We start from the raw sequence: 288,358 nt of genomic DNA on the forward strand, positions 1-288,358 counted from the left end.
TTCATAGTTACGCAGCTTTTGTGTTTATGAGCTTTTTTATTTTATTCAGTTGATATATCTGACACCTATACCTCACTTGTAATATTGTGATTTAATGCTTAATATCAATATCTGGAATAAACATATCTATCTTTACCCATTTCCCTTTTTCTTATCTTAACCTTTAACTTCACCATATCGGTCAATGCATTAGTATTTTCTACAGTCTTGAATAATCTCTTGACTTCCATTATTACACATTCTCTTGGTTTTACCTCTGTCCATCCAACTATTCCTTTTTAGTCACCTGCAAATGTATTTCTCCCATATCTAACATTTAAATGCATTTTCTATAGAAGCATACTTATTTCCATGAAATAAGTAGAATTTATTGGGTTTTTGTGTGTGTGTGTGATTACAGGAGAAATAAAAAGTTACCCAAATTTTAACACCTTAGAAAGACCTAATTCAGAATTCTACTTTTGGCTATTAAGATTCTACTTGTGTCAAATCAATATTCTCACAGTGAATGAAAAAGCTTTATAGATAAAAATTTAAAACTGTTCATAAGCATTAGAGAATGACCAAGATGTTCAGAAACTGAGAGACCAGGATCCCTAAGGGGAAAAAATTATGCATTGAGCTTAGTCTAACATTTGGTGTCACTATTTCCCTTGAAGTGTTTGTTGTTTGTAAATGATAGCTAAGAGTAAGAAGTCAAGCAGAAAGCAGCAAATAAAACGCTGAGAAGCCTAGCAGAATGTCAACATTCATGGTGTGAGGAGGACAAAATTCACTTCAGGTTCTGCCAAGGATGAAACCTCTGGAAGTTATAGTTGGGATTCCTGAAATGTTACATCCTAGGAATAATAATAAAAGGAAATTGATCATGTCTCACAAAAGATTGAAATTCAGTTTTTCAACAGCTCAGTCCATACTAGATTAAGGTGATCCATAGCAGGCTGACAGCCAGAAACAAATGTAAATCTGAAAAAAGAAGATGTCATGTAACTTCAAAGAAACTCATGTAAGCTTCAATGTGTGTGTACACACTGGCATTAAAAACAAAACAAAATTCCTATATGGTAGGACACAGTATTAAATAACTGAAAGCAAGAGAAAATAGGCAGTATAAACAGAACCACAGGTAATAAATACTTAGAAGTTATTAGACTAGCACTGAAAATAACTTTAATATATTTAAAAAAATGATAAAGTAGATACTTATAGTAGAACTGAAATCCATAAAAAGAACAAAATGGATAATCTAAAATGCACAAATAAAATAATTAAAATAAGAAATCAATAGATTGATTTAATAGTATATTAAAGACATGTGAGAAGGAAATGGCAACCCACTCCAGTATTCTTGCCTGGAGAATCCCATGGACGGAGGAGCTTGGTGGGCTACAGTCCACGAGTCACGAAGAGTCGGACATGACTGAGTGACTTCACTTTCACTTTAAAGACATGTGAAGATAACATTAGTAAACTGGGGGAAAGGTTAATAGAAAATATCTGGGCTGAAACATGGAGAGGACAAACAAGATTGTAAATTCAGAAAAGAGTCTAAAAGACAGGTGGAAATGATATTTTTTAAAACCTAAAATATTTGTATTTAAAGTCTCCAAATAGAGGAAAGAAAGAGATAATGGCTAAGAATTTTAGAAATTGAAAATCGGAGTCATCAGTGATAGATTCAAGAATTGTGACAAACCCCAAAATGGTGTGATCACTCACCTAGAGCCAGATATTTTGGAGTGTGAAGTCAAGTGGGCCTTAGGAAGCATCACTAAGAATAAAGCTAGTGGAGGTGATGGAATTCCAAATGAGCTATCTCAAATCCTAAAAGACGATGCTGAGAAAGTGCTGCACTCAATATGCCAGCAAATTTGAAAAAATCAGCAGTGGCCATGGACTGGAAAAGGTCTGTTTTCATTCCAATCCCAATGAAGGGCAATGCCAAAGAATATTCAAACTACCACACAATTACACTCATTTCATATGCTAGTAAAGTAATGCTCAAATTCCTGAGCAAGCTAGGCTTAAACAGCACATGAACCTAGAACTTCCAGATGTTCAAGCTGAATTTAGAAAAGACAGAGGAACCAGATATCAAATAGCCAACATCCATTGGATCACAGAAAAGGCAAGATAATTCCAGAAAAACATCTATTTCTGTTTCACTGACTATGCTCAAGCCTTTGACTGTGTGGATCCAGCAAACTGTGGTAATTCTTAAAGAGATGGGAATACCAGATCCCCTTATCTGCCTCCTGTGAAACCTGCATGCAAGTAAAGAAGCAACAGTTAGAACCGGACATAGAACAACGAACTGGTTTAAATTGGGAAAGGAGTATGTCAAGGCTGGATATTGTCACTCTGGTTATTTAACTTATATTCAAAGTGTTGTTCAGTCATTTGGTTGTGTCCAACTCTTTGAGATCCCATGGACTGCAGCATGCCAGGCTTCCCTGTCCTTTACCATCTCCTAGATCAGAAGAGTACATCATGTGAAATGCTGGGCTGGATGAAGCACCAGCTGGAATCAAGATTGCCAGGGGAAGTATCAATAACCTCAGATACACAGATCATACCACCCTTATGGCAGAAAGTGAAGAGGAACTAAAGAGTCTCTTGATGAAAGTGAAAGAAGAGAGTGGAAAAGTTGGCATAAAACTCAACATTCAAAAAGCTAAAATCATGGCACCCAGTTGCATCTCTTCATGGCAAATAGATGGGGAAGCAGTGGAAACAGTGAGAGACTTTATTTTCTTGGGCTCCAAAATCACTGCAGATGGTGACTGCAGCCATGAAATTAAAAGACGCTTACTCCTTGGAAGGAAAGTTATGACCAACCTAGATAGCATATTCAAAAGCAGAGACATTACTTTGCCAACAAAGGTCCGTCTAGTCAAGGCTATGGTTTTTCCTGTGGTCATGTATAGATGTGAGAGTTGGACTGTGAAGAAGGCTGAATGCTGAAGAATTGATGCTTTTGAACTGTGATGTTGGAGAAGACTCTTGAGAGTCCCTTGGACTGCAAGGAGATCCAACCAGTCCATTCTGAAGGAGATCAGCCCTGGGATTTCTTTGGAAGGAATGATGCTAAAGCTGAAACTCCAGTAGTTTGTCCACCTCATGCAAAGAGTTGACTCACTGGAGAAGATCTGATGCTGGGAGGGATTGGGGGCAGGAGGAGAAGGGGATGACAGAGGATGAGATGGCTGGATGGCATCACTGGATGGACGTGAGTTTGAGTGAACTCCTGGAGTTGGTGATGGACGGGGATGCCTGGCATTCTGCGATTCATGGGGTCGCAAAGAGTCGGACATGACTGAGCGACTGAACTGAACTGAACTGACTGATAATCAAGATAAAGGACCTTTTAAAAACATTTAAACACTTAATATTTTTCATTTTCTGAGATCTGTCCTCTACCTTTTTTTTACATTGCTGATTTTTTTTTATTGATTTGAAATGCCTCTACAAACATGAAAGAAATTAACCATTTGTCAAATATGGTTTTTTTTCAAAATTGTTCTTTTGACTTTATGTTTTTGTGTGCATATTTTAATTTTCACACAGTCAAATTTATTAATCTTTCTCTCCTGGTTTTTGAGCTTTATGTATTTAAAATTTTAGTAGCTCAGTCATGTCCAACTTTTTGCGACCCCATGGACTGTAGTCCTCCAGGCTCCTCTGTGCATGGAATTGTCCAGGCAAGAATACTGGAGTGAGGTGCCATTTCCTTCTCCAGGGGATCTTCCTGACTCAGGGATCGAACCCACTTTTCCTGCATTGCAGGCAGATTCTTTACTGTCTGAGCCACCAAGGCTCTTTTATGTATTTAAAGCATTTAATTCTAAGATCACTGGGGGAAAATATTCCCATATTTAATTTAGAATTTTGAGAGGTTTAATATTTATTAAATCAACGTTATTTCAAAATATTGATATTTCAAAATTAACTGTCTAGTCTCACTAAATTATTTTTTCCATATAAACTTTAGAATTAGCTTGCATAGTTTTCAAATTTTAAAAACTGCCATATTTACATTGTTAACTTATCTTACCCAGGAATATAATAAATCTTGGCATTTATACAAATCTTTTTGATATCCTTTAGTAACATTAAATTCCTTTTTGTTATATAAATGTACTACTTTTCTCATTAAGGTGTTCCTTAGTTTCTCATATAAAAGGTATTTTTTAAATTTGAATTTTATTTCCATTGTATTTCAGAACAGACTGCTGCTTACATATAGATATAATATACATATATAAATCCAGCATATTTACTGACTCTTCTCTCTGTATCTAGTAACTGAATAAATTATTCTCAAAATTTTTATGGCAAAATAATAGTTATCTGCTTTAATGAAAATATTGCATTCTCCTTTTCAATGTTTATGCCTTATGTTTCTTTCTCTTGCTAGTTATCTTGGCTAGATCTGCCAGACTAATTAATGATAGTAGCAATAATAAGCATTTTGCTTCTTTCCGGTTTTAATATGAATGCTTCTATTGCTGAAGCATTCAATCTGAGATTAGCTTTTGGATTAATGCATGTACACAATAATATACATTCATGTTAATGATTTACATTATGCATACAAATAGTTGTGTATATTTATTAACCATAATAAGGAGGGATTTCTCTGTTTCTATTTTAATAAGAATCTTTTTTTATATGATTTTATCTTTTCATTTATTTTTGGCTGAGTCGGATCTTCCGTGCTCTGCAGGCTTTTCTCTAGTTGTGGGGAGTAGGGACTTCTCTTCTTTGCAATGTGCAGGCTTCTCACTGTGGTGGCTTCTATTGTTGCAGAGCACAGGCTCTAGGCATGTGGGATTCAGCAGTTAGGGCATGTGGGCTTAGTCGTTGCAGTTCCCGGGCTCTAGAGCACAGGCTCAGTAGCTATGGCACATGGACTTTATTGCTCCATGGCATGTGGGATCTTCCCAGACCAGGGATTGAACCAATGTTTCCTGCTTTGGCAGGCAGATTCTTTACTACTGAACTATCAGGAAAGCCCTAATGGGCATCTTTTAAATGATTGTTTTGAATTTTATCTAATACCTTTTACTTTTATGAAGATAGTCATTTCTCTTCCCCTTGCATATATCAAACAGAAAATCATAATAATAGATTGCTTTATATTAAATCATCTATTCTTAGCAAGAACTTTTTATCATGGAAAATATATACTTTGAATTCTGTTTGCTACTACTTTATTTGGAATTTTTTGCATTGATATCCAACTGGACTGTTGATCCTTACATTTACTGTGCTAACCTGGGTTGAACAATAACAAAAAAGAGCGTTTCCCCTTCCTGTTTGATGGAGTTCTAACTCACAAAGAAGTCTGGTACAGCAGTTGGTTTTTGTGTGACTGAATTTGCTCTTCAGCTTTTGTTTCCTTTAAGAAGGTGTGGGTAAAGGGGATTTCCATAAGGATAACAGTTGATCTTTCAATAGAAACTCTTCAGGCCAGAAGGGAATGGCAGGACATACTTAAAGTGATGAAAGAAAATAACCTACAGCCAAGATTACTGTACCCAGCAAGGATCTCATTCAAATATGAAGGAGAAATCAAAAGCTTTACAGACAAGCAAAAGCTGAGAGAATTCAGCACCACCAAACCAGCTCTCCAACAAATGCTAAAGGATCTTCTCTAGACAGGAAACACAGAAAGGGTGTATAAACTCGAACCCAAAACAATAAAGTAAATGGCAACGGGATCATATTTATCAATAATTACCTTAAATGTAAATGGGTTGAATGCCCCAACCAAAAGACAAAGACTTGCTGAATGGATACAAAAACAAGACCCCTATATATGTTGTCTATAAGAGACCCATCTTGAAACAAGGGACACATACAGACTGAAAGTGAAAGGCTGGAAAAAGATATTCCATGCAAATAGAGACCAAAAGAAAGCAGGAGTAGCAATACTCATATCAGATAAAATAGACTTTGAAACAAAGGCTGTGAAAAGAGACAAAGAAGGTCACTACATAATGATCAAAGGATCAATCCAAGAAGAAGATATAACAATTATAAATATATATGCACCCAACATAGGAGCACTGCAATATGTAAGACAAATGCTAACAAGTATGAAAGGGGAAATTAACAATAACACAATAATAGTGAGAGACTCTAATACCCCACTCAAACCTATGGATAGATCAACTAAACAGAAAATTAACAATGAAACACAAACTTTAAGTGATACAATAGACCAGTTAGGCCTAATTTATATCTATAGCACATTTAACCCCAAAACAATGAATTTCACCTTTTTCTCAAGTGCATGCAGAACATTCTCCAGGATAAATCACATCCTAGGCCATAAATGTAGCCTTGGTAAATTCAAAAAAATTGAAATCATTCCAAACATCTTTTCTGACCACAATGCAGTAAGATTATATGTCAATTATAGGAGAAAAACTATTAAAAATGCCAATATATGGAGGCTGAACAACACACTGCTGAATTACTAACAAATCACAGAAGAAATCAAAAAAGAAATTAAAATATGCATAGAAATGAATGAAAATGAAAACACAACAACCCAAAACCTATGCTGCTGCTGCTGCTGCTAAGTCACCTCAGTCGTGTCCGACTCTGTGTGACACCATAGACGGCAGCCCACCAGGCTGCCCCATCCCTGGGATTCTCCAGGCAAGAACACTGGAGTGGGTTGCCATCTCCTTCTCCAGTGCATGAAAATGAAAAGTGAAAGTGAAGTCACTCAGTCGTGTCCGACTCTTAGCGGCCCCATGGACTGCAGCCTACCAGGGTCCTCCATCCATGCAATTTTCCAGGCAAGAGTACTGGAGTGGGGTGCTATTGCCTTCTCTGTAAAACCTATGGAACACTGTAAAAGCAGTGCTAAGGGGAAGGTTCATAGCAATACAGGCTTACCTCAAGAAACAAGAAAAAAGTCAAATAAATGACCTAACTCTACACCTATAGCAACTAGAAAAGGAAAATGAAGAACCCCAGGGTTAATAGAAGGAAATAAATCTTTAAAATTAGCTCAGAAATAAATGCAAAAGAAACAAAAGAGATCATAGCAAAAATCAACAAAGCCAAAAGCTAGTTCTCTGAGAAGTTAAATAAAATTGACAAATCATTAGCCAGTCTCATCAAGAAACAAAGGAAGAAGAATCAAATCAACAAAATTAGAAATGAAAATGGAGAGATCACAATAGACAACACAGAAATACAAAGGATCATAAGAGACTATTATCAGCAACTATATGCCAATAAAATGGACAACTTGGAAGAAATGGACAAATTCTTAGAAAAGTACAACTTTCCAAAACTGGACCAGGAAGAAATAGAAAATCTTAACAGACCCATCACAAGCACAGAAATTGAAACTGTAATCAGAAATCTTTCAACAAGCAAAAGCCCAGGTCCAGACGGCTTCACAGCTGAATTCTACCAAAAATTTAGAGAAGAGCTAACACCTATACTACGCAAACTCTTTCAGAAAATTGCAGAGGAAGGTAAACTTCTAAACTCAGTCTATGAGGCCACCATCACTCTAATACCAAAACCTGACAAAGATGTCACAAAAAAAGAAAACTACAGGCCAATATCACTGATGAACATAGATGCAAAAATCCTTAACAAAATTCTAGCAAACAGAATCCAACAACATATTTAAAAAATCATACATCATGACCAAGTGGGCTTTATCCCAGGGATGCAAGGATTCTTCAATATCCACAAATCAATCAATGTAATACACCACATTAACAAATTGAAAAATAAAAACCATATGATTATCTCAATAGACGCAGAGAAAGCCTTGACAAAATTCAACATCCATGTATGATAAAAACCCTCCAGAAAGAAGGAGTAGAAGGAACATACCTCAGCATAATAAAAGCTATATATGGCAAACCCACAGCAAACATTATCCTCAATGGTGAAAAATTGAAAGCATTTCCCTAAAGTCAGGAACAAGACAAGGGTGCCCAATCTCACCACTACTATTGAACATAGTTTTGGAAGTTTTGGCCACAGCAATCAGAGCAGAAAGGAAATAAAAGGAATCCAAGTTGGAAAAGAAGTAAAACTCTCACTGTGTGCAGATGACATGATCCTCTACATAGAAAACCCTAAAGACACCACCAGAAAATTACTAGAGCTAATCAATAAATATAGTAAAGTTGCAGGATATAAAATCACTTTCTAACACCATACACAAAAATAAACTCAAAATGGATTAAAAGTCTAAACGTAGGACCAGAAACTATAAAACTCCAGAGGAAAACAGGCAAAACACTCTCCAACATAAACCACAGCAGGATCCTCTATGACCCACCTCCCAGAATATTAGAAATAAAAGCAAAAATAAACAAATGGGACTAATTAAAATTAAAAGCCTCTGCACAACAAAGGAAACTATAAGCAAGATGAAAAGACAGCCTTCAAAATGGTAGAAAATAATAGCAAACAAAGCAACGGACAAAGAATTAATCTCAAAAAGATACAAGCAACTCCTGCAGCTCAATTCCAGAAGAATAAACGACCCAATCAAAAAATGGGCCAAAGAACTAAACAGACATTTCTCCAAAGAAGACATACAGATGGATAACAAACATGAAAAGTTGCTCAACACCACTCATTATCAGAGAAATGCAAATCAAAACCACTATGAGGTACCATTTCACACCAGTCAGAATGGCTGTGATCCAAAAGTCTACAAGCAATAAATGCTGAAGAGGGTGTGGAGAAAAGGGAACCCTTTTATCCTGTTGGTGGGAATGCAAACTAGTACAGCCACTATGGAGAACAGTGTGGAGATTCCTTAAAAACCTGGAAATAGAACTGCCATATGACCCAGCAATCCCACTGCTGGGCATACACACCGAGGAAACCAGAATTGGAAGAGACACGTGTACCCCAATGTTCATCACAGCACTGTTTATAATAGCCAGGACATGGAAGCAACCTAGATGTCCATCAGCAGATGAATGGATAAGAAAGCTGTGGTACATATATACAATGGAATATTACTCAGCCATTAAAAAGAATACATTTGAATCAGTTCTAATGAGGTGGATGAAACTGGAGCCTATTATACAGAGTGAAGTAAGCCAGAAAGAAAAACACCAATACAGTATACTAACACATATATATGGAATTTAGAAAGACGGTAACGATAACCCTGTATGTGAGACAGCAAAAGAGACACAGATGTATAGAACAGTCTTTTGGACTCTGTGGCAGAGGGCGAGGGTGGGATGATATGGGATAATGGCATTAAAACATGTAAATTATCACATGTGAAACGAATCACCAGTCCAGGTTTGATGCATGAGACAGGGTGCTCAGGGCTGGTGCACTGGGATGACCCAGAGGGATGGTATGGGGAGGGAGGTGGGAGGGGGCTTCAGGATGGGGAACATGTACACCCATGGTGGATTCATGTCAATGTATAGCAAAACCAGTACAATATTGTAAAGAAAAAATTAATTAAAAAAAAAAAGAAGGTACGGGTAGGTAGCAAGAGTCACTTTGCTACATATGATTTCACCTCCTCCCACCCATTCTGCTGGTGTCTTTCTGATGAACATGATGGTTCCTTGCATTTTCTCAATTACTTTGTCTTTCTCACCTCCCCCAATATCAGCTATTTATTTTTATGGTGTGTCTATGTTGTTACTTGGACTTCCCAGGTGGCTCAGTAGTAAAGAATCTGTCTGCCAATGCAGATGTGGTTTTGATCCCTAGGTCAGGAAGATTCCCTGGAGGAGGACATGGCAACCCACTCCAGTATTCTTTCCTGGTAAATCCCATGGGCAGAGGAGCCTGGCAGGCTATGAGTCCATGGGGTCACAAAGAGTCAGAAAAAACTGAGTGACTGAGCATGCATGCATGCACATGTTGTTACTTATTTAAGTGCATACCTAGTTCTGTAAACCCATTAGCATTTCCTTGAACGGTTTTCACATTCAGTCATATATATTTTTCATTTCTGCTATTATCTTTAACTGTCCCTTACTTCGGAGAAGGCAATGGCACCCCACTCCAGTACTCTTGCCTGGAAAATCCCATGGATGGAGGAGCCTTGTAGGCTGCAGTCCATGGGGTCGCTAAGAGTCGGACACGACTGAGTGACTTCACTTTCACTTTTCACTTTCATGCATTGGAGAAGGAAATGGCAACCCACTCCAGTGTTCTTGCCTGGAGAATCCCAGGGACGGGGGAGCCTGGTGGGCTGCCATCTAATGGGGTCGCACAGAGTTGGACACGACTGAAGTGACTTAGCAGAGAGTCCCTTACTTATGGTACCTTGTGAAGATGCCTATTCAAGCTTATAGAAGATATAAGACAAGTTTCAAAATTTTTCTTCTGTTTCTAGTCACTTGCAGACTTGGGATATTTTAAATGATTTTTCCTTTCTCTTGGCATCAAAATGCTTTTCAAAGACTCAATATTGTTATTGTTTTTTTTTTGTTTGTTTCCTCATTATTCATTTTCAAATGGAAGAGATCCATGCAGGTCCTTCAATTTGCTGTCAGACAAGTTAACACCTTATATTCTACTTGTTCACTGGCACACTTCACCTTAGATCTAGTCCCAGAAATTAGGCTGATATTCAGCCTTAGCTAAATTTCCAATTTCAAAATATGTAGGACAAGGACTATTTAAGTAGCAGACTGAGAGACCTATAACACTTTTCCTTGACTTTTCAGAGGAACGGGCTTCAGAAAACATACACACAGACACATGCATGCATACACACACAGGAATCCTGCATGTATGCTTGAAAAGAAAGTAAAAATAGACCTTCCTGGGAAATATTTTTTACTAGCAGCATTTTCATTGTGGATTTTGTTTTCATAAGAATAAGTTAGTAGTATGTATGCTCTATCTTCTGAAACAGAAAAGTATTAGGGGCCAAAAGAAGATATAACGACTTTGAATGACTTCTAGAGGCAGCATTTAACATTTGGTTGCAAAGGTCATTCTAATCAAAACATCAGATGATACTTCATACATAAGTGTTTCCTTCCCTAGCCTTTACCCCTTTACCACATCAACATCTGCACTAGTATCCACTACATTTGTCTGTATATTAGGAGAGTATGATTTCCAGGATACAATGCTGGAAGTACTAGAAGGGTTGTACATTATGTTCTGCATTGTGTTCTGGAACACTCAGTCTTATTAGAATAGTGGTGTTGATGGAGCTGTAAGAGGAAGAATCCTTGGGAATGGATAGTTGATGTAATACACACATATAGAAACACATGCACAGATATAAAAATTTAAAGGCATAATTTGGTCTTCACTTATTAACACTTCTTCCTAAAATGCATCTTTTTTTTTTTTTGAGACTACTATGCCAACATTATAAACACTCAGACTTTAGTAGGAAGAGCACATTATACTTTAGTAAATTATAATTCAGTGAAGGAAGTTCTTAGCTTACGAAATCTAAAAATAATAAACCTACCACAGCTTCTAACTTTGTGTGAGAAGTACTTCATTTAATCTCCAACCTCACATTTTCCTCATATTAAATGGAGATAAGTATTTCAATATTTGGCAAAACCAATACAATATTGTAAAGTTTAAAAATAAAATAAATTTAAAAAAAAGAAAATATTGAGCTAGATTATTAGCAAGTGATGAGCAAATTCAGAAATAATTGCATAGTTCCTTAAACATGTAACTTACATAAATGCTATGACAAGCTCAAAACAATAAATAATCCATCAAGAGTGTGGAGTTTATACTTTCATTATAAAGCTGTGTTCCCTCAAACCTTGAATATTCCATGAACAATTCCATTAATCTTTTATATAGAGCAGACACAATGAAAATCACTGATATATTGCATATAAAGTACTTCTTAAAATAAGATTTTTAAAAATTACCTAAATTATATTTCAGCTCATCTTTTCATATTAAAAAAGTGATGGTAAGTGCAAAAGATCAATTATTTTTCTTGTATTATAATCAAGTATTAGTTTAATGTAACTGAGTGACAGCTGAACCCACTCTGATTCATTATATATCAAACTTTTCTTTTATATTGTCATCCAGAAGTAAAATAGTAAGCATAAGCTTTTAGTAAATGGGTTTTATAAAGAACAATCGTCAAGTCAGCAATTTCAGTTACTCTCTTTTACTTCCTCTACTTCATTCCAAGTTCTTAATGATGTTCAATTATAACTTATGGATGCATTTACTCATTAGTTTTCCTTGCTGGGATTCTTTCAAGCACATGGAAAAAACCTCTGTGGTCTGGTTTATATGATGAATTTGAGGATGGAGATTATTGGGTGACTTTAGGGCAGTAAAGCTGAAAAAATTGTTTGCATTAGGTATCGATATGTTTCTGTTTCTATATTATAAATATTATCATCCATTTATTTACTTATGTAGATAAACATTAAGACAATGGTGCCCTAGAGAATCAGGAGTGGACACTTGCCAATATGTTTTTACTTAAATTGTAAATGATGGCGTTAAAATACAAAAAATGCAAGCATCAAAGGAAATACTATTCTAATTCCCCACAGATTTTTTTGATTGCCTTCTATAGAAAAAGAAGTACCATGTACTTGGGGAGTTTTAGCATTCCATGTTAAAAGAGAATTCTACATCATATCATCAGTTCAGTTAAGTTCAGTTCAGTCGCTCAGTCCTGTCCGACTCTTGGCGACCCCATGAATCGCAGCACGCCAGGCCTCCCTGTCCATCACCAACTCCCAGAGTTCACCCAGACTCATGTCCATCGAGTCAGTGATGCCATCCAGTCATCTCATCCTCTGTCATCCCCTTCTCCTCCTGCCCCCAATCCCTCCCAGCATCACAGTCTTTTCCAATGAGTCAACTCTTCACATGAGGTGGCCAAAGTACTGGAGTTTCAGCTTTAGCATCATTCCCTCCAAAGAAATCCCAGGGCTGATGTCCTTCAGAATGGACTGGTTGGATCTCCTTGCAGTCCAAGGGACTCTCAAGAGTCTTCTCCAACACCACAGTTCAAAAGCATCAATTCTTTGGTGGTCAGCCTTCTTCACAGTCCAACTCTCACATCCATACATGACCACAGGAAAAACCATAGCCTTGATTAGACGAACCTTTGTTGGCAAAGTAATGTCTCTGCTTTTTAATATTTTATCTAGGTTGGTTATAACTTTCCTTCAAGGAGTAAGCGTCTTTTAATTTCATGTCTGCAATCACCATCTGCAGTGATTTTGGAGCCCCAAAAAATAAAGTCTGACACTGTTTCCCCAGCTATTTCCCATGAAGTGATGGGACTGGATGCGATGATCTTCGTTTTCTGAATGTTGAGCTTAAGCCAACTTTTTCATTCTCCACTTTCACTTTCATCAAGAGGCTTTGGAGTTCCTCTTCACTTTCTGCCATAAGGGTGGTGTCATCTGCATATCTGAGGTTATTGATATTTCTCCCGGCAATCTTGATTCCAGCTTGTGTTTCTTCCAGTCCAGCGTTTCTCATGATGTACTCTGCATATGCGTTAAATAAGCAGGGTGACAATATACAGCCTTGATGTACTCCTTAAGCAAATTTTCCTTAGATAGCTGAAAAATTTTAAACTGAAATATAAAACTATTAAAATATTTTAGAATAAAATATAGAAGATATTTGAAATGTTTTGGGAAATGAAAGCAGTATTAAATATGTCACATAGAGAACAGTTATAAAGCTAGATTATATTTCAGTTCAGTTCAGTCGCTCAGTCGTATTTGACTCTTTGAGACCCCATGGACTGCAGCATGCCAGGCTTCCCTGTCCATAACCAACTCCCGGAGCTTGCTCAAACTCATGTTCATCAAGTCGGTGATGCCATCCAACCATCTGATCCTCTGTCATCCCCTTCTCCTCCCACCTTCAATCTTTCCCAGCATCAGGGTCTTTTCTAATGAGTCAGCTCTTCACATCAGGTGGCCAAAGTATTGGAGCTTCAGCTTCAGCATCAGTCCTTCCAATGAATATTCAGGACTGATTTCCTTTAGGATTGATTCGTTTGATCTTCTTGCAGTCCAAGGGACTCTCAAGAGTCTTCTCCAACACCACAGTTCAAAAACATCAATTCTTTGGCACTCAGCTTTCTTTATGGTCCAACTCTCACATCCACATATGACTACTGGAAAAACCATACCCTTAACTATACGGACCTTTGTCAGCAAAATAATATCTCTGCTTTTAATATGCTATCTAGGTTTGTCATAACTTTTCTTTCAAGGTGCAAACATCTTTTAATTTCATGGCTGCAGTCACCATCTGTAGTGATTTTGGAGCCCAAGAAAATAGTCTTTCACTGTTTCTCTTGTTTCCCATCTATTTGCTGTGAAGTGGTGGGACCAGATGCCATGATCTTCATTTTTTGAATGTTGCATTTCAAGCCAGCTTTTTCACTCTCTCTTTCACTTCATCAAGAGACTCTTTAGTTCCTCTTCACTTTCTGCCATAAGGGTGGTGTCATCTGCATATCTGAGGTTACTGATATTTCTCCCAACAGTCTTGATTCCAGCTTGGGCTTCATCCTGCCTGGCATTTCACATGATGTACTCTCCATGTAAGTTAAACAAGCAGGGTGACAATCTATTGCAATAAACTTGGGTAATAAAGTTTTATTTTTGTTTATTTTGGCCTCAGCTTCCTCATCTGTAAAATAGAGGCAACAATCTTACTTAGCTCAAAGGTTTGTTATGAGTATAAAATTCACTTAACTCATGTAAAGCAATTAGAATAATACTGCAGCATAGCAGGATTCTGGGTCAATCGGGACCCAGACTGAGGACAGCGGTTGTCACAGTGATGTTCTTAGTATGGTCAAGGAAGGAATTACTTCAGAGCACACATATTAATAGAAACACTGGGATGCCTCTTAAGCCCTAGATGTATCATATATTCTATTGGCCAAAACAAGTCATATGGCCAAGCACAACTTCAGTAGGTTATGGAAATACATATATTTCCATATACTTTCCATATGAAGACTGGGGAAAAGAGTAAGTATTTTGGAACTATTGTAAAACCACCACTTGCAAAATTGGTTCTTTGAGATTTGGTCATATATAACTGACATGGCATGGCTGTTTGAGTAAAAAAAAAAAAAAATCAAGATTTTTGCACATAGGCTTGTTTTGAAAGAGTTTTAAAGAAGCATGGAACCACTGGCATTTGAGGAAATGAAGCATAAAGGATTTTAAGGAATGTAACTTTGATCTATGTGTAGCCTTCAGAGTTTTCAAGAAAGGCGAAAAAGAAAAAGAATTATTTTGAAAGTGTTTTTTGCTTGCTGTTTCTTTGATTATGCCATCAGTCTGGGCTGAGAGTGTATGAATAATAGCATATATAAGCTTTTAAAAGGAATTTACCAAGGAACTATTTAAATATCTCACCCATTTTGCCATGCAGATTCATCTAGCATTCATAAAGTTGAGCATCTCTGTCTTCTCCCTGTAAGACTGGACTGGAATTCTGAGGATGATCTTTGTCACAATCTTTTGCCAGAGGCATCCTAGTTAAAAGTCTGTCATGCAGAAGTTGATTCTGTCAATGTTAGGCAAATGCACAAGCCTTAACCAAAGTTCAAACCTCCCACCTCTGCCTGCAGCAGCTGTGATTATCAGGGACATAGATTACCATGGTTCCTGGCCTTGGTGACAGGAGTGACTTCTTAGTTTTCTGAAGCATGGTGATGAACCTCAGAGCCAGAGTAGCATTTCCTGACTTTTTCCTGTGGCTCCTTCAGTGAGTATGTAAGCACTGAATTTCCTGTAATAAAGCTCTTCCTGGTAGAAATACTTAGTGATTTCTGTTTTCCTTCTCTGAGCATGAATAGATAGAGCATTTTTTATGTTAATGGCCCTTTATATTTTCTTGTTCATCAAATGCCTGTTCATAATCCTTGCCCATTTTTTATCTTATTGGTCTTTAAAATTAATTTTTAAAATAGCAATGTTTCATTCCTTTTGTGCTACTTCTTTTCCCTCTGGCTTTTTTTTAACTTTGCTAGTGATTTCTTGTCATAATAAAATGTTCATTTTTATGTATTAAATCAGGTATTGTTTTTCTCTGTGGCTCCTGATTTCCTCTAAACACTTAGAAATCTCTTCCTCATTCCATATTATAAATATACTTACCTATGGTATTCTTCATACTTTGTTACTTTATTTTTTAATATTTGCAAAATTTGGAATTTATTTTTACGTGTAGTATCAAATAGGGTTATGCATTTATCTTCAGCTTCCAGATTAACAACAGCATATGAGGGCCACAGTTGTTTGCGTGTTGGGGTTTATAACATGTAGAAGGAAATGTTGAACAACACAAAGGCTGGAAGGGAAAAATGAAAGGATATTATTGCAAGAAATACATGCTCAAGGTAAAGCGGAATATTCCTTAGAGGTAGGTAAGTAAAAGATGTACTCCATAAATGTTGACTCAAACAATAAAATAACAAAATATTAAGTAATAATTAATAAGCAACAAAGAAAAAGAGAGAAAAAGGACAGGCCCCCAATCTATGGTATTTGTTATGGCAAACTAAGCATACTATCTGTTTTGAAGACACCTGAGCAGACTAAGACACGTATCTTCAAAAAACTTACAGATAACATCATACTTAATGTTTAAAGACTAAGCTATTTTCCCCTTTTCATGTAATGAAGCAAGAATTTCTGCTCTCATTACTCCTAAATAAGCACTGTTCTGGAGGTTCTAGCCTATGAAGTAGGCAATAAAAGAAATAACAGGCATCCAGGTTGTAACAAAATAAGTAAATCAGTCTTAATCCACAGACAACATGATCATGTATGCACAAGATTCTATGGAATCTATAAAACATGAATAGAAGTAATGCATCAGTTTAGCAAGATATTGTCTACGTTTATTAACTAGAATTTCTCTGAAAAGAGAAGCTGTCTCTTCTCACTTAGTCAATAGCTTATTTATTTTAACATGAACTCATGAATACCTATTTTATAACTTGGGTTATAACCCGATATTGTTATTTTTTGTTGTTGTTGCTCAAATTGTTCAGCTTTGGACACCGAGGGGCTCTTTTTGGTTGGCATGTCTCTGTTCCTCTCTCCCTCCTCCATCCTTTCTTTTGCTTCCTCTTTCCTTTTCTCCCTTCCTCTTTCCCTCTGCTCCTTCCTTCCTCGCTCCCTTTTAATCTATTTTTTTTTCCACTTTGGAGTTCTTTCCTTTTTGACACTGCACAATGCTCCAACCTGCCTTCTTATTTTTTCCAGGTCAAGGCCAATATTCAGCCACTTCACAAGAAGTTGTACTACCTTTTATTTTTAAAAATGGTGCATAGAAATCAAAATCATAAAATTAAATTAATGTACTGCTATCTCCAAAGTAACATTATATTGGAGATATTATATTTGTGTATTTATATTGGAGAAATACTAAAAGGTTCCTTATAGCCTGACACCTTGCTTATTTGTTACTTTTTAATGGTGAGAAACCTGGCTGTCATTATCTACAATATATTTTAATGGTGAGAAACCTGGCTGTCATTATCTACAATATATTTTAATGGTGAGAAACCTGGCTGTCATTATCTACAATACATTATCTACAATATCTTACTTCTTCAGTCCTATTATACATGTAACATAGATTCAGATTTACTTAAGTCATGTTCTTTGAGAAACAATTTTACCAGCCAAAGTGTTTGTGTAGTTCTTTTTGTCTGTAACCTCACAATATCTGCTTAAAATACTGTTTGACAACATTACAAAGGTCAGCCCCTTTCTTTCACATCCTCTTTGGTGTAATTGTGTCTACAATTGTATTACAGTTAGATGCATGTATCACCAACTGCATTCTGTTTGGGGTCCTTTTCAACATCACTTCTGATTATTTTTTAACCCTATAACATAAACGTCCTCTTGGTGTACAGTTCTATGGGTTTTGACAAATGTATAATCATCTTATCTACCATACAGAATATTTCTATTACCCTCAGAATTTTATTGTGTGCCCCTTATAATCAACTCTTCCTTTTGTCCTGCATCTGTTTTCACAGTCTTTCAGAGAATGTCATATGTACATGTAGACTATTTAGCTGGTTTATCTCACTTAGCAAAATGCACTTAAGGTTTGTCCATTTTGTTATGTGAAGCAGAAGTTTATTAATTTTGTTTGCTGAGTAGAATTCCATTGTATAGATATAACTGTTTAACCACTCACCCATTGAAGGACAATTGCATGTTTTCAAGTTTTTGTGATTATGAATAAAGCTGCTATAAACATTCACATACAGATTTTGTGTGAACAAAAAATTTTAACTCCTTGGGTATATATCTAGCAACAGAATAGTTGGGTTTTTATGCTAAGTATATGTTTAGCTTTATAAGAAACTATTATACCATTTTTAATTTTGATTAAGTCCAAAATATTATTTTTGTGAATTGTGACTTTAGTGTAATATCTAAAAACTATTTGCAAAACCCAAGATCATATAGACTTTTCCTAGAAATTTTGTAGTTTTACTGTTCACAGTTACAACTATAATTCCATTTTAGATAATTTTGTGTTAGATGTAACAGGTCAATTTAACTTTTTTTTTTTAATGTGGTCATCCAATTGTTACAGCACCTTTTGGTGAAAAGACTATGCTTTATCTTTTGAATTGCCTTTGCACTATGTCAAAAATTATTTGACTATTTTGTGTGGGATCTATTTCTAGTCTTTCCATTCTGTTCCATTGATCATTGATCCATTGATCTGTTCTGTTCTTTCACCAGTACTATGTTCTTTTCTTCATCACTCTAGTTTACATGTAGTCTTGAAATCAGGTGGTATAAGTCATCTAATCTATTTTGATCTTTTTCAGAATTGTTTTGACTATTCTGTTGCTTTTTCTTTCTGTTTAAATTTAATATCCAACTTGTAAATATTTTAAAACTGTGGTTTTGATAAGCATTACATTGAACCTATATTTTAAATTGAGAAGGATTTACATCATAGCAATACTGAATCCTCAATCCATAAACAGAAGATGTTTCTCCATTTATTTTAGGTCTTCTTTGATTTCTTTCACAAATGGCTTTTTAGTTTTTGGCATATAGATTTAGTATGAACTTTTATAGCTTTATTCCCAGTGAGTTTGAATTTTAGAGTAATATTATAAATGATATTTAAAAGTTTTTTAATTCCAATTTTGCTGGTAATTAAGAATATGATTGACTTTCATATATTGACCTTGTATCCCAAGATCATTCTTTAAAAATGCTCGTTAGTTCCAGAATATGTTGTGTATACTTTTTCTATTTTCCTACATATATTATCATGTATTTTAACATTGCAACTGTTTGGGTAGTTAAAAAAGTAAGAAACGGTGGTGCTGTCTTCCAAATAATTTTGAGTTGGAAAAGAGATTACCCTATTAAAAAGTAGAATACAATCAAAATTCTAATCATGATAAAACTGTAACCTAACTGATGTCTTTAAACATATCTAAAGAAAACGTTAATAGATACAGCATTTAGAAAAGAAATAAACTGAGAGAGCAGAGTGGTGACATTTATAGATGAGTAGTTAACTGTCAGCAGATTTCAGGGAAGATGGACACTGAATCTTAAGGACAATGAGTAAAGTTTCTGATGTAGACAGGAATGGTTCATCATATGTGAATTTGGCCTGGATGAAACTACCTCCATTTGTCGGACTTCATTTGCTCCAAGCATCTTATTGATTATTATTTGGTTTCAGGTTCTAAAGTCAGAGGGCTTTGGTTCTATCCAGCCCCAGCATTCAATAGTTAGGTGCAGGTTTTTCAATATCTTTGAGCTCCATTTTCCTCATTTGTAAAATGAAGCAAAGAATAATACTTACTGCCTAGGATAGATTTGAAAATTAAATTAGATAATACAATGCAGTATGCTAACCTGGGCATATAAAATGGACATGACAGATAGCCGAGTTTCCACTGTTCTTACTGGCACACCAAACTAACACCGCTCTCAGGAAGATGGCTAGATGAGAGAGCCTGGCAGCCAGTGATAATGGAGTATACTAAAGGCTATGGGAGCAGAGGGGGCTGGAGATAAGAGTGCATCTTCCATGTGAGATAACTGAGCAGTGGAAATTAGCCTCTTCTCATGGGGCTTCCCAGGTACTCATAAAGATGCAAGTGGGTACCTACTTGTGCCTAGGACATCATCAACCAAAAATGGACTATAATAGCTATGAAGACTTACACCTTCTATAATATAAAGGTATCCTAGTAGGAAGACTTTTGCTATAAAGACTAAAGTGTCTTCTCCTTTCCCAACCCTGCAGATGCTGGAAGGAAGAGAGATATTGTGGGGCAAGAGGACAGAAAATGTCTTCTACCTGGCACTTTCTTTCCACCTGATACCTTGAAGGTACTGGCAGTGAGAAGGTGAAACTGAATTATTTATGAGATACAATTGATCAACTAGATTTTTAATATCTGAAAATGTATGCAGAGCTGTATATTCTGCCTAAGAAAAGGAAACAGAACAATTTTGGAAGAAAAAATAAAACATTTTCATATTTGTATTGTACAGAAAACAGACTGTGCAATTAACAGGTTTTTGTAGCTGGGAAAAATTTTTTCTTAATTGGGAACACTTTTTTTTTTTTAACTTACTTTTTCATGTCAAGAAAAATGTTTACTTTTCCTCTCTTCATTTTAATGAAGTGTTAAAAGAATATATGTAGGATAGGAAGCATAATAATAAAAAGAACACCACAAACCAAGCTGCAACTTAAGCTCTGTGTGCGAGTTATTCAGTCCTGTCCAACTCCTTGCAATCCTATGGGCTGTAGCCTGCCAGGCTCCTCTGTCCATGGAGGTCTCCAGGCAAGAATACTGGAGTGGGTGCCATTCCCTTCTCCAGGGAATCTTCCCAACCCAGGAATCGAACATGGGTCTCCTGTGTTACAAGCAGGGAGGTGACAAATATTTCCTACTAAGTGTTCTCACTCTAGAAGTAATCGTTCTCTTCAATTCGTTTTTGTGAATGCAGATGAAGTCTTACTGCCAGTGTCTGCAACTCTCTGCCTAGAGGGCTTTTCTGGAGTGGAGAAGGCAGGCTAGGTGTTGTATAGAACTTGATTTTCATTCTTTTAAAATATTTAACACACACACATACACACACACACCTCTAAGTCATATATTGTTTAGTTTTGTGTTATCATAAATGTGATATCACACATTATGTAGTTTTCTGGGACCTGCTTTTTACATTCAGCATCATGTTTCTGAAATTCATTTGTTCTGTATATACCTATAGTTCATTCATTTTATGACTATGTATACTGTTTTGTGACTACAACTTGAGTCAGCATAATTTTTAAAAATTCATTCTCCCACTGATGGACATTTGGGTTGCTTCCATATTCTTTCCACAATGAGTTGTGCAAGACTCTTAGGGAACTTGTGCAAAAATTAGTGTATCAGAATACATGAGAATGTTTATTCCAAATTATATTCCAAAGTTGTTGTAGCACCTTATGCTTCCTCTGGTATAAAAATTCCTATTGAATCAAATTCTCTGTCACATTTGGCCTTGATAGATTTCTTCATTGTTTCGTGGTACTAACTTCAATATGGGGGTGCCCCAGGTTGTGCTAGTGGTAAAGAACCCTCCTGCCAGTGCAGGAGATGTAAGAGACACAGGTTCGATCCCTGGGTCAGGAAGATCCCCTGGAGGAAGGCATGAAAATCCACTCCAGTATTCTTGCTTGGAGAATCCCATGGACATAGGAGCCCATTAAGCTACAGTCCATGGGGTCGCAAAGAGTCGGTCACAACTGAAGCGACTTAGCACACATGCATGCACCTTCAATATATGTGAAGTTATCAGTATGTATGGATCAGTCTGGACTCATTGAAATACTCATTGATTCATTTATCTGTTATCACACCAATAGCATGTTAAATTTAATGTATAGTATATTTTGTAGATTATCTTAACATATCTGGTAGCACAAGTTTCCCTCTTTTGTTTTTAAAGATTGACTTTACTATTTGCTGGTCTTTTTTTTTCAAAATTATTTCTCAAAAAACATAAGAATTTTTGTTTGTGGCTTTCTTGACCATTCATGTTAATTTAGAAAGTAGTGAGTGTTTACAGAATTGAGGCATATTATCCAGGAACAAGTGATGCCTCTCTCTTTATTCAGATCACCTTCTGTGTTGATCTGAGATATTGAAGTTTTGTCTATAGAGAGATCTTGTGTCATTCTAAGCCTTCCTTGGTAGCTCAGCTGGTAAAGAATCCACCTGGAATGCAAAAGACCCTGGTTCGATTCCTAGGTTGGGAAGCTCCCCTGGAGAAGGGATACACTGCCCACTCTAGTATTCTTGGGCTTCTCTGGTAGCTCAGGCAATAAAGAATCCATCTGCAATGTGGGAGACCTGGGTTCCATCCCTGGGTTGGGAAGATTCCTGGCAGGGAGGCATTGTAACCCACTCCAGTATTCTTGCCTGCAGAATCCCCATGGACAGAGGAGCCAGGCAAGCTACAGTCCATGGGGTCACAAAGAGTCAGACAGGACTGAGCGACTAACCACAGCACAGCAAAGGAATTCCTAAACATTTGATTGTCTTTGTTACTATTGTGAAAGTTGCCCTCTTAAGGTTCATTTCTATTTTGTTATTGTCATAGTAGAAAGTCAAATCTCTAACAAGTAGATGTTCACATTATCTGCAAATTATGACAGTGTCGTGTCTTACCTTACAATGCTTTTTATTAATTTCTTTTTGCTTCTTTGTAGTCTTTGTCAGAATTTCCAATATAAGACAAACACAGCAGGATTAGTAGATCTTCTTGTCTAGTTTCTATCTTAAAGAGAACATATTAAAAGTTTTTTCATTACTTACAAAGTTTACTGCAGGTTTTACCAAGTTATCTAGTCAGTGCCACATACAAGAAAACAAAAAAGAGGCATACAGATTGTAAAGGAAGGTGGAGAAATGTGTTTATTCACTAACAACATGAGAATGTACATAGAACTGACTGTTCTTTTCTAATGGAAAATTAAACTTATTGTTTTTATTTAAAAAGCAATTCCTATTTTAAAAGAAGAGAGTTAAACCTGTAAGCTCTGATCTTAAAGAAAAAAAGGAGGGGGTGGAGAGAGGAAATTCTAAATAAATAGAAAGCTTACTTTTTGATTTCTTAAAGAAAATATTTTTTTCTCTTTTAAAATTCATTTCTAGATTCCTACCAGGAAGGAATGAAGAATTTTTCTACTACATTCATGTTACGTTATTGAGAGATTAGCTGCACAGAACCAAGGATGGCCATCAGACAGAACCAGACGGCAAGCCGTGATATTTTCCTATCCCACTTGCATGAGACAAGTCATTTGAATATTTCTTGAAGTTTAGAAATGATTGTATTTTCTGTACATCTAAAGATCCACCGTCTTTGTCCATTATTTTCTAATGAAAAATTAAATTTATGATTTCTAGTTAATAATTTCTGCTTAACATACAGAAAGTTTTAGCTGTCCTGGGAAACTTTTTATTGCTACAAAAACTTGATGTATTTTTACAGCTTTTATTTTTTTTCAACATTGGTTGTTAAGAGTTGAAAATAGTATAAGCATTCTTTGTGTCTAAATAGACTTATGCCACACAAAGGTATAAAAAGTGAGCTTAAACAGCTAGAACATTACCAGTGGAATTATCTAATAAACTTAAAGAAACTTGAGATGTATTGTCAAAAACTGAGATTACATCAGCATGTAATACCAATTTGTCTGTGTTTAAAGCTCTTATTTATTTTTGCCATGTTTTATCAGTCTAAGCAAATGCTTTTAATGTACTTGAATGTAACTGAATTTTTCTCTACTATAGCACTTCAATTATTTAATAACTTTTATACCACTCTTGCGGAGAAGGCAATGGCACCCCACTCCAGTACTCTTGCCTGGAAAATCCCATGGACAGAGAAGCCTGGTAGGCTGCAGTCCATGGGGTCACTAAGAGTCGGGCACGAATGAGTGACTTCACGTTCACTTTTCACTTTCCTGCATTGGAGAAGGAAATGGCAACCCACTCCAATATTCTTGCTTGGAGAATCCCAGGGACAGAGGAGCCTAGAGGGCTGCCATCTATGGGGTCGCGCAGAGTTGGACATGACTTAGCAGCAGCAGCAGCAGCAGCAGCAGCATATCACTCTTGAAGTTTTCTATTTAATAATATTTTATTTATATTTCAACTAAGATGTGAGATGTTTTTTGAGGACTGACAGAGTCATATTTCTAAAGGGTTGCAATTACCATGTATACTGACTATTCATTTTCAACTGCAAGCATAATCAATAGTCTAGTTTTTAAGATATGTTATGTAATAGAGAAGCAATTAGACTCTTTGAAATTTTTCCAGCTTTTGACGAATGAAAGTGACAATAAGAACAGATAATTAAATTCAAGCATATCCCATGACCTAGCAAGTACTTTCCTGCATTTTGCCAAAAGGATTGCCCAGAAGGAGCTGGTCTAAATTTTTACATTTTATTTAGAACTTATCTAAAATGTTGTTTAAAATAATGTCAATAAAAATAAAGCACATTTTATTTCTGCTCACTCTTCATTTTTACTATGAAAAGTGAAAGTGAAGTTGCTCAGTCGACCGACTCTTTGTGACCCCGTGGACTGTAGCCCACCAGGCTCCTCTGTCCATGGGATTCTCCAGGCAAGAATATTGGAGTGGGTTGCCATTTACTTCTCCAGGGGATCTTCCTGACCCAGGGGTTGAACCCAGGTCTCCCGCATTGCAGGCAGACCCTTTAACCTAATTGAGAGGGTTCTGAGTCAGACTGCTTGGCTTTAACATTTCCAATTCTGGGACCTTAGTCATGTTATCCAAACAATTTGTACCTCTGGTTTCTTATATAGAAAAAGGAAATAATAATACAGTTTATTTCGAAAGGCTATACTTTATGACATAATGTATATTAGGGATTATAAAGTTGACACATAGATAGCACCTAGTTAGAATTAAGAACTTATTACTCTGAATTGACACAGAATATTTAGTTATACAGTTGCCATATTCGACAAAAAAAGAAAAAAAACCTTGAGGAAAATAATTCTTTGACTCTTTCAGTAAAGACATGTTGAGAGTTTACAATCAGGAAATGTGCTAAATGTTGAATGTGCTAAATGATAAGAACTGTTTCTGGCCTAATGGAGGTAACTGGACACAGGGAGACAAGTGAGTAGACAGCGAAAAAAACATCAGATAGGTATTTTCAGAAGATATTATGAAACCAATTCGTGCATTTCCTCATTCAATCGGAGAAGGCAATGGCACCCCACTCCAGTACTCTTGCCTGGAAAATCCCATGGACGGAGGAGCCTGGAAGGCTGCAGTCCTTGGGGGTGCTGAGAGTCGGACACGACTGAGCGACTTCACTTTCACTTTTCACTTTCATGCATTGGAGAAGGAAATGGCAACCCACTCCAGTGTTCTTGCCTGGAGAATCCCAGGGGCGGCGGAGCCTGGTGGGCTGCCGTCTATGGGGTCGCACAGATTCGGACACGACTGAAGCGACTTAGCAGCAGCAGCAGCAGAGAAGCACTAAATTCCTTCATGGTGATGAATGCTCCTCGTGACTAGCAGAAATCTTCTGCAAAAATATGTATGTGACTGCATACATGCCCTCTTCATCAATATCACATATATACTGACCTCCCCCCCTGCTTTTTTGGAGCAGTTTCTCAGGGCTTTTGGACATGCTGCCTCCAGGGCTATAGTCCTCATTTTGCCCCTAGATGAGTCAAACCTGACAGCTCTCATGCTGTGCATTCTTTTCAGCTGATAGTACTAAAGCATTTGTTCCACAGACTGTAGAAAAATAAGTTGGAGGCCAGATGTGTCTGTAGGCCATTTTTTTTTTTTTCTTGTCTGTAGTTTCTTGACTTCTGAGATAGAAAGATCACATTTCTGGGAGTCATGGTTTTAAGGGAAGTCTTTCTGGCGAAGAGTATGACAGATATTGAAAACAGATTTAAATATAGAGCACAGATAATTCAGGTGAAAATGAGTGAAAGAATAATGTGCAAAGCATAAAATAGCATGTGCAAATAATAGCCACCAAACTGAGTTCTTACTTTGTACTCTGCACTTCATGCAAATTATTTAATTTATTCATCTCAAGCCATGTGACATAGCATTATTATGTCTATTTTGCAAAGAAGAAAATTGAGACTTAAGAATTAAACATCTTGCTATGGACACATAGATTATAAATACCAAAGAGGTGTTTTGAAGCTGTATCTAAGTGATTCCTGACATGAGCTCTTAAGCATTATATTATAGTATCCAATCACGTTTAGCTATTTAAGAAACAATGAATACTGTGGCCAAGGCATTGAATGTATTCGAGTTGATGGAAGAAATGGGGCAGGATCAATGCTTTATTCATGACTTTGGAATTTATCCTGAGGGTGAAGAAAGAACTTACAGGATTTTAAGCAACAGACCTGTGTTTTAGAAAAATGATTCAAGCAACATGGTGGAGGAAAACTCACTGACAATCAAGGCCCTCAATCCATATTTGTTAACTTAAAAAAAAATAATAAGATAAATTGAAGGGGTTGAAACAGGATACATGAAATGCACTTGGAAGATACAGCAATGATAGAGAGAAGAGGTTCAGTTCAGTTCAGTTCAGTCGCTCAGTCGTGTCCGACTCTTTGCGACCCCATGAATCACAGCACGCCAGGCCTCCCTGTCCATCACTAACTCCTGGAGTTCACTCAGACTCACTTCCATCGAGTCAGTGATGCCATCTAGCTATCTCATCCTCTGTCGTCCCCTTCTCCTCCTGCCCCCAATCCCTCCCAGCATCAGAGTCTTTCCAATGAGTCAACTCTTCACATGAGGTGGCCAAAGTACTGGAGTTTCAGCTTTAGCATCATTCCTTCCAAAGAAATCCCAGGGCTGATCTCCTTCAGAATAGACTGGCTGGATCTCCTTGCAGTCCAAGGGACTCTCAAGACTCTTCTCCAACACGAGAGTTCAAAGGCATCAATTCTTCGGTGCTCAGTTTTCTTCACAGTCCAACTCTCACATCCATACATGACCACAGGAAAAACCATAGCCTTGACTAGACGGACCTTTGTTGCCAAAGTAATGTCTCTGCTCTTGAATATGCTATCTACGTTGGTCACAACTTTCCTTCCAAGGAGTAAGCGTCTTTTAATTTCATGGCTGCAGTCATCATCTGCAGTGATTTTGGAGCGCCCAAAAATAAAGTCTGACACTGTTTCCACTGTTTCCCCATCTATTTCCCATGACGTGATGGGACCGGATGCCATGATCTTCGTTTTCTGAATGTTGAACTTTAAGCCAACTTTTTCACTCTCCTCTTTCACCTTCATCAAGAGGCTTTTTAGTTCGTCTTCACTTTCTGCCATAAGGGTGGTGTCCTCTGCATATCTGAGGTTATTGATATTTCTCCCAGCAACCTTGATTCCAGCTTGTGCTTCTTCCAGCCCAGCATTTCTCATGATGTACTCTGCATAGAAGTTAAATAAGCAGGGTGACAATATACAGCCTTGACGTACTCCTTTTCCTATTTGGAACCAGTCTGTTGTTCCATGTCCAGTTCTAACTGTTGCTTCCTGACCTGCATACAAACTTCTCAAGAGGCAAGTCAGGTGGTCTGGTATTGCCATCTCTTTCAGAATTTTCCACAGTTTATTGTGAGCCACACAGTCAAAGGCTTTGGCATAGTCAAGAAAGCAGAAATAGATGTTTCTCTGGAACTCTCTTGCTTTTTCCATGATCCAGCGAATGTTGGCAATTTGGTCTCTGGTTCCTCTGCCTTTTCTAAAACCAGCTTGAACATGTGGAAGTTCATGGTTCACGTATTGCTGAAGCCTGGCTTGGAGAATTTTGAGCATTAGTTTACTAGCGTGTGAGATGAGTGCAATTGTGTGGTAGTTTGAGCATTCTTTGGCATTGCCTTTCTTTGGGATTGGAATGAAAACTGACCTTTTCCAGTCCTGTGGCTACTGCTGAGTTTTCCAAATAAGCTGGCATATCTCAATGCCAGCACTCATGCAGCACTTTCACAGCATCATCTTTCAGGATTTGAAATAGCTCAACTGGAATTCCATCACCTCCATTAGTTTTGTTCGTAGTGATGCTTCCTAAGGCCCACTTGACTTCACATTCCAGGATGTCTGGCTCTTAGGAGGGTCTAAATGCAGACGATTGAGGTAATGGGAAGAGACATAATAGACATAGAGTGGTTCTCAAACTTAAGTCCTTAGCAAAAATTAATGTGGTGTTTTTAAAAATTACACATGCTGTTATGTTGATGTTTGGCAGAAATCAGCACAATTCTGTAAAGCAATTATCCTTCGAGTAAAAAAAATTAAATAAATTTAAAATTTTTTAAAAAGGAATGGAGATGAAGCTAGAAAATAAAATTGAGAGTTTGGTATCATAATTCAGGAAAATGGGGAAATGTATGTAGTTATATACATGTTTAAATTATTTTCTTTTTGAACTGAACCATTACACTAATGAACTAGTCCTTCTCTATCCCTAATGAACAATTTTTACCTGAGGACTACCACTTTGCATTTTTACTGCAAAGATTTTTCAATGATAATGTCTTGCAAAAATAAAGTTGAAATAAAAGCTATTAATTATAAAATAAAATTATACATGCTGAGTATCATTCCCAGAGAGTCTGATTCAATAGGCCTGGGTGGGAAGTAAGCATGTACAGTTTGCAAACACTTCATGGATGATTTTGTCCGACAGTGCAAAGAAGCATTGGGAAATACAACAAGTACCATGTATTTTGATACATTTACCAAGATTGGGGGTTCCCAGGTGGCGCTAGAGGTAAAGAATCTGCCTGCCAATGCAGGAGGTGCAAGAGATGCAGGTTGGATTCCTGGATCGGGAAAATACCCCTGGAGTAGGAAGTGGCAACTCACTCCAGTATTCTAGCCTGGAAAATTTCATGGACAGAGTCTGGTTGGCTACAGTCCATGGGGCCAGAAAAAGTTGGACACGACTGAGCGACTGGGCACATTTACTAAGATTAGGGATGAATGAAGTGGAAGAAAATAAATTTCAAACCAAAGAACATGCAGCTAGGTCGTACTGGGTACATTCAAATAGAGACATCTAACAGGCACTGAATATTGATAGCTTCCAGTGCTCAGGAGCAGGGCTAGACAGCCAATAGAAACAGAGAAGTCAGTAATCATTCATAAAAAGAGGATTTAACAGATGTTGTACAAGTTATGTTACAGCTGAGTTCAAGATCAGAGGGCCTCAGAGGGTAATCAGGCATTGGAACCAGAGGCCTATTGGCTTCCCAACATCTTTAAAACACACCACTTTACAACTCTGGCTTTGTCCTTTATTAGGGTCAGAAGGTTCTACATGCCAGCGTGGTGCCATAAAATTTCCAGAAATGAGGTATTTTTTCTAGTACTCTCATCAAACACGGAGTATCAAGTTGTTTTTAATGGAGCTGAGTTGGCCAGGAGGAGGCCATCTCCAGCAGCACTAACACTCAGTGTTCACCAGCTAATCAGCAGCACCCCAGGGGGAGGCAGTTGCCACAATTAGCAGAACTTCTTGCAAAGCCCAAGCAGAAGCTGAGTATAAAAGAGCATGGGCTATACACTTAGTCAACACCTACAGCAATTCCTAAAATTGTTTCCTTTGATAGAAATAGTCTGTGCCATCAGTATGAAGGACAATACCTATCTTTTGTTTGAGAAAAAGCATAAGATAACTCTCAGGATAACTAAAACCATTTTGATTTTTTTTTAAAGGGAAGCTATAGCAGAGTCAGGTTTGAAACTGAAGTTTAGATGGAATCTTCTATGAAATTCTTGATATTGAGTCAGATTAATAAGAAGCTTTTGATAGCAACTCTGGAGAAGTGTTACAGAAGTACATTTTTATACATTCTGGCTTGAGAACAATTACCTAGTAAATAAATGGCTGAGTGGGTAAATGAATGCACAAAAAGACTTGTTTATTTATCATTTCCACTCAGATTCTCAAAAGCATCTGAGGTAGCTTACAATAAAAATGCTTATATGTTTATCTTTAAATTGGTGTTTTCATCATTGTAAAAAATTTCAAAGGCAGTATTAAAAGTGTTGTATGAAACACAGTGGCCCTTTCTCCGCTTTATCCCTCATTCCTTCTCTCCCAAAGCAATTGTTTTTCAACTTTTTCTTGATATTTGTATATAACGTACATATATCATTATTACCTGACAATCTTTTTAATAGGACTGCAAGGAGATCCAACCAGTCCATTCTGAAGGAGATCAGCCCTGGGATTTCTTTGAAAGGAATGATGCTAAAGCTGAAACTCCAGTACTTTGGCCACCTCATGTGAAGAGTTGACTCATTGGAAAAGACTCTGATGCTGGGAGGGATTGGGGGCAGGAGGAAAAGGGGACGACAGAGGATGAGATGGCTGGATGGCATCACTGACTCAATGGACGTGAGTCTGGGTGAACTCTGGGAGTTGGTGATGGACAGGGAGGCCTGGCATGATGTGATTCATGGGGTAGCAGGGAGTCGGACACGACTGAGTGACTGAACTGAACTGAACTGACTGAACTTCATGTTACATTAGTTCTCCTAACCCCTGATGATTCTCCGTCCTCCATCTTTCTAATAATAGTTATAGCATACCCTTTGCTTGAATCAATAGGCAGTGTCTACCTCATGCCACTGTGAACATTACTCATGGTGGGACCAAGTAGTATTTCATAATTGTTTCCCTTCTGGTACAATCTTGTCTATCCTCCACATCCCCATAATTAATAATTTGCTTGGTTTTTCTTTTACTGGACTTTATGTATGTATTGCTAATTCTTCCCGATAGCACCAACAAATTCGTATGGTTTTCCAAATACTTACACAACTCACCTATATTTTTTCTTTCTTTTTGGATGTGTACTCCAGACCCTTTCCTTTATCCTCTCTATTCTGACAGGTTTCTTCTACTGCATAGATGTCCCTTAGGGAACTTCTCTTTCTACTCTTCTGGTTGGCTTCCTGCTTCTTCAATCCCATGGTTTCTTCTTTCCTGGTTTAGTGCCTTGGTTTTTTTTGGATGACATTCTTCACCAGCTTTCAAAGAAATAGTGCATGAAAAAAATATTTTTTAAGTTTCACTTTTTTGAAGGTGTCTTTACCATTCCATGGAATTTAAAAGTTGTTGAGATCTCCTCCTTGAGGGGTTGCGTGTGTTAGCTGCTCAATTGAGTCCAAGTCTTTGCGACCTCGTGGACTGTAGCCCGCCAGGCTCCTCTGTCCATGGGATTCTCTAGGCAAGAATACTGGAATGGGTAGCCATTCCCTTCTCCAGGATTGAGGTTATCTTATTTTTATTTACTCATATTGTCCACAATTTTTTACAAAGTTTTTAAAAATATGTTTGTTATATCAACTTGCAGTCCCTGTTTCATAGTGCTGGCATGTGTCTTTCCTCTGAGTCTGGTTTTGTTGACTGCTTTGTCTCTTGCCAATGGGTTGCTTTATCTTTTTTTTTTAAGTGTCTCACAACTTTTCTAAAAAAATTAAATATGCCAGATATTGGAGGTAGAACAACAGAGACAGAAGTAAACAGCGTTTATGCTTATAAATGGGTACTCCTCTTCTTCTGTTAGGCTGTTAGTGTGGGGGAAATGAGTAAATGTACTCAAGAAATGATTTCAGTTTGATTTTGTTGCTGCTATGGTTATCTTTAATGCATCACAGAGTTCACATTACTCTTGTTCTTAGGGTGTATGCTGGAGTGCTGATTTTCCTTAGTTTTTTACTCTGCTCTCAATCTTCCTACATCTCTCTGCATCTGAATCATAGAGAGAGGGGAGCATCCACAGTCCTCTCTCTCCCCAGTGGTAGACTACTGCTTTTTTTTATTTAACTCCATGTTTGAGAGTCTACTTATGGACACTGGGAAGGTTCTCTGTTATCCTGGTTTAGCCTAAGTCTTGGCTTTTGTGCCTGGGCCTTAAAAAGCCTGTATTTTTTATGATATTAACCATTTCATTTTACTGCTCCCCTGTTTATTTGTACTTTACTTTTTAAAAATAATATCTTCTCTGTTCATCTTAATCAAACTATTTCTAAGAGTCATTTTGTTCCAAGATTATTTCTATTTAGGAAAATATAAAGGCTTTCTTTTGTTTCTCTTTTGTTGTTTTGAGATTTTGCATTCACTGTTTTATCATTTCTATTGTTTTTAGTTTCACCCTTCCTGCCCCCTCCCCACCCACCACCTAGTTTACTGTATGGAATGCTTAGCTCAGTTTTTAAAAAGCAGTTTTCTGTAATGTTTTCATTTCACACTATTTCTTCTAAGTGAAGCTTAGCCGCACCCCATGTTTTGATATATAATGCTTTCATCATTGTTCTGTTTTAAGTATTTTCTCATTTTCATTAAAATTTCTTTTCTTTCTTTCTTAAACTCCTTTCCACTGCTGAACCCAGGGAAAGGAAAAAGAGAAAAAAACTCATTTTCATTATGATTTCTTTTTAAAGCTGTAATCTTATAATTATAACTTTCCATTGGGTTTTTGGCATCCTTTTTCATGTTATTGAGAGCTATAGGGGAAAAAAGGGTCCTTATTAGCAACTGGCATAAGATTTACATAGCATGGTTTTGAAAATTATAGCCCGTTTTATATAAGGTTCACCCTCGAACAACTTGGATTTGAACTACATAGTTCCATACAATGGGAATTTTTTTCAATAAATACTACACTAATACACAATCTGTGGTTGGTTCAATCTTCAGATGCAGAACCACAGACATGAAAGGCCAATTTTGGGACTTGAGCATCAGCAAAATTTGAATATCCATGGCAGTTCCTAGAACCAGTTCCACATGGATACTGAGGGATGACAGTATTCCTTTTGTAGCAAAACTTGGATGTGTACTTCTGGTCTTCTATTACAGGTACACCAAATATTCATTTCCAAGTTATGGGAAGATATATAAAAACATATTTAGGTGCAGCCAGGAAATACAAAGATGGAATTAAATAAATAAGATTAAGAAAATACTTGGTCTGTTGTTCTTCCAGCTGTGGTCCTGAAGTTGAACTTCACAGCAGTCAAAATACAAAGAGTGATCACTATTCTAAATTTCCTACAAGGAAAATGTGAAATTATTCTTTACAAAAAATGTTCTTCCTAGTATTCAGGACACATTTATATCAGAAATGTTTTTCGTAAAAGGAACACTTCATTGTATAAATGAGCTATTTGACAACTTGTTGAAAACAAATGTAGTAATGATATCATACAGCAGTGTTTATGTCCATGCCTCATTGCAAACGAGGCATCATTTGCAAAGTCTTCTGTGCCAGTGCCTCTCATCGACATTACACAGGATTTACACTGCCCAGATACATGCAGGTTCCTGCCATACATAAACGAAGGCAATAACACTGAATGCAGCTTAGTGAAAAGCATTCTCCAAGAGATAAATTTACTGTGATTCCTTTGAATAATTTCTAGCTAAGCAACGGTCCCAAAACTAAGGGCTATGGAAAAACCCTGCCTATTGTGCACAAAAACCTAATATCTGCCTCTTCTAAATGGCTCCACAGTTTTAGAAGCTGTGTGGTCTTGGGCAAGTTAGTTGTTATTGTTGTTCACTCACTCAGTTGTGTCCAACTTTTTATGACCTCATGGACTTAGCACACCAGACTTCTTTGTCCTTCACCATCTCCCAGAGCTTGCTCAAATTCATGTCCATTGAGTCAGTGATGCCATCCGACCATCTGCATTCCCTTCTCCTCCTGCCTTCAGTCTTTCCCAGCATCAGGGTCTTTTCTAATAAGTCAACTCTTGACACCAGGTGGCCAAAACATTGAGCTTCAGCTTTTGCATCAGTCCTTCCAATGAATTTCAGGGTTGATTTCCTCTAGAGTTGACTGGTATGGTCTCCTTGCAGTCCAAGGGACTCTAAGAGTCTTCGCTAACACCACAGTTCAAAAGCATCAACTTCACTGCTCAGCCTTCCTTGTGGTCCAACTCTTATATCTGTACATGACTACTGGAAAAACCATAGCTTTGACTACATGAACCTTTGCTGGCAAAGTAATGTCTCTGCATTTTAATATGCTGTCCAGGTTTGTCATAGCTTTTCTTTCAAGGGGCAAGTGTCTTTTAATTTCATGGTTGCAGTCACCATCTGCAGTGATTTTGGAGCCCAAGAAAATAAAGTCTCTCACTGTCTTCGTTGTTTCCCCATCTATTTGCCATGAAGTGATGGGACTGGATGCCATGATCTTCGTTTTTTGAATGTTGAGTTTTAAGCCAACTTTTTCACTCTTTCACCTTCATCAAGAGGCTTTTTAGTTCCTCTGCACGTTCCGCCATAAGGGTGGTGTCATCTGCTCATCTGAGGTTATTGATATTTCTCCTGACAATCTTGATTCCAGCTCGTGCTTCATCTAGCCCGGCATTTCACATGATGTACTCTGCATATAAGTTGAATAAGAGAGTGACAATATACAGCCTTGAGGTACTCCTTTTCCAGTTTGGAACCAGTCCATTGGTCTATGCCTGGTTCTAGCAGTTGCCTCTTGACCTGCAGACAGGCTTCTCAGGAGGCAGATGAGGTGGTCTGGCATTCCCATGTCTTTAAGAATTTTCCACAGTTTGTTGTGATCCACACAGTCAAAGGCTTCAACGTAGTTAATGAAGCAGAAGTGGATATTTTTCTGGAATTCTCATGCTTTTTCTATGATCCAACGGATGTTGGCATTTTGATCTCTGGTTCTTCTGCCTTTTCTAAATCCAGCTTGTACATCTGGAGTTCTCAGTTCACGTACTGTTGAAACCTAGCTTGGAGGATTTAGGGCATTACCTTGCTAGCATGTGAAATATGTGCAACTGTGCCATAGTTTGAACATTCTTCAGCACTGCCCTTCTTCAGAATTGGAAACAAAACTGACCTTTTCCAGTCCTGTGGCTACTACTGAGTTTTCTGAATTTGCTGGCATATTGAGTACAGCACTTTAGCAGTATCATCTTTATGATTTGAAATGTACTATATAGTACTTAAACCTGCTTCCTTGTTGTTGTTCAGTTGCTCAGTCATGTCTGACTCTTTGTAAACCCATGGACTGTAGCATGCCAGGCTTCCCTGTCCTTCATTATCTCTCAGAGTTTGCTCAAACTTATATCCATTGAGTCAATGATGCCATCCAGCCATCTCCTCCTCTGTCATCCCCTTCTCCTCCTGCCCTCAATCTTATCCATCATCAGGGTCTTTTCCAACAAGTCAGCTCTTTGCATCAGGTGGCCAAAGTACTGGAGCTTCAGCTTCAGCATCAGTCCTTCCAATAAATATTCAGGGTTGATTTCCTTTAGGATTAACCGGTTTCACATGTGTAATATCATGTATGAAACGAGTTGCCAGTCCAGGTTCAATGCACGATACTGGATGCTTGGGGCTGGTGCAATGGGACGACCCAGAGGGATGGTGTGGGGAGGGAGGAGGGAGGAGGGTTCAGGATGGGGAGCACATGTATACCTGTGGTGGATTCATTTGATGTTTGGCAAAACTAATACAGTGTTTCAGGTTTAAAAAAAAAAAAAAGGGATTAACCGGTTTCATCTCCTTGCAGTCCCAGGGACTCTCAAATCTTCTCCAGCTCCACAATTTGAAAGAATTAATTCTCTGGTGCTTCTTTTTAGGGTAGTTTTAAGATATAAGTGGGAGCATTTATATAAAACACTGAGCAAAATCTAAAACTATCATTATTTTAAAATTGAAAATGTTCTTGGACTTCAATACAACAGGTTTTCTGTATCTTAATGGAAATACAAATATTTAATTTTTACACAATCTTCTTTGTTAATTTTACTTTTAATAAAGCATGAACTATTAAAAACAAATCGGTTACTAACTCTTACTGAAAAAAAGCATAAAATATTACTCACACGTGCTTATTCTGAGTTTAAAAAAGCCATCTTTGGTATTCTTCCCTTCAGATGAAGTCATAAGGCCCAGTTGCAAGTGATGTCATTGCTAATTAGTAAATGTGCATTCTTAGGGTCATAACTTACTATCTCTTGATCCATTTCTTCACCTGTAGGACTATGGGTTTGGAATGGATGATTTCTAAGGTTCCACCGTACATTCACCCTATATGATTCTGTGACTTTTGATGGTACAATTTTTGAATATTTCAAAACAACAGTATCAACCAGTTTGAAATCCATCATAGTTCCAGAAGTCTGAGATTAGTGGGAAATGTGGTAGTAAAGTTCCAGTGTAACAACAAATCAATAGCTAACTGCCATTTTGCTGTCTTCAGAATGCAGCCCTTTATATCAACAGAACGATACAGAGCTCTGTTTATTGGAAAGCAATCCAAGAAAGAGTGATTTAGAGAGAAAAACTCAAGCAAAGATAAGCAAAGTCAAGGAGAAATACAAAGGTGACTTATAAAATTGACCCACATCAAGAAGCAAATTGATGTTAGGATTCAAGCTAATATTTACTAGCTGTTAAGGAAAAAAAAATCCTGTGAATGAGGGAAAAATAATGTCTGAAAGGATATAAATTTGTGAGATGTCTATAAGCATTTAGAAAGGGATCTGGAAGAAGAAAAAGAAAACAAGAATTGAAAGCCCTGCATTTCCTGGGTTAGAGTAGAAATTAAATGCATAGGTTGAAGGGGGTTTTTGCCTGTAACTGCAACAAGCCACACCTACGCAGTGCTTTCTTTTGTTCCTCTTAGCCAGTCTAATTGTTTCATAAAATAAAAACATCAGGGTTACTTTCAGTTTTTTTTTTTTTAACTTACAAGCAAAAGATATCATTAGTGTAGCTAATAATCCCTTTCATATTTCATGAACAAATAAATTGTGCAGCTGTCCAATCAGAATAAAATAATCCCTCACCCTAAAGGAAATTCCATGTAATTCCCTTGCACTACCTTGCCTCTGTGACTTGACTTTCTGTGTAGAGTTCACATTTTTGTTCCGCTTGGTTTTTACACCTATAACTCATCAAACAGTGGGATGTGAGAAAGTGAAAGATTCTCGTCTGCTTTATTGTGAGGGATAGATCTGTTGATATACAGTAAACTGAAGAAAAAGAAATGAACACACTTAACTGATTCCCAATATGTTATTTTCATTGATGATTCTGTGGTTCTAAAACTGAGTATTTTGATTGAACCTTAGAAGAATCAAACTTTTCTCTCTTTAGTTTACTATGGAATTATCCCAGCTAGGGGTCCAAAATAAAATTTACTGTTTGTACTTGGCTCAGCCTTCTGTAGATTTAAAATAGAAACATTGAAGCCCTGTGGGGAATGGTGAACTGTCATTGATTTTGAACTAAATTATCAAATATGCCACTGGGATGATAGATAAGCCTCTAGCAGTTTACATTACCTTTAAAAGTGGTAAGACTTTAAAATTTCTCTATACCAGTGCAAACAACCCCAAAACATAAATATCAGTGCCAATCAGGATTGCAAGCTCACTCAACTTTTATTAGGGAAATTATGTTCATTTATTTTCTCACTTAGGCTTTGGTATATAAAGAAGAAATACATTAGTAAAAAATATGCATCCTCCTTTTTGACTTAGGCAACCCTACCACAAGTATGATTGTGTTGTGTGTTTCTATAGTTACCATTTTTATATTTTGATTCTGGAAATCCTTTGTTAGTCAATACTTAGACAGTTTTTTGCATCTGCTTAAGTTTGAAAGTCTGACAAATCTAAAGCTTAAAATGTTTGCCAGGTGAAATGCTCCCGAGTCCTTTCTTTTTTGGCAGGATCTCAAAACACTTGCTGTGACCCCCTAGAGCAAAAGTATTGATTTTTTAATGGGTACACTTTTCTCAAATGGAGTCCATTGCTTAAATCCAACATCCTCCCCTTTGTTGAAGGTGCAGTTTCTTGTTTCCAAGTAATTACTGTTCTTTTTATTGCCACTGATAATGCTATGTTTGAGGATCTATACATTCTCTCAAAGACATTTAAAGTTGGGCTTCCATGCCAGAAAACAAAGAGGAAATTGAGTATTAATAATTGATAAATTATTATAAAAATTATGTCACAGAATTTTAAAATATAAAATTTTAAAACAGATTTTTGTTTTCAGAGAAAGTGGAACGTTTAATAGTTTGTTGATCACCACTCCCAGAGCTTGCTCAGATTCATGTTCATCAAGTCAGTGATGCCATCCAACCATATCATCCAGTTTTGTCCCCTTCTCCTGCTGACTTCAATCTTTCCCAGCACCAGGGTCTTTTCCAGTGAGTCAGTTATTTGCATCAGGTGGCCAAAGTATTGGAGCTTCAGCTTCAGCATTCAGTCCTTCCAATGAATATTTAGGACTGGGAATGACTGGTGTGATCTCCTTGCAGTCCAAGGGACTCAAGAGTCTTCTCCAACACCACAGTTCAAAAGTATCAATTCTTTGGTGCTCAGGTTTCTTTATGGTCCAACTCTCACATCCATATATGACCACAGGAAAAAACCATAGCTTTGATTATATGGACTTTTGTTGGTAAAGCAATTATTAAAATAAGTTGATAATTACTATAAATAATAAAATAAGACAACTTATTAAAAGTAAGTCTCTGTTTTTAATATGCTGTCTAGGTTGGTCATAGCTTCTCTTCCAAGGAGCATACATCTTGATTTTAGCTATCATATCTTATTTATTTCCTTCATGTGTTTTTATCCTAATGATCTTAGCTGTTTATGTTTGCTTATTTACTGTCATCTTCTCTTCCCACTCCAAGAATATGAGCCTCTTGAAAGATCTTGTCTGCTTTCTTCACTGTTAAATCCCTGGTGCCTAGAAAAGTTCCTGGCTTATAATTACTGTTGAACAAATGGTTGTTAAATCAAATAAATTAAAAATATCTCACATTCAAAACACACTTTAAGAAAAATGTGAATGTTAAAATGTAACTTAAAGTGATAGAACTATTAGAGTTTCATCAACATTAGAAAGGGCTGCAGGGCATCTCACTTAGCACTTTATAAAAATGTATTGAGCCATAAATCTTGCTCGTAGTAAAATTTATTATTAGATGCTTTAAAAATCTTCAATTAAAATTTTTTCCATAGTAAACAATGAAGTTATTTGGAGTAAAATGTTTCAGACCAATTTATTATTAAAGGTTTTTATAGAATGAGTTTTAATGCAAACCTAATAGCATTCATAATAGAGAAAGAAAATTTTGTTTTATAGAAAAATTTTCCTATCCTTCTTACTTTAAAATAATTATAACAGAAAATTATTTGTTATTAATATGTTTGGCAAAACCAATACAGTGTTTCAGGTTTAAAAATAAAATAAAATAAAATTAAAAAAAAAAATCCTGAAAGATGGAAAAAAAAAAGAAAATGGCCAAGGGACTTGAACAGGTAGTTCACAAAAGCAATCTAAATGGCCAATAAATATGTGAAAAGATACTTTAATCTCATTGGTTATTATGGAAATGCAAAATAAAATCACAATGAAATACCAAAAAAAAAACCCAAAAACAAACAAACAAAAATAAATAAAATAAAATTTTTATATTACTGTAAATATAATTGTAATTTAACTATTTGCGATAGTGTCAAGATACAAATAAACAGCTTTCATGACCAGATATTTGCAATTCTTATATTTCTTAAATTTGAAAAAATGAAATTTTTTAGCATTTGTATTTTGTTTCTAAATAATCTGAAAAAGGGGAGTTTTTTTCAAGCAACCATGTGTAAATACTCCTCAAAAAATTAGATATTGGAGGATTTCAATCTAAATGAGGTGAATTGATTATTGCATTTTCCTCCTTACCTCTTCCCTTCCCAGTAAAAGGAAAATAAAAGAAGAAAAAAGTGTAAACATATCATGAAGACAAGGAGTAAGAGAGGATGTTTAGAGGACATTTCAACAAAGTTTACAGGTGAAAACAGGTGAATGATACCTGAGTGAGCTGAACAGAAGGATTTTCAAACTTATATTCCTACAGAGGAGCAAGATGACTTTCCAAAAGAACCCCTGAGAAGATGGAGACTTGGAGTTACCTGCTGCAACAGATGTGTGGCTAGGGTACATCACTGAAAATAGAGAGATATTTAAGAATCAGGTAAATGGAGTAATTCCTCTTGTGCCCTCTTCTCGTCCGTCAGCCAGTCAAATTCCAAATCTCACAGATGAAAGTTGCTTCGATCCTTACATACCAGAGGGATTGGATAGTATATAGGAACTGAGTTAAAAGTCTACATTCTTAAAGACATTCTTGATCTATTTCCAGAAAAACAGTGTCTGGGTGTTTAATCTCTTCTTTGGAGAAACTAAAAGGTCTAAGAGAAAGGATCTCCCAATTCTGACAAATTATGATAATGGAATTGGAGCTAAAATTTGCTGCTTTTAAAAGCTACACAATATGAAGAGACGTTTGAGGAAATCCTCCAAACCTCCCCATGAATGAAGGGGTCCATGAAATGAACAAAACATACAAGTACAAGAAATTTCAAGAAAATAGAGATGAGACAGAAAAAGCTAAAAATTTAAAACAAATATTACATTATACTTTGATACCAAATGTTTGCATGCTAAGTCACTTCAGTCAAGTCTGACTCTTTGCTACCCCTTGGACTGTGGTCCACCAGGGTCCTCTGTTCATGGGACTTTCCAGGCAAGAATACTGGAGTAGGTTGCCATGCCCTGCTCCAGGGGATCTTTCTGACCCAGGATTCTAACTCACCACTCTTGTCTCCTGCATTGGCAGGCAGGTTCTTTACCACTAGCGCCACCTGGGGAATAGATAAGAGAAATTATTGCTTCCATTGAACATGATGCCAGGATAAAATAATCAGAAAGCAAGAGACAGATAGAGAAACCAAAATTTTAAAAGGAAGGTAGAAAATAAAATAAAATAAGAAAGGAGGGGGAAAAAAAAGGAAGGTAGAAGATAAAGCTAGATACATTCCTCAAGAAGTAAAAGAAAATAACAAGTAAATGGAACAAGGAAAGAAAAACAAAGTCTCTTAACCCCTTGACCAAGAGGGGTTCCAGAAAGGTAGGCAAGAGAAAGTGGGGAGCGACAGGAGGAACTATCAAATGAATAATAAAGGAACATTATACAGAGTTGAAGATCAAATGGCATCAGATTGAAAGATATCACTGAATGTCACCCTCATCCTCCAAGAAAGGCACAGTATCATAAAATTTCAGATCACCAAGGTTGAAAAGATACCCATAGCTTCCAGAGAGAACATCCACAAGGAATAGAAATACAAAGGACATTGGATTTCATATCTGAAAGTGATGTTTTCAAAATTCAGAAACAGTTATTTCAGCTCAGGTTTCTGTAACAGGTAAAGCAATCAATTGAGTGAGAGCAGAAGAAAGGTATTTTCAGATCTACAAAGACTTAAAATTTTACCTCATATGGAGAGAAGAGACAACTCTCGAGCACAGAGGAATTTCAAATAACTTAATGGATACTACCCCCTCAAGAAGGGAGGGCTTAACTTTCCAATCCTTTAGTGGTATGTGGTGCTTAATGATTTGCTTCTAATAAGTACTATTAAAAAGAGGAAAGCATAACTACAATCACTTTTAGAAGATTATTTTAAGTATGAAGAATAATATAATTAGGGCCAGTATCTAAACTAAAAAAAAAAAAAATCAAGTGACTCTTATAAAGCCAAGTGGTAATTTGTTACAAATTTAATAAAAAGTTTTTAACTTTACAAATTAATTAGGTTTTCAACTTTCAGCTGGAGTACATTTTAAAAGTTCAAGTGTTTATTTATGATCTTTGGCTTTATAATCCTCACCAATATGCTCTTTTCTTCTAAGGTAGGTAACTTGTGCTTGATATTAACTTCCTTGTCAATATCAAAATTCATCCTAAATTTTTTAAACCTCATCAAAGGCACTATATCAACTGGATTTCTATCCATTTAAAAGCTGCTTTCATTCAATATTAAGATTCCTTAAATTATAAATGTCAGCTTGAATGATTAATTCTTGAAAAACTGAACTTACTTACCATTGCATAAAAAACAGTGGATCTTTGAATAATATATTGGATAAGGCATGATTGTCACTGCAATACATTTTTGATATATCCAATATACCTATGTGTTTAAAATCATACACCTATGGTATTTGCAGGTGGGAAATGGTTCTTTTTATTTCTGTTGTCCATCTCTCATATTTTACAAATGAAGAAGTAGCCTTAGAGAAGTTTGGTTTACCCAAGGTTACAGCATACTGGTGCCATTTTAAAGGGTTGCTACACTTGAAAGTTCATGAAAATCCTAACATTGATTTAAGGTTATCCTGTAATTTCTTTCTTCTTTCTCCAGTAGAAAAAGAGCAAAGGACATCAGATGACTTCTTTTTTCTAAATATTTTTTAGTGTTTTAAATATGATTGAATTTTCTCTTAATGAGACCATTTGATTCCAGAAATGTCAAAAATGGCAATCAATAATAACAATAATAAACATTTATTGAATACTTACTATTGAGTGCTTTGGTCCCAGGGACAGCAAATTTTATTTTGATCTTAACACTTTACTCAAGAAATAAGAACAAAGTCAGGTTGCTGAGTCCTAGGAGGGGAGAATTAGGGGTAGTAGTTTTGCTATAAACAAATCATCAAGCAACCAACCACTTTTCTGGAACATCTACCTATATGTATGCTGTTCATTTTCTTCCTCCATTTAAAGTTCCCAGTACTGTTTTTAGTTTTAAATTCAAGTAGTCAGGGGAAAGAAAGCACAATATATAAACACACTCTGATTCAGTCATCTCGCTGGACCAGTTATCTTTGGCCAGGACTAGAAACAGGATGACTACCAAGATATGAATAGTGGTTGGGATGTTGCTAGACATCTCAGTGCACCCAGAGACCAAAGTTCGAGACCAAAGACCAATCTAGAAGCAATTAAAATGGTAGTGAAGGACAGAACAAGAGTTTACCAGTGGCAAGTGGGCGGACATTGGGAACTAGAATCATTCATGGTTCAGGAATCAAGGCAGACAAGACAAAGACTGAAAGAACCAACACCAACCAGAGGTCAAAGCTGGCAGGCAGTGATGTCCATGAGAAGCATGAGAGACTTTGAGACAAATGTAGGAAAAATACAGGTGAGGTCATTTTCTGTACCAGATAGGAAGTTCATATAAACTGATGACTAGCAAAAACATTTAAATAACTGCCAGTCAGTAAATAAGTCAGTCCCAGACTTTGGACAGGCTAGAACCCACTGGTGAGAGTAAGTACAAGAGTTAAGCTGGTTGAAAAAAAGAAGATGAGAGACTCATATCTGAAGTTCATGGTCCTTGCTTCATGTTGTTGTTCAGTGGCTCAGTCGTGCCCGACTCTTTGAGACCCCATGGACTGCAGCACACCAGGCTTTTCTGCTCTTCACCATCTCCCGGAATTGCACAACTCATGTCCATCGAGCAGGTGACGCCATCCAACCATCTCATCCTTTGTTGTCCCCTTCTCCTCCTGCCTTTATTCTTTACCAGCATCAGGGTCTTTCGTAATGAGTAGGCTCTTTGTAACAGGTGGCCAAAATGTTGGAGTTTCAGCTTCAGCATCAGTCCTTCTAATTAATACTCAGGATTGAAGGTTGGGTGGGGTATTGATTCTGCTCATGCCTATAGTGTATTGCTCTATTATCATTATTTGTGCAGTTCAGTTCAGTTCAGTCCAATCACTCAGTCGTGTCCAACTCTTTGTGACACCATGAATCACAGCATGCCAGGCCTTCCTGTTCATCACCAAATCCCAGAGTTCACCCAAACTCATGTGCATTGAGTCAGTGATGCATCCAGCAATCTCATCCTCTGTCGTCAACTTGTCCTCCTGCACCCAATCTCTCCCAGCATCAGGGTCTTTTCCAATGAGTCAACTCTTCGCATGAGGTGGCCAAAGTATTGGAGTTTCAGCCTCAGCATCAGTCCTTCCAATGAACACCCAGGACTGGTCTCCTTTAGGATGGACTGGTTGGATCTCCTTGCAGTCAAAGGGACTCACAAGAGTTTTCTCCAACACCACAGTTCAAAAGCATCAATTCTTTGGTGCTCAGCTTTATTCACAGTCCAACTGTCACATCCATACATGACCACTGGAAAAACCATAGCCTTGACTAGACGGACCTTAGTTGGCAAAGTAACGTCTCTGCTTTTTAATATGCTATCTAGGTCGGTCATTGGAGAAGGCAATGGCACCCCGCTCCAGTGTTCTTGCCTGGAGAATCCCAGGGACGGGGGAGCCTGGTGGGCTGCCCTCTATGGGGTCACACAGAGTCGGACATGATTGAAGCGACTTAGCAGCAGTAGCAGCAGCAAGTCGGTCATAACTTGCCTTCCAAGGAGTAAGTGTCTTTTAATTTCATGTCTGCAATCACCATCTGCAGTGATTTTGGAGCCCAGAAAAATAAAAGTCTGACACTGTTTTCACTGTTTCCCCGTCTAATTGTCATGAAGTGATGGGACCAGATGCCATGATCTTTGTTTTCTGAATGTTGAGCTTTAAGCCAACTTTTTCACTCTCCTCTTTCACTTTCATCAAGAGGCTTTTTAGTTCCTCTTCACTTTCTGCCATAAGGGTGGTGTCATCTGCATATCTGAGGTTATTGCTGTTTCTCCTGGCAATCTTGAATCCAGCTTGTGCTTCTTCCAGCCCAGGTTTCTCATGATGTACTCTGCATATAAATTAAATAAGCAGGGTGACAATATACAGCCTTGATGTATTCCTTTTCCTATTTGGAACCAGTCTGTTGTTCCATATCCAGTTCTAACTGTTTCTTCCTGACCTGCATATAGGTTTCTCAAGAGGCAGGTCAGGTGGTCTGGTATTCCCATCTCTTTCAGAATTTTCCATAGTTTATTGTGATCCACACAGTCAAAGGCTTTGGCATAGTCAATAAAGCAGAAATAGATGTTTTTCTGGAACTCTCTTACTTTTTCCATGATCCAGCGGATGTTGGCAATTTGATCTCTGGTTCCACTGCCTTTTCTACAACCAACTTGAACATCTGGAAGTTCACGGTTCACGTATTGCTGAAGCCTAGCTTGGAGAATTAGTCTCTAAATTTTCTTATTAGAGGACAATTTTCTCAATGTGTATAGTCAAGTGTTAATATCTTGATGTTATTTCCATTAGTAAGCACACAGATAAAAAGTTCAAGTTGCATGCTTCAAGAGGTCTACATCTTAATAGATGACAGCAAAATATGTTAGGATTTGTCAGCATACCAAGATAACTTCCTGTTATTATAACGTAATAAACACTTGGTTTTATATTTGTCATTGTCTGCTTTAATTTTTGTACCTTTGAAAAGATTTTGTTAACACATAAAAAATCATCTCTACTAGTTCCCTACATACCTTACCATGGTGCTCAGTTAAAAAAAAAAAAAGAGGATAATTTATATTTCTTAAAAACTAAACCCATGAGTTTTATGCAATTTTAATGAAGTAATAAAGTAGCCATCATAGTCAACAAAAGAGTCTGAAATGCAGTACTTGGATGCAATCTCAAAAACAACAGAATTATCTCTGTTCATTTCCAAGGCAAACCATTCTATATTACAGTAATCCAAGTTTATGCCCCAACCAGTAACGCTGAAGAAGCTGAAGTTGAATGGTTCTATGAAGATCTACAAGACCTTTTAGAACTAACACCCCAAAAAGATGTCCTTTTCATTATAGGGGACTTGAATGCAAAAGTAAGAAGTAAAGACACACCTGGAGTAACAGGCAAATTTGGCCTTGGAATACAGAATGAAGCAGGGCAAAGGTTCACAGAGTTTTGTTAAGAGAATGCACTGGTCATAGCAAACACCCTCTTCCAACAACACAAGAAGACTCGACACATGGACATCACTGGATGGTCAATACCGAAAAGAGACTGATTATACTCTTTGCAACCAAAGATGGAGAAGCTCTATACAGTCAGCTAAAACAAGACTGGGAGCTGACTATGGCTCAGATCATGAACTCCTTATTGCCAAATTCAGACTTAAATTGAAGAAAGTAGGGAAAACCACTAGACCATTCAGGTATGACCTAAATCAAATCCCTAAAAATTATACAGTGGAAGTGAGAAATAGATTCAAGGGATTAGATCTGATAGAGTACCTGAGGAACTATGGACAGAGGTTTATGACATAGTACAGGAGGCAGGGATCAAGACCATCTCCATGGAAAAGAAATGCAAAAAGCAAAATGGCTGTCTGAAGAGGCCTTACAAATAGCTGAGAAAAGAGGAGAAGTAAAGGGCAAAGGAGAAAAGGAAAGATATAAGCATCTGAATGCAGAGTTCCAAAGAATAGCAAGGAGAGATAAAAAGCTTTCCTCAGTGATCAGTGCAAAAAAAAAATAGAAGAAAACAATAGAATGGGAAAGACTAGAGATTACATCAAGAAACTTAGAGATAACAAGGAAACATTTCATGCAGAGATGGGCTTGATAAAGGACAGAAATGGTATGGACCTAATAGAAGCAGAAGATATTACTAAGAGGTGGCAAGAATGCACAGAAGAACTATAGAAAAATCTTCATGACCCAGATTATCATGATGGTATGGTCTATCACTAGAGAGCCAGACATCCTGGAATGTGAAGTCAAGTGGGCCTTAGGAAGCATCACTATGAACAAAGCTAGTGGAGGTGATGGAATTCCAGTTGAGCTATTTCAAATCTTAAAAGATGATGCTGTGAAAGTCCTGCACTCAATATGCCAGCAGATTCGGAAAACTCAGCTGTGGCCACAGGACTGGAAAAGGTCAGTTTTCATCCCAATCCCCAAGAAAGGCAATGCCAAAGGATGTTCAAACTACCACACAATTGCACTCACATGTTAATAAAGTGATGCTCAAATTTCTCCAAGCTGGGCTTCAACAGTACATGAACCATGAACTACCAGTAGTTCAAGCTGGGTTTAGAAAAGGTAGAGAAATCAGAGATCAAACTGCCAACATCTGTTAGATCACTGAAAAAGCAAGAGAGTTCCAGAAAAACATTTATTTCTGCTTTATTGACTATGCCAAAGGCTTTGACTGTGTGGATCACAACAAACTGGAAAATTCTTAAAGAGACAGGAATATCAGACCATCTGACCTTTCTCAAGATTTCATGAGAAATCTGTATGCAGGTCAGGAAGCAAGTTAGAACCAGACATGAAACAACAGACTGGTTCCAAATAGGGAAAGGAGTACGTCAAGGCTGCACAGTGTCACTCTGCTTATTTAACTTATATGCAGAGTACATCATGAGAAACACTTGGCTGGAAGAAGCACAAGCTGGAATCAAGATTGCCCAGGAGAAACAGCAATAACCTCAGATATGCAGATGACACCACCCTTATGGCAGAAAGTGAAGAGGAACTAAAGAGCCTCTTGATGAAAGTGAAAGAGGAGAGTGAAAAAGTTGGCTTAAAACTTAACATTCAGAAAACTAATTCCATGGTATTTGGTCCCATCACTTCATGGCAAATAGATGGGGAAATAGTGGAAACAGTGACAGGCTTTATTTTCGGGGGCTCCAAAATCACTGCAGATGGTGATGGCATCCATGAAATTAAAAGATGCTTGCTTACCAACCTAGATAGCATATTAAAAAGCAGAGACATTACTATGCCAACAGAGGTCCATCTAGTCAAAGCTACGGTTTTTCCAACAGTCATGTATGGATGTGAGAGTTGGACTATAAAGAAAGCTGAGCACTGAAGAATTGATGCTTTTGAACTATGATGTTGGAGAAGACCCTTGCGAGTCCCTTGGACTGCAAGGAGTTCCAACCAGTCCATCCTAAAGGAAATCAGTCCTGAATATTCATTGGAAGGACTGATGCTGAAGCTTAAGCTCCAGTACTTTGGCCACCTGATGCGAAGAACTGACTCATTGGAAAAGACCCTGGTTCTGGGATAGATTGAAGGCAGGCGGAGAAGCAGATGGCAGAAGATGAGATTGTTGATGGCATCACCAACTCAATGGACATGAGTTTGAGTATAATCCGGGAATTGCTGATGGACAGGGAGGCCTGGCCTGCTGCAGTCCATGGGGTCACAAAGAGTCAGACACAACTGAGCGAATGAACTGAAATGAACTGAATAAAGTTAGATGTATAATTAATTTAGCCCCTTAGGAATAAATCCTTTTATCTTGTCATGCTAACATTTCTGTTTTGAGTGTATAGAAATGTACCCTACATTGTGTTCATAAAGTCAGATATGTACTTGCAGTCTAGGAACATTGACCAAGTCACTCAGTCCTATTTTAGAAGATTCATTTATCTCAATGCAATGTTTTAGAATCTGGTATATTATCTGGGTCTTTGAAATTTTTTAATTGGCAGTAAATGTGATATTATAATTTCTAGTTAATGCAGTATGGCATTCATAAATTAATAGATGAATTGGAAGCAGGTATTTTGTCAAAGAGTGGATTTTTATAATCAATGTAATGGGTTAGATTTTTTAACCTGCACTACTTGAATTATGAAAGGTAAGTTTTATTTTTTTCTGAAAAAATTAAATGAAGAACATTGCTTTTCTACTAGGAGGTTATTGTTTAATGCATACCATTTCATAGTGGAAAAAATGATTCAAATTTTCCTGATAGAGTGAAAGAATAAATTCTGGATAACTACGTAATGTTAGTATTTATCTCACAAGAGGAGTTTCCCTGAGGTAGCCTGCAATTTAACACAATGCAAGTGAGCCTGACCCTGTGGAGACTGCAGGAGTGGGAGGTGATCCAATATTGATGAAGTTAATCAATACCCAACCTTCACAAACAGTTAAATATACTCACAAGAATTTTAAAAAGTAGTCTGAAGTCAGAGAAAAAATCGTTTTTACCAAGGTCACTAAAGACAATAATTAAAAGCAAGCCTATATTTTAAACCCTCATGGCATTGTGCTAGGTGAAATTTTTACCTGTGCTTCCTACAGATGATTAATTCAGATCATCCATAAATGACTTGGACTTAGCATGAACAATGTGACTTTAGTAAGAAGAGACCAAGAAAGGGTAGAAGAGGGGAGGGAGGCAAGGTAACAGCACTTCTAATCATGCACTAGGCCCATGGTAGACACTCCACAAATAGTCGTGCATGAGTGAATAAACACATGAATGGAAGAATGAATAGTGGGGAGACCAAAAAAAAAAAAAAAAGGAAGGGTATGGACAGAGAAGAGCCATGTGGACTGATGGAAAATGTGTTTTGAAAAGTGATAAGAAGGGAACTTTGACCGCCGTACTGTCCACCATGACTCTAATGGTACTAAGTGGATAACTTTAAAGCAGGCTTGAAGGAGCCTTTACAGAACTGGGTGAAACCTTAAAAATTAAGAGGTTTTTAAAGCCTCACAGGGGAGTAACCACTTGTGAACAGGCTCTGCTTATCCTCAGGAGATTTTGGCAGCATCAAAGAGCCTTCAATTCCCCTGGAGAAAGAATGCACATAATTATGATATGCACAGTCTTCGAAGTCAGACAGATTTGGCTTCAAAAATAGCTGTATGATTTATCTCTGACTTACTCTTTCAGAACTCAAGGGGGAGACATGTATCAAATGTGATAGCCCATGATATTTACTAGAAACATAGTAGGCATTTAATAAATGTGTACTTAACATAAGCAATGTTTACACATAAATATTCATTGAAAATAGTATTTCTGTATATATTGGTAGAACTCTCTCTTGGCTTCCCAGGTGGCTCAGTGGTAACAAATCTGCCTTCCAATGCAGCAGATGCAGGAGACGTGGGTTCAATCCCTGGGCAGGCAAGATCCCCAGAAGTAGCAAACACAACCCACTTCAGTATTCTTGCCTGGAAAAATCCCATGGACAGAGAAGCATCATGGACTAAAGTCCATGGGGTTGCAAAGAGTCAGACATGACAGAATGACTGAGCATACTTAATTCATCAGCCTCAAAGTTATCAATATACCTTAAAGAAATAATGACTAGTGTGCTAAAGTAACTTAATTAAAATAATGCTAATTATTTCTTACTAAAAATACTGAAATATTAATTGTATAAAAATAAGAGATTGATTAAATAATTATGAAATGAGTAAAAAAAGTCCCAAGCAGCCATTAGAATGATATAATCCAAGACTATTTCTTGATGTAGAAATACTTCCCTATATCTGTTGTTGTTCAGTCGCTATGTTTTGTCTGACTCTGCATCCTCATGGACTAAAGCATGCCAGACTCCTCTGTACTCCCCTATCTCCCAGAATTTCTGCAAATTAATATCCACTGAGTTGGTGATGCTATCTAACCATCTCATCCTCTGTTGCCCCCTTCTTTTGCTTACAATCTTCCCCAGCATCAGAGTCTTTTTCAGTGAGTCAATACTTCGCATCTACTGGCCGAAGTATTGGAGCTTCAGCTTCAATGAATATTCAGGGTTATTTCCTTTAGGATTGACTGGTTTGATTTCCTTGCAGTCCAAGGGACTCTCAAGAGTCTTGTCCAACACCACAGTTCAAAAGCATCAATTCTTCGGTGCTCAGCTTCCTTTATGGTCCAACTCTCACATTTATACATGACTACTGGAAAAACCATAGCTTTGATTACATAGACCTTTGACAGCAAAGATGTCCAAGATGTTCACACTGTCTAGATTTGTCATAGCTTTCTTTCCAAGGAGCAAGCGTCTTTTAATATCATGGCTAGAGTCACCATCTGCAGTGATTTTGTAGCCTAAGAGAATAAAATTTGTCACTGAATCCACTTTTTCCCTATTTGCCATGAAGTGATGGGATCAGATGCCATGATCTTAGTTTTTTAATGTTGAGTTTCAAGCCAGCTTTTTCATTCTCCTCTTTCACCATCATCAAGAGGCTCTTTAGTTCCTCTTCATTTTCTGCCATTAGAGTGGTATCATCTGTAACATACTGTTACCCCCTCAAATATATATGCATGCAATCATATGTTTAATATGCAAATATAAAATACATATATTTTAATGATCATGTTCTCATAAACATTTTTATATAACTCTCTACCCATGCATATAGCACAGCAGAATGAATGTATGCGAACATTTAAGATGAGCTTTTCTTTAGTTTTTCATCTGTAGTTTGTACATTGTGGTTTCTGATTTCTACATTATGAACATAGATTAATTTTATGAAATTGAGGAAATGGTAAAATTGTGACACTATGTGATCTATTAGACAGCAACCACAAAGTTCAGGGAAAAGCATGAAACTAAATGTATTGAGGAACTTCCCAGGTGGTCCAGTGGTTAGGACTCTGCACTTTCACTGCAGAGGACCAGAGTTCTATCCCTGGTAAGGGAACTAAGATCTTGCAAGCCATCTGGGCAAAATAAATATATAAAATAAAAAAAAATGCATCTAGTAATATGTGATTGAATCTTGCAACAATAGAAAAAAAAATTAAAATTAAGGTCATAGCTTGCACAATGAGTAAAATGTGGTTATAAAGTCTATCCATATTTACTATCATTATTGCATGCACATTTTATTTCTTAGGTATAAAAATGGCAGTTATGTAGTAGAATGCCCTTGTTTTTAGGTGATATGTGCAAAAGAATTTAAGGGCAAAGTATCATGAAGTCTGTAACTTATTTTTAAATGATTCAGAATAAAAAGCGTATGTTGACGGGGAAAAAAGAGCAAATGTCGCAGAAGGTAAAAACAAGTGAACACAGGTGAAGGGCACATGGCTGATGACTCTACTATTATTGCTTGAAATAATAGGCTTGAAATATTTTCAAAGTAAACTGCTGGTGGGGAGAAGGAAATGAATAGCAATACTAAAGGCTGCAATAAGGAGTTGCAATTACAGAGGAAGAGCTACAGCAGATAATTAGCCGTTAAAGGCAGTCTGGGTGGAGACATCTTTTTAAAATTCATTGAGCACCCACTACATGCTCAGTAAATATATATCTGCCGTGGAAAAATAGTCATGAGAAAGTTTTAGTGACAAGAGGAAAGGTTTAGGCAGCACATAAAACAATTTACAGTATCATCACAGCTCAAAAAACAAAACCATATATATACAGAAAAAGACTATTAGGAAATATACAGAGTTGTTAAGAGGGATTTTCTTGGGAGTTAAATGCATGGCTGATTTTCATTTATTTCTCTTTATATTCCAAAGTTTTGACAATGACTAAGTATTACTTTTCCAATGAGAAAAACAGCTCTGAAATCAAATGCACCATACCATGTGGAATCTGTATACTTCTGATTTACACCTATTACATTTTATTGAAGCAGGATGCTGATAAACTATTTTGCACTCTAGCCTATGAGAGACTAACAGCCATAGCCAAGATGACACACTTCCAAGAACATACCCCAACTTGTGAAAGTTCATGTATGGTTAAAAAAAAAAAATTAAAAACCCAGCATGTTCTGTGAGCAGGGCTGTATAAAAAGATGTCCAGCACTTAGATATTAGAATAAAATCTGAAAATTAAATAAATTGCATAAATATCTATTGGAAATAAGCAACTTTCATCACTCACCCTTAGCTAACTGAAGCCATTAATGGATTCAAAGAAAGAATATCAGTATGTGACAGAGGCCACTTTGCAAAAGCAGTTGTGAAGGGTAGGTTAGCAGATTTTCCTTCACAGTTCAGTAAAAGCTCTCTGATCATCAAGTTTTCTATCATAACTGGAACCATGAGTCTGGAATCAATCGCAATGATTATTTTTATCTCAATATCCTTGTTGATAGAATAACTTTTCCTATGTTGTCAGGGATAAAGTATGGATTACAGCTCATAAATAAAAGATGTATAGTATTGAAATGTGAGCAAAGTTTTCAGGTATTTAATTGGAAGATTCTATTATTTTCTATTTTATGAACCAGAATTTCTATTCAAGATAAAATTTCTTGTTTAAATAAAAGCAAGTGAAATTCCATTATATCATCAGATTTTAAAGTTGTATTGATATGTGTCTTAGTCTGTTTGGGTTGCTGTACAAAATAACATACATCTGGTAGTTTATGAACAACAAAACTTTATTCCTCACAGTGCTGGATGTCAGAAGTTCAAAATCAAGGTGTCAACAGGGTCACAGTTTCTGGTGAGGGTCCTCTTCCAAGTTTTTAACTGGCAATTTCTGTGTCCTCACATGGTGGAAGAGCTAGGTATCTCTCTGGATCCTCTTTCATAAAGTACCTTCCAAAGTCCCGACTTACTAATACCATCATTTTTGGAGGTTAAATTTCAACATATTAATTTGAGGGGGACATAAACATTCAGACCATAGTAACATAATAAAGGAAATTGAACTACATTTCTTTTTGTAAATGTACTGCTGCTATTATCCACAAACAATCCCACCAATTAGCACATCTAAAATATAGCTCCATATTGGGTAGTAACATAGTTTTGAGTCACCTGATGATATCTCTCCAGATTGCAAGATAATTAAAACTTGTTGTCCATAACTTTGTATCAATATGGCAGGTTATTCCTAATCAATATGAATCTCGGTAAGTTTACATTTTAGTATGCCAAACAGTGCCAAAATTTATCAATATTATCCAAAGTTATAGTGCAGGAGGGCTTTCCGGGGGCGCTAGTGGTAAAGATCCCGCCTGCTAATGCAGGAGATGTTAACAGATGGGAGTTCAATCTCTGGGTCGGGAAAATCCCTGTAGGAGGGCTTGGCAACCTACTCCAGCATTCCTGCCTGGAGGATCCCATGGACAGAGAAGCCTGGTGACCCTCAGTCCAGGGTCACCAAGTCATACATGACTGAAGCGACTTAACAAGCATAGTGCAGGAATCAAACAACCAATGATACCAAGCTAAATGCAAGGAAAGCAAATGTTAAAATTAAAACAGTGAATTCACACTTTAGTATTTGGTTATTATCACTCAGACAAAACCCACATCTAGTGTCATTATTTCCCTCTGTATAATTCCCATGAAACTAGTAAAGGTTGATTAATCAATTTGGGCATTTTTGTTTCAGTTTGGCCAACTGACCTCATATTTACCTATCATAATGAGTTGATACTCTGAATAAACATGAAGTACATCCAAAGGGCCTTAAGATATACTTTAATATATTTATTGGTATAAAACGGATGAGAATCTATTACTAAAAAGTCACCATATTAACTACAGCACTCATTATTAATGAACTTCCTTCTCTAAACATCAAAGATTTAATTTTATCCAAAATTCCAACTCCTATAATTTATTCTGCAAGTAATCAGGAAAATTATGCAGGAGGGCTGAGAGGAGCTACTCCATGTTCAAGGTCAGGAGGGGCAGCTGTGAGGAGATACCCCACGTCCAAGGTAAGAGAAACCAAAGTAAGATGGTAGGTGTTGCTAGAGGGCATCAGAGAGCAGACACACTGAAACCATAATCACAGAAAACTAGCCAATCTGATCACACAGACCACAGCCGTGTCTAAGTCAATGAAACTAAACCATGCTGTGTGGGGCCACCCAAGATGGGCGGGTCATGGTGGAGACGTCTGACAGAATGTGGCCCACTGGAGAAGGGAATGGCAAACCACTTCAGTATCCTTGAGAACCCCATGAACAATATGAAAAGGCAAAATGACAGGATACTGAAAGAGGAACTCTCCAGGTCAGTAGGTGCCCAATATACTACTGGAGATCAGTGGAGAAATAACTCCAGAAAGAATGAAGGGATGGAGCCAAACCAAAAACAATACCCAGTTGTGGATGTGACTGGTGATAGAGGCAAGGTCTGATGCTGTAAAGAGCAATATTGCATAGGAACCTGGAATGTTAGGTCCATGAATCAAGGCAAATTGGAAGTGGTCAAACAGGAGATGGCAAGAGTGAACGTCGACATTCTAGGAATTAGTGAACTAAAATGGACTGGAATGGGTGAATTTAACTCAGGTGACCATCATATCTACTACTGTGGGCAGGAATCCCTTAGAAGAAATGGAGTAGCCATGATGGTCAACAAAAGAGTCCAAAATGCAGTACTTGGATGCAATCTCAAAAACAACAGAATGATCTCTGTTCGTTTCCAAGGCAAACCATTCAATATCACGGTAATCCAAGACTATGCCCCAACCAATAACACTGAAGAAGCTGAAGTTGAACGGTTCTATGAAGACCTACAAGACCTTTTAGAACTAACACCCGAAAAAGATGTCCTTTTCATTATAGGGGACTGGAATGCAGAAGGAGGAAGTCAAGAAACACCTGGAGTAACAGGCCAATTTGGCCTTGGAGTACGGAATGAAGCAGGGCAACGGCTAATAGAGTTTTGTCAGGAGAACACACTGGTCAAAGCAAACACCCTCTTCCAACAACACAAGAAAAGACTCTACACATGGACATCACCAGATGGCCAACACTGAAATCAGATTGATGACAATCTTTGCAGACAAAGATGGAGAAGCTCTATACAGTCAGCAAAAACAAGACCAGGGGCTGACTGTGGCTCAGATCATGAACTCCTATTGCCAAATTCAGACTTAAATTGAAGAAAGTAGGGAAAACCACTAGACCATTCAGGTATGACCTAAATCAAGTCCCTTATGATTATACAGTGGAAGTGAGAAATAGATTTAGGGACTAGATCTGATAGAGTGCCTGATGAACTATGGATGGAGGTTCGTGACATTTACCGGAGACAGGGATCAAGACCATCCCCGTGAAAAAGAAATGCAAAAAAGCAAAATGGCTGTCTGGGGAGGCCTTACAAATAGCTGTGAAAAGAAGAGAAGTGAAAAGAAAAGGAGAAAAGGAAAGATATAAGCATTTGAATGCAGAGTTCCAAAGAATAGCAAGGAGAGATAAGAAAGCCTTCCTCAACAATCAATGCAAAGAAATAGAGGAAAACAACAGAATGGGAAAGACTAGAGATCTCCTCAAGAAAATTAGAGATACCAAGGGAACATTTCATGCATAAATGGCCTTGATAAAGGACAGAAATGGTATGGACCTGACAGAAGCAGAAGATATTAAGAAGAGGTGGCAAGAATACACAGAAGAACTGTACAAAAAAGATCTTCATGACCAAGATAATCATGATGGTGTGATCACTCACCTAGAGCCAGACATCCTGGAATGTGAAGTTAAGTGGGCCTTAGGAAGCATCACTACAAACAAAGCTAGTGGAGGTGATGGAATTCCAGTTGAGCTAATTCAAATCCTGAAAGATGATGCTGTGAAAGTGCTGCACTCAATATGCCAGAAAATTTGGAAAACTCAGCAGTGGCCACAGGACTGGAAAAGGTCAGTTTTCATTCCAATCCTACAGAAAGGCAATGCCAAAGAATGCTCAAACTACCGCACAACTGAACTCATCTCACACACTAGTAAAGTAATGCTCAAAATTCTCCAAGCCAGGCTTCAGCAATACGTGAACTATGAACTTCCAGATCTTCAAGCTGGTTTTAGAAAAGGCAGAGGAACCAAAGGTCAAATTGCCAACATCCACTGGATCATCAAAAAAGCAAGAGAGTTCCAGAAAAACATCTACTTCTGCTTTATTGACTATGCCAAAGCCTTTGACTGTGTAGGTCACAAGAAACTGTGGAAAATTCTTCAAGAGATGGGAATACCAGACCACCTGACTTGCCTCTTGAGAAACCTATATGCAGGTCTGGAAGAAACAGTTAGAACTGGGCATGGAACAACAGACTGGTTCCAAATAGGAAAAGGAGTATGTCAAGAGTGTATATTGTCAACCTGCTTATTTAACTTCTATGCAGAGCACATCATGAGAAACACTGGGCTGGAAGAAGCACAAGCTGGAATCAAGATTGCCGGGAGAATATCAATAAGCTCAGATACGCAGATGACACCACCCTTATGGCAGAAAGTGAAGAGGAACTAAAAAGCCTCTTGATGAAAGTTAAAGAGGAGAGTGAAAAAGTTGGCTTAAAGCTCAACATTCAGAAAACGAAGATCATGGCATCTGGTCCCACTACTTCATGGCAAATAGATGGGGAAACAGTGGAAACAGTGTCAGACTTATTTTGGGGGGCTCCAAAATCACTGCAGATGGTGACTGCAGCCATGAAATTAAAAGATGCTACTCCTTGGAAGGAAAGTTATGACCAACCTAGATAGCATATTGAAAAGCAGAGACATTACTTTGCCAACAAAGGTCCGTCTAGTCAAGGCTATGGTTTTTCCAGTGGTCATGTATGGATGTGAGAGTTGGACTGTGAAGAAAGCTGAGCACAGAAGAATTGATGCTTTTGAACTGTAGTGTTGGAGAAGACTCTTGAGAGTCCCTTGGACTATAAGGAGATCCAACCAGTCCATTCTAAAGGAAATTAATCCTGGGTGTTCATTGGAAGGACTGATGCTGAAGCTGAAACTCCAATACTTTGGCCACCTCATGCGAAGATTTGACTCATTGGAAAGACTCTGATGCTGGGAGGGATTGGGGGCAGGAGGAGAAGGGGAAAACAGAGGATGAGATGGCTGGATGGCATCACTGACTCGATGGACGTGAGTCTGAGTGAACTCCGGGAGTTGGTGATGGACAGGGAGGTTTGGTATGCTGCGGTTCATGGGGTCGCAAAGAGTCGGACATGACCGAAGTGACTTAGCAGCAGCAGCAGCAGCACTGACAATAATAGAGGCCCATTAGAAGTTTTATGATACATGTAGAATATTATTATTGTATGATCCTATCTGCGATAGTTATGTGTGCATAATATATGATAGATTGAAAATAATATTGTAAGACAAACCTGAACTGTTAGCAGTAATCATAGAGATTGTAGGGAGATGGTACTTTATATTTTGTGTTCTCTTTCACAATATTTGCATTTTAAACAAAATTTAAATTATTTTATAAGTATAAAAAAGGAAAATTCCAGCAACACAACCTACCCCAGCCTATATTGACTGATATGTGACATATGTATGTTAGTGACCTAAGTAGTCCCCTACTTCATCTCCAATCCCATCTTCATTTAGCTTGTTCCTAGTCACCTTCTTTGGGCTCAGTCCAAACATTACTTCCCTAGGAAAACCATTCTTAACACTTCTAAGCAGATTAGGCTTTCTTGTTATAAACATGTTGCACTTATATTTTGTAATAAAATTTACAACTACAGTTTCTTGTTCCTATACATTTTCCTTGCTAGATTATACTATTTATTATGCATAGACTCCGGTAGTTGGTGATGGACAGGGAGGCCTGGTGTGCTGCGATTCATGGGGTCGCAGAGTCGGACACGACTGAGCGGCTGATCTGATCTGATGCATAGACTGTGTCTGAGTTGATTGTTGCTATATTCCTAACACCTAACCTACTGCCAGGCTCCTGGGAGGACTTAGGTGCTTATTTGTTATATGTATCAATGAATGAATTTTAAAATGTGATGCATTATCTAAGAAAGGATAACTTTATTGATTTCTAAGTTTGTTTACATAAAGTATTTTAAAAATTATACATTTTAGTTCATATTCAATAACTTAAACAATTGTCTGTATAAGAATTCTGTTATACAGAATGTCCCTAAAATACTAAGACTATAAACATAAACATAGCACTGGATTTTGTTTGACTTAATGAAATTATTAGACCACTGAATCAACAGTTATTATTAATTCTATTTTGGGGTTGGAAAGCTGAGGGGCTCTGTCTCTTGCCCTAGAAATCTTTTTAAGCTGTGGCTGTTTACAGAAAATACAGAGACTTGGATGATTTGGTTATTACATGGTATGGGAATTGGAGTTGAATTGATCTGTGTTTTGTGTTCCAGCTTTGTCAATTACCAGCTGTACATCTTAAGGAGGCAGCTAACCTCTTCTGGGTCAATTTCAGTTACAACCTAGTCACAATTCAATACTGACAATGTGTATCACTATGTAAGGATCAAATCTCTTTGCTTTATTTACAATTAAATCTTCTCGTTTCTATTTTATGCAGTTGCTTGGAAGCTAGTGGTGGAGATGAGAGGCACGGTGCTTCTGCCATCTATTTACACTTTGCTCACTTCTTCATTACCTGCTACTTTGACCAAAGCTGGGATAAGACGAAGAGGTAAAGAGGATATGTGAATTCTTATCTGGCTGGTTGGGTTCATGCTCTCTGGTCTTGATAGAGTTGGTATAGCTGAGTAGATGCCTAGAAGATTAAAGTTGGGAGTGTTTGGGAGCATTTTTATAGCCTAGTCAAAGAAATTTTGCCTGCATTCCATTCTAGAATACATTTTATCCAGTAAAATGCATATCCTTTCCTTGTAGTTGCTGGTTATCTTTTCCTAGCCACTGATAATGTTGAAGCTTCACTTAGCACCTCATTCTGCAGTGAGCACAAACCAAGATGATAGCCTGTGGTGCTCCACTATGTACCCCATATCTGGATCACAGAATTCCTTCCTTCCAAAAACTCCCTGAGGTTAGGATGGTTTCAATGTATCAGTAGCATTCTCCTGCTACCAAAGCGATTATTCATCATTTCTCTAATTCTTTCACAGACTTAACAGCAGATTTGAAACTATTAGTAAAAGATTAGTGAACTTGAAGACACAGTAATAGAAAATAGCCAAAATAAGACACAGAAAAAAGACTGAAAAAATTAACAGAACATGTATGAGATGTGGGACAACTTTAAGCAGGTTAATGTCCATGTAATGGGAACTATTAGAGGAGCAGAAAAAGGAAACAAGATAGAAAAATAAATTTTTTAAAATACGGCTGAAAAGTTCCAAATTGATGAAAACTATAAAATCAAGGTTTCAGGAACCTCAAAGATACCAACCACAAGAAACAAGAAGCAAACTACTGCAAAGCACCTTATGATAAAACTGCTAGCAAGCAGTTAAAAAGTGCAAAACAACTAGAGGACAAAACACATGATAAATATAAATCAGTGGTTCTAAACTGGGGACTATTTCACTCTCTCAAGGGGATGTTGGACAATGTCCAGAAACATTTTTGGTTGTCAAAACTGAAGGAATGAGTAAATAGAGGCCAGAGATGCTGAACGACAACAGACCTTGTGTCAGAAATAATACAAGCCAGAGAATAATGGAGCAATTTTAAAGAACGAATAGGAAAACACTGTAATATAAAATTCTACATTCTGCCAAAGACAGGTTTTCAAACCAAAGGTGAAATACAGACCTTATCAGACATAAAATGTTGAGCGAATTCATTACCATGAATAATCACTACAAGAAATGTTAAAGGAAGCCTTTTAGGCAGGAGAGAAATAAGCCTAAGGAGAAACAAGACTTACAAAAAGAAATAAAAACCACTGGAAATGGAAAGTATGCAGATAAATATAAAATCTATATTTTGTTACTTTTAAAGATATCTTTAAAATGTGGCTGCTTAAAGCAAAAATAACAGCAATGTATAAGAGTTGAAAATGTATATTTAATAAAACACATGAACACAATAGCATAAAGTCTAAGATGGGAAGAAAAATGGAAAGTGCTATTGTAATATTCTTATGTGTGAAATGATAGAATATTACTGGAAAGAAGACTGTAATAAGTGAAACATACATTCTGAAACTTCAACAACTACTGGAAAAAATAATGACTTAACAACCATCAAATGAGATAAGATGAAATCAGGAAAAGTACATAACCATCCAAAAGAGCCAGAAAAGGAGACAAGAAGGAATAAAGAACAGATTAATCAACTAGAAAACAAGTAGCCAGATAGTAGACTCAAATCCAGCCATATCCAAAAGCATGTTAATTAATAAGGTGCAGACATTCCAACTAGAATGCAGAGATTGATTTGATTTTTTAAAAACAAGATCTAATTATACGTAGCAAAACAGAAATCCACTTTAAATGCAAATACAGAAGTAGTTTAAAAGTAAAAGGATGGAGACAGCTAATATTAATCAAAAGAAATCTGGAGTGGCTATATTAATATCAGAAAAAATAGATTTTAGGGAAAAGAATATTACCTGATAAAGATGGTCATTTCATAATGGTAAATGGGTTAGTTTATCAATAGGAGATAACAATCTTAAATGCTTTATTTAGAAATCTGTGAAGGAAAATATTAATACACAAAGCAAGCCACATTAAAAATACAAGAAGAAATAGAAAATTTAACAATTACTTTTGGCAAATACTGACAAAATATAATACTGTATAAGTATATAAATATTGAAAGATTTCAATAATTGATAGAATAGTAATGAAATCAATTAGATATGGATATTTATTGTACACTCCATCCAATAACAGCAGAAAAAACATTCTCTTTTGGAGAAGGAAATGGCAACCCACTCCAGTATTCTGGCCTGGAGAATTCCAGGGACGGAGGAGCCTGGTGGGCTGCCGTCTATGGGGTCGCACAGAGTCAGACACGACTGAAGTGGCTTAGCAGCCAGCAGCAGCAGCAAACATTCTTTATAAGTCCACAAACAACAGTTATTAAGAGTAGAATACTTGAGGGTATAATTTGAATAGACACCACAAAAAAAACTGATTACATGAAAAAAATGTTTGACATTATTAGTCATTAGGGAGATGAAGTTTAAAGCACAAAGTGATATTATATATACCCATTAAAAAGCTAACATCTGAAAGATTGACCACATGGAGTGTTGGTTCAGTTCAGTTCAATTCAGTCACTCAGTCGTGTCCGACTCTTTGTGACCCCATGAATTGCAGCACGCCAGGCCTCCCTGTCCATCACCAACTCCTGGAGTTCACCCAAACTCATGTCCATCGAGTTGGTGATGCCATCCAGCCATCTCATCCTCTGTTGTCCCCTTCTCTTCCTGCCCTCAATCCCTCCCAGCATCAGAGTCTTTTCCAATGAGTCAACTCTTCACATGAGGTGGCCAAAGTATAGGAGTTTCTAGGAGATGCCAAAAATGTATGTTATAGAAAATCTTTTAGAATTTTTTGAGCAGGAGGGAAATATATGATTTATGTTTTAAATCATCAATATAGCATAGGTATTATATCATTGTGCTAAAACTGATACACATTATTCAGTGATCTCTTTGAGTTCAACAACTTATCTAAGTAATTAGGTTGATTATTTAGATATATTACTTAATATATTACATTAGAATGTGATATTTCAGATTGCTCACATGGATGAAAAATTAAAATCCTGGGGTAACAATTTCATGTTCTCAATCTGGGTGATGATTATGCTAAGAACTAATAATCTCTAAAAAGTGAAAAATTGATCTTATTACTCTGAAAAACACCCCCATTTTTGTTTCTGGATAGTCACAGAATAATTTTTATGTATCCCTTAGAGAAGTCTTTAGACTAATTCCAAGTCTTAGAAGCAGTAATAGTAGCTTGTGCTGTGTGCTCAGTCACTCTGTTATGTCTGATTCTTTGTGACCCCATGAACTGTAGCCTGCCAAGCATGGAATTTTCCAGGCAAGAATATTGGAGTGGGTTGCCATTTCCTACTCCAAGCAATCTTCCTAACCAAGGGATCGAATCCATGTCTTTCCATCTCCTGCATTGGCAGCTGGATTATTTATGACTATGCCACCTGCCTTGCAATTTGCATAATAATAATATCTGATTACTTGGAGAAATTATTTCAGTATATTTAATTTTTCTTTACATTTCATATACCAATTTACTAAGGAAAATTTGATAGTATTATTGTCTACCTTGTTAAAGAGCTTAAAAGAAGTCATAGAGGATTTAAAGTAAATGCAACACGAGTGTTAACAGAAAATTAAATATATTTTGATGCCTTATTTTTGCCTCATTTTTTTTGTCTCTTGGAGGATTATGGGTGAAGTCAGGCTCAATTTCCTGCTTATAGGTGGTAATATTTTGTTTTGCTAATGAAATAATGAGAAAAAAGAAAAAACCACTATGATTCAAATAGTGCAAAATTCTATCCATGCTGTTTTTATTCAAGGTATATTCATTAAGCACCTTCTAGGCAGCAAAGCTATTAGGGATTCAGTAGTTCATGCTAATAGGAAAATTCTCTGCTTTTGAGAAATGTACATTCTAGGGAAAGATACAGACAATAAGGAAGTAAACAAATGTATATTCTAGGGGAGAATATAGTTAATGAACACGTGCAAAGGAATGAAAGAGAGGAGTGCTTCATGGTAGGATGGAGGGAAGTGCGTGTGTGCTAAAGTTGCTTGAATACTGGAGTGAGTTGTCATGCCCTCCTCCAGGATATCTTCCCAACCCACAGGTCAAACCTGCATGTCTTTCTTCTCCTGCATTGGCAGGTGGATTCTCTACCACTAGTGTCAGCTGGGAAGCCCTATGGAGGGAAGTACTTGCTATTATATGAGTCATCAGAGAACGTCTCTCCCAAGTAGTGCATTTGAAGCTGAGATCTGAAGACAGTGAGGGAGGGAAGTAGGCAGATCATCTTAAAGAATAACTTATCAGGCTGCAGAACATACAAGTGTGAAGACCGTGGGAATTATGCTTAGGCAGCTTGAAGAACAGAAAGGAAATCCATATGACTAGTGTGTGACTGATGCAGAGAGAATGTGGAGGAGAGTAGTCAGAGAAATCATCAGGGTGGGAGTAGATCACAGAGCACCATGAACATTTGAGGGACTTAACTCTGAGTGCACTTGGATGCCACTGTGCAGCTCACTGGAAAGGGTGCATGATCTGCCTTACATCTTGAAAGGATTCCTCTGTCAGATGACCCGAGTTACTGTAGGGAGACAAAGATAAAAGCAGAAAGACTTCCTGGGGAACTTTTCAGTAACCTGAAAGAAAGAAGATGTAGGGAAAGAAGTGAGGTGGATTTCCTGACTGACTAGATGGGGATGTGAAAGAAAAAGAGTCAAGGAAGAGTCTAAGTTTTGAACTTCAAGCATCTATATGGAGGGAATGGAAATTAACTGTGAGAGAGAGAAAGAGAGAGAGAGAGAAAAAAAACAGGTTTGGAAGTAGACAATCAAAAGTTCATTTGAAGTACGTTAAATTTAAGATCTTAGAGAAATCTGCCTAGATTGACTTTTGCCTCCTTTGGATCAACACAGCAGCAACATATCTATTTTGGTGGGGTAGAACACCTAGCCATGACCTGAACTATTCCTGTAGTGTTGGCTATAGGTCACCAGTACCACTGATACCATGACAGACCACAGCATCCTAGCAACAGGCTACTCATGGCCTTTGGTCCTATGAGTATTATTTACTGCTCATGCCTCAAGTATTTTGCCTCCTTCCCTGGGACTTCTCTATAGACAACATGGGGTAGGACGTTGAATATCTCAGGTACTTCTCACATGTGATTTCTCTAAGTGGGAAGTAAGGAGTGATGGCTCTTGATGTGAGTCCTTGACCCATGAGAGGCAGGAACTGGCGAATATGTTCTGTCTTTCTGCATAAAATACAAGGATGTCCCAAAGGACCTGGCGTAGGAAATGGCAACCCACTCTAGTATTCTTGTCTGAGAAATCCCATGGGCAGAGGACCCAGGTAGACTACAGTCCATAGGATCATGAAGAATCAGACACAACTGAGTAACTGAGCAAGCACATGCAAGAGATGGATTAATTAGTTAGACTTGGAAGTATTCAGCTCCATGATGGATCCTTATTTTTGACTCTTCTTAATTTCTTGCTCATCTCTAAGATAATATTACATAATAAAATAATGGAACACAAACTCCCTGCCTCAAGTTAAGAAACATCCAGGTTGAACTGTCCAGTCAGCAACTGGATAGAAAAGTCCAGAGTTTAGAAAAAAGGTCTAGAAATAGAAAATTTGCAGTTGTTAGCATTTTAGTGGAATTTAAATCTCTGAGACTGGATTCCCTTGGGGAATGAGTGTAGATAAAGAATTTGCATAAGATTGAGAGTTGCGATACCTGTCATTATCCAAAGTTTAGAAGATGAGGAAATATAACAGAGGAGGTTAGAGGAACTAGTTGGTAAGATAAGAGAAAAAACTGGCGAAAGTGTGGTATCCTGACATCCAAGAGAAGAAAAATATAATATTTGAAAGAGAGCAGTCAGATGTTCCTAAGAAGTATAGTAAGATGAAGTATGAGTTTGTCAACATGGTGGTCACTGTGTTGTTGATAAGAGTTTATACACCGGGGCGCTGAGGCAAAATCCAAACTGGAGTGGATTCAAGAGAGAATAAGATTAGATAGTGTCAATAACTTCTATAAAGCATCAGTTCCAGTTCAGTTTAGTCACTCAGTCGTGTCCAACTCTTTGCGACCCCATGAACCACAGCACGCCAGGGCTCCCTGTCCATGACCAACTCCTGGAGTTCACCCAAACTCATGTCCATTGAGTCGGTGATGCCTCCAGCCATCTCATCCTCTGTCGTCCCCTTCTCCTTCAGCCCTCAATCATTTGCAGCATCAGGGTCTTCTCAAATAAGGCAGTTCTTCACATCAGGTGGCCAAAGTATCAGAGTTTCAGCTTCAACGTCAGTCCTTCCAATAAACACCTAGGACTGATCTCCTTGAGGATGGACTGGTTGGATCTCCTTGCAGTCCAAGGGACCCTCAAGAGTTTCTCCAACACCACAGTTCAAAAGCACAAAATCTTCAGTGCTCAGCTTTCTTTATAGTCCAACTCTCACATCCATACATGACCACAGGAAAAACCATAGCTTTGACCAGATGGACCTTTGTTGGCATAGTAATGTCTCTGCTTTTTAATATGCTGTCTAGGTTGGTCATAATTATCTTCCAAGGAACAAGCATCTTTTAATTTCATGGCTGCAGTCACCATCTGCAGTGACTTTGGAGCCCTCTAAAATAAACTCAGTCACTGTTTCCACTGTTTCCCCCATCTATTTGCCATGAAGTTGTGGGACCAGATGCCATGATCTTAGTTTCCTGAATGTTGAGCTTTAAGCCAACTTTTTCACTCTCCTCTTTCACTTTCATCAAGAGGCTCTTTAGTTCTTCACTTTCTGCCATAAGGGTGGTGTCAACTGCATATCTGAGGTTATGGTTATTTCCCTGGCAATCTTGATTCCAGCTTGTACCTCTTCCATCCCAGCATTTCTCATGATGTACTCTGCATAGAAGTTAAATAAACAGGGTGACAATATACAGCCTTGATGTATTCCTTTTCCTATTTGGAACCAGTTAGTTATTCCATGTCCAGTTCTAACTGTGGCTTCCTGACCGGCATACAGGTTTCTCAAGAGGCAGGTCAGATGATCTGGTATTCCCATCTCTTTTAGAATTTTCCACAGTTTATTGTGATCCACACAGCCAAAAGCTTTGGCATAGTCAATAAAGCAGAAATAGATGTTTTTCTGGAACTTTCTTGCTTTTTCAATGATCTAGCAGATGTTGGCAATTTGACCTCTGGTCCCTCTGCCTTTTCTAAAACCAGCTTGAACATCTGGAAGTTCATGGTTCACATACTACTGAAGCCTGGCTTGGAGAATTTTGAGCACGTACTGCTGAGGCCTGGCTTGGAGAATTTTGAGCACGTACTGCTGAAGCCTGGCTTGGAGAATTTTGAGCATTACTTTACTAGCATGAGATGAGTGCAATTGTGCAGTAGTTTGAGCATTCTTTGGCATTGCCTTTCTTTGGGATTGGAATGAAAACTGACCTTTTCCAGTCCTGTGGCCACTGCTGAGTTTTCCAAATTTGCTGGCATATTGAGTGCAGCACTTTCACAGCATCATCTTTTAGGACTTGAAATAGCTCAACTGGAATTCCATCACCTCCACTAGCTTTGTTTGCAGTGATGCTTCCTAAGGCCAACTTGACTTCACATTCTAGGATGTCTGGCTCTAGGTGACTGATCATACCATCATGATTATCTGGGTCGTGAAGATCTTTTTTGCACAGTTCTTCTGTGTTTTCTTTCCACCTCTTCTTAATATCTTCTGCTTCTGTTAGGTCCATAGCATTTCTGTCCTTTATTGAGCCCATCTTTGCATGAAATGTTCCCTTGATATCTCTAATTTTCTTGAAGAGATCTCTAGTCTTTCCCATTTTATTGTTTTCCTCTATTTCTTTACATTGATCGCTGAGGAAAGGTTTCATATTTCTCCTTGCTGTTCTTTGGAACTCTGCATTCAGATGCTTATATCTTTCCTTTTCTCCTTTGCTTTTCACTTCTCTTTTCACAGCTATTTGTAAGGCCTCCTCAGACAGCCATTTTGCTTTTTTGCATTTCTTTTTCTTGGGGATGGTCTTGATTCCTGTCTCCTGTACAAGGTCATGAACCTCTATCCGTAGTTCATCAGGCACTCTGTCTATCAGATCTAGTCCTTTAAATCTATTTTTCCCTGCCACTGTATAGTCATAAGGGATTTGATTTAGGTCATACCTGAATGATCTGGTAGTTTCCCCCCCTCTCTTCAATTTAAGTCTGAATTTGGCATTAAAGAGTTCATGATCTGAGCCACAGTCAGCTCCCAGTCTTGTTTTTGCTGACTGTACAGAGCTTTTCCATCTTTGGCTACAAAGAATATAAATAATCTCATTTTGGTGTTGGCCATCTGGTGATGTCCATGTGTAGAGTCTTCTCTTGTGTTTTTGGAAGAGAGTATTTGCTATGACCAGTGCATTCTTTTAACAAAACTCTATTAACCCTTGCCCTGCTTCATTCTGTACTCCAAGGCCAAATTTGCCTGTTACTCCAGGTATTTCTTGACTTCCTCCTTCTGCATTCCAGTCCCCTATAATGAAAAGGACATCTTATTGGGGTGTTAGTTCTAAAAGATCTTGTAGGTCTTTACTGAACCATTCAACTTCAGCTTCTTCAGCATTACTGGTAGGGGCATAGACTTTGGATTTCTGTGATATTTAATGGTTTGCCTCGGAAACAAACAGAGATCATTCTGTCGTTTTTGAGATTGCATCCAAGTATTGCATTTCAGACTCTTTTTTTTGACTATGATGGCTACTCCATTTCTTCTAAGGGATTCTCACCCACAGTAGTAGATATAATGGTCATCTGAGTTAAATTCTTCCATTCTGTCCATAAAACATATTTCTCTCTAATTTCTGCATTCATCGCTTGGTGACTGCAACAAGTCTAAATGCATTGAATTTCATCTACATATTGAAAATTCCCAAATGCATATATTCAACCCAGATCTCTCACTTTATGTATGAAACTATATGTCGAAATACATCCTGACATCTCAACTTGGATTTCTGACAGATGAATTAATTTTACCTACTGAAAGACTTCTCTACACCTTAAAACCATATTCTCAGTTAGTCTTTCATATCTTAATGGACATTTCATTCCCTCAGGTCACATGTCCAAAAATCTTAGAGCCACCCATGGCTGTCTATACATATAACATATAACTATAGAGTAAACTCTGTAGATTCTATTTTTTAAATAGATCTTAAACCCAACAGTTTTCACTTCTTCCATTGCCACTATGCTGGTCCAAACGATCATCATTTTTTACCTAGACTATCGCAAGAGCTTTTTTTCGGGCCTCCCTATTTCATTCCTTTTTTCTCCATCACTTTTCTCCATTTATATTTAATACACCAGGTGGCATAATATTTTGAAAGCAACATTCTCTAGTGTCTCCTCAGTTCAGTTCAGTTCAGTCACTCAGTCGTGTCCGACTCTTTGCGACCCCATGAATCGCAGCACGCCAGGCCTCCCTGTCCATCACCAACTCCCAGAGTTCACACAGACTCATGTCCATCGAGTCAGTGATGCCATCCAGCCATCTCATCCTCTGTCGTCCCCTTCTCCTCCTGCCCTCAATCCCTCCCAGCATCAGAGTCTTTCCCAATGAGTCAACTCTTTGCATGAGGTGGCCAAAGTACTGGAGTTTCAGCTTTAGCATCATTCCTTCCAAAGAAATCCCAGGGCTGATCTCCTTCAGAATGGATTGGTTGGATCTCCTTGCTGTCCAAGGGACTCTCAAGAGTCTTCTCCAACACCACAGTTCAAAAGCATCAATTCTTCAGTGCTCAGCCTTCTTCACAGTCCAACTCTCACATCCATACATGACCACAGGAAAAACCATAGCCTTGACCAGATGCACCTTCGTTGGCAAAGTAATGTCTCTGCCTTTGAATATGCTATCTAGGTTGGTCATAACTTTCCTTCCAAAGAGTAAGTGTTTTTTAATTTCATGGCTGCAATCACCATCTGTAGTGATTTGGGAGCCCCAAAAAATAAAGTCTGACACTGTTTCCACTGTTTCCCCATCTATTTCCCATGAAGTGATGGGACTGGATGCCATGATCTTCATTTTCTGAATGTTGAGCTTTAAGCCAACTTTTTCACTCTCCTCTTTCACTATCATCAAGAGGCTTTTTAGTTCCTCTTCACTTTATGTCATAAGGGTGGTGTCATCTGCATATCTGAGGTTATTGATATTTCTCCCGGCAATCTTGATTCCAGCTTGTGTTTCTTCCAGTCCAGCATTTCTCATGATGTACCCTGCATAGAAGTTAAATAAGCAGGGTGACAACATACAGCCTTGACGTACTCCTTTTCCGATTTGGAACCAGTCTGTTGTTCCATGTCCAGCTCTAACTGTTGCTTCCTGACCTGCATACAGATTTCTCAAGAGGCAGGTCAGGTGGTCTGGTATTCCCATCTCTTGAAGAATTTTCCACAGTTTATTGTGATCCACACAGTCAAAGGCTTTGGCATAGTCAAGAAAGCAGAAATAGATGTTTTTTTGGAACTCTCTTGCTTTTTCCATGATCCAGCGGACGTTGGCAATTTGATCTCTGGTTCTTCTACCTTTTCTAAAATCAGCTTGAACATCAGGAAGTTCACGGTTCACGTATTGCTGAAGCCTGGCTTGGAGAATTTTGAGCATTACTTTACTAGCGTGTGAGATGAATGCAATTGTGCGGTAGTTTGAGCATTCTTTGGCATTGTCTTTCTTTGGGATTGGAATGAAAACTGACCTTTTCCAGTCCTGTGGCCCCTGCTGAATTTTCCAAATTTGCTGGCATATTGAGTGCAGCACTTTCAGAGCATCATCTTTCAGGATTTGAAATAGCTCAACTGGAATTCCATCACCTCCATTAGCTTTGTTTGTAGTGATGCTTTCTAAGGCCCACTTGACTTCACATTCCAGGATATCTGCCTCTAGGTCAGTGATCACACCATCATGATTATCTGGGTTGTGAAGCTCTTTTTTGTACAGTTCTTCTGTGTATTCTTGCCACCTCTTCTTAATATCTTCTGCTTCTGTTAGGTCCCTACCATTTCTGTCCTTTATGGAGCCAGTCTGTGCATGAAATGTTCCCTTGGTGTCTTAATTTTCTTGAAGAGATCTCTAGTCTTTCCCATTCTGTTGTTTTCCTCTCTTTCTTTGCGTTGATCACTGAGGAAGGCTTTCTTATCTCTCCTTGCTATTCTTTGGAACTCTGCATTCAGATGCTTACATCTTTCCTTTTCTCCTTTGCTTTTCACTTCTCTTCTTTTCACAGCTATTTATAAGGCCTCCCCAGACAGCCATTTTGCTTTTTTGCATTTCTTTTCCATGGGGATGGTCTTGATCCCTGTCTCCTGTACAATGTCATGAACCTCATTCCATAGTTCATCAGGCACTCTATCTATCAGATCTAGTCCCTTAAATCTATTTCTCACTTCCACTGTATAATCATAAGGGATTTGATTTAGGTCATACCTGAATGGTCTAATGGTTTTCCCTACTTTCTTCATTTTAAGTCTGAATTTGGTAATAAGGAGCTCATGATCTGAGCCACAGTCAGCTCCTGGTCTTGTTTTTGTTGACTGTATAGAGCTTTTCCATCTTTGGCTGCAAAGAATATAATCAATCTGATTTTGGTGTTGACCATCTGGTGATGTCCATGTGTAGAGTCTTCTCTTGTGTTGTTGGAAGAGGGTGTTTGCTACGACCAGTGCATTTTCTTGGCAAAACGTGCTAATGACTTCCCCTATCAGAGAACAAAGTCGTCCTCTTGTCAATGGTCTACAAGGCCATATGCCTTCAGGCCCTTCTTACCTCTCTAATTTTGTCTGTTGTTGCTTTTCTCCTCAGTGTACATTAGTATCCTGGGTGTTTTTCCAACGTTCTGAGCACATACTATTCTGGGGGCTTTGCTTGTTGGTCCCTCATCTGAAGTGTTTTTCCACCAGCTAATCAAAATAATCATCTCCTTACTTCTAACTAGTCTTTGACCAAATGTGACCTTCTCATATTTGTAATACTTAATATTGCAACCCCAACATTGACTCTCTGCTGTCTTCTCATCTTGATTCATTTTCTTTCTATATTACGTAATGGACTTCCCAGTTGGCCCAATGATAAAGAATCTGCCTGTCAAACAGGAGACATGGGTTAGATCTCTGGGTTAGGAAGATCCCCTGGAGAAGGAAACAGCTACCCACTCCAGTATTCTTGCCTGGAGAATACCATGGACAGAGGAGCCTGGCGGGCTACAGTCCATGGGGTCGCGAAGAGTCAGACACGACTGAGCAACTGAAGAGCAACAAAATAGTACTTAACACTTTCTAACATATTTATAATTTAAATATTATGTTCATTGCCATCTTCAAGTAGAATGTAAATTCTTTTGACAGAGAGTTTTGTTTGATTTATTAATTCTTAATGCCTGAAATACTAACTAGTGTAATAGTAGGGATTCAAAACGTATTTATTGAATGACTAAAACTTATTACATCTGTACTTTTCTTTCACTTTCACATCTGCACATGTATATGCATTTTTCAGGAAGCAAATGTTGGTAAATTTTTAAAACAAATTTGATATCATCCACACTAGAATAAAATTCCTTTGATTCACTAGCTTTAAAACTAATGTAATCTTTGCATCGATGACATAACATTTTTGATGTAAATGTTCAAAGGTGCTCACAAGTTCTGTTTCTGTATGTTAGAATGCTGTTGTTGATGGAGAGCCAAAGATAAGGCAACACCTAGAAAAATATGAAAAGAAAGGTTTAAGATGGGGATATTTTGGAACATTTGTTGACAGAGCACAGAATATAGGTATGTGGATATGAATTTCTTTTCAGAGCCAGGTTGAGCAATGTGACCCCTTTCTAAAGCTTCTTATATTTTCCTTAGATTACTCAAGTAAAGCTTCTGTTTTATTGAAGCTTGGGGTGATAAGAATGTTGGGCCCAGATTAATCTAATATGTCCTTTTTTCTTGAAATCCAAAGAAAGCATTTTATCACTTATGAGGAATATCATACATTTGCATTCAGCTGAAAAATAGAAAGCCAAAAAATAAGCTTTTACTATAGGCATTCTGAACTAGGTTTCAACCCATCTTTGTCAAAGAATGCTTTCTTCCATTTTTTTTTTTTTTGAACAAAATATGTTATTTCCAAAGACATGCTTCATTTCTCTGTAGAGATGTCCTGAAATTTAGCAGAGAAAAACAAATTGTTGCTGCTGCTAAGTCACCTCAGTCGTGTCCAACTCTGTGTGACCCCATAGATGGCAGCCCACCAGGCTCCCCCGTCCCTGGAACTCTCCAGGCAAGAACACTGGAGTGGATTGCCATTTCCTTCTCCAATGCATGAAAGTGAAAGGTGAAAGTGAAGTCGCTCAGTCGTGTCCGACCCTTTGCGACCCCATGGACTGCAGCCCACCAGGCTCCTCTGTCCATGGGACCTTCCAGGCAAGAGTACTGGAGTGGGTTGCCACTGCCTTAGCACATGACATAAAAATAAAATAACAAAAGAGTCTCTAACACAATGTCAAAAGAAAACCTAAGAAAAATATGCTGTCCTGAATTTTTAGCTTCGATTATAGAGTGACAAATGACTACTGTAGAACCTAAGAAGTCTTTCTTTAAAAAAGAGATTTTGTTGTTTGCAGAAAATTGTAAAACGGTATATAAAAAACAATATAAAACTGTAGGTGGATGATTGGCAAAAACAACCTAGAATTTGAGATCAATGATCTTTATTGTTATTCTAGAATAAACATTAGAAGGGAAATAACCATTCATTAGTCTCAACAATAGGTAGAAACCACAGCTGGCATGAAAGTTGTATTTCCCTCATGCAAAATCTTTAAGTAGTGCTTTAGATTTGCTTAACAAGACAGACTGATTTACATTTCCTTATATTTCTTTTTCTTTCTTGGCTTTCACCAGAATGTACTATTGGGGCCATTTTCCTTAAATTTTAATTTATTTTCTGATCTATGAGTTTGTTTTTCTAGTTGAAGGAACAATGCCTACAACAAAATGAAAAATGAAGCTTTCAATCATGAATCCCAGTTATTGAGGAAAACAAATGGCAATATGTTTAATAGATGGTCATATCCAAATATGTTGAATGGCTAAATTTCTTAACATTTTGGTCACTGTAACTATTTTACTACTTTTTTCCTGTGATTCTTTTTTATTTAATTTCTTTTGTCAGTTCCAGATATTTTTGTTTGTCATCTGGGGAATATGAATTTGACATATAACAAACATAAGTACTTTAACTCTTATAAAATTGAAATCTATCAGAGAAGCATGACAAGTTGAATGTAAAATATGATTACTTCACTATATAAAGCTTTTATCACTTAAAATTACTACTTTATTATACAGTACTTTAATGAATGATTCTATATGAATATATTCAGAATAGTCTACATGTTCATTTAATATTAAAAATTATTTTAAACCTTGGCAAAAGCATATAAAAAGTTGTTTCTACATATGTAGATGTTTGCTCAAGTAATTTCTATAGTGAATCCAGTCTGGGAAGATGAAGTAAGCCCTGTCTCTCCAACTGAATGCAGATATAAACTCTGAACAGAAGGTGTAGATAGATATATAGCTATCTAAGCACTTAAATGGTAGCAGAAAGATTTGGGAGAGTCCAGAATTTGATCTATCACCAGTTCAGTCAGTCAGTTCAGTCGCTCAGTCTTGTCCAACTCTTTGTGACCCCATGAATCGCAGCACGCCAGGCCTCCCTGCCCATCACCAACTCCCAGAGTTCACTCAGACTCACGTCCATCGAGTCAGTGATGCCATCCAGCCATCTCATCCTCTGTCATCCCCTTCTCCTCCTGCCCCCAATCCCTCCCAGCATCAGAGTCTTTCCCAATGAGTCAACTCTTTGCATGAGGTGGCCAAAGTACTGGAGTTTCAGCTTTAGCATCATTCCTTCCAAAGAAATCCCAGGGCTGATCTCCTTCAGAATGGACTGGTTGGATCTCCTTGCAGTCCAAGGGACTCTCAAGAGTCTTCTCCAACACCACAGTTCAAAAGCATCAATTCTTCGGTGCTCAGCTTTCTTCACAGTCCAACTCTCACATCCATACATGACCACTGGAAAAACCATAGCCTTGACTAGACGGACCTTTGTTGGCAAAGTAATGTCTCTGCTTTTGAGTATGCTATCTAGGTTGGTCATAACTTTTCTTCCAAGCAGTAAGAGTCTTTTAATTTCATGGCTGCAATCACCATCTGTAGTGATTTGGGAGCCCCCAAAAATAAAGTCTGACACTGTTTCCACTGTTTCCCCATCTATTTCCCATGAAGTGATGGGACCGGATGCCATGATCTTCATTTTCTGAATGTTGAGCTTTAAGCCAACTTTTTCAACTCTCCTCTTTCACTTTCCTCAAGAGGCTTTTTAGTTCCTCTTCACTTTATGCCATAAGGGTGGTGTCCTCTGCATATCTGAGGTTATTGATATTTCTCCCTGCAATCTTGATTCCAGCTTGTGTTTCTTCCAGCCCAGTGTTTCTCATGATGTACTCTGCATAGAAGTTAAATAAGCAGGGTGACAGTATACAGCCTTGACGTACTTCCTTTCCTATTTGGAACCAGTCTGTTGTTCCATGTCCAGTTCTAACTGTTGCTTCCTGACCTGCATATAGGTTTCTGAAGAGGCAGGTCAGGTGGTCTGGTATTCCCATCTCTTGAAGAATTTTCCACAGTTTATTGTGATCCACACAGTCAAAGGCTTTGGCATAGTCAAGAAAGCAGAAATAGATGTTTTTTTGGAACTCTCTTGCTTTTTCCATGATCCAGCGGAGGTTGGCAATTTGACCTTTGGTTCCTCTGCCTTTTCTAAAACCAGCTTGAAGATCTGGAAGTTCATAGTTCACGTATTGCTGAAGCCTGGCTTGGAGAATTTTGAGCATTACTTTACTAGCGTGTGAGATGAGTGCAATTGTGTGGTAGTGTGAGATTCTTTGGCATTGCCTTTCTTTAGGATTGGAATGAAAACTGACCTTTTCCAGTCCTGTGGCCCCTGCTGAATTTTCCAAATTTGCTGGCATATTGAGTGCAGCACTTCCGCAGCATCATCTTTCAGGATTTGAAATAGCTTAACTGGAATTCCATCACCTCCACTAGTTTTGATCTAGCACCAAACCAGAGGTAATTATCTTTCCCATCTCTCTGTTATCATCTGCCATAGCTACAGAGGTAACCTGAAACCTAGAAGTGACCCTCAACAGGGACAGAGAAAGCCTCATTTTTCTGTACTGAGAAGTTGGAAAGAAGACTCGTAAGGTCCAGAAAGAAACAGAGTACATCCTCTATATTCTTTTCTTCTCTTTCCTCTCCTGTCCCAGCCTCCAGGCAAGACCTCAGTGGCACAGAAGCTGAGTAGTCACCTAAAATACTAAAGGAGGGGGCCTTTTATTACCAAAGGAACTGTGATTCAAAGAACTGGAGATAAAATTTCTTTGCTTTTTATTCCTCCTTTGTCCATTTACTGCTAAGCTACTAAGCCCCAGCTACAGTACCAATTGCGGAAAGTAGAAAAATAGGGAAACTGAAGGCCTGACTTTCTGATTAGAAGACCACTAAATGGGGACCTAGAGAACCAGAAAGTATTCAGGATATTACAGAGAGAAGGGAACTTGAGTGAGTTACTGCAGAAACTGATGTGTGAACTGCTGGGCTCACATCCCCATGCTACACATGTGTGAATCTGGTACACAACCAGCATCCCAAATGCTTTGAGAACTATGGTCAAAACCTCTTCTCAGATCCAAGACCACCTACTGAGTTAATTGTGCAAAAGATTTTCACTGCAGCCATAGGCCACAGGAGATGGGATGGAAACTGTAGCCTGAACCCAAGTAGGTTGATTGTCTAGCAAAGCAAAACTAAACAAAAAAAAGTTGACTATTATCATAGGATTTAAATAAGATCCAGCATCTCATAACCTAATATTCAAAATGTCCAGGATACAATCCAAATGAAGAACCAGGAAAATATCAGCTCACAAGAAAAACAATCAATAGATAATGCTGAGAGGACACATATCTTAGAATTAACAGACAAAGACTTTAAAGCAGCTATTATAACTCTTTCCCAAAAGGCAAAGCTGAGCACTTAAATGGAAAGATGGAAAGTCTCAGCGAGTAAAGATAAGATGTAAGAAAGACTAATAAGAAATTTTAGAGCTGAAAAATATGATAAATAAAATAAAAATGACACAGAAAATCTATGACCTTGAAGATAAATCATTAAAAATTATCTAATCTGAACAAAAGATAGTAAAAAGATAAAAAATAAATAAATAGGACTTCAGGGAGTGATGGACAATACCAAAACATCTAGCATTTGTCAATGGAGTCAAAGGAGAAGATAAAAAATGTGATGCAGAAAAAAAATATTTGAATGGCTGAAAATTCCCCAAATTTGTTAAAAGGTCTAAATTTACAAATTTGAAAGATTCAGCAAGTTCTAAAGAAGATAAACTCAAAGGAATCCACACACGGACACATGATAATGAAATTTCTGGAACTGAAGATCAAACAAACATACCTAAAAACAGTCAGAGAAAAATAATGCATAATATGTAGGTGTGTGATGATTCTAATAACTATGGATTTCTCATCAGCATCAGGTAGGCCAGAATGGAATGGAATATTTTTAAAGTGAAGTCAAAGAATGGTCATCTTAGAATTTTGTGTCCACTGAAAATATTTTTAAGAGTGAAGGTGAAATAAAGATGATCTCAGGAGGAAAACAAAAAGAATTTAGTTTCAGTAGACCTGCCAGAAGAAAAATGATGCCAGAGGGAAACTTGAAAACCTAAGAACAAAGGAAGAAATAGAAATGGTAAATATCTGTGTAAATATATTAAACAATTTTTTATTAAATTCTTTAACATATGTATAAGACTTGGAAGAAAACTTAACATGGTCAGATAAGGTTTTCTATACGTGTAATATAACACACATGAAATTGCAAACTAAAAAGGAAAGTAAAAGAGTCTTACTTATAGGTGTTAAGATTTCTATATTCCACTTGAAGTGATAAATATTAATTACAAATAGAGTACAAAAAGTTAAGTGTGCATATTATAACCTCTAGGGAATCACTGAAAAATGTCAACAAATAGATATAATATAAAATGCAATCAATACATTTAAAAATGGAAGTTAAGAAATGAAACAATCCAAAAAAAAAAAAAATCAAGAAAGGAGAAACAGAGGAAGGAAAATAGAAAAAAATAATAAGAAAGGAAACACTAAAATGCTATACCTAAATTCTAACATTTTAAAGCACATATCAATAATTATATTATACATAAATGGATTAAACACACCAATTAGAAAGACAGATTGCTAGGTGATTGGAGCCATTTTCCAAAGGTTATGTGCTGTATAATTCTATTTATACGACATTCTAGAAAAGGCAAAACTACAGTGATAGAAAACAGATGAGTGGTTGTAAGGGGTAGGCATTGGGGACAGTGTGACTAGAAAGGGATAGAATCAGAGTTTTGAGAGTGATGGCTCTGTTTTATATCTAAATTGTGGTGTTGGTTACACAAGACTATACAAGTGTTAATATTCATAGAAGTATTTACCAAAAAGTCAGTTTTACTATATGAAAATCTAAAAAGCAAAATCAAAAATAATATCTGTATATTTAACTTTTGCCGTATGCCAGGCACTGTCCTTTAAGACTTAATTTTGTATAATCTTTTAGAACAACTTGGGGCTTCCCTGGTGGCTCAGAGGATAAAGCATCTGCCTGCAGTGCAGGAGACACAGGTTCAATCCCTGGGTTGGGAAGATCCCCTGGAGAAGGAAATGGCAACCCACTCCAGCATTCTTGCCTGAAGAATCCCATGGACAGAGGAGCCTGGCAGGCTACAGTCCACGGGGTTGCAAAGAGTCGGACATGACTGAGCAGCTTCACTTTCTTTCTTTATGAACTACATAGATTCTTCTCCATTTCACAAGTGAAGGTTAATAATTGAATGCCTTACTAAAGTTTAGTAAATGACTCACTGAAGATTAAATAATTAGAAGTTCACACCAGAATATAACCAAAATCTTTCTGATTCCAAAATCTTATTCTCTGATGATGCTTATTTACTCAGAAACAGTGGTCCTCATCTAAAATTGATGGGAAAATGTTAATATCACACAAATTAGAAAACAGAAACAAAGACACTATAACATAACAAACATATTTTCTGCTAATTGTTATTATTAATTTTTGCTATGCTTTGTTTAAAAATAAGTTTTCTGTAGGATACTAGTTGTGTAGAAAGTGTCTATCCATTCATTTAATAACTGTTTACTGAATACATAAGCAAAACATATGCAAAAAAACCATGGTAGATTAAAAAATGAACCAGATATAGATCATAGTCTCAAGGTGCTTGTGATCTACAATGAAAATTAAAATATGTATATGAACAGTGTTAAGTGTCTGTTTGATTGTATCTCCATGAGTAACACTCACACCAAAACTTAGAAATTTTAAGTAATTTAAAACAAAAATGTATTATTCTTTTTGACAGTGATGTTTATGAACTGGGATCAACTGGGTGGTTTTGACTTGGGGTCTCTGATGTCATTCACAATCTGTTAAGAGTTGAGCTGGTGATATTTGAGGGTTTCAGTGGGTTGAATTTTCAAGATGCATCACTCACAAGGCTACTAACTGAGTCAGGCTATTGGCAGGGAGTTCTGCAGGGGCTATCCATATGAATGCCTACCTATGGCCTTGCCAGGTGTCTTGAGCCCCTCATAGCAAGTCTGCTGGATTCCAAGAGTGAATGTTCCAAGAGGCCCAAGTACAGCTACAAGACTTCTTAAGACCTAATTTTGGAAACAACACAGAATAATTTCCTATACATTCTGTTAGCCAAAGTTCTGAGCCAGAACTTCCTTGGTGGTCCAGTGGTTAAGGATCCAGCTTCCAATGCAGGACACGTGGGTTCGATCCCTATTCCAGGAAGATCCCACTTGCCATGGAGCAGCTACACCTGTGCCCCACAACAACTGAGCCTGTGCTCTCAAGCCTGGGAGCTGCAACTACTGAGCCCACATGCCACGACTACTGAAGCCTGTGCTCCATAAGAGAAGCCGCTGCAGTGAGAATCCTGAGCACCACAACCAGAGAGAAGTCTCTGCTCTCTGTAACTAGAGCAAGCTCACACAGCAACAAAGACCCATTGCACCCCCCCAAAAAAAATCTGAGCCAGACAGATTTAAGTGGAAGAGATAGAAGAGGGTCATGAATATGGAGAAGCGTGGCTAATTTTCAGACTATTTTTGTAAACCACCACTATCTGCTCTTTGGTCCCCAGGAATCCACATCCTTTCTATATGCAAAGTCTACTCACCTCCCACCCAAGACCTGTGAAGTCTTATCCTAATACCACATTGGCTCAAACTTGAAGTTGAGGAACTTGTCATTTAAACTGGGTCAAGGCATATCATCCTATTTGATAGGGCTTCCTGATAGCTCAGTTGGTAAAGAATCTACCTGCAATGCAGGAGACCCCGGTTCGATTCCTGGGCAGGGAAGATCCACTGGAGAAGGGATAGGCTACGTACTCCAGTATTCTTGGGCTTCCTTTGTGGCTTAAGACCTGTGAAATAGTGACACAAGTTGTCTGTCTCCCACAGTAATAACTTATGTTCTGTATGTTGTGTGTGGGGGAGATACATAAAGTACACACCTGACACAAAATGGTGACAAGTGTGAAATACAATAGACACATTGAAGAAGAGAGTGACAGAAGTATCTACACAATTCTGAAATCCAGGCAAGCCCAAGGCACCAATTCCTTGATTAGAGACTAGTCATGTTCCCTGGGAGTGATTCTCCACTCTTGACTATGAGTCACCCTTCACTCTTCATTATAAATGGCCTAGGTTCAATTCCTGGGTTGGAAAATCCCCTAGAGGAGGGCACAGCAACCCACTTCAGTATTCTTGACTGGAGAATCCCATGGACAGAAGCGCCTGGTGGGCCATGGTTCATAGAGTTGCAAAGAGTTGGACATGACTGAAGCCACTTAGCGTGCACATACACACGTGCTGCAGCTGCTGACGCCTGAGTGCCTGGAGCCTGTGCTGCACACCAAGAGAAGGCACCGCAACGAGAAGCCAGCACACCACAAAGAGTAGCCCCTGCTCGCCAGGACTGGAAAAAGCCTGTGCAAAGCAACAAAGGCCAGTGCAGCCAGAAATAAGTAAAGATTCTTTTAAGGCTTGTCATAAATCTTTATGATGTGTTTTAAAGAAGCTTTCAGCCACACCCCTGATTTCTACTTTACTCTGGGGCTACAATTTATTGGCAACACCCAATATATGATATATGCCTGAAGGCAGGGGTCCCCAATCACCAGGACCTAAAGCCTGATGATCTGAGGTGGAGCTGATGTAATAATAATAGAATAAAGTGCACAACAAATGTAATGCACTTGAATCATCCTAAAGCCACGCCCCACCCCCACCCCGACCCCGTCCATGGAAAATTGTCTTCTATGAAACCAGTCCTTGCTGCCAAAAAGGCTGGGGACTGCTGCATTAAGGCATGTGTTACTTTGATAATATTTAGCTGGTTGTAAAGACAGACAGGATGAAAAAGAGTTGTGTGTGTGAGTTTTGTTTGTTTGCTTGTTTTGCTTTGTTGTTTTGTTTTTAACTGAGTACATCCTAAATCCTGTATGTTTCCTACAGGTTTGTTAGAAACTGAATAAGACACATTAGTTCACCTCTTCTACAGCCACACCTTATCATACACAGATAAAAGAAACAGTTGGCACTTGCAACATATGCCGAAGAGTCATTTTACCCAAACTCACCAATTCTTAATTATACTTAGCATTTGTGATGCTCTGAAATGTTTGTAACTGAATAAAAAAGATCTCCTCCTTAGCCTCCAATAATAATTTTCTGTCTTTCAAGTGTTCGCTCTTTAATGCCGTTTTGTTTTCATCAACCGTAAGTTTTTGGGTTGTTTGTTACTGCAACGCAGACTAAATTCTCCTGAATGCTACACATACCTCACCTTATCTGATTTTCACAAGAAGCATATTAATGAAGATGTATTTTCTATTCCAGTACATGGCTACTGAAGAGGTGGCCAGAGGTTCTGCCTACAGTTATTCCTCACTATCTGAAATGGCCAGCATCTGGAACATTTCCAGCCATGTGGCAGAGGGAAAAGAGCACTCTGGAAGATTGTACACAGACAAGTAAATGCTCAGCACAAAAGTGACACATGTCACTTCCCAAGTCATTAGCTAATGACAGCAATAAGGCCATATTGAGTTCAACAAGATGGGAAATTGCAATCCCATCACATACGCAGAAGAAGAGAAAATAAATATTTGTGAACAGCTCAAATGATTACCATCTCATGAAAAGTTCCTAATACAGCTCTTATAAAATGGATGCTCAAAAATTGCAGCTGCTATCTTTAGGGTTATCGCATCTGCTATGGTTTACTCTTAGGCTTGCATTCTGCTATCTGTCCACTTGTAACCTTGTGATATAAAATAAATGGAATTGATGTCTGAGTCTAAACTTGGCCATTCACTAACTACGTAAAAGTGAGCAAAACACTTGATTTCCATGTGCCTCCATTTAAAATCTATTTTGCTAATTTTAAAGCATGATACAAATTTAGGTCAATCCATGAGAGGCTGAGTCATGGCTCAAACTTGAGGCTCTACCTAATTTTGGATCTATCCTCCCCAGTACAACCAGTGCTTCCATTGAAAATCTGGGGTAAGTCAATTAATTGTTCACTTTTTCAAAGAAATAAAACTTCCCATAGAATGCCTATTTCCATACATCTCCAGTCTCCAGGCAATTTCCAGAATACTACCCACCAAAATTATCTCTTTTCATGCTCAGTGTTAGTTCACTATGCCTGAAAGGATTCCTTCAAACTGATTCCTTTTATTGTGAGTAAAGTTCTCAGTAATCTTGACTTCATTATGATATTCCTAGTTGATGTACTTTAGACCTTTCTTCACTGTAACACCTGAAAATTTTCCAGTCCAATTTGCCTCCTGGCATCATCTTTTTTCACATCAATGTTCTCACCATTTCTTCTAATATCGTGACTCTACAGTTCTTTGCAAATCTCCATCTTTTTCAATTAAACTTATTTACTTTCATCTTTGTTCAATTCCATCAGCCTTCCTGTCAAAGTATCAAAAAAGCCACTTAAAATGACAACTCTGTTATGAAAGATAAATGTATTCTGTTATAACAGTGTATATTAAAGGATTGACCTAATTGAAGCGGTAAGGGGAGGGTTTCCCTGTGAAAGCATGATTAAGCTAAATTCTGAAGAAAAACATTATGTCTGCTACTATTTAGTGTTGCTCCAGTTTCATTATCTCAATTCTAAGTTTCTATTTGACCACAGTCATGTTACCTTCTAAAGGTGCTATATACTATGTTACCAAATCTGTGTTCTTATTTCAAATGCCAGCTTTAACCTTTTTGTATTTTCCTTATACACCTTTCACATTCCTATTAAAAATTGGCTTCTATTGTCAACAATGTCGTGTTACACACCAGAATTTCCCAACATGTTGATTATATTGCCAGTCTCCATGCTTTTCAACCTAATGTATCTATTCTGCTTGCCATTACTCTTTATTCTGTCAGCTTATATCTTTATAAAAAGTTAAAGTTTAAAATTACTTTTTTCTTTTGGCATCTGCTTATTCCTATTTGACACGGAATTGCCAGCCATCTAGAATACTTCCTGGCATAAAGTGTGTATGAATGAAGATATGAATATTCTTTCCTGATTTCTTTTACAGAGAAAGCAGGGAAATCTTGATGATTGAGAGTACTATAAATTTAAACCATTTAATCTCAACTAACTCAGCTTTCTTTTGTAAATCACCTAAGTCTCCCTTATATTTCCTATAGCATTTGTTTCTAGCAACCATTCCTTCCACTCTCATTTTCAACAACTAACTTCTAATTTACTAAGATCCAAATGAGTCTTTCAAATAGCTTTCTTTTTTGCTTTCCCCATTTTCTAGCATCAGTCTTGTTTGAGTCATTCTCTTTAAATGAAGGGAAGAGCTTAAACCAACTTGATACAATGACCTCAACTTTCACTCATTCATATATTAGCTCATTTATCAAAAATGTTTTGATATTTCTTTGTCTAGAACAACAGGGATGAATCCTTCCATTAAGAGGCTCAGAGAAGGGTTATGTTCTATGATAACTGCATGTTCAAGGCCCTGCAAGTCCTGTCTGGTATCTTTTCCTCTGTGTCTACAGCTTTTGTTTTTCTCCATTTTCCTTGCTATGCCCTCACTGATGCATTATCCATAAGATAATATTAATAGAACTTTCTAATAGAAATTTCCGAGATGATGAAAATATTTTGTTTTTGCACCATCCAACACAACAGGCACTAGCTTCACCTGCTTCTAGAGCTCTTGAGACATGGACAGTGATGCCAAAAACTGAATTTCAAATGTAATATTAATTTAAATTTAGATTTAAACTTAAATTCACATGTGAATTCCTACTGGATAGACAACAGTTCTCTAGCTCCTGGGGTGTTTTTATCAGCTTTATTAGTTCCTTTCACCTAGAACATTATGTTCCTTCTTAGGACCTTTGCACATGCTGACTTCGCTACCCTGGGTGACTTCTGTTTACCCAATGCTCACTCACAAAACTGTTGGCATGGTATTTATTTCTCTTTGTTTAGAGGTTGGCTTAAGGGCATCATTCTAAAGGAGATCAGTCCTGGGTGTTCTTTGGAAGGAATGATGTGAAAGCTGAAACTCAAGTACTTTGGCCACCTCATGCGAAGAGTTGACTCATTGGAAAAGACTCTGATGCTGGGAGGGATTGGGGGCAGGAGGAGAAGGGGACGACAGAGGATGAGATGGCTGGATGGCATCACTGACTCGATGGACATGAGTTTGGGTAAACTTCGGGAGTTGGTGATGGACAGGGAGGCCTGGCGTGCTGCAATTCATGGGGTCGCAGAGTTGGACACGACTGAGCAACTGAACTGAACTAAGGGCGTCATCTTCTTCATCTTGATCCTCCCATCTAAAGTAGAAACCACCTCACTCTCTGACCCCTTTTATTTTTTCTTTTCCCTTTGCTTGTTTCTTTCATAGCACTTACTAAAACTGAAAGTATCTTATTTATTTGTTGCTTTCTTATTTATCGTGTGTCTTCCCCACTAGAGGCTAAGCTTAATGCAGGCAGGATTTATGCATATCCTATAAATTCTGTGAGTCCACAGACTAAAACCACGCTTCTTATATAGTAAGCATTTTAAAATGTTTTTGAATAGTTGAACAAACAAATGATGCCTGTAATTTCGGCATGTAATAAGTAGTTGGGAGCACTTATGTAGTAAAAAAGTCTGTGTAGAACAGAAACAGGAATAGAGTTCACTGAAGAATTTTATGAGCTAAGTGGAAAAACTAGTGAAGAAAATTTTAAGCAGAGGAAGCATTTTGTGTAAATGCATAGAGGCATGAAAAGCATGACCTGTGTGGGAGCACTGAGAAATTATATGCAACTGAAGTGTTTCATTGTTTCTTCATCTGAGACCATCCTTTACTTCTCAGTACAAAGAATTATTCTTTTTCAAGATAAACTCTGCCACCAGTCTCTTGGTCTGGCACTTCTCCCATTACTTTATGGAGTATGTCTCATCAATTACCCTTTTATATTTGCTGAATTTCTTTATGGGCTTCTTTGGTGGCTCAGATGGTAAAGAATCCACTGACTTGCTGATCTGTCGAACATATATGCTTGGAATTAATAGTCATGGTAGTAAAAAAAAAAGCCTTCCCATTGTCATGGAGGAAGAAATTCTCTCTTACCCTACTAGGTTCTTTCAGCTGGTCTAAGAATTAAATTGACATGAGACAGATTAACAGGAGAAAATCGAACAAAAGTTTATAATATGTATACGTGTAATAGGGAGGAACAAATCTGACTCCATATTGGATCTGTTTCTTTTACCTTTGTATTTATTGCTTTTCATTATTAAAGTTAATCACTAAAGGGATGTTGCCTATAGCTTAAAGTATAGCTAATAGCAATCTGCTCCAATATTCTTGCCTGGAAAATCCCAAGGACAGAGGAGTCTGGCAGGCTATAGTCTACAGGGTTGCAAAGAGTTGGTCACGGCTGAGTAACCGAACAATTGGGTGAGTGATCCTTAATGGCCCATCTCCCTGCTTTCCCATGCCTGAACTAAAATACCTTTGTCCAGCTCACAGAAAATATGCTGACCGGGCCCAATTGTAAATGGCTGCAGGAAAGAAGAAATTAACTGTGAAGCCTGGCCAGAACTAGGAAATATTTGCAACAATGTACACCTTTTTTATTTTACTTCATTATCTCCCCTTCTTTGTTCTATAAAAGAAATTAGCATCCAAACCTGGACAAGATGGTTCTTTGGGACAGTATTCTACCATCTACTCAGGTGGCTGTTCCTTGCCCCAGCAACTTATCTCTGGATTTAGTGGCTTGTTGTGCAGCAACTAGTATGAGCTTGGACTCAGGAACAAACACAGGAGAGACCCAGGGAAAGAGTAACTTGCCAAAATAGCAGACGCTCTTCCCTTAAATGTCATTCTCAGCCAAAGGTAAAAGATGATGTTGAGGGTAGGGAGATTCAGTTTTGAGTGTTTACTAAGAAAAGCAAGATAAGATTGCTATGCAGATTCAAATCCTTGTCTTCTCCGTCGAGAAGTTTCCTGAGATTTGGTCATCCTCCTCTTCCAGGTACAGCAAAGGAGATGTCCTTACAAATAGAGATACCCCTTATGAATGGAAATGTTTCTTATAAAAATGTAAATCCTAGTTGGTTTTCAGAGTTGCTCACATGTCTGCTTTTCCTTAGAAATAACCAGCTTAAAATATTTAATATGCCAAAGACACATATTTTGGGGTGGCAAATTCTGTTTCCCTATGCCATCAAATCCATAGTGCCTTAACATTTCCAATATTCTTTTCCACACAGTTACCAAGCTGTTCTATACACAGTGCCTTGACTTGCCCACTCCTTTGTCATCTCTTTCATTTCACCACTTGATTAAACTGCTTGCCTGAAGGCAGTGGATTTCTGATCATTTTTCTTCCTTGCCCAAAACTTTGAATAGCCTTTGAGATGAATGAAGGGGGAACTCTTAAGCTTTGAATGTAAATCACACTTCATCCTGGCATAGCTCTGGTTTCAATTTTCAAAATGTTTCTAATACTAAAACATAATGCAGTTGAAATGGACTACTTAATAATACATTTTCTGTAATTGGTGAGCTTAACTGTTGCCACATTTGAGAAGTCATCATTGACCCTACTGTACCACACCCTCTGATGGCTCCTTGTTCGTCATTACGCCTCCATTCCTAGTGTGAGGTTTGACCTGTAGTGGGGACTTCACAAGGTGGATAAGTAAAGATACATTCAATTCAGAGCCTAATCTTGGATTCTGAAATAAAGATGTTCTCTTTGCATGCCTAAATCTCAGAATTTAGGTGCCCTCAAGATTATTACAGGTGAAAATGTTTCATTTACTTTATTTTCTAAGTGAGAAAGGCATATGGTTCTGAATAAACAACTGAATGGAGAGATGATAAAAGGAAGGCAGAACTACCTTCAATATTTTATTTATATTAGTAAGAAGTTTGCATTTGATTGCAGTGAGCATTAATAGGCCAAAACCAAATAAATTAGTAACTAGATATTATCCATATTTGTAATTTACGTTTTATTTTAGATTCTCCTACTGTAATTAAGTATGCATGGCTGAAGGACCCAATTTAAGGATCATTCTTATTTTAGGAGACATCTGAGGCGGATTAAAGGAATATAGACCTTGCATACATCCTGATCCTCATCGGCAACCCTGCCTTTGGAACCATTGCTATACAACTCCTCAGCAGATCCTCCCGGGTTGGGAAACACAGTTTTTGAGGGCATAGGCCTGCTGTGTCCCCCTTTACCTGGCAAAGAAATAAAGCCATCCTTTTTCACGTCACCCAAAATTCTGAGATTCAATTTGGCATCAATGCACAAAGGCCACATTTTCAGCATCATTCTTGCATTTTTAAGAAACCAAAGGGCCTAATTTATTACAGTTTTCTTTTATGAAAGTTACTATCCTGTTTTGCTGGCTTGCCTGTTAGCTCTTTTTCAGAAAAAAAATTGTCTAGCAGCCCCTCCTTTCCCTACTGCTTCTTTCAAGTATTTTCTGAATGTGTGTCCTCTGAAATATACTACCATTTGCTTATAATTCTTGTTCATCATCTGCTGCAGAAAGATCCCATCCATCTTCCTCAGTGAACTGCAAAAATGTGCCAGAGAATTCTGAGTAGAGCAGACATTCTCTTTTTTGGCCTTTTCATATGGGAAAGTCATAAGTGGAATCAGAAGATGTATGAGAATTTGTTCTGATCAGCTGAAGAATACAGATTTTTGAATACAGTTTTATAGAAAAAAAATGGTAAGATAAAGACTTGGTATAAAACTCTACAGCTCTTATAGTAGTAATAGAATAATAATTCTATGGTTAAAGAAGAATGAGTACCATGGATACAATCATGACACCTTCATATCATGGAGAGCTGCTGACCCAGCAAAAAAAAAAAAAATTTATTTACTCTTCTACTGTTTCTTTTGGCAATTAGACTTCATCACTGCTATGGCTTTAGGAGCTATTCTTAGTGATGGAAAATTTTGTGATTGGCTGCTGGGTCTAAAAAGTGGCCACATTTTATCAGCAGTCTACTTACAATGTTCCTAAAATTTTGGAAGCAAGACACAAGACATTTTGATAGCAATTCAGGTCAGGATTGTGTGGCCTTTCATTTACTTAAGTCTAGGACAAAAATGGATAAGGAAGGAAGACATTTTTTAAAAAGTTTAATAATATATATACATAGGAGAGACCCAGAAAAACTGAGCAACTCACCCAAATGGCAGAAGCCCTCACCTTAAATACCATCCTCAGCCAAAGACAAAAGAGGATGTTCAGGGTGGGGAGAGTCAATATGGAGTTACCAGTATCAACTACAAATTGGCACTTGCTTTGGGTACTTGCCATCTACCTCTACAAGGATTAAATCACGTGCTGCTGCAGCTCCTGACCTTAAACATACCGATCTTCCCTGGTGGCTCAGATGGTAAACCATCTGCCTATGATGCAGGAGACCCGGGTTCAATCCCTGGGTTGGGAAGATCTCCTGGAGAAAGCAATGGCAACCCACTCCAGTATTCTTGCCTGGAAAATCCCATGGACGGAAGAGCCTGGTAGGCTACAGTCCTTGGGGTCTCAAAGAGTCGGACACAACTGAGCAACTTCACTTCAAAGGGAGTTCAGGGTGGAGAGCAGAAATGAGTCACCCCGGGCTCTGGAAAAACTGGCACAGGTCTTCAGAGGGTTAGATATTTTCAGGAGTTGATTTTATGAGCCCAATTCTTGCATCTCCTCATATCTAGAAAAGCACTGAGTTCCTTCAAGGTGATGACTGCTCTGTGTAACTAGCAGAAACCTTCTGCAAAAATATGTGCTTGATTTCATGGACTCCTTCACCAAAATCACATACCTTCCCCAACCCTTCTCTTCTACTTTGGGGCAATTTTTCATTTCTATCTGAAATGCTGTCTCCCTGGCCACAGTCCTCATTTTGCACCAAATAAAACTGAACTTGCAACTCTTATGTTGTGCATTTTGCACAGTAAAGAAGGGTAAGGTTGTGGTACAGATTTAAGTCCTTGACTTCTCCATTGAGAAGAGTGTCCAGAGATTTGGTCATCCTCTTCTTCCAGTTACTTGGAGGGAGACACCCTTACAAACAGAGATTTTCCTTACAAATGTAAACGTTTCTTACCAAAGGGTTTTCAGAGTTTTCCCCATGTATGCTGTTCCCTGGGCTTCCCAGGGGGTACAGTGGTAAAGAAACCACTTGCCTGCCAATGCAGGAGACACAAGAGACACGGGTTCAACCCTTGGGTCAGGAAGACTCTCTGGAGAAGGAAATGGCAACCTAATGCAGTATTCTTGTCTGGGAAATTCCATAGAGAGAGGAGCCTGGCAGACTACAGACCATGAGGTCATGACTGAGTGTGTGTGCCAGCATACACATGCTTACACACACACATGCTGTTTCCTAGAAAATAACCAGCTCAAAATCATTAATAGGACAAAGAGATATATTTTAGCATGGCAAATTCTGTTCCCCTACATGAATTTAAGAACAGGGTTATCTGCGTAATGGCTCAGCTTCCATATCCAGGCTATTGTTTTCCAAAGGCTCACCTGCCCACAGTGAAAATGGAGGGGCGGCGGGAGTGTGGTAGAGGGTAGGGAAACTGGAAATGCTATTGAAGGAATGCAAAAAGAAGGACGGAATTCACTCTCTAACATTCAAAACAGGTACAAGAAGTCCAGTTTCTTACAAACAAGGCTACCACTGTTCTGAGGGAATACTTTCTAAATTTATTTAAATTTTTAATCACAGTTTAAGCCTGAAGGGTTTCTCTCAGTGGGTAGGGAAGATACCAATACTTCCTAGGACAGCAAAGCCAGAAATTTTCTATTTTATCACAAAAGTATATGATGAAGGAGGTTCAAGAGAGAGGGGATATATGTATACCTATGAATGATTCATGTTGATGTATGGCAGAAACCAACACAACATTGTAAAGCAATTATCTTCCAATTAAAAATAAATAAATGTTAAAAGAGCATTAATGTATGATGATAGAAGGTAGTGGTCAGGTATGTGACTGCTAATGCCCTGCAAGGGTTTCAGCTCAGAGTAACAGTGTGTATGTGGTGGGTAAGGCACTGGGACAAGGAGAACAAAATGGGACAAAAATAACTCAATAGAGGAGAATGGGAATGTTGACTTGATTCCTCATTTAGGAACCTGAGGTGCCTTTGCTTCCTGTGTGTGTAGAAGGAACTTGGAAGAATGAGAGTTCACCTGGAGTGCTTGCTAGAGGGGACACCTAAGAGAAATTAAGTGACTTTTCAGAGTGGCTACAAGGCAGTCAATTTAGGCAAGGACTGAACTGTGTACAGCCAGATCATGGAGAATCTGACGTGAGCTAAGATCAGGCCAAGACAGCCAGTGAGGGTAGCTGGGTTCAACCAAGTTGAGAGAGACTACTACTTTTGATTACTCTAGGCAACAATTACAGACACAACTGCCAGCTGGGGACCAGTGCACAGATGTAGATGGACACCCATGTGGGTGTCAGATACAAATTGGCACTTGCTGTCTACCTCTACAAGGAATAAATCACGAACTGCTGTAGCTGTAGACCTTCAATACACCCTGAAAGGAATTCAGGGTGGAGATCAGGAAAGAGGCACTCTGTGCTCTGGGAAAAACTGGCAGAACAGGTCTTCAGTTCAGTAGCTCACTCATGTCTAACTCTGTGACTCCATGGACTGCAGCACGCCAGGCCTCACTGTCCATCACCAACTCCCAGAGTTTACTCAAACTCATGTCCATTGAGTCGGTGATGCCATCCAACCATCTCATCCCCTGTTGTTCCCTTCTCCTCCTGCCTTCAATCTTTCCCAGCATCAGGGTCTTTTCAAATGAATCAGTTCTTTGCATCAGGTGGCCAAAGTATTGGACCTTCAGCTTCAGCATCAGTCCTTCCAATGAATATTCAGGACTGATTTCCCTTAGGATGGACTAATTGGATCTCCTTGCAGTCCAAGGGACTCTCAAGAGTCTTCTCCAACACCACAGTTCAAAAGCATCAATTCTTCTGTGCTCAGCTTTCATTATAGTCCAACTCTCATATCCATACATGACTACTGGAAAAACCATAGCCTTGACTAGATGGACCTTTGTTGGTAAAGTAATGTCTCTGCTTTTTAATATGCTGTCTAGGTTGGTCATAACTTTCTTCCAAGGAGCAAGCATCTTTTAATTTCATGGCTGCAGTCACCATCTGCAGTGATTTTTAGAGCCAAAAAAAAATAAAGTCTGTCACTGTTTCCACTGTTTACCCATCTATTTGCCATGAAGTGATGGGACCAGATGCCATGATCTTAATTTTCTGAATGTTGAGCTTTAAGCCAACTTTTTCACTCTCCTCTTTCACTTTCTTCAAGAGGCTCTTTGCTTTCCTAGTCTTCGTAGAGTTAGATATTTTAAGGAACCAATTTTATGAGCACAATCTCCTAAAATCTAGAAAAGCACTAAAATCCTTCATGATTACTACAGCTCCTCATGACTAGGAGAAACCTTTTGCAAAAATATGGGCTTGATTGCATGTGCTTCCCCTTCACTAAAATTGCATATATACTGATCTTCCCGCTCCCTCTTTGGAGCAGTTTTTCAGAGCTATCTGAAATGCTGTCTCCTGGGCTATAGTCCTTATTTTGCCCCAAATAAAATTTAACTTACAACTGTCGTGTTGTGCTTTTTTTTTTTAAAGACAGCATGAGACTAAAGAAGCCTGCAAACATCCTACCCAAGAATCTCTTCACCTCTACCATAAGGTTGCAAACACTCCAACATCACTTTGAAGAATAACTCTTGGGCTGGGGGTAAAGTGTTTCAGAGGTAAGTAAAACCAAGTAATATGTAATCAAAGGAAAATTTTACATTATAAGACCAGGCTAAGTTTAAGGTGCCACATATATTTTGCACTGAAGAATCACTTAGATTTGTTATCCCATCACACATATGTTTGAGTTAATATATATTAAATATACATTACTATATATAATTACATGTTTTTTAACACTTTATTCTTAAAAGACTATATGAAAATATTTGCCAAGTGGGTGATTAAAACACAATCATAAAAAACTGGAGAATTTTGAGAGCAAAAAGTGTATATTAATAATTATTAATAATTAAACTATTAATAATTACTTGAGCACAAAAAGGCATAAACCTGAACCACCTCATGCCACCTAGAACATATCCTACAGAAGAAGCTGAATTCTATTCAAGATGAGAATTTTCTTTGGTTGAGATGGGGAAAGATGTGGAGAAAACCTTTACTTTAAGGTATATACCTGTTCAAAAATAGATATTACCTTGGTGCTTAGAGAGTTTATGCAAATAAGAATTGCTATTCCATTTAAGAAATAAACAGAAATTTGATGGATTCAAGTTGGCTAAAAAATAGGTGTAAGAAGAATCTTTTGATGGAAGAACTTCTTGAGAAAATAACAGTAATTTAACACCTAAATACTAGGGTTGAGAGGAGAGGGATGTGGTTGGCCATAAATTTACAGTGAAGGGATGGTTTCGGGTGATTTGGATTTTAAACATCATCAGAACTTTGCTGTGCTGCCATCTCTGTTTATATCCTGTGGACCCAAACCTTTGTAAAATCAAAATCAAGAGTGTTCTTTGATTATAGTGTTTAAGGATGGGAGGAAGAGGATGAAAACAAGGAGTTGACTGCAATACCAGGTAAAGTCAAAGCTGTATGAAAATAATTCATGAAGCCTAAGAACTAAGCTTAGTAGAAATGGGAAATTCACCAGGAGCAAGACATTAGAAAAAGACACAACCTGAAGAATGTAAGCCTTTTATGAATTGAGAAGCTATCTGTGGGTACAACTGGTGGGTATGGGTTTCTACTAGTAACATGAGGGTTCCAGTAAATCTACTGCTTGTATTCAAGAAAGATTGTTCTCCTAAGCCTGGAAATCTAGAAATAACTCAGCTGTATAAATCTAGGTTAAACACACTTTACACAATTGTATACAATTAAAAAACAATTTCAGTAATCAGTCAACATTGATTAGATAGCCATTCCAAACAGACTGTTGTATTAAAAAAAAAAAGACTCCAACTCACAAACTTAACTAATTCCACAGTAAAAAGCAAAATAAGGAAAGAGGTTTACACTTTCTATGATCATTGAAATGTCTTTTCCTCCTCATGTATTAACTATAAATAAGCCATACCAATTCTTCACCCTTATATTGTTTTTATTATTATTAAAGTAACTATAACTTATATACAGTGGCATAGATTTATACCCACTGGTTATTTAAAGTTCATGAAATGCTTTCCGCTCCCTGAAGGAAATGTACCAAATACATATAAAATAATAATAAAATAATAATATGTCCAAGGATAGACTGTTTCTATGTTTTCATACTGTGAGCATCATGGGTATTTTAGAGCACAGGTTGTTTATAAATGAGGCCTCCAGCTGTTACTGAGAGACTCAGGCAGAAAAAGGGAGTAAATGGAGGATAATAATCCTGATTATAATAGGAGGCTGTTTCTATAGTGACCCAGGGTGAGTTGCATTCTCCCTAGGAATAAACTGCTCAGTCAGTAGCTCCTGCGAAGTACCATGTGGTAAATTACCTCCTTCCAGGTACTAAATGATACCTTGATGCCTTGGAAAAATTAATGGGTGAGTGGTTTACTCTGAGAGCATTTTATTCCCTCTGAGTCAACATAGGATTCTGCCCAATTAAATTTTGGAGGGCAGAATTTGCCCTAGAAAGAGCAGTTTAAAGGTTTAGAGTTATCAAAGCAATATAAAAACTAGTCCCTGATGTATCATAAAGATAGGACTTTTCACCATGGGTAAGACTTTCATTATCACAGAGTTATTACATTTCCCTCAGTGGCCAAATGCAGGGGGGGAAAAGGGTGGGAGCTACCTTTAAAATACATTAACCTATTTTAAAATACTTACAGTTGATCAACTATCTTTTGGTGTCTTCTAAAACATGTCCAGTCATTTGGCCTATCACCATGTCTTAGACAATTCAGACTGTGGCCATGTCAGGTAAATAAAAGTTACTGTTTTCTTTAGAAATACATTTTATATGTTTAATGGATTATATATTCATTGAGACAACATAGAATTCAAATAGGCTGGAGGCATTATTGGATTTTGAACTAATTTTTTTTTAATAGAGAAGGCCAAAATGCCATTTTGTGCAGCTTTATCTAATTATTTCTCAAGCTCTACTCTACAGTTGGTTAAATTAAATTAACAAAATTAAATTAATGAATTTTTCAGAAGGATTTTCTTTAAAGAATCTGATATTATTGTGGTGTTTTAAACAGAATGGATATACTTTTTTATATAGTAAAAATGCTTAAAGTATCTGAATCTAGTACAGGCATAAATTATCAGGTAATATTCTAGCAGTAATTATTTTAGGCTGACTTACAGTGATATTATCACATTTACAAAGCACTTTTACTTCTTGAAAAAATTGTGGATCTTTCACTTGAATATTTTAATTGTTTATCAAGAGGCATCTATGAAATATTTGTTAAAAAGCTGAGGCTCCAGGGGTGGAAGTCCATGAAGTGCTTTTCCTAACCTCAGTCACTCCCTTAGGACTCTAATTCACCTTTCTTTCCTCACAACTGTCAAACTGCAGTTCAAAAATGAAGATCTGATCATGAAACTCATATGTAAAGAAATGGACGGCAATAAATACACATGCATGCATTTGTTTTTATGAAAATGGTGACTGAGAAATAAATTACACAAAGCATATTTTAATATTTAGAGTAACACTACTTAGATCCACCTCTTGTCACAGCCACTTAACAGCTATGCAGTTACTTTGTGAACTTTACTTTTACATTTCTCATCTGTAAGATGGGAATAATAATCACAAGACTTTATGCCATTGTCCCGATGATTAAGATACTTCAATTAACTTAAAACACTTTTCCTAATCATGGCAACCCCCACTGTGTGACCTATTTAGATTAAGGGTCAGGCAAAGTCTCATAAAAGAAGTGATATTTAAAACAAGTCTTGAAGAACCAGTTGAATTTGTCAGAGGGAAGAGTCTAGGAGGAAAGGCTCCAAGGTAGTAATGGATCTGGTGAGTTTTCTAATGAGTCAGTTCTTTGCATCAGGTGGCCAAAGTATTGGAGTTTCAGCTTCAGTCTCAATCCTTCCAATGAATATTCAGGGTTGATTTCCTTTAGAATTGACTGGTTTCATCTCCTTGCAGTCCAAGGGACTCTTAAGAGTCTTCTCCAACACCACAGTTTGAAAGTATCAATTCTTTGATGCTCAGCCTTCTTTATAGGCCAACTCTCACATCCATACATGACTACTGGACAAACCATAGCTTCGACTATTTGGACCCTGGTCAACCAAGTAATGTCTCTGCTTTGAGAACCCCATGAACAGTATGAAAAGACAAAAAGAGAAGGGAATTGAACCTAAAATTTTGCTTCAAGTTGCTTACTGTGAAATAAGAGGAAATGAAGTATTATAATAAGCAACAACAGCCCAAAGCAGCATGTGCTCCATTCTGTCTCAGGCTAGTGGTCTTGGAGGTAGAGAGAGAACTGACCCTGGCAATCTACAGGTGAAAACACTGCACTGTTGAGGGTTGGGAAACATGGGACTACACTGTGGGCCTAGGACGTGTGAAAGAGGAACATCCTGAGTAAGAAGGCCTGGATATATGAAATGGACTAATGATTTGGGAGCTTGCCTAGATTAGGAGTAGGGGAGATGGAGAATGGGAAGAGGGAGAAAAGTAAAAATACAAACAGGACAAATTTTTTAGGCCATACTATGGAGTTGTAGGTTTTCCATAGGCAATGGAGGGCCATTGCATGGTTTTAATTCAAGAAGTGCTATGATCAGATTCTGATTTCTAAAAGTTTATAATGCATCAGAATTTCTGGAAATGAGGCTCAAGTCTCTGCAATTTTACAAAATATGCCAAGTGAATCTTGTGGACTATTCAATTGTGAGGGTTACCGTAGCCATTATTCAAAATAGTCTTAGGAAGTTTGATCGTTGAAAAGAGGAATTCCTCATGCAGAAGTACACAGGGAAACTTTCTAAGGCACTGGGAATGTTCTATGCTGTGATTGTGGTTGGGAGCACACGACTTTATACATTTGGTAAAATGAATCAAAGTAGGAGAGTTTTATTGCTTATAAATTATCTTGATAAAGCTGTTTTGTTGCTAAAAGCCAGTGGACTTGATGTTAGTGTGTGTTCAGTCACTAAGTCATGCCTGACTGACTCTTTGCAACTCCATGGACAGTAGCCCACCAGGCTTCTCTGTCCATGGGATTTTCCTGACAAGAATACTGGAGTGGGTTGCCATTTCCTTCTCCAAGCAAGGTACTGCTTCCCTTCAAAAGATGAAAGCCATTGCTACACAAAGTCTCACAACATTGCAAAGAATGAAGGAACACTGTAGTAGTGGAAACAATGAGTCCTTAGTTGAGAAGTAAAGAGATAATTAGGAGAGAGAGGGGAATAGGTATCTTGATAGGGTAGGATGATTGAACAAGAATCCTCCAGATGATATTTGTAGGTAGAGAAGTTGAAACCAAAAGAGAATCAGAGAATTATGTAAGGTAGAAAAGTAATTACTGGAACAGTGATAGTGAATGAAATTAGAGAATAACTTGAAGAATTAATCTAATGCATTTCTGTACAATAACTGATACAAAGAAAGCAGTAACTAAACATGCTTCTCTATTTTGCTGAGGCAGTACATTGGCAATAGTGTAGGCAACCAAGTTTACACTAACATTTGTCAACCTGGAAAAGCTCTGTTCTGCTTCTATGATTAAGTCTCTTCACTTGTCTCCACAAAGAATCCATTTGCAAAAAGCTGTTCATGGGATTCATAGATTTTTTTACAGAATGTCTTGTCTCTGATATGGTGAGCATGAGATATCAGTGTTCAAATCTGATTGTGAAGAGTTTCTCATAACAACAGTGTGCTGCTTTCCCAAATGTGAGATGAACTTTTCAGACTCTGTTCATTGGTATGAATTTGTTATGTTCTTGAACTGTTTGGTTAAGTGACCTTAAGACTTTCACAATAGTGGAAAGTGAAGGATGTCCTCAATTCCCTGTGTGACCTAAATCGAGCACATTTGACAGAACTATTTAAGCTCATTTTGAGAGATGAGATACTTTTAGCTTTCTCTTCTTTGCCCTCCAGCTTAAACTGGAAATTAATCCTCTACTAATTGGGCTTTTCCCCGTTTTCATTTCTATTTCCTGATATATTATTAGAAAAGAACTTCAGAGTCAACTAGGAACTGGACCCAAATTCAAAGCGTTTTTTTTTTTTCTCTTACTCCTTCGTCTGACCCCAGACCTCTGGCATCCTGACTCAAATCCTAAGAAACTGTGGAATCGCTTGAGAAGATTGCTCCTCAAAGTCTTCATCTTACATCTACATCAAAACTGAAGCGTAAAAATGATGACCCATTAACACTTTTCCTATTCTCTATCTGACCATGTGATCCAGGCCTGAGTCCTTTAGCCAGTAGCCATTTCAGTGCTTCACTGACCCCATGGAAACACTGACTCTTGCGTTTTGTGAGTCTTCTGCTCTCCTCATCTATCCATAATTGGAGAGTGATACACAGAACAAGCCCTTGATGGAATATATGGACAAAGCTTCCTAGCAACCATGGTTTTTAAAAAACACATGTTTTTTTTTTGTTTGTTTGTTTTTTTATTTTTTTCTAATGGGTTCATGGTTTATTTATTTTTTTTATTTTATTTTTAAACTTTACATAATTGTATTAGTTTTGCCAAATATCAAAATGAATCCGCCACAGGTATACATGTGTTTTCTGAGGAAAATATTCTATACATTGTCTCAGAAACTAAAATGCTAATACTTTTGAATAATTCCAAGTAAATTACATAGAGGGACAGAGAAAATTATAGTCACCATAATGTCTTCCAGGAAGAACCGTGAATCTGTTCTGAAGTAATTCTTTTATTAGTCCACTTGGGACGTGGTACAGTGTCCAAAGTTCAGTTCCCAAAGAGATTCCCTCACTTATAAAGTATTACTTATCCAAAGATAAGGAGTGAAAACATCTGTTGTCACAGGAAATAGGTAAAAACAAGGAAGAGGGAGGGTAAGAGAGCTACAGCAGATAAAATAGGCCAACATGGAGTATGCATTCTTTCTGCACCTGAAATTATTAGCAAAAATGTCATTTTATTTTTTATCGTGTGAGAAGATGCTCTGAAGAGTTTGTTGTCATTCAGTTGCTCAGTCTTGTCTGACTTTTTGTGACCCCATGGACTGTCTCGCACCAGGCTTCCCTGTCCTTCACTATCTCCCAGAGTTTGCTCAGACTCATATACATTGAGTTGGTGATGCCATTCAACCATCTCATCCTCTGCTGCCCACTTCTCCTCCTGCCTTCAGCATCAGGGTCTTTTCCAATCATTTGGCTCTTTGAATCAGGTGACCAAAGTATTGGAGTTTCAGCTTCAGCATCAGTCCTTCCAATGAATATTCAGGGCTGACTTCCTTTAGGATTAACTGGTCTGCTCTCCTTGCAATCCAAGGGACTCTCAAGAGTCTTCCCCAGTACCACAGATCGAAAACATCAATTCTTCGGTTCTCAGCCTTCTTTATGATTCAACTCTCATATCAAGACTACTGGAAAAACCATAGCTTTGACTATATGGACCTTTGTCAGCAAAGTGATGTCTCTGCCTTTTAATATGCTATCTAGATTTGTCATAGCTTTTCTTCCAAGGAGCAAGCATCTTTTAACTTCATGGCTGCAGTTATCATCCAAAATTATTTTGAAGGCCAAGAAAATAAATTCTGCCACTGTTTCCATCCCCCCCCCATCCATTTGCTATGAAGTAATGGGACCAGATGCCATGATCTTAGTTTTTGAGAGGTAGACTCCTATATCCAGAGAGTCTGGGTTCAAATAGACACAGCCATGAGATAATAGGTATACAACCCATAAGTTGCATGTTCCATTTTAAAAATGGGCTCTTTGGGAAGATTGAGAAATGTATCAAATTTTTAAATGCATTATGCACTATTATTTACAGGCTATCTTACAGTAGACAAACCCGTACTTCAATCGAGACTATACTTCTTGCCAGTTATAGGCCTTTTTTGCACTTCTGTTTGTGGGATTTTAAATAGATAACAAATGTAGAATACTTTCCAGATAAATATTCAATAAAAAATCTGTGATGATAATTATGATGACAATGATGAACAACGTGCCTAGTCCAGCAGCTGACAGGTTGTAGGCTCTCAAGTTATAATCAAACACCAGCATAATAATTATTGGCATTTGTATAGCATAGTACTATTTGAATTTTAAGCAAGGATCTGTATACTAATATATGTTCATACAAAAAATATAAAAAGTATAGGTATGAGTGAACAAAGATATGTTTTTCCATATCACTAAACTAGCAAACCATGGTACTAGAAATTGTTGTTGTTGTTCAGTTGCTCAGTCATGTCTGACTCTTTGCAACTGCATGGACTGTAGTACACCAGCCTTCCCTGTTCTTCACTATCTCCTGGAGTTTGCTCAAACTCATGTCTGTTGAGTCGGTGATGCCATCCAACCATTTCATCCTCTGCTGCCCTCTTCTCCTCCTGCTCTCAATCTTTCCCAGCATCAAGGTCTTTTCCAATTAGTCATCTCTTCGCATCAGGTAGTATTGGAGCTTCAGCTTCAGCATCAGTTCCTCCAATGTATATTCAGGGTTATTTCCTTTAGGATTGACTGGTTTGATCTGCTTGTTCTCCAAGGGAACTCAAGAATGTTCTCCAACACCACAGTTCAAAAGCATCAGTTCTTCAGTGTTCAGCCTTCTTTATGGTCCAACTCTCACATCTGTACATAACTACTGGAAAAACCATAGCTTTGACTATATGGACCTTTGTCAGCCAAGTGATGTCTCTGCTTTTTAATATGCTATCTTGGTTTCTTATAGATTTTCTTACAAGGAGCAAGTGTCTTTTAATTTCATGGCTGCAGTCACCATCTGCAGTGATTTTGGAGCCCAAGAAAATAGTCTGTCACTGTTTCCATTTTTTCCTCATCTATTTGCCATGAAGTGGTGGGACTGGATGCTATGAAATACAAGTAGAAATACAACTCACATTATAAACAAAGGCTTTAATCACAGCAGTCTGTCCATTTTCAGAAATATATATTGGAGTCGTTAGGAAACTGAGATCAGAAGATAACGTGACCTATAAACTACCTCTCCTAAAATAGCTTTATTTATGCATAATGAACATTGACATGAATGCTCTGGCTAACACAAGTTTGGACACTTACCAAGAAATCAGGCTATGCTAATTTGATGACCCTAAGACAGTACAAGTACACCTTCCATAGGGACTCTTGTCCTTCCAAAAGTATAAATGTAGATACATCGATGGATTGGCACAAAGATAGAACTTCAGAATTCTTAAGAAGACGTGTTTTTATAAAATATCAATACAGAGGAAAACTTTGGTATTTAAAGGATACCAGACTCTACACATCAAGGAATCTATAGTTTACAGAGTGAATAATAAAGGCAAATGAAGCAGTTTACTATAAAGCAGCAGTCCACCTATGAATACCATGTATAACAGACACCATCACATCTTTGCAAGATGTACTTTTTGTCAAGATCTTAATTAACCACTGAGATTGTTCAGAGAAGTAAATGACTTAAATGTTTCACTGGTAAGGAGAATGTTCAGTGCTGTTATTTCTAACATCACCAAGTAATGGCCATATATGGCAGGTCAGCAGCTTCCAGTATTAACCTGCTCCAGAGGAGTATCAACATGGTTTTCTTCCCCCTTCATCTTATTAAGGTACTGATTGAGTTAAGATGCTATGGAGTACTTCCTTCATCATTACTGATATAATATTACATATTTTCTTTATTTTCCTTCTATTCTTAGATATGTGCTTCAGAAATATAAATTCATCATATTTTAGGTATAAATAATTAGGTCTAACTGTGAAAATAAAGTTGAAAATTCTTATTTTCTGGACAAATGCAGTTTCTAGTATATTCAAATTTCTACTGTATCTTTTTTTGTTGTTTTTGCTATATTCTAGCTTTCTCCTCTATTTTTGTTTGAAAATTTTAACACAGAATTTCATGCCAGAAAATATTTTTTTCCTCTGAAAGCTGGAAGAAATCATTTCAAGTTTCAAGACTGTGAAAATTGACTATGCCTGACTTTTTCCAAAATGACTCGTAATGCTTTTTGCCAGGCAGATTCTAGGACTAGTTAGTTTATGATCAAAACTTACAGATGGTACTTACAGAAGACTAGCCAGTAGGGCATTTTTCAAGAATGTCAAGATCAAAAACTATAATTAAAGGTTATTTTGGGAAAATTCAGCATCCCCATCACTAACTCCACAGGGGAAAAAAAAGAATAAGAAGAATAACGATTTTGTGACAAAGTAATTGCTGACAAAAACATTGTAACCCAAGTGTCATTTGAAAACAATTGAATTTCTAGTCTTTTCATTACAGAACCTTAACTTTCAAAGTGATGGTTAGGGTTATAGTATCTAATGCTGACTTTTCCTTAAGATCATAGGTTATTTCTCAGCTGTCATAGTTACCCAGACATGTTCCCTGTCACCAGTTTCTGTAGCTCGTTCTTGCTGGTTGATATCTTTATGCCCAAACCCTTATAACATTTAATCACCACAAGGTCGAGGTCACATGATGGTAAATCTGTGATGAAATTTTTACCTTCTAACAATGTACAAGTGAAAATTTTATGCACTGAGGCAAAAGCAGGAAATAATGAATATCTATAGTTTAATTTCCATGCATCACTGCTTGTGGCAGTGAAATAAATACCAGGGTGAAGTAATAGAGTAGTTGCAGGGGTGGGCTGGTGGTTTAAAGAAGAGAATTAATATCCATGATTAAAATTGCATGTATCATTGCCAAGGGCTGTGAAAATATGTCAACTGCATGACTATGTCTGCTTCAGTGCTAGAGAGAGAACATTTAAAGTTTAGCAATTGCTCTATTTCCTTTTATGAAACAAATCAAAGTCCTTACTCCAGGTATTTTTACAGGTATCTGCTTTTTAAAATGATCAACAGGTGATTTTATAGGCATCTGTTTTTAAAATGATCAACTTCCAACTATACATATATTTTTATGTACAATTGATATGTAGTTTTCCAATCTTTTTTACTTAAAAACTATGTCAATCAACCTGATGTTGCATATCTGCAGGTTCATTTTTATTTAATTCTATAAATTCTAGGAAACAATTCTATGATCAGAGTATTTAATTAGTCTTTGAGTTAATATTTATAGTTCAAGTTTATATTGCTTGATAATGATGAATTTATAATATCCTGTTGCTAGGAAAAATGGCAATACATATTCTTAGTATTATTCAGTTATAGGTTTAGGGTTTTTGTGGCTAATAACCATGTATAACCGTAAATTACAACATATAGAATGTTCACGTGACAACTTATTGGAGTAAATTAAGAATATGTGATTCATTCATTCAAAAAATACATCTGATTTTTTATGAAAGTTGAAAAAGTATCATTAATATTAATACTCCCTACATTTTCAGAAGTCTTGCCTTTCATCAAGAATTTGAAGTGAAAACATAAACTTCCAAACATAGACTAGTTTGCAACCCTGGAAGAATATTTTTAAAAACCATTTTATGTATATTGTTCTTCTCTTAGAATTCTTTTAAGATAGTTAATTTACCACAAAGCAAAACTCTCCAATGCAAAGCTTTTTAAAAATAATGCTTTCCTGGCTAGAAAAGACCTAAGATATTTACTAGCTATCAAAAGCAATTAAATCACACATACATACATACACATACACACACTGAGCCTTTGTCCAGATTCTCATTCAATATTATGCTTCTACATCTTGTCCTCTTGAAGGAGATGAGTACTGGACTCTTCTTTTTGCTCAGAATTGAGGAATTGAGTACTTGGTCAACACTCAACAGATAATAAGTCATAATGACAAGTACTGAATCCAATTTGAAACCAAAGGGGAAATTTAAGTGGTCCCAATGCCAGTGTTCTCTGAGTTAATTCCATTTGTGGAGGAGCTGCAATTCCAGATGGAGGTTTTGTGAAATAATTCAAATTATTCTCTTCTATTTTTAACTTCTACTTGGGCCGAAGAGATTTTCACACTGAAGATTACAGTCATGGCTTTCACCAAGCTGAAAAACAAGCTTTAACGTGATGATCCACACAAGACCAAACTTGATGAGAAATGTAGGGTGTTGCTATGGCAATTCCATTTGTTGGAACTTTTCTCTGTTGGCTTCATTCTGACAGTACATTCTAAAAAGAATTATATGAAAAGGTGTGGTGGCTGTGAAGACATACTTGAAGCCAAGAAGATAGAACTTTCTCATCTTTCTTTCTCCCAAAAAGAGTACACGTCGTCATCTTGTAATGCCACCCTAACGTAGTCAGAGGGCTGGCTGAGGAGGTGTCATTCTGAGATTCCATTGAAACCCTGGGGTGTATTTCTTTCTGGCTTAAGTGGAAAATTGGCAATTCCAGGGTTCTAAGCACAATTACAACATAAAGAAGGGTCCTCAGTCTGAACTGAAAGATGATAAGGCCATGGCTCCTGAAAGAATGAAGATCTGTCTTATTGCAGCGGTGGTGGTGTTGGTGGTTGTGTTGTTTTGTCTTGCTTTCAGCAGAGGTTTGATATATTAAAAACTCATTTAAATCAAGGCATTGAGAATGAGTGGAACCCAGGTTTGAGTATCTTTGGTGGAGAAGGAAGATTTATTAATTCACTTTATGTCATTTCTTTCCAAATAGACCTTCCTTTCTGAGGTTATAATTTATCCAGTTGTTTATAGAAACAAGTTGAATTAGAATCTAATTGCAGGCATTGTGTCAAGCATCTTTTTCTTGATGAATATCACTTATATTCTTCACAAACTATCCTATGAGGTAGATGATATTATCAACTCCATTTTGTACCTGAAGAAAGGAAAACTCAGAGAAAATGTAACTGGTTGATCATCTGGAAAGAAGGAAATATACAAGTTGAACCCAGAACCAAGATCTTAATGTGTTATTAAACAGAACTAATTGTGCCACAATTTGATAAGAAAAGGGATTTCTGAAGAATTTACTAATAAGCGGGAAAAATTCTATTTTTGCCATTACTGTAAAAACTTCCTTTTCCAAGCTGCAAAACACAACCAATCCAGTAGCCTTTGATAATTGACTACATGCTATTTTCTTGCCTCTTGCTTTTATCTCTACTTGGAATGACTTCTTTCTTCATCTGATTTTTCTTTCATTTCAACACCTGGTTTAGGACTAAATTTACCACTAAATTTGCTTGTTGCCCTTTATAAAAGGCAATATTTTCTCCTTTTATGCACATATTTCATGTATAACTTTCACTTATTAGACTTACTACATCCCATTGAAATTATGTATCTACATACCTGTCTTCTCTACAGACTATGAATTCTTGGGAAGGTTACCCATGTTTCATTTATCTCTGTATTGTTATCTCCCAGCATGGTGTGACAAATACTTGCTGAATAAATGAATAAATACACCCTCAAAAGAGAGCCCAAGTAAAGTACTTTACTAAAATTTTCTTGATCTATTCACTAATTACATAATTTTAAGGAGTCAAAATTTATTCAAACTAACTAGTCCACATATGTAATTATTAATTCAATTGATAAAGATTGTGATATTATTCTGAAGTTAAATGTGTAAATATATGTATGTATGCATATCTATGTATCTATATCTATAGTTAGTTCCATCACCTCACAGCAAATAGATGGGGAAACAATGGAAACAGTGACAGATGTTATTTTCTCAGGTTCTAAAATCAGTGTGGATGATGACTGTAGCCATGAAATTAAAATGTGCTTACTCCTTGGCAGAAAATCTATGACAAACCTAGATAGCATATTAAAAAGCAGAGACATCACTTTGCTGACAAAGGTCTGTATAGTCAAAACTATGGTTTTTCTAGTAGTCATGTATGGATGTGAGAGTTGGATTATAAGAATGCTGAGCACCGAAGAATTGACGCTTTTGAATTGTGGTGTTAGAGAAGGCTCTTGAGAGTCTGTTGGACAGCAAGGAGATTAAACTAGTCAATCCTAAAGGAAATCAACCCTGAATATTCATTGGAAGGACTGATGCTGAAGCTCCAATACTTTGGCCATCTGATTCAAAGAGCTGACTCATTGGAAAAGATCCTGATGCTGGAAAAGATTGAGGGCAAGAGGAAAAGGGTGTGGCAGAGGATGAGGTGGTTGAATGGCATCACTGACTCAAAGGACATGAGTTTGAGCAAACTTCGGGAGATAACAAAGAACAGGGAACCCTGGTACACTGCAGTTCATGGGGTCACAAGGAGTTGGACACAACTTAGTGACTGAACAACAGGAACAGTAGTTAGTTGAACATGTTCTTCATTTGGGGTACTAAATTAGGCATTTGTGAGAGCATCTAAGTGAAAAATAATTACATAATTTAAAAAACATTTAAATTTATTACAAAATTTACAAAATATACTTTTTATCCAGCTATCCACCAAAATTACCATTTTCTTTTAAAAAATGTTATCATTAAAATATTAATCAAGGCAAGGAAACAATTGTAAGCCTTCTATGTAGTACCTGGAATATATTTTTTCATTTTATTGAAATATAATGAAGAAAAGTACACATAAGTGTACAGCACAATTGAACACACGTGTATAACCAGCCCCCAGATCAAAAATACATCACCATCAGTTCCCCAAAGCCTCTATTTCCTCTCCTATCTGTAACTCTCTTGAAAGGTTAACCCCATTCCAGATTTCTAAAAGCATAGATTAGTTTTTGCCTGTTTTCAGTAAATGCAATGTTTACTACATTTAAAACATTATATAACGTATACATTATGACTTCATAAAAAACATATATTCTTAACTCTGAAGAGTTACAAAGGTAGAGAAGACATAGTTTTGACATAGCAGAAGCTTATTTTATAAAGGAAGGAACACATAACCAAATACATAATACCAAATATGGATACACAGTGGGGCATAGTAAATGGATTCTGAGTGATAACAAATTCTTATAAAGGAAGGCTCTCATCTGGCTTCATACAAAGTGTAAAATCACTATGAAGGCTCTGAAAAAGGTTTTCAGGCTCTGAAAAATGATTTTGAGTAATAGATTTCTTTCAGAAAAAAGAAAAGCTATTTATATCTCCATTATTGTGGTACATTTATCACATGGATAGATAGAGATCTTCATAATCTTCTTTCTGATGGAAGCTTCTTAAATCACATTAAAGACGGGTTGAAGGAGAAAGCTGGGCAGTGGCCATGGTGGTAAAGCAACTCTTTGACCTCTCTTGGGTTACTCTTTGGACGAAGAGCTGTAAATTAACTGCAGTGGTGCAAACAAGTGCATCAGACGGCTGAGTTTTGAAACTATTCTTACATATGGATGACAAGTCACACAAAGCTAAAAGTTGGAGTTTTGCTAGGAAACAATCTTTTGTGGGTTGCAGATTGCCTGGACTTGAGATTCCAAGTAAAAAACCTATGTTACAGAACCAGGTAGAATTAGTCAGTGGTGGTCTTCCGGAGGCTGAACAACCACTGGGGACTATGAGTGTGAGCTGGTGAGTATGACACATTATTTTTCAGAAATGCCTTCTTTAGGCTCTGATGAAAAAGTAACACCCTTTGTTAAATCATCTTTTTTGGAAGCAGAGTGGTCCTTGTGCTCAGTCGTTCAGTTGTGTCCGACTTTGCAACTTCATGAACTGTAGCCTGCCAGGCTCCTCTGTCCATGGGAATTTCCAAGCAAGAATACTGAAGTGGGTTGCCATTTCCTTCTCCAGGGAACAGTTGTCTGCCCTAAAATCAACCTAATCTCTCAAACTGCAGGGTCTCATCACCCAGAGCCTTGTATTTCAGGCTGGGTCCTAGTAGGCAATGCTTTCTATGACAGGGTTCTTCTACAGCTGGCCCTTCCTGACCTTATGCTGGTCTCAGCCCATTAAACCATTTGTTTATTGTCCTCACACCATCACCAAAACAATTTCCCAACAGAAATTCTCTTCTCAAGAAACTCCAACTAGTTTTGGAGAAAAACTGCTCCCCACATAAAATTGAATGCTCAGAGTTTATGCTATTATCCCATGATGTTGCAAGAACAGTAGAATTTGCCTATAACTGTGCACTTATTTTGGTTTTGAAAACAACAGTCTGAATCACATCTAACCTCAAAAGGACTCACTTTCCTGAGTCACGGTGGAAGAGAGGTCATGATGGGGACTTTGTGCTTTAATGACGAGCCTCCCTGGAGCACAAGAAGGAAAGAACAATATGCAGCTGAGCTCAAGCCTAAAGTAACATAATATGATGACAGTAACATAATGACACAAAGGGAAAAAACCTCTTCTCCCTGGAGTCCCGGAAATGGATGCTCCCTCAGCATAAAAGAGAAAGAGCTTCCTCGTGCCTTTTTGGATAATCTGTCTCAGAATTTGCCTTAGGGAGGACTGCTTTCTCCAACCCCTAGATCACTTAAACACTAGTTCTTAGATTCATTTGAAAGATATGTTGAAAATAAACTTACTTCACAGGATGGTCTCAATCAGGGAGAAAACAAAACAAAAGCTATATGTGGTTTCAGAGAAAGGAATAAATACATACGCACATATATAGTATAGAGAAAAGAATACAATAGAATATAACCAGTGAGTCTTCTTTTTGGCTTGTTAGAGTGTATCAACATCAATTTTGTTCTTAAACTTACCTATAATTTTCTAATTTTAGGCATCAAGCAAAATTAGCTATACAACCAAAAGTGAAACCAAACTATCATTTAAAATTTGTGAATCAATGAATTATTAGAGATTCTGATTTACACTGTGGGGAATCATGAGTAGTGTGAGGCCTTCTTGACTCATAGCAACATTATTAAAAAAAAGTCTGTCAAGACTGAGTTATTCCCAGAGGCCCAGTTCGAAGCAGGCACCACCACATTTGCTGTACAAACTGTAGCATACTGAGTCTATATGGGTCTACATATTGATTTATATGTGTTTTCTATTTGTCTTTGATCTTGAGATAAGCGCATAGGTCCAGTAAGTACTTGGTACAGATTGATACATATTCATTGAATAAATGACTGAAGGAATGAATGAATTAAAAGCAGGCATGAATGACTGAATTTCCCAACAACCACTTGTGAGGTTTTCTAAATGCTCTACAGTTTATTTTCTAACAATTTTAGTTGCCACCATTTCAATTCAAAATTTGCTTTAGAAAAATGGCAAAGTCAAAAAAGTCAAGAAAAAACAAAGTCAAAATGAGGATTTTTTAAATTTCTTTATTCCTTCTCAGGAATATACATTATCTATTTAAAAATTATGTTGTATCCTACCTAAAACAAATGTTTAAGGTAGAATAAAATACTGAGAAGTATAGTTTAGATGACAAGTTATACTAGGGAAAATTCAATTATAAAATTGAATCAGTCTACCTTATGGAATCAAAATAGCCGTGGTCAGGTAGATTGGAAAAAAATATAAGATATTATATTTGATCATAAAACCTTATCCAGAACCAAAATCCATTGAGGTAATGATATAAAAATTACCTTTTTAATAATATATCAATGTTTTATATAATTATAAAATCCTCAAGGAATAGAACATATTACTAAAAATAATATGAAAACCTCCATGATATTACATAATTGGCACAGAATAATAGAGTTTTTGCTTTTTAAAATGTATTTATTTCCTTGCAGTAGAAGATAGCATTGTCAGTTATATATTAATATTTTAGGAGTAAACAACAGCAGGAAAAATATTATGAGCAGTATAATATTTTATAAAGATGTATTTTTAAAATAAGGTGTTGAGGGTACTGATCTGATTTTCCAAGGAGTTTATGAGTCAAAAATGAGCCAAGATGATTGCTGCAAAGTTCATTAGATTTCTAGTTCCTTAGTAGCCAGTGACTTATTAAGGTATTCAAAACATAGTTTGCCTCTTTTGAGCGCAAAACAACAAATTGTGCTGCTTATCTGTTGATTAGTATTTACCCAGAGGGACAAACACTGAGAGTAACTTTCCTGAAAAAGTTGAAATTTTCAGAGAAATCATGTAAATTCCATTTATCTACAGTGAAAGCTTGGCTTCTACAGTGTTGGCCTCTACTTATTACTAAAATACCCATGGAGAACAAAAAGGGAATGGACAGTGAAGTCATGAGAGTGTGCCGAGTCACTTCAGTTGTGTCCAACTCTTTGTGACCCGGTGAACCATAGCCCACCAGGGTCCACCTCCTTGGGATTCTCTAGGCAAGAATACTGGAGTGGGTTATCATGCTCTCCTTCAGGGGAACTTCCTGACCCAGGGATCGAACTCACGTCTCTTGGTCTCCTGCATTGGAAGGTGGGTTCTTTACCACTAGTGCCACTTAGGAAGCCTGAAGCAATGGATATCATTTGCTTTCTCTTAATTACATCTGCTCCACAAAGGCCTTTGTTAGAAATCTGTTCTCCAGAACTTAGCACAAAATATCCTCTTTCTCTCAGTAGGGGACTCTCTCAATTCCTGGACTACTCATATGATAAATGAGCATGAACCTCTCTGTGACATGTCTATTATTGAATTCAACTGTTATTTAAATCTTGCATTGCCATTTAATTTCTCACTTATGTATGTTTTATCTCTTCAACTGAATTGTAAGGTTTAGGAAGGTCACAAGACATGTATCCCATTTTCTATCTTAACTACAGTGTCCTTCATAGTCTTTGGTAGATACTGAATGAATATTGATGGATAGGGTAAAATTCAGCTGAAAAATATTAGACCTGGGCCTTACCTATCAGCTGCCAGTTCAGTTCTATGACTTGCAAATTTAATTTTGAGTGAGTGAGTACTATTCTGCAGAATGAAAAACTGTGCATTTTTAGAAAGAATTGATCTTTTTCTGGTAACATAAAAATTCTAGATTTTCTTTCTCTTTGAAAGGCCCAAATAATTTGCACACTTCTACCATGTTAATTTGCAAGTATTGTAATGTAAAAACTCAGAATTTCAAATGGACATACCCTGCAAATATATTTAAAATATGACGTTTCTACTTATAACAAGTTTTACACTACATAAGATGAGTGATTTTTAGGTGTGAATTATGAACCAATCAGTGTAAATATTATATCTTGAAACAACAACATCCTCCTAATTTTGAATTAGTATTTACTAAAAATTATAACTAGAAGGCATATGGGATTTTTACTTAATTTGTTTGTATTACACAGGTAAAAGGTAAAGGCAAAATCATATAGTATTAGGGCAGGGATTAGTGTTTTCTATTTACTAAGGAAAAATAGTCTGTTTCAAACAAATGGTCAAATTTGGTAAACCTTTACATTACTCCAAATCATCTTAACAACCAAATATTTTCTTAAAAATATGGAGGAACATTTGGGTAAGAATTTTCAGTATCACATACCAATATAGCCTTGTGTCATAGAGTTCTCTAAATTAGCTACCATACTGTGTCATATTAGGTATTTCATCCCAGCTATACTTCAAAAGTCTTAAACAGAAAAAATACACTGTGGCCAATTCAAGGCTGATACATTTAGTAGCATCTGCTTTTACAGTACCACATTAACATTTGCAAACCAAATGACACAATACTATCAAAGATATCAAATTGGCATAAACCATTCAGCTAGAGGAACTAGAATACGAAACTAGAGCTGGATACTTGAAAAACAGAACTTCATACTTATCGATAACCTTAATATGTCTTCTTTTCTTTCCCTGAAAAAACAAAAACTTTGAAACAACATCCTGCCTTTAAGTAGTTTCAAAACACAAGGACATGTAGATAGTAACAGCCATTTAAAGAATAAAAACATTTACATGATATTGTACAGTGGTTTAAAAAATGGCTGTTCATACTTATTTTGAGGAAATGCTGAAAAACCAAACTTCTGTATCTTTCTAAAGAAATGCAGTTTTTTTTCTATATCTCTCAATACAGAAAAAAATCAGGGAATCAGAAAAATTATGGAATATTTTTCAGTGTCCATTATGTATCTCCAGGACTTGGTTATTTGGATAAATGTTAAAGTTAAGTGGCTTTGATAAAAGATATTTAATACAAAAAATGACATTTTATGCTTTTTAAAAACTGATGGGCTTTTGAAACATTCTGTTTTAAAACAGATATATTTTCTTTACAAGCATAGAAAAAAGGAACTAGAAAAATGGCAAGGTTTTGGAAATAAGACAACAGAACTCCCATGCACTGCCTTTTTGTTTTGTCATTGTTGATGTAACCACGATTCATTTAGATTTAAAGCCTGGAATCTTGCAGCTTCAACTTCCTCCAACTAACTGCTGTGCATATGTTGACATCTACCCTTTCGTGTAATTTAGTTATTTTCTTTTGTTCTTTGCTATACTAAAAAAGAGAAAATTATCTTAAAATTATTTTTCTTTCTCTAGGCATAAAAAGTTCTCAGCGCTTTTACTCTTCTGAAAAAAAAAATGAAATGAATTGAAATGATGGCCTGGATTAGAAATAATTATTTAAATTGCTTTAGTTTCAAGAAATTGAAAAACACAAAGCTTATTTTCATTTGATACTAGCTCATTTTAAATCGGCTCCTCCAAGAATCTTGGCTACAACTTGCCTGACCAGTGTCCACTAGATGACACTGTTGTATAAGCACAATAAAGAGAGGCCATCGCTTTGACAATAACTAATTTATCACATATATATATTTAGATATTGTCAGTGTCTCTCTTTCAAGATGAAACTGGCTTAGCATTTTTAATTGGATATGGCTGATAACTTCACATAATTCACAGTAAAGTTACCCTCAAAGGTTAAAATGTAGGAAAAAAAGAAACATATCTATTTCACAGCATTCATAGTTTTTTACAACAGAAATATCTTTCAAAACCTGTATATTTCACAGTTAGAATAGACTTCATTATGAATTTTAAATTGTGCCTTTTTGAATTGAGCGACAATGATGGTACTGACAATGTTGTTTTCAAGTAATGTTTTGTCAGTAATCTTATATTTTTTCCCCTCTCTCCCTCCCTTCCCCATGCCCCCATCTTCCCTCCCTTCTCATCTTTTCAGTTCTCTTTTTATTCTCTCCTTGATTCTGGATTGGGAGCCATTCAAGGGAAGTACTAAAATCAGGGGAAGAATCAATTATCTTAAGCTAACAGCCTCTGTGCCACATCCTTGCCAAGATAGGAAACTTTAGCCTCAGAAAAAGCAGAGTGAAACAGACAGTCCTGACGCACTTGTGTAGGGAGAGCTCTCCAAGGGACCTTCAACTACCTGGAATTGTACATAGATTTCTGGACAGAGAGATCTTCCTGTAAAATCTGCTAATAGGAGAGATCATGTAGATTATTGACATTTCCCTTGATATTAGGATTTCTTCATAATAACTCAGTCTTCCACTGATGTTCAAAATCATTGTTACATTAAGGTTATTTGCTGTGGCTTCAATTTAATAAGAACGTTAGAAGTAAAAGCACTCATGCTCCTAACTATACATTATGTATACTAATCTCAGGCTGTTTACCTGAAAATCTCGGAGGAGGAGCCAGGCCGAAAAGGAAGTGACTCAAAGTGCAAGTGGCAATAGCAGTGATTTACGGCAAGTGACATGTCTCAGAGGGAAGCGACAGGCACGTCACGTTGTTGTTTTCTTTCTTTCTTTCTTTCTTTCTTTTAAACAGGCATGCTAGAGCTAGGAAAACGGAGTGTCAGTCGCTTGCATTTCTGTGAGAGCCCCCTGCATACTGCAGTGTCTGCCCCGCACAACAGACCACACCCCTCCAGCGCTGAGTTCTCACCAGACTGTTTGTCAACATGACTTGTGAACACAATGATCAGACTGTGCCATTACATCGAAGACAAGGCATAGAAAAGGGTTGTTCTTCAGTCACTAATTTGTGTCTGACTCTTTTGAGACCCCATGGACTGCAGTCCTCCAGACTCCTCTGTCCATGGAATTTTCTAGGCAAAAATACTGGAGTGGGTTGCCATTTCCTTCTCCAGGGGATCTTCCCAGATCAGGATCAAATCCAAGTGTCCTGTACTGGTAGGCAGATTCTTTACCATTGAGCCACCCGGGCAGAAAAGGGACCCACATACTGAAGTTTGTTTTCAGAGATGTGATTGTAATCCTTAAACATCTGAACATCTTCTTAATAGGTGAATGGTGGAAATCTGGATCAGGCGAACTTCAGGTAAAATTAATTTCCTTTTCGTTCTCTTTTTCCCACTTCTTAGTCTGTTTTTGTTTTTGCCTTTACTTTCTGTTTAGTCCAAAAAGAAAACCAGTCTCTGTGATCTTAACTGAAAACTATGATGTGACAGAAGGACAGGTATATGCCTGCTCTTCCACTCTGGGCATATTATAGACTCTCACTGAGCCTTAGCTTTCCTAGTACATAATTCTACATAGGTTATTATGCAGATTAGATGGGATCCTAATATTTGTGAAGGTTTTGACATACAGTAGGTATGACATACAGTAGGTAGACATACATGGCAAGGTTTTGACATACAGTAGGTAATCAGAAAATACAAACTTGTAAAAAGCATCTTAAAAAGGGGGAGGGTCCTTCAGGAAAAGTTAGAAAAGAATCTAGTTCAATGGTGGACCACAAAATGATATTGCTTCAGGTCTAGAAAGAAAGGAAGGATGTAAAGACAGGAGTAGAAGAAGCTAGAAAGTATTATTGAGCTGGAGAGAAGAGAATCTGGAAATGGTGTTACAAGCAAAACTGAGAATGAAAAGGGAATAATATTATGACAAGAGGAATTACCATTTCTTGAGTGAATGTTGGGTGCTAGGCACTGTCTATACATTCTCTCATTTAATTCTTTCAGAATCCCCATGAAGAGCTTTGATTAGCCTCTCCTTTTTCTAGTGGAGGACACTGAGGCTCACAGATTTCAGGTATCAAGTCCCAGATAACCTGGCTCCTGAGTGGTAAAGCCTGTTAAATTTCCAAATACTTTTCGCTGCCATTTGGCCACCTCTCTCTTAACACTTTAGATATGGAGCAAATGGGACTCCAATTTTCACCTTCCTGCCTTTCCACACTGATAAATGTCGTGTTTGGAAATTTTATTTAAGCACACAGATGTATTTCCCTCTAGGAATAGGGTTTGTGATGCCAGATCATTATTTAAGCTTATTTTATTTTTTTATCAAAAGCTTAGTTAATTCAGAATGTAGCTGATCTATAGACTTATAGAACCTGTATGCTATGGTCTTACAAGATAGTCTATAGAAAACTATGCCTTCTTAACTCCAAATGAGAAAGTTGATGGCATACTTCTCTTTATCACTTTTACGTTTTTTTACCACTTTAACCACAGAGTAAGAAACCACTTCTACAATCCTCATCCTATGGATAGATTTTGTATGTGAGAAGAACAAAGTGAGGGATGTATTTCCCCAAGTATTTAAGAAATAATGTAGCTCCCATTACTACACATTGCTAATTGTGAGTTATTTGGTAGGTGAGTGACCATATGTAATGGAAAATAAATGCAGGTTTTGGCAGACGTGTATAGACTACATCACTACCTGTAAGACTCAGAAGTTCAATTAAATGCATAGATAAGACAAATGTAGTCCCAATAATGGTGCAATGTCCTCTCTAAGATCTGAGGTACACTTGGCTTTGCCTTTCCCCCTTTCCCAGCATGCATGGACATGTCTGAAATCTGAGTCTCTTACCATTGAACTACTGACACATTTAGCAAAAGGCAACAGGAAGCCAGTAGTTGTTCATAACACTGTATATATGACCTCTTCTTCCTCTACGTACATACATCTTGGTGCCAAATTTTGAATCTTAAATGTGTCCACTAGCTTAATTTATAAGCCCAAGATGTGATGAATATTTTCATTAAGACACCCTCCATTTCTGAGGTTCTCTCAGTGATCTCCTGCTGTATTCTTCTTCTAATGAGAGATCCACATGTGACCATCCAGTGACGACTGCATCCGTGGTGTGAAGGGCTTATCACTTATTATCCATACACTCTTCACTGACACTGAAGAGAGAAAAAAGCTCATTGATATTTGCTACCTTTTCACTTTTGATTCTATCGCTAGTCAAATATCTTCGGTGATCCATCTCACCGCCTCTAGCCTCCACTAACATTTCCTCCTTCATCCTGTAGTATCCTTTCCTTCTGACGTTAGCTAAAATCTATGTTCATTTATTTTTCTGATTAAAATGCTTCCTATCTCCTATCTAGAAGGCCACAAGAAACAGTAAATGATAAGGATAGTTAGGAAATCCTAAAAGAAGTGGATTTTTTTCCCCCAAATACCCATGATTTCTGATTAATTTTTCTGATTAAGATTAAAAAATTATAATTTAGTACAGGTAATATAACCATACCAAAGAAAAAGAAAAGCAAGAGACAAAGTGATTATCTGAGGAGGCTTTACAAATGGTGGAAGAATGAAGAGAAGCAAAAAGCAAGGGAGAGAGGGAAAGATACATCCAATTAAATGCAGAGTTCCAAAGAATAGCTAGAAGAGACAAGAAGGCCCTTTTCAATGAACAGTGCTTAATAATAGAAGAAAACAATATACGTACACCTATGGCTGATTTATGCTGATGTTTGACAGAAAACAACAAAATTCTGTAAAGCAATTATCCTTTAATTAAAAAATATAGTAATTTAAAAAGCAACAACAAAAGGGCAAAGACTAGAGATCTCTTTAGGAACATTGGAAATATCAAGGGAGCATTCTGCCCAAAGATGGGTACAATAAAGGGTAAAAATGGTAGAGACCTAGTAGATGCTAAAGAGATGAAAATGAGATGGAACGAATATACAGAAGAACTGTATTAAAAAATCTTAATGAACCAGATTACTACGACATTGTGGTTTGTCTCCCAGATCCGGACATTCTGGTGTGCGAAGTCAAGTGGGCTTTAAGAAGCACTGCTATTAAGCTAGTGGATGCAATGACATTCCAGCAGAACTGTTCAAACCCCTAAAGGATGATGCCATCAAGGTATTGTATTCATTATGTCAGCAAATCTGGAAGACTCAGCAGTGGCCACAGGACTGGAAAAGGTCAATCATTTCAATTCCCAAGAAGGGTAGTACCAAAGAATGTGCTAACAATCAGGCAATAGCATCCATCTCCCATACTAGTAAGGTTATGCAAAAATCTTGCATGCTAGGCTCCAGCATTATGTGAACCAAGAACTTTCACATGTCCAAGCTGGGTTTAGAAAAGGAAGAGGAACTAGAGATCAAATTGCCAACATTCTCTGGATTATAGAGAAGGCAAGGGGATTTCAGAAAAACATCTATCTCCGTTTCATTGACTACACTAAAGCCTTTGACTGTCTGGATCAAGACAAACTATGGAAAGCTCTTAGAGAGATGGGAATACTAGACCATCTTACCTGTCTCCTGAGAAACCTGTATGTGGGTCAAGAAGCAACAGTCAAAACCCTGTATGGAACAACTGATTGGTTCAGGATCAAAAAAGGAGTACAACAGAGCTGTCTGCCGTCACCATTTGTTTAACCTATACGTTGAGCACATCATGAGAAATGCCAGGCTGGATGAGTTACAAGCTGGAATCAAGATAGGCGGGAAAACCATCAACAACCTCAGATATGCAGATGATAACACTCTAATGGCAGAAAGCAAAGAGGAACTAAAGAGCCTCTTTATGAGGGTGTAGGAGGAGAACAAAAGAGTCAGCTTAAGACTAAATATTAAAAGAAAACTAAGATCATGGCATCTGTCCCCATTACTGCATGGCAAATAGAAGGGAAAAGGTGGAAGGAGTGACAGATTTCCTCTTCTTCAGCTCCAAAATCACTGAGGATGGTGACTGCAGCCATGAAATCAGAAGACAATTGCTTTTTGGCAGGAAAGCGATGACAAACTTGGACAGTGTACTGAAAAGCAGAGACATTACTCTGCCAACAAAGATCTGTATAGTCAAGAAGATCTGTATGGTCTTCCCATAGTGGGTTCCCATTGGAGAAGGCAATGGCAACCCTCTCCAGTACTCTTGCCTGGAAAATCCCATGGATGGAGGAGCCTGGTAGGCTGCAGTCCATGGGGTCGCTGAGAGTCGGACACGACTGAGCGACTTCACTTTCACTTTTAACTTTCATGCATTGGAGAAGGAAATGGCAACCCACTCCAGTATTCTTGCCTGGAGAATACCAGGGACAGAGGAACCTAGTGGGCTGCTGTCTATGGGGTCACACAGAGTCGGACATGACTGAAGTGACTTAGCAGCAGTAGCAGCATGGTCTTCCCAGTGGTCATGTACAGTTGTGAGACCTGGACCATAAAGAAGGCAAAGAATTGATGCCTTGAACTGTGGTGCTGGAGAAGACTCCTGAGAATCCCTTGGACAGCAAGGAAATCAAACCAGTCAATCTGAAGGTAGATCAACCCTAAATATTCACTGGAAGGACTGATGCTGAAGCTCCAGTATTTTGGTCATCTGATGCAAACCGTTGATTCATTGGAAAAGTCCCTGATGCTGGGAAAGATTGAGGGCAGAAGGGGAAGAGGGCGTTAGAGGATGAGATGGCTGGATGGCACCACCAATGCAATGAACATGAACTTGGGCAAACTCCGGGAGATGGTGAGGGACAGGGAGGCTTGGGGTGCTGCAGTCCATGGGGTCACAAAGAGTTGGACACAACTAGGTGACTGAACAACAATAACAAGATTGCTGGGCTGCTGAAGCCAGGGGTGAGTTGTTGTCCAGAACATCAAAGTGATATAGTTATATTTAGGTATTCAGTCACTCATTTGTGTCTGACTCTTTGTGACCCCACGGACTGTAGCCCATCAGACTCCTTGTCCGTGGGATTTCCATGGCAAGAATATCCTGGAATGGGTTACCATTTCCTCCTCCAGGGAATCTTCCCAACTCAGGGATTGAACCTGAGTCTCCTGTGTTTCCTGCATTGGTAGGCTGATTCTTTACCACTGAGCCACCTGAGAATCCATAGCTATAGTTGCTCCACTGTAAATTCAGGCTTTTAGCTTCTCTTTCTATTAAACAAAGCATTTCATAGGACTAGATTCTATGGCTTTGCATTTGGTTAAGGAAGAATAGTCTATGTTTAGAGGGGGGCTTTTCTAGGACCTAATTATACCTTAGGCTATTAAGTGAGTTCATCCATCTCTTTGTTAGATTGACATTATTCCATGACCTTTGCAGTTATAAAATTCAGATTTTACATGCATGAAGGCAAAATTCTTTATTTTCAGCAAAATGCTGAAGATTTTGAAGGAGCACAAGTGCCCAGATTCGTCAACAATCCTGCTTACGGCACCTAGAGTTCTTTGTCTTCAGAACATTTGGGTGACAGGCTTTTTTAAAAATTAAAACATCTTAGAACTGCAAGCTTTTGCTTTCTGTTTCATACACATACTGATAATTTCTTGGTAACTGAATAGTTTAATTTAAACAGGAAGGAAATGACTAGGAAGCTTTCTCTCAGCTATCAATAGAAGACGTATAGGACTATAAATTGCTCTTATTAAATTAACATCATAAAAGACAAGGTCAAATGCTGATTATAAAGGCCAAATCATCAGGAAAATAGATACAGCTACCTGTTCCTTACTCAGCCCAGGAAGCCTGATTTTCAGAGCAAACAAATTAGTATACATCCACAGATTTTTCACGTTTTCTCGTTATATAATTCAGACATTCTGCCAAACCCCTCACTCTGCATTATGGGTGCTTGGTCACCTCATTCAGAGAATAAAGATGCTATTACTCTGAATTTACTCTGAGGAGTAATATATGAACACATTTCTCAAAGGGTGAAGCCGTAACACATGTAGATATTATTGTCATTTTCACAGGTTTGCATACATATCCAAAATAAACTGTTTAAAAGACAAATTCAGAAACTAATTTTTGAGATACCTTTAGAAATCATGAGTAATGCAACTCAACAATTTACTTTCTAAATCAAACGGCTGCCATTAAGTTGGCATTTTCTTGTTGATTTGGACAACAGAAGAATTGTTTTTAATGTATAAAAAATTCTAGCAGCTCAAGGAATTCATCCAAACAAGTACCTGCCTTCTTGGGTAGGATGTCCCACCATTAGAACGTCCCAATATCATCATTAGGATGGTAGATCCAGTGTCACTCTGTTAAGGGTATGGTGGTGAAATTTCTCATCAAAAAAAAGAAACCCTTGACATTTCCTAGTCCTTCTCTTAATTATCTCTAATTAACCCACTGTACACTTGTCTATTTTATTGTTTCTCTCTTATTAACATGTTAACTCCATGAAGGCAGAGATTTTATTTTTCTTGTATTTAAAATTGTGTCAGGTCCATAGAAAGTGTATAATAAATATTTTTAACATATTAAAAACATTTTCAGAAACTCTGAAAAAAATGCAGTGGGTTCTATATAGTATTAATGAAAAGGATTACTGGCTTTATAAAAAATATGCAAATCTCCATAGACAGTAAATCTCTGCTTTGACTATCCTTGATGGATTTCTTTTATCTAACATTTGAGTATTTGGGAATCAACAGTGTCCATATACTCTTGCTCCCCAAATTAGGGTGTAAAAATTTCAATTTCTAAAATTAATATAACAAAAGAGCATATATTTATTTTGCTTCTTTCCTGACTATTTGGATTTCACACAGAAAGAAAATAGAGACTCATTAATTTATTCAACAAACATTTATTGAGTGCTTACTCTGTGTCAGGCACTTGCCAGCACTGGGAAAAAAAAATCTGTCCTGGGAGAATTCACATTTAAGAATGAGGGATAAAGACACTACTAAGCCTTTTTATTTGTTCTCTTCTCTGAACCTCAGAATGAAAATGACAATGTTCATTTAAATGTAGTCATGTTAGGAGGTTTTGCTCCTTCGAAGCCTTGCTAGCATGTTGGTAGGATGATAAAATTAATAGTGGCTGAAAATGTCTTCACTGACTTTAACTGAGTCTCTGTAATATGACAAACATTGCAAAGGTTCTAGAATATCTTCAAACTCTAGGAAGAGAAGTAGACTTTTACACAGATCACTACAACGGTGAAAGTGGCACCCCTTCATGAGTTGTAATGGAATTGCAAGGCAAACAGAGGTCCACCCTGCCTGGGAAAGTGGGGTCAAGGAAAGTATCCCCATTAGAATTCCAACAAGAAGCAATGCATTCTCAAATCAGCTCGTTCTAGAAAAAGGTTTTAATATGACTATTTACCAATAGGTGAGCAACTGTAGGGAAACAAGATGGTGAGATATGTTGGAGGTCATTATATTCCCAGGCTTCATGGAGTAAGGGGAGACAGAAATGTCTGGAACAGAAAAAGTCATTTGGGAAAAAAAGCAAACAAACTGCTTAACAGGTGCTATGGTCTTCAATTCAGAAATACAGCTAACCCATGCAGTCTAGGGACACTAGCTAGCCAGCTTAATACTAGGGAGGGAGCTGGGGAGATAAAAACCCTACAGTCGCTCTCCTCCTTTCCTCTAATTATGGTGAGTGCTCACATTGGCTGAATCCATCGATAAAGTCAATACAGATCAGCTTCTTTGGCCACAGGGCACAAAGGAGAAGAACCATGAGATAAAATGGCAGGGCGAACAAAATATAGCCAGAGGAGCAGACTTTGGTCTTTGGTGGCAGGACACACGAGCTGGAGCTTGACAGCTGAGAAGGAGTGCATAATTGTGTGAATTGGGTCACTCCAGAGAAGGAATGATGTTTGAAAAGCATCTAACTGGAGGATTGCTACAAAGAGTAGAAAATGTAGACTTGTCTAATTGTTTAGGAGATTTCCCTGAGCATGCTTTTACTGTCATGAGCTAATAGCAAAGTAACTTAACAGATTTGAAAGGAGTTTCAGAATCTGGGAACTAAAACCTCTTGCAAACACCAGGAGAAGCACTTCTGCAATCTCAGATTTTAAGAGCCTATTCCCACACCTTCAGTTGGATCCAAGGTGAGACTAATAGTTGGGAACAGTGTTATTTTATGAGGTATGCTATGAAATCATAACGTGATAGACTCTTACACATACTATTAATAAGTGCTATGGATGGAAACTTTCTTTCCATTTCTGTTTGGTCAATATAAATCAAGGGCATGTGGCCAAAAGAAAAAAAAGTCTTTAATCTCAAATTATTTCAGAGGATAATGGGTTGCATGTCTCTTGATGAGAAATTGTTTGTTATACAATTAGTTTAGACCTTGAAGTTCTGCTTCTTATGCATGTAACATCACTGAAGAGTCACTGAAGCGCTGATTTAAAAGTATTGAACCTTTGCCTACACTGAGTAACAGTGTGACCTGACAGTGGGGCTCAAACTTCAAAAATGGAATTCTCACACACAACTTCAATATGTAAATGAGATAAAAGTCAGGGTTCCCTGACAGTTTAAATATTCATTGTTTAGCAGAAAATGTTTTATGACTTGCTCCAAACCCCGAAGCACCAATTGTGGACCCTCGAGTTTCTTTGAGCAACGGTTTGAAAATCACTGACCTCAAGAACAGGGGATTACAAGTAGTAACATGACACCGAGGGTTCATATCTCAGTTTTTAAATTAACATGTCCCGTCAAGTTGCGACACTTTGGACTGTAACCTGCCAGGCTTCTTGGTCCATGGGAGTTTTCAGGCAAGAATATTGGAATGGGGTTTCCTTGGTGGCTCAGACAGTGAGGAATCTGCTGCAATGCAGGAGAACCGGGTTTGAACCCTGGGTCGGGAAGATTCCCTGGAGAAGGGAATGGCTACCCATTTCAGTATCAGGACAGAGGAGCCTGGTGGGCTACAGTGCATGGGGTCACAAAGAGTCAGACATGACTGAACAATTAACACTCACTTCACTGAAGTTGCTTGGAAACTTCAGGAAATACTTGTATTGATCCTCCCCAGAGAACAGATTCACAGTGTGACCCTGGGAAGTCACTACACCTCCTCCTCCTAATTTAGAACCCTTTTCTGTAAAACAGGTTTATTAACCTGGTACTCCATGATAACCTAGAGGGGTGGGATGGGGGTAGGATGTGAATGAGGCTCAAGACGGAAGGTATATATGTATACTTATGGCTGATTCACATTGCTGTACAGCAGAAATCAACATAACATTGTAAAGCCATTGTACTCCAATTAAAAATAAATTAAAAAAAATAGTCACCACACCCTTCATCACAGATACTGCGAAAATTAAGGCATAGTTGTTGCTCAGGCTTTAACAGATGCTTTGAAGAAAGGCTGTAGGTAAGACAAATAAAAAGAAGAAAGAGAGAGAGAGAGAAACTCAATACATTTTATTCCATCCTAACCAGTAAATGCTCTGAGAGAGTCCAGAAACAAATGCCTAAAACTCTAAGTGGATCGTGTCAGTTCCAATTTACTTCTTTGCCTGGACTGAGGTGGTCCTATTAGAGTCACCCAAGGATATGCACTGCTGCTTTTCTGGCGACTGGCTGTGTGAGAACAGCTGCAGGGCAGGGAGCAGTGGAGTTCGCCGATACGTCTGGGCCTCTGAGGACTAGTGAGAGGAGCTAGGACAAGCCAAGTGTAGAGGCAGAAGGAAAATGCCAGCAGGAGCTATCTGAGCACTGCTGGGCAGAAGGGTTATTGATGTGCATTTAAACCAAGCAGGAAGGGGCAACAATACACCAATAGAGGCTCTGTAAGAATGGCAGCAGCACCACCAAGCGTGATGTGCAGGGAGGCAGGCATCATCGGTCCCATTTCACAGATGCTGAAGCCAGACCAGGAGTTTCACATCCTGCAAAGCCTCCACTTCAGCTATCCTATCTACACTGACTTTTATCATTTTGCATAGACAGGACTATTTTGAGAAGAGAGGGATAACACCCCTCTTTCTTTCCACACCCCTTATTCAGGATTGGATTTTCTTTACTTCTAGACTGAAATATTTCAGTGGCTTTCTAAGCATGACAGTCTTTGCCTCCTATATCTTCTCTTATTCAGCTTCCAAGTGATGCTGGAAAATGATTCTAAAGCACAATATGACCTCACCTGCCTGTGCTCAGAAACACTGCATCAAGCTCTGTGCATGTCAAGCTTTGTGTGTGCTTTTCAAGATCCCACGTTATCCGAACACAACTCATACAACCAGTCCTTCATCTTATTACATTGTCCTCACTGTGAACATGTTACTGAACCAAACTTGGGTTTGCTCACCTGCACGCAGTAAAGCCAATAATCTATGGACACTTGATTATAGTGAAGGAAAGTGCAGCATTTATTGCAGGGTCAACCAAAAATTCCAGGCAGCTAGTGCTCAAAAGGCTTGAACTGCCCAATAACTTTCAGGAAAAGGTTTTTATAGACAGAACGAGGGAGGGAGTTGGTGGGGTGTGTGATCAGCTCATGGACATTCTTCTGACTGGTTTGTTGTTGTTGTTTAGTTGCTGAGTTGTGTCTGACTCTTTGCAACCCCATGGACTGTATCCCACCAGGCTCCTCTGTCCATGAGATTCTCCAGGCAAGAATACTGGAGTGGGTTGCCATTTCCTCATCCAGGAGATCTTCCCAACCCAGGGATCGAACCTGCATCTCTTGCTTGGTAGGCAGTTTATTTATCACTGAGCCACCAGGAAAGCCCCCCTTCTGATTAGTTGATGGTGAGGTAATTGGGAGTCACATTACCAACCTTCTAGTTTCAACCAATCTGGGGCCTATATGCTTCTGGGCAGCAAATAGTTAACTTCTTTCACCTGATGGGGGTTTCAATATGTGCAAAACAACTGTTAGGCCATAGCCCAGAGTATTATCTATAGTCCTTGCAGAGGAAACAAAGGTCCTTGACTTTATATAATGGCCAAACTGTTACTATTTTGTCTTATTCGACTATTTCCTTTGTTTCTGCATTTTCTCACTTCTCTAATTAGATTATTCTTTGGAACTCAGGGAAGGCCTAGGAAACTAAGGTTTTTCTACCAACAAGTGGCAGACAGAGGACATGGAGGGGGCATGGAGGAGGTGTCCTGCACCAGGAAGGCCCTGTATGGTCCTGGCTTGGTTACAAACACATCATGTTTCTCATTGTTCTCAGAACTCCATCCACCTTCTTTCATTTCAAAGCCTTCTCACTCTCCAGCATAAATTGCTCTTTCATTTTGGATAACTGTGGAACCAATGATACTCTGTACATCCTCAAATCCGATTGCAGCTGACAATCCAGATTCTTTTCAGATTTCCCTATGCTCGTCCCCTTTCATCTCTCCCACCACTCTGCTTCCACAGCAGTGTCATGAGGTTTCTTTTCATTGGAGACTCTTGGAGTGGGCTTGAAGTTCAAAGTCCTGGGTTTACAATTAGCTGTGATTCGGGACAAGTTAATTTCATTGAGCCTCAATTTCTTAATCTATAAAGGTAAAGAATCTGCCTGCAATACAGGAGATGCAGGTTTGATCCCTGGGTCGGTTAGGTCCCCTTGGAGAAGGAAATGGCAACCCACTCCAGTCTTCTCGCCTGGAGAAATCTATGGACTGGCTCCAGTCCATAGATTTCTCCAGGCAAGAATACTGGCTCCAGTCCATGGGGTCACAAGAGTTGGATACAATTTAGTGACTAACTAACCCACCACCATCAACTAGGAATAAAATACTTTTAAATGAGATAAAGTATCTGAAAGCCCTCAGCATTGTACCTGGCACAAAGGAAGTACTAGATAAACATGTACTGAGTGGGCGAGTGAGCAAAGAGAAAAACAACTGAGTGCTCCTGTAATGACAGGGCACACTAACTGTTGTCTTGGAAGAGTAGAATCAATCATCCTTGTTTTCCAGCTATAGAATGAGAACACTTTTCAACAAGGTTTCCCTTACAAGATCAGTGTTGGATAATAGGCCTGTGAAACCTACAAGTTGCAAGTAGGAGGAGCCATTAAGTTTGAGAGTCTGTGTTGACTTTTTTTCCTGTGGTGATGCAACTTTCTATTTCTGCATAAAATCCTTCAGGTTTGTTTACCTCAACACCCAGTTTCAAGCATTATGTCTGTTTCATTGTTGTCCTTCTTTAAATTCCCTTTCACCAGACAAAGCGAAAAGTTTGGCTTTGAAGTCCTAGGAAGCCGCGCTGTCAGTTACTGCAGGAACCCGCGGAAGTACACGTGAAAGCAGGCATTAGAGACCGTGGAGATCAGAGGGCATTTCAAAAGCGGCGGGAGCTATTCAGATTCTCTTATTTAAAGGGGCTCTGATGCTAGAAGATGGTGTGTTGGACCCTTCTGTGCTACCAGTTTGAAATGTATTTGTAGTTTAATCATACAGAGTCCTGATTTAAAATTCCCAGTTTCAGGGGGAAAAATAGTTTTCTGTCCTAGGGATCTTGTGCAGCAGTCCTTCCTGAGGAACCCCGTGTCATGCTGTCCTACCATGTCTTCAATTCCTGGGGAGGATTTAGGAGTCAGGAGATAGAAGGAAAATGAGAAGATGTTTGCTCTTTTTTGGTCCTAGGATAAAGTCATTGCCTAGGTGTTGAACCCTTGACACCAGTGTACTGTGGGTCTAGAAGACATTAAGCAAATATTTGTAGACTGATCTGCTGATTTCAAGAACTGCTTCTTCATCCTATGAAACAATGATATTCTTTTACAGGTTACAATGTTAAGAAAGAAATGAGGTTAGCTGTGGGCAACTGCTGGGGTCCAGCCCCGGTGGATCCAGGGAATTCAAAGCGGGGACGGCATTGGGAGGATCAGGAAACATTGCTTAGTTAATCGTTAATTAAGGATATAAAGACTGGTTAAATAAGGATAGCTCAGTGAGGAAATTCAGTGGAGAAAAGAGGCTGAAATAAGGATAGCTCAGTGAGGAATTTCAGTGGAGAAAAGAAGCTGAATAATTCAGCCAGAAGGTGAGAGAAAGAACGACACGGGGAGACCAAGTTTCGGTTAACAAGGCCTGCACTTTATTTTCCAAAGTAGTTTTTATACCTTAGGTTATGCATAGAGGATAATGGAAGAAGGGGTAGAGTCATGCAGTAAGCCAGGCTTTCTTCCTGCAAACTTATCATATGCAAAAGTTTAGGTGATTTGCATCATCTTCTGGCCCGGAGGCCTGTTAACATTTTAAGACCCTTTCTTCAGAAAACTTATTTTTCTCTAAAGGTGATTAGTCAGGTGCCACCCTCCAAAAGCATTAGATAAAGTTGCATTCCTATAGGGCAAATGTGTGGTGGGCTATAACAAGAAAAAGAATTAACTCAAGGGTCCAAGGTTACAAACATTAAAGCTACTACTTACACCAATTACATTAATCAATACACTGCCAGGGACACAGCAGGTAAGGGATATGGAGACTTAGCAGCAAACATTGGCCCAACAAGTGAAAAACCCTTCACCAATACAATTTCTAATCAATCTTTTAACTGCTCAAAGGAATCTGTATTTAGACAGTTTAGAACATCTCATGCCTCTCACAGTTGGGAGGCTCTGAACAATCACATGTGGCCGGAAAAACCTATTCAGGCAGGCTAGAGGACTTCCAAAGGAGTTTGTAGGTTGAAACACTATCACACCCAGGAACTATTAACTGGAGCTATAAGTTAACTCTTTTTTCAGAGAGAGGTAGTGGGGGACAGCTCCCCGTAAAGTCAGAGGTGTAGGTGAGAGCACAAAGCAGAAAGTAGGCAGACTCTGGTTTTGGGGGTAGATGCTCGAGAATTTCCAGGGGGACTGCTGAGGCTTGATCCTGCCTTTGCGTATGCCGAGCCTCCTTCCTCATGACCTTTGCCATGGGCGGAGCTCCTCACGCTGGCTCCCGGCAGGCAACCCTATACTGGCATTTCTCTGACGACTGAATTTGACAAGTGAAAAGAAAGGAAGAGGAGAGGAGACTCTGCTGGTTTGCATTTCACTCTGTGCAAAGTGACAAAGTTGAGGATGAGCAGACTTACTGAACTAAAACATTAAGTTGCATGTTCAGGAAAATTGAAGAAAGCAAAATGTACAGTTGCTTCTCCCTAAAAGTCTTTTATGGCAGGGGAAAATAAAAGTGCCTGAGTTGTCAAATTCTCTTCCCTCATTGAAGCAGAATTCCCTCTTGCTGTCCCCCAGGTGACTTTTTGTATTATTTTAACTACCATAAGCACTTTGCTAGATGACAGTGATTACTGTGTTAAAAACATTAAAATTGAAATTAAATTTTGGATAGAATACATTAAAGAAATAATTGCATAGATCTGTCACACTTGAACCAAGTTTCTCAGTTGGAGGATCAACAACAACAAAGCATTTTCCCTTTTACTTGCATCACTACACTATATTCTATTTAAGAATTAAAAGGAGCGTGGTTCACAGAATAGAAATCAAAACACAGTGGGTTGAAGAGAAACAATGGTATGATTCAACTCCAACTTCTTATGTAAACTTGCATCATATGATAATGTAGTTGTACTGCATATTCAATTTTGATATGTAACCTTTGAAATAAATTGGAATATTCTTTCCTGCTACTCTTGGCACTTGCCAAGTGATCATAAACAATAATCTCATAAAGGTCACTTGCTCGATAAGCACTGCTCTCGGCAAGGAGTGCTCAGGACTACTCAAAGAGATTTTTCCTTTTCTCTAAGACTCTTAATTTATTCTTTTTTCCTTCTTTGAAGCTCCAAACAACATAAATTCCCTTATACCATGTAGACTCACAGGATTTCTGGAATGATTATTGTTTTTCTCTTTTTCTTATACTTTACTCTTTTTTTAAACTTAAATTGGCTGATGGAAATAGGCAAAGCACTTTAGGGTGGGGGAGAGAGTTATGTTACTCAGCCAAAAACTACTTGGCTATTTTAAATAAAATGATTATTTGATTTCAGTCTCTCTCTACTCAATTAATGTATGTGAGTAGACATGGTTAAAACACACAGGCATCTATATACTTGTGACGTTCTCTTTACAGAACTTGCTCATTTAATAAAATGTATTTTAGGAACTTTATAACCTATCCCAAATGAGCTCAATATTGCTTTACCATAGTAGCCTCAGCTCTTTATATAAAAGCTAAAATCTCTATTCAGTTATATTTGAGCTCCAATTATGTCAGTTGTGTCTTTTACCTTTATTCACCAGCAAAATAGCCCTAATCAATATTATTGTACTTGCGGATAATAACTTCTCTTCAGTTCATTTCAGTTCAGTCGCTCAGTCGTGTCTGACTCTTTGTGACCCCATGAATCACAGCATGCCAGGCCTCCCTGCCCATCACCAACTCCCGGAGTTCACCCAAACTCGTGCATCGAGTCAGTGATGCCATCCAGCCATCTCATCCTCTGTCGTCCCCTTCTCTTCCTGCCCCCAATCCCTCCCAGCATCAGGGTCTTTTCCAGTGAGTCAACTCTTCGCATGAGGTGGCCAAGGTTGGAGTTTCAGCCTCAGCATCAGTCCTTCCAATGAATACCCAGGTCTGGTCTCCTTTAGGATGGACTGGTTGGATCTCCTTGCAGTCCAAGGGACTCTCAAGAGTCTTCTCCAACACCACAGTTCAAAAGCATCAATTCTTTGGTGCTCAGCTTTCTTCACAGTCCAACTCTCACATCCATACATGACCACTGGAAAAACCATAGCCTTGACTAGATGGACCTTTGTTGGCAAAGTAATGTCTCTGCTTTTGAATATGCTATCTAGGTTGGTCATAACTTTCCTTCCAAGGAGTAAGCGTCTTTTAATTTCATGGCTGCAGTCACTGTCTGCAGTGATTTTGGAGCCCCCCAAAATAAAGTCTGACACTGTTTCCACTGTTTCCCCATCTATATTCCATGAAGTGATGGGACCAGATGCCATGATCTTAGTTTTCTGAATGTTGAGCTTTAAGCCAACTTTTTCACTTTCCACTTTCACTTTCATCAAGAGGCTTTTGAGTTCCTCTTCACTTTCTGCCATAAGGGTGATGTCATCTGCATATCTGAGGTTACTGATATTTCTCCCGGCAATCTCTTAGTATAGGCCAATTCATCTGCTGTCAAATAATACAGGTGACTATCCCCCCTTAAAAGATAATGACATAAGAAAGGACTTTCTTGCCACAGGCCTATCTAGAGATATTTACATGAGTCATACTCATGATATATAGAGCAATCTGAAAGTTATATGGAAAGGGCAGTCAAGATAGAAGGTCATACACAGCTTTCCATAGGGAGGATTTGCCCACATTCCTAACTTACAGCCCATTCATTTCAAATCTCTTTACACATTTTAATCAAATAAATGAGAGTAGGACATTTTCAGAATGAAATTAGTAAAATAAAAATTTTCACTCTTTTTTATACAGCTTATTCTAAAACATGATTTGGAGTAACTGAATACACAATTGTAATTTCAATTTATTATTTAATATATGCCAATTTCTTAATCTGTATTTTTAATCTGTAAAGTCTCTATTGGATGTTACAGTTACTTAAGCAACAATTCTTGTTCTCTCTCAATCTCTCTCTTTTTTTCTCTCTCTCTCAACCTGAATTAAATGCCAAAAGTTTTCAAATAAGGAAGAACTGATTTAACTTCCACTTAAGAGAGGGTAAATCATCTGCCTATAATGCAGGAGACCTGGGTTTGATCCCTGGGTTGGGAAGATCCCCTGGAGAAGGAAATGGCAACCTACTCCAGAACTCTTGCCTGGAAAATCCCATGGTCTAAGAAGCCTGGTAGGCTACAGTCCATGGGGTTGCAAAGAGTAAGACACGACTGAGCAACTTCACTTCACTTTTGAGTTGTAATGAGAAAAATTATAGCTCTGATATCATTTGAATTGGGCTTGAAGTAGGAGTACATGTCAAGGGACACTGATGCAGGAATGCCAACCAGGCCTGGGTATACTGAATGAAGTAGTGATGAGAAGATTCTTTTTACCTCATGTCAAACTTTGCACCATTATAATGTCCAAAATTTATTAGTACTAATGCTGTAATGATGCTAAAGCCGAAACTCCAGTACTTTGGCCACCTCATGTGAAGAGTTGACTGACTCCTTGGAAAAGACTCTGATGCTGGGAGGGACTGGGGGCAGGAGGAGAAGGGGACGACAGAGGATGAGATGGCTGGATGGCATCACTGACTCAATGGACGTGAGTCTCAGTGAACTCCAGGAGTTGGTGATGGACAGGGAGGCCTGGCACGCTGCAATTCATGGGGTCGCAAAAAGTCGGACACGGCTGAGCGACGGAACTGAACTGAACTGAATGCTGTTACAGTGGAGTTTTGGAAAATTCTAGGCTCTTGGGAGATGTTTCTTGAAGGTCTTATGTTCTTTTCTGATAATTAAAAAGTGAACATTTATTATAGAGAAAACACTGGCTTTGGCTAGAGCACCCGGTGCCTAGAATTTTAAAAAATCAGTGATGAATTTGGATAAATATAAAAAATGTTATTAAAATGTAGATTTTACTGTCCACTGAATCTTTTTCTCAGTCACCAACACGATAGAAGAACACACATTTAATAGAAGCCTAGCTGGAGCTGACTGGGAAAAGTGAAAGTGTTAGCGGCATCCAACTCTTTGGGACCCCTTGGACTGTAGCCTACCAGGCTCCTCTGTTCGTGGAACTCTCAGGCAAGAATACTGGAGTGGGTTGCCACACCCGTCTCCAGGGGACATTCCTGACCCAGGGATCAAACCCAGGTCTCCTGCATTACAAGCAGATTCTCTACCGTCTGAGCCACCAAGGAAGTCCTGACTTTGGGAAGAAGAGGAGCAATTGTGGCCTCTGGTAAAGTAGAGATTCTGTGGTTTTGACTGTTTCCCACAGAGCTTCCTCCTTTGTTAATAAATAAAAGTCAGAGAATTTCATATATGGTCAAAACTTGTAGCTTATTGTTGTGGACTAAAGGGCACAATTATTTCTTTCTCCGGATAATTTTAATTTGAAACTTAAGTCAGCACAAATACTCACTTAAACCAATATGATCCAAAGTAAATATTTAAATTTAGAGATGCATATCTTTGAGACATATTGTCGTATTAATATATGGTAGGGCAGATGGACCAAATAAAAATTCAGAACCGAACAAATTTCAGGAGCTATGAATATATTTTACTGCTTATCTTCTATTTGTTCTTTTTTTAAAAAAAGCTGTTCCCCTCTTTATTATGCTACTTTAGTTGTCTAGCACCTATAGGAATGGATCTAGAAAATGTGACTTGATTTGATGAATCCTGCAAGAATTTGCATTTATCTTTGTCAAGAGGATAACTGAAGGCAGTGAGGTTTCTGTGAAATATTCTAATTAATCCAACTCACCATATTTTTGTATTCTGAAAATCCTATCAACTAAAATTCAATTCTCATCTTAAGAAGAAGGAAAAGAGCAGAGGTGTCCCTGAGGAGGAAAAAGGGAGGAATTAAAATTTAAAAAGCGAATGGAACTAAACGAAGGAACCAAAATAGGAAACTTCTGCATAAACATCACCCATGTTTCTGCTTTCCTTCCTACAACCCCTGCCCCCTGCCTTCTTGGAGATCCAATGCTGTTGTTAGGAAACACTTTACACTTCCAGAAAACCCAGAAACTTTTACCAACTTATCTTAAACTTAGCCAGCTTGTTAGTCTGTGTCTGCATTCTGGCTGCCTCATCTGCCATGCGTAGTAGCTGTCCCTAATGGGTGGTGAATTTGTTTTTCCATATGCAAAATACATCTCACAGTACTAAGTAAAGCAAAAGAGGCCCATTTTCTAAGACTCCCTCTGAGAATGTGTTTGGACAATTTCTGCCCAGATGCCAGTATGCAGATGCATATTTCAGACTTTTTTTTTCCTGATTAGCATGCAGCCAGGACACCTGTTTTGCTGCCTGGTGGAATCAGATTCGAAATGAAGATACACCTGCACAGTCAAATATTTGCATTGTATTTATAAACAGAGCTCTCAGCCTTGGAGGGAATTACTCCCCTCAGTCCACAGGTGTGTAGCTGTAACCTCTGAAATGACCTCAGTCCCATTTTGTAGCATCTCATGACCATTTTTAAAACTGCATTTATAAGCAGGTTTGAAGTGTTACAATTTTCAGAGGGATTACTCAGCACTTGTGTGTTGTGTGCATTGGAGAGGCGACCATAGAAATCTGGAGCAAATATCCCATTTTGGCAATGGGATAAGTCAGACACCATACATGATGTTTCTAAACACTGAAAAGGACAGGCAGGTCACAGTCCAAATGTACACTTTTCTTTTTCAAACACTTACATCTAAACACATTTAAAACATCTATCATTTGAAAATTAAGTTTAAGCTTATAACTATGAATATGAAATGGTCATCTCTAAAAGTATAGTAAAAAATGTGTAGTCACTTGAAATTACAACAAATGAGAGCTCAAATACAACACTGTTATACTTTATTTTTGATTACTTTTCAGAGTGATTTTATCTTAAGGCATTATATATATATATTTATAAGTGGACATACGATATGTTTTATGTACATGGATTAGGTAGCTGTTTTTAAGGACAGTAGTACCTACTGGAAGATTATTTTCTACTAAAGTGTGGAAGATTTAAGGTCTTATTAAAATCATCTTTGAGAATGTATCAAACCTATATAACTACAGTTTGGGGGAAAAAATGAGAGCCTGGCTATTATATGGCTTGATTTAAATGATAGAATTTGAGTAGCATAATTCAGGATTTGTGATTAATATGCTTCTAGGAACTGAGCTTTCAAATCTTTTCAAGTTCATCAAGCACTGCTTTCATAGGCACTTGGGTGGATAAATTATATTCTTCTAAATTCCTTCAAATTGAGAACATTAGAATTAAACTCTATCAGTTTAGTAATGATTCTACATGAGCCAGATCCCAGTCATTCATAACTAAAATAGTGAATCCCTCAGCCTAGCATAAGAAGGGAAACACTCAAATAAGACATTTGGGCTGTTAGAGAGAACAAAAATATAGATTGGCCCTATATTTTTTACTTAATATGTCTAAATCAATTAGACATTTGAATTGTGGTATTGTATTTCCAGGAAGCTTCATTGCTTTCTATTATCCTCATGACAAAAATAAACAATTCCTTTTGAAATTGTAAAGAAAAATGCCTCCCACTGAGTTGATGTTGTGTGCTGTTCTATGCAAGAACATATGTGTAATAAAAAATGAGAAATTATGGATCAAATAATGATGTTGGAGCCACTTACGTAAACAATAGAGAGCATTTTGGATGAGCTCCAAATATCATCACTATTGTTTAATTTCAGCCCCCGTTATGCATCTGTCTAGGCTAGTGTCAAAGATAATAATCTCACCAGATAGATATAAAATGCACAACTAAAATTACATGGCCCTATGATTCTGTTTACACATAGTACTAAACCACTCTTTTCCAGCTGACTGACCCAACGGAATATTTTGTCCACTGAGCTCCCTTGCAAATTCAGTGGGCTGATGCCCATTTCTTTGTATATATTAGGTCATTTTGTACCAATGAAGGAATAAAGTAACTAAGAAGAGACATGAATATGTCTGCTCTCTAACGAATCTGTTTTTTACATCTTGCTCTCTGCCTTTCACATACAATTATGGGCTTTCAAAGCAAAGGAGAGCCTTAGTGGAAGTTACAAAATGCCAATTAAAAGAAATGGACAGAAGCTGAGTGCCAAATCACTCATTCTGGGAAAAAGAGGAAGAAAAAGAAAGCCATGCATTTCAGCTCTCTTTGCTAAAACGTCTTCTGCCTCAACACACAATAGGGTCCCTAACTAGAAGATTCAGAAAGTTACTCAGTTCAGGACTCTGTGTTTAATTCAAAACCACTTCTCAGAGAAAGTTTTCATGTATGATACTAGTTCTCAGCCCCCTAACAACAAAAAAAGAAATGAAAAAAGAAAATGCTAGCCAGAAATTTTTATTGTCGAATTTATACCTAAAGTAAAGGCAATTTTGAAAGCTATGAATTGTTTGTGGAAGGAGGCATCTATTCTTTGTTAAGTCATGGATTGAAAGACAAAACTTTCTGTCGTTTATTTTCTTTGAATGCAAAGCATTGCACTCTAAGTAGGGCTGAACAGGATCTGCCTCTCCATCACTGACAGTTAATAATTAAATCAAACATTATATTCAGCAATAGAACATATGCATCAGCTTCTTTCAAATTTCATTTCCTTCCTGTTAGGTCCATTAGTGTACACCAGACTGCCTTTAGAAACCCCCTTATTGCTGCTGTCTTTCAGCACAGTTCCTGAAATGGATAATGTGGTACATATTATGGGCAATTACACAGAACTCCCTAGTGATAGGGTTTTAGAGTTACAGAATGAAACAGCTGGAACTACAGAGCTATAAGCTAATCATAAAAAAGAAAATAGTTAAAAAAATAAATAACTTAGACCAAAAAAAAAAAAAAAAAAAGCAAACCCAAAAAGCAAACCCAAACATGAGAGGTCTTATAAAACTATTGATCTTATGGAAACTGTCTGTACCTAGAAGAATCTCTAAGGGTTCACAGTGTAAAAGAAACTACATCTAAATATGGTATTTTTAAAAATGTATTTGCTAAGTCTTTCACACCCCTGGTGTAAAAAGCATATAACAAACAGCTAGCAAATATGAGGTATTGGAACCTGACATTTTTCTCTTCAACTTTATCAATGTGGTGTTTTCATATTAGTGCATTGTGAGATATCAAGTCTTCTTTTCCAATTTTATTTCCATGAAAACATATATAGTACTAGAAGATGAGTTTCCTATTCACTAAATGAGCCACATGCATAATATTTTCGTCTTGTTACTTTATACTTGGGCTTGGGTGTGTAGTGCTCATGCTATAGAGATAAGAAATGACATAATCTATTTTTCCACTTGGTTTGGGGACTGCAATTGGAGTGTTCTGCTTGAAAAATAAAACACAAACATTAGGCATTCACCTAAGGGAAAAGTTTCATATTCTAAGGGGAAAATATATGTCCTGATTTTTTTCACCGATTAGGGAAGAAAGTAATAATGGGTTGAATGGCAAAAAAATGTTGCTTTGTTTGATTGTAAGCAAAGTGCAGTTTTAGCTTGTACCAATGAAGTGTTGTGAAAATTTTCAGTAAAATTACTTTATAACTTGAGAAATAATGGAACAATCTGCACAGTAACTACTGTGAAATGGAACAAAAGTGGGTGCAATTTCAAACTTTAAATATAGATACAAAACTATTTTCAAATTTGTTGCTAAAGCAGTCTATGAAAATCTGAAGCTATTAAAGGCAGATATTTGTACAATTCTTAGAGGTCTGTTCTCTTTCTCTCTAAAGAGATGGATTACATAGTCACAGCCAGATTTATGTGACTACTTATGGACTTTCATAAGGCTTTAGTAGCCAATATTTATTTCAGCAACAATAAAATGGAGCAGGAAGAAGCTAGACATAAAGCATGCTATCCAGTTTGATATCCTTAACAGTCATTGTCTCCTGCTTCCCTTAAGAGTAGTGATTCTTTGTTGTTGTTAGTCACCCCCCACCCCCCTTTCCAGTAAAAGCTTTATTATGATAGAGTGGAGGGAGGGGAAACAGAGATGTTAACAAGACAAAATGTGAAAGTCAAAGGAAGACTATGTCTCCTCATTATAAAAAATAATGTTCATTGTAACAGTGAAACCCTCATTTGTTTTTACTATTGAAGCTATATTGGTGACTGTACAATATAATAAGTGAATATGCTCTGAATACCCAAACCTATTTGTTATGTAGCAAACAAAGTTCAGGAGATTTAATTGGAGGTTATGTTTCTGCATGTCCCTGTTTTTCATAAGGAGGGATGTTGAATGGAGGGAGAAAAGACCTAATGGAAATGGCATGAGTACTGGGCAGAGGGATCAAGGAACTTCTTTAACTGATACTTAAAGAAATTTGTTTTTATTTCTGTATAGATTTAACTCCAAGGGGGGAAAAACTGTTCTCTTTCTATTAATTTCTAATATAAGGAATTTCCAGAGAATTCCCTGGCAGTCCAATGGTTAGGATCTGATGATTAGTTAAGCCTTCACTGCTCTGGCCTGTGACCCAGTTTCAATCTCTAGTTGGGGAACTAACATCCCATAAGCTGTGCAGCAAGGCCAGAGGAAAAAGAATTTCCAGAATGATGTCCTTCCTCTTTATATTACACGAATGTTTTTATCTATATTATATCATCTAACCATAAGTATGGTTTGCATTTCTATTTAGGCAAAAAATATATATATATATATCCTTTAGAGCACACTCATGCCAGTTGTTGAACTTAAGCACTTTATAAACATTAACTGATTTAATCCTCCTAACCACACTGTGGTGTTGGTACTATCTGGTACTATCATTATCCTCATTTTGCTGATGAAGAACCAAACCAGAGGAGTCACCTAACTGGCCAGTCATAGCTTTATTAAATGGTGGACATGAGATTTGAACCTAGGTACCTGGAACCCAGAATCAGAGCTCTTAATTATTACAATGTAATGCTTTCGACTCAATGGACATGAGTTTGAGCAAACTCTGGGAGATCGTGAAGGACTGGGAAGTCTGGTATGCTGCAGCTGCAAAGAGTCGGACACAACTGAGTGACTAAACAATAATGCTTTTGAAAACAGACTTATTGCAGACCTATAAGGTTCATAAATGATCAGATCTTAGAACACTCCTCTAAGCTGGTTTAAGAATGATTAGACATCAATGAATCATGCATCCATGTCTGGAACATGCAAATCATGATTCCACAATACTATTTTGGTTACTATTGGAAAGCCTGTACAATTCTCACATTTACCTTAGACCTAGTTCCAAAAAAAAAAAAAAAAAGGAACAAGCCCATCCTGCTAGTATCATGCTACATTTAGTTCATTGATCTGCTAATTTAATGTATTTAGCTTCATTCTAACAGTTATTCTCCAGACAGCATCAGATTCTTGGCTGTAATGGCCTTGAAAGCATCTGGAAAAATATCTTTCAATAATCCAGTGAATACGAGGTACAAAAAAGTTGCCTTGTGATAAAGCAGCCTATCGTGCATACTAAATAAACTCCACATTTGGACCTCTTAAAATTGATCATGTTTTGCTTCTTATTAAAAAAGTTAATCACATGTGTAAGTAGTACTTTTTAATGCAAATATCAAAAGAAAATGCAGCACAATATTTATATGATTTTGAGCTGAGTGAGCTTCTTATAAGGGAGCCAAGATTCAGAATTTATGAAGAACAAGATAAATCTTGACTACATAACAGTTTTACATGTGTGGCAAAGACACCATGCATTTAAAAAATACACCCAGATTATCTACTTGGAAAACATTTGCCACCCATATGACCTAGCTGCTGCTGCTGCTGCTAAGTTGCTTCAGTCGTGTCCGACCCTGTGCGACCCCCATAGACGGCAGCCCACCAGGCTCCCCCGTCCCTGGGATTCTCCAGGCAAGAACACTGGAGTGGGTTGCCATTTCCTTCTCCAATGCATGAAAGTGAAAAGTGAAAGTGAAGTCTCTCAGTCGTGTCGGACAATTAGCGACCCCATGGACTGCAGCCTACCAGGCTCCTGCGTCCATGGGATTCTCTGGGCAAGAGTACTGGAGTGGGGTGCCATTGCCTTCTCCGGTATGACCTAGAGGGGGCTAATATAAATATTAAGAGATACGAGGTGTTTCTCGTATTTAATCTTATTGCATTATCTATACTAGTATTTCACAACCCCCCGTGTAAATCAGCTAGAATCTTGTTAAAATGGAGATTGTATTTCAGCAGGGATTTAGCTTGAGATTGTGCATTTTCAAGCTCTGTGTGATGCTGATGATATTGGTTTACATATCACAATTTGAGAAGCATTGTTCTAGACCATTCCAGTTCATGTAACAATATAAATAAACTAACTGACTTCAAATAAAATTTTGAGAACAACTGTCATGTTTTTATTCACTGCAATTGTTTGAAATGGTGGTTACTTAAAAGGAATACATTTCTTTAACCTTGCATTAGAGAAAGGATTTCATATTGACATGAACTAAGAGTGAGAGGAGAACTCTTGAGAGAAGAACTCTTTGTTTTCCTCTCTACCCTCTCTAAATGTAATTTGAAAAGAAAAAAATTTTAAAGAGGACACAACCCAGTAGAAAATTGGGCAAACAATAGTAAAAGATAATTGACATGAAAGGAAGTTATATGGACAATAAATTTAAGAAAGCATTTTTGACCTATTAGTCATAAAATACAGATTAAAGGAATTAGAAAATATTTTAAATTATGATACTGATGAAAATTTAAAAATATTAAAAATAAAATATTTGCTTCTGTGCAGGAAGTACTAGGTCATGGAGATCAATGGTTCTGTCACTAAAAAACAAAAGCTATTATATGATGTCATATTACATGATTACATGTAACAGATGAGAAAAAAGTGGCCCAAGGACTGCAAATAATTTCTAAGCTCACACAACTGGTGAGAGAGCTGGACTTTGAACCCAGATACTTTTCATTTATATCTTAGTATTACTATTAAACAATTTTGACTCTCAGAAAGGTGCTAATTATTCAAGAGATCCAAGTGATTTAATTTATTCCTATAGTGAATGCTGATGAATCCAATTTTTACACATAAGGGTTAAATGAAGTGCTTATGTTCTAGGATTATGGTGCAGATACTAAAATAAATTCAAAGAGCATTGGCTTTCCTTCATCTGCTCTAATTTACTTACTGTTTATTTGATAGAAAAGCACACAGATAATAATATTGTATAGAAGAAAACGAATCTCTAAACATAAAATTTATAAAATAGTACATTTTTTATTCTAGAAAAAATTTCATTCAGACCAAAGAGAAGTGAAAAAATATGAAAGCATAAAATACTATGATCAAGTGCAGATAGACCCTCTGATTGCAGGATGGTGAAGCCTAAAGTAAAAGAGGAAAACACAGAAGAATGAAGGAATCATAGATGCGGTGACATAGGGAGAACGGAAGAAGGAGAACTTCTGTCTCAATAGCAACATTTTAAGCATGTTCATTTATAAATTATATTTATTCCTCTGAAAGTAGAGTATTTATATTCTTCACCAAATTTTCTCCATTAATTCAGGCATCATTTTCTTACTGATTGATAAAAATATTTTATGTTAATAACATCAACCTCTGTCAAATACATTGTAAATATACATCAAACAGATGTGGCATCTGTTAATGGCAGAATAAGTTATTCAAATAATCTTAAAAAAAAACTAAAAATTCTGAATGACATATAATAAAAGCATCTTCTTTATATATTTGTGTGTGTGTGGTGGGTCCAACTTGTGACCCCATGGACTTAGCCCACTAGGCTCCTCTGTCCATGGAGTTTTCCAGGCAAGAACACCGGAGCAGGTTGCCATTTCCTCCTCCAGGGAATCTTTCTGACTCAGGGACTGAATGTGCATTTCTAGCATCTCCTGTACTGGCAGGCAGGTTCTTTATCAGCTGAGACATCAGGGAAGCCCTCTTTATATATTTATATATGTATATATGATAGATTCAAAATTTTACTGCTATAGAGTTGCACATAGTACTTTTTTGTAAATATATATATTTGGTTTACAAATATAAAAATATATACATTATTCAGACATAATCTAGAAAAAAATCTAGATCTAAGAAAAGGTTGAACTTAGACAGGTAAGCAAGCATTTCAAGATATGCTTTTTCTTAGTGTGCATGCTAAGTTGCTTCAATCATGTCCGACTCTTAGCAGCCTTATGAATTCTAGTCCACCAGGCTCCTCTGTCCATGCGACTTACCAGGCAAGAATACTGGAGTGGATTGCTCTGCCCTCCTCCAGAGGGTCTTCCTGACCCAGGGAAGGAACCCACATCCCTTATGTCTCCTGCATTGGCAGATAGGTTCTTTACCACTAGCGCCACCTGGGAAGCCCCATGTACTCTGCATATAAGCAGGGTGGTGACATAGACAGCCTTGACAACAGACAGACGGTAGACTCCTCTCCCCATTTTGAACCAGTCTGTTGTTCCATGTTTAGTTCTAACTGTGTTTCTTGATCTGTATACAGGTTTCTCTGGAGACAGGAAAGGTGGTCTGGTATTTCCACTTTTTAAAAGAATTTTCTACAGTTTGTTGTGATCTACACAGTCAAAGGTTTAGCATAGTCAATGAAGCAGATGTTTTTCTGGAATTCTCTTGCTTTTTCTATGATCCAGTGGATGTTGGCAATTTGGTCTCTTGATCCTCCACCTTTTCTAAACCCAGCTCGTACATCTTGAAGTTCTTGGTTCACGTACTGGTGAAGTGTAGCTTGCTCAGGATTTTGAGCATTACCTTGCTAGCATGTGAAATGAACACAATTGTACCGTAGTTTGAATATTCTTTGGTATTGCCTTTCTTTGGGATTGGGATGAAAACCAACCTTTTCCAGTTCTGTGGCTAGTGCTGGGTTTTCCAAATTTGCTGGCATACGGAGTGCAGCACTTTCACAGCATCATCTTTGAGGATTTGAAATAGCTCAGCTGGGATTCCATCATTTCCACTAGCTTTGTTTGTAGTGATGCTTCCTAAGGCCCACTTGACTTTGCATTCCAGGATGTCTGGCTCTAGGTGAGTGAACACACACACCATTGTGGTTATCTTGGTCATTAAGACCTTTTTTTCTACAGTTCTTCTGCTTTTTTTATTTTATTTTAAATTTATTTATTTATTTATTTTTAATTGAAGGATAATTGCTTTACAGAATTGTGTTGGTTTCTGCCAAACATCAACATGTTTCTGTTAGGTCCTTTCTGGTTCTGTCCTTTATCTTGCCCATCTTTGCATGAAATGTTCCCTTGGTATCTCTAACTTTCTTGAAGAGATCTCTAGTCTTTCCCATTCTGTTGTTTTCTTCTATTTCTTTGCATCGATCACTGAGGAAGGCTTTCTTATCTCTCCTTGCTATTCTCTGGAACTCTGCATTCAGTTGTGTATATCTTTTCCTTTTGCCTTTGCCTTTCACTTTTCTCCTTTTCTCAGCTGTTTGTAAGGCCTCCTCAGACAACCACTTTGCCTTCTTGCATTTCTTTTTCTTTCGGGTGGTTTTGGTCACTGCCTCCCGTACAGTGTTATGAACCTTCAACCATAGTACTTCAGGCACTCTGTCTATCAGATCTAATTCCTTGAAACTATTCGTCACTTCCACTGTGTAATCATAAGGGATTTGAATTAGGACATATCTGAATGGTCTAGGGGGTTTTCCTACTTTCTCAATTTAAGCCTGAATTTTGCAATAAGGAGCTCATGATCTGAGCCTCAGTCAGCTCCAGGTCTCATTTTTGCTGACTATACAGAGCTTCTCCATCTTCAGCTACAAAGAATACAATCAATATGATTTTGGTATTGACCGTCTAATGATGTTCATGTGTAAAGTCATCTCTTGTGTTGTTCAAGGAGTGGTTCTCTTGGCAAAACTCTGCCTTTTCCCTGCTTCATTTGTACTCCAAAGTCAAACTTGCCTGTTACTCTAGGTATCTCTTGATTTCCTACTTTTGCATTCTAGCCCCTATGATGAAAAAGACATCTATTTTTGATGTTAGTTCTAGAAGGTCTTGTAGGTCTTAACAGAACCGCTCAATTTCAGCTTCATTCCATCCTAATACTTTATAAAATGATTATATTTTAATTACCTTTCCAATCTCTTCTATGGTAAATAACTGATTCAAGTTCTTATATTTTTCTTTGGTTAACTGCTAGTAATTTACATTTTACTAATGTGTAAAAGTGAAAATGGTAGTCACTCAGTGTGTCCAACTCTTTGCAATCCCTTGGACTGTAGCCCACCAGGCTTCTCTGTCCAAGGAATTCTCCAGGCAAGAATATCAAAGTGGGCTGCCATTTTCTATTCCAGGGGATACTAAGGAACCATCTACTTCATCTAGATTTTAACATTTATTATTAGAGAGTTGAACATAGCTCTGTTTTTTAACTCTTGTAATTATTGTAATCTGTGATTATAGTTCCTTTCTCATTCCTGATTGTGCATATTTTCATTCTTTTTTCTTTGTAATCTAGTGCATAAGGAGGTTACTTAAAATAAATATTTTTATTGATGTATAATTGACTTAAAACATGACATTAGTTTTAGGTTATAACAAAATTCAATATTTGTATATATATTGCAAAATGATCATCACAATAGATCTAGTTATCATCTACTACAATACATAGTTACAGAATTTTCTCACCATGAGAACTTTAAGATTTATTCCCTCAGTAACCTTCAAACATACAATATTAGTAATTATAGTCCCTATGATATTTATTTCATAACTGGAAGTTTGCATCTTTTGACTCTCTTTACCTCTTTTATACACTGCCTAGGCACCCCCCTCGCCAAATCCCACCACCTCTGGCAACCAGCAATCCGTTCCTGTTTCTATAATCTTGTTTTTTATTTTTTCTAGATTTCATATATAAGTAAGATCATACAGTATATGTCTTTGTCTGTCTGACTTATTTTACTATCATAATGCCCTCAAGGTCCATTTATATTTTGCAAATGGCAAGATTGCATTCCTTTTTATGGCTGAAAAATATTCAATATACACACACACACATGCATATATATTGCATTTTCTTTATCCATTCATCAGTTAGTGGACACTTAGGTTATTTCCATGTCTTGGCTATTGTAAATAGTGCTGCAATGAACATGAAGGTGCATATTTCTTTTCGAGTTAGTGAGTTTGTTTTCTTCAGATAAGTACCCAGAAGTGGAATTGCTGGATTATATGGTAGCTCTATTTCAAACTTTTTGGAGAAACTTCCATTTGAAATATTTTTTTTAATTTAAATTTATTTATTTAAATTGGAGGCTAATTATTTTACAATATTGTATTGGTTTTGCCATACATCAACATGAATCCACCACGGGTGTTCACATGTTCCCAATCCTGAACCCCTCTCCCACCTCCCTCCCCATACCATCCCTCTGGGTCATCCCAGTGCACCAGCCCCAAGCTTCCTGTATCCTGCATCAAACCTAGACTGGCGATTCGTTTCTTATATGATATTATACATATTTCAATGCCATTCTCCCAAATCATCCCACCCTCTCCCTCTCCCACAGAGTCCAAAAGACTGTTCTATACATCTGTGTCTCTTTTGCTGTCTCGCATACAGGGTTATTGTTACCGTCTTTCTAAATTCCATATATATGCGTTAGTATACTGTATTGGTGTTTTTCTTTCTGGCTTACTTCACTCTGTATAATAGGCTCCAGTTTCATCCACCTCATTAGAACTGATTCAAATGTATTCTTTTTAATGGCTGAGTAATACTCCATTTTGTATATGTACCACCGCTTTCTTTTCCATTCATCTGCTGATGGGCATCTAGGTTGCTTCCATGTCCTGGCTATTATAAACAGTGCTTCAATGAACACTGGGATACACGAGTCTCTTTCCCTTCTGGTTTCCTCAGTGTGTATGCCCAGCAGTGGGATTGCTGGGTCAGGGAACCCTCTTACATTGTTGGTGGGAATGTAAACTAGTACAGCCACTATGGAGAATAGTGTGGAGATTCCTTAAAAAACTGAAATATTTTAATGTTATTTTTAGAGAACAAGTATTTGGATTTGTTTATTCTTTCTAATGATTTTTTAAATCAATTTCATATTTTATTTTTATTATTTACATATTCCAACTTTGGGTTGATTAATTTATTTTCTAGCTTCTTAGAGAATTATTTTTAAACACAAAGGTCTTCTTTTTTAAAAAATAAGTTTTATTTTTTAGAATAGTTTCAGGTCATAGCAAAATCAAGTAGAAGATACAGAGATTTATCATATACCCCTCATATGCACAGCATTCTCCATTATTCCCATTCTACACAGTGTGGTATATTTGTTATAATCAACAAGCCTACAGTGATGCATCATTATTACCCAAAGTCCATAATTTAAATTAGGATTTATTCTTGGTGTCATACATTTTATGGATTGTGAAAAAGGTATAAAGATATATATTCATCATTACAGTACTATACACAATAGTTTCTGAGACATAAAAATCTTCTATGTTCAGCCTTTTATCCCTCCTTTCCTACACAGTTTACCTATTGCCCTATTGAAGAACATTGTGACTGCTTCAGGTTTTTGGAAGTTATAAATAAAGCTCTTACAAACATACTTGTGCAGGTTTTTGTGTAGACACAAGTTTTCAGCTCTTGTGGGTAAACACCAAAGAGTATGACTGCTGGATCACATGATAAGAATATGTTAAGTTTTTTAAGAAACTGCCAAACTATTTTCCAAAGTGGTTGTACCATTTGCATTTCCACCACGAATGAATTAGAGTTTCTGTTTCACATCTTTATCGGCATTTGTTTTTGTCAGTGTTTTGGATTTTCACCATTCTAATGTTTCTATTAATAGTGGCATTTCATTATTGTTTAAAATTGCAATTCCCTGATGACATTTCATGTTGAGCATCTTTTCATATGCTTATTTCAATATATTTTCATATGCTTATTTCAATATAGTTCACTTGAGACATCCTCTTTGACTCATGGATTATTTTGAAGTGTGTGTCTAATTTCCAAATGTATAGAAATTCTCTCAGTATTTTTAAAATTTTTGGTATCTAGCTTGATTCCATTATGGTCAAAAACATTTTACTATGATCTTAATTTTGTAAAATTTGTTAAAATTTGTTTTTTGACCAATGATATAGTCTATTTTGGTGAAGAGTCCAAGTTTGCTTAAAGAAACATGCATTTGTTTTTATAGAATGACACATTCCTTAAATATATATTAGGTCCCATTGATTGATGGTGCTGTTTAGTCTTTCTACATACTTGCTAATTTATGTTTAATGGTTCTATCAATTACTGAGTAAAAGGTGTTCAACTCTCTAACTGTAATTGTTTCTTATTTCTCTTATGTAATTTCAACTTATTTCTCCCTTCAGTTTTGTTAGTTTTGATTTCTCATTTTGAAACTCTATTATTGGTGTGTACACACATATGGTTGTTGTATGTTCTTGGTGAATTGGTCATTTTATAATTATGTAATGACCTTTTTTGTCCCTGGTAATTTTCTGTACTTTGAAAACTACTTTATCTGGAATATTAATGTAGCCACTATAGTTTCCTTTTGATTAGTGTTTGCATGGCATATCTTTTTTCATCTTTTTACATTTAACCTACCTATAATATTTCTATGTTCAAATAAATTGATTATTACTGTAAATGATAACTTAAAATACTCTTTACACAAATAAATTGTTTAAAGTATTGAGTTATACCACTTTATTAAAAATATTTTCCTTGAATGAAATTTAAATTAATTTTAAATGATGTGAATCTTTGAAGAAACATAAAATTCATATTTAACTTATCACAATATGAAGTGGAGACCTGTCCATTGATGTGAACATAAACATCAAGGAAATTGAATCATGGGGGGAAAGCTTTGGATTTTATTTTATTGAAACAAATTTTCTTTCATTTCCAAGGAGCATATTTCAGATATAATTCCTTGGAAGATCTCTTCTAAATAGCTATGTGCTTTATTTTTGACTTGGCATTTTTCCCCAAATTATTTGTGTGGTAAATCTGGTTGCAAAGATGCAATGATGTATTACTCAGTCTAATTCCTATGCACAATATTCATGGCACACACTGAGTGTTCAATAAATGTCATCAAAGAGACTAAGTGCTTGTTTTATCATTGATTATACTTTTATACCTTATTCAAATTCTAGTGTTTAATTCTCAATAAAAATCATTTTTTATGTTCAGTTAGCAAACTCTGGGAGATAGTGAAGGACAGGGAAGCCTTCAGTACTTCAGTCTATGGGGTCTCAAAGAGTCAGACACAACTGAACAACTGAAAAACAACAGTTTAATATGTTTTAAATAGACATTTATAAGGACTCTAAAAAGTGCTCTATGGTAGACAAGGAAATGAAAACATAATCCTTTTACTTAAGAAGATGATAATCTAAAAAAGGGGGGACAAATATTAATATGTAAATAAGAACTAGAGAGATAGGTGTTGATAGAGTTTGAGGAAACACACAGCAGAGGACAAGCAATTCTATTACAGGATTTTAGGGAGCTGGGAATATGGAAAGATTTCTTTTCTTTTTTTTTTAACCAACGTGGCAGCATCTAGGATCTTAGTTTCCCGACCAGGGATCAAACCTGTGCCCCCTGCAGTGGAAGCACAGTGTCTAACCACTGGATCACTAGGGAAGTCCCTGAAAAGATTTCATGATAGAAAGAAGATTGTAGAGTGCTGGGGACAGTTGGGGAGGAAAGGCCTGCCAGTGCTTGACTTTGAATTCTCATTTTTTTTCACCTCTTGGCAGTGTTAGGGAAGATAGAGAAGAGCATTTCAGCATAGGATACATCAAGGATACAAAGGCAATACAAATTCAGTTAATGTATGATTATGCACACTTTCAGATTAATGCATGAGCAAGAAGGTATAAAAGGTGAGCATTATCAATCCCTGGATTTAAATTGCTTGGTGATTGATAATATACTGTTCTTGAGATAGAAGATTCAGTAAACCAAAGTGTCTATATATTATGTATACATATGTATGTGTGTATATATACGTGTGTGTGTATATGCATGTGTAAATATACATGTATGTGTGTGTGTGTGTGTGTGTATGTGTGTATATACATCAAGGGAGAAGTTGGAAAAAACCAAGTGGTATTATGGTTGGTAAGGGGCTTCCCAGGTGACTCAGTGGTAAAGAATATGCCTGCCAATACAGGAGATGCCAGTTTGATCCCTGGGTTGGGAAGATCCCCAGGAGAACAAATGGCAATGCATTCCAGTATTCTTGCCTAGAAAATCCCATGGACAGAGGAGGCTGGCAGGCTACAGTCTGGGGTCACAGAGTCAGACATGACTGAGCATGCATACATAAGATTATGGTTGGTTACGGTTTAGTACAAATGACAGTAAAAGGAGTAAAAAGGAAACTTGGTGGGAGGAGAACTAACTGTAAGCAGTATCAGTGAATCCAAGGCTCAGCTCAGTTCAGTTGAGTTGCTCAATAGTATCTGACTCTTTGTGACCCCATTGACTGCAGCACCCCAGGCTTCCCTGTCCTTCACCAACTCCTGGAGCTTGCTCAAACTCAGGCCCATTGAGTTAGTGATGCCATCAAACCATCTCATCCTCTGTTGTCCCCTTCTCCTCCTGCCTTCAATCTTTCCCAGCATCAGGGTCTTTTCAAATGAGTTAGTCCTTTGTATCAGGTAGCCAAAGTACTGAAGCTTCACTTTCAGTATCAGTCCTTCCAATGAACATTCAGGACTGATTTCCTTTAGGATTGACTGGTTTGATCTTCTTGCATTCCAAGGGATTCTCAAGGGTCTTCTCCAACACCACAGTTCAAAAGCATCAGTTTTTCTGTGCTCAGCTTTCTTTATGGTCCAACTCTCAAATCCATACATGACTACTCAAAAAACCATAGCTTTGACTAGATGGACCTTTGTCAGCAAAGTAATGTCTCTGCTTTTCAATACTCTGTCTAGGTTTGACATAGTTTTTCTTCCAAGGGGCAAGCATCTTTTAATTTCATGGCTTCAGTTACCATCTGCAGTGATTTTGGCCCCCCCCCCCAAATACTCTGTCACTGTTTCCATTTTTTTCCCCATCTATTTATCATGAAGTGATAGGACCAGATGCCATGCTTCATTTTTTGAATGTTGAGTTTTAAGCTAGCTTTTTAACTCTCCTCTTTCACTTTCATCAAGAGGCTCTTTAAGTTCCTCTTCCCTTTCTGCCATAAGCATGGGTTCATCTCCATATCTGAGGTTATTGATATTTCTCATAGCAATCTTGATTCCAGCTTGTGCTTCATCCAGCCTGGTATTTTGCATGATGTACTCTGCATATAAGTTAAATAAGCGGGGTGATAATATACAGCTTTGACATACTCCTTTCCCAATTTGGAACCAGTCTGTTGTTCCCTGTCCAGTTCTAACTGTTGCTTCTTGACCTGCATACAGATTATCAGGAGGCAGGTTAGGTGGTCTGGTATGCCAGTCTCTTGAAGAATTTTCCACAGTTTGTTGTGATCCACACAGTCAAGGTCTTTATCATAGTTAATGAAGCAGAAGTCAATGTTTTTCTGGAATTGTCATGCTTTTCTATGATCCAACAGATGTCAGTATGATCTCTGCCTTTTCTAAATCCAGCTTGATCATCTGGAAGTTCTTGGTTCATGTACTGTTGGAGCCTAGCTTGGAGAATTTTGAGCATTACTTTGCTAGCCTGTAAGTGCAATTGTGTGGTAGTTTGAACATTCTTTGGCATTCCCTTTCTCTATGATTGGGATGAAAACTGACTTTTCCAGTCTTGTGGCCACTGCTGAGTTTTCCAAATTTTCTGGCATATTGAGTATAGCACTTTCACAGTATCATCTTTTAGGATTTGAAATAGCTCAACTAGAATTCCATGACCTTCACTAGCTTTGTTTGTAGTGATGCTTCCTAAGGCCCAGTTGACTTCACACCCCAGAATATCTGGCCCTAGGTGAGTGATCACACCATCATGGTTACCTGGGTCATTAAGATCGTCTTTGCATAGTTCTTTTGTGTATTTTTGCCACCTCTTCTTAACATTTTCTGCTTCAGAAACCAAGGTAATGAAATGTTAAAAAAAAACAGGAACTGTCAGAGGGATCAAATGCAAGAAGGCAATCAAGTAGGGGAGGACTGCCAAAGTCCATTGGCTATGTCAACTGTTGCTATAAATAAATTCAGACTGCATCTGCTTGAAGTGTGAATGGAAGGTGAAAAAGTAGACATAGTTTCTATACATCTTTTTATCAAGAATCTTAAGAAGAGTAAAAGAGATAGAGTGAGTCTACGGAAAGTAGCCAGAAAGAAGTGAAAATTAAATATTCAGGAGGAAGACTTGCTGGAGAAGCAAGATCCTAGTGGAACTAAAGAACATAAAGAGTGATTAGCCTTGAATACAGAGGAGCCTGGTGGGCTACGGTCCGTAGGGTCACAAAGAGTCGGACACGACTGAAGCGACTGAGCAGGCACATACACAGCCTTAAATAGGATCACATGAGCCTCTGAAACTGAATAAAGAGAGAGAGCGCGACAGAGAGAGAGGGAAAGGAAACTGAACTTGTCCATAAAAGTATTGTCTTTTTTACAATTTTTTCTTCAAAATGTTATAAAATTATTCCAATTTGGCTCAGTTGCTTAAAATGCTTTAAGGATGTCCTTCTCTTAAATTCACCCTCAGAGATGTGTGGATTTACCACACACACACATGTGCATTTACACATATCTAAGCTTTCTTGTTTAAATGATGCTTGGAAACTGAGAAAAGTTATTTTGCATCATATGAAAAAATCAAATTGGTAGATAATCCTTGGTCATAAAAAATGCTTTCTAGAGTATAATTATTTACTGGCACAAACATACATTCTAAAAAGTGAGACCCCCAAATATTTGTTGTTTGAAAGCTATTAGAAATACATGGCCTTTTTGATTCAATACTTTAACATATTCATTCGACAAAAATGTATAGAGATTTCACTGTTTGTCAGACATTAACCTAGAGGGTACTTTGATGAATAGAATTCACTTGTATGTGTTCTGATAAATGTATTATAAAATAGATTTCATTAATGTATACTACCTTGATGTGACATCAGTTAAAAGCATTATTTGGCTTAAGTCTTTAACTCTTCTAGCTATTTTATTTATATCTTTTCTGAAGCATTTAGGCATGACCCTCACTGTCTTAATTTACAATCATATACACTCACAAGAGAATTCAGCTGAATAGATTCTGTAATCTCTAATGTACTGCTGAAGAATTCTAGGTTCACTGAACTCAACACAGTTTATATATCTCATTATTAGTTTGGAGATATTAACTACCCACATAGGAAAGGGGCTGGCATCAATATACACAGTAGATTTGCTTATTGCTTCATTATGTCTGTGACCCTATGACAATGCTTCACTCTATTCCATACTGCAGTTTCTCCTATTGTGGTCATGTGGTGAGTCTGCATTTTCCATGAGTTTCCCAGGTGATATTTATGTACCATATAATTTGAGAACCATTCCATTGCTAAAAAGTGTTTGAAATTGCTGGGCAAATGTTGTAAAAAATATTGCATCCTCCAGAGACCATAAACTTTGATTTTGAAGAACTACACCAAGGTGGTAGGTATGACACAGGAGCAGGCAGGCAGCACAGTGTACTGCCAAGAATACTGATTTTGAATGAAGCAGACTTGAGTTGGACTCCTGTCCACTTCTTTCTGGCTTGTGTGTTTAAGAACAATAATTACTTCTTTGACCCTCAGTTTTCTGCTCTGTAAAATGGTGGTAGTCACTTCTTCATAAATTTACTGAGGGGATTAAATAGTGGAAGGATGGAACTGTTATTTCTTCTTTCTGCTCAAACTTCCTACCAGTTTGAGGCTACAGAAAAAAGGAGACAAGATAAGGGATGAGGACATGTCAGATCATCCCTTTATGCTAATCTAGGATAATTCATTTCAGTATTTACCAGAATCCAAAGCAAAGGACCTCATGGAGGAACCCTCATCTCCACAAAGAAGTAGAAAAGAAATAATCATCTGGGTTTTTTACCCAGCTTCACAACTTAGCAGTTTCATAACCAATATTCAACTATTTATTTTGTCTGAACTTAAATTCCCACTCCTGCAAAACAGACACAATAATTCCTCTTGTTATTGTTTTAGGGATTATACATTATAATGTGTATAAAGCTCTTTGTACCACAAAAACTCTCATCTCTGTCTTTTGAAGTCTTGCTTGGCATTTAGCTGATGTATTTACACTTCAGTTTAACTAAGCCAGGTCTAACAAATTGATAAATCCATCATCATTGTTTTTTTTTTTTTCTTTAAATAAAAGGCTTGGTGGGGGTTGATGGTATCCAGTACTAGATATGAGCAGAAATGTGTAATACTTTGGTTGCAGTTAGTTTCTTGGCACAGAGTCTAGAAACAAGAAAAAGCAACCTCTAGGAATCCTGAGTGAGTCATGAAATAGACAAGCTGGAGCTAAGTAACCAAATCTAAATTAGGGCAAGGCAAAAGAACAAAATCAAGGGACAAAGCCAAGTTCTGATAGCACAATGAGTGGGTGTATGGAAATTTGGGGTAGATATAAAGATGGCAAAGTTAGAGAAATACTCTGGATAAATGAGAACAGATTTTTATAGGAATCTTGAGATGAAGGTAAGGTTTGCATGTCTAAGCAAACAGCCTGCAAATAAGGTCAGACCTGGCGAACTTGTACTCTAATTGGTATATAATTCTGACCTGGAATCCTATTCTTTATCGTTGCAGCCCAGAGACTGGCTAGCCAGCCTGTTGAGACATCCGCCTGCTGTCTGATTCTGGCCCCAGGCTCATGCCAAGATAACTAACTGGAATAGCTAAGCTTCCTGACATACATTGTTTATATGTATTTGCTTCTGTGGAATACTGCTGATGACACTGGTGAGCACCTTCCTCAGGGAATCTGTCTTTTAAGAAACCTTGACTTGATTCTCCTTCTGACCATGGGTTAGTGTCCCAGGCCCTTGGCATTGCTTCCAGCCCTGTTTCTTTCAGTCTAACACCTGTTATTTAAGATGCAAGTGTTAATTACTCTTCTCAAATATTTCTGCTCCTCACCTGGGTCAACAAATGCCTTTAAGTAGATAGATGAACTTAGCCTAAGCTGTCTCTTGATATTTGGATTTCTTAATTGTACTGCAAAACAGACACATTCCTGGGCTTCCCTTGTGACTCAGCTGGTGAAGAATCTGCCTGCAATGCGGGAGATGTAGGTTCACTCCCTGAGTTGGGAAGATCCTCTGGAGAAGGGAAAGGCTACCTGCTCTAGTATTCTGGCCTGGACATGACTGAGTGACTTTCACTTTCACTTTCCCATATCCCCAGACTGCTCCATAAATTTCCTCCTTTTCCTATCTCTTAAGTAACAGAATATGAGAGGAAAATTCAGTGAAATTTATGGAGGCCTCAGTCTGCCTGCTCATTAAATTAATTCTTTAATTCTGGGCTACAGTTACAAGCTGGGATCCAATCTGACTAAATTTTCAAATGATCTTTCTACATGCTTTAAAACATGTCCACAAGATTAAACATGGCTTGAAAGTGTGAAAGTGTTAGTCACTCAGTCATGTCCAACTCTTTGAGACCCCATGGACTGTAGCCGGCCAGGCTCCTCTGTGCATGGAATTCTCCAGGCAAGAACACTGGAGTGGGTTGCCATTTCCTTCTAAGGGGATCTTCCCAACCCAGGGATCAAACCCAGGTCTCCTGCATTGCAGGCAGATTCTTTACCATCTGAGCCACTGGGGAAGCCCTAAACATGGCTCAAATAGATATAATTTTCTCCCAAACCTAGCTAATTTTACTACTCTGGCTCTTCCTCCCTGAAATACAAGATACGAATCCAATTTTAGAAGAGCAGCAATAAATGTACTCAGCAGCTAATGGATACTATTTATTTCTTGAGTAGTATAAAGAATTATACAGTGTTGCATATGTCAATAATACAAATATAGCTTATTGGACAACATGGAAGAAAGAAGATTTATAGTTAGCACTCACTTTATACAAATTTTATAAGAACTCAAGTTTCCAAATTTAAGATAAATTAGGGAGAAATAATTTGGATTTCAAAATATTGATGTGATTAATGGCAGAATTAAGCAGAGTTCTTTAAAACAGAAAAACCACCTAAATGATTGTAAAATATGGTTTTGATTTCCAAATGTCAGTGTGTATTTTTTAGCAATACAAAAGTAGTTTAAATAACATAATACACTTAAAACATTATATAAACTATGAATAGAGGTCGCCTAATGTGAAGAGCCAACTGGTTAAAAAAGACCCTCATGTTGGGAAAGGTTGAAGGCAGGAGGAGAAGGGAATGACAGAGGATGAGATGGTTGAGTGGCATCACCAACTCAATGGACATCAGTTTGAGCAAGCTCCAGGAGATGGTGAAGGACTGGGAAGCCTGGTGTGCTGAAGTCCATGGGGTTGCAAAGAGTCAGACACCACTGAGCGACTGAACAACAACCCCTTGTGTATCAGATACATAAAGTGAAAGTGAAGTCGCTCAGTCGTGTCCGACTCTTTGCAACCCCATGTACTGGGATTTTCCAGGCAAGAGTGCTGGAGTGGATTGCCATTTCCTTCTCCAGGGTATCTTCCGACCCAGGAATCGAACCTGGGTCTCCCGCATCGCAGGCAGACGCTTTACCGTCTGAGCCATCAGGGAAGCACAGATAGATAAGGAACATGCAAATTTACCATTAAATTACATAAAATTTTGAGTCATACTACATTATCTACTTTCAGAACAGAGACAATTAAAATAAGTTCCTTACATATGAATGAGTTCCTTTCTGAGAGCACATTCATAAGTCCAATTTGTTCATGTCCAACAAAGTTAGCCTACGTGTCCAACTAACACAATTGGTTATATAGTACTGTACTGTAATCAGTTTATAATACTTTTCACACAAATAATATATAAAAAGCAAACAAATACAAAAAAACAAGGAAAACATTTTCAATCTCACAGTACCTTGAAAACTATAGTAGTACTGTATGACAGCTGGCATACAGGGGCTGGCATCAAGTGAACAGCCAAGAAGAGTTACTGACTGGAGTAGAGAGAGGAGGTGGGAGATGGTAAAGCTGAAGGATCTCCAGCAATAGGAGATGGAGCGCAAGTGGCAACTTCAGTCAAGCCTGACGTTGATGGAACGCATGTTCACATCTTTGAAAGTTTGCAATTTGAAGGTTTGAATGCAGAGTACTTCATCTATCTGATTTGCCCCTCTCCATTGTCTCTTAATTCTTTATAATAGGTGAAAAAAATGCAGGCACACACGATTTTGTTTTGCTTTGTTTGCATTCATGGCTAGAGAATTTTTTTGGAGTAGGAAAAACATGAAAACAAATAAAAACATCTAGAGGCATACATCTTAAAGAAATAGAATTTATGATAGCACATGTTAAATTTATATGTATGTGCATTTGTATATATAAATATTCAAATTATGATCTAGTTATAATTAAATCACTTTACTGTGCTTTTTATTATATGAACAAAAATATCTGAAAAATAAATCTTACAAAAAACTAATATATAGTTTAGAGCTGCATCTTAATATATTGGTTAAAAGAAGAAATGTTCATAAACTGATAAAAAACATTTGTGGTGATGCTATAATGATCAGAATGTTAAATCAAGTATGTGATTGATATAAATTTGCTTTCAGTAGATAGATCATAAAAATTTAATCTCATTATTTTATTATTGTTTTATTACATAAATAAAGGTGAATTTATTCATCGGAGGAACAGAAATTATCAGAAGGGGCTTTTTTAAAAGATGGGTGCTAAAATGTGGATTATGCTTTGCAATAATAACATTGTGGAAAGTAATTGGGATCAACATTTTTCTAGCCTGTGAAGCAAGCTTGTGTTCCTTTCATGAAAAAAAATTTGCAAGGAAGGAGCTTTTAAGGGGTAATTAAAGAGAGTATACTCTTCATGCAAAAATAAGATTTGAGTCAGTGACCATAGTTACAATGGTATATTTATGTATTATTTATGTTTGGGCTCCATTATATATAGGCTTTGTGCACTAACTACTACATGCTTTCCGTAAGCTTTGTTAGTTTTAGAAATACTTGCTCTTAATTAAATAGCCTTGTCTGATTTACCAAAACTAACTTGTATCTAATAGATCTAATAATATAGTCTTATCATTGGTAGAAAATAGTCTTCACTGTCCTGTTTTCACAAGTATGACACTGGAGGGTTTAAAAAGGTATAAAAGAAGATCCTGAACTCACCTCATCCCATAGAATAAACAAATATACAACTACAAATGGGATAATTTCCTCTGAAAGGGACCTGAAAATTGGGTAAATAGAGTCTCCACAACAAAGGACAGCATCGAGACATATAAGAGAAATAGAGATATGAGCTTGTAACGGGAAAATTCACACTTCAGTCACAATGATCCACAGCTTGGGAGGATCACAAAGGTAGAGTTATTTTACTGAAGAGTGAGGGATGTGAATTCCACATGAAGCACCCCAAATCTTGGATCCTGCACAGGCGAGATAAGCCCTTCTTCCCTCCAAACATCTGGCTTAGAAAACCACCAGACAACATACAGAACTATAGGGAAATGGAAAACCCACTCTTAAAGGTCTCATGCACCACCTTAACTTGACTTGAAAAGAAGCGCAAAAACAGCACCCTGAAAAGCAGATGGACTGTAGGTGGAGGGGACCCACTTACTAATCCTGAAGCATCTGCTGGAGAGACAGGAACCATTGGGATGCTCCCTATGAACTTTGGGGCTTCCCTGGTGGTAAGGAATCTGCCTGCAATGTGGGAGACCTGGATTTGACTCCTGGATCAGGAAAATCCTCTGGAGAAAGGAACAACAGCCTACTCCAGTATTTTTGCCTGGAGAACTTAGACACTGGTGGCAGTCATTTTACCAACCTCAGGCTACCTTGTTAGTGCCAGCTCTGAAGGAATCCATTTTAGAAATCTCAATCTAATTTGTTAGCATCAGTGGGCACTCTTTGCTGAGAGCCCTGCCTACCTCAGCCACTGCTGGCCAGGTGCTAATCCCACCCACTCATATCCAGCAGCTGTGGCGGCTGCCCGCCAGGCATTCCAGGGGTTACCTCCACCCACTAGCACACTGCAGCAGCGACTGTAATCCTACCACAAGCCAATATTCTCCATGAATATAGATACAAAAATCCTCAACAAAATACTAGCAAACCAAATCCAGCAATACATTAAAAGGTTCACATAACATTATCAAGTGGGATTTATTTCAGGGATGTAAGGATAGTTCAACATCTGCAAATCAACCATTGTGATACATCACATTAACAAAATGAAAGATAAAATTCACGTGATCACTTCAGTAGATGCAGAGAAAGCATTTGACAAAACTTCACATTCATTGATGATTAAAAAAACAAATCTCAATGAAGTGAGTGTAAAGTGAATGTATCTCAATATAATAAAGGCCACATATACCAAACCCACAAATAAAATCACACTCAATAGGTTATAGCTGAAAGTTTTTCTTCTAAGATCAGGAAAAAGGCAAGTTGATTCACTCTCACCGCTTTTATTTAACATTGTATTGGAAGTCTTAGCCATAGCAATTAGGCCAAAAAGGAAATATAAGGAATCCTAATTGAAAAGAAAGAAGTAAAACTGTTTCTAGTTGCAGATGACAATATCATATGGAGAAAACATTGAAGACGCCAACAAAAAACTGCTAGAATTAATAAATGAATTCAGTGAAGTTAGAGGAAAAAAATTGATATACAGAACTCTATGGCATTTCTATACACTAATAACAAACTATCAGAAAGAGAAATTAAGAAAACAGTCTCATTTAAAATTGCCTCAAAAGGAATAAAATATTTCAGAATAAACATAACCAAGAAGGCAAAAGATCTGCACACTGAAAACTGTAAGACACTAATAAAAGAAACTGAGAAAGACATGTAAATGATAGATATTCCATGCTCATGGATTGGAAGAATTAATATTGTTAAAATGTTCATACTACCCAAACCAATCTATTGATTCAATGCAATTCCTATTAAAATACCAATGGCATATTTCCTGGACATAGAAGAAATAATTCTAAAATTGGTATGGAACCAGAAAAAGTCAAGTCCAAAGAAAATGAACAAACAAAATAAAAAAAAACCCTCATAGATACAGAGAACAGATTAGTGGTTACCAGAAAGGAAGGCGGAGAAGGCAATGGCACCCCACTCCAGTACTCTTGCCTGGAAAATCCCGTGGATGGAGGAGCCTGGTGGGCTGCAGTCCATGGGGTCACTAAGAGTTGGACAGGACTGAGTGACTTCACTATCACTTTTCACTTTCATGCATTGGAGAAGGAAATGGCAACCCACTCCAGTGTTCTTGCCTGGAGAATCCCAGGGACGGGAGAGCCTGGTGGGCTGCCATCTATGGGGTCGCACAGAGTCGGACACGACTGAAGCGACTTAGCAGCAGAGAAGAAGGGAATTGGGGGTGGGTGAAATTGGTAACTGTATGGTAGATGGTATCTAGACTTGTGGTGGAGATCATTCTGTAATGAATGGATATGTTGAACTATAATATTAGACACCTGAAACTTATGTAATAAAAACAAATAAAAGCATTATACTATGTGTAGCACTCTAGATAATTTTGGAGTCTCTCGGTCTTTATGCTTTCCAGGAGCATGTAGTCAGATAAGCATGAGAATTCTTCATATACTTTGTATTTCAGAACAACGTTTCTCCTGAGCAAGCTCATGATTATGTTTCTTCACATTTATGCAACAGATCTCTAAGAGATGTTATTTTCATACTCATTATACAGATGATTAGCTGGAACTCAGGGAGGTTAAGTGATTCACACAGTTAGCAAATTGCAGAGCCTGGGCTTGGATTTAGATCTTTCATAATGAACTTCATTTTCTTTCTTCTCTATTCTATGTTGAATATATATTGACTCCTCCACTGCTCCAGTGACAGTTTTGCTATGAATTTATTTGTGCCGTGTATTACTTGGACCAATCAATATACCGAGTGAATCCATTTTGATGGGGCATGAATGGCAGAGAGTATGCCTACTACTAAACTCACTCATCAAAATGTCTCAGTGTATACACTGATAAATATTTACACAAATAAAATTTCAAAATCACATCAGGTTTTGAAAATACTAAAAAATCCTTCTATTGTAGTTAGTGAACATTTCTAGACAGCCTAATATGTGATAGAGATGCTGAAAAGATTATATATATATATTTCTTATATAAGTCTTTTAAAGAAAATGCTACAGTAAAAAAGAAAATACTTGAATGATCAATAAGCACATAAAAAATACTCAACATCACTGGTTGTCAGAAAAATGCATACTAAAATTCACATTTGCTGGAATTGCTACAATTGACTACTAGGAACATTAGTGAGATTATAGATCGATGTGAACTCTCATATATCCAACCCTTTGTTTTCTTTGAAAGTTAAACACATACTTACCCTCTGAGGCAGGAATTCTATTCCTAGGTTTTTACCTATGAAAAATAAAAACATATTTTAGCAAGGAGATTTGTATAAGAATATTTTCAAATGTTCTTATCACAAATTGAAAAAAGTGGTAATTATGCATGTGGTAGTGGATATTAGCTAAACTTATACAGTAATCGTTTCACAGTTTAGACATATATCATTATTTCACACATCTTAAAAGAATACATTATATGTCAATTATATCTTATTAACAATAAATAAAATAATTTTAACAACATTGTTTATAACAAATCAAACCAGAAAACAATTCAAATGTCCATCAAAAAGAGATATATTCTTACAATGGAATACTACACAACAATAAAAAAGAAATCTGATAATACTCAGTAACAAATAAATCTTACAAACCTAAAGAAATAAAGAAGCTGGATATGAAAGAGTATATACTATATCATTCCAATACATTAAGATTAAAACAGACAATGTACAGGGATAGAAACCAGAACGATTGCCTGTGGTAGGGTTCAGTTCAGTTCAGTTCAGTCTCTCAGTTGTGTCCAACTCTTTGCGACCCCATGAAGCGCAGCACGCCAGGCCTCCCTGTCCATCACCAACTCCCGGAGTTCATCCAAACCCATGTCCACTGAGTCAGTGATGCCATCCAACCATCTTACCCTCTGTTGTCCCCTTTTCCTCCTGCCCTCAATCTTTCCCAGCATCAGGGTCTTTTCAAATGAGTCAGGCTCTTTGCATCAGGTGGCCAAAGTATTGGAGTTTCACCTTCAGCATCAGTCCTTCCAATGAACACCCATGACTGATTTCCTTTAGGATGGACTGGTTTGATCTCCTTGTAGTCCAAGGGACTCTCAAGAGTCTTCTCCAACACCACAGTTCAAAAGCATCAATTCTTTGGCGCTCAGCTTTCTTTATAGTCCAACTCTCACATCTATATATGACCACTGGAAAAACCATAGCCTTGACTAGGTGGACCTTTGTTGACAAAGTAATGTATCTGCTTTTTAATATGCTATCTAGGTTGATCATAACTTTCCTTCCAAGGACTAAGCATCTTTTAATTTCATGGCTGCAATCACCATCTGCAGTGATTTTGGAGCTCAGAAAAGTAAAGTCAGCCACTGTTTCTACTGTTTCCCCATCTACTTGCCATGAAGTGATGGGACCGGATGCCATGATCTTCGTTTTCTGAATGTTGAGATTTAAGCCAACTTTTTCACTCTCCTCTTTTACTTTCATCAAGAGGCTCTTTAGTTCTTCACTTTCTGCCATAAGGGTGGTGTCATCTGCATATCTGAGGTTATTGATATTTCTCCTGGCAATCTTGATTCCAGTTTGTGCTTCCTCCAGCCCAGCATTTCTCATGATGTACTCTGCATATAAGTTAATGTGGTAGGGTAAGGATAAAGTTACTCTGAAGTGGTGTGAGAAAACTTTCTGGGATCATGGAAATGGCCTATATTTTTATTTTCTGTTTTTTGCTTGTTTTATAATTTGGAATATATTTTTTATTTATTTTTAAAGTATGATTTTGCTGGATTTAGAATCTTTTTTTCCTTTTTAGTTATTTTTTTTAAAAACTTTTTATTTTGTATTGGGGTATAGCCAATTAACAATTTTGTGATAGTTTCAGGTGAACAATTAAGGGGCTCAGCCATACATACACATGTATCCATTCTTTCCCAAACTCCCCTCCCATCCAGGCAGCCATATAACATTGAGCAGAGTTCCGTGGACAGTAGGTCCTTGTTGGTTATTCATCTTCAACATAGCAGTGTATATTCATGTCCCTCCCAGACTCCCTAACTATCCTTTCCCCCACCCCTCCTCATCGGCAACCATAAATTCATTCTCTTTCTGTTCTGTAAGTAAGTTCATTTGTATCATTTCCTTTTAGATTCTACACGTAAGAGTAGTCACATGATATTTCTCCTTCACCATCTGACTTACTTGACTTAGTATGACAATCTCTATGTCCATCCATGTTGCTGCAAATGGCATTAAGAAATGGCTTATATCTTGATTTTTGTGTTGGTTACATGGATGTATATATCTGTCAAAACTCATCAGTTTGGTCACTTAAGATCTGCATGTTTTCCTCTATATAAATTGTACCTCAATTTTAAAAAATTAATCTTGTGGTAAATTCCTTTGTAAAGAAGATAACCTGTCATATATTTTTGTATATTAATAATTAATTTTGAAATTTAATATTTGCTTAAAGTCAGGTATACCAACCAGACCTAACAAGTATGAATTTTCAATCTCTATTTCTATTAAAGTTCAGCTTCAGAACAGATTTTACTCATTCATTTATATATTCACTCATACATTTATTTTGAAAAATGAGAAATAACCTATCCCCACCTGGAGACTGCCATTTTCTAGCAAATTGATAATAACATGTGTTAAAGACTAGTTTAGGCTATAAGCTATGATTTCTAACAATTGCTTTAAGACATTAAACTGTTATTTGCTGACTCTTTTCAGGCCTGACAAGTATGAATGGATCCTAGGCCTTTGTGTTTAAGTGCTGCTATGGAAATGGATTGTTTTTGACAAGCACACAGCTCCCAAGCACTAGGAAACCTATAGCCTCAGTTATCCAGAGGGACAGAGAGCTTCCTCAAGTGACTGCCCAGCCTACCTTGCAGGTGACTTATGAGGGCCTCACCCACACTGTCTGTGGAGAGGGCTGTGCTAGCTTCCAGGAACATTCAATCTGTGGCCTCTGTGCAGAGCCTGCCAAAAGCACTGCAATTGGTTGTGCCAATTGTGTTGGTGTTTTATGGCTCTGTTCATCTTTAATGATCTGCAGCCTCTCTCACCAGGCAAGCTTCTGAATCTTGGCTCCTTCCCAAGTGCACTATTGATCTGAAATTTGGCCAGCAAGCAAAATCCTTTTGTTTGTTTTTGGGATTATTTTTATTATCTGGCTCCAGACAGGGAACACAGAACCGGGTGGAGACCTCACAGAAATGAGGACATCCACTTCTTTGGTAGCACTCCTGAGGGTCTAAGACCAGTGCTTTGGTGCTATAAAAGAACACTGTTCAAAGCTGTAAAGAGAATTCACATTAGCATTGTATTGATGGCAACAATAGCTTGTCAGGCCCCCATCTGTCAGAGCAGAAGGTGTTCTGCAGTTGAGAGAGTCAGGGCTCTGAGGTGCCTCTTTCCAGAGTGATCTAATGCAAGACAGCAGACCCAAGTTTATAGAGTATTAGTTTTACATATAGGTGGAGAAGTCTCTCCTTATACACTCGAATTTCAAGGCTGAGAACCAAGTCTTGATGTATTTAAGCTCACATTGGAGTTCTAAACTCCTCTAAACTCGCGTTTCTAAAATTGGATACATTAGGCACCCTAGTAACTCTAAATGACAAAAATGATTCTAGCAGTTTTGTGGTCAATTATTTTGGAGAAAAGCTAAATATCATATTCATTGCTTAAAGATATGAAATTTGCATTAACACGTTTAAAAGTTGTGAGAAAGCTTCTGGGGGAAAAAAATCTGTTTTCCTTTCTTTAAACCTTTCATACATGCATGCTAAGTCACTTGGGTCATATCTGACTCTGCAACCCCTATGGACTCTAGCCTGCCAGGCTCCTGTGCCCATGAGATTGTCCAGGTAAGAATACTGGAGTGGGTTGCCATGCCCTTTTCCAGGGAATCTTTCCTAAACCAGCACCTCCCAAATTTCTTGACCATGAAAGCGGAAGTCACTCAGTCACGTCTGACTCTTTGCAACCCCATGGACTGTAGCCCGTCAGGCTTCTCTGTTCATTCTCTACGCCAGAATACTGGAGGGTAGCCGTTCTCTTCTCCAAGGGATCTTCCCAACCCAGGGATCGAACCCAGGTCTCCCGCATTGTAGGTGGATTCTTTAGAACACTGGAGTGGGTAGCCTTTCCCTGCTCCAGGGGATAGTCCCAACCCAAGAATTGAATCTGGGTCTCCTGTGTTGCAGGTGGACTCTTTACCAGCTGAGCTACCAGGGAAGCCATGGGGCCTCATTTAATAGAGGTTTTGAAAAATGTATCTAAAATCTGAATATAAAAATTTCCCATGGAAAACTTTTCAGAAGATATATTGAATAAAATATACATTATTAATATCAGGCCTTCCTTGGAGGCAAATTTTGATGGTACAGAATGTGTGAGTATATATGTGTGTGTATTTGCATGTGCATTTCTATGTATGTGTGAATGTTAGACAGGGTTAGCTATCCAAAAAAATCCATTATTCTCTTCTAGCATCATAGAGTCATAGCTAGGAAGCAATTACCAAGAGAGTATTATGTTTTCTAGTTTCTCTTTTAGCTGGATATGACCATATGATTAATATTTGCTGATAGAATATAAGGAGAATTGAGATCTAAAACTTCTGGCTGAGGCATCTCCCACAAAATACAGATGGCACCAAGTACTCTAGGGCCACAGTACAAAAGTTTGACCCCTAAATAAACATCTAAAGGACAGTCACTTTATAAACAGGAACAAAAACCTGTACTATTACATGAATGAGAAATAAACATCTATTACACTGATAAATACCTTAGGATCTTTTTGTTACAATACCTTTTAGCACAATCTCATTAATACTATATTGGGAGAGGGGATGTGAGCAGTAACATTTGGGGAGATATTTGGAAAAGAATGAAGAGAATGACTTAGCATCAAACACTTAAAGGAGATAAACAGTATCTCCAGAGAGAAAAGCTAGGGTCTGATGGCTCTAAAATTTAGTTGTGCTTTATTCACTCTATCCAGGTGACTAAGAGCACCAGTACTGGAGACAAATAAACCCAGTTTCAATGTTTAGCTTGGCCACTTACTAATGTGTCTTCTGGGCCAAGTCTCAGTTTCCACGTGACAAAAACATGGATAATGATTTTCAATTTACACAATTATTTAGAGAATTAAGTGAAAAGGTATATGCAGTGTTTAACATGTATCTACCCATTGCTATTGCTATTGCTAAGTTACTTCAGTCGTGTCCGACTCTGTGTGACCCCATAGATGGCAGCCCACCAGGCTTCCCCATCCCTGGGATTCTCCAGGCAAGAACACTGGAGTGGGCTGCCATTTCCTTCTCCAATGCATGAAAGTGAAAAGTGAAAGTGAAGTTGCTCAGTCATGTTCGACCCTCAGCGACCCCATGGACTGCAGCCTTCCAGGCTCCTCCATCCATGGGATTTTTCCAGGCAAGAGTACTGGAGTGGGGTGCCATTGCCTTCTCCGGTATCTACCTATAAGCACACATATAAAGTCATTAAAGCCACAAATATTTTATGAGTCTTCCTTTTGGGGATATACTATAATTTCATTTCTTTACCACATTTAGAATTAGGAGCTTTGAAATTAGGCAAAAGTTTTAAGAGCCAGTACACAATTTTCATGTCTCCCTTTTCCTGCCTTAGCAATTAGGAAACATGAGCTGGACTCCATTTGACCTGGTATTTGGAAGAGGAAAACCAAAGCCGAGTCCCCAGCTGATGTGCACTGGACATGTAGCATGAGTGAAAAATGAATCATTGTGGTTCTAAGCCACTGTAGACTAATGTGGTCATTACTGAATGATTCAGAAATTGGTCCCTGGGTTAGAGTTCCTTCACAACATGAACCTAAGCTGCACTTACATACATAACATTTTGCTTACTGTTCAGTTGACAGTCAGTAAAGAAATTATGATTGCAATCTGGAAAGCCAGTGACCTGTGTTATAAAGTCACAGAATATCTGGTTAACCTGTTGCCTGCAATAATTTGGAAGGCAAACAAGTATTTAATGAACTTGGACTTCTAGGAGAGGAGACTGGGAAACAAAACACTAGTATGAGTTAGGGTTAATCTTGGTTGCATTTGACAAGGCATTACCAAAAATGAGAGAAGCACAACAAAGTATTGGCTGGTTCACAAGCAGAAATGAAGGAGGTTAGAGAGAGTCCAGAGTTCAGATTTTCATAAGGTTAGAAAAATAAGTGCTTTTCAACTCCAGTGGGAACAGATGAAACCGAGGAAGCTCTTGAGCAGCAAAGACCTATTAACACTAAGCCTTGTGAGGAGGATCAACTCAAGAATATGGCTCTCACACCCATTGTTAAAACCCATAAATTAAGTTAATCTCAGAGTAAGACCCAATTACAACACTGCAACCAGAAAATCCTTTTAATTGGAGAAAGAACATTGATTAGAGAAAAGAGATTACAAGTCACCATGTGTTTAAATAAAGTGAGACATATAGTGGTGGGGGGCATGGAGAAAGTAAATATATATATTTATGAAAATTATGTTAAAAACAAAACAACAGATGTGATGATTTGCATATACATCTGACTGTTATAAATAGACAGGAAATTATTTTTTTTGAGAAATTCATGCCATCAAAAAGCCTATCAGTCTGTATTAAAAGAGAATCTGACATATGATGACCACTGACTTTGCAACCTCCAAGGTATAATTATTTAAAACTTATCTCAGAGGTGAGTAAAAGAAATAATGAAGAAGGCCAAACATGGAAGGCAGAGTCAGAGTCTATTGAGAACACTGAGCATCACCTAAGAATCCTAGCCTTAGAGCCTGATATCTTGATTGATGGGAAACACTGAAGTGAGTATTTGTCATCAGCAGTAATTACAAGGATTGTGGAAGCCATTAGGGTTGTTCATGATGATTCTATTTCTCCTCCATTTGGACATACAGTAAATTAAAATATTTACCTCTTTGATATGAGGGTGTCCACATGATTTCCTTTGCAAATAAAACGGGAGTGGGTAAGTTACAGTATCAATTCCAACTGAAAACTTAGAGAACTTAGAGAAATATGTCCTCTTTCTGTTTCCTACTTGGCAATAATGGTAACAGAGATGGAACTTGCTTCAGCTTGGTTCCTTATATGAGGATAACCTAGAAACTTTCCATATACATGAAGATTGAGAAGTAAATCACTATAATTTAAGCCAGTGAGACTTTGAGGTTGTTTGTTACTGCAGCATAGTCTAGATAATCTTGGCTGAGAGAAATTCAAGTCAGCTTTACATGGATAATTAGTGTTATATCAGGTTCAGTCAGAAAAACATGCACAATTGATATTTAGAAGCAGTGTTTTTCTAACCATAGATTGTGACTTGCTCATTAGTAAGCCATGAAATCAATTTGATGGGCTTAGGGAGCAGCTTTTTCTACAACAGAAGGAAAATATATAGTAAGTTTATACATGTTCTGCATGTATGTGTGTACGTGTGTGTGTAAAAGAGAACAGGAGAGAGGTCAATGAAAAGTATATTTCTTAGTGTAACTTCATAGTCAAAAAGTTTGAAAGTCAATGACCTGAAGCCTAGTTAATTGGAACATTTGATTGATTGAACTTAGATATGAAAGTCTATCCCCAAAGGGTGTATGATCTGGTGACATCAAAGGGCTCTGTTCTCAGACATTTCCTGTTCAAACATTTGTTCATAGAGTTAAATGAAGAGCTTATTGATTTTTTATTGAGTTCAGATGAAATTGATAAACCAGTGTTAGTGATGTATGAAAAACTATGTCAAATACAGCTCGAGGGAATGATAAAGATTAGCATATATTGTCCTGATTTTCAAAAAAGGATAAAGTTAGTGACACCTATGAGCTAGTGAGCTTGATATTGTGACAGAAAATATTACAAACTGATAAAATGGTATATCTACAAGGATTTAAAGAACTGACAGCATGAAATTTTGTGATTAAGTCATGCCAGATGAATATATTATTTTTAATAGTATTCAGAGTTATGTTAAAGACTGTCAAGATTTTAGAAAGTTATTTGACAGAATTTCTTATATTTGAAGAAATTTGGGCTGTGTGATTATACTATTGGATGGAATTATTTCTATCATGACCATTTATAAAGGGTATTGATGATAAATCCATGTATCTGGGGGAGATGCCTAAGGACATATTAAAGTCCTCTGCCTGCATATCTTCCTACTCAAATATATGGTCATTGTCTTCAGTGAAAAGATTATCTCATTTTGGGGTGACATAAAACTGAGGTGGATATTGTAGGTTAGCAGCTCACAGTTAAGAATGTCCTCAAAAGGATAGAATTACGAGTCAAACTAAAAATTAAAACACAATTCAGTTCAGGTCAGTTGCTCAGTCGTGTCCAGCTCTTTGTGACCCCCATGAACTGCAGCATGCGAAGTCTCCCTGACCACCACCAATTCCTGGAGTCTACCCAAACTCATGTCCATTGAGTCTGTGATGCCATCTAACCATCTCATCCTCTGTCATCCCCTTCTCCTCCTGCCCTCAATCTTTCCCAACATCAGGGTCTTTTGCAATGGGTCAACTCTTTGCATGAGGTGGCCAAAACACTGGAGTTTCAGCTTCAACATCAGTCCTTCCAATGAACACCCAGGCCTGATCTCCTTTAGGATGAAATGGTTGGATCTCCTTGCAGTCCAAGGGACTCTCAAGAGTCTTCTCCAACACCACAGTTCAAAAGCATCAATTTTGCATTCAGCTTTCTTTCTTTTTTTTAAATTTATTTATTTTAGTTAGAGGCTAATTACTTTACAATATTGTAGTGGTTTTTGCCATACATTGGTATGAATCAGCCATGGGTTTACATGTGTTCAGCTTTCTTTCTAGTCCAACTCTCACACCCATACATGACTACTGGAAAAACCATAGCCTTGACTAGACAGACCTTGTTGACAAAGCAATGTCTCTGCTTTTTAATATGCTGTCTAGGTTGGTCATAACTTTCCTTCCAAGGAGTTCAGCTCAGTTCAGTTCAGTCTCTCAGTCATGTCCAGCTCTTTGCAACCCCATGAATTGCAGCACGCCAGGCCTCCCTGTCCATCACCAACTCCCGGAGTTCATACAAACTCACGTCCATCAAGTCGGTGATGCCATCCAGCCATCTCATCCTCTGTCATCCCTTCTCCTCCGGCCCTCAATCCCTCCCAGCATCAGTCTTTTCCAGTGAGTCAACTCTTCACATGAGGTGGCCAAAGTACTGGAGTTTCAGCTTTAGCATCATTCCTTCCAAAGAACACTCAGGGCTGATCTCCTTCAGAATGGACTGGTTGGATCTCCTTGCAGTCCAAGGGACTCTCAAGAGTCTTCTCCAACACCACAGTCAAAAGCATCGATTCTTTGGTGCTCAGCTTTCGTCACAGTCCAACTCTCACATCCATACCTGACCATTGGAAAAACCATAGCCTTGACTAGATGGACCTTTGTTGTCAAAGTAATGTCTCTGCTTTTGAATATGCTATCTAAGTTGGTCATAACTTTTCTTCCAAGGAGTAGGCGTCTTCTAATTTCATGGCTGCAAACACCATCTGCAGTGATTTTGGAGCCCCAAAAATAAAGTCAGCCATTGTTTCCATTGTTTCCCCATCTATTTGCCATGAAGTGATGGGACCGGATGCCATGATCTTAGTTTTCTGAATGTTAAGCTTTAAGCCAACATTTTCACTGTCCTCTTTCACTTTTTTTTTAAATTTTATTTTATTTTTAAACTTCACAAAATTGTATTAGTTTTGGCAAATATCAAAATGAATCCGCCACAGGTATACATGTGTTCCCCATCCTGAACCCCCCTCCCTCCTCCCTCCCCATACCATCCCTCTGGGTCGTCCCAGTGCACCAGCCCCAAGCATCCAGTATCATGCATCGAACCTGGACTGGCAACTCGTTTCATACATGATATTTTACATGTTTCAATGCCATTCTCCCAAATCTTCCCACCCTCTCCCTCTCCCACAGAGTCCATAAGACTGTTCTATACATCAGTGTCTCTTTTGCTGTCTCATACACAGGGTTAATGTTACCATCTTTCTAAATTCCATATATATGCGTTAGTATACTGTATTGGTGTTTTTCTTTCTGGCTTACTTCACTCTGTATAATAGGCTCCAGTTTCATCCATCTCATTAGAACTGATTCAAATGTATTCTTTTTAATGGCTGAGTAATACTCCATTGTGTAATCAAGAGGCTCTTTAGTTCCTCTTCACTTTCTGTCATAAGGGTGGTGTCATCTGCATATCTGAGGTTATTGATATTTCTCCCAGCAATCTTGATTCCAGCTTGTGCTTCCTCCAGCCCAGTGTTTCTCATGATGTACTCTGCATATAAGTTAAATAAGTAGGGTGGCAATATACAGCCTTGACATACTCCTTTTCCTATTTGGAACCAGTCTGTTGTTCCATGTCCAGTTCTAACTGTTGCTTCCTGACCTGCGTACAGGTTTCTCAAGAGGCAGGTCAGGTGGTCTGGTATTCCCATCTCTTTCAGAATTTTCCACAGTTTATTGTGATCCACACAGTCAAAGGCTTTGGCATAGTCAATAAAGCAGGAATAGATGTTTTTCTGGAACTCTCTTGCTTTTTCAATGAGCCAGCAGATGTTGGCAATTTGGTCTCTGGTTCCTCTGACTTTTCTAAAACCAGCTTGAACATCAGGAAGTTCACGGTTCACATATTGCTGAAGCCTGGCTTGGAGAATTTTGAGCTTTACTTTAGTAGTGTGTGAGATGAGTGCAATTGTGCGGTAGTTTGAGCATTCTTTGGCATTGCCTTTCTTTGGGACTGGGATGAAAACTGACCTTTTCCAGTCCTGTGGCTGGAATTAGGATAACCCAATTCCAATTAGGATAATAATAAACTTAGACTCTTTTGGTTTAAAGGCACAAACAAATACAGAACGGATAAAATTGTAGATATAAAAACATGTTTTAAAGACAACAGCAAATAGTAAGAGAAACCTTTATTTTGTGAAATAATTTTTGTAACTATTTTACTTGTATTTATTCATCACAATCACCCTGTGATGTAGGTATCATTTTTATCCCCAATTACAGATGGAAAAACTAAGGCAAAAAATTTTTAAACAGCTGCGTAACATCACAGAGCTGATATACCATAGAGCCTAGATGAGAAGGTAACTAGGCTGGTTGCAGAATCTCTTCTGTTCATCCATCAGACATATGTATACCTATGGCTGATTCATATTGATGCCTGAGAGAAAACAACAAAATTCTGGAAGCAATTATCCTTCAATTAAAAAATAAATAAATTAAAAAATATGTGGTAAAACTCACTGAACGTGTTTAAAGTGCTCATTGGTCAAAGTAAAAAATGAATGGTACAGATCTAAGCCAAGTTAGAGCCTGTGCAGTGATTAGTCCTTGTCTGAAATATTGTTTTCAGTTACGGCCTACACCCTTAAGTAAGATAACGGCAAACAAGGGTATGCTTAGAGAAGGGTTGCCACTGTACAGAGTGTGTAATCCAAGGAAATGATCAAAAGAATTGTTGACATACCGATGATATGCAACCTGAAAAAGATAAAACATGAGGACCACAGTAGCTGACTTAAGATTTGAATCTGTGTCAGATAGGAAATAAATTTGTCTCATGAAGTAGGCAAGCAGCACCTTGATAGAGTTAATAAATGGTAGGTTTTTGGCTCAGTATAAGTAACAACTTCCTAGTAATTACAGTTATTTATGTTATAATGAAAGGATTTCTTACTAGGTTAGTATGTTTTTAACACCAGGAGTGTTTATAGGAGGATGTATAATAATACATCAAGAGTATAAAAAAATTTTATGCATATATTGAGCTCAGACTGCATGGTCTCAAGTATTTACAGGTGTGAGAGTTTAAGATTCTATGAACTTAAAAAAAAAAAAAAGGAGGCAAAGTAGTGTCATTTCCCTTTAGACAGAGACCACCAAAAACACACTTATATTTGACCTGAGTAGGTTTATTGGCTTGTTTCATTGTTGACTCATGGGGTATCTCACTAAGAAAGAGTTAGAAATTACTTGTTTAAAGATTTGTCTGGGGTTAGGTGACTTGGGGGAGGTTTTAAGGAAATGGGGATTTATTCTTCATCAGGGGCTAAGAAGAAGCAGAGGTAATTCTATGATTAGGTATCTTAACACTTTTTATGTAGAAGGTGAAAAAAATGGAGTGAAGTTACAGTTTTGATTGGTGGTAAAGCAGTAGACGCTCCAGTGAGCCAGGATAGGAGAATATATAGTCTATTTTTGTGGTAGGGACTATATTTGTTTTGTCTGTGAAGAGCCGATTACACAGTTGCCTTGTTTCTGTCTTTATTTATCACAATCACAGAGTAGTCTGATTCTGGTATTCTGTAAAATTGTTTGTGTTCAACCAGAGAACAGAGGCTTAACTATGAGTGCTAGGACTCATCTTCCCCAGCTCCCATACTGCCTGCGGTAGCATGTCCTTCATGACTTCAGCTCCTGTGTGATAGGCCTGTGTTGGTTCTAACTTCCATTAGGTAACCTGTTCTCCAATAAAATTTTCAGGAGTAGAGGCCATGTTTTATTTACTTGTGTATTCCAAGAATAGAGCCTTGTATCTTAGAGTAGGCATTATTATTATATTATAGACTATAATAATATTATATCTCTTATAGAATATATGTTATAGAACATGTATTATGCAGAAATGATACAAAGTGAATGCTTGCAATTTGTTAGGGTTTTGACTGAATTAAATAGAGTACAACTCCATTTAGGTAAAACTAATGCAACTTTAGTACCTCTTATTGATTTCCAAGAACTTTAGACATTAGATAAGCCTGTACTTATAAAATTTTCGAGGTCAAAATCACATTATTTCACTGACACACCCGCAAAACTTGAATGAAGAAAGCATAGCAGGTGTTGGGTAATTTAATCTGCAAATTGCATAATCAGACTTGTAGCAGCTCAGCTGGCATGTGAAAATCCATGCTTTTAACTATGTCCACTTCATTTAATAAAGAATCTCTAAGACTTATGATGTTGGTTGCTCTCTCACTTTTGTATGCACTGAAGTTTCCATGTAGTGTGATAGTTGTGACTGAGGCTTCTCATGCTATGATCAAAGTTTACTGCACATGCACGGAAGCCTTTTTATGTTTGTTTGTCTGTTTATTCTCTTACTTTTAGGTGACACAGAAAAAAATAAAAAGAACAGATATTTTTCAATAACCCTGCAGAGATGAGTAGTCAGAAACATTAATAATCATATTTGAAAGTCTTCACAGGTTGGTTAGGTATTTGCTTGCACTCCCTACCCTTATGGGGCTTCCCAGGTGGCACTAGTGGTAAAGAAACTGCATCCCAATGCAGGAGAAGCGGGTTCGATCCATGGGACGGGAAGATCCCCTGGAGTAGGAAATGGCAACCCACTCCAGTATTCTTGCCTGGCAAATTCCATGGACAGAGGAGCCTGGCAGACTATAGTCCATGGGGCCCATAAGAGTCAGACTATTCCTACAGTTACAGTTAGCTCAGCTGGTTAGTATCTAGTGCAAAGGAGACCAGGTATCTGGCTTTGATCCATTTGAACTAGAAAACTTCATTGAGTCGTATGTGCTTAGTTGCTCAGTGTTGTCTGACTCTTTGCAACCTATTGGGCTGTAGCCTGTTGAGTCGGTTGAGGTTAAAAACTGTTCTATCGCCAAATACCAAATTGCAAAATGAAAGGCCAACATGGTTGCTGGTTATCCTATATGTACTAGTGACAGAAGTCTGTAATTTCTGATGTCCCTTTGCAGCTTTAAACCTCCTGAATCTTTTTACTCTCTTCCATTCAGCCCCCTCACTAGGAACAACAATCTCAACCTCTGCTTCAGGGCCACCTGGCCTCTTTCCATAATTTGTCAATTGGGTTACAATTCAGAAGAGGCAGTCAGGACCTCTGAGTCCCATCCATATTACAGAGTCCAGGTCAATCCAAAAGATTGAGGTAGAAATTCTTTCTCAGTAAGAAAACACTTCTATATAATTTCTAACTTTGCATCCATTTTTTTCTTAGGGAAATGAATTGATCTCAGAGATGAGCACTTTAAGGAAAATATGGTTTGTAGAGAAATTAAAATACATTTGACTAACATCTGCAAAATCACTATGCTAGTTTCCTAACACATCTAGTCATTTAGTAACCACACACTAAGTGCTCAACACTGTACCCTTAACATAATTCTTACCTATTCTTTCATTTTTTAGAAGTTAGCAGCAGGAAATACTGGATGGGGAAAATCAATTTGGGGACAAAAATAAAACAAAAGAAAACATGAACGTTTAAGTGGGTATCTGGTTTCCATACAGAAGTAGGAACAGGGGCTTTCATTCCAACACACCCTGCCTAATCTCATTGTGGTGACTTGAGCATTCCATCCAATACCCTTGTTTTCAGTTTGTGATAACCACAAAGATACACTGGTGATTATTATACTCTAATACTATCATATTTTTCAAAGGGCATAATATTATTCATAATACATAAGGGCACATACTTTATTTGAAATAGATACAACATGGCATCTTTTGCAGATGGTGACCTAGAATTTGTAAATATGTTCAGCCATGCTAAAGCAGTAATGAGTGTATGGAGGGAGCCATCAAGGGTGTGGGAACATTTTCAGGACATCTGGGGCCCATCAGCATCAAATCATTTAACAGAGTGCAAATAATTTAACACTGAGAGCCTCTCAATTATCCACTTGCAAATAAATAAATGATAAAATATAAATCTTTACACTGTAAGCAATTGAGCACACTTCTGGGTTGCCTTCTCCAATTTGGTGTCATTAGTTGATGAATGTTCAAGATATATACACAAAGTTTAACATTAATCTTTGAAAAAGACAATATATATATTTTATATATATGATAAACATGTCACAAATATAGATACCCTAAAAACACTGTGGTGTCACAGTCAACAGAATTGTTATGTAGGTGATCCATCAGACAGGATTACTCATATTATTGTTCTGTGAACACTTACATCATATATCTGACATTTTTATAGGCTTTCTAGTATTGTGAAAAGTGCTAAGATTTGGAAGCCAGACAGATCTTGTTTGGATTTACATTTGTTAACTATGTGACTGTGATATTCTTCAGGCCTCAGTGTTCCCATTAAAAAAGAAAAAATGGCAGCAATAATACCTACCATTCTCATAAGGAAGCTTGTGAGAATAAAAGGAAGGAATACAGCCAGTATATACTATATATGATTGTAATAGTAGCTGTCCCTGCTAATGTTGTTATAATCATTATTTCAGGGCTTCATTAATACTGCATTTGACCACATCAGTCCTTTGACACAAAGATCATGGTGCCAAGAAATCTCAAGCCGGTGAAACAGCATTTCTGGGCAAAATTTTATGCTGCTGCTGTAATCTTTGTCACAGTCAGATCACAAATTCCAAACTCCACTCAATGAAGTTTCACTATACTATTTCTTATGATGTACCTTGATATTTTCTCACTTTCTCTTTCTATGCTATTTAGTTCTTCCTATGCAACAAAGGTCCATCTAGTCAAGGCTATGGTTTTTCCTGTGGTCGTGTATGGATGTGAGAGTTGGACTGTGAAGAAGGCTGAGCGCCGAAGAATGGATGCTTTTGAATTGTGGTGTTGGAGAAGCCTCTTGAGAGTCCCTTGGACTGCAAGGAGATCCAACCAGTCCATTCTGAAGGAGATCAGCCCTGGGATTTCTTTGGAAGGAATGATGCTAAAGCTGAAACTCCAGTCCTTTGGCCACCTCATGCGAAGAGTTGACTCATTGGAAAAGACTCTGATGCTGGGAGGGACTCGGGGCAGGAGGAGAAGGGGATGACAAAGGATGAGATGGCTGGATGGCATCACTGACTCGATGGACGTGAGTCTGAGTGAACTCCGGGAGTTGGTGATGGACAGGGAGGCCTGGCATGCTGCGGTTCATGGGGTTGCAAAGAGTCGGACATAACTGAGTGACTGATCTGATCTGATCTGATGCTATTCATACTCTCACTTTCTCTTCCTATGCTAGTCATTTCATCCCGCAATTTCTCCTTTGCATGTAGCACACTGTTCATACTGAAGAAACTTCTGCCAACCACTGTAGACCTTTTCTTGCATGCAAACCATACGTTATGAAGCCATATTCCGTTTAACCCGTGTAACAGAACTCAAATTATTTAAAAAATATTTTAGTAGTTTGATGATTCAGAATTTTAAAAATAATGAATGATTTAAAAATTCCAGAAACACTGTTCATTCTTATTTTAGAGCAGTTTTAGATTTAAAGAATCACTGCAAAATTACATTCATATGGTACCTTTATCACAATTAATGAACCAATATTGATAAATAGTTATTAATTAAAGTCAATACTTCATTTGGTTAACCAAGATTTTTCTAAAGTCCTTTTTTTCTGTTCCAGAACCCCATCCAAGGTACCACATTACATTTATCAGTCATGTCTCTTTATGTATCTCTTGATTATGGCAGTTTTTCAGATTTTCCTTGTTTTTGACAACCTTGACAGTTTTGAGGATTACTGGTTAGGTATTCTGAAAACTGTCTCTCAACTGGGATTTGTCTGATATTTCTCTTGTGATTAGAGTAAGTAACATGCTTTGAGAGGAAGATCACCAAAGTGAAGTGCCATTCTCATCACATGACATTAAAAATACATAATATCAATTTGACATTGTTTTGATACTAACCTTGGTCATTTGACTTAAGGTACTGTTTTGGGGGCTTTTTCATGGCCAACTAATTCTTTTCCTTTTCCATACATTCTTTTGCCTCTTTGGAAGCAAGGGACTATGTGGAGCTCACACTCAAGGAACGGAGAGTTATATTCTACCTTCTAAAGGACAGAGAATCTACATAAATTATTGGGATTCCTCTGCGTGGGAGATTGTCTCTTTTCCCTCCATTTATTTGTCTATTCAATTATTTACTTTTATCAAGACTCACAAATATCTAGTTTATATTTTTGGATCTAATCCAACACTATTTTCTTGCTCAAATTTTTTCTGCTTTGATCCTTGAGAACTCTTTCATTTGACTTTCTAATCCTTTTGATATATGTTCATTATTATGCATTAGTTTATTTGTCTTGAGTACTTTATTACTTTCTGGAATATAAGATACTTCAGATAATTTTGCATATTTCCTGTCCTGTACTTAGAATCAGTTATTTCTTTCAAGAAAGGCTGGTTCCCTTTCTGGAGAAAATATATTAGAAACTAACATTTAGGCATTAACATCATGATAAGGATTTAGAAAAAACAAACCCTTAACTTTTGGCAAGAGACTAGAACATTCACTGGAGAACTCTACTCAACAATTATAGTAGCTTTTCCTAAGCCTATAGATTGAAACAAAATTCAAGCTTGCACACAAAAATCTGATAAACTTGTTCATGGCTGTTATAATTGACTTCATATATATGGTTTGCCAGTATGTTTTCCCATTCCTAGATTGTCTTTTATTTTCTTTGTTGATATTTGATTAATTAATTTTTAAAAGGGATATTTGACCTCAAAGAAATACACATTTTTAAGATTATGAGTTTGTTACACTCATCACAAAAAAACACCTGAAGAACAAACAAGATTAAAGATGAAAATAATTTAACAAAAATTAGACTCAATAATTTCTAAAATTTTTGTAAATTTCAGTGTTTGTGTGTATGCACATTTTGCTTGCATTTTCCCTCTAAGCCTATTTCATTTCCTAAAAATTTCACTTACCATCATGAAAATCATGAGGAATTATTCATGAACATTATTCTAATGGATGGATAATATTCATCATAGGGATGTTCTTTAATTCAGTATGTCATCTTATTAGTGGCTACTTAAATTGTGTAGTGCTGTGTATGTGAGTATGTGTGTGTGTGGGTGTGTGCATATTTTCATACGCTTCATTGGTTCTCAGATGGCCAGAGCCTATTTAATCATGTCCCTCATTTTTTTGCATAGTTTTAGCAACAGTACATGCAAGTCCTCTTTTATTTTTTTCTTACTTCCCATGATCTATGCTACCATACTTATCAATTATACGTCCCAAGTTTAATGTGTTTGACATATACCCTGATACATGTAGTATCCTTTTAAAACACTACATATTTCATGTTTACATAGCTTTCTAACTTTCTAACAAATGGTGTAATGCTTCAGAATTTCCAACATTTTAACCCAGAGACTTCTTGTTTTTGAGGATTATGCATTCTGCTGTAGAACATACAATCTGCCTCTTCTTAGTTTTGCCCAGTATCCAGAACATTAAAAACTACTTTATTTCCCACTCTGCACCAGCATAAACAACCTTGGGTTAAACATTCTCATACATGACGACTTCCATACGTGGTCAGAATTTCCTTGAAGCATATAATCAGAAATGGGACCTCTGGGATAAAGAACACATATGTTCTTTCAGAAATGTTGCTAAATACTGACATTTTGCCTTCTAGGATACCTGAAATAGTTTACAATCACACTAGCTGTCTATGAAACTTCTTTTTGGCTACCTTCTTTGTCAGCCCTTGATATTATCCAAGTTACTCATTTTTGCTATTCTGATTTATATAAAGTGATATTTCTTTGTTTTAATTTGTATTTCTCAGATGAATAGTAAGTCTGGCCACCTTTTCATATACCTCTCAGTCATGTAACTTCATTGTTCATTTTCTGTGTCCATTTTCATTGTGATTCCTTTTCAGTGGTTTAAACAATATCTCCACAGATTACTGTATACTTCTTCTTCTAAGAGTGTTGTGTGTGGACTGGACTTCTAAAGAATAGAATGTGGCAGAAATAATGGTGTGTCATTTGATATGGTCTGATTGTTACTACCTGTCCTGGAATCATTCTATCATATTCCTATATATTCTGACATGTCATAATACCTAACAGAGTGATAGGCCTTTTTAAAAGTTAACTTGAATATCTGCAGTTTCTTACTCTTCCACATTTATTTTAGGCCTTTTTGAAAGTAAATGAGCATCTGTAGATTCTTATTCTACCATATTTATCTTAGAATGAGTTTCTTAACTCTTCCTCTAATACCTCTAATATTTTTAACTTCCTCTAGTAACTCTTCCTATAATTTTCAAAAGCTGGAATACCATTATTCTCTTCTTACAAAGAAATAGAAATTTGTGCAAAAGGTTCACATCCTTTTATACATAAATATGAATTTGTTTGAATAAATATAATATTCAGACTATATTTAGCTATGACTGAAGCACTTTCAGCTTTCTAGCCACAGATAGGACCCTTCTACTTTCCAAAGGGTTCACAGCCCTAAATTGGCAGCAGCCTGATATCAGAATGAGTGACTGACACCTATAGCCAAAGTTCGTCCATAAATTTCCATACAATTGCTTCAGCAAACAGGGGAGAATTCTTGATTTCATTATTTTTAACAAATTCTCCTGGAACAAGTAGATGACAGAATCTATTCACAAAATTCTTAATCAGTATCCATAAGCTGTAATTCAAAACTGTATTCATCGGTTGTATAATTAACATAAGCTAAACTTCATTTGAAGTACTTAGTGCTTCCAATCACATCTCAAGTATCCTGCATCCACGCCTGCTAAGTCACTTCAGTCACGTGCAACTCTTTGCAACCCTATGAACTGTAGCCCCCAGGCTCTTCTGTGCATGAGATTCTCCAGGCAAGAGTACTGGAGAGAATTGCTGTGCCCTCCTCCAGGGGATCTTCTTGATCTAGGGATCAAACCTGCGTCTCTTATGTCTCCTGCATTGGCAGGTGGGTTCTTTACCACTAACACCACCTGGGAAGCCCCTCAAGTATCCTGCTGCTGCTAAGTCGCTTCAGTCGTGTCCGACTCTGTGCGACCCCATAGACGGCAGCCCACCAGGCTCCCCCATCCCTGGGATTCTCCAGGCAAGAACACTGGAGTGGGTTGCCATTTCCTTCTCCAATGCATGAAAGTGAAAAGTGAAAGGGAAGTCGCTCAGTTGTGTGCAACTCTTCGAGATCCCATGGACTGCAGCCTACCAGGCTCCTCCGTCCATGGGATTTTCCAGGCAAGAGTACTGGAGTGGGGTGCCATCGCCTTCTCCGTCAAGTATCCTAAATAGTCTCAAATAATAACAGGAAAGTGACGCTTATCCTACAGTTAGTTGCCAAGTGGTAAGACTAAGCCATGAAGAGAAGTTAACAGGTCACAATGTACAGTTGTGCATGAAAATCAAGTGAGGAAACTACTGAGAATTTTCAAAGATATAGAGATATTTTGTTCTACTATATGTAGGAAAGAGTATAAAACACCATATAAACATTTTATTGCAATTCCTTGTATGAATATTATTTAAAATGCACTGAAAGAAAGCTCCCAGTAGCCGATAATGGTTTGAGATAAAATGTTCTTTGTAAAGCAATTGCCACTATTTTCCATCTACCCCAATTTAATGTATTCAGTTGTTTAAAACAGCTATTTTTATATTTGGTTAAATGTAATATTGCAGTTCATATCATTTTCCTTTCACAGGAAAATGATTTTATGAATCTAAAACTGAAATTTTAAATCAAGAGAAAACAAATTTAAATAAAGAGGAAAAACGTGGAATAATAAATCAGTTAAACGACTTAAATAAGTCAACTAATCATTTCTACAAATCAACCTCATTTGATAAAATTAATTGGTCAAATTAGATAAAATATTAATTCAATTGCTTTAAAGAATCTTTCTTGGAAGGGAACAAGATGGCGGATGAGTAGGTGGGCGTGGAGTATATCTCTCTGCACAGATACATCAGGAATACACCTTCAGACACAGAAGTGCATGCAGAACAGCATCTGAGGGCAGACAGGAGTTACCTGACCAGCAGTAAAGAATATATAGAACCACACAAAACTCAGTAGGATGAAGAAACTAGGGGGAAAAACAGGAGTGATACTAGGATCAGACCACCCTCGGTGAGTGGGGGACCTGAAGTAGGGGTCTGATCCCCATGTTGGGGCAATTGTCTGAGTTAGAGGAGAAACATTTAAGGCTGAGAGTGAAACAGTTGATCTGTGGCAGCCTAAAGGGAATGAGAATCAAACAGTCCTTTTTGTAGCCATACTTACCCCAGACAGGGACACAGGTCCCCTAGAAGGCGCAGTGGCTGGGAGCTGGAGCTTAGGGATTGTGCAGCAATCCCAGGGCAAGAGCTGCTGTTGATTGTGGAGAGACTGACCGAGGGCATGTGAAGGACAGGACTGTGGTGGGAAATGCCTATGAAGGAAAGACAGGCAGCCATAGAAGCAAGACGATACTGCTGAGTCAGGCATAGGGGGTGGAGCCATCACCATAGCGTCTCTCTTCCCACATGCCAGCATCGGCAGCTGAATAATATAGTGAGGCTGGCCCATCAAGTGCCTGACACATGGAACTACAGAGTAGGAGCCCACTCAGGGTGCTCCTTTAAGTGCCTGACGCACTGATCTACAGAGTAGGACTGCAGCCAGGGGGCCCCTCTTTATGCCTGATGTACCGAACAACAGAGATGGACCCCAGGCAAGGGAGCCCTCTAAGTGCCTGAATGGGCGGAGCTATAGAGAAAGACTAGCCAAAGAGGCCTTCTGATCGCCAGCTGCCTGGGGCTTGAAAAATGACTCTGATAGGGACATAACTCCTGTGGCTGAGGCAGTCCCTGCACACGTGGTATTGCCACAGTCCCAACGACCAAGGCAGCTGCATCATCTTCATGCTCAACCCTCAGTGGGGCAGAGCTGCTACAGGCCAAAAAAAAAAAAAAAAAAAGTCTTGTGTCTATATATGCTGGGTTGCTTCAGTCATGTCCAACCCCTTGTTACACTATGAACTGTGGCCTGGTAGGCTTCTCTGTCAGGGGGTTTCTCCAGGCAAGAATACTGGAGTCTATTGGCCAATACTGGTTGCCATACCCTTCTAGAGCACTATATTTCCTGCTGCCTTAGCTGCCAACTTCCCTGAGTACCTGGTGCTGCAGAATTCCTACGACTTAAGCAGTTGCGCACCTCCACACCTGGCCCTCCCTGGGGCAGGCCCAAATCCTCCAGGGTAGCCTCAGGAGCAAACCCCAGGGGACGACCCACATACAGAGGTTGACATAAAACCACAATTGAAACCCAGGGGCAGTGTGGCTAAGGAAGAAGACTCGAAACCTTCCCATCAGATGTACAGGCTGCAGATTAAATCCACATGATCAACTAGCCAGACTCTTTGTCTAAGGGATATATAAAAGGACATTGAAAGCTCTCACAAAAGAAAATGCACTAATTCTGAAAGCTGTGGATATTGGAGGCAAGAACACACAGGAGTAGGACCAGGTTAGAATCTGAGCTGCCCCCATAGCAGGTCCAGAGACCAGCACAGTGTTGGAGGGCATCCTAGGGAGGTGAGGTGGACTGTGACTTCCAGCGAGGGAAAGGACCCTGACAGAAGTGAATCAAGAACACTTATTATTCTTTTTTTTTTAATTTTATTTTATTTTTAAACTTTACATAATTGTATTAGTTTTGCCAAATATCAAAATGAATCCGCCACAGGTATACATGTGTTCCCCATCCTGAACCCTCCTCCCTCCTCCCTCTCCATTCCATCCCTCTAGGTCATCCCAGTGCACCAGCCCCAAGCATCCAGTATCGTGCATCGAACCTGGACTGGCAACTCGTTTCATACATGATATTTTACATGTTTCAATGCCATTCTCCCAAATCTTCCCACCCTCTCCTTCTCTCACAGAGTCCATAAGACTGTTCTATACATCAGTGTCTCTTTTGCTGTCTCGTATACAGGGTTATTGTTACCATCTTTCTAAATTCCATATATATGCGTTAGTATACTGTATCGGTGTTTTTCTTTCTGGCTTACTTCACTCTGTATAATAGGCTCCAGTTTCATCCACCTCATTAGAACTGATTCAAATGTATTCTTTTTAATGGCTGAGTAATACTCCATTGTGTATATGTACCACAGCTTTCTTATCCATTCATCTGCTGAACACTTATTATTCTTATGTTTTGACTGGTTCCGTAGTTTCTTTTGATTTTTTCATTTTTTATTCTTTTTCTCTTTTTCCTCTCTGCCCCACCACGTTGTAGTTGTCAAGTTTATTGGCACTATGAAATCTAATTAAGCTTTTGAGGCTTTTTTCCCCCCGATCACACTTTTTCTTGTTGTTGTAAGCCTCTGCCTCTAAGTTGGGCTTTTGCACTTCTATGGAGTTTTCCTTTTTTTTAGTTTTTATTTTTTTAATCCATTATTATTTTTTCTACATTTCCTTGTTTGTTTTTCCTACTGTTCTTAACCCCTTGCACTTAATCTTTAATGCATATAAATCTTTTTTATCTACCTCTATGTAACTTTGCATATCTATTCTCTTTCATTTTTTTCTTTCCTTTCTTCTCAACATATTTGTTAGTTTTGTTTTCATTGCTTTATTCCCCATTTGGCACCTTACTTTAGTTTTGTTTTCCAATTTGTGCTTTAGTTAGTTCTGTTCTTAACTGGTAGATATAATTTTTGGTTTCCTTTGTTTGCTGGGCCAAGCTATTGTACTTTATTTTTGTTGGACCATTTTGATTTTGCTTATGGATGTATATGTGTATGTGTATATTCCATTATTTTAATTATCATTTGCCTGATTTTGTAACTGCCATTTGTCTGGGGTTCATCTTTGGTTTTTTGTTTTTTGGGTATGTGCTTTAATCTCAGTGCCCAAACACACCACTTGTGGAATATTTGTTCCTGAGCAGAAATCAAGCCAGGGTCCTTTGGAGTAGGAGCACTGACTCCAAGACCCTAGACTACCAGAGAACTAATCCTCAGTTCAGTTCAGTTCAGTTCAGTCACTTAGTCGTGTCCAACTCTTTGTGACCCCATGAATCGCCACACACCAGGCCTCTCTGTCCATCACCAACTCCCAGAGTTTACTCAAACTGATGTCCATCGAGTTGGTGATGCCATCCAACCATCTCATCCTCTGTCATCCCCTTCTCCTCCTGCCCCCAATCCCTCCCAGCATCAGAGTCTTTTCCAATGAGTCAACTTTTCACAAGAGGTGGTCAAAGTATTGGAGTTTCAGCTTTAGCATCAGTCCTTCCAATGACCACCCAGGACTGATCTCCTTTAGAATGGACTGGTTGGATCTTCTTTCAGTTCAAGGGACTCTCAAGAGTCCTCTCCAACACCAGAACTGACCCTAGGGAGTGTCCATTAGTGAGAACTCCCATAAAGGAAAACACTTGAATATGAGACCTGGCATCACTCAAGCACCAGTAGCACCCTGCACAGGATGTCTCATCCAAACAACAAACAAAACAAAAATACAAACCCAACCATCAACAGACAGGATTACCACCTCACTCAGTCTTGCCCATCGGAGGAAAAATAACAACCAAAAAACTCAGCATAAATCTCACCTTATACAAAGCTTACAGAAACCACTGCACCAACTTGAGGCTGGAAGGAACCAAAAAGAAGAAACAATTCAACTTGAAGCCTGAGAAAATGGAGACCTCAAACACAATACGTTTTTTTTTTAAAAAATAATGAAATGGCAGAGAAATACTACACAAATGAAGGAACAAACTAGAAACACAGAAGTCCAAATAAATGAAGAGGAAATAGCAAACTACCTGAAAAAGAATTCAGAATAATGATAGTAAAGATGATAAAAAATCTGGAAAGTAGAATGAGAAAATGCAAGAATCAATTAACAAAGATCTAGAAGAATTGAAGAGACAACACAATTACTGAAATTAAAAATACTCTAGAAGGAATCAATACCAGAATGTTTGAAGCAGTAGAACAAATCAGTGAGCTGGAAGATAAAATGGTGGAAATAACTTCTGAAGAGCAGAATAAAGTAAAAAAGAAATGAAAAGAACTGAGGGTAGTCTCAGCAACCTCTGGGACAGTATCAAACACACCAACATTCAATTTATAGAGGTCCCAAAAGAAAAGAAAAAGAAAGGGTATGAGAAAATTTGAAGAGATTATAGTTGAAAAATTCCCCAGAATAGAAAAAGAAATAGTCCATCAAGTCCAAGAGGCACAAAGAGTCCCATACAGGATAAACCCAATGAGAAACATGCCAAGACACATACTAATCAAATCAACAAAAACACCACCCTTATGGCAGAAAGTGAGGAAGAGCTAAAGAGCCTCTTGATGAAAGTGAAAGAGGAGAGTGAAAAGATTGGCTTAAAGCCAAACATTCAGAAAACTACGATCGTGGCATCCGGTCCCATCACTTCATAGCATATAGATGGGGAAAAAGTGGAAACAGTGGCTGACTTTATTTTTCTGGGCTCCAAAATCACTGAAGATAGTGAGTGCAGCCATGAAATTAAAAGATGCTTACTCCTTAGAAGGAAAGTTATAACCAACCTAGACAGCATATTAAAAAGCAGAGACATTATTTTGCCAACAAAGGTCCGTCTAGTCAAGGCTATGGTTTTTCCAGTGGTCATATGTGGATGGGAGAGTTGGACTATAAAGAAAGCTTAGCATCAAAGAACTGATGCTTTTGAACTGTTGGAGAAGACTCTTGAGAGTCCCTTGGACTGCAAGGAGATCCAACCAGTCCATCCTAAAGGAGATCAGTCCTGGGTGTTCATTGGAAGGACTGATGTTGAAGCTGATATTGGCAAACAATTATTTTGTTTAACTGCCTTTTAAAACAACCAACGTCTTAAAGGTTATTCTAATAAAAATCTCAAAAAAGTTGTTCAAATCAATATTTTGGCCACCTGATGTGAAAAGCTGACTCATTTGAAAAGAACCTGATGTTGGGAAAGATTGAAGGCAGGAGGAGAAGGGGTTGACAGAGGATGAGATGATTAGATGGCATCACCAACCTGAAGGACATGAGTTTGAGTGAACTCCAGGAGTTTTTGATGGACAGGGAGGCCTGGCGTGCTGTGGTTCATGGGGTCACAAAGAGTTGGACATGACTGAGCAACTGAACTGAATGCTTATCCTTCTAAAACTTGTCCAAAAAATTGCAGAGGAAGGAACACTTTGAAACTCATTCTAAGAGGCCACCATCAGCCTGATACCAAAACCAAACAAAGACAACACATAAAAAAACTACCAGAATTTTAGTAAGCAGAACTCAACAACATGTTAAAAAGCTCATATAGGATGATCAATTTGGGTTTATTCCAAGGATGCAAGAAATCTTCAATATACACAAATCAATCTATGTGATATACCATATCAACAAATTGAAAGATAAAAACCATATGATAACCTCAATAGATGCAGAAAAAGCCTTTGATAGAATTCATCACCCATTTATGATTAAAACTCTTCAAAAAATGGGCATAGAAGGAACCTATCTCATCCTAGCAAAGGCCACATATAAGCCTACAGCAAACATTATTCTCCATGGTGAAAAGCTGTAAGCATTCATTCCCTCTAAGATCAGGAACATGACAAGGGTGTCCACTTTTGCCACTATTATTCAACATAGTTCTGGAAGTCCTAGCTACAGCCATCAAGAAGAAAAAGAAATAAAAGGAATCCAAATCAGAAAAGAAGAAGTAAAGCTCCCACTGTTTGCAGATGACATGATACTGAACATATAAAACCCTAAAAATACTATCAGAAAACTACTAGAGCTAATCAGTGAATTTAGCAAAGTTGCAAGATACAAACTCAATACACAGAAATCACTTGCATTTATATATACTAACAATGAAAAATCAGAAAGAGAAATTAAGGAATCAATCCCACTCACTATTGCAACAAAAAGAATAAAATATCTAGGAATAAACTTACCTAAGGAGACGAACTGATGTTGAGGCTGAAACTCCAATACTTTGGCCACCTCATGAGAAGAGTTGACTCACTGGACAAGACCCTGATGCTTGGAGGGTTGGGGGCAGGAGGAGAAGGGGACGACAGAGGATGAGATGGCTGGATGGTATCACTGACTCGATGCACATCAATTTGGGTGAACTCCAAGAGTTGGTGATGGACAGGGAGGCCTGGCATGCTGCAATTCACAGGGCTGCAAAGAGTTGGACACGACTGAGCCACTGAACTGAACTGAAGGAGACGAAAGAAGTGTATATAAAAGATTATAAGACGCTGGTGAAAGAAATCAAAGACGACATAAACAGATGGAGAGATATTCCATGTTCCTGGGTAGGAAGAATCAACATTGTGAAAATGATTATACTACCAAGTGCAATTTACAGATTCAATGTGATCCCTATCAATAATGGCATTTTTCACTAGAACTAGAAACAAAAAATTTCACAATTCATATGGAAACACAAAAGATCCTGAATAGCCAAAGCAGTCTTGGGGAAGAATGGAGATGGAGGAATCAACCTTCCTGACCTCAGATTATACTACAAAGTTACAGTCATCAAGACAATACGGTACTGGCACTAAAACAGAAATATAGACCAATGAAACAAGATGGAAAGCCCATAAATAGACCCATGTACCCATGGGTACCCTATTTTTGACAAAGGAAGCAAGAATATACAATGGGTCAAAGACAGCCTCTTCAATAAATGGTGCTGGGAAAACTGGACAGCTAAATGTAAAAGAATGAAATTAGAAGAGTTCCTAACACCATGCATAAAGACAAACTCAAAATGGATTAAAGACCTAAATATAGGACCAGAAACTTTAAAACTCTAAGAGGAAAACAAAGGCGGAACACCCGATAACATAAATCAAAGCAAGATCCTCTATTACCCACCTCCTAGAGTAATGGAAATAAAAACAAAAGTAAACAAGTAGGACCTTATTAAACTTAAAAGCTTTTGCATAGCAAAGGAAACCATATGCAAAGTGAAAAGCCAACCCTCAGAATGAGAGAAAATAATAGCAAATGAAACAATTGACAAAGGATTAATTTCCAAAATATACAAGCAAGTCATACAACTCAATACCAGGAAAACAAACAACCCAATCAACAAGTGGGAAAAAGACCTAAACAGACATTTCTCCAAAGAAGACATAGAGATGGCTAACAAACACATGAAAAGATGCTCAATATTGCTCATTATTAGAGAAATGCAAATCAAAATTACAGTAAGATATCACCCACACCGGTTAGAATGGCCATCTTCAAAAAACCTACAAACAATAAATGCTGGAGAGGGTGTAGAGAAAAGGGAACACTCTTGCACTGTTGGTGGGAATGTAAATTGATATAGCCACTGTGGAAGATGGCATGGAGATTCCTTAAAAAACTAGGAATAAAACCAACATATGACCTAGCAATCCCCCTCCTAGGCATATATCCTGAGGAAACCAAAATTGAAAAATACACATGTATCCCCTTGTTCATTACAGCATTATTTAAAAGAGCTATAGCATGGAAGCAACCTAGATATCCATCAACAAATGAATGGATAAAGAAGTTTTGGTACATATACACAATGGAATATTACTCAGCCATAAAAAGGAATGCATTTGAGTCAGTTCTAATGAGGTGGATGAACCTAGAGCCTATTATAGAGAGTGAAGTAAGTCAGAAAGAGAAAGATAAATATCATATTCTAACGCATATATACAGAATCTAGAAAAATGGTACTGAAGAATTTATTTGGAGGGTAGCAATGGAGAAACAGACATAAAGAAAAGACTTATGGACATGGGGAGAGGGAAGTAGAGGGTGAGATATATGGGAGAGTAACATGGAAACTTACATTACCATATGCAAAATAGATAGCCAGTGGGAATTTGCTATATGTCTCAGGAAACTCAAATAGGGGCTCTATATCAACCTAGAAGGGCAGGATGGGGAGGGTGATGGGAGGGAGGTTCAAAAGGGAGGGGATATATGTACACCTACGTCTAATTCATGTTGAGGTTTGAAGGAAAACAACAAAATTCTGTAAAGCAATTATCCTTCAATTAAAAAATAAATAAAAAAATAAAGAAATCCTTCTTCTGTCTGACTTGTTCATCAAGACTCAAACAACTAAAGGGTGACATCATTCAAGAGAAGTATCTGACCTTATCATTTTACTCCCAGTTCTCCCAAGGGTTCCAAAGTGTCTTGTGTTATCTCTAGTATTGCTCTTTTAATAACAAGTGTTAATATTTATTGTCTCAGTTTTAGTTATATATTACCTATCTAATCTTCAACAACTCCATGAGACAATTTTGTTGTTGGAATTGTTTTGTTCGTTTGTTTGATAAGTGAAGATACTGAGATTCATGAGTTAATTTACCCACAGTAGGTTCCTTATTAGGCTTCCCAGGTGGCGCTAGTGGTAAAGAACCCACCTGCCAATGCAGGTTAGGCATCAGAGACACAGATTCAATCCCTAAGTCGGGAAGATCCCTTGGAGGAAGGCATGGCAACCCTCTCTAGTATTTTTGCCTGGAGAATTCCATGGACAGAGGAGACGGGCGGGCTGCAGTCCATAGGGTCGCAGGGAGTCAACACGACTGAAGCAACTTAGCAAGCATGCACGCAGGTTACTTAAAAATCAAGACTGAGAAAGTGTGATCAGAGAGACAAGAAAAGAACCATGAACCATGAACAGTGTTTAATCTCAGAGCTAAAAAGAAAAGAGAATTCCAAGGAGTGAATAGTCAATTAAATCAAACCAAGAAATACAATAGCTAAGATAGAGCAATAATTTTCATTGTATAGTTTTGTCTTGGTGGCAGAATCTAAATTATATTATTTTTTAAAATGTAATAAAGAAGTAGTGAAGTTCAAATTGGATCTGTTTGATTTGAAAAGTTCCCAGTTTTTCCTCCATCCTAGTAACTCTCAAACATTAGTAGGCATGCATAAGGGCTTCCCTTGTGGCTCAATCAGTAAAGAATCTGTCTACAATGCAGAAGACCTGGGTTCAAACCCTGGATCAGGAAGGTCCCCTGGAGAAGGGACTGGCTACCCACTGCAGTATTCTTGCCTGGAGAATTCCATGGACAGAGAGCCTGGCAGGCTACAGTCCATGGAATCACAAAGAGTCGGACACGACTGAGACTAACACTTTCACTATAGGAATATTCTAGAGAAATTCTTGTGAATGTAGGCTCCTATCTTAAACAACAAATCACTGGAGTTAGACATTGCATTTTTAAGAATTCCCACCCCCAGGTGATTCTGATGAAGCTGCCTTTCAGTCACACTTTTAGAAACACTGCACTCATGCCAACTATAACAAGGAGCTTCTTGAAAGCAGGGACCTCTTTGGGTTTTCAGCAGTGAGAAGAATGCTTGATTCACTGTGAGGATCTAATATAGCTTTGCAAAGCTAAACTGTACTGTGGTCTGAAAAAAAAATTGACTGTGATTTGAAAATATTATCTTATGTGGTCATGGCCATAATTTCTATAACTCAAGTGTTTTGAATTTTCACACTGATTCTAAACAGTGTCCTTTTTTGTTTCCCAATGAAATCCTAAAAGGGATGCAGTGGTTTGCATCTTTGTCCTATGAATGGTCTCTTTACTTATTTAAATCTATGACTATCTTTACTGACATTGCAAGAATTCATTTGACAGGACTTTAGACTTCCTTAAAACAAATTGGCTTACCTCTATCCAATCTTTTCTCTAGCTTTTGTGATTTGAATTCTTATCCCAAAGATCCTATATGTTTATTATTGAAAATTTGAAAATTTTAGGTAAGCAATAGGTAAATAAATTTCTCTTGCTATTCTACAATAGATGATGTCTGTATATTTCCTTTCAATCTTATAATGATACATATTTAGAAAAAGTATGATATTGTATATACCATTTTACAACCTCTTTTTAATTTAAATCATTAGTAATTTTTGTACTATTCATTTTCATTAAAACTGAACTTAGTCACATAGTATTGAAATGTATGTATATGTTATATTTTCATATTATTTGCATTATTTTTGGACCTTTTGGCTATTTTCAATGATTTAAAATTATAAACAATGTTGGATAAAATTATCATATTTAGATCTTTGCCTATATCTTTTTTATTGTTCCCTTAGCATTTATTTCTAGAAATAAAATTGCTAGCTCAAAATATAAATATACTCAAGTATTTTTTTGCAACATTTTCATCCAAAATGTTTTACAATTTACATGCCCTAAGCAGTATCTGAAAACATCTAAGTACCCTCATTAACATTAGATTTTATTACTTGAAAAAATTGGTCACTTTAATGGTGACAAATAATTTTTGTTAATGTTTTAACTTGATTACCAGGAAGTTGAATTATTTATTATGCTTATTATTTGTTCATTAAAAAATGGTAAAATGCTTCTTATGTGCTTTTTGCAGAAAGAAACTATTAATTTCTCAGCACCTTATGATAGTCCAAAAAGATGGCTCTCCCTTTTTTGGTGGAAGATGTAACATAATTTCCTAATTTCATCATCTTTGAAAGTGCTTTACCAAGCACAACTACTTCTCTGTTGTCAAGACAGGCCCTGAGTTATGGAGAGAGTTAAAGGAGATAAAGAAAGTAGATGTCATTATAAAAGCAAAGTTTTTACTGCAGTACCTGGCACATAGCCATCATCCAATACATGGTACAAATGATCATTATTTAATAATCCTTGAAGTAACCAATAAGTAAACAATTGTCCAAACAGAAGTTTATAAACAGGAAAATATAAGTATACTGATGCTCTTTGTGAAACTGAAATAAGATAATATATGTGAAAATTCCACGAAATCTAGAAAGCTTCATTTGTTGAAACTATCACTATAATGGAAATAGTTCCTACAACCTGTGGATGGCTATTGATCAGTAAACTGGATGTTGTTATTTTTCCACCTTGGGGAGAAAATAGCTGAGTCAAGAAAAATTTAAAATGTGTCCAAAATTACGTAGCCAGTAAGTGGTAGAGCCAGGATTCAAGTAGGGGATTGGTGTAACAGGAAACTCTAGCTTCTAACATGTCATGAGGTAGTTCTGAAGGTCTCTGCAAGAAAGATAGAATATATCAGATTGATATCTGGGCAGGTGCTCAAATTTGTTTTTGTGTGAGGAAAAGGTCAAGTGTTACTTTGAGAACCCTATGAAAACCCCAGCCTCTTCCTTCAGAATGGCTGAGACTCCCATTCATTTTCTCTGTGGTAAAATGTATCAGATGTGCTACACATTTTTCTTCTCTTGTTATTATAAACATGCCACGGTATTTCAGATATGTTTCCTGACAATCATTTGTAAACGTTTCCCATGGAATGTAACTAGCAGTGTAAGTTGCTGGGTTCTAGATTATAAAATGTTTTCATGAATAAAGTATAACACAACACTACTTCTATTTACTCTAACGTAAAATTCCACCAAAAATATATTAATAGAAATGTACGTTAACCTTACAGAATGAGTTAGAAAGTACCTCCTTCCTATATTGTAAAAATGGTTTATATAGAATTAAAAATATATATTATTTTAATGCTTGGCAAAACTCACATGTAAATTCCTTGGGACCAGGTATTTATTTTTAAATTCAAATGTCCAATTCAGCACTCTTTTTTCATGGTTTTAAGAATAAACAGATTTTTAAAAATTTATTTATTTTTAATTGGAGGATAATTGCTTTACAATATTGTGTTGGTTTCTGCCATCCATCAGCATGAATTAGCCATAGGTATACATATGTCCCCTCCCTCTTGAACCACTCTCCCACTTCTGACCCCAATCCCACTCCTCTAGGTTGTTACAGAGTACTGGTTTTAGCTCCCTGAGTCATACAGTGGAATAAAAAGATTTTTAAATTAGTCAGTTTTAGCAAATTGTATTTTTCTAGGAATTCTTATATTTTGATTTAAAAGTTATTTATATAAAACATTGTCTTAATATGTTATTTCAGTTGTGACTCTATTATGTTCCCTTTCCTCTTATTATTGTTTATTTCTGTCTTTTGTCTATATTTGTTTGTGTATGCATCTGTTTAAATCCTCCAATTAGATTTTGTTTTTATTTTTTGTATAGTCAATTTTTATTTACATATACCCACATGTTTATTGTTTATTTAATCTACTTGTCTTTCTTTAAATCCAACCTTCTTTCTGATATCAATTTTCTTTTTATTAAAGGACATTATAAGTTCTTCAGTGGCAAGGTTTTGGTTAAGATGAGAAAATTATCTGAAAATGTCTTTATTTCACTGATTATACCAATGTAAGTTAAATATTATTTTCTCTTAGCATTTCGAAGATATTCTACCGCTTTCTACTTTTATTTCTACCAACTATTTACATTATTATCATTATCATTATTATTCCTTTTTACATAATTTATTTTTTCTTTATTTATATTCTTTGTTAATCTACATTTTGACTCTAATGTATATTCCTTTTATTGTTAGTGTCTAGGATTTCTTTGATTCCTAAATTTAAGAATTTCTATGCAAAGAAATAGAGGAAAACAACAGAATGGGAAAGACTAGAGATCTGTTCAAGAAAATTAGAGATACCAAGGGAACATTTCATGCAAAGATGAGCTCAATAAAGGACAGAAATGGTATGGACCTAACAGAAGAGGAAGATATTAAGAAGAGATGGCAAGAATACACAGAAGAACTGTACAAAAAAGATCTTCATGACCCAGATAATCACAATGGTGTGATCACTGACCTAGAGCCAGACATCCTGGAATGTGAAGTCAAGTGGGCCTTAGAAAACATCACTATGAACAAAGCTAGTGGAGATGATGGAATTCCAGTTGAGCTATTTCAAATCCTAAAAGATGATGCTGTGAAAGTGCTGCACTCAATATGCCAGCAAATTTGGAAAACTCAGCAGTGGCCACAGGACTGGAAAAGGTCAGTTTTCCTTCCAATCCCAAAGAAAGGCAATGCCAAAGAACGCTCAAACTACCGCACAATTGCACTCATCTCACACGCTAGTAAAGTAATGCTCAAAATTCTCCAAGCCAGGCTTCAGCAATATGTGAACCGTGAACTTCCTGATGTTCAAGCTGGTTTCAGAAAAGGCAGAGGAACCAGAGATCAAATTGCCAACATCCACTGGATCATCGAAAAAACAAGAGAGTTCCAGAAAAAACATCTATTTCTGCTTTATTGACTATGCCAAAGCCTTTGATTGTGTGGATCACAATCAACTGTGGAAAATTCTGAAAGAGATGGGAATACCAGACCACCTGATCTCCTCCTGAGAAATTTGTATGCAGGTCAAGAAGAACAGTTAGAACTGGACGTGGAACAACAGACTGGTTCCAAATAGGAAAAGGAGTACGTCAAGGCTGTATATTGTCACCCTGCTTATTTAACTTCTATGCAGAGTACATCATGAGAAACGCTGGACTGAAAGAAACACAAGCTGGAATCAAGATTGCCGGGAGACATATCAATAACCTCAGATATGCAGATGACACCACCCTTATGGCAGAAAGTGAAGAGGAACTAAAAAGCCTCTTGATGAAAGTGAAAGAGGAGAGTGAAAAAGTTGGCTTAAAGCTCAATATTCAGAAAACGAAGATCACTGCATCTGGTCCCATCACTTCTTGGGAAATAGATGGGGAAACAGTGGAAACAGTGTCAGACTTTATTTTGGGGGGCTCCAAAATCACTGCAGATGGTGACTGCAGCCATGAAATTAAAAGACGCTTACTCCTTGGAAGGAAAGTTATGACCAACCTAGATAGCATATTGAAAAGCAGAGGCATTACTTTGCCAACAAAGGTTCATCTAGTCAAGGCTATGGTTTTTCCAGTAGTCATGTATGGATGTGAGAGTTGGACTGTGAAGAAGGCTGAGCGCCTAAGAATTGATGCTTTTGAACTGTGGTGTTGGAGAAGACTCCCGAGAGTCCCTTGGACTGCAAGGAGATCCAACCAGTCCATTCTGAAAGAGATCAGCCCTGGGATTTCTTTGGAAGAAATGATGCTAAAGCTGAAACTCCAATAGTTTGGCCACCTCATGCGAAGAGTTGACTCATTGGAAAATACTCTGATGCTGGGAGGGATTGGGGGCAGGAGGAGAAGGGGACGACAGAGGATGAGATGGCTGGATGGCATCACTGACTTGATGGATTTGAGTCTGAGTGAACTCCGGGAGTTGGTGATGGACAGGGAGGCCTGGCGTGCTGCGATTCATGGGGTCGCAAAGAGTTGCACACGACTGAGCGAATGAACTGAACTGAATTGATGCTTAGTCAATTCTAGAGCTTTTTTCCCATTACATCACCCTCCCATTAGCTCTGTTACCTCCTGGTAATCATCCACCCTGTCTCTTATGCCTGGCGTCACCTTACCCATCCTTTCTCTCTTTGGTGACAATTTTGTGTAACTTCATATCCATGAAGCTTTAGTTCAGTAATTTACTCTTTCACAATGCCCAATTTGTCCTTTAATCCTTCCTTTGAGTTTTTAATTTTAGTTGTATACTCCATTTTAATAAGTTGTATTTGATTTTTTTCACCACAAGTTTACTTGATCATTTTGATAGTCTCTTGCAATTTATATTTTTAATTTGTTTATACTTTTAATTCATTCTTTATGTTTCTAAACAAATTATTTCTGTTGGCTTTGCTAGATAACTTGAAGCACTACCAACCTTTGTTGTCTTTAACAAAAATTCTCAACTGTGATTATTCAAATTAATGTTGTGAAATTATAAAGGATTTAAGCTTTTAAACACCACAGGTAGGCCTACTAAAGGCTATGATTTCTCATAGAGAAAAGTATTCCCCCTTTCCACTCTAAATCAGAGCTGAGAGCAATGAGCTCTTTCGATGTCTATCTCTGAGGAGAAATGGTCCTCCACTACTCCAGTTTATCCTTTTCTGAGTCCTGGCTTTACTAGTGAGAGAGGTCTCTGATATGACCCCCAACTCTGAGAAAGCCCAAGGGTTTGTCTTTTGCCATCCAATTACTTACAGAATTAAAAACAGTGTAGATTTCTCAAACCTAACTTCCCAAATGTAGTAGGAACATAAATCACTTGAGTAACTTCTTAAAAGACAGATTCTCAATAAGCAATAAGGTGGAGCCCAAGATTCTTTACCTCCAAGAAGTACTCAGGTGGTGCCAGTACTGCTGGTTTGAGAAGCAATACTGAACAGCAAGACTGTGCCAGTCGGAGAAACAGAACCAATGGCTATTCAGTAGCTACAGGGCTAGCTTAGCTCTAGGAATTTCTCCTCCTAGTTTGTTGTTGGCCACAAATGAGTTCTTGTAATTTCTTATGATGTTATACATTTATTTAAAAGGATGTCTTTTATTTTATCTAGCATGAATGCTTTGTAATATGCAAGTTTCAATCTACTATTTGTGGGAAACAGAATTCTTTTCCATGTAAGGAAGAGAATAATATAATCCTTGGTATTCATACTTAAACTCAGCCTGTTAAGCATTATTTTATACTATAAAAAAAGTTGTACTGCAATAGATTAAATCAAACATTTTCATGTGGAATAAAAATTGGTCTTTTTAAATGACTTTGAATTAGCTTTAATGATACAAGCAAAAAGAAAAAATCAATAAATAAAATAACAATACAGTGAACTTTTACATAACTTATGCAGATGACAGATGAAAAACAGATCTCATGTAAACATATTAGAAACCCATGGCTTGACTGTTCTCTACAACAGGGTTATATAAAAGTGGATTTATTGTACTTTTGACCAGTGCATTTTAAAACATACTATAAAAATTCTTTTATACTTAAAAAAAAATCTGAGTTGCAACCATTTGATAGTTATCCTACAAATGTTTAGATCACTTAAAAATATTCATCGAAACTCACTATGTGTCACTTTACAGCTTTGATTAGGTATTTGATGATTCAGAACACTTAATTTCTGGTAGTTTCATGCCACGAAGGTGAGTTATACTTGCAAATTATTAAAGTCCCACTGCATTGACTATTTTTTTAAGTAATAAGAGGTTAATAAAACTACAATTATTTTGTTTAACTGCCTTTTAAAACAACCAACCTCTTAAAGGTTATTCTAATCAAAATCTCAAAAAGCTGTTTAAATCAACAGCGAAACTTGACATATCTAGTGGCATTTGGACCTTAGGCAAGCTCAAGAACAAACAAATGAATGCTAAAGGTTTGAATATAGATATTATTTTTGAAATCCCATAAGACTATCTTTTCAGTTTTAAAAATAAAACAGAATGTCCATATGTGCAAATTGTAAAACACGTTCTAGAAGCATATGCCAAAAAGAATAGATTTTTTTTTTTTAATGAAAAGAAATAACCCATTCTTTTTCCACAAAAAAATAGTGTTGCAGAAAAACAATCTATACTGGAAATAAAGGGAGAAGAAATTAAACTACAGCATACAAATAAAACAAGCAAAGACATAGAGCAGGATGGATTAATGTAGAAAAATTAATTAAAGTGAATGTGAGGGATTTTTTTCCCCCCAGATACAGCAAGGGAAACGATGAAATTAGCAAAAGGTGAAATATATACCACTAATGAATAAACAGGGACATGTAATAAATAAATACTCTTAGTAGTGTTCTGAATTAAGAAAGAAATAATTTGGCTTACTGAGAATTGTATAGACTCTTCAAAAAATGGTCACTGACAAAAGACATGTTAAGAAAATATTGAGACAATGTGAACATGTACAGATTTCTAAAATTGGATGATGCTGCAGACTATGAAAGACTGCAGAAAGAATTTATAATCATCTTCAGTGAGTCCCTTAAAATTATTCTTAAGATAAGCTTAACAAGTTTGGAGAGAATTAAAAAGTAAAAATAAAACAGAAAATATGAACCTGACTTCACTGACAAGTAAGTGATCCTGGGTATGGCTTAGTGTAAGTCTGTTAAGAAGAAGTAAATGTTATGAGTCTTTATCTCATAAATTCTTAAAAGTGGTAAGTTTGAATTCTTAAAAGTAATAAGGATCATATCTTCTCAATATATTTATAAAGTCCTCAGTGATGGTTTCTCTCTGTGATAATAGTAAAGTTATAGATAGAACAGACCCAGATTTTCCAGCCCAGTAGTTCTAATGAATAAAACAAGGAATACTTAATGAAATAGGAAGACCATGTACTATTTTGTCCCTCCTCTGTTCATGTCCATATGAAACTAAGCTAGAGAAATAATACGTATTCTCCTTTCGAAAGAACTTAGAATTAAATCACATTTCCCTCGGTCTTTATCTGATCAAAATGGCTATCATTGCATTCTGTGTTTTTGCTTAGAGCAAAGGAGGTGGTGCTTCATCACAGCACATGAAGAGACTCGAAATAATATTTTAAAAGACTTTTATAGAGCTTACATTCTAAATATCTCATATAATAAATTTCAAAACAATAAGCTATTAATAACCCCATGCTCACATAACCTTATAAATAAAGCAGTGTACTTTGAGAATCTTAAATCACTAATGTTTTTTATGTCTGTGTTTTTTTCCTCCTCTATGAACAGGTCTGCACTAGTCTGCATTAATTAAATTTAAGTAGGATTTCTGAGCCTGGATCATCATTAAGTCTGTGGCCCTGATTTAAATCTGCAGTAAAACATTTCTCCATTAAGTCTTGTGCTTTTGTGTCATATTTCATACACTAGTTGTCTCTTAATTAAATCCATGATGGTCTACCAACACAGACTATTAAAATAACTATACTTTGCTCTTGACATATTTATGAGACAGAGTCATAAGACTATAGACTGATACTTGAACTACTCACTAGAAATGCTAATAAGATTATGATGAAGGTAAGATTAGAACATTCTTCTTCTTTCTCTCCTCTTCTTTCTAGAGATTTATTTTTATAACTGCAGTTCACTTCTATTTCAGATTCTAACTTTTTCCCCAGGCCATCTGAAAGCTCTTTCATTGTAGAATAACTACCAATTAATAGGCAATGGAAACCTTGAAAAGTGTTAATTTATATCACCTGATATTAATATAAAACATTCAGATATATTCTCCTCTGAGTTTTGTTCTATTCACAACTGCAAATAAACATGTTAATCTAAATATATGTTTGCCAAGCCTTTAGGTGTTCAGACTGAAGGAAATTTACAAGGACTGAAAAGAGAAAATAGCCCTGAGTGAGAAAGCAGTTAACTCTTAGATGGGGTGAAAGGCAGTCCACATATGTCAACCTTAGATATACTGAATTTTCAATCTGCTCACCACAAAGAATGATGGTGTCTTCCCCAGGTGAGCATTCAGAGAACTTCTTCCTCATAGCATATGGTGAAAGAGTTTCCAGTTTCTTTTGTTTGCTATCAGTAGCTGGATGTATACTATGCTTTTATTTCATTTTCTTTTTTTAGAAAAAAAAAAATTTTTTTTTTTTTTTACATTGTTTGTTTGGGAAGTAGGTGGTAGGGTCCTTAAGGGGCAGACCTGTGATTAAAGGATCAGGAAGTTTCAAATGATTGGAAGCTGTATTAAAGTACAGACCTTGGACAGAAGAACAGGGAAACTCTTCATCAGGTAATCTAACACAAACAGGCATTATCTAATACAAATACAGGGAGGAGCTTTTAAATCCATTTATCTGTTTCTTTATTAGTATCAGTAGGTGTTCTGGAGTATTTAAAAATAATACTATGCAACTCATCATTTGGCTCAATTTTTTTTAGAAGTTTTTAAGAGTACTGGAAAAATGAGAGATTAACTTATATTTTTATTTCAGCATCAGTCTGCAATGAACAATGCAAATATGAAATAAATTCTAATGTCTTGTCAAGAATAGCAGCTACAGTCAGGCAGCTCCACTAAACACATTAAATCTAATAAAATCACCCTCACGTACTCCTGACACTAGTAGTAATTAAAATAACTTGTTTCAAAAAAATTGGTCCTATACATGAATACTTATTGGCAATTATTTCTTAGTTCTTCAAACCAAAGATAACATAATTTGATTCTCACACAATTTTCTTGTAAATGCGGTTCATATTGGGTTTTATATGCAGCTTAAGACTGTTAATTGCCATTTTGAGCCTCACAGTAAAATAGAGTTCAATATGTCACTTTTCTCAAGCATAGAGAAATGTTTGAGAAATGCTTGTCTTAGTCTAATGAACTGTGAATAATTTACATCCTGAGTCCTATTTTTCAGTATAAGTGGTTCTGACTTTTCTTAAAGCTTGCAAAGCCTAATCAACTTGTTACATTCATCTGATTAAAGAAATCTCTGGCAAAGTAGAAAGATGAATCCAGTGCTTCTTCGGTGCTGCTTCAGTGGTGTTTTGATTTTCTTAAGGCCACTTTTTCATTAGGTTCTATTTTTCCTTTACCATTCTAGACAACGTATTATAAACCAAGGGCTTTATTTTCCATATTTGTGAGAAAAATGTTATCTCACTTAAAAATTTCAAAATCTCCTACTTCTTGGCACATTCTTGAATTTAGAGGCCTAGCTGCTCTGTCAAGAAGTTAAAGGAGCTCTTTTAGGTGTGAATATTTTTCATTTCTGAAAGAACCACAAACACGAGCTATGATTCCAGCCCCTTCTGAGTGTGTGTGCTTAACAGAGCCATGCCAAGGAGAACAAGCCGGTGAATCTACATTCAACAAGGACCAGTGAAAACAGCAGCTTTTTGTCACCAGCATGAGGGTGGTGCAGATATTTCATCTTGCTCAGAAAGTTAGAAAAGAAGTAAGCAAATTTCATATTCACTATGTATTGGTCGAGGATTTTTTTTTTTTTTTTGGTAAAAAGGCATAATTTTTAAAAGACTTAGAAATCTATTAGAGAATGTGTGCATCAAAAGGAACTTCAGAGACAATTTGATTTTACTCCTCACTCAGTAACAGAGGAAGCTAAAGTCCGGAAACGTTAAGCAACACAGTCATTGTGTCATAACCATGCAGCACAATGACTGGTAACAGAACAGAGGGAATCATGATGTCAAGCCTCTAAAGTTAGGAATATGAGGAGGAGACACATCAGCGAAGGGACGAGCAAACAGTCATTCTTTCTGAGACCGTATTATGCTATGGCTGCCAGGAAGAGAGATCCTTGCTTGAAGCTACATGCCTGCAAGCTATGGGGTCTCCTCATTTTCAAAGCAAGGATAATGAAAATATAGTGGAAAATGAAGGCGGGGGAAAGAAATCATTTGTTTACATTTTGAATCTACCCAAATATTGAAAGTTCACAAATCCCACTGTGTACATATTTGTATATATAGTTGTATATGTTGTTGTTTCTGGGTAAACTATGAGTTATAATACATCAGAAGAATCATAAAAAAAAAAAAAAAAAAAAAACTAGAATGTGGATATCAACTACCCCAAAATTCAAGATGTGGAAATTAAAACAGAGCCACTAGCAAGAAAGATGAGGATACCCTGAAGTCAAATTTGCCAGTAATGGGCAACAAGGAGAAGATCTGCCAGGAGACCTAACCCAAGGACTAGGACAAGAAAACTGATGACTTATGTGTTGTGAAAAATCAGAACCTATGTACTAGAGGAAAGTGTATGATCAGACACTGGCAATTTTTTTTTTTAGCAAAGGGTTATATAGTAAATATTTGGGGCTTTGAAGGTTATGTGGTCACCGTCATAAGTACTGCAAACTGCCAGCCACAGACAATATATAAACAAATGGGTATAGCTGTGTTCCAATAAAATTTTACTTAGAAAAAGAGAAAACAGGGTGGATCTGACCTGCAGCTATAATTTGGCTATGATTGCTGTAGACAGAAACATAGAGATAAATAGATGCTGGATGGATAAATATGAGGGGGGTAGAAAAGAGGGGTATAAATCTTTTTCCTTTCATAAGCAAAATATCTATTTATTTTTTGGGTTGTAACTAAATATACTCTGAGAATGATAAAGGAGTGTAGGCTTCTATTAAAAATAAAGAACACATCTTTGCTCCAAATAACCTCCATACCACAGACAGCACAACTTTAAAATATACACATCCATTCAGATCCTCCAATGATTAAAACTCTCCCAAGGTGTCCCTCTATAAGTAGACTACAATTCTGGACCATGCTTAACCCTCTCGTTTCACCTTTTACCATTCTCTTTCTTATTCACTACACTTTAGCTCAAATGGCCTAGTAATTTTTCAAACATTAAAGTTGACACCAAAGTCATTTAGCTCCCTGTTCTCACTGAGTAAAACCCGCCTTCTCATATGTCGGTACAATTGACTTTATTTCAATATTCAGGTCATCCTTCAATATTCAAGCCATCAGGTCATACCTTCCCTATTTACTTTCCTTGTAACACATTTGTCAGTGTCAGAAAGTAGCTTATTTTTTGTCTCCATAACTAGAATAAAGCTGCTACAAGGAAAAGGAATATGCCTGTGAAACTTCTCACTGTACTCTAGAACTTGTAAGCGTGACATGGTAGATGCTCATTAAGCATTTGTAAATGACTAAACCTGATGAGGCTTTTTCATACATTTTCTTTTGTGATGCTCAGAACAGCCTTGCAATGCAAGTATTATTGCCAGATGATAAAATGAGGTCTCAGAGAAGTTGTATGATTTGTCCACATTTATTGAGCTATAACATGACCTACTTATAATGTTCAGTGTTTTCCTCTTAATCCAGTTTAACATTCATTACCTATCAAAAACTCTACTAACATTTACAAATATTAGCTCTTTATAAAACCTTTGCATCATAAGTGTTAGTATCAGCATCATTTTATTGGGGAGAAAACTGAAGTACAGAGAGATTAAAGAATTGTACAAAGTCTCAAGAATAACAAGGGGCAGATCTTGGATTCAAACCTAGATATTAGAGTTCTGGAGTCCTTTTTTTTTTTTTTTAATATAAGCCTTTAAAAAAAATTAATGAATGAATTAGGCTATGCTGCGTGGGGCTTAGCTGTTGGCACATGGGATCTTTAATCTTCTTTGCAATATGTGGGCTCTAGTTCCTTGACCAGGAATCAAATCTGGGCCTCCTGCATTTGGAGCATCAAGTTTTGGCCACTGGACCACCAGGGAAGATTCAGGAGCCCTTGTTCTTAACCAATACATTATGCTGTATTTATAAAAACACAAACAAAAAAGATCTTCACCACCCAGATTATCATGATGGTGTGATCACTCACCTAGAGCCAGACATCCTGGAATATGAAGTCAAGTGGGCCTTAGAAAGCATCACTATGAACAAAGCTAGTGGAGGTGATGGAATTCCAGTAGAGCTATTTCAAATCCTGAAAGATGATGCTGTGAAAGTGCTGCACTCAATATACCAGCAAATTTGGAAAACTCAGCAGTGGCCACAGGACTGGAAAACGTCAGTTTTCATTCCAATCCCTAAGAAAGGCAATGCCAAAAAATGCTCAAACTACCACACAATTGCACTCATCTCACATGCTAGTAAAGTAATGCTCAAAATTCTCCAAGCCAGGCTTCAGCAATACATGAACTGTGAACTTCCAGATGTTCAAGCTGCTTTTAGAAAAGGCAGAGGAACCAGAGATCAAATTGCCAACATCTGCTGGATCATCGAAAAAGCAAGAGAGTTCCAGAAAGACATCTATTTCTGCTTTCTTGGCTATGCCAAAGCCTTTGATTGTGTGGATCACAATAAACTGTGGAAAATTCTGAAAGAGATGGGAATACCAGACCACCTGACCTGCCTCTTCAGAAACCTATATGCAGGTCAGGAAGCAACAGTTAGAACTGGACATGGAACAACAGACTGGTTCCAAATAGGAAAAGGAGTATGTCAAGGCTGTATATTGTCACCCTGCTTATTTAACTTATATGCAGAGCACATTATGAGAAACACTGGGCTGGAAGAAGCACAAGCTGGAATCAAGATTGCCGGGAGAAATATCAATAACCTCAGATATCCAGATGACACCACCCTTATGGCAGAAAGTGAAGAAGAACTAAAGAGCCTCTTGATGAAAGTGAAAGAGGAGAGTGAAAAGTTGGCTTAAAGCTCAACATTCAGAAAACTAAGATTATGGCATCTGGTCCCATCATTTCATGGCAAACAGATGGGGAAACAGTGGAAACAGTGTCAGACGTTATTTTTTTTGGGCTTCAAAATCACTGCAGATGGTGATTGCAGCCATGAAATTAAAAGACGCTTACTCCTTGGAAGGTTATGACCAACCTAGACAGCATATTAAAAAGCAGAGACATTACTTTGCCAACAAAGGTCCCTCTAAAAAAAAAAAAGGTTTTTCCAGTAGTCATGTATGGATGCGAGAGTTGGACTATAAAGAAAGCTGAGAGCCAAAGAATTGATGTTTTTGAACTGTGGTGTTGGAGAAGACTCTTGAGAGTCCCTTGGACTGCAAGGAGGTCCAACCAGTCCATCCTAAAGATCAGTCCTGGGTGTTCATTGGAAGGACTGATGTTGAAGCTGAAACTCCAATACTTTGGCCACCTGATGTGAAGAGCTGACTCATTTGAGAAGACCCTGATGCTGGGAAAGATTGAGGGCAGGAGGAGAAGGGGACAACAGAGGATGAGAATGTTGGATGCCATCACTAACTCAATGGACATGAGTTTGGGTAAACTCCAGGAGTTGGTGATGGACAGGGAGGCCTGGTGTGCTGTGGTCCATGGGGTTGCAAAGTGTTGGACATGACTGAGTGACTGAACTCAACTGGACTGATACAAATACAGTCTGCCTCCATAATAGGCATAAATGATATACTCATTTCCTATGGTTGAGATAACCGATTATCTCAAATTAGTGACAAAGCAAACTTATTCTCTTACAGTTCTGGAGATCATAACTCTTCAGTCAGTCTTATGAGACTACAATCAAGTAGTCAGCAAGGCTAGTCCTTTTTATCTCTCCAGGAAAGAATCGCTTCTTTCATCTTTTCTAGCATGTATTCCTTGGCTTACGGCCATTCCTTCATGTTCAAAACCAGTGGGTAATATCATCTGTTTCTGACTCTGCTCCCCTCTGTTTCCATAATCTTTTTTCTGACTCTGACCCTCCTATATCCCTCTTGTAAGGATGCTTGTGGTTATATTTAGGTCCACCTGATAATCAAGGCTAATCTGTTCTTCTCAACATCCTTAATTTAATCAATCTAATTGCATCTGCAGAGTGTCTTGTACCTTATGTGGCTAACATTTGCAGGTTCTAGAGATTATGATGTGGAAATCTTTAGAAGGCTACCACAAATAATATCTAGCCAACTGTTCAATATCAATTATTTTAACCACTTAACCAAGTAGAAGTGGAATGAAAGTGAATTAGTCATATCGCTGCTACTCAAATGTCAATCTGACCCCTTGTGGTAAGTTGCCACCCCCATACCCATTGTCTGCATCTTATTTTCAGCCTGCTCTAATTGTTCCCACAGCTCTGCCACCATTCACAACTATAAAATTACTCTTCCTTCTATTAGAACATAAATTCTGTGAAGGAAGGAATTTTGACGGATTTGTTCATAGATGTATCCCACCCCCCATGTCTAAGACAATATCTAGCACACAATAGGTACTCAATAATTGTTTAGATAACAAATGCATTAATAAACATTAATGCACAGGTCAGCCTCTGAGAGAATCCCATAAAGCTGATCGGAAAGGTTAAGCTTATTTAATTTACTTTTAAATTGACTATTTAAAAATATTTTATACAAATTATTCTGCTACAGTCATATGGCCTTATTATTGAAATTTTATGATGACAAAAATATGCAATCTATTATTATAATACACCAAAGGAAAACAATAGTGCCTGGCACATGGTAGGCACTCGGTAAAATTTGCTGAGTCCATGAATGGATCACAGATTTAGGTAAATGAGGAGTCAACTCCTTTGATAGGCTCATAGCTGAAAATGAATCTTTTAGCATGCAAAAAAAGATTACACTAATTGATTAGAACAGAATTCTAATATATATTCTAATATTATATTTAAATATATACATCTTCCATGGGGCATCTCTGGTGGCTCAGACAGTAAAGAATCTGGCTGCAACACAGAAGACCCGGGTTCAATCCCTGGGTTGGGAAGATCCCCTGGAAGAGGGCATGACAACCCACTCCAGTGTTCTTGCCTGGAGAATCCCATGGACAGAGGAGCCTGAAGGGGTACAGTCCACGGGGTCACAAAGAGTTGGACATGACTAATGCAGGCATGCAAGCATGTTGCTATATGCAAATTATCTAAAAGTCTGAAATGAGGCAGATCTTTTTTAGCTGAGGTCATCTTCAGATTTTCTTTTCTAGCTATTTTATAGTTCCTAATTCTGTCATTTATTTAAATATAAACAGATAGTAGAATTAATTTTGACCTTTCTCACTGTATCAACTCTTAGGTCCCAAAGAACATACAGATGCACTATCATTTGTGTTTAACTTCACTATATAAAAAAATTCTAGACTGAACAAGGTGAAGTAGTTTGAGAGTTAATTGGTCCATCCTTCTCTACCATAGTTCACTTTTTGCTATTTTTGTGGATATCTGAGTAACTCCCGTGACACAGTCCTTGCATTTGGAACTTCTCCTTAGTCCTAACCTAAATCTCTATTCAAATATATCTTACTTTAATTTGTTTTTTAAATGTTAGCTACTCTGTGGGCAATAACCCCACTTCCATCTGAATTTACTAGATTGCTTCATAGTTTAAGTGTGGTACATAACTGTTTTGAAATTGTACTTTAAAAAGCAAAGATCCTCCATTACAGGCAGATTCTTTACCACTGAGCTACCAAGGAAGCCTAACTTTCCAGAAAGCCTTTTACGATTAATGTGAAATGGCTATCTGACGGTATAGGAACCTCAAAAGGCTCCCTGTCAGGTTGCCAAACCATAGTTAGAAGTGCCCTAAATACCCCTGTGAACATAGCTTTGAAATTACCTTGCATTATTGTTGAACTGATGTATCTTAATTTCAAATCAGATAAACTGTCAATTCTATTTAAATAATCCTCATGCTCACAGAGGCTGACACTGTCCTTTACTTCCCCATCCCTCCCTTATCTTTTTTTAAAAATCGAAACCACCACAAAGCTGGAATTGTGAATGTTTTACTTTATTTTTTTTTTTTTTAAGTAAAAGTGGAGTTGGCAGTGATCTGAAAATTTATTGGCCTACTTCAGTGAAAAAACAAAATCTACAGATGGACTTATAATATTTCACTTTTATTCTTATTCTACATAGCTGGACTCCTGCTTAAGTAGGAGGTGTGGAAATTAATTATTTTCCTCCCATGTGTACCATCCTCTTGTGGCTTCTGTCACAATTCAGCACACTGTGGGATTTTATAACCAGAATTCTGCCTCCAAGAATGCCTCATTAAGTGGATAAGATCACCAAGTCTAACCTGGTGATTGGCTCAGCATAGTCACATGACGCACTGTCTATTCAGTATTGAGGTAGGGCTAAAACAATCTCTCATTAGCAATGGCACCCCACTCCAGTACTCTTGCCTGGAAAATCCCATGGGTGGAGGAGCCTGGTGGGAGGCAGTCCATGGGGTCGCTAAGAGTCGGACACGACTGAAGCGACTTAGCAGCAGCAGCAGCAGCAGAGCTCAAAACGAAGAAACGGAACAGAAATTTCAAGCCAAAGAGACTTAAAGATTACTTAGTCAACCTCTTCATTTATAATGAAGAAAATTATCCTGGAGAGTTTGAGATTATTTTCTAGATTCCTCCAGGTAGTTCAAAGCAATGCTTCCCTTATTCTGTGCCATCACTCTCATCATTCAGTAAAATGAAATCCCGTAAGGAACACTGGAGTAGACTCATGACTAAGGGATTTGGGTATACTTTAGACTTTAGTTCAGAAAATTATGTCACTCTGCATCTTAAAATAATTTGATGGCCTCCCATTACCTTTGGTAAAAAGTTCAAACCTTGGCATATATGCTTCCTTCATAATCTGCCTTTTGAATTACCAGTTTCCTGTATTAAAATTACCTTAGAGGTCCCATTATTAGCAGTTCACTAAATATGCCATTCTAGCACATATTTTCCTCCTTATAAACTGCTCATTCCCTCTGCCTGGAGTCCTCTTTAATAAGAAGCAACCGTCTAATGACACAGTCCTTCATGAGCAGAGCAAGCATTATTTTTTGGGGGAAGCATTTCCAATGCATCTCCAGGCCATTTAGGGACTTCTTTCTGTGATTTTCCCATAATACCTATATTACACACTTCTTTTATATCTCTCCTAAACTCTATTATCGGAGAAGGCAATGGCACCCCACTCCAGTACTCCTGCCTGGAAAATCCCATGGACGGAGGAGCGTGGAAGGCTGCAGTCCATGGGGTCGCTGAGGTCGGACATGACTGAGCGACTTCACTTTCACTTGTCACTTTTCACTTTCATGCATTGAAGAAGGAAATGGCAACCCACTCCAGTGTTCTTGCCTGGAGAGTCCCAGGGACAGAGGAGCCTGGTGAGCTTCTGTCTATGGGGTCACAGAGAGTCAGACACGACTGAAGTGACTTAGTAGCAGCAGCAACACTCTATTAGAAGCATAGATTTTTTGGAATTCTCTATTAATATAAGCACCATGATCATAGAGACTTTAACTTCTTCATTTCTGTATTCCCAGTGCCTAGCATTCACTCTTGTGCCCAGTGCCTGACTCTGGTAGGCATGCTATATAAATCTGCTGAATGAATGAATGGAAATAGACATGTGTTTAAATTAAATCAAACCTCTCCATTTTATTTTAATTTCAACGTCCATTCCTATAGTCACCACTATTTAGACTTCTACCATCATTTCTCTTTCAGGCAGATGAGCATGCCATTCCTAATAATAAAATAATTCCCAGCAACTCTTTAATTGCTTTCATTTTCAACTATAACTCCCAGGGGCACATAACAAAGGCTAGGACTATGCAACACAAAGTAAAGTGGGGATTTGGCAGTCTGACCATTAATTGGATCAATGTAGATAACCAAATAATTTAATGCCTGCAAGAGAGGAGGTAAGTGACTTTGTCTGGCATTGTGCTTCATATTTATTTTTCTTTACAAAACAAAATATGTGGAAATTTTGTGGCTCTTCAGATTGAGTTCACTTTTTAGCATGTTTACCTAGATCAACTTACCAAGATACATGTTGAATTTGCACTTCACTTTTTGTATATGCATTGTCTAAATGGTAAGAGTCTTTTTCCTGAAATACCACCACTTGGAATAAGATATAAAATATGCCTCACATGAAATTTGTCTTGTAATACTGGGGAAAAAAATGAAACAAAGCAAGAACAAGAAACATTTGGATTTAAAACTGACTTCTAGTTCTACCCCAAATTATCATAAGACATGAAAATACAAATAATGTTAAAATATTCTGCTTAGCTAATCAGATGAACTATGATAATATTTATATACATATATATGTGTGTGTATATATATAGAGAGAGAATGATTTTAAAAGAGAGTAAAACATTAGGTTTTTTTCTATTAATTTAATCAGGAAACTTTGCTAATGGGAATATAGCAGACCCAAAAAGTGTTCCTCAGATAAATAACTTTAAATGCATTGTTCTTTTACAAATAGTCACATAAAAGTTTAATTTATAATAATAAATTTTGAGATAACTGATTAATGTTGCTAAACTATTCAGATATAGTGCTTTGAAGTTATTCATTCCCATACCCAGAATGACAAAATACTTAAAAAATGAGGTGCAAAGAAACATAAAAATGTAAACTATTTAAGAAGTAGTAGTAGTAAGAATCAGTTGCTCAGTCATGTCCGACTCTTTGTGACCCCATGGACTGTAGCCCACTAGGCTCCTCAGTCCATAGAATTCTCCAGGCAAGAATACTGGAGTGGGTAGCCATTTCCTTCTCCAGGGGATTTTCCCAACCCAGGAATTGAACCTGGGTCTCCTGCATTACAGGCAGATTCTTTACACTGTGAGCCACCAGGGAAGCCCTTATATAAGACCCTTATTTTTTGTGTGAGAAATAACATATCACAGATTGATGAAGAAAATTAAAAATTCCTTTATGCTCAGAAAGAACTGTTAAAAAAAAATACTACTCTAGTAAGAGTAGACACAGGAGTGTGTGTGTTTTGTGTATCTACAGAACCCAAAATAAGCCATAACATCAAGAAAAAGTAAAACAGAAATATTTCATGCAAAGTATGTTTCTGCATTTTCAAGAAATTGATTCTTCAGTGCCTTCTTGGATAGCCATTTCCTTTCTCTTGATACGGTTATGATGTATCTTGCAAAGTGATAAGATGGCAGTTTGAAAACACATCATGGAGATATCCTTTCATGCAGGAGACAAGGAGGCCAACATGCAAAGAGTCTTCTGGGGCCACTAGCCAGTTTTTTCAGGAAATTTCTATTCACCCTGCATTCTTCATGAATTGTTAAGTAGTTCAACAAGTATTATGGGTGGTTGTCAGGGGGTAGGGGGTTGGAGAGGGATGGATTGGGAGTTTGGGTTGAGGAGATGTAAACTGGTATATATAGGATGGATGATCAAGAAAATTCTATTGTCAGCCCAGGGAACTCTATTCAATATATTCTGATTAACCAGAATGGAAAAGAATACAAAAAAGAATGATAATAGGGTCAGGGAGGCCTGGCATGCTGCAGTCCATGGGGATGCAAATAGTTGGACATAACTAGACAATTGAACAACAGCAATGTATATCTGAATCACTCTGCTGTATAGCAGTAATTAACACCACACTGTAAATCAACTGTACTTCAATTAAAAAAAAAAAAAACACATAAAAAACAGGTAGTATGGAAATTCACTGACATTTGGAAGCCATTTGAGCTACACTATTTATAGGCTTCCTAACTATATTTTATCAGATGCCCACAGAACACCTTTCCTGATGGCTCAATGATGACTTTATTCGGTGAAAGTGTTGGTTTCCTCTATGGAAAGAACTAATCATTACAGCACTGTTTACAATAGCCAAGACATGGAAGCAACTAAAGGCCCATCAACAGAGGAATGGATAAAGAAGATGTGGTGCCTATATACAGTAGAATATTACTCATCAATAAAAAAGAATAAAATAACGCTACTTGCAGCAACATGGATGGACCTAGTGATTATCATACTGAGTGAAGTAAGTCAGGCACAGAAAGACAAATATCATATGATATCGCTTATATGTGGTATCTAAAAAAAGTTGGAGGGATTACAAATGGACTTATTTACAAGACAGAAGTAGAGTCATGGATGTAGAAAAGAAACTTATAGTTACCAGGGGATGAGGAAGGGATGGATAAATTGTGAGGTTGGGATTGATGTATACACACTATTACATGTAAAATAGATGGTTAATAACCCACTTATAGCACAGGGAACTCTACTCAATACTCTGCAATGGACTACATGGGAGAAGGATATTAAAAAAAAAAAAAAAAAAAACAGGAGTCACAGATGTAGAAAACAAACATATGGTCCCTAGAGGATAAGGGGTTGGGGAAGAGGGGTAAGTTGGGAGATTGGAATTGACATATACCCATTAGTATATATAAAATAGATAACTAATAAGAACTTACTCTATAGCACAGGGAACTCTCCCCAGTACTCTATAATGGCCTATATGGAAAAGAATCTTAAAAAAAAGAGGGGACGGTCACCTAATTTATGACAAAGGAGGCAAGAATATGCAATGGAGAAAAAAAAAAGCCTCTTCAATAAATGGCACTGTGGAATCTGGGGAGCTATGAGTAAAAGAATGAAATCAGAATTCTCTCTAACACCAAACATAAAAAATAAACTCAAAATGGATTAAAGAACTCTATATAAGACTGGACACTGTAAAACTATTAGACGAAAACACAGGAAAAACATTCTTTGACGTAAATCACAGCAAGATCTTTTTTGACCCACCTCCTAGAATAATGAAAATAAAAACAAAAACAAACAATTGGGGCCTAATTAAAATTAAAAGCTTTTGCACAACAAAGGAAACCATAAATAAGACCAAAAGATAATCCTCAGAATGGGAGAAAATATTTGCAAACAAAGCAACAGACAAAGGGTTAATCTCCACAATACGCAAACAGCACATGGAGCCTAATATCCATAAAATAAACAATCCAATCAAAAAATGGGTAGAAGACCTAAGTAGATATCTCTTCAAAGAAGACACACAGATGGCCCAGAGGTACATACAAAGATGCTCAACATCACTAATTATTAAGTAAGGTCGCTCAGTCGTGCCCGACTCTTTGCGACCCTGTGGACTGTAGCCCAGCAGGCTCCTCTGTCCATGGGATTCTCCAGGCAAGAATACTGGAATGGGTTGCCATTTCCAAATCAAAACTACAATGAGGTATCCCTGCACACCAACCAGAATGGCCATGATCAAAAAAATCTACAAACAATAAATACTGGAGAGGGGGTGGAGAAAAGGGAACCCTCTTACACTGTTGGAGGGAGTGTAAATTGGTACAGCCACTGTGGAGAACAGTATGGAGGTTCCTTCAAAAACTAAGCATAGAACTACCACATGACCCAGTAATCCCACTAATGGGCATATACCTTGAGAAAAACCATAACTCAAAAAGACACATGTACCCCAGTGTTCACTGCAAGCAGTATTTACAATAGCCAGTTCATGGAAGCAACCTGGATGTCAACCTGGAAGATGAATGGATAAAGAAGTTGTGGTACATATATACAATGGAATATTACACAGCCAAAGGAAGGAATGAATTTGAGTCTGTTGAACTGAGGTGGATGAATCTAGACCCTGTTATACACAGTGATGTAAATCAGAAAGAGAAAAGAATATTATATATTAACACATATATATGGAATCTAGAAAAACAGTGATGAACCTATTTGCAAGGCAAGAATACAGACACAGATGTAGAAAACAGACTTGTGGACACAGGGTGGGAAGGAAAGAGGAGGACAAATTGAGAGTAGCATTGATGCAACATATATAAACAACCATGTGTAAAATAGATAGCTATGAGGAAACTGCTGTATAGCACAGGCAGCTCAGCCTGGTGCTCTGTGATGATCTAGAGGGCTGAAATGGAGGGTTGGGAGGGAGGCTGAGGGAGGGATATATGTTACATATGGCTAGTTCACATTGTTATACAGCAGAAACTAACACAGCATTGTAAAGCAATTGAAGTCCAATAAAAAAGTGGGGGAAAGAGGGGATATATGTATAATTGATTCCTTTTGCTGCACACCTGAAACTCATACATTATAAATCAACAATTCTTCAATAAAATTAAAAAAAAATAAGTATTCACTATTATAGCAGGGATTAGAGTTGGGTAGAATCACATCTATGAGGCACACTAACATTTCAGAAATTTCCAGAAGTTTATTTACTTAATTTTTGGTATGGTCATTGTTATTTCAGGTATCCTCATTTCAAGACACCATACTGTAATGAGCTATGAGGCTTGTCCTGGATAAAATCATTGCTTTATATTCTGATGGATGGAATAGCCTAACTGTTCCCAATTCTGTGCCTGCGTTCTTTTAAATGTTAGAGAGGTGTCTTTTTCAGCTGGCAATAGCACAAGGCTTTGCCTCTAGAGTAACAACATATCATGTCAAAGAGGGAAACAGACTTCGTTGTACCTGTGGCTTGATGTAATGGTTGTTAGGCACAGATCCACAGAGACAAATTTCATGTAGCTCAGAGATATTCAACATCTGCCATAAGCCTTGACCCTATTTTACAAGAGTATCTGTAAGCTAGGGGGGAACATGTTATTGGAGGATGTCTGATTCCAAGACCCATCACAGCTGTCACTGGGGTTTACTCCTTCCACTGGCTGATATGCTCATCATAAAACCACAAACCTTATATTGACTCATGTCCAGATCTTGACTGTTCCCATTATACAAGAAAGAGTTAGGAAATAAACACTTGTAGCAGTTTCAGCTTAATGCTTTTTAGAATTGTGTTGGCTAGACAGCAAATCAAATACCCCCCTCCCTCCTTCCCTCCCTTTCTACTTTTCCATTAAAACAAACACACAAAAATCAAATAAAGCATCAGCTCATAGATCTTTGTGGTCACACTGCTAATGCTTGGAACCTGAAAATTAGACCTAAGGAACAGATGTGATACAGCTACTAGAAATATGTAAATCATCACAGGCCCATGGGCTGAGACCTAAAAAATAAATAAATAAAAATAAATCAGGTCAGTTCTGACAGATACCATCCTCTTTTGAATAACAGTTTATATGCTATATTTAAAGTGGATAACCAGCAAGATCCTACTGTACAGTCCAGAGAACTCTGTTCAACGTTATATGGCAACCTGGATGGGAGGGGAGTATGGGGGAAATGGATACATGTATTTGTATGGTTGAGTCCCTTGCTGTTCACCTGAAAGTATTACAACATTGTTAATCAGCTATACTCCAATACAAAATAAAAAGATTAAAAATAAAATAAGAGTTTAAACAGCACTGTGACTCTGAACATCAATCCTGAACTATTGGTAATTAAGGCTAACAGGTAGTTCATCATAGAGATGCAAGACAAGAAAGCCAAGACAGAGAATAGAAATATTTTTTTTTTTCAACTTGTCTACTAGGCTCTTTACCTCACCTGAGAATGTCTTTTGATGAAATAGTTTTCGATAGCTGGTATCCCTATATCTTAATGGTCATTAGCATATTGCAAACAGTCACTGTGATCATTTCACTGCCACAATGGGCTAAGACTGTGATTCTTAGAGACATCGCCCTCTCTCTGTTTACTGAGCAGGAGCTAATTCCAGAACCATGCAGTGTTCTTTTTCCATCCTCTTGCAAGTACATTTAAGAGCAATGTTATATAATGGAGTTAAGTGCGGAAAACACCACATCCTGACAGTAAGTTAGGTCGAGGCTGTTCGGCAAGGCGGTCTGTCATCCCACTATATGCACCCTACTCCCAGGAGTTAAGATGTCCTTCACTTCACTCGCTGTGTCTACACAGGAGGCAAATGATCTGGCTTTAAGACTTTTCCTGAGACTGACCATCTATGGTTCTCTGATGTTCACAACTTCATGGCACTTCTCTAAGTCATCCTGGGCTCTATATTCCAGCTTTCTCAGGTCTTGAAGCTGTGGTGGAATAGCCTGAGCTGGGCCCCCTCTCTTCACTGTATGGATCCTGCACACAAAATAGACTTCACAGAGGGAAAGGTGAACACCTGGATTCCTGAAACCTTTCTCTTCTTTATGCCCACAGCTTACCTTCTATTATGGTTTTGTTTTGGTCAAGCAGGGAGTCATTTTTAGCCTCTGAGGAGTCTATTAAAAACTGGACAAATATTCATTTTTCTGGTGTTAATGTTTATCAGTGTAAAACTCTAATTACCAGTTACTGTTGAGTTATCAAACTTCCCAGGTGGTGCAGTGGTAAAGAAACTGCCTGCCAATGCAGGAGATGCAAGAGTTGTGGGCTGAATCCCTGAGTCAGAAAGATCCCCTGAAATAGAAAATGGCAGCCTGCTCCAGTATTCTTGCCTGGAAAATTCCAGGGACAGAGGAGCTTGGCAGGCTACAGTCCACAGGGTTGCAAAGAGTCAGACATGACTGAAGCAACTTAGCATGCGTGCATACACATACATTTCTCTTAGCTATCCTTGGAAGTACTCATTATTACATCCTTCATGCTTCCACACTGAAGAGTCTCTAAAATATTGTCAGAATCAGGGTTAAATGTCATTTAAAAATGTTGGCTAACTCCCCCTCGCCACTGACCAGTTTCTCCTGCCTGTCCTAGTTCTCCTTGACCCCATGACTTCCTTTGTGAGATCTCCCTGTGTCCTGGGCTTACAAGTGACTCCATGACAGAAATACTTGTGATGCTAAAGGCCCCCACATGAAAAGTTTTGTTTTTTTTTTAATGAACTCTGTAATTGGTCCCTAAAAATAGTGTGCCGTTAAAAACTATTAACAGCAATAGCTTTTCTGCCCATCTCTAATTTACAAAAACACAGACGTAAGTCACTTATGGGTCTCGTCTGTCCTGGATTTCCCAGGACTTCCCTCCTCAGATTACCATGGATCCACTACTAGCCACGAGTGATCCTACTGCCAGCTGTATACGCTGAAGATCCCTGATTTCTAAGCCTGACCGTGTGACAGGATTATCCAGAGAACAGGTTAAAATGCTAATTCTTACATCCAATTGCATACCTACTGATTTTAGAATCTTCATGGCAGTGGTAAGAGAAACAGCACTCAGATCAGAAAGTTATTAATGTTTAAAAAAGCTTTTAAACAAATTCCCTTTCTAACCAGTCCAGTCCGAGTCTGATGACTGACATTTGAGAACTATTGTTCAAATTATATTTACTCTGTTTGAAAGAAAAGGAAATTGTACAGAACAAGATGTCAGTCCTTTGGTAAAGTCATGGTAGCTTATCACTGTACTTCCTATTCATTTTGTAGGACTTCACTTTGTCATGAAAGGAGATTTGATATGTTTGACATGGATATATCAGATGCTATAATAATTACATCCATAAATTCATTTTGGGATGGTTATTTCTTTGGTCACAGAAATCAGCAATCGTCCTGTTTTCTATATATCAGAGAATGTGTTTTTGATTTTAAGTAATTCTTTGCTAGGAGCTCACACTAAACCGGGTTTCCCAGGTGGCACTAGTGGTAAAGAATCTGCCTGCCAGTGCAAGAGACCAGGGTTTGATCCCTGGGTTAGGAAGATCCCCTGGAGAAGGGAAGGGCTACCCACTTCAGTATTCCTGCCTAAAGAATTCCACAGAGAGAGGCGCCTGGCAGGCTACAGTTCATGGGGTCACAAAGAGTTGGACACGACTGAGCAACTAACACTTTCACTTCACATTCAAATAAACAGTGTGGTCCCCTAGAGAATCCTATAGAATTCAAGAGCTCCCTTCAACAGGGAGAGAGACTGGTAATGCCCAAAAGGAGTAAGTCACAGTGATTGAATGGGAAATGACCTCAGGAGAAAAAAAGAAAGTCTACTTATATCCAAAGAACCTACCTAACAATACTTAGACCATTGAACAGAACAAACAGTGGTGGCAAGACTCAGGAGAAACTCCTAAACCTCCAAGCAAAATACTGCCTGGTGTCCGTGGATGTGATACAACATATGAGGGAGTAATGCAGTATGGAAGCTCCCCCAGGACCTGGATAAGAAATGATGTGCTCAGCAAAAATGAATTTGGAGCGCAGAATTATTCACCAGAAAGGGGAAATAGCATCCTCAGAGCCAGAGTTCTGCTGGAGAGGATCCCCAATCAGAAGTCTAGGGCAGTGGACCTGCTGGAATGACAACACCATCTGGGTAGCAAGGGTTATACCGCCTATGCTGGTGGTTTCCAACCTTGATCAAGTACTTGAAAGCAGATTCATAATAATGTCTGAGAGGACTTTAAAATGTTGTGATTGCTTTTGCTTGTATGATCTTTGTAGCTATCTCTCTATCGCTTTACCACAACTTCAATTTGATAAATTGTTTAAATGTGCTTAAAATGTATTAACACAGGTCAGTCTGTTGGGTTGGCTGAAGGAATGCTTGACTAGGCCTGGGCACAGACTAGTACCATTGAAAGATAACCCAGTCCTCGGTTTCACGACTCCTAAATGGGGATCCTTGTGCTATAACTGAAGACAAATTCTTTGAAGCCATGGACTGTATCAAGTCATTATGAACTGAAAGGATAGTTTTGTTTTTAAAGTAAAGATTTGTATCTTCCAAATGCCTTAATGCGACCAGACTGACTCCACAGAATTAATACCAAAGATGATAATAAAATTGTGACCATAGAGAAATCTTTAGAAATTTTAGAACATACTAATAAAAGAGAAGAAATCAATATTTTGTCATATCTTGACTGAACTCTCTCTATTCCTACCCCATTAATGTCTTATTAAGAAAAGCCAGATTCTAAGAATCTTTCCAGGATGTTGGATGATGTTTTTCTTTTCTTTTATATTTATTTCCATTACTCTTTTTGGGAGAATTTATCTTCTTATTCTGAAATACTTTAATGACCACATTCCCTAGAATTTCTCACACGGCCTCCAAGATTAAAATGAAAACATCACGTGATTGGTCTTTAGATCTTCACTGGCTTCTTCAATGCACTACATCCTAGACCCCTCACTTCTCCCTGAGCCTGCTCAAATTCTCTCTGCCCAGAGAAATACATCCTTTCTCTCCTTTAAACATTTTCTCTACTCCTCTAATAGCACTTGATTCAATATTCCTTTTATGGCAGCAATTTTCTCTTATAGCTTGTTTCTTTGGACTCTATGTGTGTGTGGTCAGTTGCTCAGTCATACCCAACTCTTTGTGACCTCATGGAGGGTCTCTGTCCATGAGATTTCCCAGGCAAGAACACTGGAGTGGGTTGCCATTTCTTTCTCCAGGATCTTCCTGGCCCAGGAATTTAATCCATGTCTCTTGCATCTCCCGCTTTGGCAGGAGGATTCTTTACCACTGCACCACCTGGGAAGCCCTTTGGACTCGACAGTTCTATCCTTTATGACATGCCTGTGTCTGATTCATCTCTAGCTCCTATCAGGTCCCTGGAAGAATGCTGAGCACATGGGAGCATACTGCTTTGCTCAGTGAATATTTTAGGACAAACTAATGAAGAATCTTGGCACCTTAGAAAGAAAATTTCAAAACCTTCAGCCAGTGCAAGCTATAGGCAATGGTCTTAGAGAAATGTATTTATCAAACACTTGGAATTCTATGATCTTATATCTGAGATTCTGCTGTGCTCCTGAGGTGCAACAAATTATAAATCAAGACACTTGGCACTTGGGATGATGTCCTGGCCAGTAAATCACTGTCTTGGTTTCTTGATCCATGAAACAAGGATAATGACAGCCTAATTTGGCTGTTGTCATGGACAGCCGAGACCCTCTATGTGAAAGTGCTATTGAAAGTACCGAGAACTATATAAATATGAGGGTTATTGTCTGATTTTACAAATGCTTGACAACAAACTGATTATTTGCTTGTCTGTTTCTCCTACATTTTTACATGTGTAAATATATGGACAAATAAAAAATGAGGGAAAAGACCACTTAAACAGTACCCAGGCCAAACATTTTTGGTATTCTTTACTATGCTTCTAAATATTTAATAGATTATTAGTAGATGCAAACATAGATGACACTATTTCACATTTGCATGTTAATGAAAAATCATGAATTATACATTATTTGCTGTGTGGAGTAGTGGAAACAGTATTCATTTTTTATACCCATAAAAACTTAGATTGTCTCCTGAAACACACATCAAATCCCCTTCTGTAACAGCGCCAGAAAGATCTGCAAGCTTTTTAAAACCATCTCCAATGAAATTAGATAGATTTGTTTGTGCTGCTTTGCAACACGCTAGTGTGAAAGTTCATTTTAAACAAAATAGTTTTAATAATGTCATTACTAATGTATATTTGGTCATCACTAAAAAATGGGGTTTTAATACAAATGTTTCATTTTAATAAACGGCAAAGGAAGCAAGTCGTCCTGAGTCAGCAGGAAGTAGTTATCCACCAGAGAACAGCCTGATTGCGTTAGATTCATCCAGAACACCGAACAGCCCAGAGACAGTCCAAGAAAAAACAACTGGCTTTATTCAAATGATTAGGCTTACTGCAGCTCAATAGTGAGATTCACACATTCTCCTATTATTTCTTGACCTTGTGCCAAAAACTCCCACTTACGGTAATAATTAGAATTAGTGTTTCCAGTGCATGCCTCCATCTTCCCAACAAAGAGTAAAAAAAAAAAAAAAAAAAAAGTGGTGCTTACAAACTATGCAGTTAATAAAAATTTTCTTTACTCTGATTAATACAGCTCCATTTTCTTAACTCTTTACCATTATGCCAAGTATAGCTACCTTCTGTTGCAAAATCACTACAAGTGCCATGACTGCCTTTGTTGATCCTACAGTTTTGAAAGGAACCGGTATTTCATTCTTCCTCTAATTAAATTCTAAGAAGTTTCATTTTTATTTTTCTGGTCAGAGCACATAAGAAAAGCTGCCTCTGACTACTGTCATTCTGGGCCACGTGTAATTTTTTGTCTGGTAATGTGGAAAACTAAATACTTCAAATATTGAATCACAAATACTGGAATTAGCATCAGTACAAATTGTTGTGCCTCCTGTTTTAATGAGAGGCAGAGTTTGTGAGAACAGTCTGGAAGGGCCCGTGAAACCTGAGTAGATGTCTGTGATACGGTTTTCTCTACACTACCTAACCGAACTCCTCTCTAGGCTTCTTACTACGCTCAGACTGCGCCACCATGAAGGGAATGGCAAGAAGGGAGTCATGTCATATTTATGTGTTTAGTGATTCTTGTAGCACTGTGGTTATTACCACTCACAGAAGCCTAACACATACATCCAAGGAATCTACCCTTAGTTGGCAGAATCTAATGGGAAATCAAATAGAAATCACAAGGTGTGAAAAACAAACAGGATAAAAATAATCAAAACTTTAAAAAAAACTATATTTAATAGAATAAATCTGATTGCTAAGCCAAGTGAATTTCTTGTGACAGACAGAGCTCGGGACTAGAATCTCAAAACTTAGACTACACCCCACAGCTCTGCCGCTAAGTGATTTTTACTCTGTCTTGATGAGACGTCTGGCTGGAGGAACTTCAGGCACTCTGAACCTTAGTCTTTTCATCTCTAAAAATTTAGAGTGTAAAGTTTCTACTTCAGTCACCTCACTAGTTAGGTGGTGGTGACGAACAAATGAACAGGGTTGAGTCTTGTAAATTCAACACAGCTACCTGTTGATGAAGTTTTGAGTTCTTGGCAAGAGCCTGTGCAGTAAATCCATCACTTTATTCTTCTGCTTCCAGTGGAAACACGGAAGCCTCTCACAGCTTTACAATGCACTGGGTACACAGCCTCCTGCAAGGCTTCCCTTGCATGGCTCTCTAAAGTGGGGGCTCTGCTGCTTCCTCCAGTGGGATCCAATATAGGCCACAGTCACACTAGCCTGGGAATAGGCCAAGATCATTTCCGCTTCAAGGTCTTTTGTGCACAGGACCCTCTGAGCAGATTGCTCTTTTCCCAGAGCTTAATGTAGCTTGGTTCCTCTTTCTTCTAGTCCACTTAAATTTTACCTCTTCAACTGGCCTTTTTTAGCTAAGATAGCCTCTCCCACAGCATTCTCTGCCTAATCTGTTATCTTTTTACAATATGAGATTATCTGCCCCATTTATTTATTTACCTTATTATAGCCCACCCCCCACCAGGAATATAAGCTCCCTAAGAATCAGACCATTGCCTTTGACACCTAGAAAAGTGCCCAGCCCATAGCAGGGACTCACTAATACGTGTTGACTAAATGAATGAATATGGCAGTTGGACATTTACCAGGAGGGAGAACGAGCTGGAAGGACACAGCATGTGTTAAAGGCCCTGACTACTTCCCTTTTTGTAAACTGTCCCCAAACTACTCTCCCCTACCCTCATCCCATGGCTCCTGATCTCTCCCCACTCTAGGAACCCAGTGTCTCTCCTCCAGCTTCTCTCCCAAGATTAAAAACAGTAATAGTGGTAATAATGAGTTAGCATAACAGGTAGCTAAGTATTTTACACCTGTGATCACATTTAAATCTTTCGTACCTTTTACTTTAGGGTGAATTGAGAATTAGAGAGATTGGATATGTTGTTGAAGATCTCCTCTCAAGAGGCAGAGCTGATTCTCAAATGCGTGTTGGTCTGACACCCATGCTTCTCTCCCACACCACACTGCTTCCTATACAGCAAAGTCCTTGTAGTCAGTGACTCACACTCCTGCTTCAACACAGCTTGACTCACTTTTTCTCTACCCTGGTATCAGCCTATATCCTGGGTGATGAATTGATTGAATTATCAGAGAAATGGGATCAGGCAGATCGTGTTTTCCCATCATGGTATATATCATCAGAAGCTTTCTAAATACAAAATAACTGACACATCAGATGGATGATCAAAATAATAGTTTATGGAGCACACACTGAGTCACTTGAAACTTCATGACAACTCTATGAAGTAGGTGATGCTTTTCTTCTCATTTTTATAAATGAGGAATAATAATAAGTTTTATAAATGAGGAAACTGAGGCAATGAAGTTTAATAACTTGTTCAAGGTCACACAGCTAGCAAGTGGCGGAGCTGGGATTTGTACACACTAGTGTGACAAAAAGGCAGTGTGTTAATCACTGTGTTAAACTGGTGGGTCCATGAGATAGAGGTGAGGGCTAGTCTGCTTGGCCTTTAACGGTGACTCATTTTTCCATGGAGCATCTGGTGTAAGATGAGCCCTTAAATCAATCACTTTTCATTTTTGGCAATGTTAGTGCTTTCATCCCATGATTACATTTAATATTAGAATGATAAGAAAGAGCATAGTCTTGGATAAATAAACAATCTATTTTTCATATGATACAGATGAGTCATCAAGCTGACAATATCATTAATCACTTTAATATATCTATCACCATCACTTTCTCTAGAATTGTTTATTTCTCTGTCAAGGCGAAACATATGAAATAAAACAACTGTGTCATAAGAAATCAGGCAAAGAACTCACTGGCATTTTCAGTTTTCATTTAATTTTTTTTGTTGGTGGTGTTAAGATTTCAAATCATACTGATTTTAGGTAGCCGTACAATTTCACTAAGCCACAGTAGTTTAAACAAGGGAAGTTTTTAAAAGGAAGTAAAAGTAGTCACACAAAAACTCCTGAAGAACAGGCAGTTTTAATGAGAGTTATTTCATTAAAAATGAGACATTCTTTTAAGAAAGTCAACCAAAAGGGAGAAAAAAAATATGACAGTTAGAGATTTGTGGATCAGGCATTTTAGTAATTAACCACCGAATTTCCAGATGATAAGGCAGAAAGCAAGTTATGTCTTGGAGAAATTGCCCTCTGGAGAGAAAGGAAGAAAAGGATTTTGAGTTTGACAGTGCAACCTTGTACCAGCACTGTTTTCTTCTCCTGCTGGTTCAAGGAGTTCTAAGCACCCTTCCGTAAATCATCATCTCACATCTATTTATTATCTTCCAGCTCAATGCACAATACTATCTGTTACACATGGATACCAGCAGTAATACACGGGGGGCTCCAGCATAGGAGACAAGCAAGCTCTGTGCTCATCTGCCTGCTGAGTCTCATCCTGCAACGGAATTTCTGCTCACGCTGTAGTTCACCATGGTCAGCAATTAAAACAAAGGTGTCATGTTCTAGTATTTAATCCTCTATATGTTACCCATGCAATGTGATGTTAATCATCCAGAGTCATATGAAAAAAGAAAATGCTTGAATGCTTTAGAGGAGCATGAGGTTTTTTTTGGCTGTTAGAGTGGGCGATTCCATTAGACTTTGGTAACTTGTATTATAAGATACTTGTATACAAAGTGGCAGTTTCTATTCAGCAGAGAGCTAAAATGCATGAATCTCACATTCCTTGCAGAATGCTACCAAAATGTTAGCTATTGTTGCAGAAGAGGGAATCAGACTGAGTGGAACAAAAATTAAGAACTGTAAATGTTAAATATATGATATATTGTGATTCTCAACAGAGGCTGTAAGAATCACCTGGAAAGACTCAAAAAATACAGACAGTCAGGCTCCATCCATCAGAGATGGTGATTCAGTTAGGCAGGGGCAGGGCCCAAGCACTTGTAATTTTTTTTTTTTAATAGCTCCTGAGATCATTCCAATTTGCCGGCAGGGCTGAGAACAACTGGTTTGTGGGCAAGAAACTTCAGGACCCAATTGTTGCTGAAGTCCTAGCCCCTTATTAAGTACTTGTGAGACTTTCACTGAAGCCTTCTTCATCTTTCAGTAGCTTTGTGGTTTCATCCATCAAACAGAGTTGTCATAATGATTAATTAAACCATGTAAGTTTCACTGGTGAGCATAGAATGCTGTAAAAATATAAAACGAAAAAGAAATGAAAAAAATCTCTGAAATCACAGAATCCTGAGTTCTACTGTTGATTCTGACAAGAGTTTTAGACCCAGGATATTTGTCAGATATCAAGCATATCCTTTTATATCTCAACTTTATTTCCTTACCTGTAAAATGAAAATAATGTATTTAACCTGTAGCAAGAGAAAGGGGAAGTGAAATACTCCTATTTTATAGAAGCATTAGGATTAAAAAACAGAGTATTTTTAGGGTACAATTTCAATTTTTTGGTTTGTTTGGTTCCCTTTCTTCCAAAGTCTTTGTGAGGATCAAATGAGTTTATTTATGTGAAAGAACATTGTAAGTATAATTTGCTATTGTTATGCTATTATTATTATGCCTAAGTTTTTATTATGCACCAATTTCCTCAACTGTAAAATGAAGAGTATTGAACTAAATCATTCCTAAAATGTGATTCTTAAAAAGCAAGAATTGTATAGCCTTTCTATTTCATTTTATTCTTAAGTTGTGTGTGTGTAAGTTTCAGAGAATATTAATGGAAAGAAGTTTCTTGAGTTGTCTTAACCTAGTATTTGTCATACTCAGTGACTGACTTTCTCTGGGAGAATCCACAGACTTCAGAAGAGTTCACAAACAAGAATCCCTCTCCACTCTAGAAGCATAGGTACACCTTGACTTTTGCTGGTTTTTAAGTCACTCAGTTGGGTGCTGAGATCTAACTTCGTTTCAAGCCAGAAGGCTAACGGAGCAAGCTCTCTGACTACATGCTGCTCTCCAGGACAGCCCACAGGGGCCCAACTCTGTCCTGTCTGACTCACTCAAAGACAGAGCTGCCAGCCTCCTCAAACAGAGGCTGTGGCCAACTTTTCTGATGCTAGATTTGGGGGAAGCAAAACACATTTCTGCATTTGTGACAGCATACAAGGGAAGGAGCAGAAAAGTGCTGTGTTCTGTTAGTACATATATGTCTGTGCGGCTTCTGACTATTGTGTGAGTCTTGAAGCTGCCTTCTCTGCGGGCTCATTTCCTTTAGGTTTCTCCAATCTTAAGACAAAAACAAAAGGAAAGAGAAATTAGAAATCCTTCTTCTAGCCACAGCACTCCCTTTTTATTTTCATAATCAACACCCTTAAAGAGCTGTCTACACCTGCTGCCTGTATTTCATCACTTCTGATTCATTCCTTCCTAAATCCCCAGCAACCTGGCTTTGTCTCCACCTTTAGACAAGGTTGGCAATGAATTCCCAGGTGTTAATTTTAAAATGTCAACTATTCCTTCATTTGGGCCCCCTGATCACCATTGTGCCTCTAATTCCTTTGACCACCTCTTTTATCGACTTTCTCTTCCCTTGGGTTTAAAACACTGCTCCTAGTTCTTCCTCTCTGTCCTTCTGGCTTCCTTCAGCCTTCTGTGGTTCATCTGGTTCTTAGATGCTGGTTCTGCAGGATCTTATTCCTGACCTTTCTGATCGCTCTGTACACACTTTCTGGCTAGACTCACCCAATTACATGAGAGCAGTCATTACCTTCTCAGGCTTCTTAGAAAGCAACCTGAGTGAGACCTATTCTTACCCACCACTACTTCCTTAGGAATTGCAGTCTCAGAGAAGCGTGAATGAGCAACACAGGAAATGAGTAAGGAGCAAGAACAAATACGAGGGTACAGTTCTCTACAGCTTTCTTTGTGTAAAACACAGCTGATTTCTCTTTCTCACAGTGTGCTTCAAAAGAGCATGTGTGAGTGCTCAGTTGCTTCAGGTGTGTCCAACTTTTTGCAACCATATGGACTGTAGCCTGCCAGATTCCTCTGTCCACTGGGATTCTCCAGGCAAGAATAATGGAGTAGGTTGCCATGCCTTCCTCCAGGGGATCTTCCTGACCCAGAGATTGAACCTGTGTCTCCTGTGTCTCCTGCACTGTAGGTGGATTCTTTACTGCCGAGCCCCTGGGGAAGCCCCAAAAGATCGTATAAAATCCTATATGTCAGAAGAAATTCTGAAGAGAAGGAAAGAATTTATCCATTGTCTCCCCTCCTGTGTTGACCAAAATCTACCCTATGGGGCATGGACACCTTCTCACTGACTTGTGCCATCCAGCCCTTCTGGGTGTTGTTAAGTACATTAGTTTTCTATGCTGCCATAAGAAATTATTACAAACAGTGACATAGAAAATCCAAATTTATTCGCACCAACAGTGTAGGAGGGTTCCATTTTCTCCCACTAGGAAGAACAGTATGGAGGTTCCTTAAAATACTTAAAAAAGAGCTAGCATAAGATCCTGCAATCCCACTCCTGGGCATACAACCAGAGAAAAACATAATTTGAAAGGGTACACCACAGCGTTCACTGCAGCACTGTTTACAATATCCAGGACACGGAAGCAACCTTAATGTCCACTGACAGATGAATGGATAAAGAAGACGTGGTATATTTATACAAAGGAACACTATTCAGCCACAAAAAAGAATGAAATAATACCATTTGCAGTAATATAGATAGATCTAAAGATTATCATTATAAGTAAAGTAAGCCATACAAAGACAAATCTCATATGATATAGCTTATAGGTGGAATCTCAAAAAATGATACAAATGGAGTTATTTACAAAACAGAAATAGTCCCACAAATACAGAAAAAAAGAATTATGTTTAACAAAGGGAAAGGGAGGAGGGATAAATTAGGAGCTTGGGATTTAAATATACACACTATTATATACATAATAGATAACCAACAAGAATCTACTGTATAGCACAAGGAACTATCTCAAGCTCTGGTGGTTCCGATGGTAAACAATCTGCCTGCAATGCAGGAGATCAGGTTTGATCCCTTGATTGGGAAGATTCCCTGGAGTAGGAAATGGCATCCCACTCAAGTATTCTTGGTGGGAAAATCCCATGGACAGAGGAGCCTGGCAGGCTACAGTCCATGGGGTTGCAGAGTCGGACATGACTGAGAAACTTACATTTCTTTACAGTGGAAAAGAATCTGAAAAAAGAATATATGTATGCACTGTATATCTTAAACTAACAATATTGTGAATCAACTATAATCTAAAAAATCTAAATTTATTATCTTACAGTTGTATAAGTTTTAAGTCTAATGCGGCTCTCACCAGTTCAAAATCAATGTGTCATCATGGCTAGGCTCATTTTGGGAGGCTCTTGAGGAGAATCCATTTTCTTGCCTTGTCCAGCTTCTAGAAGCTGCCCACATGCCTTCACTCTTGGGGTCCCTTCCTCCATCTTCAAGGCCAGCAACAGTGAAGTGAGTTGAGTTCTTCTCAGATTCCACCACTCTAACCTCTTATGCTTCCTTCTCTTACTTTCATAGCTTCTTGCAATTACCATGGTCTCACCCAGAGAATTCAGGTAATTGGCCATCTTAATTCTCCTTTGCCATGTAAGGTGACATATGCACAGACCCAAAGGACATTTTGAGGGAGAGGACATTATTCTGCTTATCAAACCAGGAAAACCAGATCCCAAGATTCAGTGGCAGCCTCTTCCTTAGGTAGCATAGGGACGAGGTATGAGCCGGGATACTCTTGCTCTATTTATTTGAAAACCACAGCTCAGGCGCCAGGGTGGATGAACCTGTGGCTATGCATGGGCCACACCAGTGAAACAGTATCTTGGTTTTCAGAGGCAATGCAAAAGCCATTAGTAGGAGAGCAGAAACCCACTGCATGAGGTATGAGGCACTATTGGTCCTGCCTGTAAATGGCATGAGTGATAAACAGCATCCATTCTAGTGGATCCAGCTGTTTGATCAGGCAAAATGCTATCACTGCCACGGAGAAGGCAATGGCACCCCACTCCAGTACTCTTGCTTGGAAAATCCCATGGACAAAGGAGCCTGGCAGGCTGCAGTCCATGGGGTTGCTAAGAGTCCGACACGACTGAGCGACTTCACTTTCACTTTTCACTTTCACGCATTGGAGAAGGAAATGGCAACCCACTCCAGTGTGCCTGGTGGGCTGCAGTCTATGGGGTTGCACAGAATCGGACACGACTGAAGCGACTTAGCAGCAGCAGCAGCCACAATGAAACAATCTTCATACCAGTAATGTGGGTTTGATAATTCCTATGAAGTTGATAGAAATCTCTTCTTGGAGTGGCTAATGCCACATGATTTTAATGGGAGGGTCATCAAGAGTCCTGAACCACAGCCTCATCAGTCTACAAGAGGTACAGACTGAGACTGACTCTCTAGTAAAATCCTGACAACTCCCAATTTATGCTTCCCATTTGGTTCCTCTTATGGGTTCCAAAGTATCTGGAAGACATTTTAATGCAGATATCCCAGAGCTTCAGAGTATGCTGTATTGAATTCAACATCTTTTCTACCCCTCTAACTGCTAATATCTGCTCCTTCTATAGGATTTCATTTTTTGTGTGTGCAAGTGGTTCTTTCACTAAGTTAAGAAACCCAAATCAGAAAGTTAATAGTCATCTTTGACTCCCCTCTCTGCCTCACCACCAACCCATTCCTAACATCTTGAGGTCCCCTGACTTCAATTCTCACCATTCCTTCAGCATCAGTCCTTCCAATGAATATTCAGAGTTGATTTCCTTTAGGATTGACTGGTTTGATCTCCTTGTAGTCCAAAGGACTCTCAAGAGTCTTCACCAGCACCACAATTTGAAAGTATCAATTCTTCAGCGCTCAGCCTTCTTTATAGTCCAATTCTCACATCAGTACATGACTACTAGGAAAACCATAGCTTTGACTATACAGACTTTTGTCAGCAAAGTGACGTCTCTGCTTTTTAATTCTTCCATTCTCACCATTCCTTCCTTCATTTGCTTTTTATTTTCTCTGAAATCTTCTCCATTCTTCCAATCATCACTTTCCAATCAATGCTTCAGTCAACGTCAAAATTACCTTTCTTAAATAAGTATCTGATCCAGTTCCTTTTGCATACAAATCAATCCTTCAATGACTTATCAATGCCTTCAGGATAATACTGACAGTTTCTAGCATAACGTTCAAGGCCCTTCATGATCTGGATTTGACTTTCCTTCTCCATTCCTCCTTTTTAAACTATGAATCTTAGCCATAGTGAACTACCAGTACTTCCCTCCCAAAGTGTTGTGTTATGTTATACCATTCTCCCTCTGCGCATGCACATTTCACTGTGTGGAATGTCCCCCTGCCCAAATTCTTCTGGTTTATGCCTAGTCATGTGATAACACTTGGGTCATCTTTCCCGAGAAACGTAAAACTTCACCCAGTCCCCTTCCTGCAATATGGACTCAGCACACTTACTGCCTGCTCTCATTACATCTTATCAGTTTCCGCACACTTTATGATGATTATTTTTCCTTTGGGACTTATTTTCCTGCAAGTTTGTGAATAATCATCAGATCAGAGATACCACAGATTAATATATGTTTTTGATTCTCTGGTATCCAATGCAGAATGGCATATGGAGTCTTTTGAATGAATGTTTGCTGAATGAACAAATGATTTGGGTGGCAACAATATGCATTTCTGCTTCATATAATGCACTTTAGTGTTAGAGAGATCAGGTTACCTAATACATTGTTGTTATTGTTATCGTATTAGAAATATGATAGAAATCTAGGAAGGATTCTTTTCAAGGTAGATGATTTTTGACTAGAGGTTTTCTTTCTAGCATTTTCTGCTGCTGTTCCAGGACTTCCTCTGTCCAATAATTAGCATTTAATCTGCTCTTACTATTGAGGCTCCCCTGGTGGCTTAGACAGTAAAGAATTCACCTGCAATGCAGGAAACCTGGGTTCAATCCCTGGGTAGGGAAGATCCCCTGGAGAAGGAAATGGCAACCCATTCCACTTTTCTAGCTGAGATGATCCCATGGACAGAGGAGCCTGGTGGGCTATAGGCCATGGGGTTGCAAAGAGTCAGACTCCACCGAGTGACTTCACTTTCACTTTTTACTATTGTTCGGCCAGACACCGAGCTAAACCTATTAGTACTCATAATACCCATATGATAGAGAAAATAAGTCACTTCACCAGGATAATGTATATGAGTCAGATCTGGGATTTCATCACAGACCCCCAGACTTCAGAGCCAGCCTACCACTCAACATACCATTCCTGCAGCCCAATGATTGGTTTAAAGCACAAGGAAATGTAAGCATCAGGCAACCTGGGTTCTATTCCCTGCTTTTTTTTATCAAGCTAGAGAATCATGCCTTGGATCTCTGAGACTCAAGTTTCCCCACCTATAAAGCAGGAGGAGGGTTAATTCTGTTCACTATGGTCCCTTTTGACTCATATTTTGTTAATTAGATCACAAGTGTTGAGCTTAGCTTTTTAAGCCCAGTAGGAAAGGGAATCATTGTATATTTCCAAAAGCCAAAAATTAATTTTTAAAAGACCAAAAAAAAAAAAAAAAAAAAGAGCCATACACCAGGGAAGTTAAAGGCAGAGCTGCTTGCCAGAGTTGCCCACCACCTAAGAACCCAAATGACTTTCAGATCAATCTATGTTAACTGAATTCACTCACTTTTCATAACAGCTCATTATGGAAACAGTTTATAAAATTGCTATTTATCCTTTGTTTGGTCCTCTTGTTGCCAGTTAGATAAAGTTACTTTCCTGAGCTGCTCAAGCACATCCTTCAGGTGTCTGAACAAGCAGAGGGAAGCCACTTTGTAGCTCATTTCTCTGAAAGTAAGCCCTCCTCCTCACCCCCACCTAAGGAAGATACTAAACATAGTGTCTCAAGGGATGCATTCAGGGAAAAATATGACTCTAAAGAGAAAGCTGCCTTTGTTACACAGTATGTTTCATCCCAATCACCCTAGGTATGAAATCAGGATTATAAATATTACACAAGCAACCCCCAGACATAGGGGTGGGTGGGTGTGTGTGTGTGTGTGTGTGTAAGGAAAATTAAGTGTATGCAGAAAATGGTCTTTCTCCAATGGAGATCTCTTCATTTTGCAATTAAGGTGAGGAGCCCTGGTTTTCAAAATCATGACCTTTAGTTCAGGTCTGCTCCTAACCAGCCTACATAGCCTCTTATAAGTTTCGTCTCTCAGAGTCTGTTTCATATCTAGAAAAGTAAGAGTTGGACAAAAACGATTTAAGATCTTTGTAGTCCTAACATTCTATAATTCTGATTTTTGCTAAGGCTCTGGAATTTAAATTTATTCTTCTCTTCCAGATATTGCCACAAAAGTCTTTTTTGTTAAATCAATTTCATACAGCTCAGAATTTCATGCTCAGTGAAAAAACATTCAGGGGAAAAACCCAACCTTTTATTCCTTTCAATCAAGCTTAAGGATGAGAAACTAGAGTGTAGACAATCCTCTTGGGTAAACGCCAGTGTGCCCACATTGCCCTGGTTTGGAATTGTCTTCTCTTGGGTCATAACCAGACCTGTTTTGAGAGTCAATTGCCTCCCTACATTTCATCTGAGTTTGATTTGAATAATAAAATTGCAAATAAAACCTAGAAATAATTTTTTTTGTCAGAAGTCAACAAATTACTATAACTAAAAGGTTTTTTGGTCTCTGAATCAACTTTATTTCTTGTCTTTTTGCTCTTATGAAAATAAAAAAAAATCTCATTTTCAGCTCACAAAGGAGCATTAGTTCTTATTATTCCGTACATTAGAAGTCAACTGGTAATTCGTACAAATTAAATTAGTGATTTTGCATTTAATTTACTGATGACAAACTATAGGATTCAGCAGTTTTGCTCTGATAACCTTTAAAATTATTAATTTCATGAGTGATTTACATGGGGCTTTATTTCCCACTGCTACAGCTTCATTCTCCAAAGCAGAAATGCCCCATGGTTTTTCAATTTGTTACCTAATCAGCACAATATATTCCTCCTTTTCTTCCTTTTATATTGTCTCCTAAATTTGAGACTTCAATATTTGAAGAAATTGCACCAAGAAATCTCACATGGTTTTTCTATTTCTGTGAACCTTTAAGGGAATAAACAGAAAAATTACTCCATTGAACTAGGGGTGCTGCTTGCAAGCACAGTGGTCTTAAAATGATTGCATTCAAATGAATTTTTTTTCAAATCATGATACATGGACATTACAAAAATATTTTCACAAATCTATCTAAAGCTCCTAATGTCAATATACCAAAATCGCTGGAACTATACCAATGACAAATGTTAGAGTTCTGAAAAGAAATTTCCTAAGGTGATTCTGATGAGGTGTACTGTGTGACAAAGCCTGCTCTCGACTCCCTAGATGCCCCCATTCTGGCTTAGGACTGAGCAAGCAAATTCTCTTCAGGCTTCCCCTTCTCTATTGTTATTTCCAGGTCAGAGGACCCCAGAGATAATGGGAGTGATTACAGAATTGAGAAAACTTGAGGTTAGACACAACTCCAGTTTCTTTAAACTATTACAACCATATTCTCCATATCTCATTAAACCTATGGAAAAGACCCTCCTTCAGAATTTAGCATTGTTTGGAAGTGTTCGTTTGGCTAATGGCAGTGACATCAAATTATAAATTCAAAGTGCAAATATGGAATTTCTCCAAACTCAGTTAAACAAAGTGTTTATCTCATGTAAAGGAAGATGGTGAAGAGATCCAAGAACCGCCAAAGTACCCACCACACATGCCTGGTGCTCCCTGTCGGCAGTGTGGAACATCTGACATGGGGGACAAGAGTTCGGGGAGAAATGAAAGTGCCCTTGAAGCTATACTGACAAAGGGGAGCAATGTTTGGCCAGCTGAGTAGAGATAGCCATTGTCTAACATGCCTAGCAAGTTCAACAAAAAACCCTGCAGGGGAATTATTTTCAGGGTGCTCGGGGAAATTTATTTTGATTATAAAATGGAAGGACAAATATGATTCAGCAGTCTACAGGAATGAAACAAAACTCAAGTCCTTCCATTCTAAGTCATTTTATTATTTTGCTCACATGATGTTCCTTAGGTCTACCGTTTGCCATGCTTGAGTTCTTACGACATTGAATCTATGAGGTAAAAATATATGATGTACCATACATTTTATTCACAAAAATAAGACATATCATAATATAAACTATAAAACACTATCTCTAAATTACCACACTTATTTTTCACTTACACGTGTTCCTTATCAAACACAGCTTCTTAGAAAGGTTTACACTTTCTTTGTATACTGTTTGATAAAGAATCTTGTACTTATTCCTTAGAGCTCATTTCATTTTGAAAAAGACTCAGATTTTATTTATTCGATAATACTGTATGACATTTAAGCCAAATTTGCTTTACTAAACCTTGTTTTTAGTTCACGATTTCTGCATTGGTTGCTCTTCTGAATGGATATTAGAAAGCCTGCTTTTTCATTTTTCACTTTCCAAATAAACTCTCTTGATTGACACTCCCCTTTCTCATTTCTTCATTTCATATTTTACCCTCTCACAATTCCATAATAAGTAAATAGAGGAACAAAGATTATACTTTAGACTTAAGTAGAACTTTACTTCATGAGGGCAGTGACCTTATCCCCAGTCCCACAGTATTGCCGCTGCTTTTCCAGTCACTAGGACAGTGTCTGTCAGAGCATAAGCAGTCAAAAATATTGTTAATTATTAAGAGCACTCACTGAATCAATTGACCAGAAATGTTCCCAAGGTGGACTCAGCAATGATGCCAGCCTAGATGGTCTGCACCAGGGTAAACCTGGTGGATTTTACCCAGCTGAGATGAAAGCAGCCTAATGAATCCTGTCTCAAGGGGGAAGCTAGAGGTCAGGATCAGCATAAACTATCATTTCCCAAGAGTGTGGATCAAGTGCCACAGCTTAGACTCTTCCTATATGTTCTCTCTCGCTGTAATTAAAAGGGCATGCTCCATTTGTTTCTAAGCATGGCAACATAAGAGTTGAATCCTATGATTTCACGGATTATAATGTGGATAAAAGAAAAATCTACACACAAGATCACGTCTTAAGTTTGAACCATGCAAGTGACTTTTAAAGTATTACTGAGAAAGCAAAAATACCAGTGAGGTACAATATTTGTGAAAGGAGTTAATAGTAAGCCACTAACCCAGGTTACTATTTAATAACCATACAGTAAATTCTTAGCCCAGGTGATCTGGATATTTATTTCACTGAAAAAACTATGTATGTATGAATTGAATTTTATAGCATCATTCTTAAAATATATACATATATAATCTTCATAATAGGTATTCAAAATATTTTTAAAGTCACATATTTTAATATCCAGTTACGCAATACAAATAAGGCTTTATGTCACTCAAGTATGTGTATCTTATTGAAAATCTTTTTTTATGCAGTGTGTATGTATGTATTTACTCTTCCCAGGTAGCTCAAATGGTAAAGAACCTGCCTGCAGGAATCCAAGAGACCTGGGTTCAATCCCTGGGTTGGGAAGATCCCCTAGAGAAGGGCATGGCACCCACTCCAGTATTCTTGCCTGGAGAATTCCATGGACAGAGGAGCCTGGGGGGCTGCAGTGGGGTAGCAAACACACACTTCCTTCTCTGGGATGTCTAATTTGGGATATTTTGGATATATCTCTATGAGGCTGCACTATTTTGTTATGGTAACTGAAAGCAAAGTTTAAATTTAGTACATAGTAAAGATACATATGTCTTTATTATGGAGATGCATATTATAGATTCAGATCTGGACTAGTGTTTAAGGAAACCAGCTCACAGATGAGAATCCCATATACTGTTTCAGTCTGCCGCACCTGTGAGGTTTCATGCAGCCTTGGACAACCACCCTGCGGTTTGTCCCTTATTGTCTACATTTGGAGAATCTTTTTGCTAAATAAATTCCAGAAGTCAGATCAAGAGAGTTCTGTGACATATTTCTGTTTGAAACCAGCACAACTAATTCTTGCCATTACATAAAAGAGTTAAAGATTAAATATACCCCACCAGCTGTTTCAGCTGTGTCAGATTATTATCAATCTGTTTATGACAGAGAGCAAAGGGAATAAAAGGCCTCCTTCATGGGTGGTTTGCAATACTCAAATCTCTTGAGTCATACTGTTGACTTTTCTGTGATTGTAGTATACAACTCTGAGCCAAAATAACGTATGTTGTGGAAAGGCCATACCCAAAAGAACATAAGCCTATTCTGTACCTTATGTTTCAGTGTATTCAAAATAACACAAAATATATTTTAAGAGAGTGAGATAAGCACTATTGTAAAAAAATCATAAAGTTTCACTCAGAGTTATGTCTATAAATCAGGCAAATACTGTATCTCTGTGTTAAGAACTCCTACTCATCCTTCAAACCCCATTTACTGCCTCTGGCTTGTTTTCTAAAGCAGAGGTTCTAGAAAGAGATAATCACTTCCTCTTTTGTGATATCCCTATTCTTTGTATTTTTGCTGATTGTAGGCATTAATGCAGCTATTTATTTAAAGTCTTTCTCTCCTACCATGGTGCTGTTATTGAGTTTAGGGATTAAGTTATTTATTCCTCTTCATGGTAACATTTTGCTAGCACACAGGAGACACAAGTGAATTTCATTAACTTATTGAACACACTACAACTTCCATTTTATCCCCCAATTTTTTTTTTCTTTGTATTTGGACTGATGCTATAGTCCAAAGGTCAGAAACTTATTTTTCTATAAAAGGTCAGACAGTAAATATTTTAGCATTTGTCAGCCATGTGCTCTTTGTTGTCAATACACAACTGTGGACTATAGTGTAAAAGCCATCACAGACAATTCCTAAATGAATGAGCTTGCCTGTGTGCCAACAAAACTTTATTTACAAGAACAAACAGTAGACTGGATTTGGCCTGCTAGCCACAGTTTTTTGATCTGTGCTCTAGTCTACTCTCTTCAACTTGTTTGTACTCATTTTTCTTTCTCCCTTCAGTGTGTTTCCCTAATGCTACAATGAATTTCTGTCCTCATTCTCCCTTCCTTTTTTATCTGATAAATTCCTTTATAAATATTAAGACTCAGTTTGATCAGAATCTTCTTTATGAAATATGTCTTAATCTCCTTGAGAAGCATTGGTCATTCTGTCCTTTGGGCTCCCACTGTAGCTCCATTACATGATGGATCACACTCAGTGACATTTGTGGAAATGTCTGTCTCTGGTTTTATACTGAATTCCTGGCGATAGAAATGAATCTTATTCATCTGTGTGTCTCCATTACCTACCATATGCTTGGCACACCACAGATACTCAATAAATGAATTGTCAGAAATTATTGATTATTACCTAGAATACAGAGCACAGGTTATAGAGCTAGGTTACAAGGCATGAATCTGTCATTCAAATAGATGCTACATTCTTTCTTTTATATTTGCTTTCTCCCCAAACTCAACAACTCATTCATAATGTAAGCAATTATGTCATGAAGCAGCCAGCATTTTAGTATTTTCCATAGAAATCGCATCCTTTCATTGAAAAAAATATGCAACTGGGATAAAAGTGAATTCCAAGTCTGAGGGATAGAAATTAGCAAAATATTGTCTGGGGCACTGCCTGTGTATAATTGGGTTCATGGACTATTGCCTGTAACAACTGCAATAATGATACCTAACATTTGCCTTGCTCAAGCTGCTTTGTTCAAAATAATCCATTAGAGCAGGCTCACAGATCCAACAGCAACACACCACACCCCTAAGTCAACTGTGAGTTGTTGCCCATGCTGAATTTTATTGCTCCTGATGGACTGCACTTTTCAATATCCTGCTTCCCACATCTGTGGCCCTATCGCTAAGAACAGGAAGGATATGCAGGGCTTACTTTCCTGGTCAGAAATGTGATTTTTTTCAGCATAGTCAGTCTTACAAATTTTAGGACCCTGTGTCTGTGAGAAAGTATCTTTTCTATTAGTTTTTTCTTAAGCACTGTTGAGAAATTATGGTGCAATTCTATCTGAACCTTCGTTATGGAAATAAAGTGGGTTTTGAAAAAGCTCTGCTAAGTACTAGAAGCTTAGCACTGTTAGGCAGATCTAGAAGGATTTTTCATGTTTGATTTAAGCCAACACACACCTCTGAACTCCTCAGAAATGGTGTTTGTTTCTAGTTTCTACTACAACTTACTTTTGGATGACTCAATCTACGTGTTAAGTCCTAAATACTCTCTGACATTAGACCCTAAATTTCAACAATATCATAAAGGAATTAATCTAGAGCTGATTTAATCTTCTCTTTTCTGAAGTCTGACATCTTTAAGATGTTCCTGGAAAAGAAAGCCGATTTTTCTTCTCAAATTACAAGCTAACTTTATCACTCCCTGGCTACAAAACACCTTCTGTCTATAAGACTCCCCATTTCTGTCAAAAATAAGCCCATCTTCTTTGTAAGAGAAAGTCAGAATGATATTTGTTAAGGGAAGACTCTGAGGCCAGTTGGACTGGGTTAGGGTTGCCAGATAAAACACAGGACACTCAAAAATATTTGTATTTTAGAGAATCAATAAATAGTTTTCACTGTATGTCTAAAATATGGCATGGGACATACTTATACTAAGAAATTTTTCATTATTTGTATGAAATTCAAATTATACTAGATGTCTTGTATTTTAATTTGCTAAATTTGGCAATCGTAGATTCTGCCACTATCTACCCTTGGAACGTTACCTAGCCTTTCTGTTAGGGTTGTTCAAGGACTTAAATTATGTAACATGTTAGACCAGTGCCTGGCATATTGTGTTTCACAAATGTTAGTTACTTTCATTATTCTGATCATCTATAGCAGGGATCAGCAAATTTTTCTATAAGAGGCAAAAGGGGCAATATAGTAAATATTTTAGACTTTGCAGGCCATATGGTCTCTGTTGCAACTACGTGATTCTTCCATTGTAGGATGAAAGCAGAAGACCTGGACAATCCCTAAACAAATGGGTGTGGTCGTATTTCCATAAAAATTTATTTACAAAAATAAGCAATGGGCAGATTTGACCCATGGACTATATAGTTTGCCCCAACTTAGACTAACCATGTGGTAATCTACTACTCCTACTGCACCCATCTCCTTTTATTAAAATACTTATTATTGTACCCTCTTTCATGATAACATTTTCTATTTTAAAGGAACTTTTGATGGATCATGACTGACTACCTACTTAAAAATCCTAATGCTACCTAATATTCATAGAGTATATCTCATTTTTAAAGTGTTTCATATAAATACATATAGTGATACTTTAATTATATGTATAATTATACATACACACATACATAAATCTTCACAACAGCACCATAAAATAGGTTAATAAAAATTTCTCTTTGATATTCCTTGGTTCTTTTCTTTAATAGATTCCACTTTTGTCCTGTGCATCATCTTTCACTTTCTCCCATAATTCCCTGCAAGTTTCCTATATTACAGTTTACCTGGACAATTTTCTATTCCCTTAATTTTACCCTGATTTTCATCTTTATGGGTTTCTATATGTTCTTCCCTTATTATAATATGCTTTCTATCCCCTTTCCTTGCCAACAGATTATATATTCATAGAATGAGTAAAACTTAGAAAGATCAAATTGTTAAAAAAAAATACCTAGATGTTGTCTCTGCTTTGCTTATTTTATAATTGTGTGAATGTATGTACATGTATGTTTATGTGTGTTTGTGTGTGTGTTCCAAATAGTTTGTACCTTTCTCCACTTTGAAGTTACATCACTTCTTTGTCTGACACTTGAAAAATAAGACACTAATGTTACTAAGACTCAATTTGGTATTGGGTTTCTTGATTCCAATCTGATTGCTGTTGTCAATGAGTGACTTGTTGCTCAGCACACTAATAGCTCTTCAATAAAGCAGGTTGAAAACCAGAGAGAGGTGGGTTCTTATAAGGAAAAATTTATAACAGTTGAGAAATTAGAAGCCCTCTCTTATTACTGTATTGCTCTCCTTTCATCTTTAGCCTTCTGATGTGTTCCTTTTATTTCTTCCCTGATGCCCTGAATGTATCACCAGGCATTTTAATGAGATGTGGCTAGGCCCAGCCCTGGCCAATAATTAACTCCTTCTCCTCTGTCAGACTGTTAGCATTTTATGGCATTTCTAGCCTCTGGGAGCTTAAGTGTAAGGCCTAAGTAAGAAAGTATCTCTGGCACCGTTTCCAGGATAAGCTGCTTCTAAATCATCAGTGAAGAATTACACTTAAGAAGTCAACCTCAGATAGATTCCGGGGATGGGAAAGCAGAAGGAGCAGGAAGACAGAAGCTCAAATACAAAGGCAATTTTTGGCCAGCCTGGAAGAAGTACGATGTGACTTAAATAGAAGATGAGGCTGAAGAGAAAACCGCCACAGCAAGCACCACAAAGAGTGAGAGACATATAGTTCCAGAGTCTCAAGTGTGACAAGGATTGCAAATATTAATCCATAATCCTTCTCATCAGAAAGTAAATTTCACAAAGTGGGCTATGGAGTCAAGTTCAAACTTCCAATATAGAAACCCTATTTTTCTCCAGAAATATAGGTTGAGATTTTGACAAATTTTGCCACATGGTTGCCCATGTTCTGTACCCCACACAATTCAGAAAACATTGAAGACATCACATTTTAAAATGGCTCAATTAGGCAGCTCAAACTGTCTGCAACATAAATTAAACAACAAATACTGCTGAGAGAGTCTCCATTTTGGTTTTAAAGTCTTGCCAGTCATATTCCATTTTTGTCTTCAAAATGGCTATACTTTTGCATGAAGAGCACATTACCGTTTCTCCTAAGCACACCTTAATGAAATCTTTATAGCATTTTGCCATTAACTACAGTTTTAAAAACTAGGGTTTCAGAATATTTCAGCAGTAGGGAGCCCAACTGTCTTCATCTGCTCAAGAAAAGGTCTAGAAGAAGAGAAGCCATTGGGCAATCAGTTTCTGCCACCTTATCTACATCCTAAGACCCTTTTCTGTAAGGTGACGGCCGAGGAAGGCTCCACAGAACACACAGACTGCTTGGTTGAAGGGCTCAGAGCAATGGAACGAAAAGCTGAGTAGTTCCTCTGAGTCCCAAATAAAAGGTGTGCCTCCAAGCTACACAGAGGGAGCAACTCACCCCAGCAGCGTGAATGGCATCTGAGGAGACGTGGCATCCCTCATGGTGGTTTGGTCCCTGATTCCTTGTTCCTTTTTCCTCCTTGTTGCAATGTGTTGGAGTAGCACTGATTTTTGGTTTCCTGGCTTTCCTTTCTCCTTCCTATCAGCATTTTCATTTCCTTGCTGGAGAATAACCTCTTTGTACAGATTCCAGTGCAGATGAAATCAGGTGTCCTGTCCAGTCATATCTTAACCTAGAGGCGATCACTTGACCCCAACTGGGTCAATCAAATGCTTCTGGCTTAGAATGTGAAACGTGAGTACCTGACACATGAATAGAAATGATGCTGGAGTCCTTTTATTCCAACATCCCAGCTGCAGGTTTGGTTGTAGTTTTGCTATGAGACCATTTCTAATACAATCTCAGTTTTACAGTCACCGAAAGCATCATGTGTTCTACTCCCAAGCTTGGTTTCTAGCCATTCTATAAATTCCAGAGGCTTCTAGTATTTCTCAAGAATATCCCCTTTTGTGTACTTTAGTGAAAGTCAGTTTCTCCTGCTGCAACTAAAGAAACCAACTGACAGATTTTAGTTGGTGATTAGAATTTGTCAAGAAGTATCTACCATACTCTCAGGAAAACTGTGTGTGTGTATGTGGGTGGGTGTGTGCTCGTGATGAAGAAAAAAAACACGATACTTTCACCTGGCAAGAAACTAGCATATAGAGGTGAAAATTTTTTCATGCTATTCTCCACTTGGGCGCTGGTTACTTCTCTACATTTCTATGCTCCCCCAGCAAATTATAAGGAAAAAGATCTATGGGAGATGCGCTCTACTATGCAAATATTTCTTCTTTTCTTTTGAAACATCACCAGGGTCTGTTAGCAACATATTCTTGGTTCTTAATAAGGCATAGAGCAGTAATAACTCGGGCAAACTTTGGGAGATGGGGAGCGACAGGTAGGCCTGGTGTGCTGCAGTCCATGGGGTTACAAAGAGTTGGACATGAGAGGGTGACCAAACAAGTAATAACTTGCAATAAAGTATTAGCTTGTTGCTTGCCACTAAGACCAAAAGAAGGTGAAATTTTACTAGTGGTTACTTCTTTGGCCACATTTACCCCCATTTCAATAACTCTTTCCTTATTCCTGCCTTGCACACATTTCTCTAGTATTGGAGAATTGGGGTTCCACTGGAAGGGATATTTCCTGCAAACCTTCAACTTTTCAAGCCAAACTGAGGCTTCATAAGACTCAGACCAATACACAAAAGAAAATTAAATTCTAAACATAATCATATTCTTCTGATTGTATTCTCCATCTCTTCCTCCATAATAGTTTGATTAGGGAAAGTTTTCTACTCTAAATGGCATTTTTTATTTCTGGAAAAAGAAATTATTAAAGAAGGAAAATATTTAGAAGTTCTAGATTCCTTTTAACCTTACCACTAATTGCTAAGTGACTCAATACTTCTAAAAAACAGGGAGTGAAAATATTAAAGAGAAATGAAAGTTCCTTAATGGGATATTGACTTGTGATTCAATGAATACTTAGAAAACTCATGCCCATCTTTGATTTAAAGTGAAAAATGGGAAGTAGGGAGGGGTTAACCATGAAGATATTTATGTAAAAAAAATCTTCGCTCAGTTAGCATAAAAAACAACTTAGGATATCACCTTAATATCATTTTTAGAAGTATATAATAAACACATCGTTCTCCAGGGAATTCCCTAGAGGATACTAGCAAAACTGGGCACTGAGCCACATGTCAAAGCTTTCTGCAGTTATTTCAAGGAAGAAAGAGCAATAGGCCACTCCTTGCACTTCTAATTCCTAAATGCATCCCTATTTAGAGTTTGACATATAAGTTATTTTAGTCTCACTCTGAATTCTTTAATAGAGAGCATGCAGTTGTATTATGCTTATAGGCTGAGTATAATAATTCAATAATAATGACCTTAAGTGAACAATAACAAAATTGGTAAATATAAATTATACTTTTTTAAAAAGGAATTTTGAGATGTTTCACCCATCATGTTTCCTCCTAATTTTTAAAATATGTTTGGAGGTGTTTTGAAGACCCAAATTCCAGGTAAGCCCTAAGCTCTAACCTCTATGAGTTGTGGTAGAAGCTAAGGAAAGGGGATGCATGGAGGTTACTGAATGTAAAGAGAGGGGTGACCACTGTCTAGATCACCATTCCTCTGACCCCAGCTGGTGGAAGAAAGAAACCACTGTATTAATGGGAAAGTGGCTTCCCTGGTCAGAAAAAAAGCACATGTGCTTACAAGAGCCTCAATTAGCACAATGATTATTGTTTCAAAAGGAAAAGAAGGAAAATTATACAAGCAAAACTTTTTCCAGGATGTTCTGATAAGTACGATCGGGGAATTCATTTGGGACATTTATTACTGTGTTCAGTTCAGTTCAGTTCAGTCACTCAGTCGTGTCTGACTCTTTGCCATCCCATGGACTGCAGCACGGCAGGCCTCCCTGTCCAGCACCAACTCCCAGAGTTTACTCAAACTCATGTCTGTTGATTCGGTGATGCCATCCAACCATCTCATCCTCTGTCGTCCCATTCTCCTCCTGCCTTCAATCTTTCCCAGCATCAGGATCTTTTCAAATGTGTCAGCTCTTCACATCAGGTGGCCAAAATATTGGAGTTTCAGCTTCAACATCAGTCTTTCCAATGAATATTCAGGACTGATCTCCTTTAGGATGGACTAGTTGGGTCTCCTTGCAGTCCAAGGGACTCTCAAGAGTCTTCTCCAACACCACAGTTCAAAAGCATAAATTCTTTGGTGCTCAGCTTTCTTTATAGTCCAACTCTCACATCCATACATGACCACTGGAAAAACCATAGCCTTAACTACATGGATCTTTGTTGGCAAAGTAATGTCTCTGCTTTTCAATATGCTGTCTAGGTTGATCATAGCTTTTCTTCTAAGGAGTAAGCGTCTTTTAATTTCATGGCTGCAGTCACCATCTGAAGTGATTTTGGAGCCCCCCAAAATAAAGTCTCTCACTGTTTCCACTGTTTCCCCATCTATTTGCCATGAAGTGGTGGGACCAGATGCCGTGATGTTAGTTTTCTGAATGTTGAGCTTTAAGCCAACTTTTTCACTCTCCTCTTTCACTTTCATCAAGAGGCTATGTAGTTCTTCTTCATTTTCTGCATATCTGAGGTTATTGATATGTCTCCTGGCAATCTTGATTCCAGCTTGTGCTTATTCCAGCCCAGCATTTCTCATGATGTACTCTGCATAGAAGTTAAATAAGCAGGGTGACAACATACAGCCTTGACGTACTCCTTTTCCTATTTGGAACCAGTCTGTTGTTCCATGTCCAGTTCTAACTGTTGCTTCCTGACCTGTATACTGGTTTCTCAAGAGGCAGGTCAGGTGGTCTGGTATTCCCATCTCTTGAAGAATTTTCCACAGTTTATTGTGATCCACACAGTCAAAGGCTTTGGCATAGTCAATAAAGCAGAAATAGATGTTTTCTTAGAACACTCTTGCTTTTTTGATGATCCAGCAGATGTTGGCAATTTGATCTCTGGTCCTCTGCCTTCTCTAAAACCTGCCTGAACATCTGGAAGTTAATGGTTCACATGTTGCTGAAGCCTGGCTTGGAGAATTTTGAGCATTACTTTACTAGCGTGTGAGATGAGTGCAATTGTGCGGTAGTTTGAGCATTCTTTGGCATTGCCTTTCTTTGGGATTGGAATGAAAACTGATCCTTTCCAGTCCTGTGGCCACTGCTGAGTTTTCCAAATTTGCTGGCATATTGAGTGCAGCACTTTCACAGCATCATCTTTTAGGATTTGAAATAGCTCAACTGGAAGTCCATCACCTCCACTAGCTTTGTTTGTAGTGATGCTTCCTAAGGCCCACTTGACTTCTCACTCAACCACTTGCATTTGAAAGTTCTTAAAAATGAATCTTGCTCTATGTTTATAGGTGGTGGCAGCAAAAAAAACAAACAAACCCACAGCCCTTTATTCATATTTTGGAAATTTTAATTTACACAAACACATAGCACATGGGTTCTGAGAAGCAATAAATAATACTCATCTTCCTCTCCTCATTTTTGCTCCCCCCTTCTTCTATGTTAACAAGTCTTTTGATGAGAAAATTCTGCAAATTTAAATTAGCAATGGTTATATAACCCCTCTGCTTCCTCCTCCTCCTTCTACTTCTTTCTCTTACTTTTTGATTCTCCTTCCCTACTTGAACATAGTATAATTAACAAATAAACTTGAAGTTGATGGTATGAATAAAAGGGAGTAAGGTAACTAATATTGAAGAGGAAAAGTTAAAATTTTACATAATCTACTTCTCCTTCTGCCTCTGTAACTCAGCTTGCCCCTTACAAAGTCTAGGTCATGTAGTCTCAGAAAGTGGGGACTTGCAATACTAGGAACTGGAGTTTATTTCACTCACCCTTGTCCTACTCTTTCCAATTACCCAGCCCCTGCAAACTTGCTTAATTATGCCTGTCCAAGCCAGGCATCCCTCTCCCCATCTTGACTGCTGTTCCCATGCGCACATAACCCCTTAGTTTAAACCAGCCTATTAACAGCTAGTGTTGCCCATTATAGTCTGTCTATAAAAACTCTGTAATCCCTTTGTTCAGGGCTCAGAGCTTAGAGTGTTAACTCCTCTGGGGCCGCTGGCATAATAAACCTGAGTTCTCCAACTCTCTGAGCATGGTGCTTGGTTTCTCGAGCACTGGTTTCTGCAACAGTATAAGATAAAATTAGAGTCCTTGGGGAAAAACAGTAGCCTCTTTGTTTGAATCTTGTGAGGATCATCGTTTTTACAGTGAGCTCCACATCTTTTATTGTTGCTGTTCAGTCACTAAGTAGTGTTCAACTCCTTGCAACTCCATGGACTGCAGCAGCCAGGTTTCCCTACCCTTCACTATCTCCTGGACTTTGCCAAAAATATCCATTGAGTTGGTGATGCCATCCAACCATCTCACCCTCTATTGCCCCCTTCTCCTCCTGCCCTCAATCTTTGTCAGCAGCAGTCTCCTTTCCAATGAGTCGATTCTTCACATCAGGAGGCCAAATTACCTTTAATACACAGTATCACTTTCTAATACACCTTTTATGTGTGTGTGTGCGAAGTCACATCAGTCCTGTCAGACTCTTTGTGACCCCATGGACTGTAGCCCGCCAGGCTCCTCTGTCCATGGGATTCTCCAGGTAAGAATACTGGAGTGGGTTGCCATGCCCTCCTCCAGGGAATCTTCCCAACACAGGCACTGAACCCACATCTCCTATGTCTCCTGCATTGGCAGGTGGGTTCTTCACCACTAGCACCACCTGGGAAACCCACACTTTTTATACATAGCATAATTTTTAAACTATCTTTTCTGTTAGTCTTGGTTGCCAAGTTAAACTGTAAATTAATTATGCTAGTAAACCACTGCATAGGCATTATCTGTATTTTTTAAAATAGCTATAAAATTGATACTAAAAGCACATACAGAGCATATACTTAATGATTAACTGATGGTTGATTGGCTTTATCAGTGGACCAGAAGAAAGGCTAATAAATTATGGCATAAAAAATATATATCATTATAGAAGGTCAGAATTCAGGAATATTGTATTTTAGAACAAGCTTTTGACTCATTCATTCATTTATTCAACAAAGAGCTGTTGAATTTATTGTATTCCATCTGAATTGTATTTATATTGAATTTATTGTATTCCATTTAAAGTATTTGATCAGAGAATAACATACAGATGAAGAATAGTTGGGGTATTATCTGTATTGGGGTAAATTCCAGAGACTTACCCTCAGGAGGTGTATTAAATGTGCTTCTAATATAGAAAGTGACTTTCCAGGACACTATGAAGCTGTCATGTATATAAGGACATCCATTCAAATGAGAAGCAGTGGCCATCTCAAGAGTGACAACTGGGGAGGGAACTATAGCAGCCTCCAGTGAAACCACAAAAGCTTCCATAACAGAAAGAGGTAGTAGTAAACATCCACAAGCTCAGAAGCTATGAAGTTATCTTAGGAGAGTAGCTCTCAAAACTCAAGTATTTTACTGATTGCCACTTTAAAACCAAGTTGGAGGAGAGAGCAGATAGTGAGAAGGGGGGAGCAGAGTGAAAACAAATGAGGAGGTCAACCATATCCTCTTCCCAGAAGGCTTGCAGCCTACCTTAGCCAGTTCCAAGTTGAGGAGAAGGGGTTAGGTTTGAAGTACTGACTAATGTATTGGACTAAACAATTTATAATCTCTGAATTGAGATTATACTTAGATAGTAGTGCCTTTTATTACCCAGACATTATTAATACAAGAAAACTTATGAGATTTCCCAAACTTCTACCTTGTGGAAAGACAAAGACAACTTACACCAAGGACATTTACAGGGCTACTGATAGAGAAGGTTGAAGATGCTTTTCTGATGACTCCCTAAAAATTCTGCTTCATTTTCTTCTTCTCTGATTTATTATTCATATCCTCTCAGTTGCATCCATGCTATAGACACCATAACAGTGTTTTTTGCTACACTAAAAACATCACTCAGTTTCATAGCTTACAGACTTCTCACTGGTGTTCATTATGAAGCCACACAAAATTACAATCACAGGTTTACACAGTCCCAGATCTCACAGGACCTGGCTCGAATGTTCAATATTCCATATGATGCATATAAAACTGGCTGGGAAATGTTCCATGAGCAAGAACTTTGAGCAATTTCTGGAAATGTTTCCTAAAAAAGAATTTTGCTTGACCTTCTTCTAAATGCTCCTATTCACCTCCATGAATTAGAATTTTCTTTTTAAAAAAATAGGAAAAAAAGGTATCTCTAATTACTCTGCTTTAGTAAGTAATTAAAAAATGAAATATAGTGTATACATCCAGGATTGGCTACAGGTTAGACTGCTCCACTGTGACTAAAATAACTATAATTTAAGCAAACTGAAGGTTTCTTTTTTTCCCTTAGCAGTTTGAGCTTTGAAAGTTCAAGTCTGATTGATGGCTCACTGCATGGAATTGGGACCATGTTTCTTTTACCTTGCTTTACTATCCTAAACACAGGGCTTCCCTTTCCTGATCCAAGAGAACTGATCCAACCCAGTCTTCGTATTCAGATTTCAGCCAATGGGAAGGGGGAGAAAAGGAGGCAGGGACAGACTCTTATCAAGTATAGGAACCAATAGTTATAAATATCATTTTTTGGTTACATTGCCTTGGATAAAACCTTGTCACATGGCCATTGCTAGTTGAAGAGGAATCTGGGAAATGTGCTCAGCTAACGTCTTATTAGCCTAAAGGAAGGGAGAACAGATAATGGGAGAATGCCTGGCAGTCCCTAATTTATATAATGAGGATAAAAAGAATCTATCATAAATTTCATTTCAAATCACATGCCTGTTTTAGAATAGCTCCTATAGAAAATAAAGCCTGGACAAGGATTAAAATGCTGATGCTCAGATTGGAAGCTACAGACCAAGGGTGTTGAGTGAAAATAAAATGGGGAAAGAGGCAAAGAAGACATCAGAGCAATAAGGTGCTTTGATGCATCACTGTGGTTCGACATGCATTGTTTCTTCATTATATGAGACTTCTCTAAAGAGTTGACCAGGAGAAAGTGCATCTCAGAGCAGTCTACAAACAGGAGAACAGGAAGAAAGGAAGGAAGCACCTGCCTGTTTCCTGACCACTCTTTGCTTTCTAGTACTTAAGATTTAACCCACTGGGAGCTAATTCTCCTGAACTTCTGCATTGTCTCATCTGGCCTCTTGAAGTTTGAGAGTCAAGTTGGTGTAGGTGAAGCCTTAAAAAAGACAGAGAAAAAACAGAGGCAGTTGAGGAAACTTAAGAAAGTGTCTGACTTTTGTATCTAATATAATGCATTAAAGGAAGATATCTAATACTCAGTCTCCATTCCCAATGTCTCTTTTTACATGGAAGGGTTTCTGTTAGAGTCACAGCATCCACTAGAGTTATTTTCACCTTTCTCCCACCTTTCTCCCTTACTCAGCTCCATGGAAGGAAGTGTGACTTATCTGACAGGTAAATCTGATGTAAGAACTGGGCATACATAGTTCAGCCACATCCCCATGTGTTTTCTTGTGATTTGCAGTCTACAGATTGTATGTTCTCTGGTGTACTTACTGCCATGCAGTTAACTCGGTGGTAGAGACCCTACCCCTGGGGAAGCTGGATAGCTTGCAGTTATCTGATTGGGGATGTCAGCCTCATTCTGAGGTGGAATATTGGGAGGTCTATTATTGCCTTGGATTAAACTGCATTCTCCAATATCTGTTTTATTTATAAAAGCAATAATTTTATTTCCACTTGCCTTTCCTTCTGAATTACCTCAGAACCTGTACAATGAAAGGGAGTTGATCTATTAGTTCACTGAAAATTCAACAGAAAGGAAAACAGCAATCATTTTCTCTACACTCTGACTCTTTGCTGCATTTTAAGAGAGGAAGAAATTATATATGGTCTTCTTGTTTTTATATTATTGTAGTTTTAATTTATTGAGATCCTGAGTATTCCAGGCACTGTGTTAAGCACTTTATGAAGAGTATTTCATTTAATCCTTACAATAGACTTGAGGGGTTTGCAGATAGGCAAGCTGAAACTTATTTCTAAAGATTCATTAATTCATTCAGTGCATATTTATTGCCTACCTACTATGTGCCAGGACTAAATAAAAATGCAGGCAACAATTACTCTCATGTAATAGAGTTTAATTGAGGGTTTAAAAAATATGTTGTGATGCAATGATACTTTTTTCAATTATAATTTGGAGAGCAGATCAGAGGAAATCTGAATGGATATTTTTTAATCACTCAGTGAAATTCTGCCAGCATCCAGGTGAGACAAGCCTGTAATTATATGGTACAAAGATGTGTACAAATTTGAAAAATATGTAAGGAAAGAACAGATTATATATGAGGCATGATGGAGAACAAAGTGTCAATGATGGCACTGAGATGTCAAGATAGGGTAACTAACCAAGAGTCAAGAAGCTGGTGCATCTGTTTACAAATCCAAACTCTTTCCATTATAAAAAAATAACCAGAAATATTTCAGCTTCAGAACAGAGTTTCACTATGAAAATCCAGTAATCTGCTTGACCAGGTTTACAAGGAGAGGTTCTTTCTCTCCTTGTTTGCAATAAATGTCTACCTTTTAAAAGCATATCCAGACCATTTTCCTTCAAGAATTTCCTAAAATATGTGTTACTGAGATAAAAATCAATACAAAATTGCCCTGAGATACAGTCAGGCACCTTGTCAAAAATCATATAATGACTCTGAGTTTCAGATATATCCCTTTCTATGGTAATTAAATAGTTCTATGAAAGCCAGAATATATTTTGTGGACTCAAGAGGACAGAACTATTTAATGTAACTATAGCTTTGAATATTTGGTGGGGTTTTTCATATTGACCAAAGTCCTAGTAGCTTATTAGTGGCTTATTAGTAAAAAGTAAGACAGAAAGGAAAGGTGTAGTTAACCAAAGGCTGGTTGTGATTTAATGGATCCTATTTTTGCATCTCCTTTTCTCATACTGCAGATCCTTAAGACAGATATAACTTTACCAAAATACCTATTGTGCTCTGCAGCTGTGTGATGGATGCTTTTCTAGTTATGGATTCACAAATACTATGTCTTAGCTTAGCTAACAAGGATTTTTTTTTTCTTAAATGAGGCAGAATAGTTAAGTGAAAGTCCCTTAATTTGAGCATGAGTGCTCCATTCCAATTAAGCTTGAAGAATCAAAGAAAAAAAGACTTGATTTCATTTTTTTTTTCTGAAGTGAAAAGTAAGCAGCACACTAAAAGATGAAAATGGTACAGTAGCATCTGCAAATCACACATTTTTATTTAGAACTTAGGTCAAATATGAAAAACTTTAAAGGATGCTATGAAAAAATGAAGCTAATATAAAACATAATAAATTAACAAGTAGTTGGGACAGGCACTAGCCAATGCAAGTGCTATTTACCTTAAAACAGAAAATGTTCAAAAGCCACCAGCACTGCCATTTTATTATTGGCAATAATGTACTGTTCATGGCAGTGTAGTATCAGAAAGTTGTGTACAATTGCATGCGTACTTGTGCGTGTGTTCAGTCATGTCTGATTCTTTGCGACCCCATGGACTGTAGCCCACCAGGCTCCTCTGTCCATGGCATTCTCCAGGCAAGAATACTAGAGTGGGTTGCCATGACCTCCTATAGAGGATCTTCCCAACCCAGGGGTTGAACCTGCTTCTCTTGCATCTCCTGCACTGGCAGGTGGATTCCTTACCACAATGCCACCTGGGAATTCTGTGTATAATTACCATTACTTTTATTAATGTTTCTTCTGATTCTGTTAATAAAAAAGTCAACATTTCTGGAAACAATTTTACTATCTAAGAAATAAAGGACTATAGCCAGTTAATCCATGCTACCTGTATTGCTGACTTAGTCTTATTGAGTTAATTACCACTGGGCTTTCCTGGTGGCTTAGACAGTAAAGAATCTGCTTGTAATGCAGGAAATGCAGGTTCAATCCATGGGTTGGGAAGATTTCCTGGAGAAGGGAATGGGAACCCACTCCAGTATTCTTGCCTGGAAAATCCCATGGACAGATGATCCTGGCAGGCTGCAGGCCCTGGGGTTGCAAAGAGTTGGACACGACTGAAGCAATTTAGCATGCATGCATGCATTAACCAAGGTAGGCTAGAATATGCTGGGGAAACAGTTTTACTCAGAAATCTTAGCCACTTTACACAAAAGGCATACATTCGTCACTCACACTGTATATGCAGCTCTGGTTGGGAGTGGGTGCACAGTTCAGTTCAGTTGTTCAGTCATGTCCGATTCTTTGCAACCCCATGAACTGTAGCACACCAGGCCTCCTTGTCCATCACCAACTCCTGGAACTTGCTCAAACTCATGTCCATCGAGTTGTTGATGCCATCCAATCATCTCCTCCTCTGTCGTTCCCTTCTCCTCCTGCCTTCAATCTTTCTCAGCATCAGGATCTTTTCCAATCAGTCAGTTCTTCAAATCAGGTGGCCAAAGTACTGGGTGCACAGGGGGCCACTAAGGGACTCAAGATGACATGAATGCAGCCTATCTTGTGATGCTGCTACTTCCACAGGGGGATTCTAGTGCCTGCCTCTCAGTTTTCCAGACCTATATCATTTCCACTCCCAGCCAGCGCTCATCATCCGACCTCAACAAGGGATGCCAGTAAAAGCAGGGAGCACACGGATTATTTAGTAAACACTACTGTATTTGTTACACTATATTAGTCAGGCTTGTGCAATATAAGATTGACCAGATGGCAAATTTTGATTGATTTTTTTTTAAAAAAAGAATTTGAGCATGATTTTACAAGAGGAATGTTATGAAGGTTCAGCGTTAAAAAGAGATTCTGTCTAGGCTGGCAAGGAGCATGCAATGAGCATGGTTATTACAGAAGACTGATGTAAAGTAGTGGAAGAAAATGAAGCAGTTATGGGAGGAAAGAAAAATTAGCAGTCTAAGATTCCACACTCATGGAAGCAAGCTAAATAAACCAATTAACCAAGATGACCTTGAAAGAATAAGACAAAATGAAAACTAAATATAACATCTTGAGAGCCTTGGTTTCCTCATGAGAAGTTCTGACTTTCCTTGATGAATCACTGGATGATTTTGAATAAAAGAATGACATATCTGTAGGGAAACCAAGGCTATTCCAACTATGGATTTTAAACTGAGTAAAATCAAGATTTTATGAAGGAGATGCAATAATCTGGAAATGTGTTAAGGATTTGAAAATAGAAACGAAGGTATGAAAAAGATGAAATATAATTTTGGCAATTTAGTGAATATGTATGTAATTCAAAGAGTAGGAATGAACTGTGATGTCTCTGAGAGCTGTATAATCACAGGCTTGAGGAGTTTGAAAGGAAAAATAAAAGGAGGAAGAGCGCAGAATGTTGAAAATATAGGGAAAGAAGAGTGTGGAGGAAAGAGTCTTCTGCTCCTTGCCTTTTTAAAATCTAAAATTTAAACTTGCATCTAAATATGAATGGTGCAAAATATTTTTCTCCTTTTTACTTTTCAGCACAATAACAGTGAAAATAGCAAAAACTTAAATTGGTTGCAAAGCTCTATAACAAGTGCTTAACATGCATTATAGTTTTATAATCACAGTATATTACGATCCAGTTCATTACAATAAATTATGGCTTACATATGGCAAGTAACTTATCAAAATCAATCAACTCATAAGCTGGATTTGAGTCCAGGTTTATCTGAAATCAGACTATCAGTGAAAACTTTATTTTCAACCTCTCTGCTTTTCTATTTTTATTTTTTCCCCATTTTCTTTTTTTCCCAATTTTTTCCATCTGTATATGTCTCATGCCTCACTATATAGTTCCAAAAGCATCCCCCTCCCCCACCAAAAAAAAAAATCAGGATATTTTGTACAAATCAAATTTGAGAGAGATGACTTAATTAACTAGGGAGTAAATGTGCAGATCCTAATTTTTCCTATTGTAAAGGTTACTGGGGTTTACTAGGGAAATGAAAGAAAGAATGAATGGAGGACACGAAGGTCTCCATATTTAATTTAGACATCAAACTGTGTCTTCACAATTCCTAAGCAACTAGTTGAGAAACAAAAAGGGCAACTTATTAATTGAGTTGAAATGGCTGGGGATGCATAATCCTCATACAAGTTATAAATTCTGGGAAATAAAAAAAATAATAGGTGATCTTGGAATTGTAGAGAAATTACATAGTACTTATTCTTTTTTTCTAGTCTTGTCCAGGCTTTCACATTTTCAGACATCTGCCTTGTACATTGAGTTTTTATTTCATAAATTAATTAAACTCTATGGACTAAGATTTCATTTCATTTTGTTGCTTATTGTTATAAAATATAATATTACCCAGAGTATTTTAACTGCTTGATCAATTTACACTTGGTGTCTCCTGGATATTACTTTAAAATGATTAAAAATGACTTAAAAGACAGTTCAAATTCTTTTTCCCACTCCCCAAACTACAACTTGTGCTTTTCACTTCCCTCATTTATTGAACTTCAAAATCTATAATAACCTTCACAAATATTATGGCATAGGCAGTGGACAAAATCTGATGAAGATGAAACACTGCTGTCAGTGCTCTTCACAACACCCAGGTGGTGTTATGGTGTTTGGAAACCCAAAGAGGAACAGCGATTTTAAAAGTAGGTTACCATTTTTATTGACCTCTGTCCTGAGTCCAATATTTTTGTTCTAAAGAGTGGAACTAGCCCTTATAAAAGAAAATCTCTTCATGTTAGGAATCCCAGCTGCCTTGTTTTCCCCAACTAAGTTATGTGTAAAACATAAAGAGAATTCTTAGATCTGCTGGGAAATAGGGTTGCTAGGGTGACTGTTAAAGAAAGTGAGCCAGAAACTATCAGAGATCAATAAGAAAAGGAAGGCACTAGGGCTCAAGTTAGAAATATTAAATCTTTGGACAAGACCTTTTTCTCTAAAGCTTAGAGATCTAATTGGTTTTCTTGGTTTTATCTCTCAGCAATGGTTACCTAACACACAGACATCTCTTTTCAAATCATACACATGTTATCTCTCTTCTTTTTTGTGTGTTCCTTTAAGACAGACATGAGATGAGTAAAGGTTCATAACTGGGAAAGAGGAGCCACCTTTGGTGGTTGTGTTCCATACCTCCTTTTATCTCATCATTGGTCCTAAAATTTCTCTCCTTTGCTTATTTCTTTTCTATCACCCCTTCAAGAAGATCAACGCCCCTAAGCTTCAAACTAAAACCTCTTCATACTACACAAAGCCATCCCCAAATATATAAAAAATAGTACACTGAAATTGGAAAAACCCTAACATTGTTGTAAAAGTATATTTCTTACTCTCTGCCATGGTCCAATGGAGGAAGGAGGAAACAAGGGAACAAAGTGAGGAGAAGGAATACCGCCTCATAAAATCCCTGACTAGAAATGATACATACAAAGTCCATTGATAAGAACTCATCATTTGGTCATACCCAGACAGAGGGAGCTGGGACTTATATCCCTGGTTGGGCAGCTGCATTTCAGTAATAATATTATAGTATAGATTCTATACCATGAAAAGGAAAACAGATTCTGATGGATAGCTGACTTTCTGCAGTATTATATAAATATTAACAACAGTATAATATAATAAATGTATGATTCTCTGGGCTTCCCTGGTGGCTCAGATGGTAAAGAATCTGCCTGCTATTCGGGAGACCTGGGTTTGATCCCTGGGTCAGAAAGATCCCCTGGAGAAAGGAATGGCAATGCACTCCAGTATTCTTGCCTGGAGAATTCAATGGACAGAGGAGCCTGGCGGGCTACGGTCCGTGGGGTCATAAAGAGTTGAACACTGACAGAAACTAACACTTTCAGTTTCACTTTTCATGATTAAATCAGTGATGTTACACTACAGCTTGACTGATTTCTTTTGCCTGGTTGATAAATGAAAAGTATATTTATTGTATGCTTATAATGTGAGTAGACATGATTCTAAGTTTTGGAGATACAATAATGAATAAAACAGACAAAAATCACACCCCTCATAAAGTTTATAAACTTAGTGAAGGTATGTCAGAAGCTAGGTAAAATTTATGCTAAATTCTGTAGTTTAATTAAAAGAGGTTAAGTGCCATGAAGAAAAATAAAATTTGGAGAAAGGAATAGCAGAAGTGGGAAGTGTTTTCAATAGGATGGTCAGGTAAGACTATTGAAAAGAGCTATTTGAAAGTGATTATGGAGAGAGTCACATGCTACCCAGGCAAGACTATTTCAGGTGATGGTGTAAGAACAGCTGGTAGGACAAGAAGCAAAGAGGCTAAAGCAGGGTAAATAAGGAGGGTTCTAGGGGATATGCTCATGAATGAAAGGAGGGTAGATCAAAGCCTTATACCTAGAGAAAGGCTTTGGCTTTAACTCTACAGTAAAAAGTTCATTTGAAGGTTCTGACTGGAAATGTGCCATGTTCTGCCTTGCATTTTAACAGAATCACTCTGATAGCAGAGTTGAAAATGTAGTAAAGCAAGACAATCTGGAAGCTTACAGACCAGTGAGGAGGCTATTAAGGTAAAGCAGGCAGGCAATACTGGTAGCATAGATCAGGTTGCCAGCATAGGTGGTGGTGAGATGTAGCTGGATTCTGGACACATTTTAGAAGTAGAGTCAGAACAATTTTCTGAGAGTTTAGATACGGGAATGAAGGAAACTGAAGAGTGAAAATAACTCAGATTTTGGTCTGAGCAACTAGAAGATGGTGTTGCCATTGGGACATTGGGGAAAGCTATGTTTCAATCAGGTTTGAGGGGTGATATAAAAAGTTCTATCTTGAACATAGTCAGTTGATATGCTTATTAGTCATCAAAGTAGAGAGTAGGATAACAAATGGGATATACAAACATGAAGTTCAAGGGAGAACAACTGGAGCTTAAAATTTGGAATCTCCAAGTTATGGAAGGCATTTATACCCATGAGACTGAATGAGACCACCACGTGTGTGAGTGTTCAAGGAGGGGGTCCCAGGTCTCAGCAGTGGAGAGCACCAGTGTTGATACATTGGGGCAGATAAGGAGCTATGTGTCTTATTGTATTCTGCACATCTGAAAAAGTGAACCTCAAGTCAACTAAGGTTGTCAGCAGCCAAGGATAGTCCCAACCCTGAAATGTCAGCAAACCCAGAAGTGCTGGAGTTCACTTCTCCTGGGGTCATTCCAGCCTTGCTCACAGGCGAAAGGCCAGAGACACAGAGACTGCAGCTGTCTGAGAGGGTCAGCAGCCACAGAACTGAGACCTCTGGCCACACATCCTCCATGCCTATGTGCTCCAACGCAGGCTTGTGCTCGTGCTCAGTCCATCAGAAGCATCCAACTCTTTGTGACCCCATGGACTGTAGTCCACTAGGCTCCTCTGTCCATGGGGGTTCTCAGGTAAGAATACTGGAATGCGTTGCCATTTCCTCCTCCAGGGGACCTTCCCAACCCAGAGATCGAACCCAAGTCTCGTGCACTGGCAAGCAGATTCTTTACCACTGAGCCACACGGGAAGCCCTAAGTGCTAGTGTCATGCAATTAGTTATAGACACATATTTTCTTGAACTTCATTTCATCTAAGAAATTCAGATTCCTGACAAGTTATGATGTTCAGTGAACTTACTTTTGATTCATTCTTACATAGAATAATAGAGAGCTTCCCAACACTAGTTTCCCATCATAAAAGTGCAAATTTCCACAAGGCAGGAACAATAGTACAGTCATTTTCTATGAAGTCATTATCTGGATCAGAAAGAGAATAAAAAGAGAACAGATTTTCCAGGCAGAGACAAGATCACTGTCTGCAAAATTTAGTGGATTCCAGTCTATAAACCTCAAGCTTAAATAATTCAATTAGCTATTCAGCATGTCAGATTCCATCTTCCCTTCCAAAATTTCACATAGCTCTTGAGTTTCCTCTCTCTAATTAATGGAATTTTAAGCCAGTAATGTCCATGTGGAAAACACTGTGGAAATTAAATCACAAACAAGGATACTCATGATGACTAAACAAATTTTTGAAAGGAGACTGGGAAGAGTATATAATGATAATTTATTATAGCCAGTACTTACATGATGTCTCCTATGTGTTAGGCACTTTACTGTTGGGAAGGATATTTATTATTATTATTATTATTGCTAGTACTCACATAATTTTTTTCTATATTAGGCCTTTTCATCAATTTAACATAATAGTCATAATAATTGAACAAAGCATGTAAGATTATAATCTACATTCTATAGATGAAGAAACTCAGACACACAGAGGTTTAGTAACCTGCCTAAGATCACACAGCTAGGAAGAAATCAGGATTTGGACCCAGGCTGTACTGCTCCCAGCTTTTATCCATCATGCTATGCTGCCTCTGAAAGTGAAAAATTTGAGTCACTCAGTCATATCCAACTCTTTGCAATGCCATGGACTATAGCCTGCCACAACCCTCTGTACATGGAATTCTCCTGGTGAGAATATTAGAGTGGGTAGCCATTCCCTTCTTCAGGGAATCTTCCCAATCCAGGAATCAAACCGTGGCCTCCCACATTGCAAGCAGATTCTTGGCTGTCTGAGCCATCAGTCTGACACATCATTATCCTTGGGTTTTTCATTCACTGCCCATTTATCATTTATTATTTATTTATTTATTTTATTTTTTTATCATTTATTATTATTTATTCTTTGACCTACTTCTTTCTACATGTTGAGTAAAGAAAAGATTTCCTTGAAAGAGTTCTAACATTTTTGTCATTCATTGTACCCATCACAATAGATGGGTACATTGGCAATGACTCATCAATGGTCATTCATTCACTTTTTCAATTAAAAAAATACTTATCCAGTTTGCAGCAGAACTTAAATTAGGTGCTAGGTTTTGTCCATCAAAAGACTGAAAAGAGGCATTAGACATGTAAACTGGATTAGAATTTAGTTTGATAAATGACAAAATCTGCACTGGATCCTTTGGGAGCAAAGAGAGGAGGGACAGGAACAAATCATGCCAATCCCAGTCCTTGAAGAACTATGGGTGTCAGCCAGCTGATAGAGGAGGAAACAGAGAGTACAGGCAGAGGGCATGTAGGAGCAAACACAGGAGGCATAAACAAGGACAGCAAAGAGAGTACAGGCAGAGGGCATGTAGGAGCAACACAGGAGGCACAAACAAGTACAGCAAATAGGGAAAATTCCAAGTAGTTCAGCTTTGCTCATATTTCAAAATTATTGAGCACTCACTAGGTACCATGCTATGCTAAGTCACTTCAGTCATGTCCGACTCTGTGCGACCCCATAGACGGCAGCCCACCAGGCTCCCCTGTCCCTGGGATTCTCCAGGCAAGAACACTGGAGTGGGTTGCCATTTCCTTCTCCAATGCATGAAAGTTAAAAGTGAAAGGGAAGTCGCTCAGTCGTGTCTGACTCTTATCGATCCCATGGATTGCAGCCTAACAGGCTCCTCCATCCATGGGATTTTCCAAGCAAGAGTACTGGCACTATGTTAAATCCTGGGGACTAAAAGAAAAATAAGACACAGTCCCCACACTGGATAAACCTATTTGCTGGGAAGGAATGGAGACACAGACATAGATAAATGGACTTGTAGACACAGCAAAGGAAGGTAAGGGTAGGATGGACTGAGTAAGTAGCATCAACATATATTCACTATAATGTTTAAAACAGACAGCTAGTGGGAAGTTGCCGTATAACACAGGGAGCCCAGGCTGGTGCTCTGTGATGACCTAGAGGGGTGGGATGGAGCGGGCAGGAGGGAGGCTGAAGAGCAAGGGAATTTATGTATAATTATGGCTGATTCACCCTGTTGTAAGGCAGAAACCAATACAACATTGTAAAGCAATTATCCTCCAATTAAAAAAAAAGAAAAGAAATTTAAAAGCAAGTCATGGTAACTCTTGGAATAGGCAAGGTGTTTTTTGGCAGATAGTGTTTAAAACAGTTGCCCCTGTTTAATTCTAGCTCCTCATGAACAGCAAAAAATCAGAACACGATAACACTTGGGGATACAGTTCTTGTTTGGAGGATATACCAATTTCCATCTTGTGTTGTCTTCCCATCACAAGCAGAGTCAGGGACTTAACTGGTGGGGCACTGTGACCCTGTCTATGGGGCTTTGATCTCATCTTAATGGCAAGGGGAGGCTTTGAAGGGACTTAAATCTGAAACTGACATGAGATGGAAATATCCCATGCTTTATATGTTTTAATGTGCTCCTCCTTTAGCTCTAATGTCTCTTTTAAAAAGAGTTTAAAATCTGCAAAATGAATATCAGAATCATAAAATGGTAAACCTCATATAGCAATTTACTATAAAACAGAAGCTTAGATATAAAATGATGAGAGGAAGATAAAACAGATATATAAGTTACCCTTAACATCTGTGCTGAACAAATTTAAAATATCAGAATTTCAGATGCTGAGAATAACAATCATGTTTGCTAGTCAGAGTCTGCTTTGGTCCATTTGAGAAAAACATGTCAGTCATTCTTAATGGGCTCTGCAAAACCCTATCCTTGTCTTTGGCAAGACTCTCATAATAGTTACATGATAAGCCCCACTGTGCTTCACAGTAAATCAGAGTTCCACAGCTAAGTTACATGATAGGCCTTGCTATATTGAACAGTAAATCATGGAATTCCTCAATAAAGTTACACACTAAAACTCCCTAGCTTACTTATTTATTTTTCCCTTTATGGTATTATCTCCCAGTGGCAGATAAAGGTCAGCAATATGGCTTCTGCTCACCTCCTTCCCTTTATCCCTTTGTCATTCACATTTCTGGAGACAACTCCAAGCACCTCCTGTCACACCCAGAGAATGGTGACTATTAAACTTGCCAGAAACCCAAAAGACCTCAGAACTGGAATCCTCTTTGATGGAACGGTAAGGGTGGGAAACAAGTATGAAGAAGAGGTATGTGAAGTTAAACCCTTTGTTGTTGTTTAGCACCTAAAATGTGTCCAACTCTTTATGACCCCATGGACTGCCCACCAGGCTCCTCTGTCCATGAGATTTTCAAGGCAAGAATACTGGAGTGGGTTGCCATTCCCTTCTCCAGGGGATCTTCCCAACCGGAATTAAACCTGAGGATCCTGCATTGCAGGTGACTTCTTTACCTGCAATTTTTATGAGCTAAGCCACCAGGGAAGCCCTAAAACCCATTAGAAGAAGTAAAAACTATGAAGCTTTAACCTACCTTTTGTTCATGAGAAATTAATGGAATAAAGTAATAGTAACATCAGTAAGGGATCCCCAGGTGGTGCAATGATAAAAACATCTGCCTGCCAATGCAGGAGACACAAGAGACTCGGGTTCAATCCCTGTGTCAGGAAGATCCCTGGAGGAAGAAATGGCAACCCACTCCAGTATTCTTGCCTGAAAAAATTACATGGACAGAGGAGCCTGATGGGCTACAGCCCATGGGGTCTCAAAGAGTCACACATGACTGAGTGACTGAGCATCCACCCAACATCAGTAAACATTCTCTAATGGTAATTTAATGATTATAAACTGTTACATTATCAAGATAAAGTTTCATTTCCCTAATGATATTATGAATATTATTTAATGCATACCTACAGATATCGAGTATTTTATCCAAATATGAAAGGGTACTAATGGAGTCTGGGAGAAAGAATAATCATAGTCTGTCTACTCTCCCCTCATCCTCCTCAGGACACCAAGTGATCATAGAAATAATAAACTATGCTACTCAGTAACAGGAAACATAAGCACCAACATGAATCTGTGGACTAGCAAGAACTTTTATCACATGAGTCTACATCTTGAGATGGATTTCATTTTGTCTAGTTATATATAACTCACATACACAAATAAGGTAGCATAAAATAAACACAGCCTACTGAGATATTAAAAAGGCAAACTAGTGTGCACTCAAACTTTAGTAAGTCTCAAATACAATTATCAGTTTCAAAACATTAGAGGTTACATCTAGCTTCTCAGAAAAGATATGCGAGCAGAGTAATATGCTGCCCACTCATATTACTAAAACTTCATTACTCTACAAAATAGCTACAGTATATTTGTAAGTATGCTGCTGCTGCTGCTAAGTCACTTCAGTCGTGTCTGACTCTGTGTGACCACATGGACGGCAGTCCACCAGGCTCCCCCGTCCCTGGGATTCTCCAGGCAAGAACACTGGAGTGGGTTGCCATTTCCTTCTCCAATGCATGAAAGTGAAAAGTGAAAGTGATGTCGTTCAGTCGTGTCCGACTCTAGCGACCCCATGGACTGCAGCCTACCAGACTCCTCTGTCCATGGGATTTTCCAGGCAAGAGTACTGGAGTGGGGTGCCATATACTATTATCATAAATAATGAAGCCCAAACAATGCTGGTCAAAATAAATAAGCAAAGTACATTTTGTATTTTAATAATCTTGTTTTGACTGTGGGTTTGGGGGGAATTTTGCTGTTGTTTGTTTTGTTTGATTCTTATTTAGTTAAGGGCCAATTTCCTCAAATTGGTGACCCACACTTTTTTCTCTCAGTTGTCAATCAAATTTAATAAGAACATATTGTGTAGACAAATGATCTTATGTAAAATACTATCAGTGCAGCATTATAAGAAAGAAACAATAGGAATTGCAAGCTTGATAAATTCAACATTCAGCGTATTTTACCTAGAATGTATGTATGTATTTTTTTTTTATTATTTATCAACATGTTTAAAAAACTCAGTCAATTTAAGTGAAGGTCCTAAGGCTTACACTTAAGCTTTTAAAAGCATATACTGTATTTTTCTTACAGAAGGAAAAATAATGGGCTTAATTTCAGTGATCCATATATAGGAAACAGTGATTAGGAAAAATTGCAGCAAGATAAAGATTCAGCATTTATATTTATGCTTCTCCAAGCTTTTGGAGATCCAACCAGTCCATTCTGAAGGAGATCAGTCTTGGGTGTTCATTGGAAGGACTGATGCTGAAGCTGAAACTCCAATACTTTGGCCACCTCATGTGAAGAGCTGACTCATTGGAAAAGACTCTGATGCTGGGAGGGATTGGGGGCAGGAGCAGAAGGGGATGACAGAGGATGAGATGGCTGGATGGCACCACCGACTCGATGGACATGAGTTTGGGTGAACTCCGGGAGTTGGTGATAGACAGGGAGGCCTGGCATGCTGCGACTCATGGGGTTGCAAAGAGTCGGACACGACTGAGCGATTGAACTGAACTGAAGCTTTTGGATGGATAGATGTACAGATAGACAGACAGAAATACAGATACTCATAACTGACAAAAACAAAAAATAATCCACAAAAAAATAAATAACTACCATTTGTTAAGCATTTCATGGATCAAGATCTGAGCTATGTGTATTTAATATATATATAATCTTTAATCTTAATAACTACACACTAGGCACATTTTTGTACATGGTCAAACTGAGGTCCGGGGTAATTAAGTAATTTTTCTAATCTTGCACAGCTCCTAAGAATCAGAACCAATAAGCTATAATGTAAAAGAATTTTTAAAAAGGAGACAGATATATACATATATATCATTTAACAATCAAATTGGCTGTATGCTTGAAACTGACACAATATTCTAAATCAACTATACTTCAATTAAAAAAAAAAAAAGAATTAGAGCCAGGATTTACATTTAGATTTACCTAGCTATGAAGCCTGTGTCTTATCCCTACAGTATACTTTGCATCCATATGAGATCAAGTGGTCTCATGGTGTCTCTCTGAACAGATCAGATCTCTCAAAGATGAATCAGGATCTTCTATTAGTGAAAGTGAAAGAGGAGAATGAAAAAGTTGGCTCAACATTCAGAAAACTAAGATCATGGCATCCAATCCCATCACTTCATGGCAAACAGAGGGGGAAACAATGGCAACAGTGAGAAACTTTATTTTGGGGGGGCTCCAAAATCACTGCAGATGGTGATGGCATCCATGAAATTAAAAGATGCTGGCTCCTTGGAAGAAAAGCTATGACCAACCTAGACAGCATATTAAAAAGCAGAGACATTACTTTGCCAGCAAAGGTCCACATAGTCAAAGCTATGGTTTTTCCAGTAGTCATGTAAGGATGTGAGAGTTGGACCATAAAGAAGGCTGAGCACCGAAGAATTGATGCTTTTGAACTGTGATGTTGGAGAAGACTCTTGAGAGTCCCTTGGACTGCAAGGAGATCCAACCAGTCCATCCTAAAGGAAATCAGTCCTGAATATTCATTGGAAGGACTGATGCTGAAGCTGAAACTCCAATACTTTGGCCACGTGATGCTAAGAACTGACTCCTTGGAAAAGACCCTGATGCTGGGAAAGATTGAAGGTGGGAGGAGAAGGGGATGACAGAGGATGAGATGGTTGGATGGCATCACCAACTCGATGGACAGGGGTTTGAGCAAGCTCCGGGAGTTGGTGAAGGACAGGGAAGCCTGGTGTGCTGCAGTCCATGGGGTCGCAAAGAGCCAGACACTACGGAGTGACCAAACTGAACTGAACTTATTACCTGCCTGGTCCCAGGCAGAGCAGTGGGAAGACAAAGCTCTTTAGCTTTCCTTTATGTGATGGGCTGCTGCTGCTGCTGCTAAGTCACTTCAGTTGTGTCCAACTCTGTGCGACCCCATAGATGGTTGTTTCAAATTATGTAAAAAAAAAAAGAGAGAGTAGAATGGTTACTTAATCCTACTACTTAATAGTTTTTCTGCAAACAGGGAGCTTGTGGTGCCTGAGGAAAACAAAATCAAAATAAGCAACAAATCTTATGAAATTTCCTCATTTGGAGAAAGATTTTCTAGTTAAAGTATCATTTAAAAAATCTTGTTTCTTTCTTTTTGGTATGTGTACACAGAATTAGGGCTTCCCTGATGGTTCACACGGTAAAGAATCTGCCTGCAAGGCAGAAGACCCGGGTTTGATCCCTGGGTCTGGAAGATCCCCAGGAGAAGGGAATGGCAATCCACTTCAGTATTCTTGCCTGGAGAATTCCATGGACAGTGGAGCCTGGTGGGCTACAGTCTGTGGGGTAGCAAAGAGTGGGACAGGACTGACTGACTGACTAACTAACATTTTCACTTTCATCCAGTATTTAGATTATCTGTATTCAGATTCAGATTGTTTTCTTAACTATGTGGCTTGGGGTGAGAATGTAGGAGGAAAGGTGAAACATGCAGAAACTGTTTCTTTAGTAATTCAAATTTCTATGTATTGAGTTGTTTACTCATCCACATTCAAAGCAGATTTTTCCTTTTTCATGCACCACTAGTTCAAAAATAGCCATCATCAGGACACTCCTGGGACTAGCTTAGAATACAGTGGGGTGTTTTTCAAGGCTCTTAGCCATCTCTGGAATTTGAAAAAGATGGCTAGTAGATGCCTTTTTTATTTTAAATCTAATCATTTTCCTCATTGCAACCTCATCAGCTTGGAGGAAGTCTCGGCCTCTGATAATGTCTGGGCTAGGGAGTTGTCACACCACTTCCAAATCTTGGCAATGCAATAAGAACCCTTCCACCAGGAGGGGTAGCATGAGGGGAAAGGAGGATATGACCCTATCTTCTCCAATTTTAGGAATTAGGTCCCAGGAGTAGCATTTGGTGGTCTGTGTTTCAAAATAAGCAGGGTCTCAAAGGATAGATGGTTTCATTAAGGAAATAGAAGAATTTTCTCTAACGATGCCAAGTGGTATGTCCCTTTTACTGAAGAAAGGGCAGCTCATGCTATTAGGAGAAGAAAGAGAGGGGTCTGGGGAACGTCAGCGCACTCATGCAAAGACACTGAGCTTTGGTGCACAGGGCAGAAAGGGAAACCAGTGAGTGATCACCCACCTGCCAAGTGAAGGGAGGAATAACTTTGAAAGATATGTGCAGACAACCCCCTTTTGGGCACTTTCTATGGACAATGCTGAATGCCTAAGGATAATCAGATTTTCAGGTAGGTATGCACTGTCCAAAATGTTTTTAGGAGTATATCAGCCAGAAAGTTTTCATTGTTAAAATTTCCCTTTTGACCCTAAGTCCTTGCACACAACTGCCATATTATTTGACTGGAAATATTACTTTGTTTTGTGACTTCCCTGCCTTAAAAATCTCTAATGGCTTCTGTTTACTTAATGAGATAAAGTGCACAAGCTTCGGTCTGGCATTCAAAGCATTTCACTCTCAGGTCTCAGTTGACACACCCAGCTTTATAATCTACCTTGCCCACATTTATCCACTATAATCATATACATCTATTCTCTTCTCCCTTGAAAACACCCAACAGTTCTCATCTCCATGAACGTGCTTATGCCATTCCATTCCCCTCATCTGTTCTTCCGCCTCTTTGCTCCTTTCCAAGATGCAGAGACCCCCTAATGCCTTGTTTGAACTCACCACCACTGCAGTTATTTCTCCCACTCTAAGCTCCGAGAGTATTTAATATCTGGGAAATTCATTTTGTCCTGGCTACTTGCTGCATTTTATTATCTTCATGAAAATGATTATTTTCCTTTCTTAGAATTTTGTAAGCACTTTTCTACTCCTTTTTCCTTTTTCTTTTTTTGTTAATTCCCTCACCTCCAGCACCTAGAACAGTGTTTTGAATTCAACAGATGCTCAATAAATGTTCATGATTTGAAAATTCAGGCTGAAAAAAGAAAGAATGCTAAAGAAGGAAGTTAAACATATTGAATAATAAGTTTAGTTTTCACAAACATTTTTTCACATAATTTTCAAAGCAACTCTGAGAGGTGGGTAATGTTATCTCAATTTCACATATGAAGAAAGTGAAGCTCAGAGAAATGAAAAGACACGCTAATGTGTATACAAGCCAAAGGAGGCTATATCTGTTCATTCACTTCTAGATTCCAAATGCCCAGCACAATCTCTTGCACAGGAATATTTTCTGTGCAATAAATTTGCAATAACCAACTTTTTAAAAACTAATAAATTTATTTTGGAATTATGTTTTCTTCTAAATCCAAGTTCTGTATTTATGATATGAAAAAGTTTATGGATTTAGTAGATTCAGACATATTTCTCAGGAAGAAAAGTGGCTTGATGCTGGTTTTCTCCTCATGAAATTTGAGAAAAGTGTTAACTCTAAACAGCAGGGAAATACTAGAAAAATTTCCGGTGCCAACAGGGGACATAAGACAAATATATGTAACTTCAATCATGATTTAGGTCATTGTTTTCCAAAATTCAATCCCAGGAACTTTCATAGTATATCATTAGGTGTTCTTTTACTTCCATTCTTTTTTTATTGTGTGTGTTTGTGATGTTCTGCAATCAAATGTGTTTGGGAAATGCTGGTGTAAACAAAGTCTTTTTACTCTGACTTTAAATGTGCTGATACATTATGACTCTCCAGGGAGGGATAGAATAAAGTATATTTCCCCACAGGGTTTAGCCACAGAACTTTTTTCTCACAACAACTCCAAGACTAGAATTTCATAAAACAGGCTTTGAGAAACACTGTTATGAGTATGTATAGTATGAGATAGTTCTTATTAGTTTCTAAAAGAAGTAGGGGTCTATTGTGGATAAATTCCTAAAACTACGAATGCTGTCAAGGCTTGCCTTATCTCCCTATGTTCTTTAGTGTGTTGGAGGGAACAGGCAGTATGACCATGGGCCTAAGGTGTTTCTACTCTTATTTCTTGGAGCTTAACACTTCACAGTTTATTATTGTCTTCCATTCACTTGGGAATCTGACTGGGAGTGAGACAGCTCAGCTGTCTATATACTGTGAGCAGTGAATGTTTACTGTGCTTTTCTAATCATAGTCCCCTCCCTATTCTTTTGGTAATGACCTCCACTTTCTTTGGGGAGTTGTCTTTCTTCACCCTGTGTGATTCTAGTGGGCTGGCCAAATAACAAGCAAGGGGCTGGGCAAGTGACAGTCCACTAGCCAGTATTAGTCTAGTAGACAGCATGTAGTCCAGGACAACTAGAGTCCTTCCCGAAGCTCTTTTGATTTGGATCTTTCACGCTGTGTTCTAAAAGCTGGAAGACTGTCTCTGGAGCTTCCAGTGACCACATTCCCTTATATCAATACAATTTTTAAGAAGATAGCTAACCACAGGAAAGACTGAACACATTCAGAGACAAGTAAGGATAAGGGGAAAGAAGAGGAGAATGGAATGAGAGAAAGCAAGAATGAGAGAAAGAGAAAGTGCACGAGAGGGGGCAACAGCTGATTACACTTTGTGAATTCCTGCTTTGGGTGGTATCTGAAGCATGTGTCTCTTTGGACTTCCCAGTTACATGAGTCAGTGCATTGTCTTTTCCTGCTTAACAAGTCTAAGTTCTCGTACTACCAACAAAAGCAAAGCTGGTCACTGCAATGTCAAGGTGGTTTCAAATAGTGAGCCAGGGAAATATATATTCTCTTAGCTAATTTGGTAGTTCTCCGGGTGCAAACGACAACACCCTGTAGGTTTTCAAATTTATAAAAATAGTACTATTAAGGCAAGACCTTAAGAAAAATATGATCCAACCCCTGACTTTGCAGATTAAAAGATGAGGCATAGAAAACTTAGGGATAAGTGATTATTCCTAAAAATGTAACATCAACTTAAAGAACACAACCAGAACTAAACTCAAGCTCTAAGTTCTTTTCCATTTTAACATATTTTCTAATTTTGTCCTCATTTTATTTTCCATGATGAAAATGAGTAGGAAATGGCATTGTATATTAGGAACCAGTTTAACTTGGTAGAGAGAATATTGGATTTTGAGGAGGAAGTCTGAGTTTGAATCCCAGGTCTGTTATCTCTTTAGGCAGGTTACTTAACCTCACTGAACTCGAGTTCTCTTACAGAGAAAACGTGACTAATAATATCACCTTGCATCCATCAAATAATGATTTCTGTAAAAGTACTTTGCAAACACTAAAATATGATTAATAAATACTCTAAAAATTACTCTCTGTCATCCTGAATATGCTTTCTTATTTTGTAGAATGAAGTTTTTACCACTCATTTCAGGGGCAGTTATCCCTTTATCCATATAGGGGAATGACCGTATATTTTGCAGTAACTGTTTGATATTACTCTCATACTGGGAAGTTCAGCCAACCTAATAGCCATAGGGCATGTTTAATTCTACACGTGCATTTCAGGACAGTAATTAAAAACACATGCGGCAACTGATAGGATGTGCCCAATTTTTTGGATCCATATTCCTTAAGGCAGGGTCAACTGACAGAATTCTGTCTTCTTAGCAGCCTTAACACCTGATGGAGCCTTGATTTTTCTAAATAAAAAGTCAATTTCATTGACTACCTTCCTACTATAAATCAGAATGATAATTCTTTCAAGATTATCAGAGGAGGGATGGGTACAAACTGCCAACCTAAATCTCCTTGAAAAACTTTCATTCCTATTATCTCAAGTGATATAATTATAGAAAATAATTGGTTATGTGCATGTGGCAAGGAAGTGATTTTATAATTGTTTCCAAAATCAATTGCCTTTTCTATAGTAGATTATTTTTCTCTACATCAACAACATCAGAACTTTGTGACTTGCTTTGACCTATGATATTTGGGTAGAAGTGATATGACACTTTTATGCAGAAGCTTTAAGAAGCATTAAGTGACTCTGCCTCTACTGTCTTCCATGATACTAACAGTTACCCAGCTTGGGGATGCTCCTTTAGCCTGAGTCCCAGACTGAAGAGCCAAAGCCAGCATTCAGTGAAGATGTAACATGAATGAGAAAGGCACCTTCATTAATGTGAGCCTCTACATTTTGAGGTCTTTTGTTTCTGAAGCCCAACTTGACCTAAGCTCACTGACACAGTGTGTGATGATGTTAAATATCCTGAGCTTCCATATAGCAGTGATATTTCCTTCTCAGTACAGACGGGGAAACTGAAGTAAAAGAAAGAAAGCCAACCTTGAGGAAAGTAAAGAAATATGTACTGAGGAAAGTAAATGTTTTGTCAGTATTTTACTGCTGGCCCTTTTCATTCTTCAGTTGAATTTTTAAATAGATAAAATTCAGAGATTTTTAATGATGGTCCTAAATAGATTACAACTTCAGGCATGGAATAAAAGTATTCAAATCATGCTAAATTGAGGACTCTAATATCAATCCACAGACATTTTAATGAAAATAAATCATCACACAGTAGCATTCTTGTTGTATGTGGCCAGAAAGAATAACTGCAAGTGCCCTTTTGAATTCCCCATCATAAATCCCTTCGCTGGGCCACCTTCCCTCTTTCTTTGCGAGCACATTGGTACAATGTCACTTGGCCAACAAGAACTTCCTCTAAAAGGTTTGACAAGCCAAACAGCATGTAGAGTCTAACAGACAGTAGATTTACAATCCAATATGAAATAGTGTTCTTGCCTGGAGAACCCCGTGGACGAAGGAGCCTGGTGGGCTGCTATCCATGGGGTTGCACAGAGTCGGACATGACTGAAGCGACTTAGCATGCATGCATGCATTGGAGAAGGAAATGGCAACCCACTCCAGTGTTCTTGCCTGGAGAATCCCGGGGACGGAGGAGCCTGGTGGGCTGCTGTCTATGGGTCACACAGAGTCAGACATGACTGAAGCGACTTGGCGGCAGCAGCATGAAATAGTTACCACTTTCACATAGAAACCTAGGCAATGCATATCTGAGCACATTATTACAGGGTGTTTACCTCTCACTCAAAGGCAAAGGATGAACATGCTTGCCTTTCCCTCAGAAGAAAACTGCTTTAAAACATAAACTGCAAAGTTTGCCTCAAATGCCTTTTAAACTGTGTATCTCCAAGACAATTCTCAAATGAAAAAATTGAAGAATATGTTAAATGATTTCTAGTAAACCTAACTTACTGCTGAATTTTTCTGTCCAGGAGCATAATATCAGCTCACCACAAACAATGCCTTGTTTAAGTAACGCACATTCCATTCTAATTCATTCATAGATTCTATCAAGAAAAAAACAAAATCATTAAAGATAAAGAAGCACCAATCCTCTAAGCTGCTTTGTTGTATTTATATCTTAAGAAATTGTACCTTGAGTCACGAATTAAAAATCAGTTGTCAGCTTCCCTTAATAATTAATGCCAAAACGAACAACTGTTTCAAGTACAACACATTCCATTTAATGTTAAATAGCGTTATATTTACTGTAATTCCACCTTTCATCCTAATGTCAACTTCTAAATCTTTAATGCTTTAATCACACTTCTTTTTCTGATATCCCTTGTGAGCTCCTCAAACAAATGCCCACTCCTTTGTGATAAGGTGGGCATTTTATGCTGCAAGGGTTAGTCAGCAGCAATTGTTAATTATTAAGGAAAACAAAATATAGCTGCTGGAAAATTGTGTTTGTTCCCAGCAGGGCATGTCACCTTTAATCTCTACTGATACTGAGGCGAGTGAAATCATAAAAGGAAATAATGCATTTCAAGAACATGGCCCCATAGAAAATTAAAGAATTTCCTATAAAATTAATAAGCCTAATTACAGATAATGTCCACATTTTCCTTTCAGTAGGTTATCCGCCTTTCTGATAGAGAGCTGGAAAGAGGGGAAGCACAGGGTGAGTTCCCAAGGAGCTGCTTAGTTGCTGGTTGGGTGGAGCAGGAGAAATGAGAAGAAAGTCAAACTTTGTATCACAGGGCTTCTGTTTCTCCTGGAAACTAATGAGAGCATGAAAGGCTAATATTTGTTAAGAATACTGTCTGCAAGGTAATGTACTTGGTGAGGTATTCTAGTTCTGTCATTGACCATGTTTGGGAGCCTTGGACCATTATTTCACCTGAGACTTCATTTCCTCACTTTTAACATGGATTACTTTGAGAATTAGTTTAAGATATTTTATGCAAAGCTCTTCGTGAAATGCTTGGAACCCCAAAACCCTGCACTAAATAAATAGTTGTTGAATTGTCCCTGCAATTCTGAGAATTAGCTACTACTATCCCCACTTTTATTATCTTCCAATGTAAGCAGCTAGTATGCAGAGGACCCAAAATGTGAACTTGGTTCCTTCACACATTCAAAGACGTTAAAGACTGAGCTAAGATTAGGTCCTTCATGTAGAAAAAGGACCATTTCCCACCCCCCCAAAAGACAGTTGAACAATAAGTTGATGAAGATTTATTACTGTACTTCAATAGGTAAGTTGTTTTTTTTTTTTTAACTTAGTGTTTACAGAAATTCAAGTGGGAAAGATCGCTATATGGCAATTTCAAGAAGGAAGAGCCTCAGTGAACGAACAGCCCTTCAAAGTATACTGAACGTCCATATTCTTAAATGCCTGCTGTGCACTGCTCAAAACCTGCAACCTCCTTCAGGGGTCGAAAGCCACAATTACCATCCCCAAATGAGTCTGGAGTAGTGAAACTACAATAAAGGCAATTGGACAAAGCCTATTAATGCTTTGAAAGTTTTTAGAGTTGACTGAGCTTTGTGTGCTTCTGAGGAGGAGGTAATCTTATTGGGCCAGACTCTTTAGGACTCAGGAATTGAAACTGAAAAGAATCCTCACAATAGTCCTAATGTAAAAAAAAATTTCCTAACCATATTGGTTCATAAACTATTTTGAAAATTTGTGGAATCTTATGAATAAGGAAAAAAATGTACATAAGTACTTAGGTATCCTGTATGGATTTTGCTTTTGATCTAGTGAATTTTAAGAGTTTAAAGTCTCAGTTAGGCTTTAAGTCAGAGCAAGTCTTTTTATTCTATCCTCAGCCCGTGTGCCTTCCCTGAGGAATGGAGTTGCCCCTGATGTGCTCAGTGGTCCTCAGGTGGCTGCTGATTGACCACTGTGGGGCTGGGTATTCCAAGAGCATAATATCTGCTCAGAATTTGTGAATTTACATCCAATGTCCCAGAATATCTGGCCCAGCCTAATGACAAAGACTCTTCAGAATGGTTACTTTTTCAATTCAACCCTTCACACATGCTAGTCCACTGAATAATTTCTAATAATATATCTTATATGAAATATATCTTAATATGAACTTTTGATTCACATGAGGTTAAGTATATATGAAGGCATTTTTATAAACTATAAGGCATTATGCAACCCACAATGAAAATTCCTTGACTTTTCATTTTAAGAAAAAGATAGAAAAATGACAAGGAAATGAATACTTTCCTTTTTTCCCCCATGTTATCCTTATAGCAGCTCTCAATAATAACTCTTTTTTATGCTTAAGAAAATGCACATCATATAAATGTAAAAGTTTCTGTTTAGTATCCTAAAAATGTTTACCATACTTCTCCATGATGCAAAGATTAAATAAATTGCTGAGGTATGAAACTTGGGCAGAATATTCCTTAACGAAGATATTCCTTACTGACTTTAGATTGATGTTGTGCCAATAAGGGGAAAAACAGCATTCAGCAGCTGCACTTTCTCAGCTGTGGGAGAATATTCCATAATGATCAGAAACTGTGCAACATAACAGGACAAATCTTAGTTGTTAAAATCATGATCTTCAGATTTAGACACACCTGAGCCCAACTCCCACTCCTAGCACTTACTAGGTGTGTGACCATGGAAAATTGACTTAATGTCTCAAAGCCCTATTTGCTTCATTAATTAAAAGCAAGCATATTTCTCATGAGGCTATTGTGTAGATTAAATGAGAGATGCAGGTTAAGTGCTTGGCATAGGTCTGATGCATAGTAAGCCATCTGTGTATGTTATCATTTGTCCTGTCGTTTATCATGTATTTATTACACATGTCCTATGAATCCCTTTAATGGTTCTTGAAAACTGAAATTCCAGGAGAGCTTAAGTAACCTATTACGATAGGCTACTCTGTCTTTTTTGAGTTTTATCTCCTTTTTCTTGAGCTTTAATCTCTTGGCTCTGTTTCTACTAATACTATGCATTTTTCCTCTCATTTCTCCTAACAGAGCAGACTTTCTGCTCAGCATTAAGGGAAACAGAGGTAAATAGGGCAAAACGCCCGTTTTGATGACCTTGATATTTAGTGAGGCAGAGCAGAAAATGTCAGTGATTACCTTACACAGGTAGTATTGGAGCCCAGAGAAGGAGCACAGAGGAGATGATTCAATTGCTGGGGTGGGTGAAGAACTACAAGGAATATGACATAAGCAGCAAAGTTATCATGTGCAGAGGTAGACGGGTGAAGCTAGCAAGGCAGCCGTAAGGCCAACCATGAACGTATAATAAACCTCAAGGATCTGAATGTCACTCTGCAGGAAATGAAGAATTAATGATGTGGGGATGACAATGATCTAAGGGAAAGGAGGGAGTGGAAGATGACTTATAAGGGTGAGGCTAGAGTCATAGAGGGCCAGGATGCCAGGGAAGAGAATGACTTCTGTTTGGAACACACTGAGCTGGTTTGTAAAGATGTTGAATGTCATCTGCTTCTTTTTTTCCCACCTAGAATGGAAGCTTGAGATATGGACCCATTATTTTTCTCCCAGGCCTGCCATAGTAAAGGGCAACAAACTGGGTAGCTTAAAATTTTATTCTCTCATGGTTTTTGAGGCTATATGTCTGAAATCAGTGGGGTGACAGGCTATGCTCCCCTCTGAAGGCTCAAGGGGAGAATCCTTCCTTGACTTTTCCTGGCTTCTGGTGGTTACCAGAAATCCTTGGGTTCCTAGGCTTGTAGATGCATCACTGTAACCTCCACCTTCACTTTCACATGACACACTCCTCTCCTATGTCTGTGTCTTCTTCTTTCAAAGCTATCAGTCATTGGATTAGGGCCCACCCTAATTCAGGATGACTTCATCCTAACTTGGCTACACCTGCAAAGACCCTATTTCCAAATAAGGTCATATTCATAGGTTCTGGTGAACATGAATTTTGGAGGAACACAGCAGTACAACTCTTACATCCCATTTATGAGGATGTAATCAGTGGTTGATGGCCTTTGAAAAGCCAAGGAAATCATGCACACCACCTGTACAAAACCACCACTTGATAGAGGCCACTGGAAGTACAGAAACCACAATGCATACTAGTCTGCCCAGTAGTGTAAGAATATCTTAGGTGTCTTTGTCCATCCTCCTGCCCAGATCCAACAGACCTTAGGAAAAGAAATGTTCCAGGAGTCTACATAAACCCTTGGAGTAGGAAAGGAAAAGCAAGAAAGTTGACTAAATCCACATTTCTCATTTAAAAGGTAGAGGAGAGGTGTGAATTAAATATTGGGATTAAGATCATATGTTCAGTTCAGTTCAGTTGTTCAGTCATGTCCAACTCTTTGTGACCCCATGAATCGCAGCACGCCAGGCCTCCCTGTCCATCACCAATTCCCGGAGTTCACTCAGACTCATGTCCATCGAGTCAGTGATGCCATCCAACCATCTCATCCTCTGTCGTCCCCTTCTCCTCCTGCCCCCAATCCCTCCCAGCATCAGAGTCTTTTCCAATGAGTCAACTCTTCGCATCAGGTGGCCAAAGTACTAGAGTTTCAGCTTTAGCATCATTCCTTCCAAAGTACACCCAGGGCTGATCTCCTTCAGAATGGACTGGTTGGATCTCCTTGCAGTCCAAGCGACTCTCAAGAGTCTTCTCCAACACTGCAGTTCAAAAGCATCAATTCTTTGGCACTCAGCTTTCTTCACAGTCCAACTCTCACATCCATACATGACCACTGGAAAAACCATAGCCTTGACTAGATGGACCTTTGTTGGCAAAGTAATGTCTCTGCTTTTCAATATGCTATCTAGGTTGGTCATAACTTTTCTTCCAAGGAGTGTCTTTTAATTTCATGGTTGCAGTCATCATCTGCAGTGATTTTTGAGCCCCAAAAAATAAAGTCTGACACTGTTTCCACTGTTTCCCCATCTATTTCCCATGAAGTGATGGGACCGGATGCCATGATCTTTGTTTTCTGGATGTTGAGTTTAAGCCAACTTTTTCACTCCCCTCTTTCACCTTCATCAAGAGGCTCTTTAGTTCCTCTTCACTTTTTGCCATAAGGGTAGTGTCATCTGCATATCTGAGGTTATTGATATTTCTCCCAGCAATCTTGATTCCAGCTTGTGCTTCTTCCAGCCCAGTGTTTCTCATGATATACTCTGCAAGTAAGTTAAATAAGCAGGGTGACAATATACAGCCTTGACATACTCCTTTTCCTATTTGGAACCAGTCTGTTGTTCCATGTCCAGCTCTAACTGTTGCTTCATGACCTGCATACAAATTTCTCAAGAGGCAGGTCAAGTGGTCTGGTATTTCCATCTCTTTCAGAATTTTCCACAGTTTATTGTGATCCACACAGTCCAAGGCTTTGGCATAGTCAATAAAGCAGAAATAGATGTTTTTCTGGAACTCTCTTGCTTTTTTGATGATCCAGCGGAGTCAGACTTAAATTGAAAAAAGTAGGGAAAACCACTAGACCATTCAGGTATGACCTAAATCAAATCCCTTATGATTATACAGTGGAAGTGAGAAATAGATTTAAGGGACTAGATCTGATAGATAGAGTGCCTGATGAACTATGGACTGCGGTTCATGACATTGTACAGGAGACAGGGATCAAGACCATCCCCATGGAAAAGAAATGCAAAAAAAAAAAAAACAAACAACCATACGTTATATTGGACTTAACTTTAATAACTGACAATGGCTTAAAACTTATGGGATCATCCCAGATGTCATAAGGAGGCAAAAATTAAGATTTAACATGGTAAAGTGAAAGTCAGTTATTGGAAAATAAAATGCACATCTAAACCCCCAAATATAGACAGAAGATTCCTCTGATTACAGGCATTAAGAGATGTCTAATTAGGCTGAGATGTCACAATTTAGCCAAGGTCAAAGGCCTTAACAGAGCTCACTGGAACAGAGGAAAAACCTCAAGTTGCTTTACCCTACTACGTCTGTAAGGCAGGACCCAAACGTAGCCAAGGAGAGAATTTCACTCAGAATGAAGATAAGAAAAGTTCTTATGTTCATGAAGCCAAAGCAAGCCCCAGAGGACTTGTATTACACTGACCTCCTTCTCTACATCTGTCTTTGCCTTTTTACTGTCTGCAAAGGAATTTAAGTTTTATACAATAATATTCTCTTTTCCTCCACATAGCACTCTCTTTCTTGACTCCAGTCATGATGATTTCTGGCAAAGAACATTCATCCTTTTTTAAAATACTCAGTGTCACCTTGCAAATCACTCCCCACCTCCCACTCCTCAGCTGACCCTCCTCCCATCAACCATGATTCCCTAAAGACACCCTTTTCAGGCAGAAGAGGGTACTAAGAGTCAAACAAGAAAACTGAAAAGTGAAAAAGAATATTGGAGTTGATCAAAATGAGGAAACTTTCTTTAGGCATGGTTTCAAATCCCCTCTGGTCATCAGAGTAGGTATTCGAAGCATACTGTTTGAACTGGGGTTCACCATCAGCCACATTTTTAAAAAGTGTACTTCTCTAGTATTACCATGCCAGCTGGAGTTACTTATTTCATTCCAGCTCAGTAGGAATCCACAGGCTGCATAAAAATACATTAAGGAATATTTATAAGATGGCAAACAGGACCAAATGTATGGGAAAGAATAATATTGTGCATTGCTCATTACAAACATGATTATTTTGTGTATGTAACGGATGTGTTGTTAAGGCACAGTGGGTTGTTTGAAGTTTACAAGTTTGTTATGGATTGATTTATTCATGAAATGCTTTGTTTCTATGACAACTTTATTGGTTTGCCTGTGGTCTAAATACATATAGGCATGGCAGGAATTCCACGGTACAAAACAAATTACACACTCCCCCCTGAATCAGTTGCTGCCTTTAGGGAGTGTAGCAAAAGGATTTCCAACCAGGGCAGACATCACCATACAGAGGGCCAGCATTAGAGAGCTCACATAATAAAGGGGAAAAAGGCTTTCAAAAAAGAACAACTTAAAAGTCTCCAATGGCCTCCAACTCTGTAATATAAGGAAAGATGGAAATGAGCAGCAAAACGTCCAACTCAAGATAAGAGAAATACAGTCTACCCACAATGCATGAGGTTTTTATTTAAGAAAAAACACTGATCAAAGACCCATATTTCCTGCTATAAATAATACCCCTTGAAGGATACCATTAATATTCACAACAGTTGGGTAACTACAAAAGACACTGAGAATTGTTATTTAGAGAAAATAATAATGGGTTTTGGGAAGATAAAAGAGAAAGATGGAAGGGAAAAAAGAGAGAGAGAAAGAAAGATATTTACTGTGGACCAAGGATAATCATGGAGGGTAATGGCTCTGAGTTATCCAGGGAAACTTAAGACAGGGAAATCATGCCTGAGGAGACTTGGACCTTTTGAAAGATGGAAATGAGAGGGCAGCATTGAGATAATTTTCCTCAATTTGTCCCAGAAATGCATACCCATGAATTTATGGGAGAAAAATTAAAATGAAGAAGATTATTTAGAATAAAATTGTTGCTCTTTATAAATCCAAAAAATGCCATGTTACATAGTGGATATAGTCTTATATTCAGTGAGATAAAGTGAATTTAGAGAAAAATACACATGAAGAAAGATGCATTTACCCAAAATCATTATTTTAAATTTTTGTAAAAGCCACTTCAAATTTGTCTGCTGTTGTTCTCATTTACACAGACTCTTTTCTGTGTTGGTAAAGGTAGAAGATTTATTCTGAGGTATAGAACTGCCAACACAACCTTCTCTTAGAATCAGCCCCTCTCTCCATTTCCCTGCCAATGGGCTGGATTAGACAAACATATCTCTCACATGTGACTCCACATCACAACCATCACAGATTAAGTCTGAGTTGAACATCTGATTGAGGGGAACCGATCCACTCAAGTATTATCAACTAATTAGTTACTTGCAATAAATTACATATTCAAAAAATAATGGGGAGGGGGCATCACAAAACGAAAGGTCATGTCAAGTGAGATGTGGCGCAGGCATGATCAGCAATGGTGCACCAATGCCATTCTCCAGAGAGAAGCCGAAACAGTGGAGCAGGTGCACCAGAGGCCACAGACATATACAAGCCACTAAAGAGATGAGAGAAATGGAGAGAAGAGATGTCAACCCCAGAGGGCTCCAGTTCCCTGTTGGCTGCAACTTATTTCTCTGAAGATACTATGTCTTTTCAGTGAATTGTTTCTTTGTGCTGTTGCTCAGTCGCTCAGTTGTGTCTGACTCTTTGCAACCCCATGAACATCAGCATGCCAGGCTTCCCTGTCCTTCATTATCTCCTGGAGCTTGCTCAAATTCATGTCCATTGAGTCACTGATGCCATCCAACCATCTCATTCTCTGTTTCCCCCTTCTCTTCCTGCCTGCAATCTCTCCCAGCATCAGTCTTTTCCAATGAGTTGGCTCTTCACAATAGGTGGCCAAAGTATTGGAGCTTCAGCTTCAACATCAGTCCTTCCAATGAATATTCAGGGTTGATTTCCTTTAGGATCAACTGGTTTGATATTCCTGCTCTTCAAGGGACTCTGAAGAATATTCTCCAGCACCACGATTCCAAAGTATCAATTCTTTGGTGCTCAGCCTTCTTTATGGTCCAACTCTCACATCCGTACATAACTAATGGAAAAACCATAGTTTTGACTAGACAGACCTTTGTCAGCAAAGTGATGTCTCTGCTTTTTAATACATTGTCTAGGTTTGTCAGAGCTTTCTCCCAAGGAGCAAGCATCTTTTAATTTCATGGCTGCAGTCACCATCTGCAGTGATTTGGGAGCCCAAGAAAATAAAAGTCTACCACTGTTTCCATTATTTCCCCATCTATTTGCCATGAAGTGATAAGGCCAGATGCCATGGTCTTAGTTTTTTGTGCTAACTTGAGGGAATTTTTTTCCCCTTGCAACTAAAGAACTTTGTTTAAACTGTATAATCTTATTACATCATTCCTAACAATGATTCATTTACCTCTTCCAAGGAAATACATTCCATTCTATAGCAACTATGGACACAACATAATTATAGAGGTCAGGTAACCAATGTGAAAAAAACACTGTAACATGTCCCAGATATTGTCAGTGTATTTGTTGTTGCTGTTTTGAGTTGCTAAGTTGTGTTCAACTCTTTTCCAACCCCATGGATGGTAACCCACCAGGCTCCTTCTGTCCATAGGATTTTCCAGGCAAGAATACTGGAGTGGATTGCCAGTTCCTTCTCCAGGGGATCTTCCTGACCCAGGAATTGAACCTGTGTCTTCTGTGTTGGTAGGCAGATTCTTGACCACTGAGCCACCAGGGAAGCCTATCAGTGCATTGCCTAGTCGTAATTAGCTGACTACCTTGATGGCCCAGTTGGTCTAAACATTAATCAGTGAGAAAATTTCAAACCAGTATAAGCATCATTGATCTTAGTGGTGCAAAGCAATGCTGTATACATTTTATATATTACATAGGTAATATTAGTCTTTATTTTTTGCACTTGATAGAGTCTAGTCGAATGAAACTTGGTGAATGAAACATCCTATAAATCATCTCTTTCTAAAAAGTTACAACCCAAATACATTTATATTGTAGTTTACACAAATTGTACTTGTGTGATTGAACCGGGAATGTGTGTATGCATGTGTGCTCATAAGTATTCGACTATTTGCGACCCCACAGACTATAGCCTGCCAGATTCCTCTGGCCATGAAATTTTCCAAACAAGAATACTGGAGCGGGTTGTCATTTGAATTGGGAATATGTTCATATATAATAATTGAGCATTCCAGATTTTGACTTTAGGCTTTGGGTGTTTGTTGTGACACCACGAAGAGCTTACACATCAGTCTTATGAAGTTACTACTCCCACAAAGTACTAGGAAATCACCACTTACATACCAACATGCTTGTCTTGAATTCAAACCTCTCCCAGATTTGGAAAGATATCAGTAAACATATTCATGACTGTGTCTCATCAAAATCACTTTCACAATTTGACTCAAAACCACCGAAAAAAATGAGTGACTTCCAGGGGAACTGAATACTGAATTTTTCTTGGGGAAATTAAGTGCTTTTCTCCATCACTGGCTCATTTTTATTTTAACAAAGATTTTTTGAGGCCCTATAATGTGCACACATTTTCCTCACTTTGGAGATCATCCATCATCCAGTGAGCCAGACAATAAATAAGTAAATCAATCAATAAAATCCTGACAAATGATGATAAGTGCTATGTGGGAAACCAATGTAGGGCCGAGACAGGTAAAAATAGTGAAATGGGAGAAAAATTACTGTAGATAAAATAGTTTGACAGTGATTTTTTAAGCTGAGATCTGACTAGTGAGTCTGGCACATGAAAAGCTCTTAATATATTATTATTGAGTTATGGGGGTAAGCATGTAAAGATGGGAAGAAATATTCTAAAATACAGGGAAACTAGATTTTAAAAGGATCTTGAGGCAAGAAGGAGTTTTGAATGTCTGAAAAATATAAGTAGTAGTCACAGCTAACACTGTTCTAAATTCTTTATTTCTATCACATCCTTTGAGAAAAGACCATGAATGTGGCTCATGAAAAGCTCTTATTATATATTTATTGAATAAATGGATTTTTAAAATAACTGACTACATTCTATTGAAGTCTAATTACTTATCTGATGCAAAATGTAGGATTATTTTGAAAGGAAAGGGGCCTGGCTTATAAGTACTGTAGAAGGTACTCAAGATGTTAACTAGACTTATTGTGGTAATCATTTTGCAATATATATAAATCAAATCATTACACTGTACAACTGAATCTAACATAATGAAAGTGAACATGTTAGCTGCTCAGTCGTGTCTGACTCTTTGCGATCTCATGGACTGTATAGTCTGACAGGTTCCTCTCCACAGAATTCTCCAGGCAAGCCTACTGGAGTGCGTTGCCATTTCCTACTCCAGGGGATCTTCCTGATCCAGGGATCAAACCTGGGTATCCAACATTGCCACCACACCTGAATCTAATATAATGTTCTATGTCAATTATACTTCAATTAAAAAATAAGAAAGATACCCAATGACACTGGTCTGCATCCCTGCTATTTAAACAAAAATCACTTTTCTAAATAATGAGTCTCTTTTAGGGGTTCAGCTTCTGGAATATATTTTTACTTCATAGTTACAAAGAAATCTGTCCAGATAAAAGCTCTCACAATCACATTGCACAACTCCAGGGGGCACTATTCACAACCTATTCTTTGTGAATGGTGCACACTGGAATTTTGTAAGGCAGTGGCCTTGCTGATGAAGATGTATTTCCACAGAGGTCACTGGGATACAAAGTAGATGTGTCTGGCTTACATAATCACACTTAGCTCTGAAGATAAAAAAGAAAAGAGAAGAAAAGTCAAATCTCCTTAGAAGAGGCTCATAGAGAATCCTTCTGGGGAACACATGGCATATGAACATTTTATCTCAACACTTTAGTGCCAGAACCATTTTGCTAATTTGACATGGGAAGCACTAATAAGATAAAAAGCTCAGGCGTCCTCATCCCATTAGCACTTCCTCTATAGTTTTTCTGACCCATATTCTGACCTGATCTCTCCCATATTCCCCATGGCTTGTATTGTACTGATTAAAACCTTCATCCTTTTGAAAAGATGTTGGGGAATTGACTGGATTTAACTAAAATTTCCAGCTTAAATTACCCTGTGATTTTAAGCTGATCAGAACCCATTTAACATAGGCACAAGTGGCCAAGGCAGGGGATAGACAACAGAGTAGAGAAAGTATATAAACAGAAGGAGCCAGTTAATAGGCAATTAAAGCTTCATTGCCTTCCCACCACCACAAAGCTCCTTATCTAGACTCACAAATGCAAGGAAGAAAGCCAGCCAGTTGAAATCACTGTTTATTTTGCTTGGCCTTTTCAGAGTTTTCTTTTTATTTTTTTGTTTTCTTAGATTAATCTGCATTCACTCAGAACTCATATCTTTCAACCCCCTAGCCTCTTCTCTGCCTGAACTATTTTAGAATTTCTCTTTATCAGAAATACTTTGATCTCTTCTCATTTCAAACATGCCAGTTTATTTTAAAGAAAAATAATTAAGGGCTATGGATTTATTCATCCCTAACACTCTAAGTGAAACATAATCCTTCTTTGCTCTTCTCCTTGCCAGGGTACATAGCCAGGCTTCAGTTATTTCCTGTTTTAATTACCACAACCACCTTCTTCTTGGCCTTTCTTTCCCATATTTTCTCTTTCTTATTCTATTTAGATCATCCTGCCAAGTCAATTTTCCTTGCACGTTAGGGACCATGTTGGTGTTCCCTGGATCTTGACACAAGCTCCTCTGACATTTATGCTCCAACTGCAGACTAGCACTTTGTTTTCTGCTTCTGCGTTCAACTTAGGCATTACTTCCTTAGCACGTGGTCTTTTTTTTTTTTTTTCCTGTTTCTCAATTGGGTGGTAATTTCTGTAAGTAGGAGGCATGACCACTTTTATTCTACTTGTCAAGTGGAGTACAGTAGTACTGGAGAGGAGATCTAGAAACAGTCCAGCACGAGGATTGATTTCTGAGAGGAGCAAACTAGGACACAAAAGGTGCAGGGAGCTGCTTCCCAGTCATCCTGATGGATGCTGTTGCAGAGGCCAGGGTAGAAGTCTCCCAGTTCTTCCTTATGGCTCTTCCCTTCCACCAGTGGTTCCTAATGTTTCTAAGCATGAGAACCCCTTCTTGATGTCAACATTTTTTAAGAGACTTCTGGTTGAAAACAGTAGCTTGAAAACATTTATATATTTTTCTTTAAGAAAATCCATCTACAATTATTGTAAAGAATACAAAGATGGGGCTTCCCCTGGTGGCTCAAAGGTGAGGAATCCACCTGCCAAGCCAGGAGACATGGATTTGATCCCTGGTGCGGAAAGATCCCACGTACCATGGAGCAACTAAGCCTGTGTGCCACAATTACTGAGCCTCTGCTCTAGAGGGCAGGAACTTCAACTACTGAGTCCATGGGTTGCAACTACTGAAGCCTGTGTGTCCTAGAACCCACGCTCTGTAACAAGAGAAGCCACCACAATGAGCAGCCTGAGCACCCCACCCGTAACTGGAAAGTAGCCCCCACTAGTCACAACTAGAGAAAAGTCTGCATAGCAATAAAGACCCACCACAGCCAAAAATAAATAATCAAAATTATTTTTTTAAAAGAAAGAATACAAAGATGTAAATCCATGATATCTCATGGAGAGAAAGAAGGAATCAGCAGATGACAGAATTTCATCATCTGGGAAGTGAAGAGTATTTGAAGGATAATTGCTGATAAATCAGGGAAGGAAAAAATCATAGCCTAGGGTTGGGAATCTCTAAATATTTCTGAATATTTTAAATAAACACATACAGTAGCACACACATTATATATATGTATATTTATGTCTTATTTCATCTGGTCCCATCACTTCATGGGAAATAGATGGGGAAACAGTGGAAACAGTGTCAGACTTTATTTTGGGGGGCTCAAAAATCACTGCAGATGGTGACTGCAGCCATGAAATTAAAAGACACTTACTCCTTGGAAGGAAAGTTATGACCAACCTAGAAAGCATATTCAAAAGCAGAGACATTACTTTGCCAACAAAGGTTCATCTAGTCAAGGCTATGGTTTTTCCAGTTTATGGATGTGAGAGTTGGACTGTGAAGAAAGCTGAGTGCCGAAGAATTGATGCTTTTGAACTGCGGTGTTGGAGAAGACTCTTGAGAGTCGCTTGGACTGCAAGGAAATCCAACCAGTCCATTCTGAAGGAGATCAGCCCTGGGTGTACTTTGGAAGGAATGATGCTAAAGCTGAAACTCCAGTACTTTGGCCACCTAATGCAAAGAGTTGAGTCATTAGAAAAGACTCTGATGCTGGGAGGGATTGGGGGCAGGAGGAGAAGGGGACGACAAAGGATGAGATGGCTGGATGGCATCACCGATTCGATGAACATGAATTTGAGTGAACTCCAGGAGTTGGTGATGGAAAGGGAGGCCTGGTGTGCTGGAATTCATGGGGTCGCAAAGAGTCGGAAACGACTGAGTGACTGAACTGAACTGAATGTCTTATTTATTACTAAACTTTCTAGGCAATTATATAATAGCATGCTTGCGTGCATGCTTAGTCACTGAGTCGTGTCTGACTCTTTGTGACCCCATGGACTGCAGCCTGCCAGGCTGCTCTGTCCATGGGATTCTCCAGGCAAGAATACTGGAGTGGGTTGCCATGCCCTCCTCATATAACAGCATACATTGTTTTTTAATAAAAAATTAAAATTATATTTACAAATGCACTATTTTAAAATTGAGCAAGTCTGTGTTAGTAGAAACCACATTTTTTGAGTAAACAAATGCTCAAAAGGTTAGTTCAAATTCAGGAGTTTATTAAAGTAAATTTCTCATTTATTGATCACATTATATTTGCATACATGTGAAACGCAGTATGTATGTATAAAGGTCATGTTTTCAGTACACAGATATTGATGTCCACATGGTTGACCAGACTCCTTAAAATAACTTGTTAGTTATTGCACTTTGGGAACCACAACTCCAGACTATTCTGTCAATCTTTTAACAGATTGAACTGCTTGAATGCAGTTAGGATTAGAAAAACAACAGAAAAGTCTAATAAAATATGATACCTTAGCCAATGCAGGCAATATTTCTTTGTAGGACTGAATGCCAGTAGAAGATTTACTTGGATTATAGGAGATTTGAGCTTTTGAGAAAGTATGTAGAAGCAAAGGAGCCAGTGAGCGGAGAGGTTATTTACCTATGGAAAGAGAAGTAGACTTCATTCAATGACAAAACCATGTATTTGAACAATGCAGAAAGCTCATCAAAGTCATATTTATGGGAGTAAGCTTAATAGGTGTTAAGTCAGGATCTATTTCCTTTTGAAAAGTAATATAAATAATTCAATTTTGACCTTTATTTACATATTTTAATAAAGCTTTAGTTATTTAGGCTAATTTCAGGTTAATTCTCCTGAATAAATTAGATAATTGTCTTCATTCTCAGATTGGTAACGAGAGCTAGTGTCAGACCTGTGACAAAAATGAATAACACTGTAGGCAGCACACCTGTTTTCTCCTTTGCTTTCTTCTATTTCCAAATAAAAGGGACATTCATTCCAGTCAACTAGCTCCAGTCCTGGCTTTCAGACTCACGCTCTTGTAATCCTTGTGTTCTCACCATCTTTGTAATGATACTAAGTCTATCTTGATAGCTTCCAGATCCTCAAAGTCAATCTGTTAAAAAATGTTGACTAAAATGGCTCAATTCTGTATTCAAGACAAAACATTTTTCAAAAGAAGAAAATCTCCCTAATATGAAAAATCTTTATAGACCTTCTTTACTACCGAGTTACTGATGCAACTCTGAGTAACTCTGAGCTACTATCACTCTCAACCTCTTTAAAAGCACACTCCTCCCTCCCCTCTCTCTCTCCCTCTCATCTCTCTTTCTCACTGCCTAAATTTTTTTGGCCCTCGAATTTCACCATGAGGTATGTGGGCTATGATCATGTAAGAATTTTGAAAAAAATTTTCACAGTGCTGACTGTCTATCTCCATCAGAGAGATGAAGCAGATACATTTCTATATAAGTGTAAGTAACAAATAAGAAAATAAGTACACCAGAACTCTACTCATAAGATTTAAGAAATACATTGTTTACAGTTAGACCAATAGATAAAAGGACACCACCTGAAGGAGCAACCCAGTGACCCAAACTTTAAGCAACATGAAATTTTTAGAAATAGTCACTATTTTCTCTTTGTACCTGACAGTTGTCAGCAAAAATGAAGATCAGTATTATGGCACTCAAGCACCCTGTAGTGTAACTGTTACAGGGTTATAATGGTACCACTTTTCTGCAAAATTTTGGAAATACTTTACTGTTGTTTTTATCAGTCAAAATAGGTTATGGTAACAAAAAGAAAAAAAATAGTAAAGAAATTATTTCTATTTCATGCCACAAGTCTATGGGATCTGGAGATTGGGATTGGAGGGTACAGGCTCTACTCATCATAGTGACTCAGAGATCCAAACTGATGGGTGCTCTATCTCAACACACATGTCTATGCTCACCTCAGTAAGGAGAAAAAAGCACACTGTATGGGAAGGTCCTACCTGGAAATGCCACATAATACTCCTACTCAGGAGTATCCTAAAAAAAAAAAAGTTCATCAGCCAGAACTTTAAGGGAAAAAAAATCCACTGATTTGCAGTGTTTGCAAATATGAGTGTAAATTCATATTTACACTCAAATATGAGTATAAATATTCCCACTGTGACTGATTTTAAGTTGAATGTGGATTTAGAAAGAAATGCAAACCATTATACAGCATTTTTACAGTATAAAGACAATAAATAGACAGGAATACCTTCAAGAACACCCATGCCAAGAAAATATAGTGAACTAATTAGGAAGTGATGCTTTTTGAGTATTTATTACCTTACATGTTTAAACTGAATTTCTTAATTTATATCATTTAGTTGTTAATAATGGCTATTTTCAACTATTAGCTCCCCAAATTTGTGCCTTGTAAGAATCAGTACAAGCCAGCTTCAGGGCACCACTGTGACCACTCTATTAGGGAAAGCAAATATGACCGTTCCTGTCTTTATTTTATTTATTTTTTTTTTAAATTTTATTTTATTTTTAAACTTTACATAACTGTATAAGGGAATACAGTCATGCTCTACATTTAGAATGACTACTTTAGTTTCCACGCTAGTTTTGACTATCCATTTAAAATCATATATATTTTCAAAATTTTAGTGAGATATTGAAGACAGGGCTAATTAATTGAAGTTAATTAAACTTAAGCAGAAGAGTAGATGATCTAGGATTACTCACTGAATGGCTTTGTTAGCTGACACTATCAACTACTAGAGGAACAGGAACAAATTTATTCATCTTTGAACTCAGTTTCTAGTGGAGTACCTGAATAGGTTCTTAATAAATGTTTGTATGAATAAACCAAAGCTAGTAGTATATACTACATTCTGATTCATGTTTAGAGAGAGGAGCCTTGTTTGGTACAGTCCATGAGGTGGTGAGAGTTGACACAACTTAGCGACTGAACAACAATAACAATTTGCAACAAAATGCTAAAGAATCAGGATGTCAATGCACTGTTAAGATGCTAGAATATTAGATGTAACTACTTTAGAATGGAAGAGCAATTTCTTTTTTAAAATTTATTTTAATTGGAGGCTAATTACAATACCGTAGAGGTTTTGGCCATACATTGACATGAATCAGCCATGGGTGTATATGTGTCCTCCATCCTAAACTCCCCTCCCACCGCCCTCCCCATCCCATCCCTCACGGTCATCCCAGTGTGCCAGCCCTGGGCACCCTGTCTCATACATTAAACCTTGACTGGTGATCTGTTTCACATATGATAATATACATGTTTCAATGCTATTCTCTCAAATTATCTCACCCTCGCCCTCTCCCACAGAGTCCGAAAGACTGTTCTTTACATCCGTGTCTCTTTTGCTGTCTCGCATATAGGGTCATTGTTACCATCTTTCTAAATTCCATATATATGCATTAGTATACTGTATTGGTGTTTTTCTTTCTGACTTACTTCACTCTGTATAAGAGGCTCCAGTTTCACCCACCTCATTAGAACTGATTCAAATGCATTCTTTTTGATGGCTGAGTAATATTCCATTGTGTATATGTACCACAGCTTTCTTATCCATTTGTCTGCTGATGCACATTTAGGTTGCTTCCATGTCCTGGCTATTGTAAACAGTGCTGCGATGAATATTGGGGTACACGTGTCTCTTTCATTTCTGGTTTCCTCAGTGTGTTATGTCCAGCAGTGTGATTGCTGGGTCATATGGCAGTTCTATTTCCAGTTTTTAAGGACTCTCCACACTGCTCTCCATAGTGGCTGTACTAGTTTGCATTCCCACCAACAGTGTAAGAGAGTTCCCTTTTCTCCACACCCTCTCCAACATTTATTGTTTGTAGGCTTTTGGATAGCAGCCATTCTGACTGGCATGAGATGGTACCTCATCATGGTTTTGATTTGCATTTCTCTGATAGAGTGATGCTGAGTATCTTTTCATGTGTTTGTTATCCATCTCTATGTCTTCTTTGGAGAAATGTCTGTTTAGTTCTTTTGTCTGTTTTTTGATTGGGTCATTTATTTTTCTGGAATTGAGCTGCAGGAGCTGCTTGTATATTTTTGAGATTAATTCTTTGTCAGTTGCTTCATTTGCTATTATTTTCTCCCATTCTGAAGGCTGTCTTTTCATCTTGCTTATAGTTTCCTTTGTTGTGCAAAAGCTTTTAAGTTTGATTAGGTCTCATTTATTTATTTTTGGTTTTATTTCCATTACTCTGGGAGTTGGGTCATAGAAGATCCTACTGTGATTTATGTCAGAGAGTATTTTGCCTATGTCTTCCTCTAGGATTTTATAGTTTCTGGTCTTGCGTTTAGATCTTTAGTCCAGTTTGAGCTTATTTTTGTATATGATGTTAGAAAGTGTTCTAGTTTCATTCTTTTACAAGTGGTTGACCAGTTTTCCCAGCATCACTTGTTGAAGAGATTGTCTTTCCTCCATTGTATATTCTTGGCTCCTTTGTCAAAGATAAGGTGTCCATAGGTGCATGGATTTATCTCTGGGCTTTCTACTTTGTTCCATTGATCTATATTTCTGTCTTTGTGAAAGTATCATACTGCCTTGATGACTATAGCTTTGTAGTATAGTCTGAACTCAGGCAGGTTGATTCCTCCAATTCCATTCTTTATCAGGAATGCTTTGGCTATTTGAGGGTTTTTGTATTTTCATACAAATTGTGAAATTATTTTTCCTAGTTCTCTGAAAAATACCATTGGTAGCTTGATAGGGATTGCATTGAATCTATAGATTGCTTTGGGTAGTATACTCATTTTAACTATATTGATTCTTCTGATGCATGAACATGGTATATTTCTCCATCTATTTGTTTCTTTGGTCCTTTTTTTTTTTTTTAATTTTATTTTATTTTTAAACCTGAAACACTGTATTAGTTTTGCCAAACATCAAAACGAATCCACCACAGGTATACATGTGCTCCCCATCCTGAACCCTCCTCCCTCCTCCCTCCCCACACCATCTCTCTGGGTCGTCCCAGTGCACCAGCCCCAAGCATCCAGTATCGTGCATTGAACCTGGACTGGCAACTCGTTTCATACATGATATTACACATGTTTCAATGCCATTCTCCCAAATCTTCCCACCCTCTCCCTCTCCAACAGAGTCCATAAGACTGTTCTATGGTCCTTTTGACTATGAAAAAACTTTTCTTGTAATGAATCTCCAATAGTGCAATTCTTATATTTAGGCATTTTCTTGTAATGAATCTCCAATAGTGCAATTCATATATTTAGGCATGTTTTCTGTCCTCTTGGATTGTAAAATATGACTGTTTTACCATCTGATCTAAGCATAAACATGTATTTTCATGCATGTATTTGCTAAAGTAATGATGGACTTGAGTGTAATTTTGGTCTGCTTCTAATCTATGCTGGTATTCATTTTCTCAACACACTGTCTACAGTTGTCATAGTTGGTGAGAGAAAGGTAGGTCATTTAATGAAAATCTTTGTTTTTCACCAGTGTTGTCTTGTAAAAGGTTTTAAAATGTGAAACATTCACTGAAATAATATTTTAGGGAAACTGGATATTTTTCTTTAATTGTTTGTTTCTCTTCTGAGCATAACAATTTCTGCCTATGGAGTCAACTGGACTCAAACTGTAGTAGTCAGTTAACTGTATTTTCTCTTTGGAATCACTAACATATCACCTTCTTTTAAAAACAACCACCCTTACCCCAAAACTCCCTTTGGTATATTTTCAAATTATTTATTTATTAAATATGATTCTTCTCTTTGGAATCACTAACATATCACCTTCTTTTAAAAACAACCACCCTTACCCCAAAACTCCCTTTGGTATATTTTCAAATTATTTATTTATTAAATATGATTCTCTACTTCAAAACAATTTATTCCTTCCTCTCCCCACTCCCACCTTCCCTTGCTCTTTCATTCTTTCCTTTACTCTCCTTCTCTTCCTTCTCTCCTTCCTTTTTTCTATACTTTTCTTCTTTTCTTTTACTTTTATTCGCACCACTTTGGACACATTTTGCTAGCACATCAGTATTATAAAGTTTTCTGAACTTTATAACAACAAGCTCATGAACTTGACCTTATTCTTCCTGCACCTCTAGTGAGAGTCCACTTTCCTCTTAAAATCTTTCCAGCATTATTATTGTAGGTGATTTTTTTCTGCAAGTAAGGTATGTCTGTTCTTTTCAACACACATTAATTTATCAGAAGCAAAGCAATGTTTTCAAGGATCCTGTTATATGTATCAATCAGGGTTCAATAAGAGAAGCAGAACCATTAGGAGACACATACACTCACACACACACATATCACATGTTTACATACAAAGGATTTGTAACAGGGATTTAGTCTTATATATAGCTAGTTATAGACCCTCTATAAGGCTGTTATCTTTGTGTTTGATGTTGTCTTGAAGTCCACAGGCAGGCAGTCAAAAAGGGAAGATGAATGTACTGTGTGGTATCAAGCATAATCTAGAATCCATAGGCATAGGCTGCAAACCCTCAAAAAGAGAGTGAAGCCCATAGTATTACATTGGCCAAAAAGTTCCTTTGGGTTTCCCATAACATCTTACGGAAAATCCAAAAGAACTTTTTAGCTACTCCAATATTCATTACCTTTGTATTTGGTGTATGGGTGACTTTCAAAAACCAAGGCCCTCATCATATTCCCAGCAGTTGCAGAAGCTGGAGGAGCTAGAGGAAAGTTGGTCAGTTTCACACCCAGTACTGCCATATGTCAAGGAGGTATGTCAGTGGATTAATGATAATGTATGTGAGCTACAAAAATGGCAGCTCCTTCCTTTCTCCCTTCCAAATTTCATAAGAATCTCCCTGTGGCCCACACTAACCAGAAACACACACAAAACAGAATGTTGGGCACTGAATCAGTCCTAGCTGAACTGACACATTACAAAGCCACCAGAGTTTGTAGAGATGTCATTTTTGTAAGTGCCCTTTCCTGTACACCTGCATCCAGTCTATCACATGTTCTATCAATCCTACCTCCAAAGCATATTCTAAATTCATCTCTTCCTTTCCACCTCTATTTCTACTAATTAGAACAAGTCATCTTCCCTCACGTGCAGTATTGCAGTCGGTTTAATTGTTCTCTCTTCATTTTTACATGTCTCCAATCATTCTCTAAAAAGCAGCTGAAAGAAGCCTGGCATGCCTCTGCCCTCTTTAAAACATATCAAATAACTTGTCACCCATACAATAAAATCCACATTCCATGACAACACAATGCCCAATATGATACAGGATCTCACCCCAGTTTCATCTCAGGTCTCTTTCCTCTTCAT

General features: G+C 37.8%; 1 long non-coding RNA gene across 1 annotated transcript; it reads right to left on the minus strand.

Moving 5' to 3' along the window:
• Positions 1-53,071: 53,071 nt before the first annotated feature.
• Positions 53,072-219,449, minus strand: LOC129655083 (uncharacterized). The gene is made up of 4 exons (XR_008715750.1): positions 219,263-219,449; positions 158,031-158,065; positions 112,517-112,684; positions 53,072-53,207 (listed from the first exon to the last, which is right to left on the minus strand). It is a non-coding gene; the product is annotated as an uncharacterized LOC129655083 (long non-coding RNA).
• Between the last annotated feature and the right edge of the window lie 68,909 nt (positions 219,450-288,358).

The sequence above is a fragment of the Bubalus kerabau genome, chromosome 6 (assembly GCF_029407905.1).
Source record: "Bubalus kerabau isolate K-KA32 ecotype Philippines breed swamp buffalo chromosome 6, PCC_UOA_SB_1v2, whole genome shotgun sequence".
Lineage (NCBI taxonomy): Eukaryota > Metazoa > Chordata > Mammalia > Artiodactyla > Bovidae > Bubalus > Bubalus kerabau.